Here is a 288,358-nt window from a genome sequence, read left to right as displayed (position 1 = left end):
GATCTGATCTGATACATAAAATACAACATTTAGAAAATCTCCACAAAATAACCAATAGCATAAGAGTATATAAACAACTAATGAGAGAGTGGAAAGCACTAGAAACCTTAGAACTAGCCACCATTAAGAAAAAAGTAATGAAATCTAAACAAACTTTTTAAAATAGAAACTCCTATGCATTAAGAAACCTAGCATGGGAAGCAAATAAAAAGGCTATAAATAAACCAATTAGATTAAGTCGTGATTTTCAAGGGAATTCATTTTCTAGCAGCAATCAAATTTTAAATCAATGTTATACATTTTATAAAAAACTATATACCTCAGCATCTCCTGATCTAAACACCATCAATTCTTTTTTAGAATCAATTCAGAATTTACCAAAACTACAACCAGAACATAAGGATTTACTAAATGCTCCCATTACTGACCAAGAAACACAAGATGCCATTAAAAAAATTAAGAACAGTCAATCACCAGGCAAAGATGGCTTTACAGGCGAATTTTATAGATCTTATTCACAGGGTTTTTTTCAAGTACATAACAAAAGTGGCTAATGATATACTGGAGTTAGGCCTTTTTCCAGCAACATGGTTAGAATCTATTACGGTTATGATACTTAAACCAGGGCGCGACCATACGGATGTTAAATCCTACAGACCTAACACACTTTTAAATCAGGATTTTAAAATATTTTTTTCCATTTTGGTTGCTAGATTTAATCATTTTATCTCTGTATACATCCACAAAGATCAAACCGGTTTTGTCCCACACAGAAACATGATGGAAAATATAAGGAAATCATTAAATATCATTAATTACGCCCTATCTGAAAAAATTAATTCTATTCTTTTATCTTTATATTTGGAAAATGCCTTTGATTCGCTAGAAATAAATTATTTAATCAATTTATTAAAAATCATGAATTTTGGCAACTCATTTTTAAAAGCTATCTTTACAATATATAAAAACCCCATAGTTAATACTAAAATTAATGGACATATCAGAACCATTCTCCGCAACCAGAGGCACCAGACAGGACTGTCCCCTATCCCTTCTTTTATTTATTATAGCACTTGAACCCTTAGCCCTTCTAATCAGATCTTCTAATGATATTGCAGGAGTTTCTATTAAAAACTAAGAGCACAAATTGTCAAATGTTTTCAGACAATGCAGTAATATATCTCTCTAGACCTATTTACTCTTGAACTGCACTTGACACTTTACTTGATAAATTTGGTTTGCTTTCTGGTTTAAAATTAAATCACCAAAAAACTGGATTGTATTCTATATATTTGTCTAATGAAATTAAAAAGGAAATTTTAACAAAGTTCCAATACAAATGGGTATCCAAAGAATGGAAACACCTGGACTTACTTATCCCCTTAGACCTCACTAATTTACTACATTCTAATTTTCTTAAAACACAAACAGAGATCAAAACTAAATTAAACTGAAGGAAGAAACTCCAATGGACATGGCAGGAGTGCATTGACTTAGTTAGAGCCTTTATACTTCCTTCATATGTATTTCAGAGCTCTGCCACTGGAGATTCCACAAAATCTATTACAGGAAGCCCAACGTTTGCTTTTAAAATTTTTATGGAACTCTAAACACCCAAGAATCCAATACCAGACATTATGCAAAACCTATAATAGAGGGGGGGGGGGCACAGGGTTCCCCAACTTTAACATATACCATGATGCAATACACTTATCTAATTTACTCAGAATGCTGGACAATTGGGACCCACCAGACTGGGTATCAATTGAAGAATCCTATGCCATAAATAAAATGATACAAGAAACAATATGGAATCTGCCTTCTCAGCACCCTAAGGTAATCACTTCTAATTCTTTCTTGCACCAGACTCTCAGAGTGTGGGACAAGAATAGGAGAAAGCTGGCCCCAGAAATATCACCAGTGGGAACATTTTTTTAATCAAGAATGGTTTCAGCCAGCTCTTGATAGCGCCTTTTTATGTTTAAAAGTTTTATTAGTTTCCAAGATAAAAGGGATAAAAGGGTAGGGGAATATAGAAATAGAAAGTCACAATTTAGCAATACAGTTATAGTACAATCTGCATGATATTAAGCCTTCCCTATAAAATAGTAATAGAATATTTTAATCATTTTAAACCTCATCTTCATATTCTATATAGAATGTTTTACAAATTATAAATCAACCCTAAAAACATCTATCTGGATTAAATTATCTGTCTACATATAATATATCTCTTAGAAGATAAAATAAAAATACAAGTTCACATCATAATGTCTTGCATGTCCAGCCATACATATAGCTTCTTCCAGTTTTTCCTTGCGTCTTCCTTCATTTTCCCAGCCAACAGCTGGGATAAATAGTCTGCTTCCACCGCATCCAAAATTTTCCCCATCAGGTCAAGTCTAGTGGGAATTTCCTGGAGTTTCCATTTTTGTGCCAAAAGGATTCTAGCTGCTGTATTAAAATGAATTATTAAATGTCTTGTCTCCTTTGTATAAATATTGGGAAGAATGTTCAATAAAAAAAGTTCTGGATTAAATTGAATCTGTGTCTTCAAAATTTTCTGTAATAGTTCATGAACCATCTTCCAATAGTCTTTCACCACTTCACAGGTCCACCATATATAACAGAACAACCCTACATGTTTTGCATATTTCCAACACTTGACATATTAGAATACATTTTAGAAAGTTTCTGAGGAGTTACATACCACCTGTAAAACATCTTGTACAAATTTTCTTTAAAAGCTACCAACCTGGTCATTTAATGTTAGATTTCCATAACATTTCCCACTCACCTAACATAATATTACAGACCACATTCTTAGCCCACTGGATCATACAATCCTTTACGATCTCATCTTGCATTTTCATCTGTAGTAGATATGAATATAGTTTTGAAATTAATTTCTCTTGAGGGCCCAAAAATATCTTCTTAAATGCATATTGTCCTGTATTGAAACCCATTGTTTTGTCTTTAGCATATCTGGATTCTATTTGTAGTCTCATCCACCAACTCATTCTGATACCAGTATCTTCTAGTTCTTCTTTTGATTTCAGATGATTATCCTTTTTCAGCAATTCTTCAAATTTATATATAGGATTTGATTTTATAAGATTTGGTGGTGTGAATGCTTCCACTGGGGATAGCACCTTTTAAAAAGGCTGGTCCCAAAGTAAGATCCACAGACTCATAGATATTATAAAAGAAGGAGAACTAATGACAAAGCAATCCTTAGCTAAAAGGCAAACTCGAGATACATTGATTTCAGTATTTGCAGCTGAAACACCTGCTATCAACCCCAACCCTCAAACAACAAATAAATTACAAATTATCCCCTTTTGAAACACTTATCTACAAACCTTACCTTGCAAGAAATAAATCTATTTCTATAGTTTATAAAATTTTGAGCGACCTCTCCACCCCGGAACTGCCCAAATACACCAAATATTGGCACAAAGAATTAGGCAAGTCACTCTCAACAGAGCAATGGCACACAATTTGGAGGTCTTATACCTTCAAAGCTCCAAACATTAAAATAAGAACACAGCTTTTTAAAACCCTATCAAGGTTGTACATTACCCCTAATAAACTAGGATATATACCAAAAACCTCCTCTGGACTTTGCTGGAAAGGCTGCAATACGATTGGTTCTCAGTACCACTCTTGGTGGCAATGCCCAATACCCCAATCATTTTGGAAATTAATCCAGAATATAATTTCTCAAATTTTACAGATGGACCGAGGGTCTGATTCAGTATAAGGCAGCTTCATATGTAGTATACCTTTACAATTTGAAAATTTGATATTGAAACTCTGGACTACCAAAATCCCAAACTTTCACAACATGGAGATATTAGAGAAATTCTGCGCTGCAGCGTGACTAGAAATAGCTTCCAAATGGAAATCCTCAAAACTGCTATCTACTTCAACTTGGCATACCAAGGTGCAGGAGTTGTGCGTACTGGACAAGATCACAGACTCATTCAGACAACAGGACTCTGAATTTTTTTAATCTACCTTTTTGCATACCTTATTTGGAATACTTAGTCGCTAACAAGCAATATGCTTCACAACTAGAAGCGATTAACACTATATATTGATGTTAATCTTGTAATATATTGCTTAGTGAGATTGCATAATTGTTTACCTTATTTTTCTCTTAGTTAAGCATTTTCTTTTAAAGTTTTACATGTAATCCATCCTTCTAAGACTTTTTAAAAGCTTACTATTTCTATGATGGTTTTCTTCTACAAATGTATCTTTATTATTCTCAATAAAGTTATTTAATTTTTTTTAAAAGGAAGCATTTTTTCACGGGACTTTTTTACAATGATACTGTAACAAAATAGGAAAATATACTTTTGTCTTTTCCTTTACGTGTCTCTATAAACGCCTTGCTTTCTAGAATGTTCATCAAAAAAGTAGCTATTTACTTCAGAGTGATCCTAATACTGACATTTATTTTATTTACAGTGGAAGGATCTACATGGTGTTGGATACTGCTTTCACCATCAGGATTTTCATAGAATCATAGAATTAGAAAGTTCCCATAAAGGCCATCTAGTCCAACCCCATGTTCAGTGCAGGATCAGCCTAAAATATTCCTGACAAGCATTTGTCCAGCTGCTGCTTAAAGACTGCCAGTGAGGAGAAGCTCACCATCTTCCTAGGCAGATGATTCCACTGCTGAACTATTCTTACTATGATTTCCCCCTCATTATCCAGCTGATAAACCCATTATTGGTATTCCTACCCTCTTCTGTCAAGAGGAACAGTTCCCTGCCCTCCTCTAAGTGATAGCCTTTCAAATACCTAAAGAGAGCAGTCATACCCCCCCCCCCCTCAACCTCCTCTTCTCCAGACTGAACCTTCCCAAGTCCCTCAGCCTTTCCGCATAGGATTTGGTCTCCAGGGCCCTGATTATCCTCATTGCTCTCCTCTGCAAACCTCCCCCCCCCCAAAAAAAGAATTACTTCTGGGCTCCATTGTTCAACCCCCCTGTGAGAATTTTGCTGAACTCTAAGATTTGACAAACTTTCAAATATTTCTCCTCACAAAAAACAGAAAAATAACCCAAACATATCAAGCAGACAGATGGAAATCTTCATCATGCCATTGTGGCCACATAGGAGGAAGTAATTTAAAAAGTATGATGGGAGTAAGGTTTTATTATGGCAATTATAATTCAAAAAGCATTTAAGGTAGATGCTGAGCTGATATAATTTAGTACACCTTCGAGTGATGTCAGGGACATGTGGCATATGCAAAAGAGTTATGCAAATGAGTTATACTGATGAGCTCTGGCATCTCTTTTTCTACAAAATGACCCCTGAGTAGGACTATGACATCTTGTGATTTCCTCATCGAACAGAAAAAAAAATCAAGAATGAATTATTATAATTAGCACAGTATTCAGCAGCATGGGATTCCATTCACAGTGTCACCACCCTACAAATGAGAAAGTAGCTTTCAGGCTAAAAATAAAAAGAGGCAAAGGAAGAAATGCAATTGTCCATATACGTATTTAATGATAAACACATTTTTTTTTTCTTCTGTGGAATTTTTCTCATTGTGACTTTTCTCTGCTTTTAAATTCTGGATAACTAGGAAGATTTATAAAATAAATTCCAAAACTGGTTTATGCACAGTTTACTTCAAGTTTCACTGCCTTTGGTTAATTTTACATGTTTCCTTCTCCCCACATTACCAGCATATTGATAAAGCATTGCAAAAGAGCAGTCTCATTGTGACTGTAAATATGACCATGATTCTCAATTTGTGGTTTTACAGGAGATTTAAGTGTAAGCTTAAGCTTAACTAGTTCCCCCCCCCCCCCAAGCAACTTCATTCTCATGTTCTCTTTCCATTAAAATATTGCATGTATTTAAGACTGTTTTTCTCATTATTTTAAATATATGGCAACTAGGGGTATTCAGGGGCAAAATATTTGGGGGGCTGAATACAAATATATTTGGTAGCTGAATCTGATTTGGGAGATATTTGGCTATTCCCAAATATATGGCATCATTATACCTGTGGGCAGGCCCGTAGCCAGAAAATTCCGGTTGGGGGGGCCCATGGAAAATTTTTGGATGGACGAGCTCCCCTCTGGTGGCCCCCACTCTCTCCACCACCACTTTCCCCCTGCAGCTCTGGCTGCCCCACCCCCCTCCATGCAGCACCTCCCCCCTCCCTCCCACTCATCCTGGAGATCTTGCAAGCTGTCCCCCCGCCGATCACATGATTGGCTAGAAAAGCCGCTCCAAAGCCGGTGATATCTATGCCGGCTTTCCGGCATGATCAGCAAGTTCAGCACAGGGGCAGCCTGCACTGAACTTGCTGATTGTGCCGGGAAGCCAGTGTAGGAACTGCCAGATTTGGCGCGGCTTTTCCATCTGATCACGTGATCGGCGGGAGGTGCCTTGCAAGAGCCCCAGGAGCTTGCTCTTTACTCTTTTGCCCAGTGGGTGAGTGGGTGGCTAAGTAGGAGGGAGGGGAAGGTGCCGCACAGAGGGGGACTGCCAGAGCTGCGGGGAGAAAAATGGTGGTGGAGAAAGCAGGGGCCGGGGAAAGGAGGGGCCATAAACGTCCGAGGGAGGTTGGGTGGAGGGGCCATTCCCCCCATGGCCCCTGTGGCTACGGGTCTGCCTGTGGGCCATTGAGGTCAATGGCAAAAAATTATTATGTATGGAGCTGGGGAAAGAGGCGAGAGTTTGAGGGAGAAGCACCAAATTTGCAGGGCATCTGCAGGAACCTCTCCCCCACAGAATTCCCAAGTTTAAAAAGAGAATCTCTGCAGTCAACTCAACTGTGTTGAGGATGCTTGCTTGCAAGGAACATAACAGTGCTATGTCCTACTGCTAGGCAAATAGGTGTGAAAAATCTAAGCTTGAGATCCTGGAGAGCCACTGCCAGTCTGAGTAGACAATACTGACTTTGATGAACCAAGGGTCTGATTCAGTGTAAGGCAGCTTCATATGTTCATTTGTCCCCCAGCAGAACAAGTGTCACTGTACCAGTGCCAATCCCACACACAGGACCTTAGCTCAAATTAGAGAATCTCTCTGATTCACAAATTGGGGTGGGGGCTTTCTGCAAGGACTACAGGACAGAACCAGTGCGTTGAATGCACTAGTGCTAAGGAGTAGAGATGGGACATGGACTTTCTGCATGCAAATCAGCTGCCCACAATACAGAAATGTAGCAATCCACTCAGTCACACCCATCACCAGTCCCCTTCCCAGAAACCAGAAGGAATACAAGAACTATAAGAGAACCAAAACTTCACAAATAACACTGTGCAACCAAAACACAAAAATACAAGAGCACTATCAAGGGCAACAAAACCACAACACAACCCCACAACAGCAGCTGCCCACTAACCGCAAGCTACTAAGAGAATCACCAAACAACAAAGAAATCACCAGTAAACTCTTAAGAATATCAACATCCACAAAAAAATCACAATAATCACAATAATAAAATCTGCAACGATCAACTAACACAACTTGTAAACAGAAGAACTAACTACACAATTAACAACAGTGGACAAAATCCCCAGTCCCCTCACCTAGCAACTAAAGGAAATAAAAGCTATAAAACAGTAATATTTTAAATGCAATTATTTTAATATTTTTAAAACAAACTTTTTAAATGTATACAAAATATTAACATCTAAAGACTAAGCCAACCTCCCACCCCAACAGAACCGCAACCCTAATGCACCCCAAGCCGGCCACCCACCCTAAACAGGATAAGTAAAGGAAAACATTTTTTAAAAGTCCTTTTCTCTTAAATCTTGCTTTAAAAAAATATTTTCCCCAAAACTTACCTGATGATGTCTTCTTCAGATGTCACCGTCCAGGAGTCCAGTCCATTTTGGTCCACACAGCCAGATAGGCCAAGGCACAGAGAGCAACAGCAATTGAAACCAGGGGCCAGCAACTACACAGTCTCTCAGCCAAACAGGCAGCCAGCAATGGAGTCTAGCCACTAGGCAGCAGGACTCCTTAAATGCTCTCTGCCCATGTGCAGAGCAGTTACAACCCCCCCCCACTGCCCAATGATTGGACAGAGAGCATTGCAAACTGCAATTCTATTGGCAGAATTGCAAGTAAACATCCCCCTTCCCACAAGAAAGATAGGTGGTGCTTGCTTAACTGGGCTGGCAACACCAGACTTGCAAAACTACATGCAAGGACCCCTCTCCACCTCCATCTCTCTCCCTGATCCTAGGGAAGCTTTAGAAGAGGCAGGAAAAGCCCAGAAATAGCAGAAAAGGAGTTAAGTTCTTTAACTTTTAAACCCCCTTTCCTACCTTTATTTGGGAGCCCCAAATACGAATTCAGCAGTATTTGGGCACCTGTATTTGGCTCCCAAATAACATTGGAGAATCCAATTCAGCCATATTTGGCCCTGAATGTGGCTGAAACTGCTGTTATTCGGGGATGTATTAGGCTTGGCCAAATCGAATGCACACACCTAATGGCAACTGCTTGGGCTGGTGGGAGCACGAAAGCAGAGAGAAATATATGTTCTGCAAAAACATTGTATCTTTGTATTTGGAAAAAGTGCAGAGCTGCGATCACACAGAGTTTTTTCCAGTGCAATCCTAAATAGAGTAGTAGTCTTCTAAACCAAATGAAGTCTTAGAAGGGTGTAACTGTGTTTAGGAGCTGCTGGGCAATGGTATTCTGTAGAATGCCTGAATAGGATTTTGTTGCTGCTGTCCATTTGTCATGTAAGTATAGGAAGGGAAGAACTCGGTTGAGGATCCTTTGGTTCTGCAAGAAAGAGAATATCTATGCTTGCTTTCTGTAAGTCCAAATGTGAATGCTTGCTAAAACAGCAAGGCTGTTTTTAAGTGTTTATGTCAAACATTTGCAGAAAACAAACATTAGTTATGTCAAAACAGTTCACACATTTCTGTTGTTCGTATAAATGTGTCCCATGAGCACAGGACATGTTCTCATATGCTTTCATGCAAGATAAATTGAGAGACAGTTATACAGTTCTTGATAATGTGTTGTGTTGGGGGGGGGTTTGTTTCAAAGTGTTTTTTAAGACATGCTGTTATTTTGCAAAACTATCCTATACATGAAATCAATCCACTTTTATTAGAGACACTAGGGTATGTTGGATAGCAGATTGTTATTTTGTTTATTATTTACAGCACCTCAGCCATAGCATGGTTATCCATTTATCACCAGTTATTGCTTTGACCCTGAAACAAAATACACTTGCTAAAACAGAAGAGAAGAGATGACCTGTTCATAATCCAGTGGCAGTGCCTTTGCTCCACTTCACACATAAATTAAGAGGAAAGTCAAAAGAAAGGTGTCTGAAGCAGGCAACTGTCTGATAAAGGTCAAACTTTCAGAAACATCTTTTACAAGTATCTGGTGCAAGCAATTACCATGTACCTTTTTATTTCACTTACTTGGGTGATGGATAGCTTGACTTTCTCACTTAGGCCAATCCATCTCCTCTAAGAAAGTACAGTTGGCTGACAGCACAATGAGAATAACAAAGAAAGAATATCCCACTCTTACATGAGCTGCAGGGCTAACTTTGTGATCAGTGTCAGTGACATGGAGACCCCACTGGCATGTGAAAATTATCTAGGTGCTCCCTAATGTGGACAATGTGTTCTTCCTGCAAACGACTGCTCTAAGATTCCCTATCTCCAATAGCAATGTTGGGAATAAATGAATGAATAAAGGAAGTGCAGAGACAGTGAAAATGAAGTGTCAGGTATCACAGTGCCACTGAGTAAAGTTATACATTGCAAATACAGAGCAAGACAGATCTCAGTTATACCGGTTATTGCAGCCCCAGCACATAAAGGAAGGAGAGAGAGCAGTGAAGATGAGGAACGCCCCTAAAAAACAAACAAACAAACCAGTAACACACTTAGCTTTTGGAATAAAACTGGCCACACCTTTATTGGTTACAGCTCTATGAAGCCTTGGCACAGCATGAGCGTACCAGATCCTGGCACTGACTGACTCACCTGCCAGTCAATGAAGTCTTGGCCCATCCCAGCCTGCCTGCGGGGGTGGGAGACCCATATGATTACAGGGGTTCCATGAAAAAAGCCAACAGGAAAAAGGCTTGCAGAAAAAAACCCTGCGGTCATAAATCCTCACAGGAAAAAGTCCACATGGAAAAAGCCCACACAGAAAGAAGCCCACATTGAAAAATACCATTTAAAGTACCATATATATTTATAATTGTGAATAATCATTCATGTCCATTTATGAGAATGAACAGGTTATTACCTATATTTTATATTGTTATTTTAGGATTATTGCATGTTCATATTCACTGTCTAGTATTCACAGCTATTGAACAACTATATGGCTTAATTTTTTTCAAATAATATTATTTACTTATTTTGTTATTAAAAATTAAAACCATAAGATAACAAAACCATAATATAACATTAAAATAAGCCAGAGAACCTGCTGGGCCTACAAAAAGGAAGTTGTTTAAAAAGTTCATGATATGAGGAGTATTAGCCCTGGCTTCTGCTGCCTATTCCAAGAAGATACTAAATGCCTGCATGCAATCACCAAAGCAGCTATGTGCTGACCCCTTCCCAGGCCTAGCTGGTCAGTTGCCTCAACCCTCCTAGCCTATGAGTAGGCTCCCTTCAGGATTGGTTACTTTTTATATATGAAAGCAATCCTGTGCAAGTGAAGTGGTGATCTAAAAGGCCAGCACAAAGCCCGAAAGCCACCTCTGACTCTTGATGTGGCAGTCACAGCACCCAGCAGCTGCTAAGGGCATATGTTGCCTTCCTGTGCCCAGAACAGCCGCAGCACCCAGCTAGTGATCAAAGCACATGATGCCTTCTGCACCAGCGTGGCTGCAGCACCTGGCCACTGACAGGACTGGGCAATGTCTGTCTCCCACAGACATGCTGAGAAGGGGCCTGCTCCATAAAACCCCCAAATGCCATGAAGTCAGGTGTCTCAGTGGACAATTGCTTTGCAGCTTACATTGGCATTGTTTTCATAGTGGCAATTTAAGAAATCTTTCTGAACCAATTTAGAACACTCAATTAAAAGTGAGGGGCTATGTGTTTGTGTGTTTGAGGATGCCGTTCATAATTTATTATTAAATTAAGATTTGAGCAGAGGTTAGCTTATTCATTTCTGCAAACAGCACTACGGCTGCTTCTAGTGTGTCATTAAATTCAAGTTTTCTGTAAACAAGAGCATACTGCCCCAGAGAGAGGAGACAGATTACCATGCTCAGGTAGCAGATGAATTACCTAAAGAGTTGCAGTTTTTCTTGTAATTAGCATTTAAACTGGTAATGAGATATGACAAATATAGTAGCAGCTTTCCTTTTTATAATACATTTTGTTGAAACCTTGAAGGCATAAATGCTTAGGATAGCATATTAATTCAGAGATGTTAGTTGGGGACCCACAAGATCAAAGAAAGTATCAGGTAAATTATTATGCCTTGCATGTTTAACATGCAGGTCACACTTCTTCCGAGCAAGTTTGTATTTTTTTGACAATGGCTTTGATAATCTCTGATGATACACACGAACTAGCAGGGGACAATTCACCAATATGCAATTTGTCTAATAGTTAACCCAACCTCAAAGTGATTTTCTTAACAAAATAAAATGAATAACAGTAACTGACTGAAACCTGGATGCCAAAGTGAATTAAAATAGCAAGATTATTCTTTTTAAGCAATCATAATTTGCTATGCAGGCTTTATATGGAATCCTCAGATGTACAAATCATCGATTGCTTTATTCCTGGCAGTTTGGAAAGAGGAAGATTTGTGTAATAATTAAGGCACAGAACTGTACGGTATGTGAGAAAATCTGTAACTGGATTGCTTGAGCATGTAAAAGGATTTATACTAAATTTTATTTTATGCTGCTTTCATAATGCACTCTCATTAAGCGTACATAATGTTTGACTTTAAACAAGAAAGTACTAGAAATCAACTTTTAATAGAGTTAGAGACGTGTCTTTTGGCAGTAATGGTGCATTAAGAGTTTTACTGTATTAGAGTTTGCAATTGAAAACATTAGTCTAGATCCAGAGAAAATTGCATGCAAGGAATTATGTAAGATACTAATGATGTGGCTGTCTACCCTATCTCCCCTCTGACTGTTATCATGGGAGTAACATATCTTGTACATGGGAAAATACTGACAGATTTACTCTGCCAAAATGAGACTCCTTTGGTACTCCTCACACAGTGGGGTAGCTTGTGTATTTCTGCTTGTAGAAAACAATGCCAGATTTATGTCCATTTATTCTTTGGTGTAGGGTTTGACTTGTTTGCCCTATATAGAGAACTGAAGGGCATTGTTGGCATTTAATAGCATATGCAATGTTAGAAGATGAGCAAGTGAATGAGCCTGTGATGGTGTAGTTGATGTTGTTAGGTCCAATGATTGTGTTGTCTAGGGGTATGTGGCAGCAATGTCCAGGTTCAAATTAGATTGTGGGTGAGAGTTGTTTAAGACTGAGGGGCTGTCAGTGGGCAAGAAAAAAATTGCCCTTGTGAAAGAGAACTGTCATTATCCAGCAGAGGTTGCGCTAATGAAGTGTTAGAACATAAGAGTAGCCATGTTGGATCAGGCCAATGGCCCATCCAGTCCAACATTATGTGTCACACAGTGGCCAAAAACCCAGGTGCCATAGGACGTCCAGGACACCAAAAGTCCTCACACTATTGCCCCACCCAAGCAGAAGTCCTCACACTGTTGCCCCACCCAAGCACCAAGAATAGAGGGCATCACTTGCCCCAGACAGAGAGTTCCAACAATACCCTGTGGGTAATGGCCACTGAGGGACCTCTGCTCCATATGTTTATCATAGAATCATAGAGTTTGAAGGGACTTCCAGGGTCATCTAGTCCAACCCCCTGCACAATGCAGGAAACTCGCAAACACCTCCCCCTAAATTCACAGGAACTTCATTGCTGTCAGATGACCATCTAGCCTCTGTTTAAAAACCTCCAAGGAAGGGGAGCCCACCACCTCCCAAGGAAGCCTGTTCCACTGAGGAATCGCTCTAATGGTCAGGAAGTTCTTCCTAATGTTGAGCTGGAAACTCTTTTGATTAAATTTCAACCCATTGGTTCTGGTCCTACCTTCCGGGGCCACAGAAAACAATTCCACACCATCGTCTATATGACAGTCCTTCAAGTACCTGAAGATGGTGATCATATCACCTCTCAGCCACCTCCTCTCCAGGCTAAACATCCCCAGCTCCTTCAACCTTTCCTCATAGACTTGGTCTCCAGACCCCTCACCATCTTCGTCGCCCTCTTCTGAACCCATTCCAGCTTGTCTATATCCTTCTTAAAATGTGGTGCCCAAAACTGAACACAATACTCCAGGTGAGGTCTTACCAGAGCAGAGTAAAGCGATACCATCACATCACGTGATCTGAACACTATACTTCTGTTGATACAGCCCAAAATTGCATTTGCCTTTTTAGCCACTGCATCACACGGTTGACTCATGTTCAGAGTATGATTCACTAAGACCCCTAGATCCTTTTTGCACATACTAATGCTAAGATAGGTCTCCCCAATCCTATAACCATGCATTGGATTTTTCCTACCTAAATGCAGAACTTTACATTTATCCTCGTTAAAATTAATTTTATTGATTTTAGCCCAGTTTTCCAGCCTGTCAAGGTCATCCTGTATCCTGTTTTTGTCATCTTCTGTGTTTGCAACCCCTCACAATTTAGTATCATCTGCAAATTTAATAAGCATTCCCTCTATTCCTTCATCCAAATCATTGAAAAGATGTTGAACAAAACAGGTCCCAGGACAGATCCTTGGGGCACTTCACTTGTCACTCCTCTCCAAGAGGATGAGGAACCATTCACAAGCACTCTTTGGGTGCGATCTGTCAACCAGTTACAGATCCACCGAACAGTAACAGGATCCAAACCACATTTTATCAACTTGTCAACAAGGATAGTATGTGGAACTTTATCAAAAGCCTTACTGAAATCAAGATAAACGATGTCTACAGCATTCTCCTGATGCAGCAAAGTAGTCACTTTCTCAAAAAAAGAGATCAGGTTAGTCTGACATGACTTGTTCTTGAGAAAACCATGCTGGCTCTTAGTAATCACATCCATTTTTTCTAAATGTTCCAGGACCGACTGCTTAATGATTTGTTCTAAAAGTTTTCCAGGTATAGACGTAAAGCTGACGGGTCAGTAGTTACCCGGATCGTCTTTTTCCCCCTTCTTGAAGATGGGGACAACATTCACCTGCCTCCAATCTTTTGACACCTCTCCTGTTCTCCAAGAATTCTCAAAAATAATAGCCAGAGGCTCAGAAATTACATCCACAAACTCTTTTAGAACCCTTGGATGCAGTTCATCTGGCCCTGAGCTTCGTGGAGGCTGGGGAAGTAGCCCTTGTTCCAGTGGTTCAGAATCAGTTACTGTGGGGATATAACCTGGAACATATTGCTGAGCAGCAGAGGCTCAGAACATCTCCTGATTTTCTTTCTCCTTCAGGTTACATTTTACCAGGAACACTCCTCCTGTGTTGGGTTCTCTTCTAATTGCTGAGATACCACTTCCTCTCTCCCTCTTGTCCTTTCAAGAGCGCCTCATGCGTTCTGTCAAAAAAATCTTCACCTTCCTTTATACACTAAAGTGTGGACAATCATGCCTCCAGTCTCCGTATCTTCTCCTCCAGCAGGGTCACTAACTTACACTTGCTGCAAGTGTAATTCCTGCTTTTCTCAGGTAGAAATACAAACATTGCACAGTCATTACACGTCACTGCCTCTGCTCCCTCACCAGCCATGCTGCTGCAATCAATTTCAAAATTTTCTGTATCTTGACTTCTCTTTAAATCCCACTACCAGCTGCCACTTGAAACTACTTGTGAGTAAGTACCCACCTTTCTACAGCACCCCCAGGCTAAGAGCCACAGACCAAGAGCCCTTTGGCTTGTGCTTTGGCAAGGAGCAGCCTTGCAAATTAAAAGCTCTCCAGCAGGCACCAAACACTCACACAGTTCCCTCCCACAGCGACCCTAGGTAATGTTCCCCAGCAGCCTTGCAAATTAAAGGCAAGGAGCAGCCTTGCAAATTAAAGGCTCTCCAGCAGGCACCAAACACTCACACAGTTCCCTCCCACAGCGACCCTAGGTAATGCTCCCCAGCAGTTTTAGAAAAGCGAATCATGCTCGTTCACCTTACCAGTAGCTCTGTTCTAGCTCTAGAAAGCACCTTCGTCTACTGCAGTTGAGCCACTTCTGCCTCTGGCAAGGATGAGCCTTGCAAATTAAAGGCTCAAGCCCCCACCCACCTTTGACTCAACAGCCGGAGCAACAGCAGAGGGTGGGGCCAGCAATTACCCCCAGGCAAACAAGCTCTCCTCACTCAGAAACAGCTACACAAAAGACACACAAAAGCCATCAGAAACCCCTCTCCAGCAGGCACCAAGCACTCACACAGTTCCCTCCCACAGCAACCCTAGGTAATGCTCCCCAATAGTTTTAGAAAAGCAAATCACACTCACTCACCTTACCAGCAGCTCTGTTCTAGTGCTGGAAACCACCTTCCTCTTATGCAGCTGAGCCACTTCTGCCTTTATCCAATCCCCCCTTGAAGCTGGCTGTGCTTGTACCTGCCACCACCTCCTGTGGCAGTGAATTCCACGTGTTAATCAGCCTTTCGGTGAAGAAGTACTTTCATAGAGAGCCAGTTTGGTGTAGTGGTTAAGTGCGTGGACTCTTATCTGAAAGAACCAGGTTTGATTCCCCACTCCTCCACTTGCACCTGCTGGAATGGCTTTGGCAGAGGTTGTCCTTGAAAGGGCAGCTGCTGTGAGAGCCCTCTCAGCCCCACCTACCTCACAGGGTGTCTGTTGTGGGAGGAGAAGATATAGGAGATTGTAAGCCACTCTGAGTCTCTGATTCAGAGAGAAGGGCAGGGTATAATTTTTCTTCTTTATCTCTTCTAACCCAACTGCTCAGCAATTTCATTGAGTGCCCATGAGTTCTTGTATTGTGAGAAAGGGAGAAAAATACTTCTTTCTCTACCTTCTCTATCCTATGCATAATCTTGTAAACCTCTATCATGTCACCCCTCAGTCGACGTTTCTCCAGGCTAAAGAACCCCAAAAGTTTTAACCTTTCTTCATAGGGAAAGTGTTCCAACCCTTTAATCATTCTAGTTGCCCTTTTCTACATTTTTTCCAATGCTATAATATCTTTTTTGAGGTGTGGTGACCAGAATTTTACGCAGTACTCCAAATGAGGCTGCACCATCAGTTTATACAGGTGCATTATGATACTGGCTGATTTGTTTTCAATTCCTTTCCTAATAATCCCAAGATCTCTCTCATGGGATGTGAACTGGCAGAGACTGACCAAGAGAGAGATCTTGGGATCATTGTAGATAGCTCACTGAAAATGTGAAGACAGTGTGCGATTGCAGTAAAAAAGGCCAATGCCATGCTGGGAATTATTAGGAAGGGAATTGAAAACCAATCAGCCAGTGTCAAGTCTGTCTATAATTTTGGCTCAGTCAAAAAGCATTCTGGGTCGAACCTCTACCTGTAGAGGGTAGCTTTGCTTTGAAATGGAAATATGTGAAAGTCTTATCTATGCCTTCTCAGGCCTGGCTCATGGAAGGGAGTCAGGAGCCCACTACGATCAAGGCCATACAAGCTTGAGAACGAATTGATAACATCAATGTGTGAATGTTCCCTGCATAATCCCCCCCTTTGGAATTCCTTTGAAGTATCCCTTATATGCAATGTATCTACAGTATGTTCTTTAGTCTTTTCAATGCTTGGCTCAGGCCTGAAGTATCAGTATCAATAAAGTAGTTTCTTTGTATCAACAACGACTCGTTATTGAATCTGCTGACTTGACAGCCAGTATCATAATGCCCCTGTATAAATTGAAGGTGCATTCTCATTTGGAATACTGTGTACAATTCTGGTCACCACATCTCAAAAAGGATATTATAGCATTGGAAAAAGTCCAGAAAAAGGCAACTAGAATAGTTAAAGGTTTGAAACACTTTCCCTATGAAGAAAGGTTAAAATGCTTGGGGCTCTTTAGCTTGGAGAAGCGTCGACTGCGGGGTGACATGATAGAGGTTTACAAGATTATGCATGAGATGGAGAAAGTAGAGAAAGAAGTACTTTTCTCCCTTTCTCGCAATACAAGAACTCATGGGCATTCAATTAAATTGCTGAGCAGTCAGGTTAAAACGGATACTTCTTCACCCAAAGGGTGATTAACATGTGGAATTCACTGCCACAGGAGGTGGCGGCTACAAGCATAGCCAGCTTCAAGAGGGGTTTGGATAAAAATATGGAGCAGAGGTTTATCAGTGGCTGGGGCAGTAATGCTCTGTATTTTTGGTGCTTGGGGGGGGCAAAGTGGGAGGGCTTCTAGCCCCACTTGTGAACCTCCTTTCTTTTTTTGGCCACTGTGTGACACAGAGTGTTGAACTGGATGGGCCATTGGCCTGATCCAACATGGCTTCTCTTATGTTCTTAATTCCCAGCATAGCACTGGCCTTTTTTATTGCAATCGCACACTGTCTCGACATTTTCAGTGAGTTATCTACCATGGCCCCAATATCTCTCTCTTGGTCAGTCTCCTCCAGTTCACACCCCATCAACCTATATTTAAAGCTAGGATTTTTGGCCCCAATGTGCATTACCTTCCACTCGGCCACATTGAATCACATTTGCCATGTTGAGGCCCACCTGCCCAGACTTGACAGATCCCTTTAGAGTGCCTCACAATCCTCTCTGGTTCTCACCACCCTGAACAATTTAGTGTTTTCCACAAACTTAGTCATTTCACTGCTTACTCCCAACTCTAAATCATTAATTAACAATCTAAAAAGCATTGGACCCAGTACTGAGCCCTGTGGCACCCCACTGCTTGCCATTCTCCACTGAGAAAATTGCCATTTATACTCACTCTCTGTTTCCTATTAATTAGTCAGTTTTTGATCCACAAGAAGACTTGTCCTTTTACCCCATGACTCTTGAGCTTACTTAGGAGCCTTTGATGAGGAACTTTATCAAAAGCTTTCTGGAAGTAAAGGTAAACATCTATTGGGTTCCCTTTGTCCACATATTTATTCACCCCCTCAAACAGGTTAGTGAGACAAGATCTTCCATTACAGAACCCATGCTGAGTCCTCCTCAATCATTTTTGTTCATCAATGTGCCTACTAATCCTATCTTTAAGAACAGTCTCCACTGACTTTCCTGGTATTGAAGTCAGACTGACTGGCTTGTAATTTCGTGGATCTCCTCTGGAACCTTTTTTTAAAGATGGGGGTGACATTAGCTACTTTCCAGTCCTCAGGAACGTAGGCAAATTTTAATGAAAGATTACATATTTTTGTCAGGAGATCCACAATTTCACCTTTCGCCTGGATGTATGCCATCCAGGCCTAGTGGTTTATCAGTTTTTAAATTGTCTATCAATCACAGGACCTCTTCTCTCATCACCTCAATCTGACTCAGGTCTTTCAACACTCCTCCTGAAATCAGCAATTCTGGAATGGGCAAATACTTTTCATCTTCCACAATGAAGACAGAGGCAAAGAATGCATTCAGCTTCTCAGCCATTTCCCTATCCTCCTTCAATAATCCTTTTACCCCTCTGACATCCAAGGACCCCACAGCCTCCCTGGCTGGTTTCCTGTTTCTAATGTATTTGAAGAAATTTTTATTGTTGGTCTTTATGTTTTTTGCAATATGCTCCTCATAGTCCCTTTTTACCTGTCTGATCACAGACTTGCATTTGATTTACCACAGACTGTGTTCTCTTTTATTAACTCACTTGACCTAACTTTCCACTGCTTAAAGGAATCCTTACCTTTTACAGCTTCCATTACTTTGTTTGTTAACAATGCAGGTCTTTTTCTATATTTATTTATGCCTTTCCTGTCTTGCAGTATATATTTTATCTGACCTTCTAGAATCGTAGTTTTAAATAGCAACTTTTTAAATTCTGCACAACCAGTCAAATCTGCAATGGTCAGTTAGAAGCCTTATTAGGCAAAAGCTCCACCTGCCCTGCTCACTTTCTAAGAATACTTGGTGATTGCCAGGAAAGATGTGTGCAAGAATCCTTGGGTACCACTCTGAGGACCCTTGCCCTAGTAAATGATTGTATATCACTTGTTCAGACAAGCATATTTCTGTAGACTGCTTTTTACTGTGGTACCAAATAACAGGGCTGTAGCCAGGATTTTTCATATAGTTGGGCATATAGACAGAATTTATTATTATTGGGGCAGATATAGGCAGAATTTTTCATTGGAGCACATACCCATGCAGAAATTAGAGTTTTTCTTTTTCAAAAAACTCTCCCCATGAGGCAAAAGACTCTTTCTTTAAAGATATTGGGCAACAATTATACCAAGTGACTTATGAACAAATAATGGTAATGGGAGACTTCAATGGAACAACCATAAATACTTTGGATAGATCAGGGAAAAGAAATAATGAGGGGAAATTACCAAAGTCATTTTTTGATTTAGTGAAACAAGAAAGTTTTGAAGATATATGGAGGAAATTTAATCCTAAGGTACTTGACTATACCTTTTACTCAGCAAGGCACAACTCTTTCTCAGGAATTGATATGCTATGGACTACAAAAGATCCTGGAATTATAACAAAAAAAATAGAGATTCTTCCTAAAGTTGGGACTGATCACAACCCATTGATGTGGTTGGCAAAAAGTGTGAAAAAGACTAGGAGATGGAGAATAAATGAAGATTTGCTACAGAAAACAGAGATAGTGGCGTCTCTAGAAAAAGAAACTAAAGCTTTCTTTCAGATAAATGAAAAGGAGGACATTCAATTCCAAACTGTGTGGTATGCATATAAAGCAGCAATGAGAGGTATTTTAATTACAATGAACAACAAAGTTAAGAGAGCCAAAGAGAAACAAATGCTGGACATTCAAAAAGAGATTGGAAAAAAAGAAATGGAACTTTAAAAAAGACCGTGAAAAAAGAAGATAATAAGGGAGATTACAATATTGCAGAATCAGTTGAGACATTTGTTAAATAAAGAGGTAGAATGGAATCTTAAGAGACTGCAACAAAAATCCTTTAAAGGAGCAAATAAGCCTGGAAAATACTTGGCTTTGCAAATGAAAAAAAAAAAGGGAAAATAAATTAATTAACAAAATTGTATCGGGAGGCAAAGAAATTGTTGACCAAGAAGGAATAAAAAGGGAATTATTTCAAGGTCAAAAAGTGGAGAAAAGGAAAATAGATGCATATTTACAGAAAATTCAAGTAAAACCCTTAACAGAAAATATGGAAAATGTCTTAAATGAACCAACTGAAAAAACTGAAGTTGAAGCTGCAATAAATTCAATGAAAATGGGAAAGGCGCTGGGTCCAGATGGTTTTACAGCAAAATTTTATAAAGTCCTCGTAGAGATGTTACTACCAAAACTTCAGAAGTTGATGAATACTATAAGGATTAATGGGAAAGTACCAAATACATGGAAGGAAGCAGTAATTTCATTGATACCGAAAGAAGATAGAGGCACTACAAATGTCAAAAACTATAGACCAATTTCATTACTTAACAATATCTATAAAATATATGCTAGGATACTAGCAGAAAGACTCCATTTGAATAACTTTATTAAAGAGGAGCAAGCAGGATTTCTTCCCAGGAGACAAATCAGAGATAATATAAGAACTGTTATAGATATTGTTGAATATTATGAGAAACATCCTGAAAAAGAAGTGGCATTATTCTTTGCAGATGCAGAGAAGGCTTTTGATAATGTGAATTGGGACTTTATGTTTGCAGTGATGGAGAAACTGGGATTAGGAGAAAACTTTATAAGAATGGTCAAGGCAATATATACTGGACAACAAGGAAAACTCTGTATATATGCAGATTTGAAGAAAAAATGGCAATTAGTAGAGGAACAAGATAAGGTTGCCCTCTATCTCCATTTGTTTTTATAATGACTTTAGAGATTTTGCTTATGCAAATACAAAAAGATAAGGAAATATAGGGGCTGAAATTAAAAGATTTTTCTTACAAATACAGAGCATTTGCGGATGATGTAATGTTTATTAATGAAAATCCCATATATGTAACACCATTGCTGCTTTGTAAGATGCAAGAATATGGAGAATTCACTAGTTTCTATGTAAATAAAGAAAAATCAAAAATTTTGTGTAAAAATATGACAAAGAGCCATGAGGAAGAATTACAAAGGGTAAGAGAATGTGAAGCTGCGGCAAAAGTAAAATATCTAAGTGTGGAAATTACTATGAAAAATATAGATGTATAAAAATAATTATGAGAAGCTTTGGCGTAAAATTGATGAAGATTTAATTAAATGGAATGAATTGTACTTGTCTATGCTGGGCAGAATTGCTGCAATTAAGATGAATGTTCTACCTAGAATGATGTTCCTATTTCAAACAATTCCAATTGTGAAGGACAATAAACAACTTAGTAAATGGCAAAGGAAGATCTCAGAATTTGTATGGGTCGGGAAAAAAACAAGAATTAAAATGAAAATTTTAACTGATGCAAAAGAAAGAGGTTTTCAATTGCCAAATTTAAAATTGTATCATGATGCAGTATGTTTGATGTGGATCAAAGAATGGATAATATTATTAAACAAGAAATTATTGGTTCCAGAAGGTCATGGAAATATTTTTGGTTGGCATGCATATATGTATTATGGGGAAAATAAGATGGATGGTTTTCTTCACATCACTAGATAAGAAGAAACTTGTTAAATACTTGGTCAAAATATAAAAAATACGGAGATGAGAGAAAGCCATTATTGATTGTGCCAATGGAAGTAATAAAACTATCATTAGATACTGAAGATGAGATGCAGTTAACATTTAAACAATTATTATAAATAAATGGAGGAAAAGTAGAATTAAAATCAGCTGAAGAACTACAGTATAAATATAATTGGTTCCAACTGCAACAAATTAAGAGTTTGGTGGAACAGGACATCAAGGTATAAGACAGGAGCAAACAGAATTGGAAAGAATGCTGTTGGGCGATAATGAAAAGTTGATTTCAAGAATTTATAAATTATTATTGTAGTGGTCTACGGGAGATGAAGTACTGAAATCTCAAATGATAAAATGAGCAATCAATTTTAATAAAGAAATAAAGATGGAGTCATGGGAGTATCTATGGAAGAACTCTATGAGAATATCGACATGTTACAATATTAAAGAAAATTGCTTTAAAATGCTATATAGGTGGTATATGACACCTAAGAAACTGGCAAAAATGAATAATCAGGTGTCAGACAGATGCTGGAAATGTAAACAACATGAAGGTTCTTTCTACCATATGTGGTGGACTTGTGAAAAGGCAAGACAATTTTGCAAATGATTCAGAAAGAAATGTCAATCATTTTAGGCTATGGCATTCAGAGGTCTCCAGATATTTTTTTGTTGGGATTACAAATGGAAAATTTTCCAAAACATGACAGAACGATTGTGTGGTACCTGCTTTCAGCTGCAAGGACATTGTATGCACAGTTATGGAAGCAAAATAAAATACCAGAAAAATGGGACTGGATTTTGAAAGTTTTGTCTTGGAGTGAAATGGACAAACTTACATGAATCTTAAAAGATTATGATTTGGAGAAATTTAAAAGTGAATGGAAGAAATTCCAAAAATATGTGGAAAAATACTGGAAAGTAAAGGGAAATTTAGTGATTTTTGACAGCAGTTGAAATCCTGTGGACTAACGGACTAAAAATACAAAGGAATAATTTTCTTTGGGTTTTTTTCTTTTTACTGTGTGATTTGTATTTTTTTAAATCTTTTTTGATAAGGGTTAAAATATAAGAGTAAGGATGGACTATAAAGAATCTATAGGGTTTGGGGTTTTTTTCTTTAGTTTTCATTCTTTTTATGTTGGTTATAAGGTTTTCAATATGAAGATTCTAGGATTAGAATGACCTTGGGTTTTTTTTAGTAAATTTAGTAAACACTGGTTGGGGTCTGGAAAGGATGGGAAGAGAGGAGGGAAGGGAAAAAAATGTAATGTATCGGTGTTAATTTCATATTAATTTTTAAGAGTATTATAACAATATATTGCAAAATAAAATTGTTTTACATATTAAACCCTCCCCACAAGTCCAGTCACCAGCCAAGTGGGGGCCCCATGCATGCAAAAGAAGGGGGCACCATTAACACATTTGTGCCCTTCAACTCAATCCAATGTAAGGGGCAAATCAGGTCTGCTCCCCAGCCCACTTTTGATAGATCTGCTCTGCAAATGGACATCCCCTGCCACAGCCAACCTGGACCTCCTTTGCTGACTCCAGCGCCCCCTCTCTGGCCATGCACCTTGCTACCAGCTCCCTCCCTCCCTTCCAGCTGCATGCCTGTGCCAGATGTTCCTCCAGCAGCCACTCACTTGTCCAGGCAGCTGTCATTGGTTATCTTCTCTCCCCTCTCCCGGTGGGCAGCACAGCCCTGACAGTGGTTGGCCATGCTGCACATCTTCATTTTGGCTTTACATCACGAGGAGGAGGAGGTGGAGGCTGAGGCAGGTCTCTTTTCTGAGGCAGCGTTGCAGGCATTCCCCCTATTGTCTGCCTTGGACGTGGCCTGTCTCAACCACCACAGAAGGCCACGGGGAAGCATCAGGTGACCCTCTGAGCACCATTTCTCCCCCCCCCCCAGCCCAGCTGTCTCTTCAACATCCCTTTTCTCCCCTTGTACTTGAAACTCAAGGTGCTTTGGTGGCGGTAAGCACCAGAAATAAAATTTAAAAATTCTGGCTGGTAAGTAGTAGGGCCAGAATTGTGTTATAGTAGTGGGCCCCCACTGTAGCTATGGGCTTGCCAAATAACCTTCTTCAAATCAGTGGTTTTTAAATGTGGTACCGACTGACTGCTTGATTTGCATTTTTCTTGATCCTGAGTGTGAGTGTGGGATCAACTAAGATTGCTCTGTGTGGTGTTGTCCTGATGAAGCTTCAGTGCTCTGCACAATGTCTTTCCTTTGCAACCTATTCTGGGGACTCAGACATCCACAGGTGTGGTGGTGAGAGAGAGTCTCTTTTTCCAAAGCATTTGAATGCTTTCTACCATTACTTTACTTCCCATCATTTCCTGAGGGGCCAAATGGCATTATAAAAATGCAGTACTCAGGAAAATGAGATCCTATAAACTAAACATGTTTCAAAGACTTTTGTAAATGCTGACCTGATTCTGAATCAAGCCTAAGGGAGCTCACCCATCATTAGCTATTTCATGTACATTTTCAGCCTTTTGATATGCCTCATAATGATCACCTTAAGATATTCACAGACCAAACCAGCCACAACTTCACAATACACCAGCATTTCAAGTGGCTGTGCTAGCATAAACAATAGATTTAGGTGTCAAGATAAAGAAAGATGAATTAAAGAAAAAAGAACCTATCTCTGCAAAGGAAAGCACTATACTTATATTCACATGATCTGTACTTTGACATAAGGAAAACTTTTCAAAGTGAAGTCTGTTTTGTTTCTGGCTTTTTTCCACCTCTGTGCTAACAGGCAAAAATCTATAACATAAAGTACCATTACAGCACAGTGTGATGGTAGTGTGCTGCTTGTCTTCACGGTGTCAGTTCTAATTTAATTCAATTTGACAAAAGGACAGATATTTGTTAGGCTCCTTTCACATTAGAGTTTCTGCATGAATGGATGCCTCAGCAGTAGACCCTTTGCTCAGAATAGAAGGATTGATCAGTTCCATTCTATGGAGTCCTACTGGGGATGACCTTAGCCAAGGAGAGCAGCCTTCGCTCCCCGGTGACAGCAAAGGGCTCAATTCCATTCCTGGTCAGACAGACAGAAGAGCCTGTTGCTGTAGCCTGATTGATCTGTCAATTTAGATCAGTAATGCCAGATACTAGAAGGGCAAGGCTATCAGGAAATCTCTAGTAAATTACAAAGATAACCTCCAGCCACCAATTTATCTTAGTATCTAGCACAAATGGCTAGTGCTAGTTCAGCTATTATCAAGGAAAAGAAGAGATGGCACAGTCCCCAAAGACATCTCTGTCCAGGGAGAGTTGCTTTTCCCTATTACGTAAATTGAATGCCTTTTTATTTTCTCAGAGACAACGTTTATAGACTTTCTTTCTTAGCTACATTGCAAATGGATACTGTTTCCCACCTCCCATTAATTCCATGTGAAATTATTGTTGCCAAAATATTTTGAACTTGAATTAAGTGTTGTCTCTTTTAAATAGAAATAACCTGTATGGATTTGTTTGGAATATTTATATGTCACTTCCCCAGAGCGCTCAAGAAAACTAAAACATAATAATACCGTACAATCATAAAAACACTATTCATTGGAGAGCACAGGTTTAGAGATGGCCATGAACCAGCTGACAAACTAGATGAATTTTGGCCAGTTTTTGGTTTGCGAACTCAGGTTCATCGCAGGTCAACCAGCAAGAATTTTCCACAAACTTTCAAGGAGTTCATGGTAGTTTGTGCTAGTTCATGATGCATTTCCAGAGAAATTGTTTCTGCTCAATCTAAATGCTTACAAAGCAATGGGGACGAAAGCAATGGGGGCGAACTTGGAATACTTGTAGAGGAGCATCTGGGGGAAGTCCCTGCAACTTTGATGTCTCTAGCTTACATAGGATCCATTCTATATGCACCTGTCATTTCCCCAGTAAGCACTTTCCTGGGGGCACCTTCTTGGGGGAGGGGGATATAACTTGAATTCTGAACATCCAATTCTCATCAAACTTAGAGAGCAGGTAGAGGAGACTCATAGATCCCCTGCCAGTTTGGTGCTTCTAGCATGCCAGGGGACCATTCAGCTGCATCATGAACCTCATGAACGGAACTGGATTGCTTGGATGGCTAACAAAACCACGTTGTCCTGGTTTGTGCTCATCTCTACCCACTCTCAGGCAGCTCAGTCTTGGTCATCACTGATCAGGGTGTTTTTCAGACAGCATCTGCATTTATTATTAATTCAACTTGTCACCAGTTATTTAAAGTGCATATGCATGTGTGTAGAAATTCTGTTTTATGTGTGTATACACACACATTCAGGGAAAACGTATCTTTCCATATGGTGTTTGCCTCATTGCCCACACTTTACCATAAGTGAATCCATATCCACTGCAGGTGGTTCAAATGATACTTTCTGTTATGGAAGTGCAAAAGGTGGTAAACAGAGTGATCTGTGCCCTTTAATAACATGATCTAAATGTGACCATGAGAGAAATTAACATTGCTTGCTGCACCAGTTCTGAAGAAGTCTGCAGGACATAAAACCCTACACTTAACAACTGTGGCTACTGTACAGCTTTAGTACTTGAACTGGTGAGCAGATTGAGATAAACAGGTGTGGGATTTACCTTATGTGATTCTCAAAGGAAATCTGTAAGAACATGTGCTTCTCACAGGAGATGGTTGGCAGCAAATTTTGCTACATGCCTAGTTCGCACAAGTAACTTTCTGCAAATATTGCTGAGTACAAATAAGAAAAGCATTACATGAACTGATACTCCACAAATGCAATACCACTGTCAAAAAATACAGCCTAGTTTACTTTCTCTACTCCTGGGGATGGCCAGAAGGGGTATGTGTTCCTCCACACATACCCCTTCTGGCCATCCCAAATCCAAAGTGAAAACTGCTATTTAATGCTGGTGGTACTTAATTAGTTCATATTTTTTATTGGCATATTGTTACTTGAAAAGCTTGGAATGAATGTACTGTAGGCTAGGGAGAATTTTGAATTTCTGACAGTTCCTATTATGATTACACTTCTTTCTTGTGCAAATTGAACCTGTGATTATTTAACCACCATTTTCTTTCTTCACACTATTTTTTCCCATGTAAAATACATGGATTTTCATGCAATTGGTGTTTCAATATACAGTCATGTATTGTACACAGAAATATAATATTAATTTCATGTCAAAATAGTGTGAAACAAAGTAATTTGCAAATTCAGCAATGAAAAGCAAAGGACTGAAAAGTTTCAGCAAATATAAACAAGTGTTTAATCATCCCTACTGTCAGCCTTTCATTCATTCCATGATCCAGAATTCATGGAAATGTTAGTTGGCAACTTGCCACCAACCCTGAGCCAATAAAACTTGACCCTTAAGAACTCATTTGCCATTGGCAAAGTATCTTGAATTTTTCTTGGCAAACTCTATTAATGTATTATCTGTGCAAAAGTATTTCATGGAATATTATTCAGCCATGCTGAGATAAGGCTGAATGGAATGTCTATAAAGGTTATAGCACAGAGCCCCCCACCATGGTTCCATGGGTACCATTGTACTCTCTGACACCTGTCAACTGTTTTTAGAAAACTGGCAGAGCCAGATGGGGCTTTTGCCCAACAGGACTTCTGATTAGCTCCTGGAAATCAGATTGACTATGCAGCTTTTAAAAAAGTTATGCATAATATCACTTTCTGACATTTGTGGTTGGTTTTGCCTACTGATGCAGACATTTTTTATTTGGCTCTGCCTTCCACAGCAGCAGCCATTTTGTGATTGGCTCCACTTCCTGTGGTGGCCATTTTGTGATGCACCTACCATCTTGTGTCAGAAATCCAAAGGTGCCTGAAGACTTGACCCTTACTCTTCTTTTTCCATAGTGGTCATGACCAGATCAGGGACCATGTGGCAATGTTAGAAGGGTTCCCTAGTCTAGTTTGGCCCACAGTGGAAAACTAATGCTTTTCTCACACAAAAGTTCATGGAGACAGAATGTATATCAGGTGGGAAAATAGAATCATCCAGCACCACAAACTATAGCGCGCAGAGTTTCTACATGTGCAAAGGCTTGGTTCCTGTCACCAGGAAGCCTACTTATTTAGGGTTTCCAATAACACTTATTTGTTTCCACCTAGGGTCTTTATCACAAGCCTTTTATTCTCAAGTTAGTAAATTAGCCCTTTGCTGCGAAGTCTTATTAGCTGATCTCATTTCAGTTTATTTCTTGTCAGAATTTAATGGTGTCACATATGCTGTGTCCCTGCCTGCAGTGCCCATGATTAGGATCTGCCTTAAAATCTTAGAGTTCTCCAGAACATCCAGCAAACTGTTAACTGTCATTTGCAATCTTTTTCAAGTATTTGCTTGCCAGTGTTGGAGTGAAAGTTGATGAGAAATGATTCATATCTCACTCCTTGTTAATGTTCTAGCCAAAGGTTGAGGCATTACATTTGGATTCAAGGAGGATATTGATTCTATTAATTTTACCATGCTTAAGATTTCACAGAGTTCGAAGTGTTATGTTTTCATATTAATGTCTATTACTAATTGTCTTATTTTGATTCTAATCTCATTTTGCAAGGAAAAAATAATAAAAAGCTTTGACTGTGCAATGGAATATATAGAAGAACTGGAATTTTTCCATGGTGCATTTGATTTTAGATCATTTGTATTATTCTCATGTTTTAATATACATGTTATAGTAGAAGATGGATAATGTATGAATTCCTTTTGCATAAGAATTATTTTTTCTTTGAAAACAAACATCTGTTTTATGGTCCCTTTTCTTGCAATGATTTGTAAACCATGCCAGTTTTCTCTACTTTTCTTTCTTTTTTGTTCATTTTTCATTTTTCACACTTTCTGTGTTAGACAAACTAATTTGTAATACTGTTATTATAAATTTACAGAAACTGGAAGTGTCTAAACAAACCTGTGTGCTTATCTTACTGTAATGAGTGAAAACAAGTAGCTCAGTTCCCTTTTGTTCTGTTCCATATTCTCCATGTAGCCATTATATTTACACATATGCCATACAAATATTGATGAGCAGAACTTCCCAGGTTTTCTCTGTGATGTTTTGATAGAGGATTTATTTAATAGGATGCAAAGGGCTGTCCTAGACCTCCAATGCCTAAATAACTTCTTTTTCAGATGGAAGCACTTCAAGATGGCAGTGTCAAGGCTGACAGTAGGGACTTTTTTAAAAAAAAAAGGGCTTTTGAGCATCCCTTGACTTCTTCAAACTGTATCTGAACATTCTGATCACTTATAGGAAGACAGAGACAAATACAAGAAATGTCTTCACTTTTCCTACAACTATCCACCCTTCCTGTACTGAATGTTGCCCATCTGCCTCCCCTTATTTCAAGGGGTTTGCCAAAGTGCTGATTGCATTGGTGGAACATAAGGTTGCAGGATATGGCCTGGCAACCACCAGGAGATCAGCAGGGAGGGGGGCATTGGTGACATCATGACATCACTTCCAGGAAAACCTGGAAATTATGTCAGGTTTCTCTAGGCATTTCTAGAAACGCCATAGCTTTACCATTCCTGTAGAAGATTAATGTCAATTCTGTGGGTTTTTTTCCATTGGAATATGCACTGGGACATCAGCTGCCTCCACCAAGTGTTAGCAAACCTTGCAGAATACCTGTGATTGCAAGGTTCTCATCTGTTCCTCATCCAATAGCCAGAGATGGTTATATAGACCAGGCTATCTTATTCATAGTGATGAAATCTATGGAGCATTTGGGAATAGTGCTGGACACTGCTGGGGGAAAAACCCTCTTGATGAAGAGCAGAGGAAGATTCCTGGACATTGTTTATAAAAAGGGGGTGGTGAAACTGAATATCTGTAACAGCCTAACCTAGCTCCTGGTTTCCTGGAATTGGTTCCCTGAAATTAGTATAATCAGTGGTGGCTTCAGATGTTTTGCTGCCTTATGTTGTGTAAGCAGTTGCCATCACCTACCTGTGCCTCACTGTTTCTGTCTCCATCTGGAGCCAGAGGAGACTGAACTTTTTTTGCTACCCATCTCTCTTTCAAAATAGCCACACATGCTATGTAGGTCTTCCTGAAGTCTGAATATCTCTAGATATTGAACTCAATATCTTCCAGAACTCAATATCTCTAGTTTGACTACTGTTTGCATTTCCTGACAACAGATAATGAGAAATGGCAGCCACATTTTCATAAAAGGAAAGACTCTTGTGATAGTTCTGAACAGGCTGTTGGGTTTAAACCTGTTTTAAAGAGCCCTGATGAAGCAAGGAAGTGATGGAGTTGCATTCTGGCATATACTGTAGATAACTGTCTGATGCCAGAAGGGCACATATATAGGTGGTATTTTAGCCACCAGGTGAAGACCTTTTTATTTGCTCAGACTTTTGGTTAATTGTAGTGCCATCATATTCTATATGCCTGCCAATCCCCCACCCACTTTGCTATTTTATTGTTCTTGCTAGTGATTTTATTGTTGCTGTCCTCCTGTATATGCCATGCAACAAAGCTTGAATTAATCTGCTTTTATAACTAGCTGACCTGCACACTTATCGAAAGGCCAGCATGGTGTGGTGGTTAAGAGTGATGAACTCTAATCGATAGAACTGGGTTTGAGTCCTCATTCCTCCACAATAGACCTTCCGCTGTCGCTGCCTGCGCTTCCTGACATGCTCCTTCAGAGTCTGGTATGGCACCCCGACCCAGGGTGGCTTCACTTGACCGCGTGGAGATTGAGCAGGAAATCTTCAGAGGTTTAGGCTACTCAGCTGAAGTGACAGACACTATGCTAGCATCAAGGAGACCTTCCACTCTTCGTATATAAAATACAACTTGGAAGGCCTTTGTCTGCTGGTGTCATAGGAAAAAGGTTCCCTCGCTTGCCCCTTCCATTGCGGAGGTATTAGTGTTTCTGCAGGAGGGCCTAGAGTCCAGCTTAAAACCAGCTACCTTACAAAGGCAGATAGCTGCCCTGTCCACGGTCTTACCTGCCATAGGAGGGTACAGGCTATCTCAACATCCGCAGATCCAGTTGTTTTTGCAGGGGGCTAACTTAAAGTCACCTCCGACAGTCTATCGCTTTCCATCTTGGCGACTCCATACCGTTTTGTCAGCCCTTACAAAGAAGCCATTTGAGGTTGACTTAAAATGGGTTCAAATGAAGACTCTCTTTTTGGTAGCCATAACGTCTGCAGGTTGAATTTTGGAATTGGGGGCCCTGTTAGCCAAAGCTGGGCTTTGCATGTTCCATAAAGAAAAGGTGGTTCTGCGCACAGATCCTTCCTTCCTGCCCAAGGCCATTTCTAAGTTCCATCGTACACAAGAAATATACCTACCTACCTTTTGTCCGCAACCCAAACATCCAAAGGAAGTTGTTTGGCACATCCTAGATGTATGCAGAGCCTTAAAAATTTTCATCCTGAGATCCGAATCTATTAGAAAGACAGACTATATGTTCATTAACATTTCTCCTCCCAGAGCTGGAGATAAGATGTCCACCTCGTCAATCAATGCAGTTCTAAAGGCCTGTATCAGTGAAGCATATAGGGCTTCAGGGTTGCAAATCCCAAGGGGAATTATGGCACATTCCCTTAGAAGTGCTTCCACAAACGTAGCTCTGCTGAATCGCGCTTCAGTGGAAGAGGTGTGTAGAGCCACTACCTGGTCCTCTCCATCTATATTCATAAAGCACTATAAGATTCATTCCATGGCCTCAGCAGATTCAGCCTTTGGGAGAAAGGTATTACAGCACATTCTGGGGGAGGCCACCCAACTAGGGTACTGCTCTGGGAGGTCCAACAGAGATGTCAGACAACCTCTGAGGGAGAATGGCCCATTGGACTTACCATGAGGGGTCCTTCTTCTCAGAGGTTTGGAGGACATCTCACCACTCCCAGGTTTATCTTCATCGCCTATATTCTATTCTGTTCTATCTACTACAGCTTTTTGCCCCCCAAGTCGGAATAAGAGGCAGACACAAGTGAGTTGGTAAAAAACTATGGGCCACTTTATTAAATAAACATACAAACGGCAAGGGCAACCAGAACTGCGGCCAGGTCAGGGCCAGAGGTTTCCACAGACCGCTCCCCTGCCTTTTCCATGAGTGAGAAACCCGGCCCCCCAGCTGGAGCTGTGTGTCACAGCTCCCGTCAGGCAGGCCCAGCAGGGAGGCCCGCACCGAAGGGCCCAGTCACCAGACGCGTGTCTCAGTGAAAGGCACCCATCCGATTGAGTCTCCAGGACAGTCTGCATTCACACACCTCGGGTCACCAATACCCAAAGGTTTATCCTGCCAGATCCCTAACTCCCCAAAAGAGGGAGGCTAACCGGTCCTCCCCAGGCCGCATGGCACCATAACCAAGTAAAACTTGCCACAACTAAGGCCAAGTCTCTACTTAGGGCTTAGCACCCACCAAAAGGTCCAAAGCCAAACCCAGCGCTTGCTGAAGATCCCTCAGGAAAAGCATATTACCCTTTTCCGAGAGATGCACCCCATCCTCTCTGTAGAGGTCAGGATATTCCTTAGAAATATCCGGATGAGGCAAATAGTGGCCTAAACCTCCCTCCAATATCTTGCAGATCTCCTTATCTGCTCTGTAACGAGCCCTCTCTATCCCGGCTGGATTCCAAGCACTGCGCCGCACCAAGCGCAGAATCATGGCCGACCAAACTATAATGGTACCAGGCCATCTCTTCCTAATGTACTTGAAATCATCAAAATCAAAGCCTTACCCTTAACCAGCCCGAAATCATCCCCCCCCCAGGTGAATAATCAAAACCTGAGGAGGAGGAGACATGAAACAAAAGCAGGAGCAGGCCAGGCCACTGTAGACCCTGGCGCCCCTGCCATTCGACCGTAACATATTTGCTGAGCCCCAGCTGAGAGCCAACAGCAGTTCTCTGAGCTTGTTGTGCTGCCCAAAACACATAAGTGTGCCCGCAGATGAGAATTTGGCTCCTCCAGCCAGGAACAGCATCTAAAAAGAAAAATAGACAAGTTATAAAACCCCAACCTTAAACTACCCCAGCTCCAATAGCAACGCTAAGAGTGGAGCAAAGGGCAAACATAACCTTTATAAGCCTGAGACCACCAACGGCCAAGGTGCTGGATGGACGCAGCAGAATATCCTAAGGCCGCGGCCATAGAGGCCACCCCACTTCTAAAAGAGTGGGTACCAAACCTCACTCCAGACAATCCCAACAGAGCTAAGGCCCTAGACGTCACTGCCCAAAACTGGTGTTTTGTCAGAGGGCTGCCCCCAGCATGACAAAACAACAACCCTTCACAGCCACCCCCCCCACTTCCAAATAATCAGCCAATGCGGACACTGGGCAAAGCTCTGCCTCTGAACATGGACCCAGCTCCAATACAGTCCCAACACCCTGTTGGTCCGTCTTGGAATGGCGGACAGTAAGAACTGCCTTATACCCCATTAACCTAACGTCCCGAAAAGACAAAGCCCTGCCTGAAACATCCTTCGTGGAACTTGCCACTAACTCGCTGATCCTAAGCGCCACAAAAAAGGCCACCAAAGAGGCTGCATGAAACAAAACAGCCTCAAAGTGAGATGCACAGACTGTGCTCCAAACTCCTTTCAAACTCTTGAGAATCCCAGGAGACATAGGGTTCCTGGTGTCAGGATTAGTCCCGACCTCCCTGGACCACCCTTCCAGCATCTTTCGAATACGAAATCTGCTGTTTCCTCCTTAAACCCAAATGCCTTGCTAGCAAAAGCCAGCACAGGCAGGTGTCCTCTAACTGATCGCATGGCCAATCCCTTACCTTTTAAGCAAACACAATAGTGGAGCAGTTGCTCCACTGGGAGGGGCCAAACAATGCGATACCCTACCTCAGCCCTAAAGTCTTCAAACTACCACACAGCACGTTTGTAAGACTTCCTGGTGCTAGGCGCAATGGCTAGGCCTATCGCTCTGCAGGCCTCGGCTCTCCAATCAGCCATAGCTCCTGGGGCATTGGCGCAGCCTCTTGATCAGCCTCCGGGGCCAGCTGAAGAAACCTCTCCATCTGTTTATAAGAGAGAGCGTCAGCCACCCCATTATTCACCCTAGGAACATGCTTGGCCAAAAACAAAATGTTAAGCTGTAGACAACGCAGAGTGAAGGCCCTCACCAACCTCATGACCCGTTGCAATTTATATGAAAGGGAATTAATAACATGAACCACCGCCATGTTATCACACCAAAAATGAACGGTATGATCAGCCATATCGCTTTCCCACAACCAAACTGCAACCAAGATGGGAAAAAACTCTAAAAAACATGAAATCCCGGCTCAAACCAGCCTGCACCCATGAATCAGGCCAAACTTCCGTGCACCAATGTCCACGGAAGTAAACCCCAAAACCTAATGACCCAGCAGCATCGGACATGACCTGAAGCTCTGCCTCAAGCCTCATGTCCTCTCTTCAAAAAGAAATCCCATTAAAGGATTCCAAAACCTCCTGCCACACCTGCAGATCCTCCCTCATGCTGCTGGTAACTCTAGTCCTAAACTGCGGCAGGTGAAGGCCCACCATAGCATCACAGAACCTGCGAAGAAAAGCCCTTCCAGGGGCAACCATTTTGCAAGCAAAGTTAAGATGCCTCACTAACTGCTGAAGCTCAAATAGTGTAACCTTCCTCTTAAGGAGGAAAGTACTAAACCTGATTCTTAAATCCTCCAGCTTCTGCAGAGGTATTCTAGAAGATTGCGCCAGTGTGTCCAACTCAATACCTAAAAATACAAGGCATTGGGCTGGGCCCTCAGTTTTCTCCTCAGCCAGTGGCACACCCAACTCAGCGGCCAGCTCAATAAAGCCCGACAACAACTGAGCGCAATGCCCAGTACCTAAAGGACCCACAAACAGTAGTCGTCCAAATAATGGACCATGTCCTGCAAGCCCACTTTTTCGCATACAGCTCATTACAAGAATGTGCTGAAACACTCAAAAGCCGCACATGAGACAGAGCAGCCCATAGGCAAAGCCCTGTCTGTGTAAAATTTCCCTGCAAAAGAGAAACCTAACAGCTCAAAATCATCCGGATGGACAGAGAGAAGGCGAAATGCAGATTTGATATCGCATTTTGCCAGCTCAGCCCCCTGACCACAGCGTTGAACGACACCCATGGCCTGATCAAAGGTAGTATACCTAACAGAACATAGTTCCTCAGGAATCCCATCATTAACCTAAGAACCCTTGGGGTAAGAAAGGTGGTGAATCAACCAAAATTCACCAGGCGCCTTCTTTGGTACTACCCCCAAAGGGGAAACCCTAAGGTTAACCACTGGAGGACTAGAAAATGGGCCCAAAATCCTGCCCTCAGCCAGCTCCTTGGCGATCTTAGCTTTCACTACGTGTTCTAAACCTTTCACAGAACTAAGGTTCCGAGATGAATTTGTCACCCGAGAACCTTGAAAAGGAATCCTAAAACCCAACGTAAAACCCTGCAACAAATATAAACTATCGGCCCTACGTGGGTACCTGTGTAGCCACCACTCAAGAGGTACCAGCTTTATCTGGCTGGGGCCCTTTTCCAGCTTGGGAGGAACCCCCACTCCCGCCTTGTCACTTTTGACCCTTACGCGGCCGAACTCTTGGATAGTTGCTAAATGAGTGAGGGCCGGCACACATGGGGCATTAATGCTTGAAAGTGCAACCTTTCCGATTGCACACCCCCTGTGACCCAAACTCCCAACAAAGCAAGCGGGGTTGAACCACCTGCCCCACTGATCCGTGGGAAGCTGAAGAGGTAGCCGAAAAAGAGGAAGCCTTAGCCACTAAATGGCCGCTGTCAGAACGGTCGCCCAAATTTGGCTGAGCTGGTGACATAACATGCAGCCACAGTTGCTGGTGGATGCGATCTCAGGGCAAAGAAGGGTACAAAGCGGCCTTCATCCTAAATTCCTCGTCATACTGAATTCAGGTCGGGCCACTAAACATCGTGTACCCTTTGTATATGATGCCCATGTACTGATCAACGCTGCTGCCCACCAGGGCTAAGCACGCGCTATCACACCCGCATACACAAAGAACCCGGGCAACCAATTAGCCCAGGTCCTATCCACCTTCCTCTTTTTCAACTTCTCCTTCTCCTTATCATCAAGATCCTCCTTAACCCTTTTCTCTAACTCCCTAAACAAAAGGGAGAAAATGTCTACATATTCTCCCTTGAGGATATTGTCCCTTATGGCTGGCAACAGGTGGTCTCCTAAAGGCAAAGTCATCTCCCCAAAAGGCATGGCTCCCAATGCAACTGACCCATATGGGGAGGGGAAGCCCCAGCTTCCAGCTAATGGAGGCACCACCCCCTGCTGCCCAGCCCCAGGCCAATTCTCATAAGGGCCCAACTGGCCCTGCAGCCATGTCCTGCTAGCCTGGGACCCCGGACCCGCAGCAAAAGGAGTGCTAGAACCCCCAGCCACGTTACCTACACTATTGGGAGCCACAGGAACAAAAGGCCCCCATGGCTAAATAAGCCCCGGACATGTCATGGAACCATCCCTAGCCTTAGCTGGCAACCCAGCAGGTACCACAGCAGCACCTGCTCCGACAACAAAGGAAGAAGGACCCGCACCGGCATCCACACCCACAGCTCCACCAGCTCCAGCAGCAGACCGACCCTCCAAAATAGACAATCCCATTAGAATACTGGCTTGAAAAGCCCTTTTTGAAATTCCCCCCTTCTGAGGAACTAACGAAGGTGGCGACCCTGCTGCCTGCTCCAACGCCTGCAGCCTCAAAACGATGGCTGCATTTACCTCATCCTCCCCCTCTTCATCTGAAGATGAAGGCAGTGGAGGCCGCTTCTGCACAGGCTTAAGTGCCTTACACGCCGGCTGCTTCCCCTTTGACTTCCCTGCTTCCTTTTTACCAGACATCTTAAATGCACCACCAACCCGGCTGGTACTAATCTCCTTAGAGGCAGATGAACAAGGACCCAACAACCCCACCTAAAACGGCTGCTCAAATTTTGCACAAAATGTCCGCCCAAACAGCCTCAGGGCTGTTGTATCCAGGCAGAAAACTAAAATTAAAAATGGCCACCAGAAAACAGCCTCAGGGCTGTTGTATTGAGGCAGAAGCAGTAAAACAAAATGGCCCCTGAAGAGATGTGTCAACTGAGGGAAAGATTAACAGCCCCCGCAGTCCAGATTAATGTCAGGAATAAATTTGTAATCCCTAAATTTGAATTATTATTATTATTATTAATATGAGTACTGGCCACGGAGATAAAGAACTAGCCAGGGCTGTTTCTGCCTAGCTTCCAAGCCTCAACCAAATAGGGCTAGCTTGGGCCATCCAGGGGTATACGAAGGATTGAGGGGGGGAGATTAATAACCAGTAGGGTCAACACAACGCCCCTAAAATCAAGCCCCCACCAGCCTAAACATCCAGCCACGCAGCCCTAACACAACCCCTGACACCCCTCCTTAACAGGAAAACCACAATAGAGCCAAAGCCTGCAATCCAATGTCGCGCTTCCTTTCCCCGACGCCACGCGATCCAAACGGAGATGGCAGCCACCAGAAGCCCAAACCCCCATGCTGGCTGAGAGCTTGCAATGCTGCTCTCATACCAGCGATCTTCGAGGGACTGACAGTAATGGCGGGCGGAGGCTTACAGAGGCACACTTAAGCCCTGCCCCCTAAAAGACACTCCTAAAGCGCGCCTCGCCTTCCGCTCTCCCTCCCGGGAGGCAAACAATCCCTGCCAGCCTAGCTGCGAGGTGGCAGGCTGACGGAGATCCAATTCTCCCTTGTACTGTTCTAGTTCAGTACTATTGGAGTTCACTGTTACAGTTGATGTTGTAGTTGCATGTTGTTAGTTTGTGTTTATAGTCCTTCTAGTTAGAGGGAAGACAACACTGCTTTCGGAGTCCCACAACTGAGGGCGGGGTTATTCCAAAGGCACCAACAGGAAGGTGAAAAAAGTGTTTCCTGCCTCCCTGTAGGAATAACCTACAGAGATGTCCTCTGAACCTCTGAGGAGAAGGACCCTTCACGGTAAGTCCAATGGGCCGTTCTCTCAGAACTCTCTCACTTAGGGGTGTACTCATTTTTGTTGCCAGCAGTTTAGAGATTAATGGCTGTGTGTTGCGTAATTTTTAGGGGACAGCACATTTACATTGTTATACAAGCTGTAGACTCACTACTTTACATTGTAGCTAAGTGTCATTTCTTCAGTGTTGTCACATGAAAAGATATACTTAAATATTTACAAAATGTGAGGGGGTGTACTCGCTTCTGTGACATACTGTAAATCAGTCTTCCAAAAATGCTGATTTTCAATAAAATGTTCGTTCAGGTACCCCTTGGTGACACCAGTGCCTGTTGGTCAATTTGACACAGCAGCTTCTTTGCACACATTTAGTTTGAGGGGAACTCAGTACAAGTTGTTTCAGCAGGCATTTGCATAATGAACTGAACAGACCAGGTGACTGGCTCACATCTAATTGCCACTTGTGAACACAGTGCGTTCAACCTTTAAATGTGATTGAAGCAAAATTTGCATCATCCATTACATATATACTGCCATCTTTGTTGCACTAAATTCTGTAAAGATGAGTCAAGCTTCAACTTTTCTTTCACTGCAATTGATACTGCCTAGACTTGGTATCTAGATTAAGATTTCCATAAAATAATGATTTCACTGAAGCCCATTTAATGACCTTTTCAGTTACAAAGCTGGCCATTCCTAGGGCATTTTAATTTACTTTCCTATCCTTCACTTCTGTTGTCAATCAATTAAAAGGCCTGTTGTTTCTACCTATAAATTAACTATAATGTTTACTTGGTTTCATTCAGATATTTTGTTCTTTCATTGATGCTAAATTGTATATTTAAACTGACAGATTGATGCTCCCCTGCTGTGTCTAACACAAGCTATGTTTTTATTTCTTTTATTTTCTTCTTGAAAAAAACCCTACCTTCTGCTTCCCTCTTTTCAGCTCACTCATAGTAACCAAATCCAAATCAGCTGCTACATCTACAATACTGTCAAGCTGTGTTTGAGCCATGCCACAGATGAATGCTTGCTGATCTCACTACATACTAGGTGAACTAATAGTTGGAATCCAACAGAATCAGCTGCTAGTCATTCAAGCCAAGCACTACTTATGTATTTCAAGGAAGAAATTCTACAGTAGAAGGACTTTTACAAAAGCATCAGCCATCTATTTATGATTGAAATAACTATGCCATAGAAGTCATAGGCTTGGGTACACCACAGACAGATTTCTGCTCTGGACTGTGATCTTCTCACTTTCCAGCTGCTGCTGCAGCCCACAGTGTGGTACCTGGGAGAAGTATTTTGGGCTTCAGTGGTGGGGAGAAGAGAAATGAACATTTTATGGGTGGATGGAAATCCTTCCATTCATAGGGGTGCTCTGCTAGATCCAGGGCAGTAGCAAGAAAAGGAGGTCTGCACAAAGCATAGAGCAAAAAATGAAGCCATTAGTACAGTAGAAGAATTAATTTTAATTCAACTCTCAGTGCAATCCTAAGAACACTTTCATAGGAACACACCCCACTGAGTATATTTCAGCAGGATTCTGAGTAGACCTGCTTAGGATTGTACTGTCTGAGACCCTTTATCAGTGAGATCTGAAATAAATAAAAGAATAACTAAAAACGTTTAATCTAAAACATACTTTTTAACAGACAAAAAAACATCATATGAAGAAAATATGCATTTCAAAAGTCAAACATAATTTGCCTTTTAAAACTTATAAAACATATACATATATGTTTTATAGATCAGGGGTGTCAAACCGGCAGCTCATGTCATGAGCTAGATCTGGACCCTGCATGGCTCGGGTCCATCCCATGAACTACTGACCTTCCCCACCTCGCACCTCTCTGACTGTCCAAGAAGTGCAGGCTGCCTGAGCTTTCCTTGTGGAAGATCTCCCTCAGCACCTCCCAGACTGTCCAACAGATGCAGGCTGGCTGCATTTCATTTGAGGTTGCAAAAGCAGGAGGATCTCCCCCTGTGCACCTCCTCAACTTTCAGTTGCCAAGCCCCCTGTGTCTTCTGGTGGGAGACTTTCGTATATGCCATAGAGTTTTCCCTTCCAAATGGCTAGAGTGTCTGGAAAACCATAGAGACCTAGAAACACCTAGAATGGTCACCATGCAATGTCACCAGTGCGATGATGTCACTTCCGGGCGGCATCACACTGGCAATGTAGGGGGAGTTTCCCCCCACTGGCCCAATGTGGGCCAGCGGGTTGGGAACCTACAACCTACACAAACTGTCAGAGAGGTGCAAGTTGGCAAGAGGAAGATCTCCCCTCCTGCACTTCCCAGACTGTTGGAGGTGGCAGAAGCAGGAGGAAGATCTCCCCTGGTGCCTCCCAGACTGTCAGAAAGGTACAAGTTGGCTTGGGTCCATCCCATGAGCTATTGACCTCCCCTACCCTGCACCTCTCTAATTATTCAAAAGATCTCCCTCAGCACCTCCCAGACTGTCCAACAGATGCAGGCTGGCTGCATTTTGTTTGAGGCTGCAAAAGCAGGAGGATTTCCCCCTGCACACCTCCCCAGCTTTCAGTTTCCAAGCCCCCTGTGTCCTCCAGCAGGGGACTTTTGTGTGTGCCATAGAGTTTTTCCTCCCAAATGGCTAGAGTGTCTGGAAAACCATAGAGTTTCCCCAGAAACGCCAGAGTGGCCACCATGCAATGTCGCCAGCGTGATGATGTCACTTCCGGGTGGCATCATGCTGGCAATGTGGGCCAGAGGGGTTGGGAACATCCAAGGTGCGGGTATCCCCGCCTGGACTTGGGGCTTGGCAGCCTTACCCAAACTGTCGGAGAGGTGCAAGCTGGCAGGAGGAAGATCTCCCCTCCCGCACCTCCCAGACTGTTGGCACCTCCCAAACTGTCAGAAAGGCACAAGTTGGCTGGGCTTTCCTTATGCTTCTGCAGTCACAACTGCTGAAGCAGGAGGAAGATCTCCCCTTACAGGCCTCCCAGACTGTCAGAGAGGTGCGGGCTGGTTGAGCTTTCTTCATGCTTTTGCAGCCATGGCTGTAATATGCAGCTGTATTACATTTTATGACAAACATGGCCCAGCCCAACAGGGTCTCATTTATGTCAGATCTGGCCCTCATAAGAAATGAGTTTGATACCCCTAATATAGATATATTATTACTGATCTGAAAATATGTCTCAGTGTGTAAACTCCCTCTGTGCAATATTTGTGAAAAATTTATTGAGCCCAGTATTGTATACTTGAAAGTCTGGCTCTTGAAATCCCTGCCCTTATTTCATCTTTCCCTGGTGATGCCAGTGTGAAACTCTTAGGTTTCTGAGAGTTGAATTTAAAATAATCCTCACACAGCACCAGCTGTCTCTTGTTTTTTTTGCTCACTGCTAGAGTCTTGATGGCACTTCCTATCACTACAAATCCAAGTCATGGTATACTATCCTGTAACATATAATCCTTTCTACTGTAAATATGCACAAAAAGTCATGTAGAACCCAGGAGACAAATTAATTTTGTGTGACCTGCATCTTAGAGGCATGGTGAATTGAGATGGTAGTTATACCTGGTCAACTCAATGTTCTATGGAAGTATATAATTTATGGTGCAATCCTATACACATTTCTTTGAAAATAAGTCCCACTGGGGCTAATTACCAGGGAAATCTACATTGGATTGCTGTCACAATAATTTCAAATAGGATCAAACATGAATACAATATATAATCAATTGAGAAAGAGTTACAAGTAGGGCAGTATCTTGACCAAGCAATGTAACTTTTTAGACTTAGGGGTTCATCCAACTGAAGCACAAAAATAACTTTTTTAGTGTTTTAGGCTGATCATAAATGGTGAAGGAGGATGTCTTGAAATGTTACAGGAAATAGTGATATTTGGATGCAAGAATTGTTTGTGTAGTTTCTACAGTCCAATGGTTTTGTCAACAAGGGAAAGTATTTCCTCTCTGAGAAGTTACTTTTATATCTTCCTGTGAAGAAATACATATGTTCCCATTCAGTGGTATGGAAACACAAAAAGGTATCTACTTTGATGCATCTCAAAATGTCTTATGTTGCTATTTATTCAGTACCATGTCTTATGTTGCTCTTTATTTAGTACTATGTAGAACATAGCAACAGAAAAAAAATAACAGAGATTCTATTAACTAGACTGCAGACAAGATGACCACTCAAAGGAACTTAATACCCAGAGACAAAGCAATAAAACAAGCATAAAACACAAAAACAAATATTGTGAGGTCTATTTCCATCTCCAGAACATTTCAGATCCCACAGGATATTCTGAAGCAACACCTTTCTTGGATCATTCTGCTTCTTATATCTTAATTGCTTGAATCAGAACAACAGCCTTGCTTTTCAGAATTGTGGAACTGTGTTCACCCCTCCCTTTTTTTTGTCCAAATGGCTTAAGTAAACATTTCAGAGATGCAAATTGTGTGTTTGATGAAGTCTCACACTCCAGGCAAAAGGCATGAAATGTCCTACAGAAATCTATGGGCTGGAATTGATTGTCCTTTAAAGAAGTAATAAATGAAAATTGATGGAATGAAGGTAGGAGAGTGAGCATAATGGAGCTTTGACATTTTGGTATTTGGTTCATCTGTTTTGTCCTTCTGAAGAAGGGTGACCCAGTGATTGAGCAGATCTATCTTGGAAGACTTCAGAAAAAGTATGATCTTTAATGCAAGAGAAAGAAGAATGCTAATTTGTGCAAATTTTGTCACTGTGTTCTATTTGCCTGGTTTTGAAAAACACAGAGACATACACATCAACTAGAGCCAATTAAGCAATCCCTGGGAGGAAAAATAATTACATGTTTTTTCTTAATTTAAAAATAAATTATAGCTTATGCATGCATTTCAGTAACTACTGTACCTTTGAGTTTGTCAAACAAAGAATTTGTAATGTATGAAGCATGTTTTATTAGCGTCAGCACTTTGAATGGCACATTCTGTACCTGATGTGCATTCAGAATTAATTTCCAGTTCTGCTAATATAATGATTATTTTTGTTTTGCTTGTATATCCTTGGTTTAAGACCTCAGGGGAGGCAGGCAAAGATAAAAATCAGCTCAACTAATTATTAGACATTGACTTGCTACTTATTTGCTAGGTATTCTGTAAAGTTATCAAAGTCTGATCTGTTTACTATGTCCCTGAACTTTGTTCTATTATGCACACACATCTTACTGCAGATTTTCAGAGCAGTAAGCCTTTAATCTTGACTGTGGATTCTGTGCCTTCTTTATACACCATACTTTTTTCTCCGGTGTATTTATTCTGCAGCGACAATTTTAAAAATGCTCTTTTTAAAATCAGGGTGGGATGTAACCTGTGATGTGTGGAGAGTGGTGCCCATTTTTTTTTAAATTATGCAATTGCCCTATCACAGTTGCACAGCAAGAACCTTCTATTTAAATCCTTGTGGTTCAGGTTTTGTGCATGCATTTTTTGTGTTAGTTCATTGAATTATTATTATTACTATTATTATTATTATTATTGCCTCATCCCGGCCAATGCCAGGCTCTAGACAATGTACAACAAAAGGTACACATAAAATCAATAAAACCAGTACTTTAAAACAATTGCAATGAAAGGGAACAAAAAGGAATGCAAGAAAAGAAGGAAAATCCATTGTTGAAACTGACCATACTTTTCCTGAAACTGACAAGCAGCTGTGAATCTCCATTTTCCATATTGCAGACACTGGGGGATTCTCTGCTGTGTTATCAGCCACTGTAAAAGATGGGAAAGAGTCACACAATCTCATAATATGGCGGGACATTTTAAGTTTACAGAATGCATGATAGAGCCCACTGGCATTGGCATTGCAAGCTGTGATCACTGGCAACATGTGTGTGTGCGCACCTGTGTACAGTTGGCTGCAACTCTACTGTGCTTTGCACAAGGCTGCAATTTTTTTTCTTAGCATTTTCAACATCTGGAGTTAGATAATCCAATATCTGCCTATGCCAAACTAGAGAAGTAACTAATTTCTGCACTAAGATAACTTTTATCTTCAGTAAGATACATAACTACCCAGTCTCATTTTCCTCATAGCCGGCCATCCACTCCAGCTCATTGGGCCTCAGTGGCTCTACTTCATCCGGGAGGCCACTGGCATTTTCCTCAGCCACTCTTGCAAAATCTGCCACTGAACTGCCACCTCCTCTGTTCTCCTCAGCCTTGGGGCTGAGACAGTGGTTCTCAAGCCCCCAAAAGCAGCTGGCTGCGTCTGGATGTGGGGGACAATGAAGGGAAGCAGTGACAGCAGGGTAGTGATGGTGAAGGAGATGGTGGTTGTTCCCTGGGCTGCTGCAGCCATCACTGCTGCTGCCTGTGTGAGTAGCAGCAGTGGTGTAGAAGCACCTGATCCTGTGCCACTGTTGCTGTCAAGAAGTCACTTCAGGCTGCCTCCGGGAGTCCCAGTGGTGCTGCAAATGCAAAGCTGCTTCTCCAGCTTCTTTATCTTTTCCTGCAGCTTCTGCATTTTGGCATCAGCATTCACATTGGAGTTGATGTCCTTCATGATGCCTGGCCTGACAACTCTCTGGCCCACTAACAAGGCAACCACTGAACAGCCACCACTGGTCTCAGACCACAGTCCCTTTGGTCAGGTGGCACTTTCTCCCTCCTCATTCTTCCCTTCTCCATACACTCCAGGGTTGCAATTTGTATGGAGGAGTGATTGTTAAGTTCAGTGGTTTGCAGAAGGTCCATGTGGCTGCCATTTTAGCATTAGGCTTCCAGAGACTTCCAAAATTCCACACACACACACACACTTTGAGCACTGAGCACTGAAGGGAAGGAAAACTATGAAGAATGAAAAAGAAAACCCAACAGACTTCCAAAATTCCACCCCACACACAACTTTGTTCACTAAAGCGTGAAAAGGAAAAATGTTTTCAAAATTTTAGGCTTCCCATCCCAGTGTCTCTCTCTTTACATCACATTTCAATTTTATTCTGCACTGACAACCCCACCCCCCTCTATTTCGTTTGCATGCAGTGCTGAACTTCTTTTTTCACTAGGGACTCTGTTTTCCTCTTCTCGGATCCTCTTTTCATGTCAATACCAGCAGGGAACTAAACTTTGCACAGCTCCTTTTAAACTTTACCGCCAATATTTTAATTATTTACTTTTAATTCAGCAATCTGAAAATAGCGATAGTCTCATATCACTAGACTCATGCCATTTGTAAAAAAAATAAAAAATAAAATGAGGGGGAAATGGAGCTTCTATACTAATGAAAAGAGAAGGGTAGTGGAAGGTGCAGAAGTGGGCAGAATGACCTCAGTGTGGATGCTGGAATGACCCTTGCAGGGTGGGAAAGGGGTGGGAAAATCCAAGGGAATCTACATGGTTTTGAATTACCTTAGGCTTAGAAGTGAAGCAAGAAAAAAATGAGCACAAAGGCACTCTCAGAAAACAGATAGAAACAGTGAACTGAAAGCAAACTGAGCACTGAAGGGAAGGAAAACTATGAAGAATGAAAAAGAAAACCCAACAGACACCACAGTGAAAGCAAGGCAAAACACCTGTGCATAATAGGCCACAGTCGATTAGTCTGTAGTCTAGTTAACAGATATACTTTATTCTAGGAGCAATAGGGTGTAGTCAGGTAGACTAAGTTTATAACAAAGATTTTATTACGTATAGCTCAGAAACTTGGTAATTTCAGAAGGATATACTTTCATCTACATTGTATCCAGCATTTTGAGTGTTTTATTTCAGAAGCGATTTAATAATTTTGTTTTTTGCGATTTGTGACTTCATTCTTTATTTAATAAATGAATGGAGGAAATCATCGGGAAAATTATGATGTGGTTCCTGACTTGTCTTCTTGTTTTATCCTTTTGTTCTTTATGCTGCCCTGCATCTAAAATTACAAACCCTCTGTTCTTCCCTGTTCTTTTGCTCTTCTCATCCTGATACCTCTTTCCAAGGGTGCAGCCACTGGCACTTAACTATTACTACAGTTGCAAGGCATTGTCTGCAGGTCCATAATGAATATGTGATATATTAAAGACCAAGTGAACCCAGTTATGTTTCTTTTAATCATTTGTGACACTTCTGTGAGACACATCTTGCTATTATGTAAAAGCTCAGTTTGAAACTTGAGAAATTTGATTTTTGTTTGTTTGTTAGAATTGCAGTCTTGATGGCTGAGAACTAGTCAGTAGGGCAGTGTAAGGGGACCATCTGCAAACAAAGTATCAGTTTGCCCCCCCAGTCGGAAGAACGAGACAACACGGTGTAATTGGGTAAACAAACAGGGCAACTTTATTGAACAACCACGGCATGGGGCAACCTAAAACTACTGGACAGTCCAAGAGAAACCCCTGATCCTTCCCTGTCCGGATAGGGCGAGCCACCCCGCCCTCGGCAGTAGCTAGTTTGTGCTGGCTACTGCCAGGCTGGCGAAGGCCAGGAATACCCCCAAGTGGCAATGTCGCCCACCCAGGAACCCTATAGTGGGCACCACAGCAGAGAGCCATACAGCCCAGTTGCCATCCAATCCTGCTACTTCCCCAGAAACAGGAAAAACCAAGGGTGCTCACTGGTTACCTATATAACCCAAATCAAACTCCTGCCACCACAATGCCAAGCCTCCGCTTAGGCACTTGGGCCCACCGGTTGGCCCAAGGCCAACTGCAGCCCCAGACATAGTTCAAACAAAAATGCCCTGTTGCCTTTTATGGACAGGTGGACGCCATCCTGCCGATTTAGGTCTGCCAACTCCGACCTTATAGCGGGGTGAGGCAGGTAAATATCCAGGCCTCCACACAGCGCCTTCTTAATCGCCTTATTGGCTTTGTGCCTAGCCCTTTCAATCTTCACAGGGTCCCAAGCCGCCCTCCAAACCCTGCAGGGAAGGATGGCGGACCACAAAATCAGCACCCCGGGCCACCTGCTCCGTATCACCATAAGGTCTTTGATCTCCTGCAGTGAAAGGGTCTTCCCTTTCAGCAAGCCAAGATCGTTACCACCAAGGTGAATAACCAAAACATGAGACGGAGGACCATTCCTCCCTCAAAAAAGGAGCGGCAGGAGCCCAGCCCACCGAAGGCCCCAACGCCCCTGCCACTCAACCTCAGCCCACTTGCTGAGCCCCAATTGCGATCCAATTGGTGAACGCCGGGCCTGGTGGGCCGCCCAAAACACCATGCTGTGGCCAGCGATCAAAATCCTCCACCTCTCACGCCATGCCACAGCACCTAAAAAATAGAAAGGAACAGAGTGAACCATCAACACTGGAACAACATATCAAACATCAGCCAGTTGGGAATCCAATGGGCGAACATAACCCTTATATGCCGTGGACCACCAACGGCCCACCTGCTGTATGGCTGGTCCAGGATACCCCATGGCAGCTGTGGTAGAGGCCGCCCCAATGCGAAAAGAGTGAGTCCCAAATCTGACCCCACCCAGCCCTAGCCTCTCCAAGGCCCTGCTGGTTATGGTCCAGAACTGAAACTTGGTCAAAGGTGACTGGTCTTCATGGCAAAATAAGGGACCAGCCTCATCCCCCCCTTGCTGAAATGTACTTCTTCAGGGTGATCACAGGGCAAATTCCCTGATCTACACACGGACCCAAGGTGATAACAGTACTCCTCTGCTTCTGATCGGTCTTAGACCGTCGTACCTTAATAGATACACAGTCACCCTCGATTTTTAAATCACCAGACTGAAGGGAACGGCCAGAAGAGTCGTGGCGCGAGCTAACCACAAGCTCACTAACCCTGAGCGCCCCGAAAAAGGCTGTCATAGCTGCTGCCTGGAATAATAAAGCCTCGAACTTTGAGGAACAAACTCCAGGCCATACGGCCTGCAATCCCCTTAAAACAGAAGGCGAAAAGGGTTGCTGGGTATCAGGCCGAGGGCCCTGCTCCTGGGCCCAACCTTCCAACATCTTACGAAGCCTAAAATCGCCTGAGGCATCCTCAAAACCCTTTATTTTACTTGTGAATGCTAAGGCTGCCAACTTAGCCCTTATGGACTTAACTACAAGCCCCTTACCTTTCAAATGAACTCAGAACTGCAAAAGGTGTGGCGCTGGAATGGGCCAAAGCCTGTCCAACCCTACCTGCTCCCTAAATGCATGGAACTGCTTAACCGAGCGATTATAGGCCTTCCTGGTACTGGGTGCCAGAGCTAACATCATTGCACAGTCCACCTCAGCTCTCCAAGCCGCCACATCTCTGGGGGCATCCGAGCCGGCAGGAGGTCAGCTTCTGGTGCGAGCTGTCGAAATCGCTCCATCTGCCGGCGAGACAGAGCATCCGCCACACCGTTGCACACACCTGGCACATGCTTAGCAAGAAATAAAATATTCAAATGTAAACATCATAAGGTAAATGCCCTAACCAGACTCATAACCAGAACAGATTTAGAAGTCAAAGTATTGATAACATGAACTACGGCCAAGTTGTCGCACCAAAAATGCACAACATGATTGGCCAACTTCACACCCCACAACTGAACCGCTACAACTATTGGAAAAAACTCAAGAAAGGTCAAATTGTGACATAGTTCGCTGCCTAACCAGTTGCTGGGCCAACTTTCAGCGCACCAATGCCCTCAAAAATATACCCCAAAACCAATAGACCCCGCGGTGTCCGAGGTGATCTGATCAGCCTCAATTCTCATATCCTTGCGCCAAAAGGAAACACCATTAAATGAAGACAAAAACTGCTCCCATACCTCAAAATCTTGTCGCATTCCGCTGCTGATCCTAATCTGGTGATGTGGCATTCGTGACGCCCCCATGGCGTCCAAAGTCGCCGTAAAAATGCCCTCCCTGGGGCCACCACTTTGCATGCAAAGTTAAGATGGCCCACAATCTGCTGGAGCTCCAGTAGCGAAATCTTCCGCTTACCTTTTAAAGATGCTAGTTTCAGCCTCAGGCCCCTGATTTTTTCAGCCGGCAGCCGTGAAGCCTGCCGCACAGTGTCTAACTCAATATCCAGAAAAGTCAGAACTAATGAAGGGCCCTCTGTTTTTCCGTGTGCCAGTGGGACCCCAAGGTCCTCAGCCAACCGTAAAAAAGACTGAAGCAGCCGGGCGCACTGGCCCAACCCCCGCAGGCCAACAAACAAAAAATCATCCAGATAATGAACTGAATTAACTGAGCCCGACCGTTCACACAGGACCCATTCCAAAAAAGTGCTAAAACGTTCAAAAGCAGAACAGGAGATGGAGCAACCCTTCGGCAAGGCCCTGTCCATATAATACTTACCATCAAACATAAAACCCAAAAGTTCAAAATCATCTGGGTGCACCGGCAGAAGGCGAAATGCAGACTTAATGTTGCATTTTGCCATCTCTGCCCCGATCCCACAACTCCGTACCACTTTGACCGCCTGGTCAAAGGAGGTATACCTAACTGTACATAGAAAGTTGGGAATGGCATCATTCAACGACCCCCCTTTTGGGTAGGACAGGTGGTGAATAAGCTGGAACTCGCCCGGTGCCTTCTTAGGCACAACACCCAAAGGAGATACCCTCAAATTCGCGACGGGGTGCATCAAAAGGGCCTAACACTCTACCCTCCTTGCACTCCTTCCTGATCTTCTCCCTCACAATGTGCTCCATCCCCTGAATTGAACATAAATTCCTTGCCATACAGGGTCCTCTAGGGCCCTGGAAAGGGATCTGAAACCCAAAAAGAAATCCTTCTCATAAATACTCCCTTTCCTTGGCCTTTGGGTACTCAGCCAACAGGTCCTTAAGTACCATCAGCTTGATGGGGCTGGGCCCCTTTGTTAGCTGATTGGGTATTCCCGCTGCCACCTGACCGCTTACCCCCAGGTCTGGGCTTGGATTTATTGCATGCCGACAATGCATGCGAGCCCCCACACAGCAGGCACTCATGCTTATACTTGCATGTTTTTCTGTTGCAAACACCCTGCGACGTGTACTTCCAACACAGCAGCCGGGGTTGAACCAACTGCCCCGCTGCTGTGCAGGGACCTGATACATTCGCCTGTTTACTCACCAGATGGCCACTGTCAGACCTGTCACCAGTATTAGGCTTAGCCGGAGACATAAGCTACAGGCACAGCTGTTGGTTAATCTGGTCCCAAGGAATTGCGGGGTTCAATGCAGCCCTCATATGCAGGGCCCAAAAAGTCCGTATAAGCCTTGTAAATGATGTCACAATATTGAAATAGCAGAGCCTCCTGTAAAGGCTGTGCCCGCGCTATTATCCCCGCATAAATCAAAAACCCTGGTAACCAGTTAGCCCAATTCCTCTCAACCTTTCTACGCTTGAGTTTCTCCTTATCCTTATCCTCAAGGTCGTTCTTGTCCTTCATCTCAAGTTCCCTATATAACAAGCTAAAGACATCCACATACTCCCCACGCAAAATATTTTCCCTGGTAGCAACCATCAAATAATCCCCTAGGGGCATGGCGGTGTCACCAAATGGACGACACTGAAAAGGAACTGCTCCATAGGGAGTCGGAGCCAACCCCCCCCCCCATTGGGTTGCTGGCCATTGACCACCCAGCTGATGTCCCCAAGGTAAAGACCCAACCGACGACTGCTGAGATGAGGGCTCGTGCGAGGTAGATGGAATAGCAGCAGCCGAAGCAACCTGAGTAGATCCCCAAGGGAAAACCTGCCCATGGGCACCAGGACCCAAGCCCCTGGAACACTGGGCAGGTTAGGAGACCCCCCAACACCATTGGGACCGAACATAACCATAGAGCCAGCCGCTCCCAGTGTGCAAAGGGGGCCACAACCCCCCCCCCAGGCCACCCACTATTATTACCTGGACTGACATTCTTACCATCAGGGTCTTGAACATTAACTGCTAAAACCACCGACGCCGGACCCCCGCCTCCTCCAGAGAGACTTGCCCCATCCGAAGCATTGGCTTCCTCCTCCAAATCAGAGTTGTTGTCCGGTGGATCCCGAGTTGGCACTCCCGAAGGACCCGCACGCGCCGTCATGTCCTGCAAAGTAGAAAGACGGGCCAGAACCTCCTGCTCGAAGGCCCTGGTAGAAGTCCATGCTGCTTTACGCCCCCTAATGGGCCCCGTTGACCCAGGGACCAAACCCTGTTGCCGCTCCAAAGCCGCAAGCTGCTCAATTATTGCAAGTCTGGTGCATGCCTCCTCCTCCTCCCTAGGGCGCTCAGTGGGCGCACGCCTCTTAGGCACTCCCTTAAGGGGCTGCTTGCCCTTAGAAACTCATTGACCCTTCTTGGGGGCCATAACACAGCCTGCACCAACCTGTACCACCCAACAATGGCTGAGAAGGAGTGTAAATAACAACTAACAGTGTGGGGGGGGGGGTGAGAAGAGTACACTTCCAACACCCCTGTGCAATCCCGTGATCACTGAGAAAGTGGGGGGGGGGGAGAGGAAGGAGTGGCGGCAACCTGGACCCACTGCTTCCTGCCTGGAGTAACTCCCACAGGCCCTTGCAAACACGACCCCCAAACTATAAGGGGGCTCCGATGCCCCCAAAACCCGCCGAAACCTAACCCGGGCCGCGCAGGCCGTGCGGCCAACAGAATGCAGCACAGATGCTCCCGACATGACAATCCCAGAGGAGGGAGGGAAAGCGGGCAGAAGCACGTTCCTCCACTCTGCCACCAAGCCTTGCCCTTGAGAAAGGAAATGCCACCACAAGCCAAGCACCAGCAAGCCGTTCAGCCCAGGAGCGTGGAAAAAACGCTCCTGTCTCTACCGAAAGCGCCTGTGAACTGTGCAATGGAAGGCGTGGCTGGGCTAATAAAGACCCAGTCCACGCCCCCCCCCACATCTCCGAATGGGCAGAGGTCCATTTGCCTTGGCTCCATCCGGGGCGGCAAACAAGGCCCCCGCCCTATGCCACCGGACGGCGGCGCAGGTGGGATGGGGCCGGATTCCTATTATTAAGGGCATTTTTGAAGTATAAGAAGAATTTTCATTTGTAAATACAAAAGACTTCTCCCCAAAAAGTATTCATGACAGCTGAGCATGCTCATTGTGTTAAGGAAGGCTTAGAATATGGAGGATGATCGAGTGCCAGTGGAAGTGGCAGAAAAAGAAAACAGAAGCAAGAAGGGAAACTGGCCTGTCCAAGCTCTTAAAAGCCTATAGGATTTATCCTAGAGAATATAAATCATGCCCCTACCCCTAACTTACCCATATAACATAAGGATGGAGAAGAAAGATGCTCTTCTTTCTGTAGCATGTCACTCTTGTTCAGAGTTAGATGAGCAGCAGCCTGCTCACCAAGCTTCGAATCTCAGCTGTCACTACTAGAGGGCTATTACACTATAGCTTCTCACCATTATAGTTCAAAGTAGATGAGCAGGAAGATGTGGTTTTATTCCTAGAGCTCAGTAGCTTAAAGCTTTGGAGGTGGATTCCTAATTGTTAGCACTCCATGATTCATTACAGGCCACCAGTTTGGTAATTTTTATTTCTAAAGGCCATCAAAGTGGTACAGTATTTCCAGAAAGTATGGTAATAACATTGTCAAAGTGAAAATTTTATTCCTTTACACTGACATGAAGGTTTCACCTGGTCCCAGTTTATAACTGCTTTTGGTGCTACAGCACTAGCACATCTTTCCTTGACCCTGCCATGGGGAGTCCATTCTTACCACAATAGAATGCCAGGGAGGAAATGGTGATTTCCTGGAGAATTAGTGGCTACTTGATAGGGTTGCAAGTTTTTTACTGAATATACAGAGAACAATCCTTTGCCTTTGAAGCCAGGGATAAAGCAAGACATAGGCGTAGTTGCTCCCTTCCAATTTTTGCATTTGTCTCCTAAAAAGTTATATTTTACCTGTCCTCCATGGTTCTCTTCACCTCAGTTTTATCCACACAAAATCCTGTGTGGTAGGTTAGGGTGAAAGAAATTGGCACAAAATGACTCAACCAGATTCATGGCTGTATGAGGACTTTAACCTAGGTCTTCCCATTCCAGTACTACATCACAGTACACTAGGGATTTTTTTTTTTTTGTAGCAGAAACTCCTTTGCATATTAGGCTACACACTGTCATGAGCCCTGACGAGGAGGAGCTGGAAGGGTTAACAGACCTGGAAGAGTTGCCAGCCAGTTCCTCAGCTGAACAAACAGCAGCTGACCCATCAATCACTCTCCAGGCACCAGTGTCAGCTGTTGACGATCAGTCTCCTCCAAGCTCTCCTCCCATCTCAAGAGTTTGAAGCAGGCTCTGGAAAGAACTTTCAGAGTGAAGAAGTGGGAAGTCTATGGCCCTGAGGACCATTCATGGGAACCTGCGGACAACCTACACGCCCCTGACCTCGTGCAGCAGTTCCACATGGCCTACCCTAACCGGCCTGGCCCATCTGTGGGGGGATCCTGCGGGGAGGGGATAGTGTCATGAGCCCTGATGAGGAGGAGCTGGAAGAGTTGCCAGCCAGTTCCTCAGCTGAACGAACAGCAGCTGGCCCATCAATCACTCTCAGGCACCAGTGTCAGCTGTTGACGATCAATCTTCTCCAAGCTCTCCTCATCCCATCTCAAGAGTTTGAAGCAGGCTCTGGAAAGAACTTTCAGAGTGAAGACATGAGGCATGCCGATGCTTCAGATCTCTCAGCCCTGAGTTCTAGCAGAGTTACTGCCACCCAGGGAGCAGGCTGATTGAGACTCCCATATAGCTCCCACCCAGGACCTGGTAACCTTGTGGAAGCAACAAGTCTATTCTCTGGCTTGCATGCACGCTCCTTCCTGATCCTGACTTGCTTGATTTCCTTGGCACCCTGACCTTTTGGCTTTTGGACATTGACTTCTGATTCCAGTTTGTAATTCTGCGTTGGTGAGTTGGCTCCTGCTTGATTTCCTGGATTTTGACCTTGGACTGGCTTTGGACTCTTGCCTACCTGCACCCTGAGAATGTGACACACACCCCTGATGTAGGCAGTCCTCCAAGAGCTTACAAGGCTCTTAGTACAGGGCCTACTGTAAGCTCCAGGAGGATTGGCTACATCAGGGTTGTGTGGCCTAATATGCAAAGGAGTTCCTGCTACAAAAAAAAGAAAGCCATGCAATACACTATGCTGTCCTCTATAACCTGCAGAAGGGCAAATGTGAAGACTTGCTTGGGAAGAGGGTTTATGAAAGATCATAGAGGTGGCCAGCTGAAAGAAGCTCTGCGTCCCTCATGTCTCATTTTAAAGGTGTTCTCCCTCCTTTCCCCATGTCTTCTGATTAAGGTGAAGCACCTGATTTGAATTGGTTGAGGGTGGGGTCTGCAGTTACACATCTGTATAAACTGCTAGTGAGAGTAAGTAGAGGAGAAAACAAGGAGTTTCAGGAGAATTCAGGAAAGGCTAGACCACTTCCTATATGGATCAAAGCAACCTAGCTAGTGAAGGAACTGAGGTAGTGTCCTGAAAAGTCTGTGCCGTGTTTGTTTTCTTGCCTGATGGTTATGGCAATTCCAGTTGTTGCAAATGTAAGTTGGTAACCCTACTAGAGGAGAAGATAAAAGGATCTGAAGCAAACTTATCCATCCTCATCTCATAAGGAAAGGTAAAGAGTTCATGGACAGAATGTATGAAGCACTCTTGAGAGGGCAATGGGGAGAGAAGGAAAAGGTATTTCAGGAAATGAAGGAAGACCATGAACAGGAACAGGGCTCGTGGAAGAATGTGACCCATAGGAGTAGAAAAATTGGGAGGCATTCTGAGCCTCTATTGCTCAGCAATGGGTTCCAGGATCTCCCCATAGACATTGATTCTGAACTACTGGAACATTGACTATTCCCCAGGCACTCCAAAGCTCAAAGGAAATTTCTCAGGTCTTTATGGATGAGAGGACTCGAGCTACTGTCTCCCAATATGGGAGGAGATGTGTGGTGATAACTGAGGACTCCCTCCTGAGAAAGACAGAAGCTAAAGTGTGCCAACCTCCTGTCTTGGTTGATGAGGAGGAGGAATCTTGTTATCTCAAGATGTATGTTGTCTAACAGGTGCATGCATCCAGGATGTGATAGAAAGGCTAGAAAGACTCATCAAGCCTACATATTATTACCTCTTCCTGCTCATCCATGGGGGAACAAATGATACAGCCTGGCACACCCCAGAGCTATGAGGCTCTAGATAAAAAGTGAAGGACCTCAGAGCATAGGTTGTGATTTTATCAGTTCTACCTGTCGAAGACTGTGGCTTAAGAAAAGGCAGAAGAATACTATAAATAAGCAACTGAGAATGTAGATGGTGTTATCAGGAAGGTTTGGGGTTTTTTTTTGGACCATTACATTTTTCAGATGGAGTTCTTCTGTTGGGAAATTATTTTCACCTCATGAGGGAAGGAAAAATGTGTTTGGCAAGATCCTTGCAAACTTGATAAGGAGGGTGTGATGGACTGTCTGAGAACCTTTGAGTGGCAGGCTGTTCAAATGGAATTCTTTGGAGATAGTTAAGAAATGACAGTTGGGAACTGACAGTGGAAGAAGAGACTGCTAAGCACAGACTGTGGACTAGGAAGGAAGCAAAAGGAGTGAGAGGATTAAAGAGGATCCCCATTCAAGTCAAAAAGGGAAATTGCTTCTAGTTAAGAGAAGTAATCCCTGCCCAGTGAAAAGAGAGTTAGCTCTTTAAAGAGGAGTGATCCCTGGTATGTGTATATAGAAGGATTTTGGGAACCTAGTTGTATGTTCCTGCCTTCTATTCATTTCTGCTCAGTTTTTGGGCACCACATTTTAAGAAGGATATGGACAAGCTGGAACGGGTCCAGAGGAGGGTGACAAAGATGGTGAAGGGTCTGGAGACCAAGTCCTATGAGGAAAGGTTGAAGCCTGGAGAGAAGACGGCTGAGAGGGGTGTTATGATCACCAAGTACTTGAAGGGCTGTCATATAGAGGAGAGGGCAGAATTGTTTTCTGAGGCCCCAGAAGGTAGGACCAGAACCAATGGGTTGAAATTAAATCAAAAAAGTTTCCGGCTCAACATTAGGAAGAACTTCTTGACAGGGCGGTTCCTCAGTGGAAAAGGCTTCCTTGGGAAATGGTGGGCTCTCCTTTCTTGGAGGTTTTTAAACAGAGGCTGGATGGCCATCTGACAGCAATAAAGATCCTGTGAATTTAGGGGGAGGTATTTGTGACTTTTCTGCATTGTGCAGAGGGTTGGACTAGATGACCCTGGAGATCCCTTCCAACTCTGTGATTCTGATTCTAGACTTTTAACAGTCAGTGAAATTTAGAAACCTATGTTTGAGTGTTTAAGCAGAAAATCAAAAGAAAGCCTCTCTCCTAAAAGTTTTAAAATACTTTTTTGAATAACAGGAACATTTACTTGTTGGCAACAAATTATCTGGAGTTAGTGTGATTACAAAGTGACCTCAGTTTTAATTCGGTTCACCTCATACCTCCTTCCCCTGATTCCACCTGGTCTTTTCTCTTCTAAGTTAAATAAAGTATTTTGTTTATTTTGAACTTTCAAAAGTCATTGTGTACCATTTCAGAAGCTGAATATAAGAAGGTGATTTTTTCCCCTCTTCCCTCAATTCCCTGGCCTGGGCCAGCATCAAAATATTACACATTAAAGTGGCTGGGTGGGACAGCCACAAACAAACAAATAAGAAGAAAATAGATATAGGGGCTGCTCAGCAAGAAAGAAGAAGAAAAAAGAGGAAATTCTATGTGTGAGGGAGGGAAGAAGGCAAGATTGCCATAGAGAGCTTTAAACTAAATCTGGTAGGAGGGGAGAAAACCCGCAAAAGCCTATTATGATGCCATAATTGCTGATAAGAACACTAAAGATGTGTGGGGAGGGGCACATAGGCAGGGACCCATTAATTTGAAGATAAGAACAGAAATGAAACTCTCAGTGTAAATGAACCATGGATTCTGATGTCTCTACACTAATGCACACAGTATGGGAAACAATCAGGAAGAACTTGAGGTCCTAATACAGGAAGAGGGATTTAAATTATCTGCCACCTAGAACTATTTTAATGTGGAATTGTACTGTGTGTTAATTTAATTCAAAATGATAGATTGTTGTGGTTTTTAGTGTGATGTAAGCTGCCCCGAGTTCTACTTGCAGGGAATGCGCAGCCTAAAAGTCTAAAGAACAAATAAACAAACAGTGGTCATGGGAGATTTCAGTTACCTAGATATATATTGGAAGTCAAATTCTGCTAAAAAATGAAAGTCTAATAAATTCCTGAACTTGTCTTGCTGACAATTTCATTTTCCAGATGCTGGAGAAGGAAACATGGGGGGTCTGCTGTCTTGCATTTGATTGTCACCAACACGGAATAATGGGTTGATGAGGTGAAAGTAGTGGGCACCCTGGATAGTAGTGACCATGCGATTTTAGAATTTTAAATCTTGGGTAAGGGAAAAGCTGTATGTAGTCAGACTTACAGTTTTTACTTTAGAAAAGCTAATTTTAACAAACAAAGGTATACTAGGTAGAATCCTTTGGTCAGAAATACTTAAAAAGAAGAGAATTCAAGAGAGGTGGAAGTTTCTTAAAAACAAGATATTGAAGGCACAATCACAAACAATTCTAATGAGAAGGAAAAACAGGAGGAACCTAAAGAGGATGGGGTAGCTCCGGAAACAACTTCCTAAAGATCTAAGAATTCTAAAATCCTAATTTAGGAAATTGAAGGAGGGCTATATAACCAAGGATTAATATGAACAAATAACCAGTGCTTTCAGAGAGTGTGTTAGAAAAGCTAAAGCTCAGTCTGAGCTTAGGCTAGCTCAGAGAGAGCTAAACTCAACAAAAAAGGGTTCTTTAGATTCTTTTCAGAGCAAGAAAAAGAACAAGAAAGTGATAGGCCCATTACAGAGAGAGGAAAGTGAAATTTTAACAAGTGATAAAGAGAGGGCAGAACTGCTTAATTCCTTCTTTGCCTCAGGCTTCTCTTGCAAGGGGAATGGTGCTAAACCTGTCAAAAAAAGAACATACGATGAGGGAAGGGAATTGAAGCCCAGGATAGGTATAGGAGAGGTACATAAACACCTTGTTTATCTAAATGAAATTCAGTCTGAGGATACTGAAGGAACTTGCTGATGTAATTTTGGAGCCTCTGCCCATTATTTCTCAGAATTCTTGGAGAACACATGGGGTTCCAGAAGATTAGAGGTGAGCAAATGTTGACCCCATCTTCAAGAAGGGGGAAAAAGGAGGATCCAGGTAACTATTGACCGAACAGCATGACATCTATACCTGGGAAGGTTTTAGAACAAATAATCAAATTCAGTCTTTGAGCATTTAGAAAGGATAGCTGTAATTACTAAGATCCAGCACAGGTTCTTCAACAAGAAGTCATATCAGACTCCTTTTCTGAAAGAGCTACTACCTTTTTGAATCAGAGGACTGTGGACAGTTCATCTTGATTTCAGTAAGGTTCCTTATCCTCTTGGAGAGGAGTGACAAGTGGAATGCCTCAGGGATCTGTCCTAGGTCATATGCTGTTCAACAATTTTATAAATGACTTGGGTGAAGGAACAGAGGGGATGCTCATTAAAGTTGCAGATGACTCTAAATTAGGAGGGGTAACAAATACATAGAAGATAGTCAGGCTACAGGATGATCCCGACAGGCTGGAAAACTGGTCTAAAATTACCAAAATGAATTTCAACAGAGATAATGTAAAGTTCTGCATTTAGATGGGGGGGAAATCAAATGCATACTTAGAGGATGGGGGAGCCTTGCCTTGGCAGTAGTACTTGTGAAAAGGATCTAGGAGTTTTAGTAGACTGTACATTGAACATGATTCAGCATTGTGATGTGGTACTTCAAGAGGCAAATGCAATTTTAGGTTGTCTCAATAGAATTATAGTGTCCAGATTACATGAAGTGATGGTATCGCTTTATTCTGCTCTCATTAAACCTCATGGAGCATGGATTTTTTTTTTTTTAGCGGGAATTCAGTTCTGCCTGGCTTGGCATTGGGGTTGTGGCCTAATATGCAAATGACTCCCTGCTGGATTTTTTTTCTACAAAAAACCCCCTGACTTGGAGTACTGTGTTAAGTTTAGGGCTCCACAGTTTAAGAAGGTTGTTGACAAGCTGGAATGTGTCCAGAGGAGGACAACCAAGAATGTGAGGGGTCTGGAGAGAATGTCCTATGAGGAAAGGCTGAAGGAGATTGGTATTTTAAGCCCGGAGAGGAAATAACTAATAGGTGATATGATAGCCATCTTCAAGTATTTGAAGGACAGTCATACAGAGGATGGTGTGGAGTTTTCTGTTACCCCAAAAGGTTGGACCAGAACCAGTGGATTGACATTAAACCAAAACAATTTTTGGCTAAGTATTAGGAAGAACTTCCTGACAGTGGTTCCTCAGTGGAACAGGCTTCATCAGAAGGTGATGGAAGTTTTTAAGAAGAGACTAGATTGCCATCTGACAGCAATACTGATTCTATGAATTTGGGTAGATCATGAGAGGGAGGGCAGGAAGAAATGAGCCAGTGCTTGGCTCATATGACTTTTCTTTAATGCTCAGGGTAATTCTGATTGCCACTGTGGGGTCAGGAAGCAATTTTCCTCCGGTTGAGATTGACCTGGGATGCTGGAGGTTTTTTTGTCTTCCTCTGGACATAGCACAAGGGGGAAGGGATGGAAGGTAGTTCTGAATTTCCTGCATTGTCAGAGGGTTGGACTAGATGACCTGTGGGGTCCATTCCAGCTCTATTTCTGTGTTTAAAGATAAACCAGTAAATAGGGGTTTTGCTTATTTATTGCTTGTTTTACTGCACCATAGGCCAAATCATTGGCCTATAGGCCTGGATACAACATGTGTTTAGAAGCTGAAGTTGTGCCATGCAAACCCTGCATATTCCTTAGAAGTATCTGAGTATGGCAAGAATGTCTGTGCACTTGGTCAGTGAAATATAGCAGGGGTGGCCAATGGTAGCTCTCCAGATGTTTTTTGCCTACAACTCCCATCAGCCCCAGCCAGCATGGTCAATGGCTGGGGCTGATTATTATTATTATTTGTTCAATTTATATCCCGCCCTACCCCACCAAGGCGGGCTCAGGGCGGCTTACAATACAAAAAGCTAACAAAGATCAGTTTAAAATACATTAATAATTATACAATAAAATACATAAAACTCACATCGGAGTTGTAGGCAAAAAACATCTGGCCACCCCTGAAATATAGCAGTTTGCTGATCAATATAGTTATTATGGTAAATACAGCTATAATAATTATCATGTCTATAGACAGGATAATACAGACATGATAATGATCATTTTCCAAATTCCTTTTGTTGATTAAAAATAATCAATTTAGCCATTGATAAAAGATTCTATGTTTCACACAAAAGTACTCTTTGGGTGAGGTCACACGTCACATTAAAAGCGGGCTTATAGCGCTCAAATTTGAAGTGCTGAATATTGATTCGATGCAGGGCCGATCAGACGAGCATCCAAGAATGCGACTCATCCTGTTGTTCAGCGATCAGATGTCCAATGCTATCACACTCTTTTCTTGAAGCCTGCGTGATCAGATGGTGATTCCTGAGTGTGTGTGTGTTTATTGAACATGTGCCTAACCGTTGGGAGGTGGAAATCAAATGTTGCTTCAGAGGTGGGGGGAGGGAGGGGGGGAAGTTCTGGGAATTAACGTTGCTGATTCAAACCAGGGGACTGCCAGGAACTACTTTCCTGGAAATTGGCAATGACAATAATATTTGCAAATCCTCCACATAGAAAAAAAAATTTTTTCCTGTTCTGAATAGTGGGATAACGTCCCCACCCCCCCGATCCTGAGTTGATCAAAGAAGAAGAAGAATTGCAGATTTATATTTTGCCCTTCTCTCTGAATCAGAGACTCAGAGCGGCTTACAATCTTCTATATCTTCTCCCCCCACAACAGACACCTGTGAGGTGAGTGGGGCTGAGAGGGCTCTCACAGCAGCTGCCCTTTCAAGGACAACCTCTGCCAGAGCTATGGCTAGTAATAATATAATAATAATAAAATTTTATTTATATCCCGCCCTCCCCGCCTAGGCAGGCTCAGGGCGGCTAACCCAAGGCCATTCCAGCAGGTGCAAGTGGAGGAGTGGGGAATCAAACCTTACAATCTCCTATATCTTCTCCCCCCACAACAGACACCTCTGAGGTGAATGGGGCTGACAGGGCTCTCACAGCAGTTGCCCTTTCAAGGACAACCTCTGCCAGAGCTATGGCTAACCCAAGGCCATTCCAGCAGGTGCAAGTGGAGGAGTGGGGAATCAAACCTGCTTCTCCCAGATAAGAGTCCACACACTTAACCACAACACCAAACTGAGTGTCACCTCAGATTCCCAGATGATCATGTCTGCTGGGGCTTTTTTTAAAAAAAAATGGGAGGGGCAGATGGCAGGCACTAAACATTCCAAGGGGCAGTATCGTGTATGAGCTGTCCAAATAGGAAAAACCCAAACGTATGTCGCTTCTGTGAAAAAAAGCCAGACTTTCTGCGCTATCAAATTAGCACGGCATTGATATGGGGCAAGCCGGGATGACCCTGGATGATGTTTGATTACCAGATGTGAATGTCTGGACAAACATATGTAATCCGTCAGCGAGACGAAGTTGTGTCGCCACTAATGGTACGTCTGAACGCACCCATAGTGGCATGAATTGCAGATTCCTTAATGGAAGTAGGCCACTAAAGAATAAGGATAATTCTGTATTTCTTACTCCTGCTCTGTTCAACCATACAATCCCTGTTTCAATTTCACTTCTCTCTTGTGCAACTCAAACTTGTCCTTTATTTTTCACCATTTTCTGCTTATTCACACCATACTATGAAAAGGTATCTATTTTCAAACATTATTTGTGAGTCAATACACCAGCAATATATATTATTTATATATTAGATATATTGTATATAAATGACATACATTGAATGTGTAAATATTGCATAAATTCTGTATTTTTTTAAAAAAAATACATAAAGCAAACAAAATGTGGAAAGCAAACTTTGAAAAGCAGAAGACTGAAACCATTAACTGGACTATAAACAGAGAGAAAGAAACAAAATAGGGACCTTTTGCTTATGCCTAGTGAGAAGGTAATGTCTTCATTTCAAATAGAATGTTAAATACATTGGCTAACTACCTTTGTATTCTGTCACCAAGGATTCACAACACATCACTTTTTTACCTCTGCCTTTCTCTCCCCAGAAAGCTCTTTCTGTGCTTGACTGAGCAGCACAAACTCCATTTCCCTCAAATGCCTGGCATCTGCAGTCGCTTCACATCATCATTCTGTTAAACGCTTTCACTTCTCATCATATGTGCTTTCTTATTGGGAAACCCTCCTTCCCATACTTCGATGCATCAGAGGAATGAAACCCACACATCTAGTTAAATAGAAATCTATGCTTTAAGCTTTTGAAATGAATACATATCAATGCTTGAGGACATTACCAACTTTAATTGTGCAAGTGGTATGTGACAGCCTGCTATTTCAGTGTTCCCAGATAGACATTTTTACACAAGAAATGACAAAATCCTGCTCAGCTCTACAGCACATTTCCCACTGCCCGAATATTTGACAATTTATAGCTTATTTGCATTCAAGAGATGTCTTTTCCCCGCTGAGGCAAAGCTAGGATATTAATTGGAGAAAGATAGTTGCTGCCTGTAGATATCTTCTCTAAGCTAGCGAGAAAATAAAAAGAAATATAGGTCAACATTTCTGGTGAAAATGCTGGAGAAAATAAAATAAATGTGGTGTAGGGATTTAGATATGGCCACCTGTAGCAAAGCTTTTGACATTTTAGTACATGTGAAGTCTGAAGTAAAATAGTGGATGTAAGCAGCTTATTTTTGTTTGTTTTTGAAAGACATTCTGAGGGTGAGGAAGGAAGTGGATTTAGGTATTCTGGACATGAGCTGCATGAGTTAACAAACAGAGCCTGACTTGAATTTGACTTGAGTAAAACACACATATAGACATGGGACAGCTTCTTACCAAATAGGTATCACATTAATGCCACTTAAAACTGCCTCCATGTCACAATTGCTGCCAGGCAAAACCAAGAAACCATTCTTTGTACCAGCTTGTGACACAAATTGGCCCCAGAATAGGGTTGCCAGATTCCTCTGTGTAGCTGGTGGGGGAAGGGCTTACTGGAATTAGCCTCTACCAGAGTTTTTGCCCAAAAACTAGAGCATTGCCCCAATGTCCCTGATGTGCCTACATCACTTCCAGGTCATACTGAAGTCACATTGCTGAAATCTTGGGTATTCCTTCCTTTTTTATGTAAGCCCTCCACTGGCCAGTTTATTGGCAATACAAAGGTAGAGCCTGGGAGTGGGAAACCCTCCACTCCTACCTGGGGAGGGGTCTGGCATCCCTACCCCAGCATGTGTTTTCACTCTTCCTCAAACAACAATAGGCAGAAGGAAATATGAGTTGTCATTCTTTAATGAGATACTCATTCTGCAAGTATTATTTTCCTCAAATGTAAGGTACTGAAGCCCAAATCTGCCTGATTTGATCACAGATCCTAATGTATCTTTGGGAGGTAGCTGTAGTTGATGAAGTTGATGAAGTTGATGAAGAAGGTACACTCTTACTCTCGTAGGCACAATTCTGGGTATAGATGCACTTTCATAAAGATCATTCATCTTCACATTGAATTTTTAACATGCTTTTCTTTCTTAATCCAGTAAAGTAACAAATGATAAATTGACCCTATTTTTTAGAAAATATATAACAAGATTTAAAAAAAAAACTGAATTATCACGGCCTCATATGTATCCATAGGTTGCCATGCCCTTTACAATTGGACACTATTTAATTGATTTTTATTTCCTTCAGCAAATGCTAAGCTTCTGCTTAAAACATTCGATAATACATGAAGATTTGTCAGTCATTTTTGCTTCACTCCAGCTCACAGCAGTCTCCTTCCTTCAGTTGCCAATGTCTGCCTTGAGCAATGCTCAGACATTTCAAATGTGAGGGAAACTCCATTTTACATTACTGTAGAAGCTGCTAATTAAATGTGTGAGATCAGCAAAATAAACTTGACTCAAGTAGTTCAGTTTAACTTGGAGTTGTACTGAGTCATCAGTGCCCCAGGGTGCCTAAAATATTTTTAGCTCCATAATATATCACTCTAGTCTTGTTCCATCTATACTGGTTATCACATTACTTCTGGGCCTAATTCCTAGTGCTGGTATTTACCTCTAAAGCCTTACACTGTTTGGAGCCAGCAAGGGCCATATACTATCGTATAAGCCTACCTACCACTACCCCATTTATACATAAGGTGCAGAGTTCATTTGCTTGACAGAGTTTATGTGCTTGGCAACCTAAGAAAGGGCTTTCTGAGTTGGCACCAAAACTATAGAATTACTTTCCCAAAACTGTAGAATTACTTCTGTCCTCTTTTATAATTGTCTTAAGCCAGCAAGTGAAGACTTTTCAGTTTTCTTTGGCACGCTCTCATTGATTTTAGCTGGCCCTCCTTCCTATTCATGTGCCTATGTGTGCATATTGTGTATGTATGTATTTAAGCTTGTTCTGTTTTTTTATTGTTCATTGCCTTGAGGACCCTAAGTTGGGTGGAAAGGAACTCAAAGTATTTGTTGCTGCTGCTAATACCAATATTAACAATAATGTATTAACAGAATGAGAGATGCTTTGCATTCATCATTTAGCAAACTAAAAAGTGAATGCAGCCCTATTACAATTATGCTATTAGTGTTACACTTTTTGAAACTATGGCCTCTCTGCTGATATCAGAGATCCTCTAAATATCGTGCATGAAAAATAAAACCTAGTCACTTGTAATTTTCCAGCATCTTATTCTGTTGCAGTGACTTGAGAGTACAAACATATAGATTGCTCCTTGTTGTAGAAGGTCATGGTATTAGGGAAAAGTAGGATACTGGAAGCCAACACCTGGCTATGCAGATGGTCTCATTGGCAAGGGGCTGGCTTTTTGGACTACTGTCTATGCTATCAGAATGAGGCCTTCTGGCAAGAGAAGGGGAATACTTGAAAAGGACTGAAAATAACTTATTTGCTGAGAAACTAAAGTCTTCCTGAAAAGACTTTAAACTAAATACTGTGGAGAGGAGAAGAAACGACCCAGATCAAGACAGTGAACCAAGTGCTAGGAAAAAAGAATAGGAAGCAGAATTGTGAGGGAAGAGACATGTAATTTCCAGGAAAATATGATGTGGAAACCATTAGTGTACAATGCCCAGGGCCTCCGATGTCAATATACTAAAGAACAGATAATGGGAAACCAACAGGATTAAGTCAAAGCCCGCCTGAATAATGGAAGGTAAGTGTGCTCCAATACTTTTCAGCATGACACTTTTCAGCATGAGTCTCAAGACTGAAATACCAGAATTGAAGGATAAACCTTGTTCAAAACAAATAGACCCAACAGAAAAGCAGTGTGAGTAGCATTATATGTTACAATGGCTGATTACAGACCGGCACTTTGGGTCGACTCAGAGATGCCTCTGAAGTGGACCCAAAAAACCCGTCCAGATGGCAGCATCTGTGCCCGCCCCTGTCCCGCACTTACCTCGTCCTCGAGGACACTCCAACCACCTCAAAAAGGCACCACTTGGAAAGTGGTCCCTTTTCGCTGGGGTGGCTACGAGGCGGCACCCAGCCGTTTGGAAGGCCAGAAGGCGCCTTATGAGCGCCCGGGGAGCCGCAAGCGGGACACGTGAGCGTTCCAGATGCTCCCTGGCTGCCCAAGGCCTGCTCTTTCTTTCAGCGCCATCCAGAAGCTCCAGGGCACTCTTTTTCCGGCCGGCTTTCTTCAGGCTGGCTGCAAGCTGCCCCAACCAGCCATCTGGTTTCAGCCAATATGTACTTTTTTTCAAAGAAATAAATGAATGAGAATGGAAGCCCTATTAAAAGCATCTGGGTAAGAAAAGGAAGAAAAGTGGTATCATTCCAGTATTTTACAGACCAAAAAAACAGTAGGGCAGGATGATGCTTCCCTTCAACAAATTACAAAACTCTTACAGAACCAAGCAAAAGTGGTAATGGGGGATTTAAACTATCCTGACTTCTGCTGGAGATCTTAAATTATTTTCTTGCCTTGTAAAAAATATCTTTTTCCCAGGAAGCAGAAGAAGGAATAAGAGGATCCAGAGGAGGATTGGTGATTATTGTCACTTTGAAAAGTGGTCTGAGGTGGGGGCCACCTGGCCCAGGGTATAGCTAGTCTTGCCTCACCAGGGATGGCCAATGCAAGAGGAGACCCACCTCACTCAGGGACACCTCATGAGAATCAAGGTTTGTCTCTGAGCATGGAGCCACCCACCAGACACAAAGCATGTGTCATGCTGCTTGAGACTTGCCTGCAGGGAATGAGATTTATCTCATTTCACCCAGGGCCACCCTATATGAGATGGGATTTGTACATGGCAGCTCCTGATGAGGCATGACTGATCTTGCATGTAGCAGCCTTGGCCCCTGTTAGAAAAAGAGGAGGGGGCTGAGGAGATTGAATTTGAACCCTGCCCTTCACTCAGAGCAGTTTACAATCTCCTTTCCCTTCCTCTCCCCACAACAGATACCCTATGAGGTAGGTGAGGCTGAGAGGGCTCTTTCGTGAACTGCTCTTGAGAATACAGCACTGAGAGAATTGTGACTTACCCAAGGTCACTCACCTGTTAAAATGTTCCTGTGCTTTAGACCTCCAGAAGCAAGTGACCACAGAGTAGGCAGGGTAGACAGGCACATACTAGGCCTCTCTCTATTGTCACACTCTCCCTTTGAAGTGCAAATGAACACTCCTAGGGAAAAGCTACTACCTTCCTTCCTTCCTTCCTTCCTTCCTTCCTTCCTTCCTTCCTTCCTTCCTTCCTTCCTTCCTTCCTTCCTTCCTTCCTTCCTTCCTTCCTTCCTTCCTTCCTTCCTTCCTTCCTTCCTTCCTTCCTTTCCTCTCTCTCTCCCACAAGAGATGAGGCTGCAGGATGCTCCTTTCTGCATCCAGCCCCATCTGCCAGGTAGTTAGCATAAGATCTTCCTGTCTTTTACCCCACACTTAGTTTTGGGTGACTTTAATGTTCATGCCGATGATGCATGCTCCTCTCAGGTGACAGACCTGGTGTCATCCATGGGGCTCTCAGCACTAGAACTCTCTCAATACTTAACAACTCCCACGCACCAGGCTCGCCACATGCTGGACTTGGTCTTTGTGGTGGGAGTGGCAGTGGACTGAATTACTGCTGATACGGTGCCATGGTTGGACCACTATGCCTTGAAGGCCCGTGTGAATGCTCCACTCAAACCCTGTTTGGGTGGCGAGCGTATTTTAGCTCGCTTGCGGAGCCAAATGGACCCCATGGGGCTTCAGATGGCTTTGCAAGATCCTTGGCCCCCTGGCGATTCTCTCGATGAACTGGTGGAGACCTGGCACAGCTGGCTTTCCACAGCCATCAAGGAGATCGCTCCCAGGTGCCCTCTCTGCCCCCTTTCAAAGCTGGTGCCATGGTATACCCTGGAGCTATGGCTGATGAAACAGGTTGAGACGGCTAGAGAAGCAATGGCGGTGTGTCTGCAACGAAGTGACAATAACATCCTATAGGTCATTTATGAGAACCTATGAGATGGCAGTCAAGACTGCTAAGAGAGCTTATTTTACAGCCATGATTGCACCTGCGAACTCACGCCCAGCACAATTGTTTAGAACAATTCGGTCACTAACTACCCTTCCACAGGGTAGGAAATTGGACACAGACTGTGAGGTTTTTGCAAGTTTTTTCGCAGATAAGGTCTTGTCACTCCGCCACAACCTCCCGGCCACTTTTGAGACAGTAAAGGAACTTGAGGCTCCGTCTAAATCTTCTAGTCAGCTTCTGGATTACTTCACTCCACTCAGCCTGGAGGAAGTTGACAGAACACTGTCTACTGCATGTCCGACTACTTGTAGTCTGAACCCATGTCCATCCTGGCTTATAAAGGCTAGCCAGGATGAGCTACGGGTTCCCTTGAGGGAAATTGTAAACTGGTCCCTATCTGAAAGGACCTTCCCTCAGCCTCTTAAAGAGGCAGTTGTCTGTCCCCTCCTAAAGAAACCATCTTTGGACAAATTATCGGCCCGTATCAAACTTGCCTTTTTTGGGCAAGATCATTGAGAGGGCGGCGCGGTGCAGTTACAGAGCTTTCTGAATGATGCTTCCGTACTGAACCCTTTTCAAGCTGGGTTCCGCCCCGGCCATGGAATGGAGACGGTTCTGGTCACTCTCATGGATTACCTCCAGAGGCATCTGGATAGAGGTGGCTTGGCGGTACTGATCCTTTTAGACCTGTTGGCCGCATTTGACATGGTCAACCATCAGTTACTGACCTGCCGCCTCGCCAACACTGGGATATTGGAGTTGGCCTTACAGTGGCTCTCCTCTTTCCTTTAGGGTTGGGGACAAAGGGTGGCGATAGGGGAGGAGTTGTCTTGATGGCACCCACTTGTGCGTGGTGTGCCACAAGGGGCAGTTCTATCCCCGATGTTCAACATCTACATGCGCCCCCTTGTTCAGATTGCCCAGAAGTTTGGGCTGGGATGTCATCAGTATGCAAATGACACCCAGCTTTATCTGCTGATGGGCGGCCAGTCCAACTTCTCTGTAGAAGATCTGACCATGGGGCTTCAAGCTGTGGCAGGGTGGCTCAGGCTGAGTTGACTGAAGTTGAATCCGCTGAAGATGGAGGTCCTGTACCTAAGTCATGGTGGTCATGGAGCTGAGGTCTTACTACTGACTTTTGATGGGGCACCACTTACACTGGTGCCAAGGTCAAAAGTTTAGGGATGCTCCTGGATCCCTCTTTAAATTTGGTGGCAGCCACTGCCAGATCAGCCTTCTATCATCTGCAGCTGATAAGGTTGTTGGTTCCCTACCTCGAGCGCAGCGACTTGGTGACAATGATCCACGCCACAGTCACCTCAAGATTGGATTACTGTAATGCCCTCTACATGGGGCTACCCTTGTCTCAAACCCGGAAACTTCAACTAGTGCAGAATGCAGCAGCCAGGTTGTTAATGGGCCTTCCTTTATGGGAACACATTCAACCTGTGCTGAAAGTGCTGCACTGGTTGCCTATTGCATATCAGGTGTGTTTCAAGGTGTTGGTTCTCCCTATATGGCCAGGGGCCTGCATACCTTAGGGACCACCTTTCCCCATATGTTCCCCAGAGAGCACTTGGGTCTGGATCACAAAATCTACTTACAATCCCTGGCCCTAAGGAGGCCAGGCTCATGACAACTAGAGCCAGAGCCTTCTCCACGCTGCATGCTGGTGGAATGAGTTGCCAGAAGAGATCAGGGCCCTGCTAGAGCTCATACAGTTCCACAGGGCCTGTAAGATGGCACTCTTCCACCAGACATTTTTAAACTAGACTGCTGGTTACTACAGTCCTAGGTAACATATGAACCATCCCTTGAAATCCTCTGTACAGCAGCTGTGGAGAAGATAATTTAAGATCGGTTTACAGAGAATCAGAAACTAAGATTATAGCGCCGAAATATTTTTATGTATTTTATGTTTTTATATTATTCTATGGTTTATGGTTTTAATGTATTACTGTATTTACTCATGCACATGCATGTCTATATGAGCCGCCCTGAGCCCACCTTGGCAAGGAGGGAGGGATACAAATGGAATAAAATAAATAAAAATAAAATAAATAAACTATCAGACATGTATTTCTAGAATAAAGTAGATATTACTTTGTTTCAACTTAAAATGGTGGCTCTGTGTACCTTTGTAACTTTGCAAGTGCATGTTTTGTTCTGATTCAATACAAGCACCTCTGTATTAAAGCCTTGTAAACTCTGCTAACTAAAGAAGGATCCTGAGTGGGGATTCAAACCCAGTTCTCCCAGATTATAGTCCATGCTCCTCACCACTACATTAAGCTGGTTGAGTTTGATCACTGCCATTATCCAATCCTACCTCCATTGAGGGTGTAGTGTGGCAGGGGGTATGGAAAGGGAGCATTTTCGTGAGTCATTTTGCCTAACAGTAAGAGCTATTCAACAGTGAATTGGACTGTTCAGGAGATTGTTGACTCTCCTTCACTAGAGATGTGTAAGCTGTGGCCACATGACCATCTGTCTGGGACCTTGTGTTTGTATATTCATAAATTAAGAGTGGAGTTGGACTGAATGATCTTCAGGGTTCCTTCTTGTTTTAATCTCTATGACTCTAGTCCTTTTGGCATATTATCGTTGTTGTTTCTATGTCAGATATAACATAGAAAGCACACACTAAAGGCCTTACCTCATTTAGAACAACATGCAAAAATAATATAGAAACAGTTAAAAATAAGAGAAACAATGGGGAGGACAGAATAAAAATTAATTTTCAATCTCAGTGGCAAAATGACAAATGATTTTAATGGAACTGGATGGTACTCAGTAGACTTTTTTGTAGCTGTTCTATCTGAACAGAATTGTTAATTCAAATTGTTTCTAGCACCTTCATATCCACTAACCCCCACATCTCACTTAATAATTTACAAATTGCAATCTGAACTAACTCCATCTGTCCACCTTCATTTATGTCTGGCTTGTGATTGCCACTGACTTCTTCTTCTAGCCTCTCATCTCTTCACTTGAAAGAATTTTTCTCTGCTCTGTGGCTGCTCTTCCTGTTCCGCTTTCCAGGAACAAAAAGTCCTATTTACAAAAAACATCACTTTATACATCCCAAAGTTTTGTGATAATTATTTAACTACAAAGGGTTAGGCTGTTATCTGGAGTAATGTTTACTCCAATTCACAAGGTTCTTTTAAAAAGAACTGAAAAACCACCTTGGGACCATATATGTATTATGAGCATGTAGTATTTTTGTGGATCTCAGTCTCAGTATAATAAAATATCCATTTATAATTGTCCGCTTTGCCATATGACCACACAGATGTTGGTGGAATCTAGAAATTAGTAAAATATATTTATTCTTAGCTAAAACCATTCACTTTTTGTTTGTTTTTCTGCTGTTGGTAGTCTTTCTATATACTAATTTCTTTCTTAATTGGAACGTTATGAAAGACAAGGCAGAAGGAGGTATTTGATTGAACTGTAATGTTCTTTCGATACACTTTGCATACCTGAGTTGTTGAACTGAGAAATATTTAGCCCCCATCAAGTTTCTTCTAAAAGTATAATGGCACATCTGATCAGTGTTGTAATAGTTGTGCTGAGCATGCAAATTGTATTATCTTGAAAGTCATATGAAATGGCTGGTACATAATGGAAAGACACTGACCGTTTTTGCACACAGCTTACCACATGGTCACTTTCCTGTTCTCTCCGCAGTGTCTGTCGGATTTCCCATTATCTGCACCGGAGTTACAGGAAGTACTGTGGCTTTTGCGTAGCAAACGTAAACTGGGTTTTAGCGGTTTACATTTGCTACGCAAAAGCCGCAGCACTTCCTGTGACTTTGGTGCAGATCGTGGGAAATCCAATGGATGCTGCAGAAAGAACAAGAAAAATGACCCCGTGGTAAGTTGTGTGCAAAAACGGTAATTGTTAGCCAAATTGCTTGGGTCTCCTCTTTTTGATAGGGGAATTAGCAAGAGGTAGACCATAGGTAGAGCTTTTTTGAAGCAGGTATAATGTACCAAGCTGAGAGACGAGCGTAGGGCAACATGCTTTATTCAGGGTACATTACAAGATGGAGAGAGAGAGCACGCGGGCCGGGCCCCGCTTATATACATCGCCCGGAACATCCTTCAGGCTGGCCAGTCCAATCCTGGCCAGCCTATTTCCCGCCACTGGTGGCGATAGGCGGGTGATCAGCGCTCTGCGCGGAGGCATCTGGGTGTCCCCAGTCGCCTCCGCTGCTGGCGCGGACTAACGCTGTTTCTATGTTGCGTTATAACGAAATGGTTTTGTTATAACAAAATGGTTGTGTTCTGCGAACGCGATATGCTACAGCAGGGATCCTTCCACCAATAATATGAAGGTCCAGTATCAAAAGGAAGACTCCAGAGTTAAAATAGTTTTTACAGTGTTTCCCTATAAAAATACAATCACATATAAAACACAATCACATATAAAACAATCAGAATACACACAAAATCAAGAGGCTAAAAAAATAGAGGTGAAAGATAGGGACTTTTAAGGTTTATTATAACGGTAATTACCTAATCCAGATGTGGTCCAGGGATCCATGAAGCAGAGAATGTGAATATGCAAGTGACCCAAACAGTGTTTGGGAATGCAAGTCTCTGGCAAGACCAGACACACTGAGCATGTCCAGAGTGTCTCCTTAAATAGGCAAAAACATAACCTCAAGGTATGGCTGGGTGTGTAAAGTGGTTTAAACAATAACTCGGTGGTTTCTGGAGATCTTGACAAAAGCAAGGTCTGAGTTCTCCCAGGTGTAAGACAAAAAGTGTAATGTTCGCTTTGCTCAGAGAATGGAGCCAGGAGATGGGCTTTCCATGGTTAAATGAATAGATTTCCAGTTAAAGACAAAAGGACAAGAATGACCCTTAATGTTTGCCAGGAAGGGCCGTGATGGGCTTAATGCCTGACATCAATTTGATTTTGATACTCTGAGGAAGAATCAAGAGAAACAAAGGATTTGGGCAACATGCCCAAAGGTAAACAAAAGATGGTGAGTTGGAACAGGAAGGTAGGAAGATTGGTCATTAGTTGCTAACCAGTGATTAAGACATAGGAGATACTTTACTTGAGAACCCAATTGTCTTTACACATTCCATTGCTGGGGGGGAGGGGGCAGGATGCAGGAGTTTGCCTGGAGGATGCCTGTATTCAGTCAGAACAACCCCAGACATGTCTCTGGCCCAGGTAGAGAGTGTTTTCCCACTTGGCCTGTTTTCTGACAAGCAGCTTCCATTTCAGGGGTGGGTGCTTCCCATATGGCAGGCAACTCCTTAGTCAGGAAATAACTGGAAGCAAATCTGGTGCTTTGTCATTGGAACTATTTCAAGATGATGTTTTTTATGGGTATATGTGCTGTTGTAACAATATCTAAGCAGACTAAATCGACATGTTCATCCTAGTGTTTTTGAGGATCAATAATAGATGTATCTCAGAGGCATTATGTTCATTTATTTATTGAGTATATTTGTGTCATGTTTTTCTTCCCAGTGGGGACTCAGAGCAGCTTATAATACAATTTAAACAAATGTAGATAAAATGCAGTATAAAAATAAATCTAAAAATTGCTTCTTGGCCTTTTGGCTAAAATCAAGTGTAAAATAAACAAAATTACAAGGAAAAAGTGGATTTCTATGTTCTGGGTTAATCCACCAAGATCAAGGCTATGGTTGCAAGCCACAGACCAAACTAAAATCCAAAAGCATTTAGTTTCACACCTCCAACTATGTCCAGTCTTTAAATATCTGCAGTAGGAGACTTTACCAAGTGATCCCACAAAACAAAGCTATTGACGCTCAAAGGGAGGATGATCATATCTCAAATAAGAATTATGTCTAAAAATTGTGAGGCGGGTCATTCAGCTCAGCAAATTACTTGCTGTTTTTGTCAAAGTAGGAACTGTCTATTTGCGGAGGAAGTCAACAAGAGACAACTAATACAGCTGTATTTTGAATACTCATATTTCTCAAATTAAATAAGAGATTGAGAAAAAATGTAAATATCTCAAAGTGGATGTTATAAATGAGAGAGTGAAAAGAAATTAAGAGTGGGGAATTTTAATTAGGCAAAGTACATACCAGCAATTGGGTGCACCTGGAAAGCTACAGAAGCTTGATCATCATGAAGTTTTTGTTATGCATCCAGCTATTTAATAACATGCTGATCATGATAGGAATGTACTCTGCTCTCGGCTTTTCTATTTGTAATATCAGGGGTGCATTTTTTTGCCCCTTCATCACTTATCAGTGTTGCTTTGTTCATCCTCCCTCTGTGCTTATTAACATCTCCACGAAATATAATAAAGGTGATTGTCTAGAACAGCATGCTTCTCTTTCACATCACCAAAACGACAACTATCCAGCTCTCTAATCACAGTGCACTAAGCATCATTTTTGTAAGTAGAAAAATAGTGGGATCCAGCTTTTCGGAGTGCAGTGAATTTATTAAAATGCTATCCCTAGAAACTATAATTATGTTATTTCAAAAGATTTTTTTGTGCTAAGGATTAATTGCCTTCTAAAGCAGACATCTCTGCTCATGCTAATAATTCTGTTTGTTGCATGTGTGTGGTCAGTTGTTATGCTAAATAACAGGTTGTTGATGCTATCAGACAAGAAACAGATTATTGCATGATAGTTTGGGAATGAAAATATTTCTGTAGCCCTGTGTTCTAGCTTAATGTACTTAAAAGCCTGCACGTGTGCCATTTTTTATTCATTCTGCTATTAAATCTCTTGATAATGTGCATTCTTGAACGAATTTCTTTCACACTAAGGATTCATCCCAGTCCAAAGAAATCAATAGGAATGTTACTGAAGTCTCCAAAACCAACTCATTTTTAAAAGTGCTTTCTCTCATGACTTTTTGCATTAAATATGAATCTTTCTAGCTCAGTATTGAATGGCACATTCATTGAACCAGTGGCCTTCCTGAGACAGATATAGAGTGATTTCAGATTTCTCATCCCTGATTTGATCTGAAATTTCCTATTGTAATTTCGCTTCTTCCTTGTGTAAACTGAAATAATGACACTTTAGTTTTGCATCATGTTTGTTTCTTCATATATTTTTTCTCATAAAAACCAATACATTTTCTTTTTTGTTTGTGTATTAATCAGCATATTTTACAGAATGTTCATATAAGTGTGTGTGTGTGTGTGTGTGTGTTATCTACACCTATGGATAGGGTTGCCAAGTCATCTTCAAGTTCCGGCAGGGGACTTTGTGTGCTTGTGATGAAATGACATCACCCAGAAGTGACGTCATCAAAATGGTGGCGCACATGTGGGTTGCTCTAGGTATTTTTGTGAAAACTCTATGGTTTTCCCAGACGTTCTAGCCATTTGGGAGGTTGAAACTCTATGGTACCTATTGTACCATTGGTGCAGGGGGAGGTTCCCCCCGAAAAAAAAATCCTCCGCCTGGACCAGAGGCTTTACAGCCCTACCTATGGAGCCTATAGGCTTTAGCCAGATTACCATGTCATAGCATTACTTGAATGGCTGGTGGAAATTGGGAAAGGATAAGGAATACTCTCTGTCTCCCCATAGCTGCTCAATCCTTATAAACCAAACTGGTCCTTTCTTTTTATTGTATTTTGTAATCTCTATAGCACTTTATTTGCCAGAATGCTTATTTGGGACATAAGGCTGCTTCATGTGGAGGTTTTGGCTTCCATGTTGGAGTGCTTTGGGGAAGCTTCCACACTACATTATACTGTTGTTCACCATCCTCTTTTCACGTTTCCCCTTGTTGCAAAGGAGCTTCCCCACCAGGGTGCATCTATATTCATTATCTCAAAAGATTATCTGATTTGGCTACCAGAGGCCTGAATAAAATAATCTAGTTTAATATCAAAGTAGAAGGCCCTGAACTAGCAGGAATTTCTCTTGGATGGTCTCACATGAAAGTTGCCTACCTGCTGGAATGCTCCAAAGAAGACGTTGATTAAAAAGGTTTTTGTCACCAATAGGTAAGAGTAATTGACTTAAATTTGTTGTACAGTAAGCTGAAGTCATGGAAGTTCCCTCCAGACAATACAGCCTACACTAATTATTCAATCTGAAGCTCAGGGAATGTCATCAAACCACAGTGCAGGCTTTGTGGAACCAGCCAAAGCCAGTACACCACTCTAATAACTCACCCTGCCTGAGTTGCCCTGCTGTACCCTGTTTTGTGACCTAGCATGCCTGTTTTAGGACATCCCCCTAGATCTGCAGCTTGCCAGAGCTCATTCTTCCAAACCCATAAACAGGACACCCTATGCCCTCCAGTCTTTGGTTGATTCTGCACCATAACATTACCTTTTGCAGTTGGGCTAATTTTCTAGACCATCACCCTCTTTCCAGAATCATTGAATTCTATATGTTGTTCCTGGATCTTTATCCCACACTTGGACCCCCAACTTTGGTTTCAGTATTGGATTTTCCTTTCACCCGAGGAATTCCCAGCACTTGTTGAGATTTCCTTCCTCCTGCTATAGAAGTTCAATGGGTGCTTCTATTCAGGATCAGGCAATATATTTTTCTATTCCCTCTTTATTTTCCTTTTGGGTTCTCATTTACACCCCAATCTGAATTAGGCAACTATAAAGGGCAGCATTACTTGGATTGTGTTACTGTAGTGCAAAGTCATTTATATTTCAACTTCTGCTTGCATTTCATTTTTTTATAGCTATGTAGTTTGTTGTATGTGTGAAGTGCCATCAAGTAACAGCCAACTTATGGCAGCCACAGCAAGGAGATTTCAAAGCAAGCGAGAAGCAGTTTGCTATTGCCTTCATCTGCAGAATCTTCCTTAGTAGTCTCCTATCCAAGTACCAGGCTTGCTTAGCTTGCAATATCTTACAAGATTGGGCTATATCATGCTGCCTTTCCTCCCATATGCATCTTGATGGGGGAATAAAAGTGCTTCATGTAAGACTCTTGCTGCCTTGTTTCCCCTTAACTGGAGTGCTGTATCAGAAGTAAGGTGTATACTAGCCTGTTTGGTCCCAACTAATTGCCCCAGTAATATGGTCTGACCCTATATACATAATGTTTTGCACATTATAAGCCTGACTCATGTACTTATTTGAGTAACTTGCTGTCTTCAATACCTTTCTTCCCAATTCTACTTTACTGCAAGTTTTTTTTTTAAACTTTAAAAAGTGTGTTATTGTGCTATTTGGAAAGGATGGTGCATGCTTTCCTGCCTTTCAATGGACTTGTGCACATCACTGCCATCTTTCCAGCCTTATCCCCATGCACACCATGCTTCTGTTGTTGCTTTCCCTGCCACCACAGGGCTCACGACAGGATTTCTAAGTGACTGCTGTGGCACAAGGACTTTATCATTATTATTTTTATTTTATTTATTTAGAACATTTCTCTGTCTCCTATTCAATGTCCTGCTCAAGACAGCTTACAACTAAAAAACATAAGCCATTAATACAGAAGCCTTTAGACATAGGCAGCATTAAAAACTAAAACAGAAACAGACCATTAAAAAGCTGATAAGACAAAACCTATGTTTAAAAGCCTGGGTAAAATATTATCATTATTAATTCTTATTATTATTTTATTTATATTCTGCCCATTCCCCCATGGGGGCTCAGGGCGGAGTACATCAATGAATCACAATAAAATCACAATAAAATCAGTTACAAATAGTGTGTTAGTAGTACTGCAAGATGGTCCAATGGAGTGATGTAGTGGTGTGGTAGCACAGTGTGATATCGCAGGAGAGGCCAACAGATCTAAGAAGTAAATACACAAGAATATGTATTTTAGCCTGATGACTTAAAAAAAGAGGAGGACAGAAGAATAAGAGATTGGATTTATATCCCACTTCACTCAGAGTCTCATAGCGGTTTACAATCTCCTTTCCCTTCCCCTCCCCACAACAGATACCCTGAGGTAGGGGGGCTGAGATAGCTCTAGAGCTGCTCTTGAGAGAACAACTCTGAGAGAACTTGTGACTTACTGATGCATCAGCAGATGCATGTGAAAGAGTGGGGGGTCAAACCCAGTTCTCCCAGATTAAAGTCTGCACTCCTAGCCACTACACCAAAAAATGAAAACAGGAGGCACCAGATGATTTTAAAGATGGAGGACATTCCAAAGGCATTGTCCATAGAAAATGTTGAGTACCTACTAGCCACACACCTCAATTTGATGGCAGAGGCACAAAAAAATAGGACTTGAGAAGTAGATCTTAATGGGCGGGCTGCATGGTATGAGAAAAGATGGTCCTTCAAGTATCTTGGCCTCAAGCCCTTTAGGGCCTCAAAGGTAAGAACAAACACTCTGAATTATGCCTGGAAACAGATGGGTAACTAGTGCAGGTCTTTCAACACAGGAGTGATATGAACCCTGTAACTGTGTAACCAACCTCTGCCACATTTTGGACCAATGGAAGTTTCCAAACTATTTTCAGAAGCAATAGATAAAATAATCTATAATAGATATAACAATTTATTGCCACTTATCTATTTCCATTTCAAATTTTAATTTCTCTACATTAAAAGTTTTTAGGTTTATATTAATGTTTCAAATCAGTTCCCAAGCCCTTGCTGTGATGGAGATACAAGAGGAATCATGCAAATTTCTGCTATTTGCAATGTCTTTTTGCAACGCGGCATGGACACAACAGTCCTTAGATAATAATTGCTTATATTTTGCATCCCAAACCAGAGAGAAATTCCACTTGCCTATCATATATTCTATAGTGATGGTGGGCCTGATGACTGGCCAGGAGGAAGGGTCTCTCTTCCTCCTTATTGCCCCAATGCTTCTCCTGTTCCATCAAATGATGTGCCCTATAGGCTTGCCAGTCCCCAAGTCCAGGAAGGGATCCCCTGTTTCTGCAAGCTTTTCTCCACTGCCAGCCAGGTGGCCAGCAGGGAAGCACCACTCCAAGAGCCATGCTGTGCCTTTAGATCTCAGGCAGATTCAGAAGCTTGCAACTACTTCTGTTTTGGAAGGTGTATGTGTGCCTTTAGATCTCAGCAAGACTAAAGCTGCTGGGGGCGGGGGGAGGGGCAAGCACAAAGAGCCATGTGTGTGTGTGTGAGAGGGAGAGAGCCCAATCACTCTGTTTGTTTTGCATTCCTTTCAGAAGCTGTTTGAATAGTAAAAGGAATAGTGAAGAGTTAACTTGAACCTGAGTATGGGATAGAGGAAAACTCCATCCCCTCGACCTTTCTCTCTGTAAATTGGTTGAAATACAGCAGATTGATACATTCAGCAACTCTGGTGAGTAAAGCTATCTTTACCATTGCCCCGGGGAGATCACAAAAGGGTGGGCATGCAAACTGTTTATTTTGGCTGCTTTGTGAGTGTGAGTGTGTGAGTTCGCTTTCATTTTAGTGGAAGTGCAGTTGCTGTGGAACCATTTGAATGCAAAAAAAGAGGAGGAAATTAAGACTGTATTCAGGGGAATTGCACTGCTGTATTTTTATTTATTTTTAGGGAATGGGAAAGTCCCCCAGCTCTACCCTCAAAGTCTCCAGATACTTCCTGAGTTGGACCTGGCAACACTAGTGCCCTATGTAGTAGTTATCAGGATGGCAGTAGGGTAGAAGTCACTGCACCATGTGAGATAGCCAGTTAGCCAGCATCAGATAGTGCTTGATTCCTGTAGACACTTAAGGGTGCTTTAGATTTGTGACTAACTTTAAGGACATTATAAAAAACCTGTTGGTTACAAATCCTCATTACTATTTTCCTTGATCCTCACCCCGGCCCCTCCCCGCACTACCTGTTTGATTATAAGAGGATGACCAGGCCCCATATAAACATTTGCTGTTTTTTACATGTTAATGTAATATTGAGCAGCAAACGTAGTTTTCTTTTTGTGACCCAAACAAATTTTTTATTATATCTTTATACAACTTTGCAAAGCAATTGATATTCACTGTGACTGGGAAAATTTGAGCACTAGGCTCATTTAGGATTGAATTTATCTGATCTTTCCTTCAGATTGCTTAATTTTTAAGACATTGGAAACTGATAGATCCTGTTGACTTTTTGGTATTTTGACTTCTGTTTGAGAGCCATGATTTATGCTGTTGCTGTACTATTATATTTTAATACTGAGTTCTAAAGTTTTCATTTGCAAGTAGTTGGTTTTTTGCATACAAAAATACTAATTCCATGTTTAAAACTAAATCACATCAAGGAAATTAAAAACAAAAATCCTCCAAAACATCAGTCACGTAGCCAAAATAAAATTGTGTTATCCATAGCAGACGTTGCATACCTTTAACTGAAAAATGACAAGCTCTTCTCCTTCCTTATTTTATCAGTAGTTCAATGGTGAGTAATCAATTAGATTCAGAGCCAAATCAATAAAAATAATGGATTGTAATGACCCTCTAGTATGGGAAAATCATTTTTTGGGTACAGTATACTGTAAATGATCTCCATTATTATTGTTTGTTTATATATTTGCTTTCAATACTCAGTTTTTCCCCCCAAACTGAAAAGACTGAAGTACCTTTACTTTTTCTCCTGGGTGTTTCCATTTCTTGGATGGTTTGGTCACTCTTTTCTATATCTTATTAGCTTTACAAGACCTTTGTGTAATGGGGTGACTACAATTGTACACAGTATTCTAAGCATTACATTTTCAGTATTCAGCAATGTATTTAGCTTTTCACAATGAGGTTATTATAATTTCATTTTCTTCATATCCTTCATGATGCCTATGTAATTATTGAAAAGTTTCAGACAGTTTGCCCCTACAACTTTCAATTAGGATTATTTTGTTCCCTATATAAATCACTTTATTTATATTAGCATTATTTTCCATTGCCTCGGTCAACCATCACATTATTTTAAAAGCTAAATACAGTCTGTTTCACTGCCCATCATCTGTAATACTTTGATGCAGTTCACAAACTGGGCTGTTCACGTCTTCTCTGGATCATTTGTAAGTAAATAAAATCACACTAGTGCTGATACAGATTCTTGTAGAAGGACACTGCTCAAAATTTGACAAACTGCCTGTTTACCCTGTTCCTTGACCAGGTTCCAATCCATAACTTCTCTTATTTGGAATTATTACAATTACACAGGAATTTTTAGTGAGGGATTTGTTCTAAGCTTTTTCGATGTCTACATATAAAACCAGCTGGATCACTCCTATCCCCATGTTTATTGATGCTCCAAAAAATTGGTGATGCAGGCATTTCATTTGCTGAAACTATGCAGAACATTCAGACACTGGAGTATTTCAGTTTGAATGTAACTTAAATCAGAGTTGAAAGGGTCATCAAGCATTTTATATACTTGTGGGGAGAGAGAATGTGAATGATAATTGTGGCTGCAGGGATCTAATTGTGGTTGCAGGGGGATTGTGTAGGACTAGGAGTAAGACCCAATTTGAAGAAAAATACAACAGGCTCTAGAAGGAGGCTCTGAGTGAGTTCGCCCCACATCCTTGCTGTCTTCCCACCCATCCAAGTGAAGGCATTCATTCCTCCCCACTTCAAGGAGAGCTGATCTCTGCCATCTGGAGAGCAGTTGTAATTCTGAGTGATCTCCAGCCCTCACCTGGAGATTGTGCAAAACAGAGAATCATGGCAGAGAGTGACTGGAGAAAACGCAAAGAGGTTCCGTGATGACCAACCTCACAAAGAGAAAACTTATACAAAGTTAGAAATATTTATAAATTATCAAAGATTTCAGGTTTTCACAGCTGGTAACATCATTAGGGTTTGTAGAATCTTTCGGGCTCAAGTGCCGTGTTCTACTGGAGAAAGTTTCTCTTCCAGACGTTTCGTTCTCAGCTGCGGAGAACATCCTCAGTGGCGTTGCAGCCGGAGCAGGCGCTCTGACCTCCAAGAAGGTCAGAGTGCCTGCTCCGGCTGCAACGCCACTGAAGATGTTCTCCGCAGCTGAGAATGAAACGTTTGGAAGAGAAACTTTCTCCAGTAGAACACGGCAATTGAGCCCGAAAGATTCTACAAACCCTAATTTATAAATTAATTACACTCTCATACAAAACATTTCAAATATCATACCCTGACATACAAAACATTATTATTATTATTATTATTATTATTATTATTATTATTATTATTATTATTATTTGTTCGATTTATATCCCACCCTACCCCACCAAGGCAGGCTCAGGGCGGCTTACAATACAAAAAGCTAACAAAGATCAGTTTAAAATACATTAATAATTATACAATAAAATACATAAAAATACATAAAACTCACATCAATATGCACTATGCTACCTTTTCCTTAAATCAATTCTTCAAGTATTCCAGTGTTCAATATTCTGATGTTCAAAGTTTAAATATTCAGGCATCCCGATATCAATTAATTGTATGCCAACCGGAAGAGGGCTGTTTTACAGGCCCTGAGGAACTGTTCAAGGTTCCGCAGGGCCCTCACCTCCTCCGGGAGCTGGTTCCACCAACAGGGGGCTGCAATCGAAAAGGCCCTGTCTCTGGTCGCTTTCAGACGGGCCTCCTTTGGCCCAGGGATTATAAGGAGGTTCTGAGACCCCAATCTCAGCACTCTCTGGGGAACATGTGGGGAGAGACGGTCCCTAAGGTAGGTAGGTCCCAGGCCATAAAGGGCTTTAAAGGTCATAACCAGCACCTTGTACCGAACTCGGTATGTTATCGGCAGCCAATGCAGTCCCCAGAGCCCCGGCTGAATGTGCTCCCGTCTAGGGAGCCCTAACAACAGCCGGGCAGCGGCATTCTGAACTAGCTGCAACTTCTGGGTTCGGCAAGGGGCAGCCCCATGTAGAGGGCATTGCAGTAGTCCAGCCTCAAGGTGACCATTGCATGGATCACTGTTGCCAGATCGCCGTTCTCCAGGAAAGGGGCCAGCTGCCTTGCCCGCCTAAGATGAAAAAATGCAGACTTGGCAGTGGCTGCTATCTGAGCCTCCATAGTTAGAGTAGGCTCCAATAGCACCCCCAGGCTCCTAACCCTGTGCGCCGCTGTCAGAGGCACACCATCGAGGGCCGGTAAGGGAATCTCCTTCCCTGGACCACAGCGACCCAAGCAAAGGACCTCTGTCTTCGCTGGATTTAGTTTCAGCCCGCTCAGCCTGAGCCATCTAGACACGGCTTGCAATGCCAGGTCCAGGTTTTCTGGGACACAGGCAGGCCAGCCATCCATAAGCAGATAGAGCTGGGTGTCATCAGCGTACTGGTGGCAACCCAGCCCATATCTCCGGGCAATCTGGGCAAGAGGGCACATGTAGATGTTAAACAACATTGGGGAAAGAACTGCTCCCTGAGGGACCCCGCAATCAAGCGGGTACCTCCGGGACAGTTCACTCCCAATCGCCACTCTTTGTCCCCGACCCTAGAGGAAAGAGGCAAGCCATTGTAAAGCCAACCCCTGAATCCCCACGTCGGCGAGATGGCAGTTCAGCAACCGATGGTTGACCGTATTGAACGCTGCCGATAGGTCTAGCAACATCAGTACCGCCGAGCCGCCTCGGTCCAGATGCTGCTGGAAATCATCTACCAGGGCAACCATATTCAGTGCAACAGAAGGACATAAAAGAGTAAGTTAAAGATATAGTCCTGAAATATTTCAAAAAAAGTCCTTCCACTTCAAAGGAATCCTCTGTCTTGTTCCTGAGGAAACCACATGATGATAAGAGCTTAAATATATCCAGTATATCTTGTGTAAAGTAGTTCTGAAACAGAGCAAACACAGCTGTTTTTCCAGAAGCTTTAACCAGCTGTGTCAAAAATAGCAAGATTAAAATAATACAATATTCAAGAAAACATTTGTAAAAATTTACACCAGTAAAAATCCATACCTTTTTATTAATTAACGGAGCAAGGAACGATTCCACTATTTTTGCACGCAATCCTCACAGTTTGTACACATGTGATTTTATCTATACTTTCAGTAGCTTGTCTCTCCTTAAATAACATAGATCTAGAACACCTATTAATCCTGTTTTCTGCCTTGTCCAGCACTGATCTAGAGTAGCCTCAACTCTCAAACTGCGCATGTAAACGATCTTTTTCTTTACAAAAATCATTCCAATGAGTGGAATTTCTTTTAGCCCTCACCATTTGGCTGTAAGGTAACCTTTTGCATAAATGTGCCGGGTGGCAAGATTGAAAATGAAGGGGAACTGTTTTATCAGTTGGTTTCCTGTGACTCTTAACTGCTAATTGGTTGTGAGAGTCCCTATACACAATCATGTCCAAAAATATGATACAATCTTGATCATAATTAAATGAAAACTTTATGTTAGAGTGCACCCTATTAATCCAGTTTACGAATGGCTCTACCACCTCTTTATCCAACAGCATCATAATGATGCCATCAGTGTAATGCTTGAAAAACAAGATGGATTTGAAAAATGGATTATACTCAGGGTTACGGTAAAATTTCTTCTCCAAACTATCCATGAATAAAGACGCTATGATTGGGGGAAAACACTACCCATAGCTACCCCCTTGATTTGGAGATAATGCTCTTCCTGTAATATAAAAAAGCTATGATCTAAAATGATGTCTGTTGATTCCAGCAAAAATTCTGTAGGGGAGTGGTCACACGCACCATTAGTGACGACACAGCTCCGTCTGGCTGACGGATTAAATGTGTTCGTTCAGACATCCACATCTGTCAATTGAGCGTGATCCGAGGTCATCCAGGCTTGCTACGCATGAATGGCGCATTAATTTGACAGCACAGAAAGTCCGGCCCTTTTTCAAAACAGCGGCATAGGATCGGCTTTTTGTTGTTTGGACAGCCCACGCGCGATGCTGCCTCTCACCCAGCAGACATGCGCATTGCCAGATCATCCGGGAATCTGAGGTGACGCTTCTGCTTCTCCAATCAACACAGGATCGGAGGGGGGGGAATCGTTACCCCACTTTTCAGAACAGGAAAAAATTCTTTTTTTTTCAATGTGGAAGACTTCAAGATATCATTGTCACTGCCAATTTCTAGGAAAATAATTCCTGGCAGTTCTGTGGTTTGGATCGGCAACGTTAATTCTGGAAACTTTCGCTCTTCCCCCCTGCCTCTGAAGAAAGTTTTGATTTCCCAGCTCCAAACAGTTGGGCGCATGTTCAATGGACCCCCTCCCCTCCCAGAAATCACCATCTGATTATACATACTCCAAGAAAGGAGCATGATAGTATTGGATGTCTGATCGTGCACAACAGAATGAATCGCATTCTTGGATGCTCGTCTGAACTGCCCTACATCGAATCAATATTCAGTAGTTCAGATTTGAGTGCTATACACCCGCTTTTAATGGTACATGTGACCGCACCCTAGGAGGCATAAGATTATCCCTCCAGTCTAAAGTATCATGGATGATTGCCTGGGCATCCTCATGGGGGATATTGGTATAGAGCGCATTCACATTCATTGTAACCAACACAGCTTGTGGATCAATATCCCGACCTTCGATGTGCAAAATAAAGTCTGTAGTATCTTTGATGTATGTAGGAATTTGGGAGACAAATGGCTTAAGAAAGTAATCCAGGAACTAACTTAAAGGCTGTAATACTGAACCCACAGCAGACACTATAGGATGTCCAGGCTGTGGGGAGCCTCATTTGTGTACCTTCGGTAGGATGTAAAATATAGGCACCTTAGGAAATTTGTTAATCAAAGTCTTTCTCTTTGTTAGTTATAAAATCTAGTTCATTAGTCACAGTTATATCCACAATCCTTAGCACTTTCTCAGTTGGATCACCATCTTATTCATTCATTCATTCATTCAGTCAGTCAGTCAGTCATTCCATTTATTTATTTATTTGATTTATATCCAGCCCTCCCCGCCGAAGTAGGCTCAGGGACCTACATACCTTAGGGACTGCCTTTCCCCACATGTTCCCCAGAAAGCACTTCGGCCAGGGTCACAAAATCTACTCTCAATTCCTAGCCTTAAAGAGGCCAGGCTCGTGACAATTTGAGCCAGGGCCTTATCTGTTGCAGCCCCAAGCTGGTGGAATGGTTAGGGCCCTGTGAGAGCTCACACAGTTCCGCAGGGCCTGTAAGACCAAGCTCTATATTTGGAAATTAAGATCATAGGCTGCAACAGACTCCAAAACAACTGGACCACCTTGAACATGAATCTAAGATCAATCTTTCTACATAACATCCAGCTGGAATAACAAATAGAAAATTTAAAGATCATTATAGTACCTGAAACAGTTTTATGTTTTTATGTTTTCTGTATCTTTTTATATTTTAATGTGGTTTTATGTTCTATGTATTTACATGGGTGTGTAAGCCGCCCAGAGCCTGCTTTCATGGGGAGGGCGGGATATAAATTGAATAAAATAAAATAAATAATAGTTTATAAGAAGAGGTGTCCGAAAGTTGACATTCTACCTCTTTAAGATAATCTACCCTGTCTAGAATTACAATTCTGCCTCTTTCATCCATCTTCTTAGTCACAATATTCTCATTTTTCGACATATTCTCCACACATCCTATAAGCCTTAGAAAAGTTACACCATATTAGCAAAATAGTCTTTTAACTTCAGTTGTCAAATCAATTTGTATATATCTAGTCTAGTCTGGAATTGGTCACAGCTTGGTGTAGGTACAAAACCAAGTCCCATATTAAGAACTTGTTTTTCCCTATCAGATAATTCATAAGATGACAAATTAATTGCTAAGTCCATTGTCTGTTGGAATTCTGACGTTGTTTTAAAAACGACTTTCTGGGTCTATTATTTCTTAATTGGTAGGGGTTGGTATTTCTAGAAGGACCCTCATCGCCCGATGATGCTGTGGACCCTCAGACGAATCTGCCTCAGACCACTCATCAGCCCAGGATACTCTCTAGTTTGCAGGGACCACCAATTGTTGACCCTGGATTGTTCATAATCTTTAGTGTCACGGGTAAACCTTTTTTTGCTTTAATTCTTTAAGTTTAGATTCAAAGTGCTTTGCTTTCCCAGAAATTTCTTGTAAATTAATACCAAACTTGTTTTGTGTAGACTTCTCCTTCAAAGTAGTAAGCATTGCTTCAGTTTCTGTTTTTGTCTTTTCGCTTCAGCTACCGATCTTTTTATAATTAGTAACATCAATTCTAAAGAACACTTGTTTAAAATTGCCACCCATTGGGCTTCAAATTCCTCATCCATTGTGAACATAGCCGGTGGTTTTTGGATCCTAAGATCCCTTGGGATTCTGTCTACCTTTCAATAATCCCTTAAAGATGTAGCATGCATATTCATCCTCAATTCTTTTTTCATATGAAATTCTAAACTGGACCAATTACTAGGAAGGGACTAGTAATTGGTCCAATTTAGAATTTCTTATGAAAAAAGAATTGAGGATGAATATTCATGCTATACCATTGTACCTTTCTGAGGTCCCATTCCTCCTCAAACCCCACTCTCTTCAGTCCCCACTTCTTAAATCTTAAGGAATTCCCTAACGTGGAGTTGGCAACCATATTTCCTTCCCTTTATCTGCCCCTCTGACTTCAGCTTTCCATTGCCTTACCCCTCACTGCAGCCTCTGCATAGGGAAATGACAGTCTTTCACTGTGTGTGTGGGAACCAAAGCAGCTAATATCATTCTCCTCTCCCCCCTTTGAACCCTGTAAGGTAGGTTAGGCTGGAAGTCTATGACTGGTCCAAAATCACCTAGTCAGCTTCCACAGCAAGAACCTGGGTCTGGCAGACCCCACTCTGAAGCTCTAACTCCTATGCCTCCTCAAACTCCACCACATAATATCCAGGAATTTTTCACCAACCTAGAAAGGTAACACTAAAGACCTCAGGGTGAGTGCCCCCCTTTGCTGTCATCCCACCCACCAAAGTGAACACATTCACTCCCCCCACACACACCTCAAAGGGAGCTGATTTCTGCCATCTGGACCCCAGACAACAGTTCTTTCTCCCCATCCTGGAGAAACTAACTGATTTGGAGGATGGACTTTGTGGCATTATATTCCCAAGGCCTCTACCTTTCCTGACAAAAGCAGCCTGGGTTGCCTAGCAATAGCCTCTGGCTAGCCCTTTCCGGAGGGCAGCGATGGGCTTTAAGAAAACACTGTCAATGGAACCTGACTTCCCTAGCTATTTCTGTGGCCTTTGGAAGCTGCATGGGCTGGGAGGCCTTTTGTGAGGTTGCAGTAGCTCTGCAGCGCTTTCTGAGGCTGGTTGACAGAGGGGACTCAGAGAAGTGTTGGAAATGTGGCTGTATCTGAGGCAAGACTGCTTTTGGCAGTTTGTTCAACATTCCTGGGCCTGCAGTAGGCAGGAGTAGAGGAGCCAGCCAATGGGAGACCAGAAACAGTGACCGATGTGTGATGGGCCAATAGTGTGTTCTCTCAATAACTGCAAGAACTAAGGTTGGCTGCCTTTTACTGACAGAATCAGCTTTGCTGGCTAGCAACAGCTATTCAGGCAGGAGAGAGGAGGGGACTTAAACAATGGCACACAAGTATTCTTGACTGATGGTTTGATGGGCCAAAGGCTGATGCCCCACAGTCCCACTGAGTCCCAACCAATTAGGATGGTTAGATTTGCTACCATGATGGGAGAATTATTATAGATATAGATTTTCTGTGGATAATCCCTTTGATTTGAACAACATCAAAGTGTGCTAAAGTGATCAGTTCTTGGGAGGGGTCTTCTTGTGCTTCTCCTTCAAAACACTGCCAACAGCTAATCGCTATTGGAAATTCCAGTAAAGTGGGCCAGCAATCCTAGCTTACCTTCCATATTGCTGTTTAAAGGCTCCACCTACTACGTCACCCACTACCCAATGACTGGTTGCTATGGGAATAGTTTATTGCATTTGTGCCCTCCTGGGGAAATAGCTATCTAGGAACCAATCACCTCCCCCCCCCCCATGGTGCCCAGTTTAGATAGTACATTTGAACTGTGGAGGGCTATGTAGAGTGACTGCCAGCATTTAAAACAGAAAAATCAATGCCCATAATTTGCTTAGCAACAAACTGAGTCAAAAAATGCAAAAAAGGTATAAACATATAGTTTTCTAACAGCCAGTTTGGTGTAATAATTAAGTGGATGGACTCTAATCTGGGAGAACCAGGTTTGATTCCCCTCTCCTCCACATCCAGCTGCTGGGTGACCTTGGGTCAGCTACAGTTCTCACACAGCTGTTCTCTCAGGAGCAGTCCTGTGAAAGGTCTCTCAGCCCCATCTACCTCACAGGGTGCCTGTTGTGGGGAGATGAAGAAAAGAAGTTTATAAACTGCTCTGAGACTCCAAGTAAAGGGTAGGGTATGAATCCAATTTCTTCTTCTTCTTCTTCTTCTTCTTCTTCTTCTTCTTCTTCTTCTTCTTCTTCTTCTTCTTCTTCTTCTTCTTCTTCTTCTTCTTCTTCTCTCCGTCAGCCTGACAACAGTCCTAGCAGGTCTTTTTCAAAAGCAGGCTCTATAAACTTAAAAGTTACAGCATTTTAAAACAAAACAAAAAACCTTGGAATCTTTGTCCAGGCTGCCTGCCCTTTTTCTCCTTCACAAGGCTATTAGCATCATCCAAAGTGGAATCCAACACTAGAGCTCCTGCAAGCTATGCACAGTTGGAGCCAGCCCAAATAGACTCAGTTTCCTCTTTGTCAAGGGAATTCATCTCCTCTGTCTGCCCAACCCACCCCATCAACTCTTCCTTTCCTGGGGTCTTCAGGAAGATACTATCTAGCCTTCTGCATATCACTGTTATCTTTGAAGTGTCAGATTCCAGCTTAGGTGTGAACTGGTCATTTTATTGTCTTCTGTTGGGAGAGCCATTTACACTTATTAAACTTGTTGGGATGGTCAATATTTTGGAACAACAACCTTCCTCCTTCCTGCCTGCCTTTTACCTTTTTTTTAAAAAAAACCCCCTCTTTTAAAACCGAGTGTGGGGTTTTTGCAAGTCCCAAGCCTCAAAATATTGGGATATATCCCAAAGCAAAGATTCTTTCTCCACAAAGAGCTGTGGTAGAGAAAGGAATGTGAAGCTGAGTTCTGTCATTCTGAAGTTGGAGTTCAGTTCCACCCACTCCTCAGCTGATATATGAGGAAAAAACCCCTTACAGAACATTGTAATTACCAGCTTGGTTGCCAGAGCAACTGGAGAAGTGACTCACACACGTCTGGCCAGAGAGTGTGGGTAAACCTATCCAGGGACAAAAGAAACTTATGCAGTACAAGAAGCCATAACGCTACAAAGGCACTCTAGACCGGTACAAGAGTGCCCACCAGGAGAACGGAAGACTTCCCGTCGTTCCGTATGATGTCCATCTCAGCCATGGAGCGGAAGAGACTGCGCCGCCAGGAGCTATCCAGGCGAACGGTTATAAAGTTCTGACCATGGAATCCACGGTGGAGGGCTAACACCACATGCAGCCATCTTCCTACCAGGCTTGACTCCATTCCAGCGAAGTGGACGGCTCATGTACCCACCAGATGTCACCTATGCCTGCAAGCAACCTACCCACCCCAGGAGTGGTTAATCGTCCAACCGCCACTTTCTTTGTTTAACGGAACTCAGGACAAAGACTAGTGCCAAGGAGAAGACAGAAGAAGAGGAAGGCCATCTTCACCCAGAGCCAAGCTCCTTTGTATAGACTGGGTGTTACCTAGGCCATGATTTGACTCTCTATTGTCACCCTTTTAGATAAGTCCAATAGTCCTAAGCATCTCCTCACCCAAGTAATCTTTCTATTCTTCTCCCCAACTGTCACTTTGGAGCCTCCCCATGGTCCATTTCAACCTGAAAGTTCACTCAGGTATCCAGGATCCAGGCAAATCCATTGGTCAAGAGCAAGCACCCAATTAGGTGCCACCAATGAACTTTCTATTGGTTGTCGCAGTAGTCCAGCCCTTATGGTCACTGTGAAGCCTCCCCTTTTCATGAGGTCATGCACCAGCTGACCACCTTCCTCCTCCCTCGTACCTCCCATCTCCTAAGGGCTCAAAAGAGTCCTTATAATCTGTGGACTAGCTACCCACAGGTGTGCTTCTATCAGTATCCCAACTTCCGCTGCATAGATCCATCCCCGATTCCTGATCAGTTTCGGGTCCCTTCTCCCACTTCCTCGCTTGTCGCCATTGGAGCCTTCCTCGAAGACTATGATAGGTAAATATCGCCCTGTTTGTCTACCCACGTGTTCCCCTATCTCTCTATCTATGTTTCCTAGGACTGAATGTGTGTTTTTATGAGTATTTTATCTTGTATGGAAGCCTGTATTTTTCTTAATAAATTATAATTGTTTTACTTAATTAGAGTCCCTAATATTTTTAAGCCTTACTTTTCTGGACGTGGAATCCTGTATACACAGGTAAAAAGATCCTGAGTGAGCCAGGTGCCCACCTGACAATTCCCCAACCTCGTTTTGAGGGCATTTTGGCTTACAGATAGCAGAGCTCATCCCACAACTATATTCCACTCTTTCTTCTTTGAACTGGATCAAATGAGGCTTTCATTTTTTCTGACTCAAAGTGAAAGGTCTCAGAAAGCACACAAATTACGCTCAGAGCTGTGTGGATGTTCCCACTTCCTATGTGGAATTAGCCACCGTATTCTCTGCAACTGATAATAGATGTAATTTTGGAGAACCATGTTTGATTTCCCCCACTCTCCACATGCAGCTGCTGGTGTGATCTGGGTTGGTCACAAGTTCACTTAGAGCTGTTTTCTTAAGAACAGTTCTCAAAAGTGCTCTGTCAGCCCCACCAGCTCACATCACAGGGTGTCTGTTGTGGGGAGAGGAAGGGGAAGGAGACTGTAAACTGCTCTGAGATTCTGAGTGAAGGGCAGGGTACAAATCCAATCTCTTCTTCATGTAGAAATACTACTTGACTGTACGTACAGATAATGATTAAACAACAATCATAGGATTTTTAAAAAGATATTGAGGTTATAGGACCTATTTGGAGCCACAAGAGTAGAAGGTTTCATAAAGGCTGTTTGGATGACTAAGCTTTCCCATTTGTATGCCACTGGATTTTATGTGTATTTTCCCCCTTACAGCTAAAATGTTAACATGGATGTGCTGTTTCTGTGTGAAATGGCGATTTTTGCTTGTAAAATTTATAGCATCATATAATATACCTTTTCCACACTGAGATGCAGTTCCTGTGGTAGATATTCATTAAATTTTTAACTAAAGCAAAGTTGCATGGAAAAGACTCTGAAAATTGTTAAGCCTTCTGGAGTGGTATAATGAAAGATACTCCTTATTTCCATGGTAAGCAGCAGGATTATTAATAATAAACAACACCTTTCCTTTCATGAATATTTCATTGTAGAGTTCAATGATCTACAGGGGATAGCATCTGTTTTTCCATAAACAAAGAATTTAATGACATGAATGTCTTTATCTTACTGATGAGCTGGCTTATGCAAAAGGAAAAAGAAAAAAAATCACTCCTAGATAAACTGTCAACAGTATCCTCCCATCACAACCTACTGGTGTTTTGTATAGCATTGCTAAAATATATAATCCAGTCTTAACACATTAAGTGCAATCATCACAAACAAAATCTAGGGCCTGGAGTTTAGACTGGGTCTTGCTATATTTATTTATTTTATTTTACTTATGGAATCCCTCCTCCACTAGCGCAAGGCTCAGAGTGAAAAACAACATATTTATAACAACAACTCATAAATGAACGATTAAGAATAGTTTTTAAAACAATAATCTCAACAAACAGATGGCACATAACAATGCAAATAACTTAATCAGGGGGGAAATTGATTGCATCAGAACTGGAGGCAAGCATGAGAGAGAAGGGAGCAGAAGGGCCCAATCTGATGAAGCTGTCATTCTCATCCACCAGAAGGCTTCAGTCATAGGCCTAGTGGAACTGTAACAGGTCTTGCAGGGCTCAGATCTCAGCTGGAAGAGTATTCCACCAGGCCAAGGCTAGGGCTGAGAAAGCTCTGCCTCTAGTAGAAGTTAGTCAAATGCTTCTCAGTCCAGGAATCATCTGATAGATCTTTATCAAGTGAATGTAATGCTCTTGGGGGAGGGGGTGTACCAGGACAGGTGGTCCTGAAGGTATGCTGGAATTATTTTATTATTTATTATTATTTTATTATTCAAAGTTGGAAGAGTATGTAGCTATAGTGCTGATAGATAGATGATAGAGAGAGGGGGGGGAGAGGGAGAGGGAGAGAGAGTATTACCATTCAGAACAATAACAGTGGCACAGATGCTGCATAGGAAGACAAAACCATGAATGGCTTGGGAAAAGTGAAATGGCATACAGCTGCTCAGTATCTCACAGCATCCAAAATTTAGGGAGCATTCAATACACAGCAAATCTAAAACAGACATAATGAAATTTCTTTCCTATGGAACTGTCACACAGCAGGGGACCAGGAAGGGCCTTCTGCTGGCTGCTACCACTCTGGTAAAGGTCAGTATGGGAGGGCCCAGAGCACCCAATCTCTGTATCTTCCCCATTAGCAGCAAGTATCTTTTGATTGTGGCCAAAGAGAAGTGATGACCTAGGCAGTTTAACAACAAGAAGTACTCTAGAATAACAAGTGGGTAGTAAAACATTTAGTGCACAGTGAATATAGAAACAGCAAAGGTTGGCACAAAGAAATAAAAAAACTTGTGTATTGGTTGTTTTGGCTGCTAGTTTGTTATGTCTGTTAGTTGACCTTGAAGCATACTTCATTGCCCTCCAGGCTCCTGGTGCCTACATTCCAACTGGCTGTTCTTTTAGAACCAGCCAATTGGGATGTGAAGCATTTCTTTCAGGAAATGCAAACGAAGGATCCTGGAGAGACCAATAGGGTGGATTGCTGCCCACATAAGGGTGTGTGTTTAACTCAGGCAAAATGAATATAAGGAGTGGTGTTGCCTATTTGTGTTCAGTTCTGCTCTTGTTCAATAAATGTTTTTGCTTATCTCAAGCTGGCTGAACTCACTATATAATACTGATACAACCGCCTAAATGCTCCGTTCTAATCTCAAACCAACTCACCCTCTGGCTGCAACCTGCCTCCAGCTCAGCCTTTTCCAGAGAGAACAACCCTGTCTGTAGTTTGGGTTTTTTATGCTTTCCTCCCAGGTCCCACCCCTTTGGACCAGTTTTCCCTCCACACTGCTGCACACCCAATCAGAGGGACTAAAGGGATCCTGGGAGATGTAGGCCCTGTAGCTACTCCTACACAGGCTTCTCTGGAGCCTGTAGGCCTCACTAGGCCTCAGATCATGACAGGAACACATATAGGCTGAATTGTCAGTAGAGCTAGTAAATTCTTGAGTGCATTGTTGGAAAAAGAGCTAAATGGATATATGGAATGTAGAGTTCTACATAGGAATTAGCTGTAACTCTCTAGGAAGTATGTATTCCCATTCTTAGAGAACTCCCTAAACTGTAGAATCCTTAACCTAGGATTAAATGTTGAGGAACAGAAGACTGTTATGTTTATCAATATAAAATGTATAGATAAACTTCCTTTTTTGAAGAAGAAGAAGAAACAAGGAACGAGCTGTTGCTTATTAGTAGAGTGCATGTTTTCCATGTAGAAGGTCCCAGATTCAAAGTTTGGTGTTATTAGTTGAAAGCTCCCAGGTACCATGTGTTGGGAAAAACTTCTTTTCATGAGATGATGACCACTCAGAATAGTCAGTTCTCAGATAGATGGAGAAGTAGTCTGGTCTGACCTGCTATCAAAAAATTTCAGGTGTAGATTTTTCCCCCCTTAATGGTAATATATTTGAAATCCCATAGTATTCTTGTACCAAGATTTTGTTTATATATGTACCAAGACACCTTTGCAGCTCCTTCCATCCAGTACTACTATGTATTCCTGTTTGTTCCTGTAGTTATTGTCTCAGCTTCAGTTGTATGGTACAGATAAAATTGGGGGGGGGGGGGGGAACTGACAGAACATGGGATCTTCTCGTACATCTGCAGGGTGTGTATCAATCCAGTCTACGGAGAAATTAATGCAGGATCTGCTTATGAGCTATGGATTAACTTCTCCAGTCAGGAGTCTTATATTAAAAAACTTTGCAGAAGAGAAATTGTGTATCTGTCCTTATGTAACTGCATTCCATAGATCTTGGAGATAATATAAAATAAAATGTGCCTCAGAATATTAGTGGTTGTTGGCGAACATGCAATGAATGTTCCAATCATTGGCTACTTGATCAAGCATATGATCAAGCTTATGATGTATGTCCAATACGACACTTTATATTTTCATGTCTCTCAAGGCTAGTGACTGTCAAAGCCAAAGGTTAATAGACATCTATCACAGCTTTTGTTGTCATTGTTGCCCTGTGTAGCTGGCTGCTATAGTAATTTTGTCCTGGCCATTCATTTACCCTAACAACAGAGGGGCCAATACAGTGGGCTTGTATCCACTATGGAATGATCCAGTGGGGCAAGAGATGGCTGTGATACTCAGATGACTGCTGTGCATTGGTATTCAGCTGCCAGTACCAAGCAGACTGAAAGCTAGGTGTACAATCATGCAAGGCTGGGGAAATGCTGTCAGCTTGCTGGGAAGAGGCACCCAGAGAGAAGAGTGGAGAGCTAGTTCAAAGTGGTACAAGGGAAGGTACAGAAGGATGGACAAATAAAGATAAGAATGGAGGCAGGAGACTAAGAAGTGGAAGGCTGCCTTGATTTAGTGGGAGGTTCATGTGAAGAACAACAGCAAGCTAGAGAAGTTGTACTTGAAGAAAGCTTTTACATAGCAAATACAGTGGTGTTGTAAATTAGTATGGAGAATGGGTTCAATGGTTTCTTATCCCAAAGAGGGCTCACATTTAATAAATGTTGGGCAAACTGAAGCATCAATATGAACATATAGGCTTGCCAACTCTAATTAGGAAAATACCTGGAGATTTGGGGGGTTAGTCTGGGGAAGGCAGGGTTTGGAGCATGGAGGAGCCCCAATGGGATATAATGCCATAGAATTCACCTTCCAAAATAGCCATTTTCTTCAGGGGAAATGATCACTATAGTCTGGGTATCAGTTGTAATTGTGGGAGATCTCTAGGTTCCACCTGGAGCTTGGCAACCCTATGAAGGGAAGCCAGTATACATGATATAGTGGACTACATTTGTGACCTCAGCTGACATTGCTATTTGTACATTGTACATAATCATAGCTCCCAGTTGCTATATTATATGAAAAGGCCTTGAAAATTAGAAATATACTGCTGCTACCTATTATCTCCAGCTCATATATACCTTTGTTTTGGCATATACACAAACTGTGGAAATTTCTGTAAATAAATCGAGAATTTCAAAGGAATGGCTCTGTCAGATCCTGAATGACTGATTATAATTTCCTTGTTGTGGACTAATGTAGCTGCTCAGTTTGGGCTAGCCAAGATTACAAGAAAATACAAATTCTACCAGGTTAATCTTGTACACAAAACTACTATAGGAGAAAACTGAACCAAGTTTGAGTCCAGTGACATCTTTAAGACCACAAATATAAGGATCTAATAATATTAATTAAAAATGTACAACTTAAATATTATCAAATATACCAAAATATATGTATTTATTCTAAATTAAATAAAAACAGATATAGATCCAAGAGCAGCCTCAAAACAGGATAAAATCATACATAGGTATCAAGCAGAAAACATATGTGACCAAGACCATACACATTTTGGCCTCTTCCAACTTCTTCAGTGGTCAGACATATGTATCGACAAGACTTTTTTTGAGCAGGAATGCACAGGAACGCAGTTCCGGCTGGCTTGGCGTCAAGGGGTGTGGCTTAATATGCAAATGAGATCCTGCTGTTTTTTTCTACAAAAAGCCCTGTGTGAAACGATGGTGACATCAGGGGGTGTGGCCTAATATGCAAATGAATTCCTACTGGGCTTTTTCTGCAAAAAACCCCTGTATATTGTTCATTAGCTTCAGGTAGTAAAAAGGAATACTGAAAACAGGACCAATTAAAAATAATTGTATAAGAAATCTCAGTGACTCAAGGCAGGAATAAAATACAGAGGCCTCATTGTCAAATACCTTCTACCCTGATCATATACTTATATCTTCAATTATGTGTCTTTCTCTCTTGGTCCAAGGAAAGTATATTCTACATGTAATTTGGAGCCAATTGCAGGTAAAGTTTACTTTCCTTGGAACAAGAGAGAAAGACACATAATTGAAGACACCAGGGCAGAAGGTATTTGAAAATGAGGCCTCTGTGTTTTATCCCTGCCTCGAGTCACTGAGATTTCTTATACAATCATTTTTAATTGGTCCTATTTTCAGTATTCATTGTACTACCTGGAGCTAATGTGGTGTGTGTATGTGTGTATTTAACTGCTGAGGAAGATGGAATTAGCTGAAACATGTATGGTCTTGGTCACATGTTTTTTGCTTGATACCTGTATTTTTTTACCCTGTTTTGAGGGGACTATTAGGCTAGGGTTGCCAAGTCCAACTCAGGAAATATCTGGGGACATTGGGAGTGGAGCCAGGAGACTTTGGGAGTGGAGCCAGGAGCAAGGTTGTGACAAGCACAATTGAGCTCTGAAGGGAGTTCTGGCCCTCACATTTAAAGGGACCACATTCCTTTTAAATGCCATTCCAGCACTGAAAATAAAGGGGGATGGAGCACATAGAATTCTTCTCTTGGGGCTAAAGAATTGGATCCCATGGTCCAGTCTTTTTGAAACATGGGGGGGGGGGGGTGGAGGAGAGGCACCAGATGCTATTTGTGCCTCTGCCTCAAAAACCAGTCCTCCCCAGAGCCCCAGATACCCATAGATTGATTCTTTATTATACTCTACTAGTATGAAACTCATGCTTTGCTATGGTATTTAACTACCTCTAATCCAGTTGTAATACTTCTGTGTATATTGCCCCCCCCCCAGTCGAAATGAAGAGGCTGACACAGTATGTTGGGTATAAAACCAGGCCGCTTTATTGAACAAACTTATCAACTATAACTGGCAGGGGTATAACCTAGAAGGACAAGCCCTGGGGTCACCCCCTGACCCCGCGTTGTCCTATGAGGGCGAGCCACCCTGCCCCCAGCACAAACCCGCCATATTCGGCTGTAGCTGAGCGGCCAGGCCCAAGCCATTCTCCACCTGGGCTAGCATCAATCCCCCATGAAAGCTCTGCCCAGGTGAGGCTTTTCTGTGATCTGCATTCCCCGCATTGAACCGCACAGCCCATCTGCGGTTCATACAGACCACCCGCACACTCAGTGCTAAGCCATAGGTGCTCCCCTAAAAACTCTGTGGCCAATACATCCTCCAGCCTGCGACCGAATAAACTCAAACTAAGACCCTAACACTACAAGGCAGTACAAGGTAGGTGAAAAACAACGCCACATTGGCCAATTCTGTGAAGATGAAAAAATTCCTACCTGGCCCCCAATAAGGCGACCGGAAAAATCCTGTGCTGCCAAAGGGGAGGGCGGGCGGGCAGAGAGCCGAAGGCAAACTGCATAGTTCTGGGCAGGGTCAGGGCTTATATAGCCCCGACGCCACGCCCGACAAAACACCCGGATGAGCTGACGCTGTAAGTCAACCACTCCCTCCTTCCGCGCGGCAATAACAGACCCCAGCCTGAACACCGGCGAAGCCAGCTTGGCTGGGAAGGGACCGGACATAATTTTTGTGTGTTTTAGGAAGGGTGTTTTGTTTTTGAAATTGGTTTTATAATATAATAGCAGTAGGAATAAGTCCTGTTGTGAGGGGAAATACAACGGGCTCTAGAAAGAGACCCTTGCTGTCTTCCTGCCCAGTCACCCAAGCTAAGGCAGTCACTCCCCCCAACCTTGGTGTCTTCCCACCCACCCAAGGCAGCTGTTTTCTGTAAGGGAATTGATCTGACTTCAGCTTTCCATCTCCTCTCCCCATCTACAGTCTCTACCTAGGAAAAGTGCATTCTTTTTCTACAGTGTGGACTAAAGCAGCATACATCATTCGCCTCTCCCCCTTTTGATCTGCACAACAACCCTGTGAGGTAGACTAGTCTAAAAGTATGTGTGTGGTCCAAAATCATAATGTGTGGACCAAATCAGGAGGAGAGTGACCTTAGCAGGGTATAATGACACAGAGTCCACCTTGCAAAACAGCCATTTTCTCCAGGGAAGCTGATCTCTGCCATCTGGAGAGCAGTTGTAATTCTGAGTGATCTCCAGCCCTCACCTGGAGCATGGCAACAATGGTTCCCCAGAAGGAATTGGCTGGTTTGGAAAGTGGAGCCTTTGGCATTGTACCTGTCTGGGGTCCCACTCCTCCTCTAAGCCCACCCTCTCCAGGCTCCACCCCTCAAATCTCCAGGAAATTCCCAACTTGGAGCTGGTAACCCTATCTCCTTCACAGCTGATCATCAACCAGCCAATCATGGAAGGAATGCTCTCCCCAATTTTTGAGTTTCTAGGTCCAGGGGTTTTGGCTGGGCGTTGATGAGTCAGTCAGGACCAGTGTTCCCTCTAAGCTGAGTTAGTGTGAGCTAGCTCACAGTTTTTAGCCTCTGGCTCACACATTTTTGTCTTAGCTCAGGAGAGAAAGCCCCAGAGCAAACTAATTTGTGCAGTAGCTCACAACTTCAATGTCAGTCACTCACAAAGTAGAATTTTTGCTCACAAGACTCCACAGCTTAGAGGAAGTATTGGTCAGGACACTTGTTCAACTGTCTGCAGTCTCCATTAACTGATTTTCACCTCAGAACACAGTGCTCCACAGCTGACCAATCAGAGAGAGGTGTGTGTAAGCAGGCAGCAGCCTGCCAGGCATAAAGCAAAGCTTTACCACTTTGTGAAAGCACATTTTACCCCTTTTCACCCTCTTGGGGTGGAATTTTTAAAAAACCCTTCATTATGGTCATTTACGTAATGGAAGGAATACACTCCTTGAATTTTGGGTTTCTAGGTCCAGGGATTTGGGCTGGGTGTTGATGAGCCAGTCAGGACACTTGTTTTCATATATATAGATGGGGACCAGTATCCATAGGGTATGATGGAGTGCTCCATTATATATGATAATATTAATGTTGTATGTTTTTAATTGGTATTATTTGGCTCTTATAGTTGTGATAACCAGGGCTTTTATTTAGCAAGAACGCACAGGAATACAGTTCCAGCTGCTGAATTTTTGGAGATGGATCCTGATCAATCTAGCTATGCCTATGACTATATATATAGGGTCAGTTCAATGTATGCCAAAAAAAAATAAGCTACCAAGAGATGTGGTAGTAAGATTTGTATCAAGAGACATGGTTGGAAAACTTTTAAGTAAACAATTTGGAAAACCAATGGAGGTTGAAGGAAGCAGAGTGAGAATTATGAAAGAGCTGCTAAGAAAGGTCATAAATGACAGAAGACTGTACAAGAAATTAACTGATAAACTACATGACAAAGGTTTGTGATACAGATGGATATTACCAGAAGGTCTAAGCTTTGAATTGGAAGGAAAGAGGATTACAATTAACAATGTTCAAGACCAGAGGAGATTTTTTGAGGAACATAGGGATTTGGGGGATACAGAATAAGTGAAGAATCATTATGGATTACAAATTATCATCTTGGAATGTAAATGGACTAAATTCACCGCAAAAAAGAAAGGCTACATTTCATTGGATTAAAAAGCAAAAATGTAATATAATTTGTCTACAAGAAGTGCATATTAAACAAATGGATTACAAATTTTTGTGGATTGGGTACAGAATTTTTTTCACCCAACAAACAATTGGGTACAGAATTTTTTTCACTGGCTAAAGAAAAAAAAAGGGGGAGTGATTTTTTACATAAAACAAGAACTTAACCCAAAATTGATTTTTAAAGATGATGGTGGAAGATATGTAGCAGCGGAAGTGTCATTAAATGACAAAAAAAACTTGTAAGTGGGATTGTATGCCCCAAATGGGGCAAAGGACTCTTTCTTTAAAGAAATTGTACAGCAATTGGACCAAGTGGTATATGAACAAATAATGGTGTTGGGAGATTTTAATGGAACAGTTAAAAATATTTTAGACAGATCTGGAAAAAGAAATAAAGAAGGGAAATTACCAGTCTTTTTTTGACTTAGTGAATCAGTTTATCTAATCTTATGGTGCGTGACTACACCTTTTTTTCAGCAAGACATAATTCTTTCTCAAGGATTGATATGTTATGGGCTACAAAAGATCTTGGACTTATGATGAAAAAAATAGAGATTCTTCCTAAAGTGGGGCAGATCATAACCCAATACTGTGGTCAGCAAAGTATGCCAAAAAGACTAGGAGGTGGAGGATAAATGAAGATTTACTACAGAGAGTAGATATAGTGGTGTCTCTAGAAAAAGAAACTAAAGCTTTCTTCCAAATAAATGAAAAAGAGGACATACAATTTCAAACAGTGTGGGATGCGTATAAAGCTGTAATAAGAGGCATTTTAATTACATTTAACAATAAAGACAAAAGAGCAAAAGAGAAACAAATGTTGGATATCCAAAAAGAGATTGCTAAGAAGGAAAAGGAACTTAGAAAGTGACCAGGGGAAAAGAAAATTATAAGGGAGATTACAGTGTTACAAAACCAGCTACGACATCTGCTAAATAAAGAAGTAGAATGGAATCTTTATGCTAGGAGTTCGCATCAAAGGGAGTGTGCCCCAGGAAACCCTGCAAGTTTAGACATGAGTGCCCACTTTGTGGGGGCGCGCATGCCCTCTCGGCGTGTAGCAGGTCAAAGCCTAGGGCTGGGGGTAAGCGCCCCGGTGGCGGCGGTCAGCAGCCCCCTGGAAAAGGGGCCCAGCCCCCTTCGTCTGAAGGTGCTCAGTAGATTGTTGAGCAAGTACCCGCAAAAAGCTGACGGCCAGTATTTGTTGGAGGGATTTTCTTCAGGGTTCCGTATCCCTTGCCAGGGGCTCAGGGCCCCCTTTGTGGCTTCTAATCTTCGTTTGGTGGCGGGCCTTGAGCACATAGTTAGGGCTAAGATAGCCAAGGAGTGCCAGGTCTTAGAACCCTTTGATATGCTGCCTGTGCCCGCGTTGCGTGTATCTCCCTTGGGGGTGGTGCCTAAGAAGGCGCCTGGGGAATACCGCCTTATTCATCATCTGTCCTACCCCAAGGGGGCGTCGGTGAACGACGCCATCCCTGAGGAGTTGTGCTCAGTAAGGTACACTTCCTTTGACCAGGCGGTCAAGGTAGTGTGGGGTTGCGGGGTTGGGGCCGAGATGGCAAAATGCGACATTAAGTCGGCATTCCGTCTCTTGCCAGTCCACCCCGAGAACTTCGAGTTACTGGGGTTTTCTTTTGAGGGCAAGTTTTATATGGACCGCGCCCTCCCGATGGGGTGTTCGGTATCCTGTGCCGCATTCGAGCGCTTTAGCTCCTTTGTTGAATGGGTGTTAAGGGATAGGACTGGGCTTAGCGACATGCGCATTACCTGGACGACTAACTTTTTGTCGGTCCAGCAGGCTCAGGATAATGTGCCAGGTTGTTACATTCCTTCCAGGAATTAGCCCTCGAGCTTGGGGTACCTTTGGCACACGAGAAGACCGAGGGGCCCAGTACTATATTCACGTTCCTGGGCATTGAGCTGGACACCCACCAGCAGGCTTCTCGGCTGCCTGATGTTAAGGTCGCCGATCTTAAGGTCTTAGCCACCCTAAGGAGGCAGCGGAAAGTTTCGCTGCTCGAATTGCAGCAGGTGGAGGGTCACCTTAACTTTGCATGCAAAGTGGTGGCACCCGGTACGGCCTTTTTGAGGCATCTTTGTGACGCTATGAGTCAGTTGCGGCTCCCTCACCATCGGGTCCGAGTGACCGCTGGAATGCGGGCAGACCTGGAGGTCTGGGAGGGGTTTTTAGAATCATTTAATGGTGTTTCCTTTTGGCGAGAGGATTTGAAGATCGAAGCTGAGCTTCAGATCTCCTCGGACGCTTCCGGATCCACCGGTTTTGGGGTGTATTTTCGGGGGCACTGGTTATTATTATTATTATTTTATGACTTCTATCCCGCCCTTCCCAACAAGTGGCTCAGGGCGGCTTACAACACAGGAATCGAACATAAATAGGCATTAAACATAGAGCATTTAAATTTAAACATTAAACCATTTAAAACATTTAAAGCATTGGGGGCAGCAGACATCCAGTATAACTACGCTCAGTTTCTTGTACCAGCTCGTCATAGGCCAGCTGGAAGAGGGTTGTCTTACAGGCCCTGCGGAACTGGGCGAGGTCCCGCAGGGCCCTCACCTCTTCCGGCAGCTGGTTCCACCAGGAGGGGGCCATAATAGAGAAGGCCCGGTCCCTTGTCAATTTTAAGCGGGCTTCCTTTGGCCCGGGGATATCTAGGAGATTTTGAGTTCCCGATCTCAGTACTCTCTGGGGAACATGCGGGGAGAGACGGTCCTTCAGGTAGGCAGGTCCTAGGCCATATAGGGCTTTAAAGGTAATAACCAGCACCTTGTACCAGACTCGGTAAGCTATCGGCAGCCAGTGCAGGTCCTGGAGCCCTGGCCGGATGTGCTCCCTTCTTGGGAACCCTAACAACAGCCGGGCCGCGGCATTCTGCACTAGCTACAGCTTTTGGGTTCGGCACAAAGGCAGCCCCATGTAGAGAGCATTGCAGTAGTCCAACCTCGAGGTGACCGTGGCATGGATCACTGTTGCTAGATCGTCACGTTCCAGGAAGGGGGCCAACTGCCTTGCCCGCCTAAGGTGAAAAAACGTGGACTTGGCAGTGGCTGCTATCTGAGCCTCCATCGTTAAGGAGGGCTCCAATAGTACCCCAGGCTTTTGACCCTGTCCGCCGCTATCAGCGGCGCACCCTCAAAAGCTGGTAGGGGGATTTCCCTCCCTTGACCCCGACGACCCAAGCAAAGGACCTCTGTATTCGCTGGATTTAGCCTCAGCCCGCTCAGTCTGAGCCACCCAGCCACTTCCTGTAATGCCCGGTCTAGATTTTCTGGGGCGGAGACTGGTCGGCCGTCCATAAGTAGATAGAGCTGGGTGTCATCAGCATACTGGTGACAACCCAGCCCGTACCTTCGAGCAATCTGGGCAAGGGGACGCATATAGATGTTGAATAACATCTGGGAGAGAACCGCCCCCTGAGGCACTCCGCAATCAAGCGTTCGCCTATGGGATAGCTCACCCCCAATCGCGACCCTTTGTCCCCGACCTTCGAGGAAAGAGGAAAGCCACTGTAAAGCCAACCCCTGAATCCCCGCGTCGGCAAGGTGGCAGGTCAGTAACCGATGGTCGACCGTGTCGAACGCCACCGACAGGTCCAACAACATCAGCACTGCCGAGCCGCCCCGATCCAGATGCCGTTGAAGGTCATCCACCAGGGCGACCAACACCGTCTCCGTCCCGTGACCCGGGAGAAAGCCAGACTGGAGTGGATTGAGGACGGAAGCATTCTCCTGGAAAGTCTGTAACTGCATCGCCACTGCCCTCTCAATAAGCTTGCCCAAAAAGGGCAAGTTTGAGACCGGCCGATAGTGCGCCAATTGGGCCGGGTCTAAAGTTGGTTTTTTTAAGAGGGGGCGGACCACTTCCATCAGAGATCTATTTATGATATCCCGTATAGGATATCTAAGCTCCCTCTGGCAAGATTTAATAAGCAAGGAGGGGCAAGGGTCCAGATTACAGATTGTTGGGCGTGCAGATAAGAGATTCCTGTCAACTTCCTCCAGGCTGAGGGGGCCGAAGCCATCCAGAACACAATCCAAAGACAGGCCCGGAGCCTCGATTTCACTGACTGTCTCAAATATGGCCGGGGGGGTCGGGGCGGAGTGACGCGATCTCGTGCGCAAAGAATTTTGCAAAAGCCTCACAGCCAATCTCCAATTCAATAGAATTTGGTCTGCCTTGTGGCAGTGTCATAAGGTTCCGAATTATATCAAACAATTGTGCCGGGCGCGAAGTTGCGGACGCAATCTTAGTCGCAAAGTATGTTTTCTTTGCGGCTTTGATTGCCATCTCATAGGATTTCAAACTCTCTCTATAGGATGTTCGAGTCGCTTCGTCTCGAGTACGCCGCCATTGTCTCTCTAGTCGTCTGAGCCCCCGTTTTTGTTACCGCAACCCCTGGTTAAACCAGGGTGATGGCTTCGAACGGGGGCGCAGAGGGTGCCTAGGTGCGACCTCCTCAATGGCCCTAAAGAGTCCATCATTCCAGGACTCTAGCAGGTCATCCAGGGAGTCGCCAGTGGGCCATACATCCCGTAGAGTCGTTAGGAACCATTCCGGGTCCATCAGGCTCCACAGGCGAGTTAAAATACGCTCTCTGCCTTAACAGGTTTGGGGTGATACATCCACACGAGCCTTAAGGGCACAGTGATCCGACCATGGCACTGCTATAGTAGCAATATCGTCCACTAAAACTCCCGCCACAAAGACCAGGTCTAACATGTGTCCCGCCTGATGAGTGGGCGTTGTAACAACCTGGGAGAGTCCCAGTGTCGCCATGGATGACACTAGGTCCAACGCCTGACTGGAACCCGCGTCGTCGGCATGGACGTTGAAGTCACCCAAGACCAATAGCCTAGGGTACTCCAACGCCCAGCCCGCTGCCGCCTCCACCAGGGATGGTAAGGCGCTGGCCGGTGCGTTAGGCAGTCATACACCAGCCAGATCGCCAACCCCTCCCCAACGTCCCACATCAGGCCGACACATTCAACGCCTGGAATCTCCGGGGCCGGGAGTGCCCTGAAGGAGTTAGCCTCTCGTATGAACAATGCCACTCCTCCCCCCGCCCGCTAGTCCAGGACTGGTGAAAGACCGAGTATCCCGGGGGGATCATCTGGGAAAGAGTCACAGTCTCCCCATCCCGCACCCAGGTCTCGGTCACGCAAGCCAGGTCCATATCCTGCTCCAGCAGGAAATCCCGAAGGATCATGGTCTTATTATTGATGGACCTGGCATTACATAACACCAGTGACGGAGGCGAGTACATTCGTCAGGTTACACTACCTGTCACCATCGGGATGAGACACAGGCTGGAAGGTGGCCGAGCACCACTATGTCTCAGCCCGCTTCGCCTATAAATCTGCCTGTTCCCACCGTCATACCTTCCCCTCCCCAGGAGTACCGGAATCCCTAGGCCAGTCATCAGCTCCCGGTGGGCACCAGCTCAACAGCTGGTAGTACCAATACCTCTGACTTCTTTTAATTCCTATGTTCTGATCTATCAATGATACCCACTACCAATTAATTCAAATTTAAGTCCCTCAACCAACACCCACTAACTCCTTAGCTAAAATTAATAAATTAATAGATCCCTTGGCTCCTTAATTAAACCTCTACCTCTACCTCTGTCCTCATCTCTTATTAATTTGCCAGCAATATAACCATATAGCTAATCAAAAATCTAGTTAAAAGACCAATAAATAATTAATAATCATCTAGTTTTACAAAAATTGGTAGTTGAGAACAATAGAATTAAAGGGCAAAGTTATAGTTGTTTACAAAGTGACGGTGCAATAAAATACAAAGTTCTTATCTTATGTTGTTTAAAGTGCGGTCGTGTCCAGAAGGTGCAAGGCAAGCTAAAAGCAGAAAGTTCAGTTCTGGTGCGCCGAGCAATGGCCCGCGGAATAGTTGGACAGCGGGCTCAGCAGGGATCTTACATTCTTGGAATTTTTCCCTATTTTGGTAGCAGTCTGGCTTTGGGGCGAGCAGCTGGCCAACCATTCGGTGCTCTTCTGGTGTGATAACATGGCGGTAGTGCACGTTATCAACTCCTTGTCGTCCAAGTCAGTGTTAGTGATGAACCTGGTCAGGTCATTCATGCTGCGTTGCCTCCGGTTGAATATTTTATTTCTGGCAAGGCACGTACCTGGAGTGTGCAACGGGGTGGCGGATGCTCTGTCTCGTCAACAGATGGAGCGTTTCCATCAACTTGCCCCAGAAGCGGACCCACTTCTGCGTGAATGCCCCTGGACCTCTGGCGACTTGGGAAGCAGAAGCTGGTAGGGCTATTCAACTAGCTCTAGCACCCAGTACCAGGAAAGCGTACGGGAGAGCAGCCTCCCAATTTCGGGCATTCAGGAGCACCGCGGCGCTGCATGATAGTTGGCCGGTGCCGACGGAGTACATCATGCAGTTCTGCGTGCACCAAAAAGAGAGGGGTCTAGGGCTGAAGACAATTAGGGGGAAACTGGCGGCTTTGGCCTTTATTAGTAAAGCCCACGGGTTCTCTGAGAGTACGGGCGATTTCAGGGTCCGGAAGATGTTAGAGGGATGGGCCAGAGAGCGCGGCCCGCGGGTGGACACCCGGCAACCCATATCCCCTTTTGTTCTTAAGGGGTTGTTTGGGAGTTGGCCGGGCATATGTGCTTCCCCTTTCGAGGCCGCTCTGTTTCATGTGGCCTCGTTGGTGGCCTTTTTTGGTACGCTACGTATTAGCAAGCTGGTAGTGCAGTCTAAGACTGACACTTCGGGGCGTGCGCTCCAGGCCAGGGATGTTAAAATTGGGCAAGGGCAGATTATTTTGACAATTTGGTGGTCCAAAACTGATCAACGGCAAAAGGGGTTGAGCATCACAATTGGACAGTGTGCTTTGATGGAGCTGTGCCCGGTTAGGGCCGTCAATCATTATGCGCGGCTTAGGGGCGAAGAGGAGGGCCCCTTTTTTAGGCATGATGAGGGCTCCCCCCTCACTAAATATCAGTTTTGGGCCGTGACAAGCCATGCCTTGGCTGAGCTGGGTTTGAGGGGCGTCAAATTTGGGATGCACTTATTCCGTATTGGAGCCACCTCCACAGCTGCTATGATGGGCTACACTCCTGCCACCATCAAGCGCATTGGCCAGTGGCAGTCGACAGCTTTTAAATCCTAGGTGCGCCCGTTGGTCGCCTAGGGGGTCGGTGTGGTGATGCAATTGTTGTATTGATGATGGTTGTTAATTGTTGTGACAATTTTCTGTTTTTCAGGTGCTGGGGCTCGTAGTGAGAGGCGTTGTATTCTCATCTGCGGGCACAGCATGGTGTTCTGGGCTGCCCATCAAGCCAGGCAATCTCCAGTGGGCACCCAGCTGGGCCTCAGCGAGTGGGCAGTTGTAGAGTGGCTGGGTCGTCAGGGCCTGCGCTGGCCTGGGATTATGCTCTTGTTGTTTAGGGAAAGGGCAGCACCTCCCCCACATATTTTGGTCGTTCACCTGGGTGGGAACGACTTGGGGTTACTGCGGAGAAAAGCCCTTTCGCAGCAGGCACTGGCCGATCTCCGGGAGGTTAAGCGGAGATGGCCCGGGGTGATCCTGGTATGGTCAGCAATCCTGCCTCGCAGGATTTGGAGATACACCCTTTCGCCTGGCGGGATTGAGCGCGCTAGGCGTAAGGCCAATAGGGCCCTGCAGAAAGCAATGGAGAATGGCTTGGGGATTTTTCTCCCTCATCCGGCCATACGGGTCGATGACACCGACCTGTATCGGCCGGATGGGGTTCACCTTTCCGAGTTGGGCAACCGGGCCCTTTTAGAGGAGTTGCGGCAGGGTTTGCGGTCGGCTCTGGGCTGCCCGTTGGGGCGCTAATGCCTAAGCAGAGGCTTGGCATTGGCGGTGGCTGGAGGATGTATTGGCCACAGTGTTTTCAGGGGAGCACCTATGGCCTAGCACCAGTGGTGCGGGTGGTCTGTATGAACCACAGATGGGCTACACGGCTCAGTGCGGGGAATGCAGATCACGGAAAAGCCTCACCTGGGTGGATCTTTCCATGGGGGATTGATGCTAGCCCAGGTGAAGCATGGCTCGGGGCCTGGCCGCTCAGCTACAACCCGAATACGGCGGGCTTGTGCTAGGGGCAGGGTGGCTGGCCCTCTAGGACAAGGTGGGGTCAGGGGGTGACCCCAGGGCTTGTCCCGTTTAGGCCCCATCCCTGCCAGTTTTAGGTCCATAACTTTTAAATAAAGCGGCTTGGTTTTTATACCAACACTTTGTGTCTGTCTCTTCATTCCAACTGGGGGGGGGGGCAAGGCCCGGCCCCTTCCCAGCCAAGCCGGCATCGCCAGCTTTCAGGCTGGGGGCCGTCTTTGCCCCCTCAGAAGGAGGGAGTGGCAGATCTTCAGCCCGACATCCGGGACTGTTCTCTGGGCGCGGCATCAGGGCTATATAAGTCCTGGCCCCGCCCAGAGCTTCGCACTTCATTTGGGCTCTCTGCCCGCCCACCCTCCCCGTGGCAGTACAGGTTTTAACCGGTCGCCTTATTAGGGGCCAGGTAGGAATTTTTTCACCTTCACATAATTGGCCCATGTGGAGTTGTTTTTTGCCTACCTTGTACTGCCTTGTAGCGTTAGGTTTACCGATAGGAGTTCTAATTTGGTCGCAGGCTGGAGGATGTATTGGCCACAGTGTTTTCAGGGGAGCACCTATGGCCTAGCACCAGTGGTGCAGGTGGTCTGTATGAACCACAGATGGGCTACACGGCTCAGTGCGGGGAATGCAGATCACGGAAAAGCCTCACCTGGGCGGATCTTTCCATGGGGGATTGATGCTAGCCCAGGTGGAGAATGGCTCGGGGCCTGGCCGCTCAGCTACAACCCGAATACGGCAGGCTTGTGCTGGGGCAGGGTGGCTCGCCCTCTAGGACAAGGCGGGGTCAGGGGGTGACCCCAGGGCTTGTCCCGTTTAGGCCCCATCCCTGCCAGTTTTAGGTTCATAACTTTTAAAGAAAGCGGCCCGGTTTTTATACCAACACTTTGTGTCTGTCTCTTCATCCCGACTGGGGGGGCAAATACCTGGCCTGGCAAATTAAAAAAAAAAGAGAGAGAGTAAATTTAGTAACAAAATTGTGTCAGGTGGTAAAGATATTGTAGACCAAGCAGGAATTAAAAGGGAATTTTATAAATATTATGCTAAGTTATGTCAAAAGGTGGAGCAGAGAAAAATAAATGTTTATTTACAGAAAATACAAGTAAGTCCCTTAACACAAAACATACAAAAGCTCTTAAATGAACCAATTGGAAAAATAGAAGTTGAAGCAGCAATAAACTCAATGAAATTGGGAAAAGCACTGGGTCCAGGTGGTTTTACTGCTAAATTTTATAAAGTCCTCGCAGAGACATTAGTACCAAAACTCCAAAAATTGATGACTATAGTAAGAACTGATGGGAAAGTGCCAAATACATGGAAGGAAGCAGTAATTTCATTGATACTGAAAGAAGATAGAAACACCACAAATGTAAAAAATTATAGACCAATTTCACTACTTAATAATGATTATAAAATATATGCTAGGATACTAGCAGAAAGACTCAAACAGCATTTGAACAATTTTATTAAAGACGAGTAAGCAGGTTTTCTTCCCAGGAGACAAATTAAAGATAATATTAGAACTGTCATAGATGTGGTTGAATATTATGAGAAGCACCCTGAAAAAGAAGTGGCATTATTCTTTGCTGATGCAGAGAAGGCCTTTGATAATGTGAATTGGGACTTTATGTTTGCAGTGATGGAGAAATTGGGATTAGGAGAAAATGTTATAAGAATGGTTAAGACGATATATACTGAACAACAAGCAAGATTTTGTATAAATGCAAATTTGATGGAAAAAATGACAATCAGCAAAGATACGAGACAAGGTTGCCCTCTATCTCTATTGATATTCATAATGACTTTAGAGATTTTGCTTATGCAAATACAAGAAGATAAGGCGATAGAGGGATTGAAGTTGAAAGGGTTTTCTTACAAGTATAGAGTATTTACTGATGATGTAATGCTTATCAATGAAAATCCTATTTGTGTAATACCTCTGATGCTTTGCAAGATACAGGAGTATGGAGAACTGGCAGAATTTTATATAAATAAAGAATAATTAAAAAACATGTAAAATATGACAAAGAATCAACAGGAAGAATTACAAAATGCAACAGATTGTGAAGTTGTTTCAAAAGTAAAATATCTGGGTGTGGAAATCACTATGAAAAATATAGATTTATATAAAAATAACTATGAAAAGTTTTGGCGTAAGATTGATGGAGATTTGCTAAAATGGAATAAATTGAATTTGTCTTTGCTGAACAGAATTTCTGCAATCAAAATGAATGTTCTACCAAGAATTCTACCAAGATATGGGGGTGAGAGAAAACCACTTTGGATTGTGCCAACGGAAGTGATAAAATTATATTCATATACCTCCAAAGTGAAGTGGTTATCATATAAACAATTGTTAAAGATGCATGGTGGGAAGGTTGAATTAAAATCGGTAGAAGAATTGGAATATAAATATAATTGGTTTCAAATGCAACAAATTAAGAGCTTGGTGGAACAGGATATTAAAAACGAAGGCATAAAACAAGAACAAACCGAATTGGGAAGAATCTTCTTTGATGATAATGATAAATTGATATCAAGAATTTATAAACTGTTATTGAAATGGTCTATGGAAGATGAGGTAGTTAAATCTCAAATGATTAAATGGGCAATTAATATAAATAAAGAAATACAAATGGAATCATGGGAACACTTGTGGAAGAACTCTATGAAGATATCTACATGTTACAATATTAAAGAGAACTGTTTTAAGATGTTATATAGATGGTATATGATGCCTAAGAAACTAGCAAAAATGAGCAACCAGATGTCAGACAGATGTAGGAACTGTAAAAAGCATGAAGGTTCTTTTTACCACATGTGGTTGACGTGTGAAAAGGCAAGACAATACTGGCAAATGATTCAGAAAGAAATGTCAGAAATTATGACATTATGACGTTAAGAAATCTCCAGACGTGTTTTTGTTGGGATTACAAATGGAAAGTTTTCTGAAATCAGACAGAACTATTGTGTGGTATCTACTTTCAGCTGCAAGGATACTGTATGCGCAGCTATGAAAGCAAGATAATACACCAGAAAAATGGGACTGGATTTTAAAAGTTATGTCTTGGAGTGAAATGGACAAACTTACAAGAATTTTAAAAGACTATGTTTGGAGAAGTTTAAAACAGAGTGGGAGAAATTTCAAATATACGTTGAAAAACATTGGAAAGTAAAGGGACATTTAGTGATGTTTGAAAATATTTGAAGCTTTGTGGAATGGTGGACTATAGTAATAATTACAAAGAAATGTCTTTTTTTTTCTTTTTTTCTTTTTTGTTTTTATTGGACTATTAGTACCTTTTTTGATAAGGTTAAGAGGACAGAGTATAAGTTTTTTTTTCTAAGAGATATTACCTTGTATTTTTAGCAATTTAAGTAAACACTGGCGGGGGTCAAAATAAGGGGGATGGAAGGGGTGAAAAATGATGTATTGGTATTATTTCTGCTTTAGTGCTTTTTCCCATAAATATTGTTACAATATATTGCAATAATAAAATTGGTTTGACGTAAAGGAATGCAGTTCCAGCTGGTTTGGCCACAGATCCAGCTCAAAAAAGGGTCTCCAGTAGAGGGAGGGCATTAGGCAGCCATGTACTCCCAGACCGCATGCTCCATCCTCTCTGCTACCTCCATCCCCCAACGGGCTTGTGAAGATAGCAAGAGACATGGAGCTGGCCATGAGTGCCCCCTCCTGGGAGAAGTTGGGCCTGCCACTGCCTGCTGTGTTGCACATGGCTCTCTCAAAGCGGTCATGTTTTTTTGGGGGGAGGACAAGGTCTCTCATTGGGCTGTGTGAGAACGCACATCCATGCAATGCAGCTGATGGCACTGTACTGTCCTGTGTCAATATGCAGAAAGTAACCTACTGAACAGGTGAAATCACGTCCAGTGATGTCAGAGGGTGTGGCCTAATATGCAAATGAGTTTCTACTAGGCTTTTTCTACCTTAAAAGCCCTGGTGGTAATTACCTTTTGGTTTCTTAATTCAGTTTATTGGGTTCACATTTTTATTTCCCTCTTCTTGTTCCTGGCACTTTTAAGATCAACAAAGTTTCCACTAGGGTTGCCAGGTCCACCTTAGAAAATGTCTGGGGACTTCGGGGGTGGAGCCTGGAGACTTTGGGGGTGGAGCCAGGAGACTTTTCCATTCCCTGAAATAAATAAAAATACAGCAATCAGTTACCTTGAATACAGTCTTAATTTCCTCATCACCCAGCAGCTTCACTTCCACTAAATGAAAGTGAACACACACACTCACAAAGCAGCCAAAATAAACAGTCTGCAAGCCCACAGTTTTGTGATCTCACTGGGGCAGTTTACTCATAGAAGTTGCTGAATGTATAACCACCTGCTGTATTTCAACCAACTTCTTCAAACTAACAGGAAAACAAAAGGATAGCAGCCTAGGGGCTGGAGTTTTCTCCATCCCATAATGAGGATATAGTTAACTCCATGAAACCAATGCAAAATGAACAGAGGGACTGTACTGGCTTATCTTCCTTTCTCACATGTTTCGCATACTCACCAGGAAGAGCCATGTGGCTCTGCTTGCTCACCCTGACCATGAAGTTTTCCTTTTGCTGAGATTTAAAGGCACACAGTCCAAAACACAAGCAGTTTGCAAAGTTCTTTTAAGCCTGCTGAGGTTTAAAGGCACATTGTGGCTGTTGGGGCAGGGCTTCCCCCAATGGACAGCTAGCTGGTGGCAGGGAAGAGCCTGCAAAACCATGGGATCCTCCACCAAGAACTTGGGGCTGGCAAAGCTAGTTTCCACTGGACTCAAACTTTGTTCTGCTGCTTCAGACTAACACAGCTATCTTCATAGGAGAATCTATCTTCACAGGAGAAAATTGTTAGCTACTGAAGTCTGTGCAAGTGTTACATTTAAAATACTAAAGGTGTCTTACAGTTTAGTCAGGTTTAAAATGCCATCAGTATGTTAAATTGCTTGAATTAAGAAGATATGGCTATCATAAGGCCCATTTTGAAATGTATTCCTTCAGCATTCAAAAGTTAATAGTGATCTTTATGTCTAGTAGCACTCTCTCAAATACCACATTAGTAACCCTCATAGCACATAACTGAATTGATTATAGGTGAGACTTTAAAAAAAGAAAAAAGAAAAGTTGCAGCAACTGATAGTATCATCAAATCTATTTGAAATAAAACTCTCTAGCCCCATTTTCAGGCAGTGATTGGATAAGGGATGAAAGAAGAGAGAGTCTGACTCTCTCTCCCTAGTGTCTATGAATATATTTGAATGTAAGCCCCCCTGCCAAAAATTGAGTTTTTACTGTATTTCAAGTAGACATGCTAAACACAGAAAGATGAGTCCTGAATAAATTTGTGCACTGATTTAAAATATTTGAAGGTACAATATATATCTCATTTGGGGAAAAAATGAAATGACATATAGCTAGGTTTGAAAATATGTATTACGTTTTAATATCATTTATGTGTTGCATCTCCATGGGAGTGTTTAAAGTGTTCAAACACAATAAGAATTTGATAAAATAACTGAAGTAATAATGTAAATACAGTTTTTAAAAATACAACCCACCAGTTTTTAAAAATACAACCCACCAGATTTAACAATTTCCAAAGCATATATTTACACATTATAGTGGTACAAACAGTAATAAAGATAAATAGAAATAGATATGCATCACTCAATTAAAAATGTAAGAATTACATAATTCTTTGTCTGGCATTAAAAATTATGTGGCTCCATATGTTCAGTGAGAGAGGAAGATATTTTGCAGCTGGGTACAGCCTGAAAAAGACTCCATCACTTGTGGTCACCTGCCTCTTCTCAGCTGGTGAGGGAGACAGATAGATGAAGAATGTAATTTCCAGACAAGACAATATGGAGGTGGGAGGTCCTTTACATATCTAATTCCTATGACTGATATATATAAAAACCATGCTGCCTGTAGCTCAACCCTAGGTAGCTATCTTATTTAGGCCTGTGGGCTGGATCATACTTCTCAAGGAATAACTGGGTAAAGTTATAGATGAAATTTTGAACACCCATCTGTATATCTGGATCTCTCAGCACTCCCAAATTGCCTACCAGTTCCTTCAGATTAATTCAGAGTTGGTTATCTCTCAATTCCACAATAATCAGCCGCAACATCCAGCATTATTTTAACTTTTTTTTTGCCTACTTGTAACACATTATTTAACCTAGACAGTGCTTGAAAACATCTATTTTAGATTTATATTCTAGATTTTCTCCGTAGGACCAAGTGGAACTTACACAAACACACTTTGGATCCTCACAGCAACCTTCAGATTTAGGACAGACTGAGAAAGAAAGTGAACTTGCTGACAGAGTGTGTAGCTTCCCAATCTTAATCTAATTTATAACCATCATGCAACACTGGCACTCAATGATTAGTTAAATGTCAATCTCTTTGGACTGCTTTAGTTATATGTTTTTCCATGGAGAAAGAAGTTGGACTAGATGACCTTCAAGATCACTGCCAACCCTAACACTCTGGAGCAGAACATTGTTCCATAGGACAACCAGACTAAAGAAATAGATTAAGATGGGTAGCCAGGTTAGTCTGTCTATAGTAGTAGAATAGAGCAAGAGGACAGTAGCACCTTAAAGACTAACAAAATTTGTGGCAGGGTATGAGCTTTTGCAAGCAAGCTAGCTAGTAACTTTATGATAAAAAAAAAAACCCCAATTCCCAAGTGTTTTATTCTTAGTAGTATTATTCAAGTTGAATTGGCAGCTACTTCAAGGCATAAAATCAATTAAAGTGTGAGACAAACACCTGATTCTTGACACTTCTGAACATTGCTGTAAGGAACTTGGCTGACAAGATTTGCTTTTTGTCAGGGATCAACTTGGCTCAAGGAAGGACAAGAATTAAATAAATTACTTCCATGAAGGCAAAGGGCTTGCAAACACCATAGAAAAAAGGCACCTAGCAAAGTGAAAATAAATACAGTGTGACAATTGCCTTGATGGTTGTTGCTGCTACATTGGGTCACTGATTTTGTGCCATCTGTTATTTTTCACCAAAACTCAGAAGATTGGATTTTCACTTCTCTGTGTTCACAGCATTTTCAATTCCCTTCACATGCTACCAGAATGCCATTAAGCAAGAGTGTCTATTCAGAGAAATTCATCATATCAGTATTGGGATTTAGGATTTTATGGATAATGATATGGAGCTAATAAATGGCTTTGTGATAGACTGTGTATGACTTTTAACTATATATATATATATAGATATAGATATAGATATAGATATAGATATATAGATATAGATATAGATATATAATATGAGTCTATCTATCTATCTATCTATCTGTCTGTCTGTCTGTCTGTCTGTCATCTTCTGCCAGTGGGTGATGGTTTTTTTTGTTTTGTTTGGCATACCCCACCAACTGCTATTTGCCCTCCTCCCTAGTTCTGTTGCTATGTACACACACACACACATATATGTCTCTTTCTTTGTGTGTATGTCTGTGTGTGTGTTTGTGAATTTACATTTATAACTCCAGCATAAACTTATTATTTTATTATTATATTTATTTAAAACATTTCTATACCACCTTTCCACCAAAATAGGTTTCCAAGAAACAGTAAAACATTTCAACATTAAAACAGCATTTAAACAAAATTATATATAAAATATATCAACTATTAGTACATGCCCCTTCTCCTTGTGGCCCTCACTTAGCAGAATGATCTACCTGAGGAGGTCAGGAAGGCTCCCACTCCCCTGGCTTTCTGCAAACTGCAAAACTGAATTATTCAAGAGGGCTTTTCTATGTGGACAATAGGATAGTACTCCATGAATGGTTGTTGTTGATTTTCCAGGCTGTGTGGCCTCGGTCTTGGCATTGTGAGACCTGAAGTTTCGCCAGCAATTGTGACTGGCATCCTCAGAGGTGTAACCCAGAAAACTGGAGTTCTTTCTGTGTCAAATTGAGAAGTTGGTAGGCATGTAATTTATATCTACTCAGGCAGGTGGAGTAGAGCTGAGTCATTATCTTGTGGGAGCTTCCTGAGCTGTGATATGCAAATGGAGGAGCTTCCCTGAGGGGGTTCTTTTGTACATGGATTGGATATTGAAATTCTAATCTTATCTCTAGTGCTGTTGTAAACTGTAGGGTATTTTGTATTTTTCAGGACAAGAAATCATGCCCTATTCATTTTTAAACTTTCTTCCTTCCTATTGAAATTGTGTTTATGTTTATGGATTTCAATGGCTTCTCTGTGTAATCTAACACGGTAATTGGATGTGTTGTCCAGCATTACAGTGTCTTGGAATAAGATACTGTGTCCTGTTTGAATTAGGCTATGTTCAGTCACTGCTGATTTTTCAGATTGGCCAAGTCTGCAGTATCTTTCATGTTCTTTTATTCTTGTCTGGATGCTACATTGTATGGTCCCAATGTAAACTTGTCCACAACTGTAGCGTATGTGGTATAAATGGTTCACAAAGTTACTTGGACAAATTATTAGGGACTGTGGTCTACACTACTGTGTATATTTTGCTGTATTGGATCCTGCAATGTAGTCTTCCACCAAAGTGGTTAAGAGCAGTGGACTCTAATCTGGAAAACCAGGCTTGATTCCCCACTCCTCCAGATTATGTTTGCTTGGTGACCTTGGGTCAGTCACAGCTCACTCAGAACTCTCTCAGCCCCACCTACTTCACAGGGTGTCTGTTGTGGGGAGAGTAAGGGGAGGTGATTGTAAGCCACTCTGAGCCTCCTTCAGGTTGTAAAGGGCAGGGTAGAAAACCAACTCTTCTTCTCTTGTCTGTCTTCATGATAGTAGGACCCAAGCCAATATACTTTGGGTACAATCTACAAGAAACTTCCTTGTGTGAATGTATTCCATAATGAGTTATTCTTGCCTAGAGAACCCTCCCCTGAACCTTTTTTTAGCCCACGGGCACTTTTAAATTCTAATACAGCATGGTGGGCTGTATTAGTCCCCAAATGGCTGCCATACCACATGAGGTGGAGCCAGCCACAAAACAGTTGCCACAGCTTGCTTTCAGTCACACATTGAAGATACTTGTACTGTGAGGACAGCTTCTGCCAAAGAAATTTTAAAAAATGCACAGCCAACCAAATCAGAAGCCTTGCAGGGCAAAAGCCTCCCCTTTGCCCCACCCATTTTCTAAAACTAGTTGGCAGGCACCAAGAAAGTTGTCAATGGGTGCCAAGGTGCCCACAGGCACCATGTTGGGTACCCATTGTCTAGAAGTATGAGCATCTCTATGGAATAAACTCATTTCAGTAGCTTCCAAACAGAAGAAACCCCTAGTTACTTTTGTCATTTAATTATTTGGGGGGATGATTTAAAGACTGACAAATTCAGAACAATGGATAAGTAAAAAGTTATTAGTATGAATAACTGTAACAACCATATGATTCAATTCTTTCTGGGCCTTATGTATATAAACATTCAACAACCAGAGTGCACAGTACTCCAATGATGGTGCATGCATGTGTAACAAAAGCCTGGTAGCTGCTTTTCTGAAAGAAAAACAACATTGGGGAGAATTGACCGGGTGTGGAGTAGAAAGTGTTAGGGATGTTTTGTTAGGGATGCTATTTTCTGTTTCTTGATTTTGCATCATGCCCAGTCTACTTTTCTGCTGAGAGGTTCCAAATGCATGACTGAAAAAGCAAATGCTTTTGGAACTGCATGAGCTGCAGGAGGAATGAAGGTTTAGTAGCAGTTTAGAGAGGTTAGGAACTTTTAAAGCCTTTTTTGAAGATTGATTCTCCAGTCTAAATGCCTTCCTCAAGATGCTTCCCCCACCCCCATCCCCAGATTCTAGACGCAAACACGCATTCGGAATGCTGCAGAAGGAAAAATAGCCTGAGAAGGGAGGATTTCTGAGGGACAAGTAAAAGGTAAAGAAATGCTTCATCGTCACCACTTCATGCTCACCACTTCTTTGCTCTAAACCCATTCCTGAAGCTGTTTCCCCCCAGGACAAAACTTTAAAAAAAATGTTTGCATATAAAGGCTATGTAGGGCATACGTTCTTTTTTTCCAGCTAACTTCTAAATTGGTGTCCATGACAATAAAGAGGCTATAGTTCACTGAAGAGAGCAGAATGTTTTCTTTTCCTTTGAGGAGTGAGACTAATTCTCCTGGGTAGTGGAAGCTTTTTAGAGTAAGAGGGAATTGGTGTAGGTTCCCCTCTCTCAGGTTGCCGATAGAGCTGCATACCTCACCTTGTTTTGCTTCTTTTATCCAGTCCCTGAGAAAGTCCAGGTATAATGACCTCTGCTGCCATTTTGGCTGTAGAAGTTATTCACTTCGTGAAGCCCAGGATACATACCTGATTCCCCTAACAGCTACTCTTCTATTCTGAAGCCAGCATTGCCAGGATAAGCAAGTATACCTGAAATATTTATTGCCCCCCTCCAGCTAAATTTTATTTTCTAAATTAGAATACCACTCAAAAGGTTCAAAACCACCCAAAGGTTCAAACATTAATTGTATAGAATAAAAATTACCAAAATGAGGGAAAACAAGAAAACTCCGAAAAATTAGAGGGAAGTTTTATTGAAACAATCAAGCTTCTGCAAAAGTAAATGCAGAGTGATAGGGTATTGAGAACTATTTACCTGAGCCTTGTCCCTGGCCTAAAAATGTATTTTTCAATCAAGGCAGTCTTTTTATTTGAGTAGTGGTTGTACTGGACAGAAGGCTGTCCTGCCTCTGAAGGGGAAGACAGTCGCTCAATTCTGTGGAAGTGCTACTCTGGCATCCAGTCAACTTTTAGAAAGGAGATGGAATATTGGAGGAAAACATAGCAGGAGTGGAGATCAGTTTTGTGTTAGGGGGAGAGCAGTGACAGCTCATCTGGCTCAGGAAAACAGAAGGCAGAGGAAAGGGTAGCTCTACTTGGTAGTGTGGCAGAGTGGTTTGGCTCTACTTCTGACAGAGAATAGAATACCGAGTTGTTAGACCGTTGCTACCTTTAGAACACCTATGTTAACTGAAGGGAAGGTTTATAGCAGGGGTGGCCAAATTGTGGCTTAAGAGCCACATGTGGCTCTTTCACACATATTGTGTGGCGTTTAAAGCCCCCCTCACCCCGCTGGCTGGCTTGGAGAAGGCATTTGTCTCTTTAACTCACTTCTAACCCCTGAGCCAGGTTGGTGTAGTGGTTAAGTGTGCAGACTCTTATCTGGGAGAACCGGGTATGATTCCCCACTCCTCCACTTACAGCTGCTGGAATGACCCTGGGTCAGCCATAGCTATCGCAGGAGTTGTCCTTGAAAGGGCAGCTGCTGTGAGAGCACTCTCAGCCCCACCCACCTCACAGGGTGTGTGTTGTGGGGGGAGGAGATATAGGAGATTGTAAGCCGCTTTGAGTCTCTGATTCAGAGAGAAAGGCGGGGCATAAATCTGCAGTCTTCATGATGATTTGCAAAGTGACTGAAACTCCTCCCACATTTTGAAATATGGGCAGTTTGCAAAATGTACTTTGAGTTGGACATTGTCATTATAGATTATATTTGACTGTATAGAGCACATTGAATCACAAATTATGTAGACCAGTATTGAAAAATCCACACATTTGGGCCATTTCTGGGCTATCTGATCATGGATGAAATCTCAATAAGTGAAAACACAAAGTCTACATAGCAACACTAATGATTCAGAATTCACATTTAAATGATTGTTGAATTAGAAATGTAATCAAACTTGTTAATACATATTCTACCAAAAAGGCAAAATCCTGGCATCTTATTTTTCTTCATAAATCCATGTTGGTTGACATAAAGAAGCACTTTATTTACATCTCAATATGACACAAACCTGCTAAATGTTTTTTTTTTTTTTTAAAAATATATATAATTGAGGTGAATTTTATATGCTATAACCAAAATACAAACTCAAGAGCTGACATAGATTGGAAATCTGAGACACCTGTAACCTTCTAGCTATTTTTTGAAGAAGAAAAATGAGTAAAAGAAAGTGAGAAGCTGCACTATTTTTTCCAGGGTGTCATCAAAATGCAAGCGTAAGTTTTTATTCAGATGAGATCATTTGCATGAAACTGGATCAGGCTGCAGTTTTCTCTCATGCGGGTGCGGGTGATCTGCGCGCGAGGGACTGAGCCGGCGAAGGCCTCAGAGCGGCGTGGGATGGGGCGTGTTCGGTTGCTTGAGGCGCGAGCTGTGGCTGAGTGGCGCGAGCGGTGGCTGGGAAGCACGTGCGGCAGTTTGGAGGCACGAACGGCGGCCATTGCCTGCAGTTTTCCAGAGGATGGGAGGCGCGAGCGGCGGCTGGGAAGTGCGAGTGGCAGCTTGTTGGCGCGAGTGGCGGCCATTGTCGGCTTTTTCCGGTCTCTGGGTGGCAAGTGGGGCTTGAAGCCTTCAGTGGGAAGGGGTTTGTGTGTGGCGTTTTGGGTGGGTGTTTGCCCCCCCCATTAGGCCTGGTAGTCTTCGGCTTCCCCACAGCTTTAGGGGTCCAAGGGCGGGGCGTTAGTTACGCCTCCTCCACCCACCCCTCCTCTGCGACCCCCCCATATTATACAGAGCTGTTTACTGCTGGCACTCAGGGGCTGTTGGTGCCTTGCTTTTGCCTGCTACCCCCCCCCCCTTGTTTTGCCTTGTGGCTTGACTTGCCTCATCCTCCTAAGCTACCCCCCCCCCCATTCATCAGGTGGTGGTGAGAGTGTTGCAGTGGTAGTTAAGGTCTGTTGGGAAGGTTTATTGAAGAGGTTTATTGAAGTGCCTGGAAATACAAGCAGGAATGCAAGAACGAATGCAATGTATGACTTGGCACAAGGTACAACTGTTGTCTTTTTATTGTGCTTCTGCTTGCACAAGAGTTCTAGTACAAATAGAATGTTGTGTTGGATCCTATCCACTATTTGCAATTAGATTGTGATTTGATCTGAGCAGTGTTCACCCATCATTGCAAACTATGCTATGTACTTAGGGTGCGTCAACAGTCATAGCCTCCTCTGTCCACACAACATTTATGTTCTAGTCTAGTTGATATGGAATCTTAAACTAGATTGACCTAGTGCTATAAACACACATAGCAACAGCTACAGGACACAAATTATCCTACATAAAAATAGAGGGAAAGATTCCAATTGTAAGTAAAGTAAGTAAGTAAAATTTTATTTATATCCCGCCCTCCCCCACCAGGTAGGCTCAGGGCGGCTAACAACAGGAAAAACAACAACAATACATTAACAAACCATTGCATTAATAAACATTAGATAAGCCTTAAAAAACAGTTAATACATTAATTAAAAACCATTATTAATCTAATTTCATTAAATTAAGTTACATTAGTTAAATCTAGTTGTATTATTGTCGCTGACGCTATATCTGTCAGTTGGTATCGATGGCGAATATTTCTTGTTGCGCACTTGTAATTCAGCTATTTGGAAACGCCAGTTTAAAGGGAGTGGTCTTGCAGGCCCTGAGGAATTGATCGAGGTTTCGCAGGGCCCGCACCTCCTCTGGGAGCTGGTTCCAAAGATACGGGGCTGCAGAAGAAAAGGCCTGTGTGCGGGTGTTTTGGAGTTTGATTTCTTTTGGCCCAGGGGTAGTCAATCTGTTTTTTCCTACTGACCTCAATGCTCTCTGGGGCTCATACGGGGAGAGACGGTCCTTCAGGTAGGCTGGTCCTCGGCCATATAGGGCTTTAAAGGTAATGACCAGCACTTTGTACTGGACCCGGTATACAATTGGTAGCCAGTGCAGTTCACGTAGCCCCGGCCGTATATGTTCCCATCTTGGGAGACCAAGCAACAGTCTGGCCGCCGCGTTCTGCACTAGTTGTAACTTCCGGGTCTGGCACAAGTACACCAGGCTAACAGCCAACATTATGTGGAATGCCTTTCTGAGGGGTATATTTCCTTTATGATTACTCAGATGTTCTGTCTGAATGCTGGTTCTTATGCTATGATGAAATATATCAGTGGAGTGATGGTATTTGATGTAATACTTCATTGGAACAGCAGCTCTTATACTGTACACCACCCAAATGATAGCTTTCCAGTAATGTGCCATACATAACCATCATAATTTCATTTTGGATTTAAATACTTGGAGCATGATGATATTAATAATAATGCAATGCTTCTTGGTTTAATATAGTGAAGCCGACAAGGTACCTGTAGTTCAGCCTCCAGCAGAGTGCTCTATGAATACCATCAGATGAGTTTCTGCCATGGAATCCTTGGATCGAGGAAATAATTCACATGCTGTATTCTAAATATATACATTATCGTCATCTCTTTCAGTGTGTGACAGAAGTTAGGTGACAATAAAACCTTTAGGTAGGCCCTAAATCTCTGCAGTTTCACATCTCATTTTTATGTATCCCTTGTTAGAGGAGTCTGAAACTTCTTTATGATCAGGGTTGCATGCAATTTATGACTGCCTGAAGGAATATTGCATGCCATTTTCCTGTCATTGATTACAACTGTCAGGTAGTCTTTTCTTGCATGCTCTGTCTTCTCTGATGATGGGAATAATGGAAAGTTTGTTTACTATATTTGGGAGCTATCTACTCAGTCTTATACTAATATTGCACATTATAATGCATAGCAATACCATTTTCTAGACCTATTCTTTGGATATTGTATGTGCCTTCTGAAAAGACACTATGAAGAGAATATCAACATATCTATGTCCCGGCAGAAAAATGCATTCAAATATGTTACAGGGACAGATGGATGAATATAGTGGCCATGGCCATCTGAAACCATTCAAAAGGAACAAGTAGGAATTTTCAAAAGGGACAGGTAGGAATTTTGGCACACAGTGCTAAATTGGTTGTTTCCCACACCACCTTGTCTGTGTTGAATGGAAGAAGTACTGAAATATTGATTTAATTGACATTTTCTTCCTATTTCATTAGATTATTACTTGAGTGAAGGTCTTCGGCAATGGGAGTATCTCATCATCTGGAGAGCACTCAAACACAGCTGTGTGGTGAAGGGAGATTTATCTTAAACAATTTCTTACAGCTTACTGACTCAAGAGAAATTGGTAGAGATCCCTAAGGTCCTGATTATACCCAGTGTGGCTGGCAGGAACTCCTCTTAAAAGGTGTCTAGGTGCTAAGAGACTACATACTGTCAGGGTAGAGTAGCACAAGCAAGGGAAAGAAGTTAGACAATTATTTCCAATTATATATGATTTCTGTTTGTTTGCAAGGATAACCATAGAGAAACTGAAGGTTTGTTTTTTTTAATTAAATGTGTTTCAGGTCAGATATGCAGTTGTAAACTTTAGTTCAAACCAGTCACTGTATCTGTGCCTTCTTTCTGAAATTGTAGAAGTAGGCATACATGAGAATTTACTTCAGCTATCTGGAAAATATGGTAACTTTTGTATCAAAACATTCTGTCTCTGTATCCAGTGTTTATTTTGCTGGAGTTTAATCCATTCTAGCTATAGGGGGTGCTATAAAAGGAAAAAGTGGAAACCTGCAAGGATTTGCAAAGTGTGTGGGATGTAATGATCAGGCCGGGCACATCATACGTCGATTCTCTAGCATTTTGATCAAAACCTCTATGGCAATTATACATAATACTTGATTATAGATAATAAAAATAATGTCTAAATATACATAATATGTTCTTATATCATTAATATAATGTACTAGGGGTGGCCAACAGTAGCTCTCCAGATGTTTTTTGCCTACAACTCCCTATCAGCCCCAGCCAGCATTGCCAATGGCTGGGGCTGATGGGAGTTGTAGGCAAAAAACATCTGGAGATCTACCATTGGCCACCCCTGAAATATTCATGGGGAAAATATATTTAACACCTAATTAACCAGGTAACCATAGATTTTTGGCCCAAATGCTAGAGCATTCACATGCAACGTAACCAATATTTCCTCTAAGCTATGGAGCCTTGTGAGCAAAAATTCTACTTTGTGAGCTACTGGTATAAAAGTTGTGAACTGCTGCATAAATTAGTTTGCTCTGGGGCCATTTCTCCTGAGCTAAGACAAAAATGTGTGAGCTGGAGGCTAAAAACCTGTGAGCTGGCTCATGCTAACTCAGCTTCGAAGGAGCACTGGACATAACCAGCGTAATGATGTCACTTGAGGGTTTACTCACTCAGAGGTTTGCCTAGGAATGCCCACAGAGGGAATCCTTTGTTTAAAGCTCCAACACTATTTTATCATTTTTTTAAAAAAAATTAAACCCCGCATTTCCTTTTCAGGTGTCTAGAAAGACCTGTGTTGCCTGTTCACAGTTTCAGTCACTGGATTTAAGTATCCAAAGATTTGTTCGACTTTTCTGTTAAAACATAAAATGTAGGCCTGTGCTCTTTACCTCTGCTGGTAAAGAGGCTTTAGCAAACTAGCAGACAACAGACATTTAGATACAGCTCTGGGCCAGACCTGACTAGCAGACAACAGATGTTTAGATATGGCTTTGTTTCTCATTCTCAATAGTTTGCATGCTAAGCAAAGGCTTATGGGAAATGCACTGGACAAACCATTGGAGAGGTACAATACTGAGTGGATGGTGCCGCTAGCTAAAAGGGAAATAAAACAAGATGAGTACTGAAGATTGAACTATAAAATCTTTGCAAGTCTTTTGAGGTGAGACCCAACTGTACTGGCGGTGGGTGACTGGCAGATATTGAAAGAACAGATGAGAAAGAACTGGCATGACTGGTAACTGGGAAAAGTTAACCACTGTCTTCCCTAAGAACTGATTTACTCTAAGAGAATAAAACAGAAATCACCTAAGATCCTAATAGGCTGTGCTAGAATTGTCAACCTCTAGGTGTTGACTGGAGATCTCCTGCCATTACAACTGATTTCCAGGTGATAATGGTGGTGGGGGATTCTTCTGCATGCACATTTTGCACACACACTGTGGTGATATCACCGGGAAGTGATGTCATTGTGCTGGGCAAGTCATGCAGGGAATGCTCTATCATTTGGGGGAAAAATCTATGGTGATCAGCAATTATGCTGGACAAATCAGGCGCACTGGAGCTCTTTGGGGGCAGGTCTCCACCCACCAGCCAGATCCATGGCAGAGGGTTGGAGGCCTCAAAAGTGGTGGAACCCCTGCCTTCCTTAGGGGATTAGGAACCCTAGGTGATAAGAGATCAGTTCACCTGGAAAATATGGCCAGCCACCATGGCAGGTGCACTTTATGGCATTATAACCCTATGGAAGTCCCTCCCTTCCCCAGACTTCACTCTCTTCCAGCTCCACTCTCAGAATTTCTAAGTATTTCCCAACCCAGAGCTGGCAACTCAAGCCTAGTCAAGAGTTGCCCAAGTTCTTTGCCTGGCAATAATGTAGGAATAAAAATTCCCTCTGCGACCAATGCAGGAAGAACTCGTGCCTGTTGAAGAGGACAATTGTTGCATCTTGAATCACACCCAAGACCTAGAGGTTCCAGAAGAACTCTCTCCCTCCCTTTAACTCATCACTCTTTCTGCCTCCAAGGGTGGGAAATGCATTTCAATTTCTTTTAAGGGCATGATCTTTAGATGCCAATATTCCCAAATGGGGGGGGGGGGATCCTGAAAGGGATTTCTAGAACAGTGCCAGCAGTCCAAAACATCCAGGAAAACAAAAATCAGGCCCTTCTGAAATCCCAAAAATAAATCCAAATTAAAATTGTTGGAGTGTGCTTCACAGCCCTATTAAAACAACCTGCTGAACAGCCATGAGGAGATCAACAATAGATAAATACCTGTTCACTAGTATTAAATAGGTCAAAAGCTAAAAGACTAGGAGTTAAAGCATCCCTAACCCAGAGTAATTGTCTATATCAGAGTGGACAGCAGTCTGATTTCATTTTATTATTTTATTTAAGCTTCATTGGGGGTCCTTCTCAATCAAAATATATCATCACATTAAATAATTAAAATAATCATGGTTCTGGGCCAATCTAAAGAAAGATAAGCAAGCCTAAGCATTCAGCAGCACTGAGTACAGTTTAATCAATCACATACATTTAAGGCTGCAAACATATGCTCAGTTACTTGGAAGAAATCCTACTGAATTCAACAACTCTTCTGAATTAACATCTGTAGGATAAGGCTGCTTGTATTTACAGATCAATGGGAGAGAACAAATTACCTTGGATGCCTTCATATCACCTGTGCTTGTCTTCATAAATTACAGAGGTCCTACATGGAGTTCATTTCCTCTTGTGCTAGGCGGCAGTTATATTTGTGCAAGTCCAATGTTTTTCCAGGAGTTCAAAGTGCCTAGCATAAAAGGACTGCTTACACAATGGATAAATAGATGTGAATGGAAAGAATGAAGAGAGGATCTGAGTCAATACATTTGAATCAATTGAGGCACTGTTGAGATAATGTTTGTTCCTACATTTAGGTTCTGTTGGGACAAAAACTGATCCCTACCTTTGTGCAGACTGAGCCCTGTTAAGTTAAGCTTTTGTTGAGAAGGAGAGAGAGAGAGAGAGAGAGAGAGAGAGAGAGAGAGAGAGAGAGAGAGGAGATCTCTTCTTTTTCTGTGGGGATTTTTCAGATTTAGTGACCCCCCCCCTCAAAAAAAACCCCAACTTCCTAGTTATCTCTATAGTTTTGCAGAAGGTTGGCAAGGCAGTTTTGTTTGTTCCATGTAAGAAGATTTCATTTTCATTTCTGTCTAAAATTATTCAAAATGTGTAGCCCCAGCATTGGTGTTTTTCATGAAATTCTCTTTCCCTCCTTCCTTCTTGCTGCTGCACATCCTTGGAGATCAGCACTCTCTTCTTCTTTTGAATGCATTACTCATTCATGAATAATGACATGAAAGCTTGGCAATGCTTTTGAAAAGGAGCCTTTTATTACACCGTTCTAGCAACCGTTAATATCTATAATACTCAGCACTTTTCTAATTTTCTTTTGTGAAGGGACAAGCTGTAACTACATGACAAAATGGCATGGGGTCTAAAACTATTACCAGTTTCATTAACATGGGTGAAATAGGAGGAAATGAACAATAGTTTTCATTCATGCAGGCTAGTGGAAGCTTCTGCTTTGTCCCTAACCTGTTATCTGCTTTTGGCTGAATGTATAAACACTAATTAAACTAGAAAGACCATGGATGACAGCCATATCACTCCCCCCACCCCGCAATCCAAGTTCTGAACTTGGACAAAGGGACAATGCCAATCGAAGATGGTATTGTCTGTGTTGAAGTTCTCAAATCAAATTAATTTGGGGATGTAAAATATCATTAGAAAGTATTACTTTAGTAAATAATCAGAGAGTCTGTATTGTAATTTTTTTCATTGTTAGAGTTAATAGAGATCAGGCTTCTCACTATTGCACATCAGAAACTGTAGTATCTGTGCTCTTTCTGTTCCCCCACCCCAGTAATTACCACAAGAACTACACAATAAAATTAACCACTAAATACCAATTTACACAACCTTGCATTGGGAAAATTTCAATCTAGAGGGACTTCTTTGTTCGTCAGTCTTGTTTTAGTTATTGTATAGACCCAAAGGTGAACTAGCATGCACATTTATCCTAATGCTGAAATGTCCATGAGTAATTCTTTGAATTAAACAGAGCCACAAGAAGATTCACCAGCAATTCAATACAATTAAATATATAATTTTGGTTATCTCTTACGAGGACCTATGGGGACAAGGATGCCTACTGAGGTGTCACTTAACAGGATCACTTAACAGATCAGTTTAACCTTAAAGTGGTCTGATTTTTGCTTCTAAATGTAATGTAGATTAGTGGACCATAGATACTCTAGTATGAAAAAATTTAAATCATTCACAACTGAACTCAACTTATCCCTGCAACATTATCATCTTTTTTTTTCCTAGGGTGATTTTAATTCTTTCTCTGTGGGTGATTTTCAAGACTTTTGTTATATTTCTTTTGTCACAGATGGAAATCTTTATGATACATAACACTGTAAACTAACCCCAAAGTGTGTTGTCCATAAGAATGCCCTTTGAACATATGAAAAAATCCTAGTTTGCCTCACATTTGAGCCTATATCTGAGCCTATATTGCTACAAAGGCATGAGTTCAAAGCAGTTGTGTCTAGGACAAGAATTTCTCATCATTTTTGACTCTGATCCTGAGCAAAACATTTTTTTTCTACTCTGCTAATTAGAGATCAGCATCTTAAGAAAACCATAATAAGAGTGAAGATGCACTTAGCTGCTAAAGGCAAGGAAGGCTAGTCTTTAAGACTCTCGGCAAAATTGAATAATGTATTTTGTTTCTTTTTTTCTACAAAACAGTACAAAAACCACTAGGATGCAGGTTGCTTATCAAAGAAGAACACCACCTCTTCAATTTCATTGATCATTTGATAGCAGCTCTTTGAACTAAAGTGAAGGAAAAGTGGCAAGCTACTGAATAAGCTTTGCACAGTGTAGCGACAGTATTTGTTCTGTTAAAGGATGCATATCATTTGTACAGTAGCTGAAACGGAAAGAATAAATAAAAGCTAAATGGAAACCAAACAATGGCTTTACTGCAATTACAATGCAAGCCTAGGCATTACTCTTGTCTAAGCAATGGATTGCAATGGACTTACATTGGAGTAACTCTGGACAGTATTAGAATGTTAATGTTGCAAATAGTTCTATCAACTTAAAACAAAACTAGAAGCAACATTCAGCATTGGCATTCTGTATTAAATTCCCCCTCTTCTATACATTAAAATGTTAGGAATATACAGTGGCCTCATATTATCTACCAATAGCAGCAAACCTGTTTGAAAGATGATTTTACCTTATTTGACACAATCAGACTGCATTGAGCAACTTGAACAGCTGCCAAACATGTTTGCATCTGTCTATTGGTTTGAAGGAATGACTGGTGATTGAGAGATCAGATGAGAGTCAGCTTTTACCTCCATTCTATCCTACAGTGTGAAGTTGCAAAAGAAAGCTTTCCCCTCCCTTGCAAGCTGGGTGAGGACAAAACCAATACTTGTGTTCCAAGCTCTTAGGAGGGAAGGAGAGGTCAACCCAGCAGCATTGAATAAAACAGTCATACACAAGATCTGGATAAGTGTGGAATAAAATAGCCACAACTTTATACTTCATTTGGTTACAGCTATAAGAAACATTGGCACAGCATGGGTCTCCCATGTCTGCAGTATGAGCTGGCCCAGCACCAGTCAATGTACCCATCTGTTGGGTCTGGTTTAGGCAGCCGTCTTTACCTTCATTCAGCAGAGTACTCTTTCTGAGCTTCAGCACAGCAGCGTGGCTTAGTCTAATGGTTACCACACTATTTCACAAATTGCACAGAGAACCTTTGCTTTAAGTTAAGAAACCAATACTAATGGATTTATTTAAAGAAATAACAGTGGAGTCAAGAGTGACTATTCTAGCTATTGATGGCTTTGGATTGATAGTAGGCCATCTGCTTAGTTCAGATCAGGAGGAGATACACCATGCTGTTCCTCCTGATGCATGCAGGGAAGAAGAAACAAAGAGGAGGAGAACAAGGATGAAAGAAGTTCCCTGAGATTATGTTCTACTGGTTAGAGAGGGTGAGTGATACTAGAGCAGACAGGAAAGAGACTGGAATTCACTGCCACAGGAGGTGGCGGAGGCTTCAGGCTTAGACAGCTTCAAGAGGGGATTGAATAAGCATATGGAGCAGAGGTCCATCAGTGGCTATTAGCCACAATGTATTGTTGGAACTCTCTGTCTGGGGCAGTGATTCTCTATATTCTTGGTACTTGGGGGAGGCACAGTGGGAGGGCTTCTAGTGTCCTGACCCCACTGGTGGACCTCCTGATGGCACTTGGGTTTTTTGGCCACTGTGTGACACAAAGTGTTGGATTGGATGGGCCTGATCCAGCATGGCTTCTCTTATGTTCTTACGAGACTGATATTGCCCTAGCTATTTAGCTTGCTCTATGGTGTTTGTAATCTTGGAGGACTGAACAAGAAACATGGCCAGTCTGTTCCTCTAGCTTGGGTGGGAGAACCATGGAATAGCAAGTTGCCGGAGTCTATATGGATGATCATCCCTTAGTGGACACCCCTGCCATCTGAGCATTAGGGCAAACACTGATAGTTCCGGAGCTGGCCTGCTCTCATAAAGTCATCACACCAAGACCCCTTAGGGGATCCCCATATCCAGGAAAGTGGTATACAGGCTGATTTCCTAAAACAGATCTGGCCCCATGCTGATATTGCCAAAAGTTGTGATGAGTAATAAAGCATCAAAATAGCAATAGGCATAAGCAACATGACTAACAACCTGAAACTACAAGCAAGAAAATTCACTATCCAGATCAAGCCCCTGAACAGCTACCTTCTGTTCACATTATCATCTTCCCAAGCATTCCACAAAGGGTGGATTGGGTGGGCAAACCACTTGGGAGGCCAGACAAAGGAAGGAGGCCAAGAAGTACAGCAGGCCCCTTCTGAGACCCCTCCCCTGGGCCCAACTCAGACCTTGCTATAGGTCCTTTGGGGAAGGGGGAATGAATTTTCCTGTTGCTCTTGCAGCCTGGCCTCCTCCCAGCCACATCTGTGGCTGGCCCCACCTTCTCCAAGGCAGCTCAACTCATAGCTGCTTCTGGCTGACTCTCCCACCACCATTGCCCAAGGAGGGCCATGGGTAAGTCAGGCCCTTGCTGCTTTTTTCCCCACTGAAAAGGAATAAAAGAATACAGGGTTGCTGTTCCCCCCCACCCTTTTCTGTAAAGCTGAAGCTTGGGATGAGGAAAAGAGGAAGCAATCTTTGTCTTTCTCCCCACTCTAAATTGAGAGCTTAAGTTGTAACAAACAAGAGAGATATCCAAGCTGACAGCAGGACCAGCTCTAGACTGTCTGGCACCCTAGGCAAAGCTAACTCCCCCCACCACCACTGGCGCACATTGATAACATCACTGAGTCATGTGTGGGGTGCCCAATTTGGCGCCTTCAGAAGGCTAGCATCCTAGGCAATCACCTAATTTGCCTAGTGGCAGGGTTGGCCCTGGCTGACAACATAGGGTGGGGAGAATATAAAGAAATCAGTTGGGCTTCACATTCCTTCCACGCCTCCCCATGCTAAATGTACTGTGTCTCAGCAGCTCTGGAAGGCAGCAGAGATTCCAGGCCCAGAGATCAAAAGAACCCAACTTTCAAAGGATGAGCTGGGAATTTTTGATTCCACTTCCCCCTTAAAAAGTGGCTGGGTACAAAGCAAAATTTCCCTAACACAAGATGAGAAATCAACTCCTCATCAAATGGGAATGACTTCTGATGGTTGCAAATTGCCTTTTCCTGCAAATACACACAAACAGCTAGTGAACAGTCCTATCAATTAAAACACTGAATAATCACCACTGATGAACAGGATGTGCGCCAAAACTGAAAGGTGTTCAAGGATCTCTAGTATTAGGGGGGAAGAATACACAATTCAGTAATGTTACCATTTTTCTTTAAGAATGTATTCTAGAGGGTAGTGGGGAACTAGACAAAGGCATATGTTTTTCAGCAGAAACCCCAATGATAGGTATCCCATCAGGTTGTGAAAAGAGAGATCAGTCACAGCTCTATGTAACATGAATTAGATACAAGCCCAGACCTCTATTGTGGGATGTAAATTTGTGCACAGAATTAATCTTTCAGGAGATCTGTACATCAGTGTATTGTACAATAAACTTTTAGCACACAAGCACTAATATATTTTTATACCTGTGATTCACCTTAATAAGCAGCATCCAGAATGCAAACTGTTCCTCGGTTATCCACAAAATAAAAGCTCAGAAGCAATTTCTCCACCAATTTCCTCTTGCTGATCTAAAAAGGAAATAAACCAAATCACATTAAAATAGCCATTATGGGATTTAGATATAGATCTCCTGATCTGGAGATACATTGATGGTTCCATTTAGCAATGAGTTGGAATTTTAATGTGTTTGGCTCCAGGTGAAATTAGGACATCTTCATAATACCTAACCTGTGAACAAGTCAATAATCTGGTGATTTTTTTTTTGCCCCATTTTGTTTGGTTAGTGATGCAGTAAGTTTAATGTGATTTCTTTAATCCACTACTACTTGCTTCTGATAAGCATCTGTAGAGTTATAAAAATATAAGATACATGGTATCACATCTTATGAAAGTTCTCCAAAGAAACCCATATTCTACATAAAGTGAAAGAGCTACTTTACACATGGCTGAATGCACAGAATTGGGTAAAGATGATAACATCAAACAAAATTATATATAAAAACAGTGCTTGCCTGTTAGTCTTAGCTGAAAGGGTTATTGCTGAAGCAGGCAAATCTTGGTTTGGCTCAGTTTTGCCTGTAAAGGGAAATAATAGAAAACATTCTTCATTTCTGGAAGAACAGCTCCTGAACTATAACTACTACATAAATTGTTTTCTTCTCCACTCTGATCACTATAACGAAAATATTTAAGGTACTGAAATTCATGGTGTCCTTTAGTAGTCAGATATTACTAAGATAGTTTTGAATGGATAAATTCCCCTCAGGTCAATTCAGAATTGTGTCAGCAATTACAAGCAGTGTTGGCTAAAGCTTTGTAAAAATTGAATGCCTCCCTGCAACACCAGAAAAAAAAATCCTTAAAGTCACTCACAATATTGGGTGCATTTTATCACATTGGCTTGACATCGTTTTTGACAGGAGAATTTACCCTGTACACATGCAGTTGATATTATATTCTGTTATTTTGATATGTAGTCTTTATTTTCTTGATACTTTTTAGGAGAATAGGCCTGCACAGTGCAGCAGGTGTTTTTAACAGGAAACCAGAATTCTGACCAGCAGAGATCCGGACCAGAGATCTGAGGAGTTTAGATTGTTGCCTCATGCCTCACCATTAAACACAAATAAACTTTAAAAAAAAAGTACAGAAAAAATATAAAATCCAGCTACCTTTATGATTGTGGCCTTGCAAGTATGTTGATTCACTTGACTACACTATTGGAATTTTGAGAACTGGTAGAGGGCAGCACTACAAAATGGCAGTCATAGAGACAAGGCCCAGTCATACAATATCAGAAAGTTCTAATTCAAGCATCATCTGATAATGGAGGCAGCTGTTTCTGAATATGTGTTTTCTGCAGACAAAAAAATGATGCCTCCTAGGCTATACTGAAACATTTTCTTCCCCACTAAGGTTGAGTAAAGACAGAATTAGTTTTTTGCTTGGGGAAGAGATGCTTTGGAGAAAATGGGAAGCACTTATCTGAAATGTCTCTAAAATAATTTCAGACTAGCTGAATTAGGTTTCAATCCATTTTTTAAAACAGGATTTGAATGGAGAGTTAGGAATTATTAATAAACCTGAACCAAACTGTTACCTAAACTGGATTCACAGAAGGGGAAATTAACTTTTTAAAAGGATTCCAGAAAGGAATAACACAGGACCTTGGCCTATGTATACCAGGGTATCTTGGTAATGGTACTCCAAACTAAAATTATGAAGACAGTGAGAGTTATTGTAAACACAAACAAATAATTTTGTACAAAATGAAATAACATGAATAAAAAGGTAAAGAACCTACACTGGGCACATGAAAACTAATTCTCTAAGCACATACACAAACACCTCAACAAGATGGCACACTTATAAAAGGTAGGAGGGAAGAAATTGGGAAGTTTTAAGGAAGGAATATATGACCTGAAATCCTGGGCGTGAAGTCTGGAGAGGTCCAGTGACAAACACAGATGAGGTCCAAGGATCAGAGCGAGGAGACATTAAGTAAGTAGAATAGACCTGCACAGTGCTGCAGGTGTTCTTAACAGGAAACCAGAATTTTGACCCGCAGAAATCTGGACCAGGGATCTGAGGAATCATTTGCTATGGCATAGGATTCTTCCTTTATGGACTGAAGGTCCCCAGGGTAGGTCGGAATTTGGGCCATCCTGGCTTTGAATTGGGTCAGGATAAAAAGTTTAAATCACTGGCTGGTTTAGAGTTAACTGCTATCAAACGTTAGTGGGGGAAAGTGAGGAAAATACCTTGATTAGGATATTTTGAGTGAAATCTGCATGAGCACAAAGAGCCTGGGTGAGGCAACATGACTAACAAACTTTAGTTAGGTTGAAGCAAGCTAGATCTACATTGACACAAAGGTTTAGGTGAGTCAAGATAGCTCCTGAAACAGGATGGAGCTTAATTAATGACGAGTGCCCTCGTTGAGTTAAAAAAAAGGAAAAACAGGAACCAGGCATTAGTTAATGAAATAGCATCTTTCTTGGGCTGGGCAAACATCTCTGGGGTATGACAGGTTATTCTAGTGTTGAAAAGTTGGATTGTTATTGAGAATGAAGTCTTATTGAGAAGTCTTATTGTTATTGAGAACCCTGAGCTAGGGGAGATTGCACACTTCCAGCATACCCTTCCTCTCCTGGAATTTCTCAGTGTCATGGCTGTACCCAGCTGCCTTTATGAGACTTCAGAAGTTTCAAATTCCCTTGGCACTTAGGCTCTAAAATGGAATGCCTATTAAAGCAACTAAGTCCAAAATATGTTTGGGATCCCATTAACCGAGTGAGTCTCAGCTGGTGGAGGGGGCAGGTTCCCTACAATTCCTTAAACATAATTTGAATTATTTGATAATGGTCTTCTCAGTTGCATGTTTTTTAATTCTATTTGAATTCAAGCAAGTGATTCACCTGCACAGTGCTGCAGTTTAAGGAAGTGAAGTATGTGTAAGCAAACGTTTAGAATAGAAATAAAATCTGTCTTCATTCAAACACTGGGTTTCCCATTGTCAGTGGAAGAGTTCCTTCTGGACTCAAATGCTGTTAGCCGCCCTGAGCCTGCCTAGGCGGGGAGGGCGGGATACAAATAAATTATTATTATTATTATTATTATTATTCATGCCCCTGCTCTTACTTCTATATAAGTGAGAAAGTGCCATCCTTTCAAAGGCAGACAGTAAAGTGGAAGATAAACAACAATGCAAGTGAAATGACAAAAACAACAACAACAACAATCAGAAATTGGGGAATTGACTTTGATCATCTGGTGTTTATTTATCAGGCCACATGAGTTACTTTATTTCATGTATCATCTTTCCTGGAGGAATGAGCAGCACACACTTTAGGCCCTGCCAGGCATTGTTCATTGAAAATGAAACACAATTTAAAGAGAGTGGATTGAGTATAGCCACAAGGGGAGTCACTCAAAGTCAAACAGAAATATTTTCTACTAGAGTTGATAGTGCAATGACTCTCTTATATCTGAAACTGGGTGAGTAACCACATCAGATGAAGCATTGAGTTGGTTTCCATTTTATGCTTTAACCTTTGCTAGAGAAATAACATGATTCTAAAGCATGGCGCAAGAATATGTGTCAAACACAGGGTTTTTTTTTTTTTTGAGATGGTATTCACTGATACTGAGTGCCAGCACCTTTTTTGGGGGGGAGGGGGAATCTCCCAAGTCCTGATCCTTGTGAGCCAACTTGACCCACTCAACCAATAAAGGAGAAAGTGGATCAGCAGGCTCACAACTGCCAGAAAAGAGCATATCCATATGTTCTTCGGAATTCATACTTTTGAAATCTCCTGAACATTTCTCAAGATGTTTATAAACACATTTTAATCCAGCTAGAATGGCAAATGCTAGGATGTGATGGCCTAGAAATCTAAATAAAGCAGATAATCTTGAATTTTAAATAGATTTCCATTAATGAAGGTGGCATGCACAGTTTACGTTCATAAATCAAGTTTCTTGTTTGGTGCACCCACATAAATATGCATACAGCTCAGGGGTCACCTTGTAAGTCGCATTACATTGTGGAAATATAATGACTGGTTTTATGCTGAGAACCACGGAAATCTGAAAAGCAATTTGAAATGAATACCACTATTGGGAAGAAATATCCAGAGGATATTTTGGAAAGAAACATCCAGAGGACATTTGGGAGAAAACATTTAGAGGACATTTCCGCACCAAGCAATATTGAAACACTTTTGATCTTTTTTTTTTTTAATGATAAATTGCCCAGAATGTTTTTTGTACTTTCATTCACAAATGCAGTTTGGTTAGTGTAGGCAGGCCTCAGATTCAGCAGGAGCTCACAGGAGCACAGCTCCTGAACCTTTCTGAGGGTTTCTACTCCTGCTCCCCACCTTGTCCATTGAATAGTAGGTGCAGCTGCATAACAATCCCTGGGTGAGCTCCACCACCTGTTTTTCTACAAAATGACCCCTGAGTGTAGGACATATTTCTCTTTTACTATAAAAGGCAGGTTGCAGCTCCACAATATAATTGGCCCAGCAAGAAGTAAAAATGGCTGGAAGGAGTGTGAAGCAGAACTGCCGCTTGCCATATCTACTGGACATTTTCAAATGGTCTGCATAGCTGAGGAATGGAGGTCAGTAGGAGCTGCAGGGATGACAGGGGAGACAGCTGCCACTGTTTAAGAAGGATGCCTCAATATGAAAGGCAACCCAGAGAGGCTATGCAGAATGCTCTAGTGCAGGAGTATAATAGAGGAAGTCAGCAACAGGGGTCATTTTGTAGAAAAAAGAGGTACTGGAGCTCATTAGCACAATTTATTTGCATATGCCAGACACCCCTGACATCACTAGAAGGTGTACTAAATTATATCAGCTCAGCATCAACCTTAAAATGCTTCTTGAATTATAATTCTCATAATAAAACCTTAATCCCATCATACTTTTAAAATTAATTTCTTCTTCTCACAGTGGGTTTGAATAGTGGAGCCCAGAAGCAAGTATTTGGGGGCAGGGTAAGACAGAAAGTGCACAATAAAATGTAGAGGTTCTGGAGCTCTGCTCCTGTGAGCTCTGCTCCTGTCCAAAATGATGCTTGATTGGCAAGATGGGATCACCAGAAACTCCAGTCTCTAATTCCTCATGCATCAAGTTAGCTGAAAGTCAGCAAGGGCAAAATAAATATGTGCTAGATATAAATATAATAAAGAACACAATATAATATGATAAAAAGGAGATAAGAAAGGAATAGCATTTTGTTTGGATGTAAAATGTAGTGTTTTATTTTCTTTTTAAGGGATGTTTCTTCATATGACAATTTGTTCTTCTAAACTAAATGAAAATATTTTAATTCATTCAAATTGCCAAGGAATGGATAATCTTGGGGCGCTATAGTTGCTTACACATAGTGCTGTCATGAATTTTGTGTCGAATATGTCTGATAGGAGAATTTACCTTTTCACATGCAATGATCAGATATGAGCTGATCGCTCATTCTGTTCAGTTCCCACTGAATGATGTGAACACCCACAGCACTGGTTTTCATCAGCTGTTTTAAGAGTGCAAAATGCTGCAGATTGGTAGTCATTAATTTTACTAAGGAGTACTTAGTTTCATTTTCTCTTGTGCAACGAAAAGGGCTAGAGACCAGGGCTTTTATTGAGCAGGAACGCACAGGAACGCAGTTCCAGCTGGCTTTGTGTCAGGGGGTACAGCCTAATATGCAAATGATTTCCTGCTGCGCTTTTTCCACAAAAAAAGCCCTGCCAGAGACCTTTTTTTAAAATGGAAGCTGAGATCACAAGAATTAATCTTTAGTATGCAATGGCCCTACAGCAATTTTGTAATCCTCTCAAAAAGCCTTCTTTTGGTGCAATGGGGGAAATGATGGTTATGGCTGCACATAAAGCCAATCACACTGTTAAGAAGAAAAACAGCGAAGCAACTTGTTGAACACTCACAAAAAGGATTACAACAGATACCCTGAAACTCTTGTTGATCTCTAAGGTCCTTCTGGACTCAAATCTAACAGATAAAGTCTGTTAAAAACCAGCTTCTTATTTGCTATTGTGAACAGGATGTGGACCAAATTGGTAGGTTTTTGAACATTCCTACTTATGTGTGATAACCTCTGTTTTGCTTTTCATTTAGAAGTTTTGTTTACTGGAGGATGGGAATTTAATAAATTACATTTTTTTATCCAATCCTAAAATATTTTGAGGAGCTTGACCCTACAGAATTGCAAAATATTATTTTGCTACTAGAAGACAGGATTATCAGGAGTAAAGTGCTTCAGGCAAACTTGTTATTTCAGAATGTGAATGAATTCAGTTATTAGGCATGGTGAGACTGAGAGGATATGAAACTAGATTCAATCTCTAGGCCCCTACAATGGCATTCACATTTCAGTATTCTTTGAATAGCATTCCTATTGGAAAACCAAATATGTGGAATATCTATTCTATCCCTTGGGCCAGATAAAGCCTTTGGCATTTGCTTTGGCATTTCTTTCAGTGATGTGTTCAATCTTGTGTAACTGTGGTAATGTTGGAAATGGAACAGCCTTGATTCTGATCTGGATTTTTTCCAGATTAATGCTTGAGTTGCCAACCTTAGTCATGTTCCAATATGAATATTGAATATAATAAGCAAACAGGATAATGTCATTTTCAGAAATAATGTCTTACAGCATTAGCAGAGTTAGTTCATATAGTTTGGTGTGACAGTGATCCTGGGAAAATGAATTCTGGAAAGAGAAATGTAATGGGGATTTAAAAACAAACAAACCAATCTTTGAAAGTGGAATTTTCTTGGAGGGGTGGAGATTTAGGGAGGAAATTAATATCTGGGGGTGTTTTCTCCCCATACCCCATTTAGCCTTCAATTTCTAGAGCCAGCAGATTCATCTGTCTTCTAAACGATATTACTAGGAGATGTCTCCAGAGAGGGTACATCAGTAGAAATGTGTGGTTACCTTGATAAAACGTCTAAAGGGAGGGATGCCTCTTTCTTGCAAAAGCTGTGGAGCCTGGAACTTGAAGGAGCAATCTGCTGATGGACCATGGTGGGTTGGGAGAATGACCTGGGTGAGAGGAGGCTAGACAAGACTGAACTACTTATCATCTGGTCATCAGACCCTGGATGCTAGAGACTGTTGGAGTCTGAGAAAGGCCAAGGCAGAGTACCTGATTAAGGACCAGCCTGATCTGAACTTTACTATGTGCCCTAGGCCCTGTTCCGAATATCTTTGTTCCGGATATTATTGATCAGACTGCCATACTGCAATTCGAATCACTCCACAGTGAAACTGTCTTCTGCCATCCACATGACGGCACCATGCAGTTCTTTTTTTCTCCACTATTATGCACATGTGTGCATTATGCGCATGCACACATTATGTACATATGCATGCATGCGCATATGTTAAAACATTATGTGGTTATGCGCATGTTGCTAAGTAGTAAAAAAAATTGGCAACCATAAATGTCTGAGGCTCCTTTTGCTCTGGGACAGCCTTCAGACATCTGGAAGTTGGTTAATATTGCAGCAGAACTATCCAAATGGAGAAAACTATGAGGTGAAACCAGAGAACTCAAAAAACACCACAAAGGAGCAGGTAACAAAACGGTTCCAAGAAGGATTGGGGGGGGGGGGCACCACGAGTTAATATCGGGAGGCAGATGTTGCTCTCTGATCAGCCACTTTAAATCCGGAAGGAAACAGCAGTGACATCTGATTATACTGTGCGTCTGAACAGGGCCCTACTGACACATCTTGAGACAACAGTAGTGTGCTAAGTTATTGGCATTCCTGTCACTGAATACTGGCCTTGCATCCTGACAGACATGATGCATTTTTTGTGCTGACCCATCAAGCCTACTCAGAGCAGGGAATAATAAATTTTCTAGGAAGGAAATGAATCTGTATATAAGAAAGAACTTATCTTCAGTATATGTGGAGAGGAGAAATGCTAATTACTTGTTGCATAAGAACCATAGGGTAATCTCTGGGTCAGACCAAGGTCCATTTAGTACAGCTTTCTGCTTCCAATAGAATTGCCACTGGCCCCCTTTGCCACTTGTCCATAACATCTGGAGTTCAGGGTTGTACTCTGTCAGTACATTTTGTATTCAGCTTCCACTCAGCCTTCATGGCTAATCACTGTTGACAGTTTATTCTCCCTGAAAGTCTCTAATCCATTTTAAAGCCATCTGAAGTAAAGGCCATCAAGGCAACTTGTGGCAATGAATTCCGTAAGTTAATTATATGCTGAAAGAAGAACATTTGCAGCATCTGCATTCAGAAACTACCCACAGTTATTTTTTTCCCCTTTGTATCTTCAAAGTTGAGGGAATAGACTAGAACAATTCAGAATGTGGCAGCACTTCAGCAAATCAATGAAATAGTACTGTGCATTGGTTTGAGGAATCAGACCCCATCTCTTCCAGGTAGCCATTTTAGAGTTTTGGACAAGTTAATTGTCTCTTAACCTCACTAGACAATCTTCTGAAAAACTGAAGGAACAAACGGATGGTACTGTGATTCAATTCTATATATTCTGGAGCCTTAGGGAATACTTGTCCATTTGGGTTCTAGTAGTTGCCTTAAAGAACTTATAAACTCATTTCATAATTAATCTAGCACCAGCCTTTCCAGCCAGAGGAGCCACCATAACATCTCTCCCGCTGAAATTGTTCTTGATGTGGCAGCAGCAATGAGAAGGGATGTTACTGCATGGAGTCTTTATTAGACAAGCAGCATTCTGGATGCCAAGTCTTGTGGAAAACTACAATTCCCCATAATATTGGTTTCTGGGATGCACACCTTCCTGAAGAATTTGATGGCCTAATCAAGGTTATGCCTGCTGTTCTCATGAACAATACCACTATAGGTCTGGGTGGGTGTGTAATGAGGGACTGGTGCAACACTATGATTTCTTTAGAAAAATAATTATATTTGGGATTTGAGCTTACAATGAGTTTAGAAGAATAAGAATTGCAGATTTATACCCCACCCGTCTCTCTGAATCAGAGACTAAGAGTGGCTTACAATCTTCTATATCTTCTCCCCCCACAGCAGACACCCTGTGAGATGGGTGGGGCTGAGAGGGCTCTCACAGCAGCTGCCCTTTCAAGGACAACTCCTGCGGTAGCTATGGCTGACCCAAGGCCATTCCAGCAGGTGCAAATGGAGGAGTGGGGAATCAAACCCGGTTCTCCCAGATAAGAGTTTGCACACTTAACCACTACACCAAACTGGCTCTCTCTTTACTGGGACCTTTTGTTGTTGTTGTTCAGTCGCAGAGTCGAGTCTGACTCTTTGCGACCCCATGGACCAAGTCACACCAGGCCCTCCTGTCTTCTACCATCCTTTGAAGTCTGCTCAAATTACCTAGTCTGTATCAAGTCCATAATTGCTTACGTTATGTGATCCCATTCCAAGTCTAGCCTTGGTCTGAATATTTAGGTATCCAAATGGTGCCTGGGATTGTCTGGATACTGATTAACCAAGTCTTGAAAAGTCCAGAACTATTTGGGTGTATCTAGGAATATTTGGGTCATTATTTTAAGGCTTCTAGACCTCTCCCTCCTATATTTTTCTCCTTTCATCCTCCCTCTCTCCCTCCCTGGCACTCTCTCTCTCACACACACAGACGCACACACATATCTGGGGCTGCTTCTCTTTTGGGGATGAAGGGAGGGGGGAGAGAGATAGAGAGAGAACACAATGTTGGAATCTCATGGCAAGTTTAAGACCAACAACATTTTATTCTAGGTATAAACTCTTGTGTCCAAACACACTTTGGGCGGAGGGAGGGAGGTGGTGTGTGTGTGTGGGAAGGATGGATTCTTCTGACAAGCACAATGTACACTGAAGAAATTACTTTAGCTTATTCTGAAAGGTTGAGGGGTTTTTTTAATGGATTTCTCTGCTCCTATCTGGATTTATTTTATTTCAAAAAGACCCTAAATAGGAATTAGAACACTTGGATTGATCCTTATATCTTGGAAAGTGGAGTGATTTCAGATGTCAAATGATAATACCACACATTAGTAATGAGACAAGAAAACTAGCTTTCAGTTCACTGTAGGAAGATGTATTATGTTGAGCTTCATTATCAATTGCAATTCAGCAGAGTCTTTCTAATCTCCCTTTGAAATTTCTTTGTAAGAGCACTGCTACTCTTAGGTCAGCAATTGAATGTTTTGGGTTCTAATGTCAGATATATGTCCGTTTATTCTTTGCATTCTCCTGGACTGAATCCTCCTCGATGGAAATGAGACTTAGGTTTCCTGGTATCTCCATGCATACTACTCATTTGCATATCACACCTAATCCAATCAAGCCTGCTATTGTCATTCATCTGCTACTGCCATTTGGCATCTAAAATCACCTTTGTAAAGTTTATATCTCTGATAGCTCATGTTACATTTTTACGCATGGTCCAGCCCAACAAAGTGACATTTATGTCAGATCCTGCCCTAGTAACAAATGAATTTGACTCCTCTGCTGTAGTGCAGTGGTCTTCAACCTTTTTGGCCCCAGGGGCCGGCCCGCCGACTGTGGTGCCAGAGCTGCAGGGTAGGGGGACTCAATTCAGCCTGCCCCCCTGTGGTGCCTTCTCCCCCCGTTTTCCTCCCCCATTTTCCTCCTCCCTCCTTCACCCCCTTGCACAGCCTCGCCACCTCCTCCCCCCATTTTCCTCCTCCCTCCTTCCCCCCCTGTGCAGCCTCGCCACCTCTTAAAGTGCAAATTGACTCCTACTTTATTCTACTGCTTCAGACCAACACGGCTGCCCACCTGGATCTATCCTCCCCCCCCATTTTCCTCCTTGCCCCCCCATGCAGCCTCACCACCGCCTTCCCCCTGTTTTCACCATTTTAAAGCAGGGGAAGGGGTGATGAAGGCCTCCGAGGCCCCCCCCCACCAAACAGCTGTGGAGGAAAAACCGCCATAGCCAGTGGTGCCAAGGGCACATGGCGCCCCAGGCAGATGCCCCCCACAGCACTTCAACCCGCCTGGGCCTGCGGTGCTCACCCCCTCCTTCCCTTCCCTTTCTGTCCCATTCCATTGCCTCCCCCCTGCACACAATCACAGCGTGCTGCAGCTGGCAGGGCCCGGGGGGGGGGGAGGCGATGGGACAGAAAGGGAAGGGAAGGAGGGGGTGGTGGTGGGCACAGAGGAGGAAGCAGACACACCACAGCCGGCAGGGCTGGGGGAGAAAGCGACTGGACGGGAAGGGACGAGATGGAGGTGAGAGAAGGAGGAGGTAGGTGCACTATGCCCGGCAGAGCCCAGGCACAGGGTGGGGCGGGAAGCAAATGGATGGGAAGGGAAAGGAAGGGCGGACAGCAAGCGATGCTGTCCTTGCCTCCTTCCCACTTGGGAAGGAGGCAAGGGCAGCCTCGCTTTCCGCTGCTGCAGCAGTTTACCTGGCCAATCAACTGATCAGGGAGAGGGGGAGGAGGTGGGGATGCTGTGCAGGGGGCTAAGGAGGGAGGAGGAAATGGGGGGAAGAGGCGCTGCGGGGGGGGGGGGGGTGGCGAGGCTGCACAGCCCATTGCAAACAGGCAGCGGCCCAGTACCAGTCCCCGGCCCGGGGGTTGGGGACTCCTGCTTTAGTGGACAGGCAGCAATAGGATCCCTGCAAGTTTAGTTTCATTTGGTTGTGGGGGGACAATCACTATTGTTACCAGAAATGCCTAGCTATTTCCTCTTTTTATGGGGGAATTAGCAGACGGAGACTTAGGTAGAGCTATTTTGGAGCACGTTCTCTCACCAATAATATGGAAGTTTAATATCAGAAAGAAGACTTCATATTTAAAATAGCTTAAAATGTTTACTTAGAGAAATATGTAGAAATACAATCACACATAAGCAATCACAATACACACAATCAAGAGGCTAGGAAAATAGGAGTGAAGAATAGCTACTTTCAGGGATGGTTACAGAGGTGATACTTACCTGTCCATATCTTCAGAAGTCCATGAAGAAATAAAGATGGAGACATGCACAACTAACGTGACACATCAAGGAGGCCCAATTACAAGGAGTAAAAGGGGGTACAAGCTGTAAAGTGGTGCCCACAGAATGCATGGAGGGGCATGGTTTGCTCTCGGGTTATATAGTATTTGAAGGGACAAATTCCTGGGTTATGATCAATCTTAACGATCATTGATGGGTTGCCTGAATGGATTCTCAGTTTAAGACAAAAGGTGTCAATGGCTCTTGATTGGTGTCAGAAAGAGCCATAATGGTTTACTGTTTGAGAATAATTATACTCCAATACTCTGGAGAAGACACAGGGAGGGAAGAAGTGTTTGTGCAATGCTCTGCACATTAGCATAGGAACACACAAAAGGATGCTTGGGCATGGTAGGGAGACAGAAGAGATTGGGTAGCAGTTGCTAGCCAGAAATTAAGGAAACAAAGACAAATTAGTTGAGAACCCATTGTATTACACATTCCATCACTGGGTGGAGGGGGGGAGAGAGACAGGAATTAGCCTAGAGGATGCCTGTTTTGCAACCTTATGTAGAAATCCATTTGGGAAGCCTTGATTGGCTTTTGGCCCAAGCAGAGAGTGTCTTCACTTGACCTGTTATTACAGGATCTCTGGTTCTGGTCAGTGCAATGATGTCCTCCTTCATTATTAGGGTGCTTCCACAAGTCAGGCAGCAGCTTCTGGCTACACTATCTCTGCCCAGATCTCCCATAGAAAATAGTATAATTCTGGGACACTTCTCCTTCCAACCCCCCCCCCCCTCCGCAAGCCAAATGGTATTGGAGGACCAGAGGATTGGTATTTATGTCATTATCAAAATCTTTATCTGAAAAATCCCCGTTTTTAAACATGCACTTCACTAGACCCTTGTTCTTCCAACTTGCCCAGCATATCCTGTGATGCTTTCCACCTTGATTCATTTATAGCATATCCTAACCTGAAGATTTCATTTGTTCCCTAATGCTTACTTTTTGACTCTGCAGAGAAGTGTTTTCTTTTTCTGCTTGTATGTTGACACTGCCCCACTAACAAAGAAACCAATATATAGCAAATACAAGTTATAAACAACTCGCTAATGATACCCTGCCATCTACCTTCCAGTTGCTGTCCAGTCAAGTAAACAGAAGTCCAGCACTGGGTACGTTTCCCAGAACAAATTCTTCCATCATATTTGATTTCCTTGCCGTAGAAATTGTGACAAAGACAGAATGCATTTATGAGATTTGGGGCATATCAAGTGGCTTTGGGGCACATTTATTTCATATGGTTAGATGCTGAAAGATAAGCAGAAATACATTTTAAATAACATTTCAGTTTTTATTGTGCTATGGAGTATCTCTGAATATTTCTGACACAAAGATCCCATTGTGGATACTGATGGAACCATAAGCAATAAATTCTAGATAAGGAGACAAGTTATTTGTTCCTGTCATTGTGAGGGTCTTGATGTGTGTGGGATTTGTTGTTCTCATAAGTCAAATGGCTGCATTGTCTTTTGTTTTATGCCACTGGAACTCTGTGACAGACAAGTATTATAAATGCCTCAGGGACAATATATTTAAATGACATTGAAGTAGCAATGATACCAGTTCTCAAAGCTCAAAAGGGAAGTGGGAGGGTTTTGTTCCAGGTTAGGCTGGACTTAATTTAGTTTATTGCCCATTAATCATTTTAAGGTATATATCTACTGTGTCTGTTATTTGCTAACAGACTTGAATTAGGTTTCTACTTTAAATTCTGCTATCATTTATTGCTAAGAATGGAATTATTATAACAATCAAAAACACTGCCAGTCCCAAGGATCACAGTTTCTCTATAGAGCTAGGAGACAAGGAAGCATGCCTAAGTAGATCTACTCAGAAGTAAGTCCTATTATATTCATTATGACTTACTCCCAAGAAAGTGTTCTTAGGGTTTCAGCCACAATTAGGCTCTGTAGAGGTAGGCACTAGGAAAGCTAGCTTTTTATGTTTGGGGTATCTCTCTCAGTGCTGGACTTAGGGTTGTCAATTCTGCTTTGGGAAATTCCTAGAGATTTGGGGATTGAGCCTGGGGAAAACAGAGTCTGGGGAGGTGAGGGAGCTCAGCAGGGATGTGATTCCATATAATCTACCCTCCGAAGTTCTCGCTATTTCTGGAGAACTAATCCCTGTATTCTGGAGATCAGACCCCACCAAGAGGATGACAAGTATGACTATGCAGTGCCTATTTGTATTGAGCCCAGATCCATATATAGTGCTGGCCTGAGCAAGCCTAGATGGAATAGGACCCATCGGGCATTGTCCAGAAACACCATTTTCCTCCAAGAACTGAACCCTTCAGCAGCCAGCTGGTCCCAGCCGTGAGAATGAAACATTTTCTTAGTGACTTCTGTGCAGCCTCAGAATGGTTTTCATCCATTGGCAAGAAGTTGGCTGTTTTAGGTGTACCTGAAAAGAAATGGGATGGAATCCTGCCCACTTCTAATGGCTGATGATATGTGAAAGTCTGGAAATCTTGTCACAAACAATGCCAAAAGCTGTGTGGCTTTGATGAAAATTAAAATACCTTATAATTTTTCAAAATGTTTTCTAATAAGTCAGTGCTAAAGGGCATGTTGTCACCAGGCTAGTCCAAGCACACAGGCCTCCTATGATGTCCAAAAACCAGGTGGTACCAGCTTCAGCTATGTCAATCCCTTGGTGAAAGTCTTTCTATCTGTGCTTTTGGAGTATGCAGTGCACACATAAGGCAGCTTAGAAGCTTAGGGAATGGCTGTAATGCATTCCAGGTGTCTTAACATTTCCTCATCCCTCTCTATAGAGTCAGAAGGTCAGGCTTTCCATTTTTATTTTAGTGCACATCAGCACAATAAATCTCTAGGTTAAATTGTACTCACTATTGGGATGGTTAAAAGGCTGAAATGGAAAAAATGACTGAATTTATTCACCTGTTTCACTGCATACTTATAGGTGATATAGAATTCTATTCTTTTGATAGTGATGATGCACAGGACTCTGCATGGTATTGAGTACTGATTAACTATGGTGTGGGACAATACCCTGGGTGCAGTCACACACACCCTTAGATCCGTCTTACCCACAGTTCCCATTTGGATTTTATGAGCACATCCAGACAATTACATCTGTTCCTTGAATGGACCTCTGCTCAATGTTTTTATCAAATCCCCTCTTGAAGCTGGCTATGCTTGTAGCTGCTACCACCTCCTGTGATAAGATAAGAAGATAAGATAAATTTATTTTTATATCCCGCCCTCCCCCGCCAATGGCGGGCTCAGGGCGGCTCACAGACACGGAACACCGTGATATAAGTAAAATACAGTATAAAACAAACAATTTTAAAATACAATTCAGTTACAAATTCAATCACATAGTTAATTAGATGGATAAAACGGTGCTATAAAGTGCAATAGATCACGATCATGTACAAGATGGCGGGATGGCTACAGATCCGTTTAACCAGGTTCTGTCCCAAAGGCAAGCTGAAACAGAGAGGTTTTGCAAGCCCTGCGGAACTGGTTCAGGTCCTGCAGGGCTCGCACCATCTCTGGAAGTTGATTCCACCATCGAGGGGCCATTGCTGAAAAGGCTTGCTCCCTGGTTGTCTTCAGTCTAGCCTCTCTTGGCCCAGGGATTTTTAAGAGGTTTTGGGAGCCAGATTTCAGTGCTCTCTGGGGAACATATGGGGAGAGGCGGTCCCTAAGGTAGGCAGGTCCTCGGCCATATAGGGCTTTAAAGGTGATAACCAGCACCTTATAGCGAACACGGTACACAACCGGCAGCCAGTGCAGGTCCCACAGCCCAGGCTGCACGTGTTCCCACCGAGGTAGTCCCAGCAGCAGCCTGGCCGCCGCGTTCTGCACTACCTGGAGTTTCCGTGTTCGGCATAAGGGCAGCCCCATGTAGAGGGCATTGCAGTAGTCTAGTCTCGAGGTGACCGTTGCGTGGATCACAGTTGCTAGGTCGCTGCGTGAATTCCAGATGTTAATCACCCTTTGAGAGAAGAAATGCCTCCTTTTAGCCGTTCTAACCCGACTGCTCAGCAATTTTATCAAATGCCCACGAGTTCTTGTATTGTGAGAAAGGGAGAAAAGTACTTCTTTCTGTACCTTCTCCATCCCATGCATAATCTTATAAACCCCTATCATGTCACCCCACAGTCGACGTTTCTCCAAGCTAAAGAGCCCCAAGCGTTTTAACCTTTCTTCATAGGGAAAGTGTTCCAAACCTTTAATCATTTTAGTTGCCCTTTTCTGCACTTTTTCCAATGCTATAATATACTTTTTGAGGTGCGGTGACAAGAATTGAACACAATATTCCAAATGAGACCGCACCATCAATTTATACAGGGGCATTAAGATACTGGCTGATTTGTTTTCAATTCCATTCCTAATAATTCCCAGCATGGCGTTGGCCTTTTTTATTGCAATCACGCACTGTCTTGACATTTTCAGTGAGTTATCTACCATGACCCCAAGATCTCTCTCTTGGTCAGTCTCTCCCAGTTCACACCCCATCAACTTGTATTTGTAGCTGGAATTCTTGGCCCCAATGTGCATTACTTTGCACTTGGCCACATTGAACCTCATCTGCCATGTTGACACCCACTCACCCAGCCTCAACAGATCCCTTTGGAGTTCCTCACGATCCTCTCTGGTTCTTACCACCCTGAACAATTTAGTGTCATCTGCAAACTTGGCCACTTCACTGCTTACTCTCAACTCCAAATCATTTATGAACAAATTAAAGAGCATGGGACCCAGTACTGAGCCCTGCGGCAACCCACTGCTTACCGTCCTCCACTGCGAAGACTGCCCATTTATACTCACTCTCTGCTTCCTATTAATTAGCCAGTTTTTGATCCACAAGAGGACCTGTCCATTTACTCCATGACTCTCGAGCTTACTAAGGAGCCTTTGATGAGGAACTTTATCAAAAACTTTCTGGAAGTCAAGGTAAACAATATCTATTGGGTCCCCTTTGTCCACATGTTTGTTCACCCCCTCAAAGAAATGTAACAGGTTAGGAGGCAAGATCTTCCCTTACAGAACCCATGCTGAGTCTTCCTCAATAACTCGTATTCATCAATGTTCCTACTCATTCTGTCATTGATAATGGTTTCTACCAACTTTCCTGGTGTTGAAGTCAGACTAACTGGCCTGTAGTTACCCGGATGTCCTCTGGAACCCTTTTTAAAGATGGGGGTGACATTTGCTACCTTCCAGTCCTCAGGAACGGAGGCAGATTTCAATGAAAGATTACATATTTTTGTCAGGAAATCCACAAGTTCAACTTTGAGTTCTTTCAGAACTCTTGGATGTATGTCATCCGGACCTGGTGACTTATTAGTTTTTAATTCGTCTATCAGTTGTAGGACCTCCTCTCTTGTCACCTCAATCTGACTCAGGTCTTTCAACACCCCTTTCAATATAAGTGGTTCTGGAGCAGGCAAACACTTCTCATCTTCCATAGTAAATATGGAGGCAAAAAATGCATTCAGCTTCTCAGCCATTTCCCTATCCTCCTTCAGTAATCCTTTTACCCCTTGCCTGTCTCTCCAGCCCTGCATGTGGAACAGGTAGCACTTCTGAGAAGGCTACCTTGGAGGTCCTGGCCTTAAGTCTCCCACCTAGCAGCCTAAATTTTTCCTCCAGGACCTCATGACTGCATTTCACCACATCGTTGGTGCCAACATGCACCATGACCAGTGGCTCCTCCCCAGCACTGTCTATCAGTCTATCTACTACATGTGTAATGGCCTCCACCTTCGCACCAGGCAGGAAAGTCACCATACGGTCAGTACGTGGTTTTGCCACCCAGTACGCGGTTTTGCCACTACTTGCCTAAGGATCGAATCACCAACTACCAAGACCCCCCTCTCTCCCTGCCCAGGAATGGTTCCTTGGCGTGAAAGGATTCCCGCTCACCAACTGAAGAAGAGGTCCCTTCTGAGGGCGCATTCCCCTTATCCTTAGCCTGGTGCCCTGTTCCCTCTCAACTCTCATGCTCCCTGGCAGCAATGGGGCTGCCACGTCCAGAGCGGGGCTCATCTAACATGTCCCCGAGAGTCTTCTCCGAGTGCCTAACTGACTGTCTCTGCTTCCCCAGGTCAGTCACCTCGGCCTCAAGGGTACAAACCAGGAGCTCCTTGCATCGAGCACACACCCAAGACTTCTGTCCTGTGGGCAGATAGTCATACATGTGACACTCAGTGCAAAACACCGGAAAGCCCTCACCCCCCTGCTGGCATTCTACCTTCATGATAGCTTTTAAAAAATATACAGTCCCCTTTTAAACCCTGTTTGTTTATGTGGCTCCCCATCTGGAGAGTCTACTTACCTTATTGGGAACACAAGGAATCTGGGTTCCTGGTCCTTACACAGCCCCCAGGCCAAGAGCCACAGGCCAAGAGCCACAGGCCAAGAGCCCTTTAGCTCTCGCCCTTCGGCTTGCACCAAAGGCTTGCGCCTCTGGCAAGGTGCAGCTTAATAATGCAAAGAGGGTGTGGAACACAGCCACTCCTAATCAATCAGCAATAATCACCTTCAACCACCTTCACCTTCAGCCCTTCACACAGCTCAGAAGTTTTCAGCAACTTCCCCAGCTGCTGAGCCACAAACCTCACCCTTGTAGCACTTCTCTGCTCTATCCCAGAACTCTCTGAAATGTGCTTAGTCTCTGGCAAGGCGCAGCTTAATAATGCAAAGAGGGTGGGGAACACAGCCACTCCTAATCAATCAGCAACAATCACCTTCACCTTCAGCCCTTCAAACAAAGTTCCTTTCTCACAGGGAACCATCATGTTGTTCTGCTGGCTCGCCCCACCCCCATTCAGCCTGGCAACTATAGAGATTTTAAAGGCACACACACACCTTCCAAAAAGTAAGCAGTTTCCAAGCTTCTTCTAACCTTCCAAGATGGAAAGGCACATAGTGGCTATTGGGGTGTGGCTTCCCCCCAGTTGACTGGCAGCAGGGAGGTATCTGCAAAGCCAAGAGATCCCCTGCTGAGACCTGGGGACTGGAAAACCTAGATCCATGCCATGTTGTACAGTAATAATGCTGCTATAAAATTATATGTAAAATCTCTCATTTATGTACAGTTTATTATTTTATTCAATTTTTATCCTGCCCTCCCTATGAGCAGGCTCAGGGCGGGTAAGAGGTCACATAAACTTTGAGATAAAACAGTAGAATAGCAAAACAAAAGTTATAACAATAATGATAGGATAGTGCCCTGGTAGTAATGCTATGATGGTGATTTATTGATGAATAGCTATACAACACCTCCTGACCACTCCTGGCCTGAAGGACATTTGTTTTGCCTCTACCAGGGCCAGGGTTTTTCTGGCTCCGGCCTTTGCCTGGTGGAATCACCTCCCTATGGAGATCCAGGCCCTACCTGAGTTACTACTATTTCGTGGGGTCTGTAAGATGGAGCTATTCTGCTGGGCTTTTGGTTGAGGTAGCAGACATCCTATTCCAGCAACTATTCTATCAGTTGGCCTCCCTTGTTGTGACATTATGCTTTACAGCCTTGTTGTGCCACTGAATCTTATTATCAACACCATCACTTCTTCTTGGGCCAAAAACTGCTGTATTTTGTGAAATGTTCCCTTCCTGCCTGTGATGCACCTTATTTCGTTCTGATTTTTTTTTTTACTGAATTGTTTTAAATTTAAATTGTAGGTTTTTTATTGTTCAATTTATGTTGTGATCCACCCTGAGCTTGTTATGGGAAAGGGTGGAATATAAGCCTAATAAATAAATAAATATAGCTAAGATACATATATTTCATGAGGAGATATTCAAAATCATCACTGAATGGAATTAGCCAGGGCACTGTACTGAACTTTGAAATAATGATTCTGTTCTGTTGTCAGAGATTGAGGCAGGCACTCATTGCAACTCAGGATCCTGAAGCCTGCATCCCTATTGGATGTTCTATTGGAACTGGCCAATCGGGGTGCTAGGCATGTAATAAAATCATGCAAATGAAGGACCCTGGAGAGCAGCACAGCGTTGGACAGTGTCTGCCTGTGGGGCATTGTTTTCCCTATTCCAAATGTATATAGTTCGTTGTTGCCTGTTTTGCTTTTGACTGTTCTTGCTAATAAATGAGTTGTGTTGAGAAGAAAGCTGTCTTGACTCACTATTTAACAGTTTACATATAGTGAGACTCCTTACTGTACACCTGACTGCATGATGTGTGACTAATGCTAGGACTGAAACCATCACCGCATTCCTCCTTCAGTTTTTTAACTGAGTGATGTTTGTGTTGGAGACTCTTCCCAGTGAAATGGGAGAAGGGAGAGTACTCCACGCATCCCTTTGAATTAGGAGTTAGGTCCTGAGCTGCTATGGTTGCCTGTTGCACCCACTCTATTGAGGGTTTAGTCTGATGACTGTGCTGTGTATATCATACATCCTAGTAGCATTAATGACACTATTAAAGCAGGGGTGCAGCAGATGCATTACTGAAATTCTAAACCAGGTCAGAAACTTTGTTTCAGAGAAGTGAAGTTTCTACTTGCGAGGGTAAAATTTCTCCTAGCATTTGTATCTGAAATTTCCTTAGGGGAATTCTCTTTCTATGGTGTACTTTACTATTAGCATCCCAGCATCAATCCTCTTGGGATAAAGGTGCTAAACTCTGGCTTCAGAGACACAAAAAATATGACTCATTATGTTTTCCATAATCTGTTTTGTGGGAATGCTTCTAAGAATTTATGGAAATGCTTCTAAAAACGATACTTTTAAGGATATCCTTATTCCTAATGGAGGGAATTTGCTTCATTGATTCCTGTGTAGAGTTTGATACTCTTAGAGCAGAGTGGCAGTTGTTTGTGTTGAAGGCCACTGTAACCAGTTGGTTCATTACAGTGTCTTTTGAAAGCGTTATTCATTGATTTCTTTGTTCAGTGCAACCTCTGCAGGTCTGTTTCTTTCTTTAATAGATCAAGAGTCCAATATTTACCTGCTAGAGCTAAACTTTATGTCAAGAAAATTAATCCCTTGATAGATGAACTGTAAAACAACAAGATCATGGGACGACATTTGTTGATGAGGCAGCTTACAGGCTCTGAAGACAAGTGTTCTCTAGACTGCACACAGAAAATTAGGTCTTCAGCACAAGCCTTAATGAGAGAAGCACTGGGTATTTTTTTTCCCTTTTATTTAATATTTTGGTACAGTATGCATTTGTGACAATATGGGTGCTTTAATCTTTGTTTTGGAAAAAGTGGTTTGAAAATTGGCTTTTTAAGTTACAATGAAGAGGAATTAGCTAGAAAGCTTTCCTGGGTATCAGTTCCTTATACCAGCACTTGCTTATCCACATCCACCCAGTTCCAGAGAAGGAGCCTATTCCCCAGCTGTAACTGACCATCCCACTCCAGAACTACTGAGAAGGAAGCTTCAGGGCAAGTGCTTCCAATCCTCCATTATTTAGTGTGTGTGATTGCAGCCATGAAATCATTGAAGGGGCTGAATTTACAAAAAAAATTCCATTGTTATAAAGGTCAGAGGCTCAAAACTTCACTGCCAAAACCCCCACACCGCCCCTGGGGCAGGCAAGCAAGACAACAGAAAGGAATGCTGAAGTGTGAATTCACACACTCCAAATGCTCCCACCAGCCCTGTAAAGTACTGGGGTTGGCGCAGTAAGAGACCAGAGTCAGAGAGTGATTTCAGCAAGCTTTACTTCAGGAACACACACACAGACTGAGCTCTATTCAAACTTCCCGCTCTTTTATACAATTCTTGCCCCCTCCTGATTGGTCCTTAACTATCTACATGGATTGGCTATTTACAGGGCCCTAAGGGCCTATCAGGGTACAGTATGAGCCTAGATGTTGATTGGCTACTTATGTTTCAATCCTTCCCCTGATTGGGCACGCTTAGGCCTTCTCTGGAACCCTGGTGTGGAGTACAAGCTTTGGCTTGTTCAGCTTCCCTCCAAAAGTAACAGTTCCCTCCAAAAGTAACAGTTCTCCCATTTAAGCCTAGGACACAACAAGCCCCTTTACTATCTTACCAGCTAGAGACCAAAAAACCAAGCCTGCAACCATCCAGGGACTAAGAACAAATAAAGTCACCTTTGTAAAGTTGTATGCTTACAAGACAATTTTCGAAACAAGTTATTTCAGTAGCTGTAGTTAATGCAGGCCAAAGTACTGGATACAGCTTGAAACCTGAATTCAAGAGCACCACAAAATAATGTAAAGTAATTTATTAAAAGATTGTGCAGAAACAGACAATAAAAGAGCACCAAAAAAGTGAAGATAAAAATAAGGAAGATAGATAACTAAACTAAGTATTTTTACAAGTCTTGATTACAAGCTTGATGTTACATTATCAAAACTTGAGTCCAAGATAATACCAGAGCCCAAATTAATCAGGTCGCCACCTTGCTGGCCCACCCAAAATCAAGTGTTCTAAAGTGGTTGTGTTCTACTAGGGATGCCAGCCTCTGGATGGGATGTATGACATTGTAGCCCACTGAGGTCCCTGCCCTCCCAGGCTCCACCTCCAAATCTCCAGGAGTTTTCCCAACCTGGATCTGGCAACCCTACCCCCCATCCCACACCAGTGGCTGGGGGAATCTGGTAACCCCATGTTCCAGTTAAAAGGAAAAACCAAAAGCCATTCCAGAAGGAAGAATAAGGAAGCTTTCAAACTAGAATAAGGAAGCTTTCATTTATGCCTTGTGGCCTGCACTGACATGATTTTGACTGACTGATCAAATGTAGGTGCAGTGATGTAAGCTTACTGACCACAGGTTGGTGATTCAACCAATCAAGTGAATTTGCCAATTAGTTTCTGACACTCTGCAGATGTACCAGTGCCAATTAAGCAAGCTCTACAAATCTTTGTGTTAATGATGAAATGTGTAGGCCCACTTAGGTGACCTTGAAACAGGGCAGATAAGGTACACAGCATGTAAATACCTCTCATCCATTTTTACCTTTGCCTTGGAGCCACAATCAGTTCAACTTTGATTTTCCAAGGAGCAGAAATCTTCCATTTTATTTCTAAAATGTTTGAATTTTGAACACAAGACTATGAAATAGGCCTAGTCTGTTGACACGCATCAAAGAGAAGTGGAAGAAATATACCAGACACAGAGAGAGAGAATTAGAGGAATCAGTGGTTATATGTAAAAACCCAATTTCAGAAAAAGAAACTCCACCCCCTAGGCTGCTCTCTTTTCATTTTCCTGAGTTAGTCTGAAGAAGTTGATTGGAATACAGCAGATAGTAACATGAGTGAATTGCCCCAGTGAGATCACAAAAGTGTGTGCTTGCAAACTGTGTTTATTTTGGGTTTCTCTCCCTCTGTGTGTGTGTACGTGTTCACTTTCATTTAGTGGAAGTGCTGCTGGGGAACCCTTTGAAGGCAAAAAAAAAAAGGATGAGGAGATGAAAATTGTATTCAGGGGAACTGCATTGCTGCTTTTTTATTGTTTTTATTGGCTCTACACCCAAAGTCCCCAGATATTTTCTGAGTTGCACATGGCAACTGTACATAACCTTCTCATTTTCAAAAAGTCCCAAAGTAACCCCTTGCCAAAACATAGAACCCATAATGCTTACTGGTTACTCAAATTGCAGATAGTTGCTTCCATAAATTACTGCAGATTGTATTGTCTTCTACATCCAGATTCCTTCCTTCTTTTTCCTGGGTTTACAGCTCCTTGAAACTGGATTACAATCTCTTAAATAAGACTTATATAAGCATATTTAATATATTTTAATAATCATACAGACTATCTTGTAAGTTTGGAGATGAAGAATAAATAATACAATTGTCTTTTTGGTGATTGAATGATTTTTTTCCCCCACCACTTCAGCAGAATGCATGTTATCAATAATGTTTAGAAAATGTTAAAAATATTTATTAATAGTTTGTAGACTCACGTGATCATTTAAACTGCATTGGTTCCTACAAAACACTTGGTAAAATACAAAGGCTAAAATTTATTAGGTAGTTAAACTGTCCTGAATTATTTGGCCAACTCTAATTAAAATCTTTCAGGAACTTAAACCATAGACATTTAATTTTACTCCTCTGAAATAAAGCATACAGTAGCTAAATGTATAATTCATAGCAGTTTATCCAACCAGTTTAATTTCTATTTTTGTTCCTGATGTCTGTGCAGTTATAAATGGTTGTGCAGGGAATTGAAATAAATATTTAATCTTCTGCAAGGCTTAGGTGTGAAAAGCTGTAGTCAACTTCAGATGCACAACAGTTCAGTGTGATATTCTGGGAGCTTTACACAAGCCTCACAGATATAGGGTGTTTTTACATTCAGTTTGATCCAGAGTTTTAGAGTCTTCAAATTGCCTGCCACTGTTCCACTTTAATTATTTTCCTTTTACATTTAAGCGTTTCAATTTGGGGGGGGCGGGGTTTCTCTGATCAGAGGGCAGCCGGAATACCAGTGCTTAGTTAAATGTATATGATTGCTTGGAAATCGTGTCAACACTGCAAAAACAATACAAATTTAAATTACTAGATGAGGAAAGCAATGATATGTAAAAATTTCAAGTGCTGTCAGTTCTCATGCAAATTACTGCACCTTGTAGTGGCTTTTGGAGGAGTCTTTTAAAATGCATGAAAACGTCTACAATACAAGTTTGAAACGCCTGTAGAGAAAAGACCAGATCAAAACTAGTGTGGAGAAAAACGTTGCAGCAGCAACGCCAAAACTCATCTCATCAAAACAAATGTAGATGCTTTAGGCAGCAATGATGCAAAACCGTTGTGAGAACGTTAGGTAATGTAAAAGGTGAGTTTCCAATGCGGGGATAGAGAGTTACAAACTGCCAGTGTAAAAACACCCATGGTTTCCATCTTTTTCTTTAGCAGCTGGCAATGGTGTAGTTGTAACTCAGACACTTTGCAAATGGAATGCATCTTCAGTCAAAGCAAACATGCTTTTATTGTATTCCACTTTGAGTGTTCTATAGCAAAAAAGCCAGTCTTAGATTTTCAAATAAATAGAACAAAATTGGATCATCTGATTACCACAAACACATCTGATTACCCTAAGCCAAATTGTCTTCTAAATTAGTGTGATAAAAGTTTTGTCAGATATGGGAAAGCAGCAGATCAGATTCTTGGGAAAGCAGAAGGACCTTCTGGATGCCATACCTGAAGGTAGTACCTATTGCTTAAATGGCTGATTGCTTTTGATAGTAGCATAGTCATAGGGGGTGGGGATGGTGGCAGCTCCTTCTTGGAGCAAGAGGTCCAACTTTAAGTATCTGCAGATGGGGTCTGAACTGCTGATGCTTAACCAGGAAAGAGATCTTGGGGTCATAGTTCAATGAATACAGGGGTGGCCCACCCACTAGGTGGACCCTGGTAATTGTGTAGGGCACCAGAGGGCAGAGGTTCCAGAGATGTCAAAAAGGCCTGTTGTTGTCAAGCTGCAGTCCAGAGTAGGACCCCTGGTCCCAGTGCCACTGCAGTTTCATGTAATGATTGGAGGTGGTGCTGTCTGCTGGGGTTTGCCTTCCCCTGCCCCATTTGCCCCCACAAAGGAAGGAGGCAGGGCAGCAAGGAAGAGCAGGCCACTGTTGCTGCTGCACCTCACCTAGCTGTTTGCTTTTTCTGTCCTACCCCCCTGAAGGGGAGAGGTTGTGAGCAGGAGGAATAGCTGACAACCCCCACTGCCATGGTTGTGCCTGCCTTTTCTATCACACCCCCACAGAGGATGAAAGGTGAGGTAGGAAGAGCAGGCAGCTGCCTGGGTGTGCCTGGGCACAGCCGTTTGGGCTATTCCTGGACTGTGTCAGCTCCCTACATGCTGGGGGAGGGAGGGGCCCAGGCTATCATTTTGACCTAGAATACCAAAAGCCCTTGCATCAGCCCTGAATAAAAATGCTGATTTACAGCAGCAGTGAAAGTGGCAGTGGCAGTAGTGAAACAGATGAAAAATTCTATACTAGGAATTATTAGAAAGAATGTTTTCACCCTATCTGAATGTGTGGGGTAAATTTGCAAAGAACCTACTAGAAAGATTGGAAAACAGGCACATGGAATAGATTGATAACTGCTGCTAATTGCCTTGCCAGTTGTGATAAAAATACCCCTAATTCCAGAACATCATAGTCACCCGCTTGGTTGCCAGGGTGCCTGGAGACTCAACTCACACACATTTGCCAGGAGAACGTGGGTTTTGTCTACCAAACTGGAAGGGACTTATGAGTACTAACAGCCACAACGTTGCAGCAGCACTCCGTGTCTCTCGAGGAGGGCTAGCCAGGAGAACAGATGGTTTCCAGTCGCTCCGTGCGATCCCCATCTAAGCCTTTGCAGCGGAAGGAAGGTGCGTTGCCAGGAACTGTCCAGGCAAGTGGTTTCCAGCCTCAACCATAGAATCCATCTTGGGAGGCTAACACCACCAGCAGCTAACTTCCTGCAGTGCCAAACTCCATAACAGCGAAGCGGGAGGCTCACGTACTCAACAGATGTCACCTATGGATAAAGCCATCAAGCTTATCTTAGGCGTGGGTCCTGCCAGACCACCTAAGCCTTTGTCCAACGGAATTCAAGACAAAGACTGGTGCCAATAGAAGATTGAAGAGGAGGAAGAGCATCTTCACCCAGAGCCAAGTTTCTTTGTATAGACCAGGTGTTACCTAGGTAGCAATTTGGCCAATGCTGTCAGAATTTTAGATAAGTTTGATAGACTTAAGTACCCCCCCCCCTCAATAATTTTCCCCATTCATTCCCTTAATGGTCATCCTGGAGTCTCCCCCTTGGCCCATTGTTACCTGGAAGTCCAATCAGGTGAGTCCGCTTGCGGAGAGGGCGGGATATAAATTGAATGTAATAAATAAATAATAGGTAACTAAGGCCAAGTCTGCTCATTGGATAGCTATGAGCATCCAACCAGGGACCACCAATTAACTGGCTATTGGCTACTGTATAAGTCCAGTCCTTATGGTCATTGCAGAGCCTCCCCTTTTTCTGAGGTCATGTACGAGCTGACCACTGTCATCTACCCCTGTACCTCCCATCCCCTAAGGGCTCAAGGTAGTCCTTATAACCTGTGACCCAGCTCCTCACAGGTGTGCATCTAGCAGTACCCCAGTTCCACTGTCTAGATGCATCCCCGATTCCTGATCAGTTGAGGATCCCCTCCCCCTAGTCCTCATTTGTTGCCATTGGCGCCTTCCTTGAAGACTACGATCGGTAATTATCACCCTGTTTGTCCATCCTTGTGTTATCTCTGAATCTCTCTCTATTTTTCTTAGGGCTGTATGCATGTTTTATGAGTTTATTACCTTGTATGTATATTTTAATTGTTTTTACTTAATTAGTGTCCCTGGTAATTTTAAGCAATAATTGCTGGACGTGTATCCTGTATACATAGATTCAAAGATCCTTTTTAAGCCAGGTGCCCACCTGTCAATTCCCCAACCTCGTTTTGAGGGCATTTTGGCTTACACAGTTGGGGAGGCAGTGAGAAATGCTATATAAACAGTCTTCCGTTGAGTTAGCCTCACCTTTTGACTAAGAGGTTTTTTTACCTATCACTCTCTGGAAAGTTGTGTGGAATTGTGGATATATAATATGATCATATGTTCTTGTTACCATATCTCAAAAAGGATATTGTAATGCTGGGAAAGGGACAGACAAGTATGACCAAAATAATCAATGGCCTGGAACACATTCTCTATCAGGAAAAAAGTAGTTTTTTAGTTTACAGGAAATATCACTAAGGGAGGTTCAAAATTATGAATGCACAGAAATAAGAAAAGGACTCACTCTTCTCCCTAGAAAAAAACAGCACCCAGTAAAGCTGATCATAAGGAAGTATTTCTTCACTCAGAGACCAATTAGTTGTGCTGCTGTGTGTAACAGGATACTGATGACATGGACCATTGGTCTGATGTAGCAGGGCTCTTCTTGTGCTGCGTGGAATTCACTGCCAGAGGACATCGTGATAGCCAGTTAACCACAATGACTAAATGGAGCTTCTTTTGTTCAGAGGCAGTAAGCTTCTGAAAAAACACTGCTCGGGGAGGCAACACAGGAGAGCTTTGGTCTCTATGCCTTGATTAAATACCTTGCAAGGCCTCTGGCGGGACCCTGAGAGTATGTTCATACCCACTAAATAACACACTTTACAGCTGTATTTTTACTATATAAGGATAGAAAAATCTACCTGCAAACGGTGGCCATGTGAAAACATCCTGAGGAAAACAGGATGAGGAAGGTGCCATTGGTTCAATGAAACATGGCTGATCTTCTATTCTTATCTTCCTGGTGCTAACAGCCCACCTTCATAGCATATCTGCTCGCTGTTGTATGCCAATGCTTTTGCACTGAGATTTTCATTTCCTCTTGAGTTTTATTACAGAAATTCATCCATTAGATCTTTACCATTTATTTGCTAGTGTAACAAGTCCTGAAATTGATGACACCCTAGTATTTATAACACAATAATTTTTAATTTTAATTTTTAAATTGCTGCCTATTTTAGAAATGCTATGGCTTGTTAATGAAGAAAATTGCCTGTTTTTTATAATTAGCTGATGATGATTTTTCTATTAGCTATTAAAAATAACTTTATACTTCACTGACTATAATTATAATAGCAGCTGTAGATGTAACATTATGGGTCTCTTTTTTGCTCTGTTTTCAATTATTTAACACACAGGTTCAATAAAATAGTTCATAAAGGTTTTGTACAAAATCATTTGCTATTTGTGCTGCTTTCTTTCCATGCCCTCTGATGCATTATTTACATGTTTCCTTTATGGAACATTTATGAATACAAATATAGCACAAAACTTTGAATTAATTATAATAGATTTACTGTGTTTTTGCATACTTATTTTGGGAGAGCACTGCCAATAAACAAAGTCGATGAATGAATTTTGTTTAACATTAAAAGAGAAAGCCCAGGTTTGCGTACTGAGAGAAATGTTTTGTGCACTTGACAAAATTATTTTATATGATTCTACCAAGTGATCTGAATCATTATGTGCTGTCAGTGAAAGATGTACTTTTTCTGGTGGCATCAGTCAAATAGTAATGCCTTTTGACATAATTCCTAAAGGATTTTGAATGGCATAAGTAGAAAGCCATCGAGGGTTTTGTTGTTGTTGTTGTTGTTGTTATTGTACTTGGGAGACTCAGGTTTAAAGACAAGTAATCCCCAGACAAGTAACTCAGATTCTGATTTACCTTCCAGATTTTTATGTGGATATAATGGAAAAGATAGAGACCATAATAACATACAGGGTTGCCAGTAGGGTTGCCAATCCTCAGGTGGGGGCAGGGGATCCCCTGGTTTGGAGGCCCTCCCCCTGCTTTAGGGTTATTAGAAAATGGAGGGAATGTCTGCTGGGCACTCCATTATACCCTATGGAGACTGATTTATTTTTATTTATTTATTTATTTATTTTATGATTTATATCCCGCCCTTCCCAACAAGTGGCGCAGGGCGGCTCACAACACAAAGTTTCACATAAATAAAATTTAAGCATAAAAACAGTTAAAATAATTAATACATTTAAAATTTTAAGACATTTAAACCATTTAAAACATTAGGGACAGCAGACATCTAGTATAACTACACTTGGTTTCTTGTACCAGCTAGTCATAAGCCAGCCGGAAGAGGGTTGTCTTACAGCCCCTGCGGAACTGGGCAAGGTTCCTCACCTCTTCCGGCAGCTGGTTCCACCAGGAGGGGGCCGTAACAGAAAAGGCCCGGTCCCTGGTAGATTTTAAGCGGGCTTCTTTTGGCCCGGGGATAACTAGGAGATTTCGAGTTCCCGATCTCAGTACTCTCTGGGGAACATGTGGGGAGAGACGGTCCTTCAGGTAGGCAGGTCCTAGGCCACATAGGGTTTTAAAGGTAATAACCAGCACCTTGTACCGGACTCGGTAAGCTATTGGCAGCCAGTGCAGATCCCGGAGCCCTGGCCGGATGTGCTCCCTTCTTGGGAGTCCTAACAGCAGCCGGGCCACGGCATTCTGCAGCTTTCGGGTTCGGCACAAAGGCAGCCCCATGTAGAGAGCATTGCAATAGTCCAACCTCGAGGTGACCGTGGCATGGATCACTGTTGCTAGATCGTCGCGCTCCAGGAAGGGGGCCAACTGCCTTGCCCGCCTAAGATGAAAAAATGCGGACTTGGCAGTGGCTGCTATCTGAGCCTCTATCATTAAGGAGGACTCCAATAGTACCTCCAGGCTTTTGACCCTGTCCGCCGCTATCAGCGGCGCACCCTCAAAAGCTGGTAGGGGGATTTCCCTCCCCGGACCCCGACGACCCAAGCAAAGGACCTCTGTCTTCGCCAGATTTAGCTTCAGCCCGCTCAGTCTGAGCCATCCAGCCACTTCCTGTAGTGCCCGGTCTAGATTTTCTGGGGCGGAGACCGGTCGGCTGTCCATACGTAGATAGAGCTGGGTGTCATCAGCATACTGGTGACAGCCCAGCCCATACCTTCGGGCAATCTGGGCAAGGGGACGCATATAGATGTTAAATAATTCCCATAGGCTATAATGAAGAAATGATTCCCATAGGCTATAATGAATAATTGATCCATAGGTATCTGGGGCTCGGGGGGGGGCTGTTTTTGAGGTAGAAGCACCAACTTTTGTGCATAGCATCCAGTGCCTCTCCCCAAAATACCCTCCAAGTTTCAAAAGGACCAAGGGGTCCAATTCTATGAGCCCCAAAAGGTGCCCCATCTACTATATCCAGTGGAGGGAAGGCATTTAAAAGGTGTGCAGTCCCTTTTAACATGATGGCCAGAACTCCTTTTGGAGTTCAATTATGCTTGTCACAATCTTGCTCCTGGCTCCACACCCAATGTCTCCTGGCTCCACACCCAAAGTTCCCAGATATTTCTTGAATTGGACTTGGCAACCCAGGTGTTGGCTTTTACAACTGATTTCCAGCTGGCAGAGATCAGCCTCCCCTGGAGAAAATGATCAAAACAACTGGAACCAGTGTAATCAATGGAAATAACCACTGGAAGCAATGAAATTTACACATAAACGTGTATAAATAGGTTTTAGTGCAAACTTAAACAAAACAAAACTAAGGAACACTGAGCTTTCAACATATGATTTTCCCACACAGTCTTTCAGTAGCCCTATAAATCAGCTTCCTTCGAGTAGACTCAGTTGTGGGTGAATGCTTTTTTCCTCAGTGCCCGACTCCTAATGATGCTGAGAGAGTAAGGAAGGAACCTCTTATAAAAGGACTACTCATGGTTTTGATCACTTCGTCAGCCTCCTTCTCCTGTCATTACACGGAACCTCAGCTCAATTTTGTCAACATGGGTCTACACATGCTCTCATCAGTTGCCAACCAGGATGGCCAGCAACAGGGCAAAAGACCAAGGCCTTCCCCTGACATTGTCTCCTGGCTCTGGGATTCAGAGGTTTAGTGCCTCTGAATGTGGAGGTTCCCCTCTGCTAGTAGCCATTGATGGACTTATCCTCCATGAATCTATCTAATCCTTCTTTAAAGCTTTTTATTCCTGTGACTATCACTACCTCCTCTGGCAGCAAATCCCACATTTTAATCACTGTCTGTGTAAAGTAGTGATTCCTTTTGTCCATCCTGAACCTACTGCCCATCAGCATCATTGAATGCCCTCAAGTTCTAGTATTTTGGGAGAGGGAGAAAAAGGTATCTTTGTGAACTAGCCAATGTATCATTTTATAAACCTCTATGATGTCCTCCCTTAGTCATCACTTTTCTCAACTGAAAGGTCCCAGACTCTTCAGCCTTTCCTCATTGGGAAGGTGCTCCAATCCTCTGTTCATCTTGGTTGCCCTCCTCTGTACCTGTAAGTAAATGGGAAAGGGTTTTTTGTTTTGTTTTTAAATACACTCCATTGTTTGAAAGGGTCCCTGCAAGCAGAAAGTGAGCACACCATGGACATATTTTTGCCCAGATATGTTTGCTGTTAGGCTGCATTTCAACTTGAAGGGATTTGGAAGAGAGTCTCCATTAAGGAATTAGGGGCAATTCTGTCTATCTATATCTGGATGGTGAACTTATGTTGCATGTGTGGATGTGGCTTTGTGGTTCTAGAAGAGTATGCAGGATTACAGTTTTAAATAGAGCCTGAGCGGTGTGGGGGGGGATATACTTTGGCTGCATGCCAGTGCATATTTTCTTGGGAGCAAGCCCTAGCACTCTTATTGCTTCTGAGTAAATATGCATGGGAATTGAGCTGTGTCTTTTCTGCATTGTCAACAAAAACAAGGCCAGAGTACAGCAATCAGAGAGCACTGTCCAAGGAGCTCGGCGCTTGGTATAGATTCCATTAAGGAGTTCACAGTTTAAATAACTGTTTAGTTCCCCCTCCCATTTTTGGACTGAGAACTGGTTGGACTTCAAGATACATATGTGTATAGTAAGCTTGTTTTGAATATAGCATAAATATTGCTGTATTGATATAAAAGGTGCAAAATAGCTTGATTTTAAGAAGATTGTTAGGATCCCTTTGACCTGCCTTTTTGAATATGAGTTTTCAGAATGTAAATATCAAGATTCTACCTGCACAACCAAACACACACATGTCTTCTACTCTCTAGGGGGAAAGAGGAAGTAGACAGAGGAGTCAATGTTCAACTAAACTGACACCATAGTTTTGGTATCTCTAAGGAGAGGTATACACTTGTTCGCACAATACAAGGGAAACATTTTTAATTGAAAGGAACTTTGTGGGTGTTCTTAGTTGTAGGTCAAAATTAGCATACGAGGTATCTGGGGAATAGGAAAGTTTATAGGTATGGTATTTTGACAATAGTCCTAGCTTGACAGGTGGCAAGCCATAATTTTGGAGTCTTGTAAAAGACAGGGAGGAGAACTGATTTGTGAACTATGAAATTGCTCCCATTAGACTCCTTAAGGAACACTTTTTGCTAAGGCTTGCACAAGACAGTTTTCATTACATCAAATATAGGATGTTGCAAATTTTGTGATGAATTTTCTTGGCTTTCTGGAACACAAGTGAGCTGACTGTCAAATGTGTTCAGCTCCCAACACAACTGGAATGGCTGTCAAAGAGAAACTGTTTCCCAGACTTCTTGCTGAGTTCCTTAGCTGACAAGGACATGGAAAGATGTTTTTGAGAGATCAAAAGCCAACAATCAACAGATATCAGCTGAGTTTCTCTGTCCTCCACTCCAGCTTTTTTCTTTGTTCCAGCAAGGATTCATTTCACCTCCACCCCACACTCTCAGCTTGAGTTGCAGAGAAATGTGATCTTGTTCTCTGCAGCCAAAGCAGTTTCAAATGGTGGTGGTAGAGGGAGAAGAAGATTGTTCCTTCCCTCCACCCAAACCGATGTCTTAGGCTGCAAAGCATAAGGACAGATTGTTCTTATTCTCAACAGCCTCTTCTGTCCATTTCTATTGCTTTGTTCCTCTCCTTCTGAAACTGATAAAATGGGCTGATAACTTGGGCTGCAGGAGAACAGGAGCATCTGCTTCCATACTCTGCAGCCCAAGCTAATAGCTTGGAAGAAAGGAGGAAAAGCAATCCTTCCCTCACACAAAGAGATAACTTGGGGAGGAGGAGCAGCCTGCAGATCTGAAGATGACTCATCAGCTGGCACCTGGGTTCTTAGGTAGTCTGGTAGTCTGATCCTGTGAATAGGCATAGACTGCAAACATCTAGAGCGCCTGTCAATTAGTCAGCTCAGCTGTTTGCTTGCCACAGGCAAACATAATGTGATCCAAACCAGCAGCTGTTCAGATATCCCCCAGAAAATGCCATCATACCAGTTTCTCTGCATGGACAAAACCTTTAACTGAAACTTCTGCTACAGATAGAGACTTGACTCCTATTAAGAATATGTTGATGCAGTTCTTTCCTGTCCTTTTACTTCTCCTGGTAACCCCTGAGGCCTCTGAACTGCTGATGCTGAAGGTTGTAGAACTCATGTGGACTAAAAGCAATACAGCCAGTTTAAAAAAGAAAAAAGTATACCAATTAGTTGCCACATTTTTATCTTCCTGGAGGAATTAGTATGCAATTAGCCCGATCTGAACCCAGTGATAAAAATTAGAAGGTGGTTTTTGATTTAAAAAATAAACTGAATTCTTATGATGCCATAATAACTAACAAGTTTTTATGCTAGCCAGCTGTGGTGTAGTGGTTAGGAGCGTGACTCTAATCTGGAGAACTGGGCTTGATTCCCCATTCCTACATATGCAGTGAGCCCTTATATAAATTAAGTATATGTGTTTGGTGTAGTAGTTAAGAGCGCAGATGCTAATCTAGGAGAACCAGGTTTGATTCTCCACTCCTCCTCAAAAATCTGATCCTTAATACATCCCCCCACCCTGTACTGCTTCCAACATATTTCTGTCTTGGAATTGCTAAACAGAAGCTGCAAAGGTCTGGCTGATTTTAATGGAGGTGAATTATCTCCATTGATAATTCATCAGGAGCATGTTTCTCTTGAAATTGCTGTAACACGCACATGAGTAAAACACTCACGCCTGCATTCTATGGAGCTTAACAAGAATAATGAGAAAACAAACAACTCCGAAGAATGATCATTGTAAGAAGGCTGTTACAAAATGGAGGAAAATGAGATACTTCAGGAAAAGCAGAAAATCTCATTTAGGAAAAATATATACACTATCACAGCTGCTTTTACTTGGAAGTAGATTTCATTGATTTCAGTGGAACTTGCTTCCAGATAAATTATGAAACCACTGGCAAATTAATCGATGCTGCCAGACAAAGCAATGGGTACTTCAGTAACCGAAATATTGGAAGCAGGGCAGGAGTAGAAAGTGAAAATGACCCAGGAAGAAGACAAGCTGCATGGAACCAAGACACACTACCTGGCTGTACTAATTAGGGTTGTCAACCTTCAAGTAGAGTCTGGAAATCTGAGATTACAATTGATCTCCAAACTACAGAGATACACTTACCTGGAGAAAATGGCTGCTTTGGAGAGCAGATTCTATGGCATTGTACCCTGCTGAGATCCCTTCCCTTTCCAAATCTTGCCTCCCCAGGTTCCAACCTCAGGTCTTCGGTAATGTCCCATCCTGGAGCTGGCAGCACTGGCTAAGACCTAGGCTGCTGTTCCAAAAATGGGTATCATCTGGCTTACCTCTTACTTTCTTCTCCAGCACTGCCAATGAGTTAAAGGCATAAAAGTCTTGTGAAATTGGAGGGGAGGAGGGGAAAAAAAACTCTCTAAAGGAAATTTAAGTTAGATTCTATATAGTAATAAGGCCTGTAGGAAGGTATTTAAAATTATGGACATTGTGGCTGGGTCCAGCACAAAATTTCCACTTGCACTAGAGCTCTTGTGCAAGTGGAAGCACCAGAACAACCTAGCTTGTGTGCAACCAATTTCTGGGCAGTCTAATGTATAGGGAGGAAAGTGCTACACAAATTCTTGTGCAAGCAGAATTGTTCTAAGTACCTTGACATTTCCACTTGTGCTCTGTTGGATCCAAGCATGTATAAATTTGTTTATTTATTTAGGAAAGTTCTATGTTGGTTGGGGTAGAAATCCTATAAAGGTCAAACCACTGGCCTCGTTCCGTGATGTACATGTATAGAATATCTACAGTGAGCCCTTACATAAATTTGGGATAGTAGTTAAGAGCATAAACTTTAATCTGGGAGAACCAGGTTTGATTCTCCACTTGTCCATATGTAGCTTCTGGTGTTACCTTGGGTTAGTTACAAGTTCTCTCAGAGCTGTTTCCTCAAGAGCAGTTCTCAAATGTGCTCCCTCAGTCCCACGTACCTCACAGGGTGTCTGCTGCAGGGAACGTAAGGGAAAGGAGATTGAAAACCACTATGAGACTCCAAGTAAAGGACGGGGTATAAATCCAACAACCTCCTCCTCCTCTTCTTCTCCTTCATTTATATGTATGTAATTTCCCTTCTGAGATTCCAGTGAAGGGAAGGGTATAAATCCAGACTCCTTCTCCTCCTCCTTCTCCTCCCCTGCATAAGGAATGCTGTAGTGTTCTTCTGACCAGGCCTCGGATTCAGCAGGAGCTCACAGGAGCACAGCTCCTGAACCTTTCTGACAGTTCCACCTTCTTCTTCCTACCTTGTCCATTGAATAGAAGGTGCAGCTGCATAACAATCCCTGGATGAGCTCCACCACCTTTTTTCTACAAAACAACCCCTGCTTCAGACCATGTGGAGGACTCTATTAGTGGATGCTTGTGTGTAAATAGGGCTGTACTGCATACATTTGACTGTCAGCTCACATGTACATCTGGGAACTTATCCAGTAAGCAGAATTGTACTCTTAGCTATGCATGTTTATGATTTTGAACATCTGAGTTTATTATTGAGCTGTTAATGTACATATAACCAGAAAGAGCAGGCAACACATTAACAACATTTGATCAGTAGGGTTTGTAGAATCTTTCGGGATCAAGTGCCGTGTTCTACTGGAGAAAGTTTTCCTTCCAGACATTTCGTTCTCAGCTGCGGAGAACATCCTCAGTGGCGTTGCAGCCGGAGCAGGCGCTCAGACCTTCTTGGCTGCTGTGCATTGAGTGATTTGCTGTGCATTGAGTGATTTGATCACTCAATGCACATTTGATCAGCCTAGTCCAGTCCTTCTCCAGTTGGCCAATTACATGGTTCAAAAACGCGATGCTTTCAGAGCTACAGTTGACTTGTGCTTCAGATTCTGTGCTTATCTTTTGATGTTTTCTTAAGGGTCACTCAGATTTTGCTCTGGTATGATCTGTGAACTCAATAGGTCATCTATAAAGCTGCTTTAAGTATTATATCAAAAGCAGAGAATCAGAGGCACAACAGGACAAAAGCCTGAACAAATTTGACATTTTCTTGTTCTAACAGTGTATTCTTATTGTTGGAAATATGTATCTGTTTTGTATGTCCTTTGCAATGTTCTAAAGTTCCAGTCATTATAGGGTTAACACTGTGCCTGATTCCGTAATGTCTGCATGACCTGGGAAGAAGACACTGACTGCTGTCAATCAAGGTCTAGAAGTGGGAAAACCTGTTTTGTCTGTTTGGTCAGTTAGTCAGGTGACTTCCTTTGTTCAGGCAGAGAGGTCAAGAAGAAGGAGGAAGTGGTCTTCCATTAAGCATGTGGTTCTCAATGTGTTAGCATGCAGTTCTATAGTGTTTGTTATTTTATCTCCCAGTACCCTTTCTCTGTAGTAATAAATATGTTTTTGCTTTTTCATGTTAAACGCCTCTCAATGATTATTTGATCCAGCGATCCATCGCACTGTTTGAGATAAAGAAATAGAATTTCAAACAGAATTCCCTAACAAAATTGGTAGCAGAGGGCATGGTTTGTTTTTTGAACTCTAAATGGTTTATTTTAAATCTGGATCGCCTTTGAGAGCATTTAGAAAGCAATATGCAAAAAGCTGCTATACTGTGCAGACAAGCCTCAATTTTAAAACAATGCTTTTTTGCCCTCTTGCCATTACTGAGAGTGTTCTGACTTAAATGAGCTTTGAATTCAGATTGTCTCAATCTGAAAACACTGCTAGTTTTTTCTAAAAGCCTCAGATGTGCTAGAAAGAGAATTTTTGGAGCTTTTTAACCCTTTTTCTATGGATTACGTCGGAGCCCTTGGAAGAGCCTTGCTGCAACCATGCGCGCACATTCAGCTGCCTTTTCTCTCCAGTGAAGAAGGAAGAATTTTTAACCCTTCCATGCCTGATTGCTGTGAAAAATGTCGAACCCAGAGAGAGGAGCCACTGCATCATCTGTTTCCACATCTTCAGGAACAGCCACTGCAAATCTTGGTTTTGGTACCGTGAATAACCTACCAGTGATAGGATTTAGTACCCTGAAGTTAACTAAGAATAATTTCTCATTCTGGCTCTCGCTCCTAATGCAAAGACTTGAGATTTATGGAGCTGAATGAGTTTTGTCTGAGAATCCCCCTGAGAATGAGCAAGAAAAATCAAATTTTAAACGGCTAGATGGTTTTGCAAAAACTCTCATTTTAGAATCTCTTGAGGCATATGAAATTATTGAATTGCGCACTGTTAAAACTGCAAAAGAAATGCTTTAATAAAGATAAATATAACAAAACTTCCATAAGCAGTATTCATGATTTAAAGGGCAAAATATTTGGTTTTCAAGTGCAAAAAGTGGAAAATGTGACTAAACATCAGAAGGAATTTATGTGCATGCAATCCAGACTACAGGAGCTTGGTGAGGCTATTGCAGAAAGAGACTTAATTTCAGCTATATTGAATGCTCTACCCAGTATTTACAAGCCAATTAAGATGATTTTGAGACTGAAAAAGGATTTGAATCTGGAAGGCCTGTTAAATACTATCAGGGATGAAGCAGCCCCAGATCTGAGGACAAGGACATTGAACTATCTGATTCTATGTCTGCTTTAAGCCTGAAACCATAGCATAGGAATAAGACAAGGAAGGATATAATTTGCCATAGATGTGGCTTGAGAGGGCATATCGCGAGATATTGTAACTGCTACTGAACAAAGGAATAGCAATGTTAAAGGACATGTTTCAAATGAGAGAACATGGGCACCATCTCGTGGCCATAGAAATAATAGCAGCCAGAAATTTTTAAAGCAGCCAAATGGAAACAAAGAAAAGAACAGAGAAAGCACCATGTATACTAATTATGTGAATTTTATTGGTGAAAGAGGAAGATTTTTGATTGATAGTGGAGCTTATGTGCATATTTGTTGATGTTTTCAGAGTTGGATGAAAGTCAGAGACCTGAAATAATAGGTGCCAACCAGAAACCCTTACAAGTTTGTGGTGTGGGTGAGATAAAAATGAAATTGCTAACCACTGATGGAGATTTAATGCCAGTAAGACTGAAAAATGTGGCTTATGCACCTGAATCAATTAAGAATTTTCTTTTCAGCCAAGTGCTTATAAGAAATAATTATGCTATATACCTTGATAAAGGAGATGATGATGATGAAATTATTGAGAAGAATTCTGGAATTAGTTTTAAACTGGATGAAAGAAATGGAGCTCGTTATATTATGGACTGTATTTTATTGTATTAATTGTATTTTATTGTTATATCATGGTATATGTATCATGTCTTGTAAGCCGCCCTGAGCCTGCCTTGGCAGGGAGGGTGGGATATAAATAAAAAATTATTATTATTATTATTATTATTATTATTATTATTATTATTATTATTATTATTATTATTATTATTATTATTATTATAAACATTGTAATGTTGTGTTTGTGGATGACAATGATTTGCCTAGAACACCTTGTGTACCTGAATCTGATCCTGAGGTTACTGGTGATGCTTCTGAAGATTGGTATAGTTGGTTACCTGTAGTGACCACCGATGAACCGGCAGGTCTACCTTCTGAATACTCTACTGAACCAGAAGGGGAAATGGAGACCGCACCGCAGGGAGTGACAGAACCTCCACTCATTTTAAGACAATCAGAAAGAAGCACAAAAGGGCAATCACCACAGAAATATGGATAGAAGAAGAAGAAGATATTGGATTTATATCCCGCCCTCCACTCCGAAGCGTCTCAGAGCGGCTCACAATCTCCTTTACCTTCCTCCCCCACAACAGACACCCTGTGAGCTGGGTGGGCCTGGAGAGGGCTCTCACAGCAGCTGCCCTTTCAAGGACAACCTCTGCCAGAGCTCTGGCTGACCCAAGGCCATGCTAGCAATTGCAAGTGGAGGAGTGGAGAATCAAACCCGGTTCTCCCAGATAAGAGTCCGCACACTTAACCACTGTGATACTGTAAGATCTATAGAGACTTAATACTGTGATACTATAAGATCTATAGAGACTGTGAATCCTAAAGAGGCACCCAAGAGCTGGAAACAAGTGTGTGGTCTACCTAATGAAGAAAAGGAGAAATGGATTCAAGCAAGGGAACAAGAGGTACTATCCATTTATGAAAAAGATGTATGGACTCTTACAAAGCTACCTGCAGGAAGAAAGCCTGTTGGATGCAAATGGGTCTACAAAATAAAGTACAAAGATGATGGAACTGTAGACTTGTACAAAGCAAAGCTAGTAGCCAAAGGCTATGCACAAAAATTTGGAACTGATTATTCAGAGACTTTTGCACCAGTTATCAATAGCGTTACACTTAAAATACTACTGAGTGTGGCAGCATCTAGAAATATGCTTGTAGATCACCTAGACATTAAGACAGCATTTCTTAATGGTGAGTTATCAGAGGAAATCTATATGGAAATACCTGAAGATTTTCAAGTCCCCGACAAAGAGAACTGTGTTTTCAAACTCAACAAAGGACTGTATGGTTTGAAACAGGCCGCAAAAAGTTGGTATGACAAAATAACTGGACTACTACAGCAACAAGGATTTGAGTAAGGGAAAGCTGAACCCTGCACACTAGACTCAAAGATGGAGAATATCAATACATTCTGGTTTTCATTGACGATTTGGTTGTGAGCTGTAAGAACAAAGACATTGTTGAAAAGCTGAACAAAGAGGTCGAAGTCAAAAGACTTGGAGATATTAAACACTATCTAGGAATGCAGATTGAGAGACTCAAGGATGGAACCTTTCAACTGTGCCAAAGACAAAAGATTATGGACTTTCTAGACTCTCTTGGCATGAGAGACTGTAAAAAATCTAAGATACCTCTTGAACCTGCATACCTGAGAGCTCAGGGTGGTCAACCACTCAAAGACATTGGAGAGTACAGAGAAGCTATAGGAAAACTTCTGTACCTGAGTAAAACTACCAGACCTGATATTACAGCCGCTGTTGGAATACTGAGCAGAAAAGTAAGTTCACCTAATCATCACGATTGGAATGCAGTAAAGAAACTTGCCAGATACTTAAAAGGGACTATGAACTTAAGACTGATCGTTGAACCTTCTGAGAATCCCAGACTAGTTGGATACATGGATGCCAACTATGCAGAAGAATCGTGTAATTAAAGATCAATCAGCGGATACTTGTTCTTCTATGGAAATGGACTTGTAGAATGGACTAGCAGAAAACAGATTATAGAGGCACAATCTAAAGCAGAAGCTGAGTGCGTGTCAGCAGTCAGTGCCTGTAGTGAACTTGAATGGACTTTTCATCTGCTGAAAGACTTCAAGATAAAAGAACCTGTACCTATTGCAATGTTTGAAGATAATCAAGCATGTATTGCTATATGTAAAGGGGAAAGTAGAACAGCCAGAAGTAGATCTATTGGTTTTAAATGTGAGCTAGTGAAAGATTTACACCAGAAGGGGCTGATTAAGATAGAATATTGTTGTACAGAAGCTATGGTAGCTGATATACTTACTAAGCCATTACCTTGTGCTAGATTTGAACGTTTACATGAAATGATGAATATAGTTGATGTGAATGTTACAGTGAATAATGAGTAATGACTATTGAATGTATAATGACTTGCACATTAGGCACTGAGAAGGGGTGTTGGAAATATGTATCTGTTTTGTATGTTCTTTGCAATGTTCTAAATTTCTGGTCATTATAGTGTTAACACTGTGCCTGATTCCCTGTTGTCTGTATGACCTGGGAAGAAGATACTGACTACTGTCAATCAAGGTCTAGAAGCAAGAAAACCTGTTTTGTCTGTTTGGTCAGTTAGTCAGGTGACTTTCTTTGATCAGGCAGAGACATCAAGAAGAAGGAGGAAGTGGTCTTCCATTAAGCATGTGGTTCTCAGTGCGTTAGCATGTAGTTCTATAGTGTTTGTTATTTTATCTCCCAGTACCCTTTCCCTGTCATAATAAATATGTTTTTGCTTTTTCATGTTAAATGCCTCTCAATGATTATTTCATCCAGTGATCCATCGCACTGTTTGAGATAAAGAAATAGAATTTCAAACAGAATTCCCTAACACATCACAGAAAACAAATATCTATAGCAATAAGACATTTTCCTAGTGACAAAATTTAAATAGCTGGAAGGTTTCTTTTCCTCGCCCTGTTGTGTTAATGACAAATCATTGTCAAAAACAGATCAGATGATACAAGGGAAACTGGATATTCCCATGCGTCTTTACCTGCCATACATCTCATAACATATTTAAATATCAAGCCTGCATAGGCTGAGCATGTTGCTGCTCATTCTCCAATTGGGTGTCATTGGTTTGGAACATATAGTGAGGTCACATCCATCAAAACAGAATTTTTTTAGACTCTTATTCCTGTTGAGAAAAAGAGAAATATAGCATTGCCAGAGCAACTAATACCAGCTCACTCACAAGCTCAATTTGCATGTGAGCTGAAAAAAGACAATAATGAATGACAAAAGCATTCCCAGAAATGTGCATATTGAAAGAAACAAGGCACTTTAATTTACAAGGGAAAAAAGAAAAAAGTCAAGTTAATGGTGTGGGGGTTTTTCATCTTTGAAAAGCTACCACTTTGGGGGAGGGGGAAATGTTCTCTCTTTATAAACTACTGACCCTGGTTTTCAGAAGAATTTGGCACAGCTCCCATTACTGTCAGTCAACGCTGAGGATGGTTTGTGGAACCCCTTCCAGAGTCTGGCCCCACATCAGCTGTAAAACTGCATGGATACCCAGTTTGGAAGAAACATTTCAAGGTGTGAAACCAATTAACCTTCCAGTAGCATTCTTTGTATTAATTCTTGAATTCTTTCTGTAAAGTTTGTTAGTCATTTAAAATACGACATTGACTGGACAATGTGATGGAGAGCTGAGACAGAGTGCGGATTTTAATACGTCTTAACTTCACATTAAAAATGACTGGTAAAATGTTTTTTTTTTCTTATTTAAAAAGGATCACGGGGCAGAGGGGTGGAGAGCAGCAGACAATATATACTCTTAAAATTCATTTTATGTTCCTTCATTACTCTGGACATTAATGGTGTTTTAATTTGTTGTTACACAGAAGTTTTACACTTCATTATGTGCCTGTGCCAATAGTTATGGCCTGTATTGATTTTCTGTCTTTTTAGGTATTCTGGAGCTCTTCAGAGATTGTCTCCTGTTGAATTGTTTTTCTTACACTAAGATGACATTGTTAATCTTGAGCAAATGAGGTGAAAATCATTTCAGCTTTGTATACCTCTGTCTTCTTTACCAATTTAGAAGGAATTAGGCAAGCTGACAGCACAATTTCTTTCTCTCTGTCCTTCAGACAAATGATCTCTAGAATGTCGCTGGGGGCTAATCCTCTTTCCAGTGATGATCTAAAATGGAATGGTGATGGACACATTTTGCAAGCATTTCCATCCCCCACAGAATACATATCCCTTTATTTTTGAACAATTTTTCAACTCATTTGAAAAGTTCTTTGCAAGGAGGTACACGGATAAGAGAGCCCAAGATTTTGGTGTTAATGTATATTTAGATCTACAAAAATCTGTATGTGGTTCTTTGAGAAATGCCAAATAAGCCATGTTGTACCCAAAAGGGATTCTTAAGGATGAAGGCTGATTTACACAATACAAAGCAGTTGTTTATGCATGGCTGATTAAAAACAATGACATGCAGATGAATAACTTCTCCATTCAGCCAGCCATCTGAATGTACGTTCCATCCACATAACTATAGAGATGCGTAACTATAGGCAAATAAAGCTGGGTCAGGAAAAAAAATTCTTGCCATTCTAATGTTAGTAATGACAGTTGCCATGCAATTTCCCCTTCCTTACCCCCAATTCAGAATAGAGGGGGGTTTTGTGACTTCAATGATGTGATTTTCTAGACCAATCCAATTGTCTACATGACTCCTAGGATCATACAAAGAAGAATAATTTTTGAATTTTTAAAAAAAGTTACATACCAGTCTATTGACAAATGAACAGCTATGAAGAACAGGTGTGCAAAATTGTGCACAGAAGTATGGAAACAGATCTTTTCAGCCCACACCTCACCTCATTAGCTTTAAAAATTAAACCACAAAAAAACTGATACAACAGTTTAATATTTAAAATATTTGTACCCCTCCTCTTTTCCCCAGAGGGTCCTAAAGTGACTCACAACTGCAAAAAAGTACAATATTAATAATAATAATAATAATAGTAATAATAATAATAATAATAATAATAATAATAATAATAATAATAATAATAATAAAAAAAATCAAAACTACACCTTTGGATTTTCCAGGACTCGACATCTGATTCTTCCAAAGGCAGAGTTTGGAAGCTCTTCAGCCCTTGCCCCTCAGCTAATGCTCAAGAACTCAAGCTTCAGACTGGGCCAAAGCTTTATAGGTGACTGCAACAGAAAGGAATAAAAGCATAGATGAGGTGTCGAGGAGCTAGTTAGATGTCCCTCTCTCCCAGATGTAGCCAGGAGTATTTTTCCAGCATCCTGTCTCATAATATTAATTCCATGCAAGATTTTATTGAGAGTGGGATCTCAAGACTCTGTATTCTGATGATTTCAAAGTAAATAAAGGCCCAGTTTAAGGTTCCACATATATTCATATGGCCTTCTACTGGTCTGTTTCCACTCAGGGAGTGCCTCTATTTGTATACTCTCACAGTGTTGCTTAGTGCATTATATCATTATATCACAAAATTTATCTGGTAACCCTGGACACTTTCATGTTCATTCTATTACTCTTACTCTATTACTCTTAACAAATCCCAAAACTTAAATACATGTATATAAATAGTTATTGAGCTACTGAGTGAATTATTTGAAGACTTTGGCCAAAAGGTTCAAAATACCAATAAATGGTATAACATGCCAGGTGATAAGTTATTATCCAGGACTGGTTTATTTCTTGGGTATCATAATCTATTGTGTTTTAACATCAACACTGTAACATTTACTAACTATTTTTATAAACTTCAGTTTTCCTGCATTTTTAACAACATATCATTTCACCAAATATATGCCTTACTTGTATTATATACTGCTTTACCATCTATATCAATAAAACGAGCTCACCAGTACATGTGAAGCAAGAACTGACATCATTGGCTCAAAACTTCTCTCTTTCAGAATGTCAGGATCAAACGTCAGAATAATCGGAAGCTTGCAGCCTGCAGCGTAGCTGCTAGGCTGCTTCTGCGCTGTTTGCCTCCCTGGGAGGGAGGAATCAGAAGTCGCCCGTTTGGGCGCGCAATGTGAGGGGTGGGGTTTAGCCGCTTTAACGGCTAGCTCCACATTCCCCTCTTTGGCATTCCGTTGTTGATCGGCCCTCCCACCTGCCCTGTCTGTTATGTAGGCTTGGCTGGTTGCCTCATTTAGAGGAGCCGGGTAGGAATTTTTTACGCCCCAGATTATTAGGTGTAGCTGGGGCGTGTTTTTCGCCTACCCTGCATAGTAGTGCAGTGGATTGTGGAATTGGCTCAGGGAAGGTGCCTTTAAATAGGTGGTCACTTTAGTTGGCAGGTTTTGGGGGTTTAGGACACTATGCAGCTAGGGGAGGACTGCGAAGCATCCCCCTTTTGTGGAATTTGGGGTCTGGCATGATTAACCTGGGGTTTGAAGACCTGGGTTTGGAGATTGCAGATTGTCCAGGAGGCTTGGCTAGAGGGTGCCTTTCTGTCGAGACGTGCATCTGGGTTTGGGGCCCTCTGGTGCGTGCCTCCCTGCTGGGCCTGCCTGGAGGGAGCTGAGTTGCTCAGCTCCGGCTGGGGGGCTGGGTCTCTCGCCCGTTAATGGCAGGGGAGCGGTCGCGGTGACCCCTAGCCCTGGCCAGGCAGCTGGTGGGGTGCCCTTGCTGTTTATGCTGTTAGTTAATAAAGTGGCCCAATTTTATTCCAATGCATTGTGTCTGACTCTTTATTCTGACCTTGGGGGGCAAAGTGTATTTTGCATTTCAGATAATCACTACTAAGAAATTAAGCTGTCCATATTGGAGACCAAACTCTATAAGAAAAGGCTGAGAGACTTTGGAATGTTCAATTTGGAGAAGAGGAGGGTGGATTGTTAGGGAAACTGCTCTCAAAATAAAGTTGGGGAATTAGAGTGAGAGACAGCTAGCCCCACAACGGAATCTTTGTTATCTGTGTATACAAGGCTCAACCGATCAGAGAGTCAATGCTCAATAAAGAACTCTAATTTAATAAAATCAATTGTGGTTTATTTGAAACAATAGTTCGTTCACACAAGGTATAAAATCAATCACACATTCATACAGGTCTAGGAAAAATAGAGAGATCGATAGGGGAACATAAAGGAATTGACATACAGGGCAATACTACCTCTCGCAGACTCCAATGGAAGGCTCCGATGGCGACGAATGAGGGAATGGGGGGGTAAGGTCCCGAAACTGATCAGGAATCGGGGGTGTTACTACCCAGCGGGAATGGGGGGTTTACTGAGTAGAAGGCACACCTGTGGGTAGCTAGTCCACAGGTTATATAGAGTCACCTTAGTCCTGAGGGGATGGGAGGTGACTGGGAGTGGTAATGGGAGGTTCTGCTGATGACCAGGAAGGCTGGACATCGGCTGGACCAATGGTGGGTTAATGGCGACACCTGATTGGGTGTGTGCTTCAACCAATGAACATCACCTTTATCCTGGGCAGCCTGGAAACTTCCAGGTTGCGACAGGGCCTGGGGCGGCTCCGTTGGTATCAATGTGGGAATGACTGGGTGATTGGGAGGAGATGGGATTAACTGGGAAAGGGACAATAGAGAATCAGATATGCACCTAGGTATTCCGGTGTAGACAAAAGGGCTTGGTGGTATCAGGAGAGATCCTTCCTCTTTCTCAACTCTCCGGGGTGAAGACAGTTGTTTAGGAAATCACTGGGCAATCAGGATTAATAGTGGAGCCATTAATCCATTCATAGACTAGGTGGGTTGCTTGCGGGCTAGGAATGACTCAAGGTGTGTACGTGAGGTTCCCACATAGAAGGAATGAAACTCAGCCAGGCAGGAAGATGGCTACATGTGGTGTTAGCGAAACACAGTGGTTCCCATGCTTAGCGCTTCAACACCGTTCGCCTGGACAGCTCCGTGGCGGCGTAGCCTCCTCCTTACCATGGCGGGTTCCACGCGATGGCGGGGAAACGTTGGAGCGCGGCTGCAGACACTCTGTGCCTGACTCAAGCGCTTATATACTTGCTAATAGGTACACGGGAGTCTTATGTAGTTCCTGGGTAGCTCCACTCGCATTCACTGGCCAGGCGGATGCAAGCTTGCTTCTCCAGGCGCCCTGGCAACCTTGTTTGTGACAGAGGGGTCATTTTCTCACAGTTCCCCCCCTCGAGACTGACGTCACCGTCTAGTGGCAAAGTCTCGTAGGTACAACTGATAACAAACAAAACGGGGCTTCGGTAAGAGGGCGGTAAACCCTTGAAGCATGGGAAGTCTACTATGGAATACCGGCTACCTGCAAAAAGGTTGGAGCCACTATCTAAAACTACTCAAAAACATAAATTTAAAAATGCCAATGGGCCATCAGATCCTTCCTTGGCGCTCATGCTTACAGGGAGGCCTTCTGGGGTACATTGTACATGTTCGGTATTTCATATAGCATTATTAAAATCCATAAAAACACATGGTAAAATCTCATAATACAAAGTATTTGAATCAAAGGTTACTTAAAAGCAGCATATAGCATTATTACAGTCTATAAAAACACATGGTAAATCTCCCAATACAAAGTATTTGAATCAGAGGTTACTTAAAAGCAGAAATCATGTGTGCAGTCTAGACCGGCTAGGCTGCCATAATTGATTAGACCGGCAATAAGCATTTCATATTATTCACGGATTCACAAGGCAAATCATTTAAAATTACCGGGTTCCATTTCATACTTATATATATATATATATAAAAAGGGAAAAAAAAAAGAAAAACGCAAATCTTATCCCTATGCTAGTACACAATTCATCTGTCTGACCTTTGGTCTTCGGGCTTCTTCTTCTCCCCCCCTCGATAACTTCCACGCTGGGGAAAGGGGAGGCTTCCCTTCTCTTTTGGCTTGTCTGTAGTCTTTTTCCTGGAGGGGAGGAGGCTGGCGGCGCCGAGGAGTCTGCGGCGGATACCCCACCCCCCCTTGTATCCAGGCTGCCCATAGTGAAGCCAAGTCGTGCATGGAGCATGCCCAACACGGAGGCCTCCGATCCTGCTCGGACCCGGTCGGGGGCCCGTTCACATGGTCTGAGGAGATCCTATCTAGAGGGATCTCCAGGGAACTTATGTAAATTTAAGGAACAATGGGGTTCTGGGAGAAGTTTTTTCACATTTAGACATTGTTTATACATGTTTAGAATGACATTTAGCAAACTCTGTCACAGCATTTTTACAGGACCAACTTTCCTAATGAGGTTACAGTTCTCTCCGGCCGACCTTGGTTTGACTCCCCTCAACCTTGGAGTACCTTGTTCCTCATGCCTTCCCGGTTCTGCGGAAGGGGAAGGCATACGCCTGGAAGTGCAGGCCTTTGGAGCAACACCCCGAACCGGGGAGCACGGCCGCGGAAAGGCCTCTCCCATGTTGTAGGTTCGGGGAAGTTGACCCATTGGCCGCTTTCCCCATTTTAATCTGGAGCCCGTTTGGGCTCCGGAGAGCCAGCTTTAAGCGTGGCTCTCTTTTAGGGCCTATTGGAGTCCCTCCCTGACTGGGAGGGGGGGGACTCCCCCTTTACTTGGTAAAAGATAGAAAACATAAATAAATAATAAAAAAAACATTTTCACAGGGAAACCTTGGTCCATGTTGGTATGTGGCCCAAGGATCCTTGCCTGTCAATCAAATCCTTGACCGGCAGGGGTGGGATCTAAGTTGCATGGTAGTCACCACTTCCTGTGAGGTCGTGCCCATATCATGATGCCCATATCCTGTCAGTAGGCGTGGGATATGTAAATGATTTCTTGAAAAGCGGCTTGGGAGATTTCTGCCATTTCCCACACTAATCTGATAGTATAGTGGAAACCATGGGGAGGAGTGTGTCAAGTTGGGCCAGTCACTCCATTGGGTGGGCTTCTCCGAACCTGCACCATTGGAGAGGCCTGTGCCCGGAGACGCCTCTTGGGAAAGCTTGATGAGATAGCTCGTCAAAGGGCTAACTCGGCTCCCTCGCTCTCCAACTCCATGCTCCTTGGTTCGGTACTGTAATCTCTCAAAAAGCCTACTCTAATTTTTCACAGCCTGCCCACCCAAGGGCGGGCACCCTTCTTTTGGTCAAAGATAGATGCATAATATCCCACAAACATAGATACACATGGCTGGTGGGTCGAAATCCCATTTTCTGTTACTTCTCCCGCCCGGGAGATGGCAACGGGTAGACTGACACGTCATGTCTTCCGCTGAGCACTGCCTTCTGCTGGCAGACAGGGCGGTTTACAGAGGCGCCAGGCAATGAGGACATTCAGTTCATTAAGTAGTCCAAGTGGGAGGCACATATGCAAATACTCTTTTGCCTTGAAATGGGTTCTTTGGGCCATTGTGGAGCACCCCCTTATTCAGTATCGCCCTAAAAGGTTTTGAGGTTTTATTCCAGCGGTTTTCCTATTTTTGGGCACTTTTTTTCTTTTGGGGGAAGGCCAGAGTCACTGTGACTTGAAGGTGCTTCGGTGCGTTTGGCTCTCCCGGTGGGGGCCGAGTTCAAGCATTCTGCCTGGTCTCGTGTGCGCCTTTACAAACTCAGGGTGCCCCTGCAAGTATGGCACCTGGTGCAGAGTCTGTTCTGGCCCCCTGAGACCCTTAGGTGGGCGGAACTTTTAGCTGGAGCTCCGCGCTCCGGAGGGCAAGTGTCAGTGCCTGCCCTCTTTTAATCCTCGGGCTGCTTCGGCGGCCCAACCTTCTCTGGTGAAAGATAGACAAGTTTTCATAACAACAGTTCATTACCCACATAGGGTGTTGGAACTCTAAGTCCCAGATGTCCCCAGTCCTGTGCTTTGGGTTAGTGCATGCGCATGGTGTGTTTATGCAGATGAACTAAGCCCAAGGCATGTTGGGGATGGGGTATTATAAAATATTTTTCAAATATATGGACCTAGGTTCGGTCCGCTCCTTGAGGGGATAGTGGCTTGTGAACGGGCCATAGTTCAGGTGTACTGGTCCCAAGGTCGCTCTTCACCCGTGTCGCCTTTTCAATCTAAAAGGTAGCTGGCGGACCTAGGGTGCCCGCGGGAGGTGGCTTTTCCTAAGCTCCTCGGTTCGGGTGCCCATGCACAGCCTGAGTCCCTTCCACAGTTATGTGGGTAAGGGCTGCACGCTCAGGCGTCCCAATGGGTCAGAACAGTGGCTGCACCAGGTTCCTGATGCTTTGAGCGTCTGCAACTTCTTCCCCTCTCCGTTCCCTGTGTTCCTTCAGGATCACGGAGCGCCGGAAGAGTCACAGAGCTCAAACACTGGACTGCTGGGAGTCTCTCTGGGTCAGAACAGGTTCTGTCCCAGAGTCACTTCGGGCCTTGTAGTGATGGATCACTTGGTGGGACTGTTATCTAGACCATCAAGAAGCGATCCAACACTTGCAAGAATGCCCTGAGTTTGTTCTGCTCAATTTGGGCTTCCTCTCACCCCGTTCCCCTGGGCCAACGAGCCCACCCTTTACTTGGTAAAAGATAGAACTTCCCATAGGAACAGAGCTAGGAGCTGAAATATACTGACATGCATAATGTAAAGGCTGGCTGTGGGGACTACATTTCCCATCGTCCTCCGTTTCCCATCCCAAAAGTTGGAGCATGTGCTGAAGAGATTTATGCAAATGCCCCAAATCCATGGTGGTCTGGGAGCGACGGGGCAGTGGAGTCTTCACCCTTAGAACCTTGTCCAGGGGTGAGCTAGGAAGGGGGAAGTTTTCCAAACCCATACACGGGGTGTAGGGATTTAAAATATATATATTGGGCCGAGCCTCCATTTGACTCCTAGTAACCTTTTAGTTGCTTGGTGGGATAGAGGCATCAGAGGGGGATGATCGGGCGGCTTTAGCCTGTGACCCGACCGGTCCCCGCTGTTATCAAACATGCGGGGCTGCAGAGCCGGGGGTCCCAGCGGGCCTGTTGAACTGAAGCGCCTGGCGCAATCCAGTTCAGATGGGAGCCTGAAGTGGCAAAGCAGGGCACGCACCCGATGGGAGTCTTCCAATGAAGACTTCTGAACCCTCGGGTGGCAGCCCTTGCAAGCTCTACCTTGCCACTGCTGGTCCGCTCTCCACGGTTCGGTTTCGTCGCCTTTCTCCCCTCTCCCTTTCCCTTGGGCTTTACAGCCCTCCCTTACAAGTAAAAGAAAGATCTTTGGAGAAGGAATGAAGAAAGGGAGCCCCCCCCCCCTCGCACAAGTGGGGAGGGGATTCAAGGCGGTACTTTAGGGCTTTTCAATGACGAGGGGACGGTATCTCCACATGGTTTTGAGCTCGTCCACCTTCTTTAGCTGCTTTCTCAGCCAGCACCCTAAGACAATTATTACAACACAGAGTATAATCTGGAAGACCAAAATGACCACGATGGGGTGCAGGGCTACGTTAAGTATCGCTGACCCAGTAGGGCTCCAGCCAAGGAGCGCGTCAAGGAACGAATGCTTTCCCGTGTCCTTGATTTGTGTTAAAAGCCCGGAGATTTCCTGTCCATCATGTTTAACCACCATGGACGCTGTGTCTCCGCTTCTTTTAATATCTTGCAAGGTCTGTTTTAAAAGGGGATGAGACAGCAGGGATCTAATCGCCCGCAGCCCCATGCCCAGAAAAACTGGTTGAATGAATTTGAACAGACTAGGGGCCAGCAGGATTTCCTCCCTAGTCCATATGGGGACTGTGAATTCTATATCGCATCCCACAATGGAAGATAGGTTGCAGAAACATCTGTTGACATCTGGCAACATGGGTTGGATGTGGAAAGTATTTATGATGAGGTACTCACAATATGTCCTCACGCAAGCACACCCTCTTCCCAAGTACACAAAAGCAGAGGCATTCTCTTGCCTAAGCGCATATTTGCATTCTTGAGGGGAGTCCCTTAAGGGGTTCACGCAGGGGTGGTGAGTTTGTAGAGTCTGCTCATCACAAATAAATCCCAGGTTGTCTTTGTGTACACATGCCTTTAGATCCACAGCTTCCCAACTCCCGTTGTCATTCCTGGCCCATTTATCTGAGTCCACGGAATACAAAACTTCGGTTGGTCCCACTTGCAGCCCTAGTGGCACGACGGGGTGTACATAAAAGAACCTTTGTGCAGTGGGCATCAGGATGAGAAGTCTCAATTCCTGCCTGTCCACTGAGAAAGATGTATTCACCAGAGTCCACCAGGCTTCCAATTCCAGTTGTGGGGTAGGAATTTCTGGTCTAATCAACTGCTTGATTTCCAGAGGAATATTTCCTTCCGTGGCTTGCCTGATCATGCCCATGGTTACTGCTAAATTCATAGCTTGAGCCTGAGTGCATGCCAGTGCCAAAGAAATATTCAATTGTAGTGATTGAGTCCCTCTCAACAGCAAGGCAAAATCTCTTTCAATTTGGTTTTCCCAATTTACTAAAATGGAGCTGATGGAATGCTGGACTTCGGAGATGGTGTGGAAAGAGTCATTAATGGGTTTTCCCAGCTGGGAAATATAAGAGGTAGCGTAGGCAAATTTATTTGCAAGGGTTTCTATATTTATAGAATCTAAAACCGCTACTCCTCCAGCAACTGGTGCAACCCAGTCTCCTACAGATCGTTTCAATCTGCGAGGCGTGTTCCCCACCCATAACTGCAGCCAAGCCTCCCAACCCTTTTTACTGGGTTCCAAGTAGGGAGCACATTGTGGCAATTTTTCGATGGTATTTAATCCCGTCAGGCTGACCCTGATTTCCTTTAATACCATCTGTGGCCGAATTAAAACTTGTTCCCTAATATCCCGCTTAATCACATGGGAGCCAATTATGTGAGAGTTGGCACTTAATGTGCTCTCAGCGTCTGGAATGAGAGGGTTGAATTGGAGCTGGGTAAAATTCCCTATTGTGAGGGTGTAGTTTCCTTCCTCCGATGGAAGCTCTGTGTTGAAGGTGCCCAATTTGGTGAATTTCATTCCCATCGCGGACTCCCGCTGGCATAGAGGGTCTATTACTATAAACCAGTCAGGCGGTCCCTGTGTCCCTAGCTCCGAATCAGTAACAATCCAATTTTTATTTGACCATGCAGTTAGCTGGTAGTGATGCGTCTCTCCACTAGGTGTCTGCATTGAGAACGCAAGCGGCTTTTCTATCCTAGAGCCAATTGATAATATAAATTTGAAAGGATTCTTTGCGCTCCACACTGCGGTCGACACGATTGCAATTTCACAGTATGGCCCCATGTCCTCAGTAAACCCTTTAGAGGCTGGAGTAGCGCTAGAAGTTATTGTGGGAGTTGTTGTTAATTTCCGTGGGCCCTTTGGGACATAAACACAATGCATTGGCACTAGAGGTCTCATGGTGTCCTCATGAGAAAAACAGTACAGTTCCTGCGTTAGCATTCTGGTCCCAGCACATAACAGAATCATATTAGGTGGTCTGACCCACTCTTCATCACAGCTGCGAAAGTCATAGCTGCTTCTGGGGAGTCTGCTGTCATTTTCCCCATAATTAGACTTTATGACTTTGCACAGCATGATTTCCTTGGGATATAGGCTTGTCTTACATCTCCAATGAGAGAATGGGACTATAGTGGGCAATACTGCTCTATCAGCTGTACATTCCTCCTGCATTAACATCAACACTAAATACATTGCATACATCATTGTTCTCACAAATCTCACCTTCACATTCTGGTAATCCATATTGTGTACCTGAAAATAAAAGATAAGATTGCGCTGTAGACCCTTCTTGCTATTTCTATAAGCTTGAAGGAGTCAAAGTACTAAGACAAGGTTGGGGAAAAGGGGGAAAGGGAAGGAGCAATTTTTACAGGAGAGAAGAAAAGAGAAAAAAAAATTGTTGTAGTTCTAAAATTACATGTTTGTGTTCTGAGTTCTTTTCTCCTGCACTCCCCCCCTAGATTACTGTGGACAGGTCTGTCTCAGGAATCTTTTTCCTATACTTGGACTTGTTCAAGTTACACCAAGGGTGAGGAATGTGTCACTTAAGGGAAAATCCACCGGTTCAGGGCAGGGCATGACAGAGATTTGTCGGATTTCGGCTCTTCTCTGCGGCGGCGCCCCTTCAGGTTGCTGAATCTGATTAGGGTTAGCTGGCGCAGTCCCCTTCCATTCCTTGAGTTGGGAACAATGGAAGTACTTTCGCCAGGTTTCCCCGTTCTTTTTCTGAATTTCTACTTGGTAGACTGCTGGGCTGATCCTCAGTGTTATCGGGACGGGACCTAACCATTTGGCTTCCAAGGAGTGCTCGTTTTGCGAGAATCTCCTATATAGCACTAGCTGGCCTGGATCCCACACTCGAGGATTTTTAACCCAGCCTAATCTCTGGTCCATTGTCTGCTGTGTTTTTCCTAGTTGTTTAGCTACCTCCAGGTGGATATTGTGGACCTCCGTGACTAGCGATTGCACCCACGCGTCATTCACAACCACCGGCATCCAGTCAGATGGAAGTTGTGTTTTGAGCCAGAAGGCTTCTGGCAACACCATTTTCCTTCCTGTCATGACCATATGCGGTGTGTGACCATGGACGGCAGTAGTTCCCCTCAGCGCCATCAGGATAATGGGTAGCTTCTCGTCCCAATCCCTGCCTGTGGATTTTACTACTTTCCGTAGGGCTTCCTTGATTGTCCGGTTAGTCCTCTCAATTGCCCCTGATGCCTGGGGGTGCCCGGCAATGTGAAACCGCTGTTCCACCCCCAAGGCTTTGCACAATTCCTTTGTGACCTCCCCGATGAAGTGTGACCCCAAATCCGAGTCCATGACCCTCGGGATTCCCCACCTCGTCCATAGGTGGTTAAATAAAATTTTAGCAGTAGTAGCGGCAGTATTATATTTACAAGGGAAAGCCTCCACCCATTTGCTGAAAGGATCGATTACCGTGAGGCAGTATCGATTTCCTCTGGCTGTGCGGGGAAGGGGGCCGATAAAGTCGATTTGTATACGAGCCCAGGGTCCCTCTATTCTTTGGTGCTGGATGGGAGCTTTGGGTCCTGATGTGTCGGCATTAACCATAGCGCACGCAAGGCAATTATTAACCCACTGTGCTACTTCCTGGCGCATGCCCGGCCACCAGCCCGTCTCCTTTACCCGCTCCAAAGTTAGATTTGCACCGCGGTGTCCCTGCTCGTGCACAAACTTGATTAAATCCCCCCTGACTTGCAGGGGCACAATCCAATGTTGCTCCCCCTGGCTATCTACTGCCCAGTAAATGCCCTCTTTCTGAATGATGGTGTACTTCCCCGTTTCATCCTTCTGGGCTTTGGCAAGCTCCAGGATCTCTGGGTCGTCTTTCTGGAGCTCGCCCAAATCCATTAGGATTTCCCTCCCTTTGCTCTGGTTCCGGGTGGTGACCGGGTGTAAAGGAAAGGTGGGGGGTGAGCGGAAAGGATTGCTGTCTGCGAATGCAGCTTCTTTGGCAATAGCGTCTACTCTATTGTTCCACATCCCTTCCTCTGTATATTGTCTCTGATGTCCCTTAACGTGAGTCACGTAGGTGGAGTCAGTTCGCGCCTCTATTCTCTCCGCTATTTGCAGCCATTTCTGAGAATGCGCGACTGTTTTCCCCTCGCTATTCTGCCAATTCTGTTTCTTCCAAATGGGCAGCCAGGCCGTGATCGCCTGCACCGTCCAATGAGAATCTGTAAAAATGGCTAGGGGAACATCCAAAGGCTCGAACTGGAGGATTGCTAGCACTGCTTCCACTTCTGCGGCTTGGCTAGAATGAGGGCGGACGGTTCCTTTAAGGACTAGGGAATCCCGCACTCTAATGGCGCCGTAGCCGGTCCGAGCTGAGCCGTTTACATGGAAAGAAGACCCATCGCAAAACCAACAAACAAGCTCTTGTTGTCGGGCTTCTGCTAGGGTTATCCCTCCATTAACTGGCCAGGGTATATGCTGTACCACTGGCAGCGGACACTCATGCTCTTCCCCTTCAACTACGAGGCCATAGGGCGAGGGCGGTTCCTTTTGCTCCTTCTGGAAATCTACCCCTCTATTAGTTAACGCCAGCGTCCATTGGGCGATCCTTTGGTTCGAAACTTGCCCATCTTTAACTTTCCCGGAGAGAATATACTTAAGAGGGGAATGAGTGGTTTGAACTACCACCCTTGCTCCTCCTATTATAAACTCCCAATGGGTTAAACTCCAAACCAGAGCGAGGCAGACCTTCTCGCAGGGGGAGAATTTTTCCTCCACGGAAGTAAGGTTCCTGGAGGCGTAGGCCACCACCCTCTGAGATCCCGCTCGTCTCTGGATCAGAGTAGCCCCCAGACTGTGCTCCGAGATAGCCAATTGAATGAAAAACGGCTGGGTAACATCGGGGTGGGCAAGCGCCGGAGCCTTTGCGAGGTCATTTTTGAGCTCTGCAAAAGCCTTTTGCTGCTCCGGTCCCCAGTACCACTGCACATCTTTCTTCAGGAGCTCATAAAGAGGTCGGGCTTTCTCGGAGAACATCTCGATGAAATCTCGGGAAAAGTTAAAGGTGCCTAACAAAGCTCTTAGCGAATGGGGGTCTGTGGGGGCGGGGAGTTTAGAAATCACTTCTACTCTCTGTGAATCCGGTGTTCTCCCTTCTGCTCCTAGTGTGATGCCGAGGTACTTCACCTCGGTCTTCACTAGCTGGGCTTTCTCCCTACTTGCTTTAAAGCCTGTTTCTTGGATGAGGGTGAGGACCTCCTCAGTGACCTCCCGGACCTTCTCCTCTGTCTCTGCGTGGATCAGCACGTCATCTACATAACTGAGCACACAATCCTTTGATCCAGGCAGCAGTCGGTCCCACATCTGCACAACATGCGCGTGACAAATGCTTGGGCTAGAATGGAAGCCCTGCGGTGTCCGCTTGAACACGTACTGTTGGCCGCGGAAGGTAAATGCGAATTTATACCAACAGGATTCGTGCAGGCGGATCGAGTGGAACGCGTTGGCCAAGTCCACCACGCTGTAAAATTTAGATCCCGCTGCAATAGCTGCCACAATTTCGTTGTATTTAGCGACCACCGGGGCCACCGGGGGAGTCACTGCATTGAGGGCTCTGAAGTCCACTGTCATCCTCCAAGTTACTCCATCTGCCTTTAGGACCGGCCACAAGGGGGCATTGCAGATGGACTGCATTGGGAGGATGACATCCCACTTCAACAGACCCTCAATAGTTTTCCCTATTCCTGCTTCCGCCTCCGCGGGGTATTTGTACTGACGCTGGGGAGGAGGATCTTTGCCCTCTATGAGAACACAAGCGTTTCTCACAGTCCCACACTCCGCCTTGTCAGTAATCCATACCCCGGGAAACTTTAGGGTCCATAGATCTCCCGTTACTGGACATACAGGGAAGGGAGCTTTTAGAGCTGCACATCGGTGTATAGCATTAATAAAGTCCGGGCCTCCCGGGATGTGCCACAGGAGTCCGTTGGCTAAATCTACAGTTAAATGGTTTTTCTTTAAGAAGGGGGCCCCAATCATCCCATCGTCTTCTCCTGCATTGTTACAGGCTCTCATGCTGGCTTTGAGTCTCCCTACAGTGATTGGAATCTTTTTCCAGATGTGTGAGAGGTGGCTTCCTCCCGCGTACCCAGCCAGTTCCAGAGTTTTATCTGTCTGGGTTCCCTGGGTAACTAGCGTTGGATGGAGCACGCTAATCGATGCCCCTGTGTCTACTAATAGAGTGGCAGGTTTAATGTTCCCTGGAGCCCCAATGCCTGCCTTTACCATTGGTCTCCCCCAAGTGTCTGGCTTAAGTTTAGCCACTACTCCTTCGGGGAGATTAGTGGGCCCCGGGCACCCCTAGCGCAGACCCTGTTCCTCATATTCCGGACCGTTAACGACCGTCTGCTGCTGGACCGCGGCTATCGGAGCCGGGTATAACTGAACAGTGGGGTGCATTGGAGGGGGTGGATGTTGAACTACTGCAGCTACGGGCGGTGAATACCCTTGAGGTGCTGCAAAATGGGATTGGGTTGGTGGAGGTGGGGGAGCAGACGGCTGCTGATTTCCCCACCCCTGCATCACTTGTTGTTGCCTTTCTATCAAAAGTGCAGTGGGTGCTAGATCCATATTGGTCATGTCGCACCCCGCATGGAGTAAAAAGTTCCAGAGCGCTTTCCGCTGAGTCTGTTCTCCGGGCGATAGCGAATTCCAAAAACGGGCTCGCTCGGCCTTTCTGTTATAGGAAGGCTTGTACCCTCGACTCTGATTCTGCAAATCTTGATATGCCTCCCCATAAGGTCCCGTCATTGTATTAGGCTGTGGGGCCGGAGGCGGTTGCACTGTGGGAGAAGGAAAGGGGGCCGAGGGCTGCACGGGTGGAGGAGGGACTCTCGGTTGATAGTTAGAGTTCCCTCCCCCCGCTCCGGGCCTCTGCCTGGCCGGTTTCCCATTGTTCCGCGCTTGGGCGTGCTTATTTTGTCCCGTTGGAGGATTGACTGGAGGCTGCGATGGGTTATAGGGGTCCGGATTAACTTCCCTCTTCTGATACTGAGAGTGAGGCCCGTTGTTGGCATAAGTAACCGTGTTAACGGCTTCCTTAGCGCGGTCCTTCTTGTTACCCCTTTTATCAGGCCCGTATTTACCTATATATCTACTGATATTCTTGAGGTTAGAATGAAGGAGATCCCACTCGGGGTTATGTGCATGGGTGGGTCCTAACATCTGTCGGGTAGTTCTATTAAGACCTTGGATGACATCAAGGACAAAATCCTCGTCATTATAATCGGGCGGTTTTCCTTCGTCTGGTATGATTACATCTGCAACTACGGCTAGGAACTGTTTTTTTGATAGATAAATTAGGGGGTCTTCATCCGGACCCTGTACGAACTGGTTGTAAACATATTTAACGCTCTCTTCCTCCCAGGTGACTGCTAATATTTCAGCTATCCATTCCCGGGTGGTGAGTGCATCTGGGTATGGGATCACCAATTGGGCCCTTACTTTTTCTGCATTTGGGCCTGTTGCGGCCAGTCGCAAAACCTGATTTAATTCCTTAATGGTAATGTCCGGGTATTCCCATTTCAGTTGCATCATCCATTGTACCGATGTCTCCTTATTATAAGGGCCGAGGATCTGAAAGGCCATTTTAACGTCCTCGGTCTTCCAATCTTTAACTTCCTTAGTTATCTGTACAGTTTCTTTGTCAGGCCCTTGTCTAGTGGTAGTTTGCCGGGTGACCACCGGGCATACTGGGGCGGGGGTAATCTCACATGGTTGTATTTCCTCCTCATCCTCACTTTCCTCATCCGAAAAAGCATAGAAGGTGGATGGGGAGACCGTTGCTATAAGAGCATTTTTACGGTTTAACTTCTGCTGCAGTAAGGCAATCTCTTTCTTACATGCCTCGTGATTAGCTGCCTCTTTGGTTTTCTTCACCGTTTCTGTGGCTATTTCAACGGCATATTGCAGTTTGTCATTCCGGTTTTTGGTTTGCTCCAGCTCTTTGCTCAATGCCTTTACTTGCGATTGAGCCTTCTGTAGAGCGGTTATGGTATCTTGGTGTATTAAGGCCAGAGTATTTTTCTCTATTTTGACCTCGTCTATGGTTCGACTTGCCTGTTGCCAGTCGAGGTCTAGATTGTTATTCTCCTCTGCTAGCCTATTTATCTCTGCCGTGTATTTTCTGCCTAATTCTGCCTTTTCGGCTTCATGGTGTTGGAGCAGGATTTCCTTCTCAGTGGTATGTTTTTGGAATTCCTGTTCCAATGCTTCTGCATGTTTCTTAAGAATTTCCTCAACTTCTTGTTCCTTCCTTTCTATCTGCTGGTCCTTCTGGGTTAGCTGCTCCTTGAGTTGCTTATTCAAGGCAGAGCTATCCCGCAGGGCTTCAAACAAGCCCCATGTGGCAAAAAGATCTCTCTTGCCGGTGCTGATTGTTTTATTGCTGCAGCCCTCCTCAAAAATGTCTCTGAGAGATTGGAGGGGATCAGGGCCTTGGTTAAAGAGTCCCTTTTTCCAGGGATTATCTCCCTTCTTTATCAGCCACTTATCCAATTTGGGGATCTCTTCCTTCTTGGCAAGAATATCCATTGTGGCGTGTGGGGATTTCTCTTTTTGGTTCTACTTATATTTCGCCTACTGCCAACCTCCGGTGGTGTTTCAGCTAAGGTTACGGGGCACCGAGCCGACCCAACGATCGCGTCTCGGGTGAAAAGGGGAGCCACGGGCCGACCCAACGATCGCGTCTCCGGGCAGAGTTTTAGGCAATGAGCCAATCCTATGATTGCGTCTCAGCCAAAGGGAAGTCCACGAGCCGACCCAACGATCGCGTCTCGGGTGAAAAGGGAGCCACGGGCCGACCCAACGATCGCGTCTCCGGGCAGAGTTTTAGGCAATGAGCCAATCCTATGATTGCGTCTCAGCCAAAGGGAAGTCCACGAGCCGACCCAACGATCGCGTCTTGGGTGAAAAGGGAGCCACGGGCCGACCCAACGATCGCGTCTCCGGGCAGAGTTTTAGGCAATGAGCCAATCCTATGATTGCGTCTCAGCCAAAGGGAAGTCCACGAGCCGACCCAACGATCGCGTCTCGGGTGAAAAGGGAGCCACGGGCCGACCCAACGATCGCGTCTCCGGGCAAAGTTTTAGGCAATGAGCCAATCCTATGATTGCGTCTCAGCCAAAGGGAAGTCCACGAGCCGACCCAACGATCGCGTCTCGGGTGAAAAGGGAGCCACGGGCCGACCCAACGATCGCGTCTCCGGGCAGAGTTTTAGGCAATGAGCCAATCCTATGATTGCGTCTCAGCCAAAGGGAAGTCCACGAGCCGACCCAACGATCGCGTCTCGGGTGAAAAGGGAGCCACGGGCCGACCCAACGATCGCGTCTCCGGGCAAAGTTTTAGGCAATGAGCCAATCCTATGATTGCGTCTCAGCCAAAGGGAAGTCCACGAGCCGACCCAACGATCGCGTCTCGGGTGAAAAGGGAGCCACGGGCCGACCCAACGATCGCGTCTCCGGGCAAACAAAAACAAAATAAAAGTTGCCCAGCAGTCAGATTGCAACGGTCCTGTGACCCGCTTGCCTTCTTGACTGTCGGGTGCCTTAGACTAGCCTTGGCCTAGACTCGTGTAAGGACTTGGGTGTGTGTGTGTAGGTGTCTGAGTGTTTATGTAGTGTGTGTGCGTGTGTGCACTAAGCTCTAAAGAAAAGGGAGAAGGGAAGGGTGCTCTATCCAGATCTTAAACAATCCTAGCCTGTCCTGACATTCCCTCCCACGATAGACGCGTTTAGAAGGCCTCGGGACGGCGGCCGGACTTCACGGGACTCCCCCCTTGCATTCGATCGGGCTCAGTCCTCTTGCGAGGTTTCTGGCCTCCTCGGGGCGGCTGAAGAGTCCAACGCTGAATGATAGAAAGGGGAGCAGCCTGACCCACAAATTATAGAAATGCTCGCTAGAGCCGTTCACACAGAACTCATTCACTCAATCACTCACGCAATAGCCTCGCTAGCAAGACTTTCTGAACAGTGCAACCTTACGTCTGTCTGTATGAAGACACGCGTGTCGACTCGCGTGCGTTCACACAAACAGGATAATGCCCAAGCTTTCTCCACCAATTTCTGTTAGGGAAACTGCTCTCAAAATAAAGTTGGGGAATTAGAGTGAGAGACAGCTAGCCCCACAACGGAATCTTTGTTATCTGTGTATACGAGGCTCAACCGATCAGAGAGTCAATGCTCAATAAAGAACTCTAATTTAATAAAATCAATTGTGGTTTATTTGAAACAATAGTTCGTTCACACAAGGTATAAAATCAATCACACATTCATACAGGTCTAGGAAAAATAGAGAGATCGATAGGGGAACATAAAGGAATTGACATACAGGGCAATACTACCTCTCGCAGACTCCAATGGAAGGCTCCGATGGCGACGAATGAGGGAATGGGGGGGTAAGGTCCCGAAACTGATCAGGAATCGGGGGTGTTACTACCCAGCGGGAATGGGGGGTTTACTGAGTAGAAGGCACACCTGTGGGTAGCTAGTCCACAGGTTATATAGAGTCACCTTAGTCCTGAGGGGATGGGAGGTGACTGGGAGTGGTAATGGGAGGTTCTGCTGATGACCAGGAAGGCTGGACATCGGCTGGACCAATGGTGGGTTAATGGCGACACCTGATTGGGTGTGTGCTTCAACCAATGAACATCACCTTTATCCTGGGCAGCCTGGAAACTTCCAGGTTGCGACAGGGCCTGGGGCGGCTCCGTTGGTATCAATGTGGGAATGACTGGGTGATTGGGAGGAGATGGGATTAACTGGGAAAGGGACAATAGAGAATCAGATATGCACCTAGGTATTCCGGTGTAGACAAAAGGGCTTGGTGGTATCAGGAGAGATCCTTCCTCTTTCTCAACTCTCCGGGGTGAAGACAGTTGTTTAGGAAATCACTGGGCAATCAGGATTAATAGTGGAGCCATTAATCCATTCATAGACTAGGTGGGTTGCTTGCGGGCTAGGAATGACTCAAGGTGTGTACGTGAGGTTCCCACATAGAAGGAATGAAACTCAGCCAGGCAGGAAGATGGCTACATGTGGTGTTAGCGAAACACAGTGGTTCCCATGCTTAGCGCTTCAACACCGTTCGCCTGGACAGCTCCGTGGCGGCGTAGCCTCCTCCTTACCATGGCGGGTTCCACGCGATGGCGGGGAAACGTTGGAGCGCGGCTGCAGACACTCTGTGCCTGACTCAAGCGCTTATATACTTGCTAATAGGTACACGGGAGTCTTATGTAGTTCCTGGGTAGCTCCACTCGCATTCACTGGCCAGGCGGATGCAAGCTTGCTTCTCCAGGCGCCCTGGCAACCTTGTTTGTGACAGAGGGGTCATTTTCTCACAGGATGAGAGGGACATGATTGCTCTGTTAACGTATTTGAAGGACTGTCTCTTAGAGGAGGGCAGGGAGCTATATTGTGCTAATCCAGTTCAAAATAATTGGAGATCAATACTTTCTGACAGCTATGTCTTCAAATATTAATTTAGTGATTACCAGTTAAATCACCAGTGTTGATAGCATTCTGAAGAGACAAGCCAAAAGTTGAAAAGGAGAGTAGAAGAGAAATTAAATCATTGGTTCTTCACTAAGAGCAATCTCCTAAAAACAGGAGTTAGATTTGCATTGCATTGTGGAACAAAGCATTTGAGCAGTGGGGGGGGGGGGGGGTGCTTGGTTACCTTTAGGGAAGCATTTATGGAGGCTCAAGACTGTCCATGAGACATTACTAGAAAAATAAGTGGAGAGACATGTCTTAGTTGCCAGGTGCAGAATAGATTAATAAAGACAGAACTTGCCATTCTAGACGTGATGTCTATTTAGGCCTAGATAAAACTGTTTGTTCTTTAGAAAACACTCAGCAGGCTCTGTTGTATCCAGAAGACTCAATGATGGTTAAGCATGAAGGCCAATTCAGAAGTTTGAAGGCAAGTTCCTTGTGATCTCCAGGACTTTGTATCACAAGTGTGCTAGGAGCTCTGTGCTTCCCAAATGCGCACAGCCTCAATTGTTACCATTACCCTGAGGCATTTCAGGATAGGGGGCAGTATCCAAGTCACTTAGCCACTTGTAACCCTTTAGAGAGCAATCCTAAGCCAGGTCTACTCTGAATTCTACTAAAGTCTATTCAATAGGGCTTACTCCCAGGAAAGGGCTTTTAGGATTGCACTGTTAAAGACCTTAACGGTTTGAGCCCAATGTATCTGTGGGACTGCCTCCCTCAGTATGCCTCTCATTGAATTTTATGCTCAAGAGACCAAAATTTACTAGTGATCCCTGGCCCAAAAGATGTCTGGCTGTCCTCAACTAGAACCAAGACCTTCTTGTCCCTGGCTCTGGCCTGGTGGAACCCTCTGCCTAGTGTCATCCATGCCCTATGGAACCTAGTACAGTTCTTCAGGGTGTGTAAAAAAGAGATGTTCCACCAGGCCTATGGTTGAGGACAGCAACGACCTTTTAAACTGGATTCTGCTAGGGCCATCTACATGCTCAGTCTATAATTTGCTCTATGAAGAAGACTGCAGATTTATACCCTGCCCTTCTCTCTGAATCAGAGACTCAGAGCGGCTTATTGGATACTGAATTTATACCCCACCATTCAGTCAGAGTCTCAGAGCAGCTTATAATTTTCTTCCCTTCCTCTCCCCACAACAAACACCCTATGAGGTAGATGGGGCTGAGAAAGCTCTAGAGAACTGCTCTTGAGAGAACAGCTCTGAGAGAACTGTGACTGACCCAAGGTCACCCAGCAGCTGCAAGTGGAGGAGTAGGGAATCAGTTCTACTGAATACAATCTTGTCCATTAACATAAGATCATGAGAAGGACCAAACTCACAATGCTGTGCTTTTTACCTAAACTCAGTGACGGTCATCTATTCCAGCAGCCTTTGTACTGCAATTGCCAGAACCAGTATCTCTCAAACACAAGGTTCTTTCTGGGTGCACAGTAGGTTTGGAAAGCTATTAAAACCTCTGCCGGGCTCTTGTTGTTAGGACCTACGCACCTTGCAAATTATCATAAATTTCTAGGGCTTTGTCTCCCATGTAGTGAAGCAAGACTGAACTTTTGTAATCCTCAAGATTCTTTTTCAGCCTTGGTGACTTCAAGGTACAGTTTCAACTTTTATACCCATCTCCTCCAGTTGTCCCCTAAATTTCCCACAAATTATAAATCTGATGGAGGCTTGAAATGCTCTATTGCCTTAGGAAGACTGTAACCTGGAACCTTCTATTCAATGCTGGAGACCCAAAAGAGATGCAGGCCAACTTCTGACACCATGTCTCCCTTTTGCTGTGGTTTCCCGGACTGGAGTACTCACTCTGACACCCATTCTCAGATCTATTCAGCAGAGACAAGCTGGCTCAAAACATTAGACTTTTATTAGCAAGGAGACAACTCTAACAACAGATAAGGTTCCCATTCCCTCACCCCTGGCAGGGGTTCCCCTGATTTCAGGTCCTCCAACCCACTGTCATGGAGATGGCTGGCAGGGGAGCCCCACCCCCCCAAGAGCTCCATCATTGTCTGATATGCCCAGCATGATGACATCATTTGAAAGTGATGTCATCATGCTGGGCACATCGTGCAGGGAACACTCTAGCATAATTTTTACCCAAATGCTAAAGTGTCCCTGTGCAACGTGCCCAGCACAATGATGTCACTTCAGCATGATGTCATCATGCCATGTGCCAGGTCTTGGATTCAGCAGGAGCTCACAGGAGCCCAGCTCTTTAATCTTTCTGAGGGTTCCCCCTCCTCCTCCCCACCTTGTCCATTGAATAGTAGGTGCAGCTGCATAACAATCCCTGGATGAGCTCCACCACCTATTTGTCTACAAAGCAACCCCTGCTGTGTGCATTATGCGCATGTGAAAAAAGTCCCTTGCCAGCAGCCAGCTAACAACAAAAATCCCCTGCCTAACAACAGACAACTTCAGCAGCACACAAAACTGGAAACTGAAAGCAAGAGCTCCACCTGATGGGACCAAACTAAATCACACAGACACTTTAGGGAGGAACAGACTGTACCATTACATAGATACATAGATACAATAAATATACCACAATCCAGTGGGAGATGTAGATCAAAATATTGCATGCAAAATAAATATGCTCCTCATTTGGCTTGCTTGCTACAATGCAAATTATCTGACTACATTTATATATTTCTTCAGCAGTACAAATGGGGCAAATACTCCTCTGCTTTCTCTATAATTTATGTGTATATCCATTTATTTTATGAACCCACAGGCTTGGTACATCAAAAAGCCATATACAGAACTATTAAGCCCTGAAGATAAACTGGTATGTGCATGCCAGAGAGCAAATCAATGCTTGGTTGTACAGCTGCAGGCTTTGGGGAGATATGACTTAATTGTTTAGATGATCAGTTATTTGGTTGTGCATTCTCTGTAATAAAGACCAAGAAAATTCAAAGTCTTGTTTTTCCTTTGAAGTTTTTTTGACGAGAGGAGAGGGCAACATTTGGCTAATTAATGTTCATTTTAGTAGGAAAATGCTTCCATTTAAAAATGCTAGCTTGTAAATAATCTTCTGTGAAGCTCATATTTCATTTCAGGATGCTGGACTGCAGAAACTTTACAATTTTGTGTATTTTACAGTTAGTTGAGATAGCAAGTCTATTAATACTAGACAACAGATAGGAACTGGGATTTGCACTTGATTTATTTCAGTTGCATTTATATTAATTTGATTCACTGGGATTTTGTACCAAGGGTGTGGAGAAGGAGATTTTGGTAGAACTGTCTTGCTCTCTCTTGTTTTGGGACAGGCATCTATACTGGGTTTTGCTCCACTTTAGTTTGAAAACGTGTAAAAAAAGAGCAAATGGTACTCTCAAAGCAGCTAGTAAAAGAATATCACTATTAATCTTCAAAGAATTAAGATATGTCCATGGAGGAAGGACAGTCCTATGGGGGGGAGGCACTTAGGAAGCTAGATAGTTATTGTATATGTAGGAAAGACAGAAAAGCTCATCTACAGAATCTTCAGTAAAAAAGGGCTACTCTGAATCATAATAGGAAAACTGTAGATTTAAAATAAATGACCACACACACATCCATCTGGTACAAAACCATGTGGCTCTTTCACTGTGTATATATAACTGAAACAATCCTAGCCTTTACATTAAGCAGCATCAGACACTGGGGGCAGATTAAATGTTGGAATCCATATAAATAACCACCTTTTGTAGTTATCATAATTGAGAAAAATAGACAGCACAACAATTTTTTTGATATTTTTAATATGTGCGCGCGTGTGTGTGTGTGTGCACCCCTTGAAATCATGGTGACCAGGGGGTCCAGTTCTATGAGCCCCAAAAGAAGATGCCCCAACCTTCATTATTTCCAATGGAGGGAAGGCATTTAAAAGGCGTGCAGTCCCTTTAAATGTGATGGCAAGAACTCCCTTTGGAGTTCAATTATGCTTTTCACACCCTTGCTGCTGGCTCCACTCCAATGCCTCCTGGCTCTACACCCAAAGTCTCCTGGCTCCAACCCCAAATTCCCCAGATATTTCTTGAATTGAATTTAGCAACTCTACCCAAACCCCATCCTCCCTGGGCCTGCCCCCAAATCTCCAGGAATTTTCTACCCTGTTGTGTGATACCACAGTTCTCTGCACTATTCTCTCCTCAGCAGTTCACCAACCTACATTTCATCTGCCTCTCATCTTCAGCTATATTTATTATTTACCTACATCATTTACACCTTGCCTTTCTCTACAGTGAGGACCAAAGCAGCATACATTTTTCCTCCTCTGCTCCTTTTTATCCACACAATAATCCTGTGAGGTAGATTAGGCTGAAAGGGCTCTTGGTTTTACTGATAGAAGCAAGCCTTGGAGTGCTTTGATTACTGACAGAAACAAACCTTGAATGCTTTGATCACTGAAGGAATCCATTCATTAAAGCTTTTAGAATCCATTCATTAAAGCTTTTAGAATTTTTTTTTAAAACCGCCCAGTGCATTTTTAATTAGATTTCACATTTTTCTGCAAACCTAGGGCCTTTTTCAGGTTTGTAAAAAGATGTCTTGCTTGTTCACTGCTCCTGTCACTGGCCATGTTGAGAATTAGATATATAGATAATAATAAATCCTAATGTTTGTGAAAAATACTATTTTCTGCTCTCTCACACAGTTATTTTCTCCATGCTAGTTCACAAGTATTATTCTCATGAGGGGTGCAGGGAGAAGAAATGCTTTCTGATCACTGAAGCAATCAGACCAACCATCTCTAGCATGTGGATAAATATTGAAATGGGCATTCCACTGAAAACTATGCAGGACAAAGAAACATCATCTCAGTAGGGATGTACATTGTTACTCCAAATGAGTGTTTCATAAAAGGTCTCAGTGCACTATGCAACTTTTAGTGATGTTCATATTTGAATACACTTCCAGCTCAACTCCATTAGGAATATTTGTACAAAAATAATATCACCAATTGTGACAAAATGGGCCTTCTCAGGCCCTATTCTGCCCTGACCTCCTAGGATTTTCTCAACATCAGGGGAGGCTTATCTTCCACTCTTGGATTGCTTGCTACCACCATCTGAGCACATTGTAGGGCCATGATGGCGAACCTATGACACGCGTGTCACTGGTGACACGCGAGGCAATTTGGCTGACACACTGGAAACCAAGGAGCGTGGCGAGCCGCGAGTCCTTCGGAGGCTGCTGAGCCCGTCTCGGAGGAGCAGCAGCTGCTAAGGTGAAGGCGAGAAGAGGTGGCAGCAGCGCAGCGGGCCGCCGCCGCCGCCTCTTTCCCTGGCTCCAGGCTGGGGGTGGGGGTGGGAGGGAAGGTTGGGGGTGGGAGGGAAGGTTGGCCGACGCTGCCAGCGCCTCGCCTTGACCTGGGGGTGGGAGGAGACAGCCTCCTGGTGCAACCCGTCCCCCACCCAAAGCAGAGGCAGCCAAACGCGCCTCCTCCTCTTCGCAACAGGGCCGAGCTTTGCAACCCCCTTTTCCCGCCCTCCCCGGGGCCTGAGGAAATAGGTGGGTACAGCAAGAAAGAAAAAAAGAGCATTGCAAAAAAAGAGGCGGGGGGAAGAAGTGCCCTCCTCGGCGGGTCGCACCTTTGCAATGCCGGGGCTTTGCAAATGCAGGAGCAAGGCAGGCGTGTTTTTTTCCGTTTGTTTGCACGGAGCGGCTGGGGGGGGAGGCAGAGATGGCATTGCAGCAGTGTGTGTGGGGTGCAATGCCCGAGGGGGCGTCGTTCTTGGGCCTGTTGTGGGGCTGCCCCCCTCCTCCTCCCCCCTCCTCCCCCCGGTCCTGTTTTTTTTTTTGCAACCAACATGATCTTTCTCACTTTGCTCTCTCGCTCTTTCTCATGGCTGCCTGCCGGAGGCGGGGTTTCAGATTTAAAAGACAAGCTGCCCTTTTCAGCTTGGAAGAGGAGGAAGGGGGTGGGTGGTGGGGGCTGTGTGTGGGTTGCAAAAGAGCAAGGGGAGGGGAGCATTGGGTCGCCCCCCTTGGATTCCCTTGGCAAGCGCTGGAGGAGAAAAGGCGGGAAGAAAAAAAGATACACCCTTTCCCGCAGGGTTACCAATCCCCAGGTGGGGGCAGGGGATCCCCCTCTCCCCAAAATACCCCCCAAGTTTCAAAACGATTGGACCAGGGGGTCCAATTCTATGAGCCCCAAAAGATGGTGCCCCTATCCTTCATTATTTCCTATGGAAGAAAGGCATTTTAAAAGGTGTGCTGTCCCTTTAAATGTGATGGCCAGAACTCCCTTGTAGTTCAATTATGCTTGTCACACCCTTGTTCCTGGCTCCACCCCCAAAGTCTCCTGGCTCCGCCCCCAAAGCCCCCAGATATTTCTTGAATTGGACTTGGCAACCCTAGTCTGACCTAGGCTGCAGATATCATCAAATTATTGATATTTCTTGAAGTGACACAGTGAAGTGACACGCGATCCGAGGAAGACTACACTTTTTCCAGATTTTCGACACACCAAGCTGAAAAGGTTAGCCATCACTGTTGTAGGGATTACCCACTGGGAGGGTCAGGATTCCTAGCTTCCCTTCCAAGTTCTGTGACCTTGCCTCTGTGTCTCCTAAAGATGTGAAGGTCTAGAAAAAAAAACAGAAAAATTTGGAAAAAAATGGATTTTTTTTTCATTTTTTCCCTGAAGCCTCCCCCACTCCAAAAAATCGGGAAAATTGAAAAGAAAAGAAAACATTGATTATGGAACATTTTATTTTAACATGATGAATAAAATATTTTAAAACAAGGTGTTCAAATATTTTCCAAATCATTTCTAAAAAATATGCATGGTATCAGATTATTCTAATTTCTGTGCACTGAAGACAAGCAAGTCCTAGGTCAGTGATGGCTAACCTTTTCAGCTTGGTGTGTCGAAAATCTGGAAAAAGTGTAGTCTTCCTCGGATCGCGTGTCACTTCACTGTGTCACTTCAAGAAATATCAATAATTTGATGATATCTGCAGCCTAGGTCAGACTAGGGTTGCCAAGTCCAATTCAAGAAATATCTGGGGGCTTTGGGGGCGGAGCCAGGAGACTTTGGGGGTGGAGCCAGGAACAAGGGTGTGACAAGCATAATTGAACTACAAGGGAGTTCTGGCCATCACATTTAAAGGGACAGCACACCTTTTAAAATGCCTTTCTTCCATAGGAAATAATGAAGGATAGGGGCACCATCTTTTGGGGCTCATAGAATTGGACCCCCTGGTCCAATCGTTTTGAAACTTGGGGGGTATTTTGGGGAGAGGGGGATCCCCTGCCCCCACCTGGGGATTGGTAACCCTGCGGGAAAGGGTGTATCTTTTTTTCTTCCCGCCTTTTCTCCTCCAGCGCTTGCCAAGGGAATCCAAGGGGGGCGACCCAATGCTCCCCTCCCCTTGCTCTTTTGCAACCCACACACAGCCCCCACCACCCACCCCCTTCCTCCTCTTCCAAGCTGAAAAGGGCAGCTTGTCTTTTAAATCTGAAACCCCGCCTCCGGCAGGCAGCCATGAGAAAGAGCGAGAGAGCAAAGTGAGAAAGATCATGTTGGTTGCAAAAAAAAAAACAGGACCGGGGGGAGGAGGGGGAGGAGGAGGGGGGCAGCCCCACAACAGGCCCAAGAACGACGCCCCCTCGGGCATTGCACCCCACACACACTGCTGCAATGCCATCTCTGCCTCCCCCCCCAGCCGCTCCGTGCAAACAAACGGAAAAAAACACGCCTGCCTTGCTCCTGCATTTGCAAAGCCCCGGCATTGCAAAGGTGCGACCCGCCGAGGAGGGCACTTCTTCCCCCCGCCTCTTTTTTTGCAATGCTCTTTTTTTCTTTCTTGCTGTACCCACCTATTTCCTCAGGCCCCGGGGAGGGCGGGAAAAGGGGGTTGCAAAGCTCGGCCCTGTTGCGAAGAGGAGGAGGCGCGTTTGGCTGCCTCTGCTTTGGGTGGGGGACGGGTTGCACCAGGAGGCTGTCTCCTCCCACCCCCAGGTCAAGGCGAGGCGCTGGCAGCGTCGGCCAACCTTCCCTCCCACCCCCAACCTTCCCTCCCACCCCCACCCCCAGCCTGGAGCCAGGGAAAGAGGCGGCGGCGGCGGCCCGCTGCGCTGCTGCCACCTCTTCTCGCCTTCACCTTAGCAGCTGCTGCTCCTCCGAGACGGGCTCAGCAGCCTCCGAAGGACTCGCGGCTCGCCACGCTCCTTGGTTTCCAGTGTGTCAGCCAAATTGCCTCGCGTGTCACCAGTGACACGCGTGTCATAGGTTCGCCATCATGGTCCTAGGTCATGCCATTCATTGAAACTTAGACTCCCTTCTATACACTTCCCCCCTCTTCAATTCTTTTTATGAGAATGAGGTTTTTTTATTTTTATTTAATACTTATTTATTTTATTTTATTTTATTGGATTTATATCCTGCCCTCCCTGCCAAAGCAGGCTCAGGGCAGCTCACAGCAGTAAAAGCATTTACAGGTTAAACATTAACTAATTAAAATCTTACAATAAAACAATTAAAACATTTTAAAAACAGTTTGATGCTAATAATAATAATACATTCCAGTAATTTCAGTCTTCTGGAGTACCCTCATATGTGGCTATCCATTAAATGCAAGTTGAAATAAAGCTGTCTTGCAAGCCTTGTGGAACTGAATAAGGTCCCGCAAGGCTCTTCTGGAAGTTGGCTCCACCAATAGGGGGCCACTATAGAGAAGTCTCTCTTCCGAGTGATCTTCAGTCTTGCCTCCCTCAGCCCAGGGATGGATAACAGGTTCTGTGCCCCTGATCTGAGTACCTTCTGGAGAACATATGGGAAGAGATGGCCCCTAAGGTAGACAGGTCCTTAGCCATATAGGTCTTTAAAGGTAATAACCAGCTCCTTGTAGTGGATCTGGTACACTATCGGCAGCCAGTGCAGTTCCAGCAGCCCAGGCTGTATGTGCTCCCACATGGGGAGCCCCAATAACAGCCTAGCCGCTGCATTCTGCACCAGCTGCAGTATCCAGATTTGAGACAAGGGCAGCCCCATGTAGAGGGCATTACAGTAGTCCAATCTCAAGGTGACTGTAGCGTGGATCACAGTTGCCAGGTCGCCACAGTCAAGGAAAGGGACCAACTGCCTTGCCTGCCTAAGGTGAAAAAGGGCGGATTTGGTAGTGGCTGCTATCTGGGCCTCCATTGTCAATGAAGGTTCCAGTAGCACCCCCAAGCTTCTGACCTTGCACGCCACTACAAGTGGCACACCATCAAAAGCTGGTAGGGGGATTCCCCTTACCAGGCCACTGTGGCTCAGGCAAAGGACCTCTGTCTTTGTCGAATTCAGCTTCAGTCGACTCAGCTTAAGCCACCCTGCCATGGCCTTCAGCGCCAAGTCCAGATTTTCTGGGGTACAGGTCGACTGGCTGTCTATTAGTAGATAGAGCTGGGTGTCATCAGCTCGCCACCTAAACAGGTTTGGGGTGGCACATCCATACGAGCCTTCAGGGCGTAGTGGTCCAACCATGGCTTCTGCAGTGATCCGGTCCACTAAGACTCCTGTCACAAAGATCAAATCCAGCATGTGTCTGGCCTGATGCAAGTTCACACAGAAAGTCCTGAAGGATTGAGATCTTATTATTAATGGACCTGGCATTGCATAACACCAATGACGGAGGCAAGTAATTTGACCTGATCCCACAACCTGCTACCATTGGGATGGGATGCAGACTAGAAGGGGGTCGAGCATCTTCACGTCTCAGCCGCCTTCCCTTATATCTATGTTTGCTCCCAACGTCATATCTTCTCCTCCCCAGGAGTACTAGGATCCCTAGGCCAGTCATCCCCTATTGGTCTCCATGACAGCCTCAGACCAATATAAGTATACCCTGCTGCAACTGTGCGTTGTTTGATATACTTCCCACTCTGCCCTTGCCAACTAAAGCCACCCTCCCTAATCCAATTTACTCTTCCCCTGCCAATTAATATTCCCTAAATAGTTAATTAATGCTACACCTTAATTTTCTACCCAATTAATTAGCTTAAAAAACATTCAATTTAACCAGTGGCCAATTAATTCTAAAAAACCCTCCGCATCATTAATACACCTTAATCAATTAGCCAATAACACATCCAATCAATAACCAATTAATTCCAATATTAATTAATTCTAACCCCAAATTACTCCACCCAATTAATCAACTACGAATATAATAGGATCAATTAATTTAGCAGCTAAAAATCACATAATTAGAAAAAAAAATTAGTTCTATAGCTGGCAATGGACATAGATTTCATTAAGTGGGTATTACTAAAGTGCACAGTTGAATAAAGTGCTAAGATGTTAAAGGCAGAAAATAAAGTGCCAAGGTGTTAGGTGCAAATGCAATATTAAAGTGTGGTGTGTATGCAGGAGCTTTCTCTGACCCAGGGCCTAATTGGATTCTCTCCCTTTAGCCTAATCACTAAGCTCAGCAGACCTGGGGGGCAAAAGCCCTCCTCGAGCCCCCAGATAGCCGAAGTTCTTTAAGGTGACAGGCTGAGCAGCACTGGGGCTGGACAGGAGCATGCTGGGCACAAGGTGGGTGGCCAAAGTTCTTTGTAATAGCTGAGGCAACGCTGAGACCGATGGAAGCAGGTCAGACGCAGTCCAGCCGACTGCCTGATGGAATAGCACCGGTAGTAACAGCAACAGCAGTGACAGCAATGGCGGCTCCGGCAGTCCCCCCAGGCAACGGGATGGAACATCTACAGCCGGGCAACAGCACTGAGGCAGAACTGGAGACAGGGTAGCAGCACAGAGGCAGAACCGGTGGTTGACAGCAGTCAAAACAGCAGCCAAACTGGACCCCGTGGCCGGGCACCCACACAGAAGCCAACAACCAACCAGACTAGGGGCAGCCGATGAACTGGCGCCCACGACTGGACGATGGGCCAAGCCTCGGCCCAGCAACTGCCAGACCGAAGCCTGCAACCAACAACCAGGAAGCTGACAATATGGTGCCCACAGCCCACTGCCAGAGAGCCAATAGCACGTCCTCATTGGCAGGAGTAAGTCTCTGAGTAGCGTGTTCACTACCGGCTCTGCTTTTCCCAGTGGCTCAGATAGTCCCGTTGTTGTTCCCAGCCGGGACTGCCACCACCACTGCTTTCCGCTTGCAACACTGGTCTGCCATGCACTCCACCTCGTGGTCGCCCCAATCCTCCACAGCAGAGCTAGGCTAGCTCCACAGAAGCTGCGGGCGTCTTTTTTGTTGATATTTTTGTTGATATAAACAGTCCAAAGAGGTTGGAAAATGCATTCCTGCAGTCGACCACAACAGCAGCACATTTTAAATCCACTATTTGTTGAACAAAACACAGGGAGAGGCAGTCATAGTATTTTCTCACAGGAGCCCTAGCACCGAGGCTCCGTGTGCGCCACTGCCATTTTCCTCTCTGTGGAGAGGAAATATGAAAATATATATATATATATAAATAATTGTTACTTCTGGATTTTTAAAAATTGTTTTGTGGAGGTTTTTTTGTCTGTTCCACATAAACTAGTGAACAGTTCAGGAGATTATTCCTCCATTTGTTACAATTACAAATAAAATTTAAAAAGTAAATTCTGTTTGTAATAATTGTTTGGCTACGCTATATTTTTAATATGCTAGTTGTGATAATTTCATGCCAAGTAAAATTGCCCATAGTCATATTTTATGTTCCTAAAGTAACAGAATGACTTTAAATCTGGAAAAGAAAAAAATAAGTGCTAATGTAGCATTTTTTTCCAAAAATGTCCATTTTCTCCCTAAAAAAGCTTCAAAATTTCCGGAAATTTTACATCTCTAGTGTCTCCCAATGCTCAGCCCCTGGTCACCATGGGAATAGTTTAATGCCTTGTGCACCCCAGAAGGAATAGCCACTTGCCAACTGCTTTCTTTTAAAATAGCAGGTCTGAGATGGTGGAGGTCTATGTGGTACAGAGAACCACTCCCAGCATCAAAAGTTTTAAACTATTTATTTTAAACCAAAAATGTTTACAAACATACTTTTAGCACAACACCAGATTGAGCAAGGGATTTCCAAAGAAATTGATAAAACATAAATCCTCTGTCCCTCTCTCTATATATGCCCTATCAGGACAGGTTCCTCAGCTTATGAGTTCTATAGTTCTACAGAAACACCATTAGCTAGAAGCTTGTTCCAGCTCTGTAGACAAGCACATGATCAAAATTGCTGCTTTCCCAGAGGAAAGATCTCTGTGTGCTCATGGACTCAATACCTCTGGAAAGAAATATTCTTCCTGCTGCAAGGGTGTTTTTTTTCCTTAAAAGTTGACAGGATCCTCTTGTCTGCACGCCCTACAACTTGTAATTTGGACCTTTGCCCCTCCTGGCTCATTAAAACCTGCCAGAGGGAGCTTAGATATCCTGTACGGGATATCATAAATAGATCCCTGATGGAAGGGCATTTTCCAGCACCTCTTAAAGAGGCGGTGGTCCACCCCCTCTTGAAAAAACCAACGTTAGATCCGGCCAAATTGGCACATTATCGGCCGGTCTCGAATTTACCCTTTTTGGGTAAACTTATTGAGAGGGCAGTGGTGTTGCAATTTCAGAGTTTCCTGGAGGATGCTTCCGTTCTCAATCCCCATCAGTCTGGCTTTCGTCCAGGTCATGGTGCGGAGACAGTGCTGGTTGCTCTGGTGGATGATCTTCAGCGGCATCTGGATCGAGGCGGCTCGGCGGTACTGATGTTGTTAGACCTATTGGCAGCATTCAATACGGTTGACCATCGGTTGCTGACTTGCCGTCTCACCAATGCAGAGATTCAGGGGTTGGTCATACAATGGCTTTCCTCTTTCCTTGAGGGTCGGGGACAAAGGGTGGCGATTAGGAGTGAATTGTCCTGGAGGCACCCCCTTGATTGCGGGGTGCCTAAGGGGGCAGTCCTCTCCCCGATGTTGTTTAACATCTACATGTGCCCCCTTGCCCAGATTGCCCGGAGGTATGGGCTGGGTTGCCACCAGTACGCTGATGACACCCAGCTCTATCTACTCATGGACGGCCGGCCTGGCTGTGTCCCAGAAAATCTCGACCTGGTGTTACAAGCTGTGGCTAGATGGCTCAGGATGAGTGGATTGAAATTGAATCCAGCGAAGACAGAGGTCCTTTGCTTGGGTCTGCGTGGTCCAGGAGGGAAATTCCCTTACCAGCCTTTGACAGTGTGCCCCTGACAGTGGCACACAGGGTCAGGAACTTGGGGGTACTATTGGAGCCTGCCCTAACCATGGAGGCCCAAATAGCAGCCACTGCCAAGTCTGCATTTTTTCATCTTAGGCGGGCAAGGCAGTTGGCCCCTTTCCTGGAAAACGACGATCTGGCAACAGTGATCCATGCAATGATCACCTCAAGGTTGGATTACTGTAATGCCCTCTACATGGGGCTGCCCCTGTGCCGAACCCGGAAGTTGCAGCTAGTGCAGAACGCTGCTGCCCGGTTGTTATTAGGGCTCCCTAGATGGAAGCACATTCAGCCGGAGCTTCGGGGACTGCATTGGCTGCCAAAAATATACCGAGTTCAGTACAAGGTATAGGTTATTACCTTTAAAGCCCTATATGGCCTAGGACCTGCTTATCTTAGGGACCGTCTCTCCCCATATGTTCCCCAGAGAGTACTGAGATTGGGTTCTCAGAACCTCCTTACAATCCCCGGGCCAAAGGAGGCCCGTATGAAGTCAACTAGGGAAAGGGCTTTTTCGATTACAGCTCCCTGCTGGTGGAACCAGCTGCCGGAAGAGGTGAGGGCCCTGCGGAACCTTGGGCAGTTCCGCAGGGCCTGTAAGACAGTCTTCTTCTGGTTGGCATACAACTGACCAGCATCTGAATATTTGAATTTTAAGGAAGACTGTAGGATAACACGCTGACAAATTGTGTTTATTTTATTGTGTAAATTATTAATGTATTTTAATTTTTGATTTATTGTTAGAATTTTGTGTTGTGATCCGCCCTGAGCCCGCTTCAAATATTAGAATCCCTCTAATATTTCATTCCTCCAAAATCTCTGCTCCCTGCTTGAGAAAAGGGGAAGAGTTTGACCCACCAAATATCTCTCCTGTTAGGTCTATTAACATTTGCATGAAAGTGGGCTGATGTACGTCTGAGAAGCAACTGAACACACTTCTACTTCTCCTGCCTGTTCTCTGCCCAGAGGGGACAAAATCTTTTAAAACGCACTGTGGAGATTCTGCTAATCAAACCTCCCAGGAGAAAAAAGAATCTCTTCACACCTTCTATACTTGAGCATTCTTTCCATGCAACTGAAGTCTTGAAGTGAGATACAGTAAACTATGATAACTGTGAGGATTAAAAAGAAATATCTAAGTATGTCTCATTTCAGTGAATTTGAAGAAAATGCAAAAGTATCATTCAAACTATGGTTTCCCAGGATGTGACATAATCCAAAGAGTCTTGAATTTCTTACTTGGACCATATATGTTACTGGCGCCTACAAAGTCTAATATTCACTTATCTGATTCCTGATCTAGTTAGTGGCTATATATGTGTGGGAAAAGACCCCCCTATACATGAGGGAGACCCTTGTTGCTAGTCAGGGTTTCCAGGAGAACTGGAATACCCAGGGAGAATGGAGCTTGTGGTGACATAAGAATTTCCCTAATCTATATGGTAAAAACCTTAGCGACTAAGAGAAATTTTCAGAGCATCCCAGTGTAGACCATTTTTTTTCTCCCAACCCTCATTTGATATTGTGGCAGGGACAGCAAATTCCCTGCTACCCTGGGCAGTTGGGAAGCCCATAGCTAGTGTATGTTGCACATAGCAGTTGTTTGATTGTCCTGGTGAATTCATGAAATTGTTTGGATGTTACCATGCATAATCCTTTAATGGCTAATCACCATTTCCTCCCATTCTGTTCTATATCCTGGGCTGTCTGCCTTCCTCACCAGTCAAGATGTGTAATCTTACTGATACTGACCCACATTCTCTCTCCTAAAGTGCTGTGTTGGTGGTTATAAAAAGAATAAACTCTAAACTTCAAATTATTTAATTTGTTTTAAGTAGAGTTGCCAAGTCCAGTTCAGGTTTGTAAGAAATATCTGGGGATGGAGCCAGGATACATTGGGGGATGAGCCGGGAGCAAAGCTGTGACAAGCATAATTGAACTCCAAAGGGAGTCCTTCATTTAAAGGGACTGCACACCTTTTACATGCCTTCCCTCCATTGGAAATAATGAAGGATAGGGGCATCTTCTTTGGGAGCTTATAGAATTGGACCCCCTAGTCCAATTCTTTTGAAACTTGGAGGGTATTTTGGAGAGAAGCAATGGATGCTATGCTGAAAATTTGGTGTCTATACCTCAAAAAACATTCCCCCCAGAGCCCCAGATACCCGTGGATCAATTCTCCATTATACCTATGGGAATCGGTCTCCATAGGGAATAATGGAATGCCCAGCAGACATTTCCCTTCCTCCCCTCCCCTTTCTGATGACCCTGAAAATAATAACAGCACAAGATAACACACAACTGAATGGAACCAAAAATTCAAGGTTAATATTTCAGTGAAAAACTTACCATTCCAAAACATTTAAATGTGTACATTTTTCATCTAGGAGCCACAGCCAGTTCAAACTGATACATTCAACTAGATGCTGTAAGCCTTCTGGAGTTTGCTGGCCTACAACACTCTATGAATATAATAGGCAAGCTGTTCTTTAGATGGTCATATGCTCTTATTTTCTTAATGATTAATATATTTTTAATTTTAATGTTGAGCAGACCCTTCTTTTTGCAGCAATTATAGCTGTTTTGGAATGGTAAGTTTTTCACTGAAATATTAACCTTGAATTTTTGGTTCCATTCAGTTGTGTGTTATCTTGTGCTGTTATTATTTTGTTTTATTCCAGATTGAGAGTAAAGATGTAATAAGAAGAATCACGAACATTGGTCAGTACTAATGGCTGTTACTCCTGAAAAAACACAGTAAGGCATTACTCCTGAGGAAGTCTACTGATGAAATGGGCCTATATCTGGGTGCTCATAGACTTTTTTTTCAATATGGAAATGTCAATATTGGACCTTCTTTACAACATAAAGCATGCCTAATTTACAATATGAAACATGACTTTTTTGCAATATGGAAATGTTAATATTGGACCTCTATTAAAACATGAAGTATGCCTAATTTACAATATGAAATAAATGAATGGAAATTTATTATGACATGAAGTTTGTAAATTTTAAAATGTTGAGCATTAAAATATATGAGAGTTTTTTTTAAATGGTTATTATATTCCTTGTTTATCATCACAGTAGTTAACTTCTATTGCCTATCCCAGCTGGGGATTGGCAACTCTATTTTTAAGGCAGGGTTTGAACACTTGAGGATTCTGTTTCTAAACAGATCCCTCTGTAACCTAGAGGGAAAGGGATGGCTCAAGCAAGATTAAATCAGAATACTACTTTTTTTAAAGCACATTTTGAAACCAAGGCAGGGAAGGAGGCCATCAGTGGTTTTTCATGGGTAGCCAGGCACTTGTGTAACATAATTGTTAGCAGAAGATACTTCAATAATTTTACAAAATTGATGATTTGGAATGTATTCTACTGTAACTATAGAAGCTGATGGCTAAATAATGTAGATTGTTTCTGCCTGATTGACAGCTTCTCACTGTAGTCTTTTCCTCCCTAATTGAGGTAGTTTTACTTTAATTGCATTAATGCTGAGAAGAGAGGCAAAATGTCCTAGGATTCTTATGATAATATCTAGACCGATCGTGAAGAAAATGGTTAACTATCCATCATAATGTTCTTGAGAAGAAGTTTATACAATTATGTATTCAGGCTTTGCAGTATGCCCCATTTACTATACTCCTCTCATGTAGCTAGTTACAGCTGCTTTTCACCCGAACCCTCTTTGAGGTGCATTTGACACCACATTTTTCTTGTAAAGAGAATAATGGAAGCAGAGAATGTTTGAGAATTTAGCCAGTCAATATGTGAGGCAAACTCTTCTACAGATTGTTGTGCTATCCAGGCTAGGCACATCCTTCTTTTTTAGCTAGATAGACTCCATAAAACATGACACCATACACATATCTTGCAAGTCAAAGTGACAGGATTTTAAGCCCCTTCTTAGAGCAGAGTGATGGACTCCATAAATCACTGATTTTCCATTGATATGGAATACTATCTTCTCACAGTATCTGAAGTTTCTGTTGACTATGAATCAAGACCTCTTTTATGGCCTGCCATATCTAGCTATCAGTTTTTTTAGGCTATTATGAATAAACTACAACTTCAGAATAAGTCACTATGGGAAGATACCAACCACAGGACTTAATTTTTTTTCATAGTAATTATTTGATTTCTTTAATACAAGCTTATCATGTTGTGTATCTGAGCAGTTTCTCCATTGCAAGGTTTAAACAAAACAGTGTTCCCGCCCCCCCCCCCCCCCCCCACTACAAGAACTATTCTGGTGAGTTCGCTGTGAGTTAGAAAAATGGAGAGGTGTGCAAAAATATTGCTTTGGATTCAGAGTCTGCTCTAGGATTTCAGGACTTGTTTTGGGGTACAAGGTGGCTGCAATGGCTGCCTGTGTGTCTGTCCTAGGGGTACCTCACTTTGGAGCTGCTGTCACTAGAACCGCACTTTGGATCAGGAAACAGCACCTGTCCCCTACAAGGCGAGAGTCTCTTCAATGTGGGGGTGTATGATACATGATGGTCCAGACTTTATTTTGTGGTGTTTAGGGCAATGAGTCAAACCAGTTCCTTATTCAAATTTCCTTTGAAATACAGGCCTCTTGGTGGTATACTAAACAGAAGCGTGTGGTGCCAGAACCAGTGTTTGGACTGGACACCACTGAATATCTTCTTGCAAAGGACAGTCTCCAGAGTTTGGGGATTATCATTTGGGGAGGTCCACAAATTGTTTTGGGATGCAGGCTGGCCCCAGTGTCTGCCTGCATGTCTGTCCTAGGAGCACCACAGTTTTGAGCTGCTGGCACAAGAACCATGCTTTGGACCAGGAAACAGTACATGTCCCCTACAAGGGGAGAACCCCCTGAACATGGGGTATATGATATATGGTAGTCCAGACCTTAATTTGGGTTTTCAGAGCTTTCAAAGTGCCTTCAGTGTTTTTGGTTGAATTAATGTCGTGAATAAGGAATGAATAAGGAACCAACTTCAGCCACCTGGGTTTCCAGCCAGTTAAGCAGCTGATGAAAAAAGAGATGGATTTTTAAGGAGTGGCACTGTGAGAACACCCTGTGTCTAAAAGTACAAACTAGAGACTTAAATTTCACATCCTATTTTTTTTTTCATTTTTTTTGTATTAAAAACCATAGTTTTATTTCTTATAATGAGGCTTCTGAAATCACTTCTAGTCTTCAGTGAGGGCAATGCCTGAAGAAATGTGCTTGCTCATGGAAGCTTATACTTATAACTCTATCTTCAAATAAGAGAGCCAGTTAGGTGTAGTGGTTAGTTGGGTGTAGTGGTTAGAGTGTAGTGGTTGGGTGTAGTGGTTAGGAACTTTAATCTTGGAGAACGAGGTTCGATTTCCCACTTCTCCACATGCACCTGCTGATGTGAGTCAGGTACAAGTTATTTCAGAGCTATTCTCTCAAAAGCAGTTTCTTGAAAGAGCTCTGTCAGCTCCACCTACCTCACAGGGTGCCTGTTGGAGGAGGGAAAGGGAAAGGAGTTTGTAAGCTGCTCTGAGTGAAGTATAAATCCAATCTCTTCTTTTCTTTCTCTATTAAAATTCCTGATGGATTACCTGCCTAACCAGCAGACCATCTAACGAACCTTCCACCAAATCAAACAACATACTTTGTCAGTTGGATAGCAATTAAACTGCCAAATTCTTCCCAGTTTGGTGTATTATAAATAATAATAATAATAATAATTTTTAATTTATATCTCGCCCTCCTCGCCGAAGCAGGCTCAGGGTGGCTCACATAATATAACATAAATACAGCATTACAATAGTAGATAATAACAAACAAAATACCCCGATTTAAATTATTACATTAGTTAAGCATTAAGCATTAAAACATCAGTAAAACATTTTAAAACACAGATTAATTTGGTGCTACCAATAACACACAGCTTGCATAGTGATGATATAATACTTCCACATTAAAAAGTCAGCTGGAAGAGGACGGTCTTACAGGTCCGGCGGAACTGGTTAAGGTCCTGCAAGGCCCATACCTCTTCTGGTAGCTGGTTCCACCAGCGGGGTGCTGTAACTGAGAAGGCCCTCTCTCCTGTTGTTTTCAATTTGACCTCTTTCAGCCCAGGGATTGTCAGCAGGTTTTGCGAGCTAGATCAAAGCACTCTCTGGGGAACATATGGGGAAAGACAGGTCCTCAGCCATATAGGGCTTTAAAGGTAGTAACCAGCACCTTGTAATGAATCCGGTACACAATTGGCAGCCAGTGCAGTTCCCGCAGTCCAGGCTGTATGTGCTCCCACTTAGGGAGTCCCATTAACAGTCTGGCCGCTGCGTTCTGAACTAGCTGCAGTTTCCGGGTTTGGCACAGGGGCAGCCCCATTTAGAGGGAATTACAGTAGTCTAATCTCGAGGTGACCATTGCATGGATCACCGTTGCCAGGTCTCTGCACTCCAGGAAGGGAGCCAACTGTCTAATGGTTAAGTGTGTGGACTCTAATCTGGGAGAACCAGGTTTGATTCCCTACTCCTCCGCATGCACCTCCTGGTGTGCTCTTCAGCCAGTCACAGTTCTTGAAAGAGCTGTTCTCTCAAGAACAGTTCTCAAAAGAACTCTCTCAGTCCCATCTACCTTACAAGGTGTCTGTTGTAGGGAGATGAAGGGAAAGGAAATTGTAAGCTGCTCTGAGATTCCAAGGGAAGGTTGGGGTATAAATCCAGTCTCTTCTCTTCTCTTCTTTTCAGTGTTCCAGTCTAGCATTTGAAAGTGACTTGCTGATGCTCATGGAGGGCAGAACTTGAAAACATGTGTCACAGAAACCCTTTCTGTGGAACATCATTCTTAGGATGATCCATGAACTGTTTACACTTCCATTATATTGCCAGGTGAGAAGTTTTTATCTGCCAAGGCTTTCAAAAAGTAAAATATGGTTTGGGTTTTATCTGATTTATTTTTCTGAAATATTGCTGCCATCAGATTTGAACCACATTGGGGGTTTTATGCAGAAAAACGTATCCATCTATGTAAATAAAAATCGAATGCAAATAAAAAAACAAAGAAAAAAGTAGTTCTTAATATTTGACTTTTGAAGTAACTGAATATGAGGCTTCCTTTGAATTCTGCAATGCTACATCACTAATAAAGCAGAGCTCTTATACTCTATTCATTCTACAAAATGTCCAATCATGGGCAATTTCTTATTTCAAGGGAGTCTTGAACCAGGCTTTCTGCTGACTTCCAACTTCACCTCTGCATTTAGGAAGCTAAGCATTGTTGGTACTGAGAAGAGAGATTGCCAAAAAGACTCTGCAGAGGAAGGTAATAGCAAACCACCTCTGTTTATCACTTGCCTTGAAAACTTTTTGCTGGGTTCACCATAAGTCATCTGTGACTTGATGGCATTTTATATGTACACAGTCCAGCTAGACATAATAGATATAGCTCTGAACTGGCAATGTTGCATTATCTCGTATTATTTAGTCATCACATATCTTTTTCTTGTTCCAATAAATAATTCTGAGATGACTCAGCATCGGCGAGCGTATAAAAATTTTCCCAATGAAATTCATTTAATGCAGATAAACACAGCATGTCAACAGATTGCTTGAGTTAATAGTTCTCTTCAGTATTTTGGTCTGAAGTGGGCACTGATTATTGGAGAACATTGAAATATGGAGTTTAAAATAGAGCTTAATCAACATTAGATGATGGATTACTCACAGCTTCAGTTTGTTGGGTGTTTTAGGTAAAGATGTGCATAGCAAATAATCTCTGTGCTGTCAGATGGGCAATCTTTGTAGGAAAGTCCTGTCATAAAGAAAAGGGAAGAAAATGAATTCTCCCCCCCCCCTAAACATCTTGGTTGCACTTTGCATTTCACCTCCCTACATCTAGGGTTGAAACCCATTACTTATGCTTTGTGTGCTTAAATAGAAGATCAGGGGGGGGGGGGTTGCTTCTACATTTGGGCACATCAGCAAGGCCTATAAAATATTAATGATGAAAGCTTTGAGAATTACATGGAGCTCTGGCTATATGCTTCTTTCATCAGGACAAAAGCTTCTTCATTGTAACTTTATTTTTATATACACATGGTTACTCAGAGAAATGCTACTAAAAATCCAAAAAGGGGTTTTCTTATGTATTAATAATTACTTGAAAGGTGTGAATTTAATAATGAAAAATGGGGAGGATGGAGGGGATCAGAATTCTAGAAGGGAGGGGGGAATAGTAAGGCCAGGGTTGAGGATAAGGATCCACTCTCCTTGCCCACAAAACCTGAATTGAGTGCTGCTGACCTATTATATGACTTTTTGTCATAGAAAATCATGAATGTGATGAACAACCTCTTTTCTTCTAAGGAAATACAGTTATTGTTCATTGTTTAAGAGAAGCTCTTTGACTCATTTCTTGGCTGTCAAATATTCTTACCAATGATGCTGGTTTGTCTTTAGGGTTGCCAAGTCCAATTCAAGAAATATCTGGGGTCTTTGGGGCTGGAGCCAGGAGACTTTGGGGGTGGAGCCAGGAGACATTGGGGTGGAGCCAAGATCAAGGCTGTGACAAGCTTAATTGAACTCCAAAGGGAGTTCTGGCCATCACATTTAAAGGGACGGCACACCTTTTCAATTCCTTCCTTCCATAGGAAAGAATGAAGGATAGGGGCACCTTCTTTTGGGGCTCATAGAATTGGACTCCCTGGTCCAATCTTTTTGAAACTTGGGGGGTATATTGGGGAGAGGCACTAGATGCTGTACTGAAAATTTGGTGCCTCTATCCCAAAAAGCAGGGGCCCCCCAGAGCCCCAGATACCCACGGATCAATTCTCCATGATTTTCTATGGGAATAAATCTCCCTAGGGAATAATAAGAGTTCCCAGAAGAAATTTCCCTCCCCTTCCCCCGCTTTCTGACGACCCTGAAGCGGGGAGAAGGCCTCCAAACTGGGGGATCTCCCGCCCCCACCTAGGGATTGGCAACCCTACTCTACAGTCAAGTGTTGATGGTGGCTCAGGTTCCTGCACCCTAAAAGAACCTACAATGTTGTGTTTTGCCAGTGCAAAGAAAAAAGAAAAAAAAAGCATGAAATCTGAGTTTTAAAGAATGGTGCTTTGTTGTTAACCAAAATAAAGATTTGTCATATGGATATTCTAGAAGTAGCTCTTCATCATACCACTGCAAAAGTCAAATAGTCTTTTACTCTTAAAAGAAGCATCATTCCCTCAGCAGTATCAGATTTGAGCTCCGAAGCTTCATTTCCACGTCTTTTCAAGAAAAATCTACTTGTGCCCAAATTTCATGCTGGGAATTAGTAGGAAGGGAATTGAAAACAAATCAGCCAGTATCATAATGCCCCTGTATAAATTGATGGTGCAGTCTCATTTGGAATACTGTGTGCAATTCTGGTCACTGCACCTCAAAAAGGATATTATAGCATTGGAAAAAGTGCAGAAAAGGGCAACTAGAATGATTAAAGGTTTGGAACACTTTCCCTATGAAGAAAGGTTAAACCGCTTGGGGCTCTTTAGCTTGGAGAAACGTCAACTGCGGGGTGACATGATAGAGGTTTACAAGATTATGCATGGGATGGAGAAGGTAGAGAAAGAAGTACTTTTCTCCCTTTCTCACAATACAAGAACTTGCGGGCATTCAATGAAATTGCTGAGCAGTCGGGTTAGAACGGATAAAAGGAAGTACTTCTTCACCCAAAGGGTGATTAACATGTGGAATTCACTGCCACAGGAGGTAGTGGTATACCTCTACACATATATATACATATATATATGTGTGTGTGTGTTTATATATATATATATATATATATATATATAAAAATATAATTTTTTGGGGCCACTGAGTGACACAGAGTGTTGGACTGGATGGGCCATTGGCCTGATCCAACATGGCTTCTCTTATGTTCTTATAATGCAAAGCCTCCTCCCAAAACAGTATGTTAAAAAAGACAGGCATTCTTAACACACTGTGTTTTCTGGATTTTAATTTTTGTACTAGATTTTGATATTTGTAAGTAGCCAATATTTGCTGAAAATAATGGCACTAATATTATAAAAAATATACTCACTGGTGTTTACCCTTGGTCAAGTAGCTCACTGCTCAGAGACACAGCTGATCATACCACCTGATTCTTCACATTATATGGTGTTGTTATAACTTATATCTATGCAAATGTTACCATGCCCACACAACAAACACATGAATATTATGTTCAGATCAACAAGGAGAATTAGCTTTGCATGTTTCTACAGGGCAAAGAAAACCAAGATCTTTTACCTCAAGTGGCAACAGTGAGGAGCAAGTTTTCAGTTGGAAAAGGATGGCAGAGATCTGATTTTAAAAGGGATACAAAATTTATTCAGAGAGTTGGTACGGTAGTGTGTGTGTGTGTGTGTGTGTGTAGGGGGAAATAATCTTAAGCAAATACTAGAAGTACTAAATAAAAAACACAGACACATTCATTATCTTATTAAATATAGCAACAAATAGTCAGCAAAACTGCTCCAAACTGGAACAAGGGATACTCTTTGGGCTAAAGGTGTACATGTGGTTTGGAAAATAAGAGAGGGACAGTTCAAGAGGGAAAGCAAAGACTACCTGCTGTATTCTGCAAAGAAATCCGATGGAAGAAGGAGGGATCCAAAGTATGTGTTGAGAGTGGACTCTTCGGTGCGCTTTCGGGCGCGTCTGGAGGGGGCGGGGCTTCAACGCTTGTATTGAAGCCTCCGCTCCCCATCTCGGCAGTCCTCTCAGCGTGTTTCGACTGCAGGGAGCATGGTTGCACGATGTTTCTGAACGGGGAGGTGATTAGGCTGGGAGGCTGGTGCGTCGGTGGATCACGGCGGCGAGAAGCAAGGAGTGTCATGGGACATCCAGTTCTGTGGCTCACTTTTCCCCCTGCCTCCACCATCCCCTTCTCTCATTTGACTTCAGAGGCAGAGCGGGCGACGCCGCTGTGCTGCAGCCTTTTCTCCACTTCAGCATAGATGGGCTCAAAAGCAACCGGACTCGCGGATCGCCCCCCCTTCCCCCTCCTCCCGCTTCCATTTTTTTTGGGGGGGGGCGGGGGAAGAGGCTGGAAATCCAGGGGTCCCCCACCAGGGCGGGAGGGTTGGGAACCCTATTTGTCTTCCTTCTGCTGCTTAGGCAAAGAAAATAAGACACAGAATATGAATTCCAATTCCAAAGTGTCACAAAAGCAGGAAAAAACAAATCTACATACCTGGTGACAATTTTTTTTTTTTTTTAAAAAAAGGTTAGATGAAACCAGTCTATCAAATAATAAATAGAATTCTCTTTCTCCTGTTTGTTTAAATATGGTCATTTGGGTGCAGTTAAAAATATTTGACTGCCAGAAATGCTCTTCTTCAGCTCTCCTCTGTGCTGTGCCACTAGCACTCCAAGGCAGGCTAGAGGTACAGCCAGTAAGCCATCTTGCACTGAAGCTGGCTGGTTCCAGATGAGCAGTGTAAGCCACCTCAGTGACAGCTGGCGAATGAATCAGAAAAGTGCATCCAAATTTAGACATCTGGCTCCCATCTAGGCCCCTGCCCTCATCCTATCTCTACCTGCATTTCAGCCATCTCAAAAAGTTATCACTTCAAAAGTGGTACCAACAGGGCTGGTGCTAGGTTTTCTGGCACCCTAGGCACGTCACTCACTAGTGCCCCCCCCCCCCGATTATAAAAACAATATTGTAGGGGAAATGAAGAGCACCAAACTTGAAAATTTTCACATTTTTAATTTCCTAATATTTAATTTTTCAAAAAAATATATGTGATAAGTTATTTTTTAAAAAATGTGAGAATAAGTGCTTGCTGGCCAGGCCTGGAAAGAGGATGGCAGGAGAGGACAAGATGGGGCCCCAAGTCACATGTTGCGGAGAGGGGGGCAGCTTTGCTTTGCTGAGGGCAGCTTGGTGGTGGGAGAGGACGAGGCAGCAGAGCTCAGGAGCCAGAGTTAAGCATCAGGGAGGGGGTGTCCAACGGCGCACCTAGGTCAGATGGCACCCCAGGCGGATGCCTACTTTGCCTACTCCCACGCACTGGCCCTGGAACCAAATTGCTGAGGCACTTCCGAGGCACCTCCCCGGCCATCTGGATGGCTGGGAAGCACCCCAGGGAGCTGTGGATGGGTGCATGAGTGCTGTGGTTGCTCCTCTAAGGTACCTGAGGCCTGTCCCTGTTCCAGCGGTATGCTGTGTGCCATCTAGACACCCCAGCTTACTTCTGGGTTGGCACACTGCTGCCCCAAGCTGCCTGTCTGCACTCAGCCACTGAGTAGCAGATGCATGGGGAGAGGCAAATGCACTTCTTGGCTGCCACTTCCATTGTGTGTGCGCAGAGCAGCAGCTGTCTTATATTGAACCCAGCAGCTGAGGAGAGGAGGCATGCATCTCCTTCCATAATGCTTCCAGCCAATTTGGAGTCTCAGTCACTTGGGCATCACACTGGCCCTGCAGTCATCAATGTATGGATTAGCATGAAACATCTGGTGAATATAAACGTTATGTAGCAGAAGAACATCTGATATATTTATTGAAATGCGGAAAAATGGTCATAGAAAGGGATGTGCTTTTCTTCCTGAAATATCATATTATTCTTTGTTAACATAGAGGTGCCATATTCTTAGTCTAAAACTTGGCCAAGAAAGATAGATTCATGAGAAAGTTCCTAGTACATTTATTTTTGAATAGTTCTGCTGGGCCAAAACTTGTTTGTTTCTGTGGAAGAAGAGGTTGCAACAGCAGCTTTTAGTGCAAGAATAAGATCCATCTTGAACAACTGGCATAATTTTTACAGGTAGTTTTCTTCTATTTGTGTAATATAAAATCACGCACTACCCATTCCAGGCAAGTAAGAGCAGTGTTCTATGTCAAGACCAGTTTTGATGTATTATTCTTTCCCCACAACAGAATAACTGGAAAACATGTCTGGAAAATCTTATATAGCAATGCAAAAGATGGGGGAAAGAAGAATAAGGGGGCATTCTATGGGAAAAGAAAGTTAAGATTGCTGAACCCAGATACTTATTAGCCAGGGATCTCTGGAACTACCAGCATCCTGAGAAAACTTCATCACCCTTGCTGAAACTTCTTTTATTTCTTCTTAACAGTTTTGGTGCTCCCGAAATCTGGTCTCAACTCTAGGACTGATTATCATTGGTTTTACACATTTTGTAGGCAAGCCTCCTATAAGTGCATCCTGGATTTCTAACAACACATTTTAAACTGGTAAAAAGGCTTATTAGCATGATTTTTCAGCAATATACCACAATTTTATGAAAGTCTGAAAAAGCTGGGGGGAAAAAACAGCTATTTACAAATTGGGTGGCATTTCCCATCACTTGTTCAGGATCCCACATCTCAAATCCCTTGTTACAGAATAGAAAATATTCTCAGTAGTTTTGCCACCATTTTAAGATCTTGCTGAATAAGTGGCCAGTGATAACAATACTTTTTGGACCAAAAACAGAGTGCTTCTGTAAATATCCTCTATAACCTGTATAAGGCCAGAGTAAGGCTTCCCATTTTGATCAATCCTTCCTGCCATTATTAATAGTTCAGAAGAAATAATACCACCAGCACAGGGTTTTGCATAAATAGTGGTAGATTCTCTGTCTCCTCAGAAATACCGTAATTGGATTAGGCTATGTAATTGGTTACATATCAGTTATGTGCTTTTCTGTACATTTGCAAAGACAACAATGGGGTTGATTAGTTCTGTGAGTATGGAGATCACATTGCTTGAAATTTGCATGGGGAACTTACTATAGGTAGCACATCTTTCAAACTCTGTCTGCTCTAGACATGCCAATCGAATTATCAAATCAATCAATCAATCAAAAATTGAATAAATAAATAAATAAATGCCAAATAAGAGGTTACTGTATTGCTTATTGGAACATGACATTTTTATAATGTAGTGTAATGCCTTCAGGCAACAAATTACCCAGTTTGTAATGCAGCAGTTCACAATTCTATATTAATATGATTAAAAGAAATCTGAAGAAGTTGCTTCATTGACACCTGTGGGTATATCTTGCATGAGCATTAACAAGGTCTGTGTTTGCAAACTGTAGTTCACACAAAGACCCTCGGGGTGGGGAAGACAGACAGACAGACAGATAGGAGGGGGGGGATCTGATGCTATAGAGGCTGTGATAATACAAAATGATCAGTAAATAGTTGCTTCTGAAAATGATGGGCACTCCTGCAAGAGCCTTGTCCAAGGAGAATAAAGACCAAATATATCCTCCAGCAATCAATAATTACATCCTACATGACTGAGAAAGTTAATAGTTCTCTCAGAAGCATGTATTTTACATCAGATATTGGCAGTTCCACACTCAAACTGATCTCTAGACTAGAGCATGAAGCAACACCTGCAGAGTGCAGAGGGTTTTCTGTTTGTTTGTTTTCTCCCATTTGATCAGCACTTAGACACTGAAAGATGCTCTTTCCCTAAAATCCACTGCAGAAAATCTAGCAAAAAAACACTAGAAAAAAATCGAAAGGCAGATGCTTGCTACTCACTAAATGAACACACCAAAGCTGTAGAAAGCACCTGCTCCAGTTTGAACTGACAAGAAAAGCACCACCAATGGAAAGAGTGTTACATATTCATTCTAGTTACTGTCTAAAGCAAGAAAGTACAAAGTGGGAGCTCCAGTCCCTGTTTCAATCTCCATTTTTATGCTGTGTAGACCTTTTGGAAATGAGCTCTTTTCCCACTGGGAGATGCTATTGCTAACCATTATGCCCTTGTATCACATCCATTTTGCATTTATTTTTCAACTATTTTTTCCATTGTTTATTGCCAATGACTACATTTTACAGAGGATAGCTGTGGAACTGCAGTAGAAGAGCTGGATCTGAGTCCTTTTGAGACCAACAAGATTTACCCTTTTGACAAAGGGAGCTTTGACTCTTGAAAGCTTTTAGCCCAGAAATCTTGTTGGTCTCTAGGGTGCTACTGGACTCTAAACTAGCTTTTCTACCTGTGGATTAACTAATGTTGTGACTTTGGAATGAGGTTCCTGCCTGGCTCATTTGAGCCTTTAGGCTTGAGCTTGGGGACTGTGGAACAATGGGCAGCAGGATCCAAATCCTTGCTGCCCTGCTCCAACCATGGGCCCCCTTCTGGTTTGAATGATCCAATGGGATGCTTGCACGGGAACTTGAATGTATATATAGTTGGCCCTGTGGGCCCAGTTCTCAGTTCTAAGTGCAGCCCTGTACTATGCTGTACCTAATAAATGAGCTATGATCACTACCACCTTGCCTCTTCATTGCATTGAACCCACTATATTATAGTGCCGCAGACCAACATGGCTACCCTCTGAAAGCATTTTCATGGATACAGCTCAGTTATGTTTTTAGAAATTTCTGGTGTCAGTCCTGAAGGGCATTTACTTTGGGTCTTGTTTTTAAAAATTAATGTGAAAACATCAATCTGGAAAGGATCAGAACTCTGCTCCCATGTATTTTAAGAGGGAAAGGAATGGTATGTATATGCAGCCATGCAGCTACCTTTCCAATTGGTGTACAGTTTATTTATTTAAGCATGCCTATCCTTTCTTTCTACCTTATTGCAGTTTCAAGGAAGTTAACAACTCAATTAGAAACATTATTCACACAGAGAGACGCACACAAAGACTGAGGGTAAGGCAAATCTACAAGATCTAAGTGGTAAATCCACTGCTGATTCACACTCACTTGCTATAACCTTCTCCTGATAGGGTTGCCAATCCCCAGGTGGGGGCAGGGGATCCCCCGGTTTGGAGGCCCTCCCCCCACTTCAGGGTCATCAGAAAGTGGGGGGAGGGGAGGGAAATGTCTGCTGGGCACTCTATTATTCCCTATGGAGATTTATTCCCATAGAAAATCATGGAGAATTGATCCGCGGGTATCTGGGGCTCTGAAGGGGGCTGTTTTTTTGGGTAGAGGCACCAAATTTTCAATATAGCATCTAGTGAATCTCCCCAAAATACCCCCAAAGTTTCAAAAAATTGGACCAGGGAGTCCAATTCTATGAGCCCCAAAAGAATTCCTTCCTTCCTGCCCCTATCCTTCATTATTTTCTATGGAAGGAAGGAATTGAAAAGGTGTGCTGTCCCTTTAAATGTGATGGCCAGAACTCACTTTGGAGTTCAATTATGCTTATCACAGCCTTGATCTTGGCTCCACCCCTAATGTCTCCTGGCTCCACCCCCAAAGTCCCCAGATATTTCTTGAATTGGACTTGGCAACCCTATCTCCTGACAAGTAACTGATTCTTTCTGTTTCAAGCAGAATCGGGGTGTGCAAATTGCTGAATGGCTGACTGGTGCAACCATTACAAGGCCAATTGCTCCTGCTCTGCTAGGAGCAGCATTTCAAGTTGAAAGAAACTGACTTGTTTTTTGAAAAAAAAAATTCACCAAAAAACAAGCCAAATGTTTATTCACTGAATACACATATGAAACACCTGACAAATGTTTTAAAGGAGCTAGACTCTTGCCTGGGTCTACACTGGAGTATAGCATGTTTATCATTACTAGACCAGAGATGTGTTTGTAGGAAGAAGAAGTAAAGCTTACCCCAAGGCAGAAAATCCTGCACCAATTGCTGTAGGAAGTTACACCAGTACCCACTTGAAGTTAAACATCACCAGCTTCTTTTTGAGTGGCAGCCAAAGGAAAATCACTAGCCCTACAATGTGATCAGAACTTGCTTTTGTCACACCACAAGAGGGCTGAAAACTTGAAATGTTCTTGCCTTTAAACCCAAGATGTAACCCACTACAAGCACATGCTTTACATTTTTTTCTTTACATTTTTGTCAGTTTTGTAGTGCTAACTTGGCTGTTTATTACTTTACCTTCCAATCGGGTTGCATAGATGGATCCTGTTGTAAAATGGACAGATGGTGCATTTTAATTCATTAGTAGATAATTATTTGGCTGGAATTTGAACCAAAAATGACACTAACCATATGAAGACAAATTCTCTACAATAGGGCTTTCCTCTTCAAATGCCAAATCATTTATTTATTTTGTAGAATATGGTATTAGTCTGCTGAGTTTCTGGCCAACCATTTCCCCTGCATATGTTCTGTTTCTCATGTTATTTTAACACTGTAGATATTACAGTTCTCCAGATTCAAAATACTTAGAGATGTACAAACCCATTAATTTTCATATCCTCAATGTTTGAGGAGCACAGGTTCATCCCTGTTTAAATTCTACCCCCCCCCACTCCACCCCAGCCAAGTTTGATTGTTCCTCCATATATGCATTGTCATTTTTAGCACTTGGAGCTTTTCCAATTGACTGTAATGGCTCCTAATATGTAAACAGTGTCAGCTCTTGCATAACTGATTAATCAGCTTGGGATCTTCACATGCATTTTTCAAAGAAATTAAGCTTGACAATTCCGAACTGCTAAAGATATTTCTTCCCTTCCTGTAGCTTTGATCTCTTTTCACCTATTACTTTACAACAGTGATGTAAACATCAGCTGATCTTTCTGAGTTATCAGCATAATGAAAGAATAATGTGTCAGCAGAAGTGTAATTGGAAGTGGGGAGACATACATTCTTATCATCAAACCCTGAACAAGTATAAATACTGGCAGGGGTCATATTGTAGAAAAAGAGATGTCAGAGCTCATTTGCATATGTCACATGCCTCTGACATCACCAGAAGGTGTACTAAATTATATCAGCTAAGTGTCTACCTTAAAATGCTTCTTGAATTATCATTACTTTTTAAATTACTTTCTCCTATATGGCCAAAGTGGCATGATGAAGATTCCCATCTGTCTGTTTTATATGTTTTGGTTATTTTATCCTCTTTTGTGGGGAAAAATCTTAGAAAGTTTGTCAAATCTTAGAGTTTAGCAAAATTCTCACAGGGGGTTTGAACAATGAAGACCAGAAGCAAGTATTTTGGGGGTGGGGAGAAATAGCACAATAAAATTAAGAGTTTTCAGAGTTCTGCTCCTGTGAGCTGCTGCCCCAAATGAGGCCTGAATACTGGTCCCTTTCTGTTAAACTTTTCTGTAGGTTATGTTTCACAGCTTTAGTTTCATCCCTCAGCTTAAATAGCACTGGATTTTGGCCCTTGGTTTAAAAGCATCCACTCATAGCTGGTCAAACCAGGAATCTAAGTGAAATTGTTTTATGTTGCTTGTTGCAGAAGGAGTGAGTGACATTTCCTCAGAGGATCCCAAGGACAGCATGGACTCAAGACGATTTTTTCTCTTCCCTCACCATTTCCCCCCTATTTCTTCAATGCAGAAGCAATTATAAGTCTTTCTGCAAGCTTTAAGATGAATATGCATGGAAGTTCCCTTGCTTCTGAAATTTAAGGAAGTTAGTGGAACAGTTTTTGGGTTTTTTAAAAAGCAGTCTGTGAGGTTTCAGACCTTCCCACATAAAGATTGTCCTCCAGGGCTTTTTTTTTGAGCAGGAGTGCACAGGAACGCAGTTCTGGCTGGCTTTGCATCAGGGGGTATGGCCTAATATGCAAATGAATTCCTGCTGAGCTTTTTCTACAAACAAAACCCAACTGTCCTCTATTGTTCAAATGGCTCTTTCTGAAGCCAAGATTCTGGAATAATACATTCAACATTTATTTGTTTGATTTCTAAACCATCCTCCCCAAGTAGGGCTCAGGGCAATTCAGAACATTCAATAAATGCACTCTACAATTCCAATAAATACAATAATAGAAAATAGATTAAAATTTCAATCAACAGCAAACTGCTCCAGATGGCATTAGACATTTGTATCTTACTCATTGGAAGGGAAAAGAGAATCATAGAATCATGGAGGTGGAAGGCGCCTCCAGGGTCATCTAGTCCAACCCCCAACACGCTACGGGAAATTTACAAGTACCTCCCCTCTACAGACACACTCAATGACCCCTGCTTCAAGCCCAGAAAATGGCAAAAAACAAAACCCCACACCTCTACAGGATCCCTGGCAAAACTGGTCTGGAGAAAAAATTCTGCCTGTTCATGGGGCTCCAGTAAGGACCCAGGCCACTGCATTCTGGGCCAGTTATAATTTCTGGGTCAGTCTCAAGAGCAGCCCTGCATAGACTGAGTTACAGTAGTCTAGCCTGGAGGTGACCATTGCATGGCTAAGTCAGGGTGAGACAGGTAGGGGGCAAGTTGCCTGATCTGGTCTAGCTGGAGAAATATAAGTCTGGCAACTTTTGTGACCTGGGCCTCCATAAGGTGCTGACCAGGAAGGTGACCAGGAGCAAACCCAGGCTTCTTGCAGTCGGTACCTGTATCAGTGGTACACCATCCAGAGCTGGGAATTGGCACCCCAACCAAGAAGTCCCCTGGACCCAGCCACAGAATCTCCATCTTAGAAGGACTCAGTTTCAGCTGGCTCTTCCTCAGCCATCCCAACACAGCCTCCAACCCTTCAGCCAAGATGGATGGGGTAGTGTCTGGCCAGTCAGCCATCAAGAGATACAGCTGGGTGTCATCAGCCTGAAACTTCATGCCAGCTTGGCAAGGGGGTGCATATAGATGTTAAGCGAGATTGGTGAGAGCATTGCTCCATGAGAGAGCCTACACACCAAGGGTGTCGAGGCAACACCTTCTCACCTAGCATCACCCTCTTCCCCAAACCTGGAGGTATGAGGTAAACCATGAACTCCTACATCATCGAGGTGGTGGATCAATAGATTGTGATCAACTGTGTCAAATGCTGCTGTCAACTCTAATAGTAACAGCAATGCTGATCCATCTTGATCCAGTTGCCTGCAAAGATCTGACCAGTGCTGTTCCATCCCATGACTAGGACAGAAGCCAGACTGGAATGGATCCAGGACCCCTGTATCTTCCAGAAAACTCTGGAGCTATTCCTCCACTGCTTTTTCAATTACCTTGCCCAGAAACAAAAGATTCATGACTAGTTAGTAATTGGCCAGATCTGAAGGATCCAAAGATGGTTTCTTTAAAAGCGATGTTACCATGGCCTCTTTTAATCCACCTGGATAGACAGCTGAGCTTAGGGACAGATTCATAATGTCCACCGCCATGTCTCGGGATGCGACAAAGGTTGGAAGGAGACTGAGCATAACGATATGATCTTCTTCTCATTCAATACCTTCTTCCACTGCCATACCTCCCTCTACCCCGATCACTGAGATCCCTGACCCAGCATTGGCACTCCAGATATTACCAATTTTCATCTCCATTTCCCCATCCCTTTCCTTACCCACCTAATACAACCTAATAACTCAACAATTAATAATTAAATTGCTAGAATAGCCATATAACCTACTAACCTATCTACCCATCCTCCTGCTAACCTCCTCCTGACTTACTTCTGGATGGCTTGCTCAATGAAGGAACACACAAAGCATGGGAATATGTAAATTTTGAGGGGAAATCACTACAACACTAAGGGACTCATTATTCTTTTCTCAGTGATTTGTTTGGATCTGTTGTTGTTGGTTTGGCATCCTATGCTGGTTTTCCTTTTCCTGGTTCTGGTTTTGGGGTGTGTGTGTGTGTGTTGTTGACTGATTTGGCCTGAGGTTTTATTGTTAAAAAGGTCACTTTTTAACAGTTGAGTTTCTTGGCCTTTTCTCAGTGATTTATTTGGATCTGTTGTTGTTGGTTTTGCATCCTGTCCTGTTGCCCCTTTTTATGGTTCTGTTTACTTATTTATTTATTTATTTTGGGGGGTGTTGTTGACAGATTTGGCTGAGGTTTTTTATTGTTAAAACATCAGTTTTTTAACAGTTGAGTTTCTTGGCCTTTTCTTAGTGATTTGTTTGGATCTGTTGTTGGTTTTGCATCCTGTGCTGTTGTCCCTTTTCCTGGTTCTGGTTTTGTGGGGTGTGTGTTTGTGTGTTAAAAGTTAAGTTTCTTTCTGTCATGTTTTGTTTTTTTCAAATTACTTCTGGTTGGTGTGTGGGCTGTGTGGGGTGGGTCACTTTCATGTTTTTAAAGAATTATTTTTGGAGTCTGAGGGTGCTTTCGGATTGGCCAGGGCCACTAAATAGGCTGCCTCGCTAATAAGGGTGTTTTAAGAGGTCTCACTGAGAAAAGGCCAAGAAACTCAACTGTTCAAAAACTGATGTTTTAACAATGAAAATTAGGCCAAACAGCCCCCCTCCCAAGAACCAGAACCAGAAGAGAAAAGGAACAGCAGCAGCACAACACAGCAGCAACAAATCAAACCAGAATCCTTTTAAAATAATAAAAAAAATGTGACGTTTAGCAATACAGGAACTTTACCAACCCTTCCCCCCAGAAAAACCTTCACCCTAACCCCAAGAAATCCAAGCAACCCAAATCAGGAAAAGTAAAAGGACACTGCACTTTTAAAAGTCCTCTCAATAAAGTAAGATATAGGCAAATTGGCGACCCCCCACCCCAGGCCCCCACCCCCAGCAGAACCCCCTAACCCTAACCCTAAATAAGCTACCCAGTACCCACCCACCCAAATCTGGATAAGTAAAGAGAATCTGAGTCTTAAAACATCCTTTTACTTTTATCTTAACTAAAAGAAAAACAAGAACCCCAAGACTGTCTTACCTTAGATGTCTTCTCTTCTCCAGGCAGGTCAGGCAAGGCTGAGAGAGAGCAGCAGCAGCTGAGGCCAAGGGCCAGTGCAGCATAATCTCTCTCACACACCAACACCATCACAGCAGCAATGGAATGGAGTCCAGCCAGGCAGACTCCTTAAAAAGGTTCTCTGGCCCTACACAGAGCAGTTTCAAAAAATACCATTGCTCTGTGATTGGCCAGAGAACACTGTTTATTTGGATACCCAAATAAACAAAAGAACAACAATGGTGCTGATGGCTGGGGGATTAGCCCAGCCATCAGCTACACAACAGCCCTGCAAAGCATGCATTTGCAATGCATTTTGGAAATGCATGCTTTGGATTGGCTGCTGGGGCTCCTCTCCCCCTCCCCCTCTCTCCCTGATCCCAGGTAGGCTATTGGAGATGCGGGAAAAGGCTTCCAAAGGTGGGAAAGGAGGCAAGCAGCTCCCCCAAGGCTGCAGAAGCCCTTTTCCCGCCTTTTCTATGGACTTCGGTATTGATTCGGAAGTATACGGCGAGCCGTATACGGCTCCTGTATTATGCCTTCCAATTGGATTCAGAAGTATACGGCGCCATATACTTCCGAATCAGGGGGTATTTGGAGGTTTATTCAGTTTAGCTGAACCGAATGCACACCCCTACTGCTGACTCAATCCAATAATGGAAAAATTAGACATTTTAGCAAGTTGATAATATCTGACTGCATGTTTCTAAAATTTACCAAAAGATCCAAGTCAATACTGGTATAAATCCATTACATGACATACTAGTATATAGTTAGTATAACCTGTCTTCAGTGTTTTTATACTGGGTCAGTGAGCCTGCATATTGAAATGTTTCTTCATAACCATCAGCATTTAAAAATGGTTCTTTTACCATCTTTGAAACTTATGAATGCTTATAGAAAATCTAATAGTCTGTAGTGTTGTCTCAATTACCCTGCTGCAAATGAAATCCCAGTTTGTTTTGCTTTGTATAAATTAAAACATCTTGAATATGATTTTCATTTATCCCTATAAAGCTTTATGAATGGATAATATATGGGAAGCCCTATTCTACAAAGGCAGTCAAGGAAATACTAGTGTGGATTCTAAAACCATATTGAAGGAGAGCAAGTTTTCTTAGGTATTTTTATTTATTATTTATTTATTGGATTTTTGATGGCCCTTCCCAACAATTGGACTCAGGCCAGTTTACATCAGTTACATACAAATACAGATTAAAACCAACATAAAAGAATAAAACATCAAATTCCTAGAAAAGAGATGGTGTCAAAGTCCCAATAATGCTGCAGTTATGTGGTACTATCTAGCTTCCCGTGATGCTGCTATATTGTGGTGGGTGGTGGTGGGTGGAGGCTGGAATGCCAAGTTGAACCATTGTTGCCTTCAACCAAATGCTTGGCGGAACTTCTCTGCCTTACACGCCCTGCAGAAAAACAGTAGATCCCACAGGGCCTGGATGGAATTTGGCAGGTCAGAGAAGGCCCTGGCCCTGATTGGGGATAGCCAGATATCTATATAAAGAATTTGTCTCAGATTGGAAGAGCATTGTGCTCTACTGGTTGAGGCTTGCTGGCTTTAAAGAGGTCCGGCTGTCCTCGATGAGGGCCAGGACTTTTTCAGGCCTGGCTCCAACCTGGTGGAACAATCCGCCAGAGCAGGGCCCTGTGAGATTTTCTACTGTTCTGCAGGGCCTGTAAGGCGGAGATGTTCCACCAGGCTTTTGATTAAGGACAGCAACAGTTGCCAAGCTGACACCTCTCTCTTTGGCTTCTATGGAGTCCCCCCCATTTCAGCATCTGGAAATCTGGATCAGAAGAATTTTACTAGGATTCCATTGGGATTTACAATTGTTTTTCATTTAAATGGTTTATCAGTTTTAACTGTATGTATTTAACTGTATGTATTTTTATCTATTGTTGTACATCACCCAGGGATCTACACTAGCCAGAATGGGGCAATTCATTAAGTTGAAATGAATGAATGAATGAATGAATGAATGAATGAATGAATTGAATTTGTTGCATGGAAAATTCATAGATCTTTTCAATGAATTTATTTATTTAATAGTTGTAGTAGAATGTGCCATCAAGTGACAGATGACTTATGGCAACCCTGTAGAGTTCTTAAGGTAAGTTAAATTTGAAGGTGGTTTGCCATTGCTTGCCTCTGCATAGTGACCCTGGACTTCCTTGGTGGTGTCCAGGGGGTTTTTTTGTAGCAGGAACTCCTTTGCATATTATGCCACACACCCTGATGTAGCCAATCCTTCAAATGCATACAGGGCTCTTAGTACAGTGCCTATTGTAAGCTTCAGGAGGATTGGCTACATCAGGAGTGTGTGGCCCTTGGAGGAGGAGTGTGGGCAGCGGTGGGTGATCTCCAGACTCGTTTGCCTTGCTTGGCTCAGTGCACTTGTCCTTGGGGAAGGAGCGCTCCTCTGCTGAAGGCAAGTGCATTGGACCACAGGAGGATGAAACTGGGGCCTGCTTTGTCAAGCAAGCATCAGTGGAGGCAGCACTGGAGGGGGGTGCCTTCGGCCTACACCTTGCCAAGTGAGCAGACATCTGGGGGGGGGGGGGGGAGGTGTCTTTCACCTTTCAGGGGCAGAGCGGCTGCAGGAGAGTTCCCAGACCATGCAAGGCCATGTCAGTAGAGAGCCAGTTTGGTGTAGTGGTTAAGTGCACAGACTTATCTGGGAGAACTGGGCTGGATTCCCCACTCCTCCACTTGCAGCTGCTGGAATGGCCTTGGATCAGCCATAGCTCTTGTAGAGTTGTCCTTGAAAGGACAGCTGCTGTAAGAGCTCTCTCAGCCCCACCTACCTCACAGGGTAAAGAGAAGGTAAAGGAGACTGTGACCACTCTGAGATTCAGAGTATAGGGCGGGATATAAATCCAATATCTTCTTCTTCTTCCCCAGGAAAGAGGACTGAGGGTCCCTCCCCTTTTTTTTGAGGAAGTGGGCTGCCCTTTCTCTCAAAGAAATAAGTCTCCATCCCCCACACCCCCACCCCTCAAGGAGGCACTGTGATAACCAGTAGAAGAAAAAGGCAGACTAAAAAAGCCCAGTCTTGTTACTGGAAAAATAAAATTACAGAAACAAGAATAAAATCACTATAAGGCTTTTTACTGGACCAATCAAATTAGTGCAAAATAAAATTAACCATGAAAGAAAAATGGTGTTAGCCAGAAAGAAGTAGCAAGTCCCAGTTACTACTAAAAAACTCTCCAGAAAAGGGTTGGTTTCAAGAGCTGTTGCAAATTTAGCAGCCAGATAATCTGTGTGTAGACTGCAGAGTGAGAAGCCTTTCTCGCCCCACCCCCTTTCTCTCTCTCACCCCCCTTGTCAGCTCCACATTGCCAGCTCTGAGTTGGGAAATACCTGGATATTTTGGGGTGGAGCCTGAGTGGTTGGTGTTGCCTTCTGATGCACTTCCAGTGATGTCAGGGGGTGTGGCATATGCAAATAACTTATGCAAAGAAGTTATGCTAATGAGTTCTTGGAAAGCTTTTTCTATGAAATGACCTCTGGTGAAGCAGGGCTTTCAGAAGCTACATAAAGGAATCTTTCCCAAGATTATGTCAATATGTCCCTGAAGCCATTATCTTTTTGGTTGGGCGTGTTGTTGAGAGACACTCCATTTCACTTGTTTTAACTGCCGGTGTTCGTGATTTGTTTCTTTCATTCAATTCATATGCAATTGATGTAAATACTTTAAAATTGTGCAAATCATGGTAAATATGGTACAAGGGAAAAGAGGACAGTGCAAAAGAAAATTTAGCTAATTTAGAGACTACATCTTTCCTCTGTCTTTATAAGTAGGTATGGAAGCGGACTGTCTTAAACTATGTCCAGACCTTGGGGGGGGGGGGGGAATGTCCAGGACTTGGCCCAAAAAAACAGAAATACTTTTAATGCTTATATAATTTGTTCATCTAGTTGGTGAAAATTTCTCTCTCATTGAACATGCACACTTCATTATGAAATTTCAAATTTATGACCATTTGACTTGGCTTTATTGTGAAAACTGGCATCTCCATGTCGATACTGTACGATCTGTGATTTGTATCTATACTCACATGGGAAATGTACGGAAAGCTCTTCTTCATAGATCAGTCTTAGAAAGGCATTGCATAGACACAGAACAGCAAATGCCTTGCAGTTTATGAATCATGGTCCTTGGCTAAAGTTTGTGAAAGCATTTTAGAGGAAGAAAATATCTTTGTAGAAACTTGGTGGGTTGGCAGAGAACTACAGCTGTGTTCAGTGTTTCTTCTAGAGGAATTGATTCTTTGTGCAGGGCCATGTATCTGTGAAGTCCAGGGTACTCCAGGGAAATAATGTAAAATAGATTAGGAAATTAAACAGGAGAAAATCGGTTTCCACTGGCTATATTATTAATCTTTTTTTTTTTTTTAAAAAAATAAGTTTTTCATTAAGACCTCTCATTGAGCGCCCAGACAGTGGCTTTCTGATCAATAAAAGAATTCATTCCCCAAAAAAGGGGGCTTAGAAAATGAAGTGCTGGGAGCTGGCAATTGGCTCTGGGTTAATACACAGCATTAAAAATTAGTTTTGTCTCTTAAGAAAACCCATTGGCAGTGAATTTCCATGAATTCAGTGCCACATAAAGGAATATATATCTCTTTTAAAATGCTGACTCAATTGCATACTTGTTTAATCTTGAATATGTTCAATTGTCTATAGCATAATATGTGCAAAATTTACCCTGGTAATGCCTCTTTAAAAATAATAGGTTTTATACTCCATTCTTATTAGACCATCAATATAATACATATTGAACAGATGCCACTTGCTCATATGAACACAATCAGATGTAGTATAATGGAAATGTCTAGGTCTCTGAAAGGTCAGGCAATATGTAACTGTGAAATGGATTTTAGTGCCCCAAGTATTTGTTTAATTCTGCTTATCTGTAAAGAAATATACATATAGTTGTTAGCCGCCCTGAGCCTGCCAAGGTGGGGGAGGGCGGGATATAAATGAAATTAATAAATTAATAAATAAATATGAGTGTGTGAAGTTGCCTCATGGAGATTTAGGCCATTGATTCATCTAGCTCGATTTCATCATCATGTCCCAAATTGTTATCTTGCAAAACCAAGAAAGAACAAGCTCCATGTAATGCCATTTATTAAGACCAACCAAATTGGCACAAAACATTGTGTAAGCTTTTGAGCTCAAGTCTCTGGAGGCCCTCCTAGCTCAGACACTTTAAATATATATGAATGGTGTTAATTTGAGCTTCCAAATGTTGGCATATGAAATTACTTTCATGTTCAGGGCCGTATTCTGAAAATCAGCTGATAAAACCTAGTAAACTCTTAACATTTTGCGTATTTGCAGTCAAAAGTGGTTCTGAAAAGTATATAAAATGCAAATCTTCCTATCTTTGCTCCTCCTTTTTGTTTTCATATATTCATTTGTATATATCTGTTGTATAAGTTTTTTACTTCCAATGTTCATATAAGGTTGGCTCCATTGCTCATTCCCTGCTGGTAGACATTTCAGCTGCTGGAACAGATTTTTTTTTTTAACAGTTCCTTTCTCTTGCTTAACATCCCCACATTGTACCTTGTGCTGTTCCTGGAGAGTTCCCTGTGCCATGGGGAAAGTGTTTCAGGGGGGAATGCAGAGGCTGCAACAGGAGCAGGAAGGGAAATTTTTGCTCCATAGGCAGAGACCACTCACAGTATGTTGGAGTCAAGCCCTAATGCATCATGGTGGTCTACTGCTACATTAATAGCATTGATTGAAAAGTGCAACAAATGCTTTTAAAATACAAAGTGACTGTAATTTTCTTATCACCAAAACTTGGCCTCAGAACCATGCTGTTCATAGTCCTACCTTGTTTAGGGAAGATATCTTCCCTGGAAAAATACATGAATGCCATTGATCCAATCAAAGGGTTTTGCTATATTCTTAGGGTTGCCAGGTCCAACTCAAGAAATATCTGGGGATTTTGGAGTTGGAACCAGGTGACTTTAGGGGTAGAACCAGAAGCAAGGGTGTAACAAGCACGATTGAACTCTGAATGGAGTTCTAGCCATCACATTTAAAGGGACCGTGCTCCTTTAAAATCCATTCCCTCCATTGGAAATAATGGAGGGTGGGGGCACCTTCTTTTGTCAATCATAAAATTGGAACCCCTGGTCCAATCTTTTTGAAACTTGGGGGTTGTTTTGAGGAGAAGCACCGGATACTATGCCAAAACTTTGGTGCCTCTCTCTCAAAAAACAACCTCCCCAGAGCCCCAGATATCCACAGATCAATTCTCCATTATACCCTATGGGAATCTGTCTCCATAGGGTATAATGCCAAGCAGACATTTCCCTCCCCCCTCCTTGCTTTCTGATAACCCTGAAGTGGGAGGAGGGCCTCCAAACTGGGGGATTCTCTGCCTCCAGCTGGGGATTGTACATACACACAGGAAACCACCGCAGATGGATTGAACAACACAGATTGCTGGTGAAAAAGTCTTAAAGACCACTTAAATCCTTTGCAAACCAAATTCTATTACATTCTTAGAACACATCAAAAGAGCATATTACGCTTCTCATGCATTATATACATTATTCATATCATTGCATTTAGAACATAAACCCTTATCAAAGTTGTTAAAGTTACAGTCCCATGCACTTGCAATTAGTGTGTTCTGCAGTCATCACTCCATGATTTAAATATCCAGCACAAAATCCAGTTGCCAATTTTTCTTCTCTGATGGGTGATGTTGTCAGGTAGCACTTGTAGACTGTAAAGTAGCTGTATTTCTTAAAAAAAAAAATAGTTGGCAACATGAATCCTAGGTTGACTTCATGTTTCTGTAATCCTTCTTGGCCGCAACTAAGATCTGAGCTATTACAAAAATTGAAATTAATATATCACTACATTGCTCAAACAATATATAAACAAAACCAAATAAAAAACTCACCCAGTGCTTCTTAAAGTCCTTACTCCGGCTTTACACAGCTCTTAGTCACTCATCATAGCACTGTAGTTCTCTGATTCATACATTACAGCATCGTTACATAGGTGCTTAGGACCAGCCACACCTGTTACTCATTATGTGATTCATGCCAGTGCTTAAATTGACAGTGCAAATCCCATGCCTTTCTTTAAACTGACAATGCAATTCTCATTGTTAATAAACGATATCTAATCAGCAAAATACACCACTTCTGTGAGGCTGTTGTTCTCAAACAAAAATTGATAAATCCAGCTACACATTTAAACCCAAGGGAGTCAGAAACTTGTGTATTAAAAAAGCCACCTTCTGCAGCAATATCTTAGAGACATCTGTCAAATTATAACAATGACCTTTATAAACATACAGAACAGTGCATTCTATCTCATAAAAAGTGTGCCTGAGCTCAGTGCAATGAGCCACAGTTAGGGCTTCCTGCACCCCCATTTTTATGTGCGACCTATGTTCCAAAAAACGAACCCGCATGCTTCTCATACTGGACCCAATGTAGAATTTGTTACACAGACACTGGAGGGCATATATGATTTTAACAGATTCACATGTACTGAAATGATTAAATTTCCATGTGTATCCATTAATAGTAAGTTCCTTTAGTTCTAGAGTCTTCTCACATATGGAACATTTTTTGCATCTAAAGTGTCCAACCGGTAAGGTAGAAACATTTTTACATTAGTAATGTGATCTAACCAGTATGTCTCTTAAAGTCCTATACTTTTTCCATCCTACTAATGGAAATATTGAGCATCCAGATAGACCTGATATCAAATGCCAATGTTTACGCAAAATAGATTCAATTTGATAAGATTTAGTTGAAAATTGAAAAGCACATGTAACTGATGCATTTTTCTGCTGTGTATCTCTCTTTTGATCTTGCAAAAGCTCAAGTCTATTCACCTTATTGGCTCTAGATATCGCACTATGTAATAACGAGTTGGGATAGCCTCTGCACTCTAATTGCTGCCTTAACTTCTTATTACTATGCATAAAATCTACTTCTCTAGTAGGGTTGTTTTTAAGTCTTAAAAATTGACCATATGGAATAGTATTCTTAATATGTGGAGGATGAAAAGAATCAAAATGGAGGAGAGAATTTTTATCTGAAGGTTTAGAAAAAACCCTCACTGCAAGACTATCATCTGTTCCTCTGTTACCCAGGTGTCTAAAAAAATAATTAATTTTCATGTCATAACTGAAATAAAACCTAATACTCCGGTAAAGTCCATTGCTCCAAGTCATAAATTCATCTAACTTGTTGGCATCATCAAAAATATGTCATCTATATATCCAGGGCTTTTTTTGTAGAAAAAGCCCAGCAGGAATCATTTGCATATTAGGCACCACCCCCTGATATCACCACTGTTTCACACAGGGCTTTGTTTGTAGAAAAAGCTCAGCAGGGACTTATTTACATATTAGGCCATACCTCCTGACATCAAGCCAGCTGGAACTGCGTTCCTGCTCAAAAAAAAGCCCTGTATATATAAAAAATAAACCTTAATATGCTCAAAATAGGGTTTGAAAGATCCATCCATAAAGTATTTCATTTCAAAATGCTCCATATGGAGATTGGCCACATCTGGAGCACACAGACTTCCCAATGCTACCCCAGGTGTTTGGACATAAAAATCATCATTGAATCTAAAGTAGTTGTGTTCAAACAGATCTAGAATCTCTATCAAAAAATAATTGGGCGGATGGGACATATCAGACCATTTATCCAAAGTCTGCTCAATAACTACCGTATTTGTGCTTCTTCTTAAAGTGCATTGCTGTACAATGCCCATACGTCCATAGTTACTAGGACGTCCCCAGATTAAATTGTCACACCCTTTACAAGTTTTACAAAGTGCTTGGTGTCCCTAATGTAAGATTTTATACATGGAATGTCCTGCCTGAGGAGGTCAGAAAGGCTCCCACTTCCCTGGTTTTCCACAAACTATGCAAAACTGAATTTTCAGGAGGGTTTTTCTATGCAGGCAGTTGGGTAGCATTGTACAAAAGGCACTATGAAGTTACTTGGATAGACTTCTGAGCTACGTCGCCTTGATCTCAGCAGGGTCCACCGCTTCTCCTGCCTGTGGCCCCTCTGAATCAGGCAGGTGGAGGCCCTGAAGGAGTCTCATTTCGGCATGGGGCTTTTACAGCAAGACAGGGGTGCAGTGACAGTTGTTCCTGTTCTCTCTGTGTGCCCCGAAGCTCACCTCATCGTGATCGCCATTACAGCAGCAAGAGGTGCACATCCGATCGTTTGCTTCTCTTCTCTTCAATAAGCTTTTGATCTATCGTTTCTCTACCTCAAGCATGACAATTCTGCATAGCAAGTAAGTGTGCTTTCAATGCCAATGGCTAATAGGTAGTTTTACATTTCAATAAACAGGCAGTTCAAAGGAAGGGAAAGAGGTCGATACCTCCAATTTCCCTGTGAATGAGGCCTCGAAAAGCTAAAGAACATCTTTACATACTGGAAATAATTTGAATTAACCTGAATATGGATACTTAAATCGACCCGGATTATAATTGGATATTTGTTAAATGGACTATTATTCGGCTGCAATACGGTCTGAACAAAATGAGATACTTGTTAGAGGGATTTCTCCTTGTCGTCTGATTGAAATTAATATGCTAACACTCAAAACTCCAGTTGGAGGAGATTGGGAAGGACGGACTATCTGGGACTCTGGGCTACATTTAAACTTGGATTAACGGACTGAGTTTGCTGACAGAGAAAAATGGCTTTGCTAAGCAAAATCATCCACAAAAAAGATATTTTAAGCAGTTTGAATTCTCTGAAGCATGATCTTGGTTTATTGACAGAGTTGGTTAAGAAACAAATGGGAGTTTTTGTGCTGAAAGCTAGCGAAATCTCAAATCTACATGAGCAGAGAGCTAAAGAGAACCTGGTGATGTCTGTGGAATTGAAATGGGAGAGTGACTCATTGGGAAACAAACAAAAGAAAATCAAAATGGAACCCTATTGCGTAGTTAAAAAAGAAGACCGGACATGGAGATTGACTGAAGTTATGTCGAGAGGAAAAAAGGCTGTAGAATTTTTTTCACGTTCTTTGAGAGGGATGACTGCATTAAGGAGTAAGAAGGTGCATTTTAATCAGAAAATCATGTGGAAATCCTTCAGAAAGAAGAGCTTCCTGAACTAGATCTCTTTCTCTATGGATAGTTGGCTATGGACTTTGCAAGAAAATTTGATATGTGATATTAGAAGGCTTCCTGAGATTTTTTTCCCTTTTTTTGGGCTATAATAAGTTGTCTTGTCTAGAATAATATGAACATAAAAGCTAAAGGACTAAAAAGTTTTTGGAAAGAATTTTATGTAAAAATAGTTAACCTAGATCAACTTCTAAGAAGGCAGACAGCATAATTATTTGGTAAATTGGTAAACTTGTCTATAACAGATAATGATATTAGCTTTTTATGTCTGTTATCAATATGGGTAATCCTGCAAGTTAGTCTATAATTGTTTAGAAGGTAGACATCATAATTATTTTGTAAATTAGTAGATCTCCTTCTAATATGTTTGTTTGAAGAAATTATCTATAATAAGATAGATAAATTATTGTGTTTTATTTCTAGCCTGTTAAGGATAAAGATATTGGTCTCAGGCTGTATTAAGGAGAGAGAAGGTGCATTTTAGTTATACATCAGGAGATAAATTTTTTTAGCAAGAAGGGTCTTTTGAAATGTCTCTATCTTTGTGGGTAGTTGGGTATGGAACTCTCAATAAGAACAGGTATGTGACTTTTATTTTTGGGTTATATTAAGTTGTTTTTTCTAGACCAATAGGGATATAAGAGTTGGATTAATTGTTAAAAAGGCAGACAGCACAGTTATTTTGTAATCTGGTAGATTTGCTTTTAATACGCTCCCCTGAAGAAACTGTTTATATTGAGATAGACAAAATACTATGTGGTATTTTTTTTAGCTTCTTAAGGATAAAGATACGAATTTTATGTGTTTATGTTAATGAGGATATTGTTAAACTAACAAACTAGTCTGTGTTTTCAACATGGTTAAGCTAAATCAGCCAGTTCTGTGTTGAGATTGCTCTGACTTTTTTATACTTATCTGTGTTGAAGAAGAATTGTTTGGACTAGTATTGCAAGTAATAGTTCAGTAAAAATGTTTTTTAATGAAAGATAAAGATGGTAAAATACATGGAGAACTCTATACTTGCTGAACGATTTGAGTATTTTGTTTGGAGGTAGAATTATAACTGATATATTTGTACTTTTCTCTTTTTCTGCTTTTTCCATCCTGTATATGCCCTTCCCCCCTTTTATGTATCTATGCTTATGCTACTTCTTTTTGTAGTTAAAATCAATAAAAATTATAAAATCTGAAGTTACTTGGATAAACTGTAGGGGACTGCAGTCTGTACGACTGTGTATAGTTTGCTGTGGGCTGAATCCTATTATGTAATTTTGCATCTTTAATGTGTCATGTTAATGCTTACACTTTGCTTCAGTTCTGCTTTTAGACTTCTGATTGGTTCTACACAGGGCTTTTTTGGTAGAAAAAGCCCAGCAGGAACTCATTTGTATATTAGGCCACACCCTCTGACATCACCAATGTTTCACATGGGCTTTTTGTAGAGAAAAGCCTAGCATGAACTTATTTGCATATTAGGCCACACCCCCTGACACCAAGCCAGCCAGAACTGCGTTCCTGTGCATTTTTGCCCTGGTTCTACAACCCAATTACCCCCCAGACAGAAGGAAAAGTCAGACACAAGGGTTTGGGTACTAAAGGGCCACTTTCTTTATTTATTACAATAAAACAAGGGCTATAACATAACAGGCAGCACGGCAGGGCCAGGGGACGAAATACCCCTCCCCTGCCGCATGATGGGCGAGCCACCCAGCCCCTAGGTCTGGCCAAAATGCACGGCTCATACCCAGGCGGCCTAGCGAAGGGTATGCCCTGGAGTTCCAACCTCCAACCGCAAGGTTAGTGGACAAATCAAATCCATGTAAACCCAAGGCAGTCCGCTTCACCACTCAACCATCCCTCACGGTCCAGGAATGATTTAGTGAGACCCCTTGCCCCAAAAACTGGGGTGCTACAGGTGCTCACCGAGCTACAAAATGGAAGTTTAGGCCAAAACCCAGCCAACCTAAAAGTGACTAAACTATTTAACCAGCCACACCCCAGCCAATTCCACAATCCCTTCTACAAGCAGGCGAAAAACACCACTTCCAACAGCCAATACAGAAGTGGTGAAAAAATTCCTACCCGGTCCCCAAAAACTGAGCAACCAGCTATCGCCCACACTGCATCAAGGGTGGGAGGGAGGGCCGAACACAAGTGAAGACTGCGAGGAGGGAGCGGAGCCCGCCTCTAGGCGTGCCTGCTCTGCCCCCACCTCAGCTGATGCCCAGTCCACTCCTCCTCCTTGCGAGGAGGCAAAACAGCCCCCAGAAGCAAGGCTGTACAGCCTGCTTCAGGATGGGAGCCGCAGTCCTATATCATTTGTTTATTGAATGTCTCATCCTGGAATTTGTATTGGTTCAAGTAATCTGACCAGTCTAAGTCAGAAAGGTCAAGTATAAATCATGCAAATAAATAAAGTAAATATTACAGATTAATAATCTGACCAAGTGTGCAAATATTCAGTGCTTCACTTTTATCATGGCTACCTGGAGTTGTTCCACTAGAATGAATGTGCAGGGAGCCACTTTTTGTGACTCTCTGTTGCAATGTTATGATATCTATCCAGCTGGTGAAAGTGATATATGTAATCACATCAAATGCAATGGAACATGTGTAATACGTACTCTAAACCTATATGATGTAGAACAGCCTCAAGAAACAGAGTCCATATTGCCCAGCACGCTGAACTATGGCACTTTGAAAGTTTGTAGAGAAACTCTTAAATTGATAACCTGGAAGGGGGAATTGGCAGGTGTTTCTGGGCATCCTTTTCCATATGATGTATGCCTTAGGGATGGTATTATGAATGCTGCATGTCCATAAAATAAGGATAAAAGATAAATTGACAACACATGCATATGACAATAAGAGACAAGTCAATTAAAGTGTCAGATGAAAACATTAACTCTGAGACAATTAAGGAAAAAGATTAGAAAAGTTTCTGCAAATAGAAAGATATTAGACATATCACAGTAAGAACAGATAAATGAGAGCCAATGGAAGGTTGATATCTCTGGATTTAACAATCTATAGAAGTAAGCAGGAGATGCTACACTGGAGCCTCAGGGTAATGTTTCACTGTCTGTACATCAAAAGACACAGAATCAAATAAATTAGAAAACTTTAGGGGAAATGACACATAAATTTAAGGATAGAAAATGCAAACCAAACATAGGGAATGAATGCAGTATTCACTTATACTCACCCCTCATCTTCACCTATATTTATTATTTATTTACTTCGTTTATACCCTACATTTGCCCACAAAGGGGACTCAAAGGAGCTTGCATTTTCCTCTCCTCCATTTTATCCTCACAACAGCCATGCAAGATACTTTAGGCTAAAAATGTGTACTAATTCTTACCCCACTCTTTTTCCAAGCTCAGTTTGGCATGTATGACCCTCCCATCCTAATTTCATCCATCACGACAGCCCCATGAGGTGGATTAGGCTAAGAAGGTGGCTGTCCCTAGTAAGCTTCATATATGTGGTAATTTGAACTCAAGTCCTAGTGCAACACTCTAATCACTATACTACACTGGCTGTCTTTCGAATTTTATCCAAAGCATTATATAGTTCCTAGTGTATCTGGTGAAGTGAGAGGAACTCTCCTGCCATTGAACTAATGATTTCTGGAATACTGGCAAAGATCAAGGGGTAACTCCATAGACACAATAACTAGGAATAACCAAATGTATTTCATTAGATAGTTCTTATATAATACTTTCTTGTAGAAAAAGCCCAGCAGGAACTCATTTGCCTATTAGGTCACACACCCTGCATTCCTGTGTGTTCCTGCTCAAAAAAAGCCCTGATACTTAAGGATGGGATGAATTGCCAAGTCTGTTTTGTGAAGGGACATTGGCAAAATATGGAATCAGAGACCTCCACTCTTAACCTGAAGATCTCTCTGATACAGCATAGGTTGTGTTTTACCTTCCCCTAACTGGATTTTAAGCCTTTAGTCATGAGGTGCATATTAATCCCATGGCAGAAGTCTTTGAACTCAGTGAGGAAGAGGTACAAATGCTCCTTCTATGATTGCAGTTATATTTTCTGGCATCTTTATTTGTAATACAAATTCTAGGTTCTAGTTCATAGGAACACCGTTCAGGCCTCTGATTGTTTTAACCAAGAGCAAACACAATTTGTTGCTATGTTCATGCAGTCCCTCCTGCTTCTCCCCTTCTTTTACATAAAGAGAACAATTAAGCTTCCTGGTTTGTGAAGCTTTTGTCCAGACTCCAGTTTTAACATGATGCATGAATGGAGTTGCACTGTTAATTCTCTTAATTTCTTTTTACTCAGTTTCTATCTGAAATCCAGCAATGCATTTATTTCCCACTTTTTAGAAATTTGGAGCTTCTTTGTAATTAATTCAAGTTTGATGAAAGAGAAATTTGAAGGAGGAACAGGGAGGTTCTGCAAAGTTTCAGAATTTCACTCTTTAGATACTCAGAGGAAGGCAACAACTTCCCAAATCTTCCTGTCCTCCTGCTAGAGCACTCCCTGTGGTGTGTAACATGAAACAACTACAAGAGCTGAAATTATAAAAGGATGAATTGATGTTTCTTCAAAGAGTAATGAAAGAGAAATACATCCTTTAAAAGAGAAAAAGGAGAAAGCAAAATCAATGGCTATGTTGGGGAAAGTGAGTTTTAGAAAAAGAAACCCCACTCCACCTAACAACACTAGAGTAGAGACACTTGGGCAAAGTGATGTTTCCTTCCTCTCTATAAACCATGATTTTAACTTGGGATTGAGCTGTGTGTTTGTTAGGGAGGAAACCAATTTCAGTTTGCACAGGTTCCTGCATTTAGATTTATTATATATTTATTTCGATTTATATCCTGCCCTCCCCACAAGGGGGGGTCAGGGCAGGTCACAACAATTCAGCTACCAATTCAGCTGCCAACATGTTTGTAAATGTATCAGGTATGGGTGGGGGAAAATATTTGCTGTGTATGATGTCAGCCATCATGAAAAAGTTAATAATATCCTTGTAAAACACTCTTTTGTAATGCTGGGTATGTTTAAAAGTTCTTTATTCTGTGTCAAGTTATCAATTGATGGACATGATAGTACATAACTCCAAGGGCATCATGTGCAGCCTTTTTAAGAGTAAAAGCAGAAACATAAATTGGATAAGCATGAAGAAGGGCAGTCATATCAACTAGATTATGCAAAAGACTAGTGCTATTTCAGGGAGCATTTGATTAGGAAGTTCACAACATATTAAATAGAGCATTAATGATGCTGGCTGATGCTTGGACATAAAGTGGTGAGCAGCTACTATACAGAGTGCTGTTTTTATTGTATTTTATTGTTTTACTCTTTCAATGATGCTTTCAATTCTGTTATTTTGTGGCCTGGTCCTCCTAAACATGTTTTCAGTAAGCTCCACTAATTTAAGTATGGGGAAAGACTGGAGGCACCTTAGAGATCAAATCATTCACTATGGTATAACCTTTTTTTGAGCTTGAGTGCAATTTATCACTGGCATGAAGACTCATCTAAAAAAGCAAATCCTGATTCAGTATGAAAGTTTATGTCATTTTTAAAAAGTGTTCATCTTTAAGGTACATCAAGACACTTTTGTTGTTTTGGCTTGAGGAGACTGAAACAGTTTCTCTTCTTAAATTTGTCCTTATGCAAGACCAGGGGTCATTTTGTAGAAACATAGGTGATGGAGCTCATCCAGAGATTGTTATGCAGCTGCACCTACTATTCAATGGACAAGGAGATGGAACTCTCAGAAGGAGGTGGAACTCTCAGAAAGGTGCTCCTGTGAGCTCCCACTGAATCCGAGGCCTGTGCAAGACCATTACATTCGGTGGAATTTACTTCAAAATAACTATGCTTAAAATTGTAGCTCTTGACCAGGGGTGGCCAAACTATGGCTAGGAAGCTACATGTGGCTCTTTCACACATATTGTGTGGCTCTCGAAGCCCTCACCACCACATCAGCCAGCTTGGAGAAGGAATTTCTCTCTTTAAATGCATTCTCCAAGCAAAGCCAGCCAGTGGCTTGGAGAATGCATTTAAAATTAATGTTGTTTTCTTTTTGCCTCTCCCTCCTTCCTTCCCCCCTCCCCCATCAATTTCCTTCCTTCCTTCCCAGACATGGTGCCAGGGTTTCTGGCAACTTTGGCCCTTGACCCCTCCTGCCTCTTCAGCAAGGGTGAGCACCACAGCAGCAGTGCAGCATGGCAAGAGAGGGCAGGCTCCGAGTGCTTCTGAGTGCATGCACTGCCCTGCCACTCTTGCCTTTCCAGACCTGTACAAAGGAAGGGAGGGCAGGCTCTGAGGAGCGCATGCAGATGCTGTCCCCCTCACTCTTGCCTTCAGTTGAGAGCGGTGGGGCAGTGTTTGCATTCCTCAGAGCCAGCCTTCCCTTAGGAGCACATGCACATGCTGCCGTACCACCCCACCACTCTCTCCTTCCCTTAGCACAGACCTGGGAAGACGAGAGTGGCAGGCTGGCATGTGCACTCCTCAGAGCCTGCCTAAGGGAAGGAGTGTATGCACACGCCACTGTGCCACCCTGCCACTCTCACCTTCCCAGGTCTGTGCTTAGCACAGGTCAAGAAAGGCGAGAGCGGTGGGGTGGCATATGTGCTCCTTGGAGCCTGCATTCCCTTGCAAGGGGAGGCAGGCTCCAAGGAGTGCACATGCTACCCCACCACCCCTGGTGCCCCTTCTCCAACACCACCTGCTCCCTCCCTCCCTGTGTTGCAGCTCTCAAACATCTGACATTCATGTCTTGAGGTTCTCAAACATCTGGTGGTTATTCTATGTGGGTCTTACATTAAGCAAATTTGGCCTCTAGACTGTTTTATCTTGTGGCTATAAACCACTTGAGTCAAGATTACTAACTTTATTTCATGAACATTTCTCCCTTCCTTTTAACGACTTCTGCCTGTAGAAAAGGTTAACTCATTAATTCTCACCCCTGTATCTCCTTTTTCAATTGCCTGCCCCCTGCCTGTTTTGTTTGTTCACAGTAAAATACAGTACAATCCTATGCTGAGGTATTATAAGCTCATTGAAAATGAATAATGGTGCATAGGATTGCCTTGAAAGTCACATAGTCAAATGTAACTGAATATATCACACTCACTATGGATCCTCATTTGGGTAGAAATCATGCATGTGATAACTGAATAGCCATTTCCACACTAGACCTTTAATCCTTGTTCAGCCCTGTCCCCAAACTGATCTTCTACACTAGAACAGTAGAATCACTCTCATTTGGCTTTATTTGCATTATTTGTCATCATAGTCAAAAGTATTAAATGTAACCCAGAAGCTGAAAGAGAAGAAAATTTAGCCAATCCCTAATAGCAAGACATCTAGAGGACCCTGTACAAGGAGAAGATTTAAAATGAAAAGTAAATGCAATGAAATGAAAATAATACAAATATGCTTGGTACCTTAAAAATATCAGTTTTGTTCAAGTGAAACTTTAAGAGATTCTGTGTGCACTGATAAAAAGTAGCTTCTGATAATCATGATTTCAACAAAGCAGTGTTTTCAAGACGACAATATTGGACAGGACAATGCAGCTAAAGTAGCAACCCATGCTTGGAAAAAGGAAGGACTCTTTTCCAGGGTCTATTTATACTACAAAGATCTCCATGTCTACTCAAAGTCTGTTTGGGTGAGATCAGGTTGTTTTAAAATGCCTTCAACAAAAGAGATGTCGGTTTAGAAGTGTGAAGGAGTTCAGAAACCATGGAGATTGCCGATGTGCCATTGGCTGAGTTCTCCCCAAAAGCTAGGACAAGGAGAAAAACGTTTCCCTTCCATGAGTGACAGGGCTCCTAGTTTGCTTGTATATCATTGCTTCAGCAAAATAAGAACATAAGAGAAGCCATGTTGGATCAGGCCAATGGCCCATCCAGTCCAACACTCTGTATCACACAGTGAGATAGATAGATAGATAGATAGATAGATAGATAGATAGATAGATAGATAGATAGATAGATAGATAGATAGATAGATAGATAGATATACACACACATACATACATACATATATATATATACACACTGTGGCTAATAGCCACTGATGGACCTCTGCTCCATATTTTTATCTAACCCCCTCTTGAAGCTGGCTATGCTTGTAGCTGCCACCACCTCCTGTGGCAGTGAATTTCACATCTTAATCACCCTTTGGTAGAAGAAGTACCTCCTTTTATCCGTTGATCAAGCAAGGCTGATTGGGGGAACTTATGCCAATCTGAGCCTGCTCCCAGCTCTTGCCCATGGCAATGCTGATGGCCACTCTGGGGTTAGGGAGGAATTTTCCTCCAGGCCAGCTTGGCCACAGAGACCTCCGAGGTTTTCTGCCTCCCTCTGGCCGTAGAGCAGGGGTTACTGGGGAGTGCAGGGGGGAGAAGATCATTGTTCATTTCCTGCAGGTGACTGGACTAGATGACCCCTAAGAACTCTGCCAGAAGTTTACAGAACTGATCTTGAGCAAAGCTCAGAGTGCCCACGAGCCCCCTTTGCCTGGCTGCAGGAATCCCCCCCCCTCAGACAACAAGGAAGCCTGCCTTTGGCCTCCTCCCTGGGAAAAGGCCATTCTTTGAAATCCAAGGGGCTTCTGCAGGCAGCACAGAGATTAAACTGCCCAGAGGAAAGGGCCGCTGGCAGCCTGGCCAGCCTCTCAGGGCTCCTGCCCCCCATTCCCAGTGCAGGCGGGCTTCCATCACCAGGCCTGGCCCTTCAGCCCAGGGGACCTCCGCAGGCAAGACGGGCCAAAGTCACACAACCTGAGGGACTGGCCACAGCAACCCCTCCCCCCCCCGCACACCCCCTTGTGCTCCCGCCACCTTCCACAGGCCAAGAGCTCCTCCCCAGCCTGCGAGCAGCAGGGGACACCCCCCACCCCCGGCCTCAGGTGGGGCCTGCTTCACTCCCAGGCTGCCCCCAGGCCCTTGCCCCCTACGGCCACCACACACCAAGCCTCCCTCTTTAGAGCTCTGCTTGTGGCACTTGCAGCTCCCGGTGGAGAGGGAGGCAGGTGGGTAGGGTTGCCAAGTCCAATTCAAGAAATATCTGGGGACTTTGGGGGTGGAGCCAGGAGACTTTGGGGGTGGGGCCAGGAGACATGGGGCGGAGCCAGGAGCAAAGGTGTGACAAGCATAATTGAACTCCAAGGGAGTTCTGGCCATCATATTTAAAGGGACAGCACACCTTTTAAAATGCCTTCCTTCCATAGAAAATAATGGATGGGGCACCTTCTTTTGGGGCTCATAGAATTGGATCCACTGGTCCAATCCTTTTGAAACTTGGGAGGTATTTTGGGGAGAGGCACTAGATGTTATACTGAAAATTTGGCGCCTCTACCTCAAAAAACAGCCCCCCCCAGAGCCCCCAATACCCGCAAATCAATTCCCCATCATTCCCTATGGAAATCGTTCATGGAGGTGCATAATGGCTGTGGGGGTGGGGCTTCCCCCGCAGGCCAGCTGGCTGGGGGAGGGGGGAAGCCTGTAAAACCGGGGGATCCCCTGCTGGCACCTGGGGATTGGGAAGCCTACAGGTGGGGCAGAGCCTGCCCAGCTGCCAGGCAAGCTGGCCAGGCTGTGACTCGGCATTTCTCCTCCACCTCCTAGAATATAGAATATGACTGATATGTACCCTTGGTAATACAAAGAATTGCATAGCACTCCATCACAGTGGACACCATTTTGTGTTCATTTTTTCCATTTCCACATTTTGTTTCAAGGCCAAGAACATTAGAAGACCTAATGAACATCTGATTTGGTTTACTTGGTGCTTGGTTTTTGTATTTTAGCCTATAGCCAAACTATACTTCCATACCTTTTTAGCTGTTATCACATTTGTAAAAAAAAAAAAAAATGGCTCTTCGAAACTTTTAAATAAAAGGCTGTGATTTGCATATTAGAAACTCTTAATTTAACAAAAATTAACATTTTTTAAAAAAATACATATTTGCATTGAATATCTTTTTCTGACACATGTAAATTGAGATTTTCTAAATAAATAAAAATATGAAATAAATAATAAAATTACATCTCTAAATAGTTTATAAATAAATATTAATTGCGTTGAAAATATAATTGCATTAGGGTTAATGTTATTCATCTAGTTACTGATTTTTAGGGTAGTTTTCAGAGTCCAGAACTGGGCAGATCCTTTCTCTTTGAAGAGCTTTGCTGAACAATTCATGTGGATTGTGAATCCCAATGCAACCTTTCCATGTAGAATTTAAAAAGGCCCAAATTGGCCCTCAATATTCTAAACAGAACAAGTAAAATGGTGCATTCAGGTTAGCGAACTGAAAGGTTGTAGAACCATGATGGCGAACCTATGACACGCGTGTCACTGGTGACACGCGAGGCAATTTGGCTGACACACTGGAAACCAAGGAGCGTGGCGAGCCGCGAGTCCTTCGGAGGCTGCTGAGCCCGTCTCGGAGGAGCAGCAGCTGCTAAGGTGAAGGCGAGAAGAGGTGGCAGCAGCGCAGCGGGCCGCCGCCGCCGCCTCTTTCCCTGGCTCCAGGCTGGGGGTGGGGGTGGGAGGGAAGGTTGGGGGTGGGAGGGAAGGTTGGCCGACGCTGCCAGCGCCTCGCCTTGACCTGGGGGTGGGAGGAGACAGCCTCCTGGTGCAACCCGTCCCCCACCCAAAGCAGAGGCAGCCAAACGCGCCTCCTCCTCTTCGCAACAGGGCCGAGCTTTGCAACCCCCTTTTCCCGCCCTCCCCGGGGCCTGAGGAAATAGGTGGGTACAGCAAGAAAGAAAAAAAGAGCATTGCAAAAAAAGAGGCGGGGGGAAGAAGTGCCCTCCTCGGCGGGTCGCACCTTTGCAATGCCGGGGCTTTGCAAATGCAGGAGCAAGGCAGGCGTGTTTTTTTCCGTTTGTTTGCACGGAGCGGCTGGGGGGGGAGGCAGAGATGGCATTGCAGCAGTGTGTGTGGGGTGCAATGCCCGAGGGGGCGTCGTTCTTGGGCCTGTTGTGGGGCTGCCCCCCTCCTCCTCCCCCTCCTCCCCCCGGTCCTGTTTTTTTTTTTTGCAACCAACATGATCTTTCTCACTTTGCTCTCTCGCTCTTTCTCATGGCTGCCTGCCGGAGGCGGGGTTTCAGATTTAAAAGACAAGCTGCCCTTTTCAGCTTGGAAGAGGAGGAAGGGGGTGGGTGGTGGGGGCTGTGTGTGGGTTGCAAAAGAGCAAGGGGAGGGGAGCATTGGGTCGCCCCCCTTGGATTCCCTTGGCAAGCGCTGGAGGAGAAAAGGCGGGAAGAAAAAAAGATACACCCTTTCCCGCAGGGTTACCAATCCCCAGGTGGGGGCAGGGGATCCCCCTCTCCCCAAAATACCCCCCAAGTTTCAAAACGATTGGACCAGGGGGTCCAATTCTATGAGCCCCAAAAGATGGTGCCCCTATCCTTCATTATTTCCTATGGAAGAAAGGCATTTTAAAAGGTGTGCTGTCCCTTTAAATGTGATGGCCAGAACTCCCTTGTAGTTCAATTATGCTTGTCACACCCTTGTTCCTGGCTCCACCCCCAAAGTCTCCTGGCTCCGCCCCCAAAGCCCCCAGATATTTCTTGAATTGGACTTGGCAACCCTAGTCTGACCTAGGCTGCAGATATCATCAAATTATTGATATTTCTTGAAGTGACACAGTGAAGTGACACGCGATCCGAGGAAGACTACACTTTTTCCAGATTTTCGACACACCAAGCTGAAAAGGTTAGCCATCACTGTTGTAGAACACGCCCAAGCAAGAGAGATGATGTATCCATGCTGCCATCTAGTGTTTATAAAATATAAAGGTGTTAAGACATGTTGCACTGTACCTGTGGCATTTTCAGCATACTTGTAAGAATCACCAGCTTTAAAAACTTTTTGTTTGCAGATATTATAATTTGGCACTCATATAATTGCAGTGCGTTGACTTTATTATTATTATTGTTTCTTTATCTGGTAATTCTTGAATTTCTATTGATTTTCTACCAAAAGTTTCAATTTTAAGTTTGTGAAATCAATGAAATTATCTGATAATAATGGAGTGCTTTAATAATACAGCCACATAAATTATTGTATTGTTATCCTGATGCCAACACAGATTACTCAGTTGTTCTTAGTGGTTCAGGACTTGCATTCACTTTAACAGAGCATCAGCTCTCAGCTAAGAAATGGTCCCTTTGTGTATCTCCTCTCTGTACTGAAATGACTGAGGAAAGTGCTATGTACAAGGAAATGTTTTTCTCTGTCTATGCCCCCTATTTCATTATAATCAGAACATTATAACAATGACCAGCATGTCTATCCTTGTCGTCAAAATAGCATTCATCTACAATGATTGGGGTGACATGATAGAGGTTTACAAGATAATGCATGGGATGGAGAAAGTAGAGAAAGAAGTACTTTTCCCCCTTTCTCACAATACAAGAACTCATGGGCATTCAATGAAATTGCTGAGCAGTCAGGTTAAAACGGATAAAAGGAAGTACTTCTTCACCCAAAGGGTGATTAACATGTGGAATTCACTGCCACAGGAGGTGGTGGCGGCTACAAGCATAGACAGCTTCAAGAGGGGGTTAGATAAAAATATGGAGCAGAGGTCCATCAGTGGCTGTTAGCCTAAGTGTGTATATATATGTGTGTGTGTATAATTTTTTTGGTCACTGTGTGACACAGAGTGTTGGACTGGATGGGCCACTGGCCTGATCCAACATGGCTTCTCTTATGTTCTTATTAATGGGAATGTGTCACTACTGCAATGAAATGTTCATCTCAAAACATTTTCAGTCTGTGACAGGAAGTAAGTAAGCTCACTTATTTCCAATCATTTACTTAAATTCCACTCAACCCCCCCTTCTGTTCTTCTATCTTTTTTTTTTTTAAATTTATAATCAGCCTCTATAGCAACAATCAATAATAGAAAATTGCAGGAAGGGGGAGGGCTCCATCCACTCACTATTTCCCCAGTCAGGTTCCTTTACAACTGTGGTGAAAGTAACTGTCCTTTGCATTACAGGGAGAAAAATAGTTTTGAGAAGTTAGTTTTAAGTAAAATCGTAAAGGAAAGGATTAAGAAGACTCTCCTGTTCCACCTTTTCTCTATTCAGAATTGTAGCCTGCTAAGGCAGTTTTTTTTTGTTTGATTTTTAAAAACGTAATCCAAAAGGCTCGGAGTCATATCAGATTAGTGTCCTGACCAGTCCTGGCTGGGACTTGCCCAGCACCCCCCCCTTGCCCAGGCACCCCCTGACAGTGGCAAGAACCTGAGAAGTGAGGTATTCACCAGCAGGGCTGCAGCCACAACTGAAGAGGCTTCCCAGTCCCACTGTGAGGCTGTCCCGGAGGGCCCAGGAGACACCTTCAGAGCTGTCGGGCAAGACCATGGGTCTGAGCAGCTTATCATCCTGCTGCCATGCTGCAACTGCCACGGCTGCCAGGCCAGCAGGAAGTGATGTGGAGTCCAGATGGACCTGCTGACCTAGGGAAACAATCAACAGCCACGGTGTAGGCCAACCCAGCAGCCCAAAGAGAGGAGAAGGGAACTCATAGTCAGGGGCCTGCCAAGAGACAAGCACAGACACTCCCTGAGGCATGCCTGGGTGTCCTCACCTAAAGGGGGGTGGAGCAAGGGGAGGAAGCCAGAGGGAGGGAGCTGTAGAGGCTAGGAAGCATGTAAGGGAAGGGAGCAGCTGTATTGGGGGGGGGGGAGTGATGAGGAGGAAGGGCGTGGTGACTCTGGAGACTGGAGCAGAGGGCAAGTAGCCAAGCAGTCTGAAGCAGCAACAAGGGGCTCAGGTGCAGTAACCTGAACTCTCACCTGGTCTGAGGCTCCCTGGCTGCATCCCAAAGGGGCACCCTGGGGCAAAGAGAGATGGTCACTGAAGGGGAGGGACCACAAGAGAAGGCGGGGTGCAACAATTAGATGGAGATTTAGTAAAAAGTAAATTTCAAGCATGCACAGAAGGCCAGCTCAAGGGTAACAAGTGTCCATAATTTTCCCAGTCTTTGTCACTGGCAGCTGGAACTTGGGAGGAAGACATACCCCAGTGGTATTGTCAGAGCTACTTGGAGGTGGACAGTGTAGTGGGTAGGCTCAGAACAGGATCATGAGTACAGGTATTTCTGTTGACTCCACTCATACTGCCATCCTCCTCAAATTGTGACACCCCAAATAGCCGTTCAGGTTGCTTGTGCAGTGAAACAGCCTAATTCAGACTGAGGCTACCCAAACAGGGGATAAGAAGTTTAGTCACTTAGATCAGTTCCTCTAGAACAGGGCTGTAGCCAACAGTGCCCCCTCTCAAATTAAGGATGCTCCTAGGCCCAGCCTGCTGGCCCCCTCCCTTCTCCCCAGAAGATGAGGGACCCAGGGGCGACCAGTGTTAACCACACAGTTCCTCCCCAGCACCATCTTCCTCTGCACCTCCCCTCTATTTCCCCCACCTACCAGCTGAGCAGAGAGGGGGTTTAAACTTTAAAGTCATGCTGGAGTCATGCTGCAGCAGCAGCAAGATTTCTCCATTAGATACATGGAGAAATCATGCCGCAACCACAGAACAACTCCAGAGAGGGTGTGTGTGTGTGTTAAAGTTTAAACCCCCCTCTCTGCTCTCCTGTCACAGCTATTCCAGGAGGGGGTTAAAGTTTAAACCCCCTCGCTGCTCACTGGCAGGCGGGGGAGGGAGGGGGTGGCCATGGGCCTTCTTGTTTGTTGAGTCTTCTTCTTGCTAGCGAGTAGGAAGAAGATTCTGCTGGTAAGAGGCTGAACCTCCCTTCTCTTCCCCCAGCAGCCAGTGGGGCAGAGAGGGTTTTCGCTGTCTTGCTCTGGGAAGCTGGGAACTTGGCAACCCTAAGTTGAACATATAAAGCTGCCTTATACTGAATCAGACCCTCGGTCCATCAACCTCAGTATCGTCTTCTCAGACTAGCAGCAGCTCTCTAGGGTCTCAAGCTGAGGTTTTTCACACCTATTTGCCTGGACCATTTTTAGGTGGAGATGCTGGGGACTGAACCTGGGACCTTCTGCTTACCAAGCAGATGCTCTACCACTGTGCCACCATCCCTCCCCAAGTTACCAGGGTGAAAATGTAAAATGTACTGGGTTCAAAGCATGAAGACGCCCAAGAGATAGTGAGTTCAGCTCTTATTCAGTGATTCAGCATAGTGAGATGGGAACAAAACTGTCTGGCAGGACCAACGGCCCTGCTTATATGCATGCAAACCTCCCCACCCCAAAACCCATTACCATCACACAACTATAGGTTAAATACCTGGCCTAACAATCCCTGATGGACCTCCTTCCTAAATCCAGGTGGCTGTTGTTTTAGGGTCTCAAGCTCAGCCAAGTCTCTGCTGGCCCTAAGGCCAAACTCCAGTTCCAATACATAACAAAAGGCATCTAGCTCTGTCACCTCTAACTCTAAGGAGAGTGTTAGAATAGAGGGTCTGTATTAAATGTTGAAGTCTAAGATCTATATAGCTTTCAATTTCTCCCACAATAGACCCCTGGATATGGAGCCAAAACTGATCTCAAGTCAAGAAAGGCAGCCTATAGTGAGACTGACCTACTGGGCACAAATTTTTCTGTTAGATGTTGCATAGCTATACAATGTCCCAGCATGGATCCTCCCTCCCTGAAACCCACGTGATCCAAAACAAGGATATCTTCTTGATCAATCCAGCATTTCAGTTTATCCAGTAAATGACTGACATATAGTTTTCCTATAATGTTAAGTAAACTGTTAGGTCTGTAGTTGGCTGGATCATCTCCCTTTCTTGTGGAATGGTATGATTATTGCCTGCCTCCAGTCCTCTGGGATACATCCTGTTAAGCATATAAATGAGAAAAGTGTTGACTCATTTTCAAAAAGACCTAGTGAGGGCAGGGAGTGGCAGCTGCCCAGCCTTCTCACTGCCAAATTTGCTAAGCAGCTGGAAGAGACCCAAGGCCATTTTTCCTTAAGGAGTTGCCAAGGAGAAGTGGCTTCAGCACCAACAGTAGGCAATTTTCCCGCCCACAGACCCCTGCTCAGTTTTCCCCAGCAGTCCCCCCCACCAAAAAACAAGAAAAACCCTGGTGCCCCCAGGATTAAAAAAAATCCTGGCTGCTCTGGAAAGGCAGCATATGTTCTATATGTTGGAGGAGTGACAGCCTGCTAAAAGTCTAGTTCATGCAAATACTACTGAAATAGTAGTTTAGTTCCTAGGGGGAGTTCTGGTGCATTCCCTGGTGTTCGCAGTTTATTTATGTTTTCTCTTGCAGTTTAGCCTGCCTCTTGTTGTTTCTTGCTTTGCTATGCATTGGGATGTGTTAGTGCTTGTACTCTGAAAAGCCTCTCTGCTGTATTAGAAGTCTGCAGTCAGTTATTGTCTTTCTGCAAATCCTATTGCAATTGAAGTCATTGAAAGCAAACTCCAAAGTCTGGATTAGATTATTTCTCAAACTCTGCCAATATGAAATAAATAAATAGTTATCCCATGCTTCACATAGTTTTCCTAGTCAAAATTACCCTTGCCTTTAAAGGAAAACTGATGAGTATCTATTGTCTTTAAAGGATAAATAGTGTGTGAGAGGAGAGTTTTGCCTTTTAAAGGATAAATAAATAGTGTGAGAGGAGAGTTTTGATCAGTACAACTGATGGGGGGGGGGGAGTTAAAATAGGGCTGCCAGGTCCTAAACTCTCACTGATGGGGACCTGAGAGGGAGCTTTCTAAGAGTGGGAGTGGGGTGACTGCCCCACATGTGACGTGCCTGATGTGATGACATCACACAGACGTTATATCATCATGTCAGGGACATTGCACAGTAACACTCTGGTATTTTGGGCAAAACTCTATAGACTTTAGCCCAAAATACCAGGGTGGCCTGGTGTGATGCCATCACTTGCATGTGACATTATCATGTTGGGAATGTTGCGCTGAGTTAAGAGCCCACAAAACTGGGGGATCTCTCACTCCCACCTGGGGACTGGCAACCCTATGTCAAATTCTAGAAATTCTCCCCATGAATTCCCAATCAAAATCAGTATAAATGCAGCTGAAATTAGTTAAAATTGGTAGGAAGATCAGGTCCTTAATATCACAAGATCTTAGCTGTTTTAACTCTTTGTAGCAAGGCCCTTAAATTTATTCACTGGTGGGAAGAATGGTCATGGAGTTACTCTAGGCTTTGTTCTCTTTATTTTGATAGTATTTCTGTAGAAGACCATCCAATAATTTAGGTACATTTCTGGAATATAATATTGCCTGACTATCATTTTTCGAATCTATGGCTCTTGAGATGTGGAATTTAATTTACAATAATTTTCTATACTGGCATGAAATAGGTAAAGTGTGAAATCCTGCACCCAAGAACTCTACCAAACAAAAGTGTTCTCATAGGTACAAAATCTTAATCTAAATATCCAATCCAAATACCTTTATTGGCATAGAAGTAAAAAGTACCACATGGCAAATTTATTTATTTATTTGGTTAATTTATATTCCACCCTTTCCCAGGCGGGCATAGGTCAGATTACATTCAAATAAAACCAAGCAAATACAATACAATAAAACCAATAAAATACAATTAAAACAGCAACACAACACAGTACAGTACACAAAGGAGGGCGGGCTCATAGTGCAGGTTGGAGTATAATCAGTGGCCCAGATTCAATCATTCAATAACAGATCACTGTGGGGGAGGATAGCCGATGGTATAGGCAATAAAGCAGAGGGCATCTGCCTGCCTCAACCAAACGCCTGGCAGAACAGTTCCATCTTACAGGCCCTACGGAAAGGTAACAAATCCAGTAGGGCCCTTATCTCCACTGGGAGCTGATTCCACCAGGATGGGGCCAGAGCCGAAAAGGTTAAAATTGGGCCAGGGCCAAAAATGGTCGAGGCAAGATGGACGTCCTTTGGGCCAGGGATAACCAGAAGATGTTGGTTGGCAGATCGCAGCTGCCTTCGGGGCTCATATGGGGAGAAGCAATCCTGCAGGTATGTTGGTCCCAGGCCGCATAAAGCTTTGAATGTCAGTACTAAAACCCTGAAGCAGATTCGGTACTCAACAGGTAACCAGTGCAATGTGCACAGCATCGGTCGACTGTTTGCCCATACAGGCAATCCAGTCAGGAGCCGTGCTGTCGCATTTTACCTATTGGAGTTTCTGGATCAGTCTCAAGGGCAAGCCTGCATAGAGCGAGTTGCAGTAGTCCAACCTGGAAGTGACCATTGCATGGATCACTGTAGCTAGGTTGTGGGGCATCAGATAGGGCACCAGATGTTTGGCCTGCTGAAGGTAGTAAAAGACAGATTGTGCAACTGCTGTGACCTGGGCCTCCATGAAAAGGGAGGCACCCAGTATCATCCCCGAACTCCTCACCTTCTGAGCTGGCACCAAAGGGACACCATCTAGGGTGGGAAGTCGGATGCCTGATCCTAATCCCCCCCGACCCAGGTACAGGACCTCTATTTTAGTTGGATTAAGCTTCAACCGGCTTAACTGCAGCCATTTACACAGAGTTTCAGTTATAAAACTAATCACGTATTAAGAAGGGAAGCTAGTCTTTTGCTCCCTGATTGTTATGGCAGCCGAAAGGTACTTTGCAACTAGGCTAGTAGAATGGGAACATCGGTCAGATAGCAGAAAGAAAACCAACTTTGCCTCAGGTAGTCCATAAAGGTTAGACAGGATAGGTTTGATTATACAGTCCCACACTTCCCCATGGAAATCACAGTGAAGTAAGACATGGGTTACCATTTCGAGGTGCCTTCCATTACATGGGCAGAATCGTTCCTTAGAAGGGATGTTGGCAAATCTCCCAGACAGTACCGCAGAGGGTAAAACATTAAGTCTTTCTAACATAAAAGAGCAGTGACGTAAGCTGGGAAAGGTAGGCACTGGCAGCAGGCAGTCCATAATTTGGAAAGATACCAAATGCTAAAGGGGAACAAGTTTTATGTTCAGAGGAACAAAGGGACTGTTTCTCAATATCTAAGATCCTCTGTTTCAGAATTCTGAATGCCTGCATTTCACTTAGCATACAGAGGTTGTCCAGGGAGACACCAATAGAATGTATTTGCTTCTGGACCCGACTATACCAATTGGAAATGAAGGAGTCTGCTAGCATCATATGAATATAACTAGCAGGGTCTGCCCTAAAGTGTAGGCATAGCCAAAACTTTATGGTTAGTAGCTATGCCTAGATCAAATGAGTTCCAGTTTCTAGGCACATTGCAGCATAGCTAACACAGTTGGGGACCCCCAAAATACGATGTAGAAATGCTGCTTGAATTTGCTCAAGTTGGAAATTGAAGGCGCAAATCCAAATGGGGATCCCATATAATAACTGAGATACTGTTTTGACATTAAAAACATGAATGGCAGCTGGGACAAACTGGTTGCCCTTCTTGTAAAAGAAGCTAACCACCACAGACAAGCTACACCTTTCTGAAATGACCGCTTGCTTGCGTTGAACTGTCCAGTTATGATTGTACTGGAAAAAGACCCCCAAGTATTTAAAAGATTTCACCTGTTCAATATTATTTCCCTTGAGGGACCAGCTTTGTGGTTTCCAGGACTTTGAGAATACTATAATTTTGGATTTTGCATCGTTTATAGACAGGAAATTTGTCTCGCAGCAGAAAGTAAAGGCGAGTAGCAGGCTTGCCTGCTTGAGGCCCTTCTGCGAGCATGACAGTACAACTGCATTGTCAACATAAAGCAATAAAAGGATAACATATGGCCCAAGTTTAGGGGAGTGACCATCGATAGCATTTAGGGAGGGGGCCAGATCATTCAGGAATAAATTGAACAGATAAGGGGCTAGAATACAGGCCTGTTTGACTCCCTGATTAGAAGTGATCTTTGGGGTTAATGCACCTAGGCTGTTTTTCCACACTTGACAGCTATTAAGGGAATACATTTTACGGATAAGAAAAAGTAGGTGTTTATCCAGATCCATGATGTCCAGGTAATTCCAGAGAAGGCCCCTGGGAATAGAGTCAAACGCCCCTTTTAAATCAAGGAAGGCCACAAACAGCCTTCTCCCCCCTGTACCACTGTCTTTCTCTATCAGATGGTTAAGTGTTATGCAGTAGTCCAGTGTAGACTTGCCGGAGTAAAATCCAATCTGTTCTCTACTTGGGAGATTTTGCTGTTGCATCCATAAAGTAAGTTTTCCCAAGCGGTATCTGTAAGAATCACCAGCTGTAACTTCGCAATACAAAATTTAGCACTCATATAATTGCAGTGTTTTAGCTTTTTTATTATAATCTGAAATACGTTCTTTAATTCGTATCATCTTCCTGCTATATCAAGCAAACTAACTGGGCATTAGTTCTCTGGTGTTTGCGGGTCACCCTTCTTGTAAATTGGGACCACTATGGAATTGGTCCATGATTCAGGCATGGTCCCTGTTTTATTGATCACTGTTAAGAGAGTCACCAGAGGAGAAACCCATCAGTCAGGATTGTTTGTAAACAGCTCTTGTGGGAGACTGTCTGGGCCAGGAGTCTTCCCTGCCTTCCACTGATTGATTAGATGATTAATCTCATTAGGACTAACAGGGGGGCATTCAGGTAGATTGGGAGGGATTTGTTCTTGCTGATCCGATACAATGGACAGAGGGTCAAAAAATAAGTGCTGAAAGTGGTCTATTGAGACCTCAGCGCGGATGGGATGTCTAAAACAGTGGCTCTTCATGTCAGAAGCACCAGTAACTAATGACCAGAAAAGCTGACTGTTAGGGGCAGTAGAGGCACTAATAAGTAAATCCCAGTTCTTAATGCATAATTGTCTTTTCTTATGAGCCACTGTATCTCTGAGCTTTTTCAGTTCAAATGTTTTCAAATCTAAATGTTTTTTTCTTCCTTAGGAGGTGTTGTATTTCTTTCTCAATATCAGATCCACACTGAAATATTTGGACAAAATGAGATGCTTACGAAAGCGATCTGCCGTATCATTCCTAGGAGTACTTGTCATTTGCTTGTTGTTCATGAACTTATACATCGAAGATAGCTATGTCTTGGTAAGTTGCCATTAAAAAGGATAGCACACCAGACAATGAAATCTGAGGTGCTTCTGGAGGGACATTGCTCATATCTGGTAATTCACCAAGATTTTTAACATTGCATCTGATTGCTCCAAAGGAAGAACCGTATTGTTTCTTTTGTATTCTAACTCAGGATAGATTCTATGGGTAGCCATTTTGGTCTGAATCAATAGAACAAAGTTTGAATCCAGTTGGGTATAAGTTAATTCTGGATATAAGCTTTCATGTGCATGCACACAAAAGCTTATAACTGGAATTAAACTTTGTTGGTCTTAAAGGTGCCACTGGACTCAAACTTTGCACTGAAGACAGTACACATGGTTTTCCCTTCTTCCATTTTAAGGTCACTACAATCCTATTAAATAGTCCAGGTTGAGAAAGGCAGAAAGGACACAAGGTCACCCACTGAGTTTCATGGCAAATGGAGATATGCACATGGATCTTACCAGGCCAACCACTACACCACACTTACTTTTATCTATTACCTGTGAGTTGTGAAGAGAAGGCTATTATTTATTGCCAAAAAGGCATCAGTTGTCTGCATAGTGTTACTACTGGAATGTTCTATTCATCCATGCATGATCTATTGAATGCATGTGGAACACTGAAACATTGATATTTCATCATATGTACAATGCAGCAAAGATGGCTGTTGTAAACTCTGTCAGTGTTGAAATTAAAGAGTTTAGGATGCTTTGCAGTGTTACTCTCTCACTTCTCATGAGATGCATGATTCCAAGCCCTTCAGTCATTTCCTGCATAATAAAGGGGATGGGGTAGAGAATAAGGAACATAATTTCTCTGCTAGATAAAACGAAAGATTTACTATGGCAGCTAGTCTTTGGTAGCTCACAAGCAGGGAATAACGCTGAGAACCTTCTGCTGTCATTTGATCTACAAAGCTGCTCATTAGGATGAACTTTTGTGGTCCTTAAAAAGTCAAAATTCTGAATTAGCAAAATTTCCAAATTTTAAGAATGGATATGTCAACATTCTGCGGCACTGAATTCCTCAGCTTAGGAGAACTGGGCCATTTCCCCCATCACTATTCAAGCTGTTTATAAAATGCATTTTCCAGAAGTGCCATTGGCAGTATTTGGTACTTTAGACTTCAGTCAACAAGACCTTTGGTGCTTGTTGTAAGAAGGTTTCATGTTTAGTAATGCTTTTGTGATTTTCATGTTTAGTAATGCTTTTGTGATTTGCTTTTGATGTATACCTTCCTCTTGCCATGCTGTCAGAATTAAGATTTGTGGGGGATTTTTATTTATTCATAACCTCTTGCTTGTGATTAAATTTGACCTGGCTTATACCATATTTTCTGTCACTTACATGGATGCCTCCTTTGGTTTGCTAATTGCTTCAAAATCCCCCAGATGCATCTCACTTTTTTATTTATGGCTGTTTATGCTGTTTTTTTTTATTTGCTTGGTTTTAGATCTTTATGTGAACTTCCCAGATGGCAGAATGTCTTATACTTAATTTACCTCTTTACAATAAAAGTTTCTTTTTCATTGTTTCCCTCAGAATGATTTTTGCACATTGTTGATCTAAGACCTTGTTTTGCCTCATTCTGCTGAGACGTTCGTGGTCTATTGAGGGTGTTAGATTATCTTTGTCAAAGGAGTCCCCCACCCACCCACAATTCCCATTTGTCAGCTACTCTAACTTCTCCTTATATATATATATATATATATATATATATATATATATATATATATATATATATATATATATATATATATATATATATATATATATATATGGAGAAGTTAGGGTAGCTGACAAATGGGAATTGTGGGGGGGGGATTCCTTTGACAAAGATAATCTAACACCCTCAATAGACCAATTTTAACTCACAGAGAATATATATATATTTCTCTGTGAGTAAAAATATTCTGATGGATTCCTTGCTTGTGAATCCAAATACAGAGAAACAAGTCATTATTTAGAACTCTAAACATGGATGAGTTAAATCTATGCCTGTGTGTGCCAGTTTGCTGGGGATTTTTATTTTTATTTTAGTCTTTTTAGTTTTTGGTTTTCTGCACAGGACCACTGAAGGTATAGGGACTAGAAATACAAATTTTCCAGGGCCAAATATCCAGAGGTCCCAGTCATCCTGCCAGTTTGGTGTAATGGTTAAGTGTGCGGACTCCCATCTTGGAGAACTGGGTTTGATTCCCCACTTCTCCACTTGCAGCTGCTTGAATGGCCTTTGAGAAGTGTGGCTACAATACAAGTAGATGAATTATATCTTTGAGGAATATTGCAGGAGACACTTGCCCAGAAGTTGCATATGATGTGGTGCAGCACCCTTCATACATCCAGAATTAGTACTAGTGTAATGATAGCATGTACATATTTCAAAGGTCTGGGGGGCTAACAGTGCAGTCCTAAGCAGAGTTACACCATTCTAAGACCGTTGACTTCACTGGATTCAAAGAGGAACATAATCAGTTTAGGACTGCTCTGTGAGTCTCTAGTCCTTTATCTATTGGCAGGATGCTTTTCTTTGTGCAGAATAGCAAGTAAAATAGCAACATGTGGAGAAAAAGAAAAAGAGTTGGTTTTTATGTCTCCTTTTCTCTACCCAGAGTCTCAAAGCAGCTTACAATTGCCTTCTCTTCCTCTCTCTACAACAGACACCTGCTGAAGCAGGTGGGGCTGAGAGAGTTCTGAGTGAACTGTGACAGACCCAAGGTCACACAGCTCTCTTCATGTGGAGGAGTGTGGAATCAAACCTTGTTTTCCAGATTAGAGTCTGTCACTCTTAACCACCACACCACACTGGCTTTCAAAAAGGATCTCTGTATCTGTAGAAACATGATGAACAACTGTAGTTTGTCACTGCATTCAGTTTCTTGATCTGCTTAATGTAATGAGATTGAATTAACATTTACAAAAAAAATTACTCTGCTCAGTTATTATTGGTAATACTGAATCATAAAAAGCTCCATCTGAACACATATCTTTTTTTTTTGGTCTGCAAGATGATGGACATGAAGAAAAAAATGAAGTCAGCCTGAGAAACAGGGAGAAGGGACTATTCAGTCAGAGGAAACAAAATTGGCAGAGTACATTGAAATAGGAATGGAGTAGGGAGAGCAAGAGATAATAACAGATATATTACTTTAGAGTGGAAATACTGTAGAGAGAAGATAAAATCTGACATCAGGAATTACAGAACTGAAAAACCTGTGGGAGAACACTTTAACCTTCCAGAGCTTTCAATGGGTGACCTCAAAGTAGCTGTTTTACTACAAAGAAACTTCAAAAACAGAATGGAGAGAGAAATTGCTGAATTACAAATTATTATGAAACTTGGAACAAATACCTCCCCAGGACTGAAAGGGGTTATTAGTTTTTTATCTCATTACAGATGCTAAACCCACTCTCACTGAGTATAGTTATACATCCACAGTATTCCAATGTATTTCTTTTAGAATAGTGTATCAGAATAATTTTTGTAATTGACATACTCAAAATAGGGATATTGGCTGTTTATCTCATTACATAGACTTAACCCATTTTCACTATATTCTATTGTATTTTTTTTTCTAATGGCAAACTAGAATAATGTTTGCATATTAAATAGTAAATTAGGTGGACAAGAACATCACTATCCAATGTATTTCTCTTTTAGCTGTATTGATTTACTCAAATAGGGATATTGGTGTTTATCTCATTATATGTACTAAACCCATCTTTTACTATATTTTAATGTATTTTTCTTCTAATAGCAAACTATATGTATGTTACATGTTAAAAGGTAAATTAGTTGGATGGGGAAAACTTCTGAGAAAGAAATGCCTTCTCTTTGGCCCAGGCATACAATAAACAGACATTCTCACATTTTGACATATTACTATTTTGTTGCTTTCTCATACTCATGCTATCCAGATCAAAGTTTTGCTCAATTTGTTAATTTTACTATTCTGTCATTGAATCTTAAATTTGTGCAATTTTGCATTCTAAACCACTGCCTATATGTAGCTCTGCTCATTGTACATGATTCCTCGTCTGATGAAGTGTGCTTGGAGCACATGAAAGTTTACGTTCTGAATAAACCTTTGTTGGTCTTAAAGGTGCACTTGACTTCTACTTTGTTCTACTGCTTCAGACCAACATGGCTGCCCACTTGGATCTATATACCACACCATGTATACAAGTGTCCCGGTGTAGCAAAAGAGATTTCTATATGTTAATAATACAGATTTTCATTTGCATGATATTTATCCATGCAACAATCTTGAATCTGTTGTATTGTCTAGAAAACCTGTTGATGCAATGTGGACATGTAACTGGATGAGGCCAATTTGTATAGCAAGATATATATCTCTGCTTTGAGGAAACACTGATGAGAAATGTGAAGTGTGTGTCCATCCATCCCTATTTGTCTCCTTTCTTATATTAACTGCTACTGTGCATTGTCTTTGTTTTTCTCTTTGTTGTCTATCTGTTAGGAAGGTAACAAACAGTTAATCAGAGAAACAGCCACACATCAGTTAAACTCAGAACGATACGTTCACACTTTTAAAGATCTGTCCAATTTCTCAGGATCTATAAATGTTTCCTATCGTTATCTGGCTGGCACACCTTTGCTCAGAAAAAGTAAGTATCTGGAATTTAGTTTTTATTAACCAAAGCAAGATTTTTTTAAAAAAAATCTCAATCATAACAAACCTACAAAAAGTTACTGTGGGTATTTGCAAATACAATAGAACTTCAACCTTGGTATCACTATCTAGGAAAGAATTGCCATTAAAATCACAAGAAATAATCCTGCATTCCTATACAGTTGCATAACAGAATTCAACAAACAAAACTTCAACTCATTATGAAATTAATAAATTCTTGTTTTAACCCCAAATCAGGGCTGTAGCCAGGATTTGGAAGGTTGGGGGCATTTACATTTTTGGGGGGCACTGATGCCCCCCAGCATCCCACACGACCTTCCCTTCTGGCTAGGCAGCACAGCTCCGCCCAGTCACCAGATCTGCTGCAATCAGGACTGCTGCGATCGGGGCTGGGAGGGAAGGGAAGTTCTTTCTTGCCTGCCCCTCGCCACCACCCTCCCTTCCTTCCCTGCAATTAAAATAGTGTGGGGTGGAGGCAGAAGCAGCCCCAGCCCCCCTGCTAGTTAAAGGGCCTGCGAAAAAGCTGATCGTCGGGCCCTTTAACTGGCACAGGGAGGTGGGCGGCTGCTTCTGCCCTGCCGGCACAGCTATTTTAATGGCAAGGAAAGGAGGGCAGCCGCGAGAGCAGCAGGGAGGAAAGAGAAGGCCCTGCTGCTCTGGTTACAACCCTCCCTTCCTTCCCTGCCACTAAAACAGTTGGTGGAGCCCCAGCAAAAGCAGCCCCCAGTTCCCCCCTAGAGTTAAAGGATCTGCGAAACATCTGATCTGCTGGCCCTTTAACTCCAGGGGGAGGCTGAGACTGCTTCTGCCCCCCTGCTAGTTAAAGGGCCTGTGAAACAGCTGATCTTCAGGCCCTTTAACTGGCACAGGGAGGTGGGTGGCTGCTTCTGCCCTACCGGCACAGCTATTTTAATGGCAAGGAAGGGAGGGCAGCTGCGAGAGCAGCAGGGAGGGAAGAGAAGACACTGTCACTCTGGTCACAACTCTCCCTTCCTTCCCTGCCACTAAAACAGCCGGTGGAGCCCCAGCAAAAGCAGCCCCCAGCTCCCCCCTGGAGTTAAAGGGCCCGCGAAACAGCTGATCTGCTGGCCCTTTAACTCCAGGGGGAGGCTGAGACTGCTTCTGCCCCCAGCTGGTCAAATTGCTCGTGGGGCCAGTGGCAGTCCCCGGAGCTATGACAGAGGCCCCGGGGACTGGTTGGAGCCTCACCCAGAAGTCGGGGGGGGGGGCTATGTCCCCGCAGGCCCCCTCATAGCTACGGGCCTGCCTCAAACCAACAATCACACGTGGAGAATGCAAGAACGGGTCAAGTAGGAGGCTTTCAGTACTTATGATGTGTGCTGAATTGTTCATTGTTCAGCCATTTACATTTTAACAGTGAATGACCGCACTAGGGGATGACTACACTTAAGAATGCAATTGGCATTTCAACAGGAATGAAATGCCACCCTAAAGCTCAATAGTGATTATAGATACACAGGCCATTTCAGAAGGTAGCAGTGCAGGCACAATAAGAGGGATTTTAAAGATGCTGCTGACTGAAAAGTTCACATATCTGAATTTCCCCCCAGGTATGCTAATGCTTCAGGAACTGTAGACGCCCAAAGAAACACTCAGCACCTGCAGTCACTCCTTTTATTTTCCAGTATTCTCTCATATATCGGTGAAAACCACCTGTTTCTGTGAACCACCTGTTCACAGGAACGTATGTGATAGAGTTCAGCCACTGAAGTAGGGAATCTGAAAAAAAATCTTACAATTGAATTTCCTCAAAATCAGTTAGGATTATGTGGGGGTAGTCTATGTTTCATTTGTCTCCAAATCCAGGCTTTCTGTTTTGGTGTCCAAAATAATAATAAAAAATAATGATGAGCTTATTGGCATTCCCTGATGTCTTCTTCACACAGCTGCCCACTACATCTAGTCCCCAGGTGATTCTTCTTCATCTTTTTATCTGTTTGCCACTACCTGCTATGCTAATTCTAGTGACACATATTTGGCATCTCCTAAGTGGCTATTCAGGGCTTTTTTTGTAGCAGGAACTCCTTTGCATATTAGGCCATGCAAGAGCTTACAGGGCACTTCTTACAGGACCTACTGTAAGCTCTTGGAGGATTGGCTACATCAGGGGTGTGTGGCTTAATATGCAAAGGAGTTCCTGCTACAAAAAAACCCTGTCCAGGCTATCTATTATAGTAGTTTATTTCACTCTGTTCCCCAGATCTCAAAGTAGCTAGGTGGGGGCAGGGTTTAGATATCAATGAAGAGGACTGGTGATTTGGAGTCAAAATATCAAAAGGTAAAGTGTTGCTAACTCAAATTTATAGCTTGAGCCTCCCAAGTGAAGCCTATTATGTTAATCAGCTACTGCAGTCCAATATATCCCAACTGTATGATGTACCCCAGTTAAATCAAAATTAGGAAAAATAATTAGTGCGGATGTGACATCTGATTAACATAAAAATAACAATCATTATTACTTGTATGGAAATGATCATGGGTTGGGAAATACATGAGCAACTGAGACCAGTAGTATGTATCCTCTAAATCTTTCAAAATGATCCCTTGCTCAATGTGCTGGAAATTTGCAAGCAGTAGAAAAAGTAGAAATAGTCATGTAGCTCTTACCAGGCATACCATTGTGGGGGAAGGGGAACATCTTAAGAAGTATATTTGAGGACATTTGCCCAGGCTTATTAATAGTGGCTGGCACCTTATAACACCATTTCAGTTTGAAAGAACTGAACCTTAGCTCAAGGTGCAAACAGTTTCACACATTCAGCAGCTAGCTGTCGTTTTGACTACCTTAAGAGTATAATCAAAGCAATGAAACTTCAGATTATGAAAAAGTCAGTTTTGTGAAGAATACAAAGCTACCTCTGATTTGTATGCTGGTAATCAAAGTTTTCCAGTTGGGATATAGTTGGTGTCCAGTGCAGTTCTAGTATTTTTCTCCTGTGTATACAGAAAATGGTATATAAGAGAACAGGCAAAATTCTGCAGTGTGTGCAGGGTCAATATGACCCCCTAAATCCAGTAGCACCTTAGAGACCAACAAGATTGCAGGGGTGTAAGCTTTCAAGAGTCAAAGCTTCCTTCATCAGATGAGAACATAAGAACATAAGAGAAGCCATGTTGGATCAAGCCAATGGCCAACCCAGTCCAAAACTCTGTGTCACACAGTGGCTAAAAAACCCCAGATGCCATCAGGAGGTCCATTAGTGGGGACAGTACACTAGAGGCCCTAGTTTGTTAATTTCTTTTTAATGTATATTATTTTTCATACAGTACAAAGAATTGTAAAAATGCTTCAGGGACTGCTGGAAAATCCTGGGGGCAAAGGCAGTCATATCAGTTTCAGCACAACATGCCCTGTCATTTCCAGTGCAAAACCAGAACTGATGTCATGGCTAGGGATGTGCAAAAAAAATAAATAAATCAGAATTAATTGGATTCGGAAATATACGGGACCAAAATATTCAGAATACCATATATTTCCGAATACTAGTACTCGGAATAGCCGTATATACAGGAGATATACAGCTATTTCCGAATATACGGCCCCATTATACCCACTGGGCCATTGAAATCAATGGCAAAATAGGGTAAATTGGAAGCCACCTGGAGGGGAGGGGGTTTGAGGGAGAGCCCCCAAATTTTCAGGGGACCTGCAGGGGACTCTTCCCTACAAACCCCCACAGTCCCAAAAATATTGGGCCGGGGGTCCCATTCCAGGGGCACCCGAAGAGGGTGCCCCTATCCCACCATTATACCCTGTGGGCCATTGAAATCAATAGCAACATAGGGCATAATCAGAAACTATTGGGGGGCAGGGGGTTTGAGGGAGAGCCCCCAAAATTGCAGGGAACCCTCAGGGTACTCTCCGTTACTAAACCCCCAAGTCCCAAAAAGATTGGGCCAGGAGGTCCCTGTCTTTGGACTCCCCAAAAGGCCCATTGCCACCAATGATGGGGAAAGCCCAATTAGCCACTTCCTCCACTATAATTGCTGTGGGGAAAGTGGCTCTGGCCAGAGGGGGGTTTGAGGGAGAGGCCCCAAAACTGCAGGGCAGCTTCAGGGGACTCCCCCGCATGCAACCCCCCTGGCCCATCCATCTATCTACTCTATGAACCCTGCTGGCCTGGAACCAATATAAACCCAGTTGCCAATGTCACTGCCACACAAAACACAATCTGCTCAAGGATGCCAGCTCTCCAGCAACCCAGATGCCAGCTCTCCAGCGCGGGGAGAGCTGGCCAAGCACAACAGGCATGCTGGTTCTGGGTCTCTCACCCAGACAACAGCTTTCCTGCCACAGAATGCGCAATCTACAGATGCAAGCTCTCCAGCCCTGCGCCAAACAACGCAACTCTCAAACATGAGAAGTGGTGGACCACACCTAGCTCCTCATCATTCTGTATCTGACACAAAGCAAGAAGCATTTAGACTTACCTTGAGTGATGGATGGTTGGCTAGTCCAGGCTCTTTTGCGTTACCCAGGGTGCATCACGAGGAGGCGAGCCAGAGTTGCACCCCAAATGAGGAAGATCACTGGGAGGGCCTCAGCTTGTGTGAGAGAGGAAGGGAACCATTCCTTCTCTCTCAGCTCAGCAGCAACACACCAGATATCATTGTCCTGTTAGAGGGACCTCAGCATTGGTATGGCTGCTGGCTGCCTGTCATCATCACTGGCACCTCCCTCTTTCTTCCTCCTGCCCCTGAAAAAAAATATGGGTTATCCTGGCTGGGCCTGTGTGTTGGGGGCTGCAGTGGGCCTTTCAGTATTATTAGGCATGTGTGGATGGGGACGGAGGAAATTTGGATTGCTTTGCAGGTTTTAAATCAGCATTGACGCTTGGAGTAAAGACTGCTCTATTAACCTATCAGAGGAGCAGTGGTCTATGATCTGGACGTCTCCAATCTGCAAATCCCGATGCACAAATTTTAAACTGCAACAATTTAAATTATCCTCAAGATGGTACCTGACTCCTCTTTCCCTCAGCCATGCAAGTAAAAGCTATAATCCCCTGTGCTGGAAAGGCTGTGGGGAAACTGGATCATTTCTCCATTGTTGGTGGTCTTGCCAGAAAATTCAAGCTTTTTGGAATACCGTGATAAGCAAAATTGAGATCATTGTTAAAGAAACCATCCCTCGGACCCCAGAATCCATTCTGCTCAACTACTGGCCATCCAATAAGTACTCCAAACAAAAGAAGGAACTTATTTCCCTTCTGATTTTGGCAGGCAAAATCTTGCTAGCAAAATCTTGGAAAGTGGCAAAAGTACCTTCAATTACTCAGTGGTTCCAAAAGGTATGGGAAATGATTATTCAGGATAAAATAGCATCCCAACTTACTCTTAGTGATAATCCTAAGGCAGGAGATTCTTTTGTTGAGAAGTGGTTTAATTTTTTTGACCACGTGAACTCCTTTGCGTCAAAGAAGAACAAAATGCCAACGAAATACCTAAATTTTGTTTTGTATTGAGGCAAACTTGTTCTCACTAATGATCAACCTTGGAAGCTTGGCGGTGAGACTTGGAATAATTGAAAATAATACAATCAACCTACCCCCCCCCCCTCTCTCTCTCTCTTTTTTTTTTCTTTCTTCCCTCCCTCCCTTCTTTTGTAGTATTATTATGTTTTGGGTGTGTATAAGAGTGAGATGTTCTGGATTACTTATTGAAGTTCAAAAGATTCCAATATTGTATCTCTTATATGGAAGTTCATATTTATATATATATATATATATATGTATGTGTGTATATATATATATATATATATATATATATATATATATATATATATATATATATATATATATATATATATTCTGTTCTTGGTTGAATGTTGTTGTTAATAAAAAATAAAAATTTTGAGTTAAAAAAAAAAAATCAGCATTGACTTTTGGTTTGGGGATGGATGAGGGGAGGGGGGAGTGCACTGCCAATCAATTTGTGAGTGAGTTTTTGGGCTGTCTTTGGACTCTAGTCTATGTTTAGTGGGAGAGCGTTTTACAACCACCTTCCAAGCGTGGACCAAGAGAGGATGCAGGCACAAGTAGGTGCTCACTTCATTCACTCTGAACTGTGGCAAGTTGACCTTCAGCAAGACCAACTGCTCAACTGTCCAGGGTTGCAGGTGATTGCAATGTGGGCAGACATGCTCGCTCTGCACGCTTGTTGGTGGGCATGAGAGGAACGCCTTGGCCACGGAGAAGAGGGCCGGCCAGCCCCCTTCCCTCGCGACCAAGTAGTCCAAAGGAGATGTTTCCTGAGACTTGTTGGGCTCCAAAAGATAGTCCCTCACCATCGCAGCACCCGTCTCCGCTCTCAGGGGCCTATCGCTCCCAGAGGGGCCAACGATCCTGAAACCAAAAGTGAATCCCTGATGAGTGTCATCTTGGAATTCTTTTTGGTGTGAGTCTGGTGGGAAACACTGCCTAGCTGGGGAGGTTGGGGATGAACAGAAGTGGAAGTGGCAGATGAGCTGCTTCCACCCTCCTCAGCTACCGGCACTGGGCCTGCCCTGACTCTGCAGTGCTCGACCTTCTGGAAGAGTTCGTCTTGCCAGCGATCGAACTCATTGGCCTGCTCGGCAATCGTGCCCTTAAGGCGCGGGTCTAACATGGTCACCATCATGTAGACCTTATCCTGGGTGAAAGTCTGAAAGCGGGCCTCAAGCCCTTCCCACAGCCTAACAACCAGGGTGCACACTGCTGGAAGAACGTCTGCATGGCCTTGAGCTGGCACTAGAAATGAGGCCAGGTCCTCACGGGCCATGAGGACCATAGGGACGACCACTGCGATACTTGCTGTGTCAGACGAGAGCATTTCTGTGTGGGTCTTGAAGGGCCCAAGAACCTCCACAGTCTGAGAAATGACCACCCAATCCTCTTGGGGGAGACGGTTCTCATCCTGAAAGACCCTCGTCTCAGAGACCAAGGGCTGCTCTCTGCTCCTCCATGCGCTCCAGCATGGCACAGATGAAGTTCCAGCATGTGCTGACGTCACCGATCAGACGCCTGTCAGTGTCTGTTTCTCACGCAGCAGATACGAGTCTGTATTGCTGTGTGAGAAGTGACCCATGATGTGCCAACATTTCTGGAGCAGAAGTCAGTACTCATGGGTCACGGCTAGATACCGACGATCCTGGCTTTTCGTTGGGCCCAATGCATCCTTAACCACAAGGTGGAAAAGGTGGGCCATGCAAGGAAGGCATTTTAGGCCCTGATTCTGGACAGCCGCCTTGATGTTGGAGCCAGCATCAGTCACCACAAGGCCTGTGGTGATGTCCCTGTTGCCTACCCAGCCCTCTAACTGCCGTGAAAGGATGGCTCCGAGAGTGTCCACTATGCGCGGCACGTCAACTGCTTCAGCGTACAGCAAGGCCCAGTGATAGCTGGCCTAGAGGCCCTGAGCCTGCCTGCCACTACTGTCACCCCACCCTGCAGCTCACTGGGTTGCCACCAATGCGCAGTCAAGGAGAGATACCCCTTGAACACATGTTGGGAGCTCCAGATATCTGAGCTGAAATGAACAGTCCCCCCACAGCATGGGACAAATGCTCCTTCACCACAGATCTGGTCGCCCTGAAAACAGATGGCACAATGGTCCTGCTAATGTTGGTTCTAGCAGGAACTTTGTACCAGGGCACCAGGTACTCAGGCAACCATGGCACCCCAGGATTCTCAACCACTGAAAATTGAAGCCCATGGGTGACTGACATGGCAAGGTTCCAGGTGATCACCCTCCTGCCATACCTAATTCCCCCCTCTTGGCACACAGGTGCCACTCCCACCAAGCATCTCAGGCAGAGATGGCTGGCATCCCTGCCCTGTCATGGAACTCTCCTGGAGAGCTCTGGAGGTAGTCGTGGTGGGATGGACTTCCTGTCTGGGTGGTGTTGGCCACTTGGGCACCCCAGCACCACCTGCTTCTCCCCCTTAAGAAGCACCACCTGGTGGTGCTATCACAGGTGGTTCTGCATCCCCCCGAAATCAGGTGGGCAGGGTCCTGTCCACAACTGATCCGGGGCCTGCACAGCTGGCACTGCGCATAGCGTGGATCCTCCATAATTCGGAAATGCTTCAGAGGTGTATGGATGCCCAAGCTGACCGGCAGCTTGGGTGTCCGAAGCCACCTCCTGTGAGGTGCTCGGGGCAGACACATCGTGTCTTGGGGTGGCAGGAAGGGCTGGCCATCAGGGGGAAGTAGGCAGAGATGGAGGCACCTCGTGTGTCTCCATTTCTTCCCTCTCCACCCCATGCAGCCTCCCTTCCTGACCATCTGCTGAAGGACTGCTGGTGCCCGAAGGAACTGAAGAAGGGGGCTGGTCCTCCTCAACCAGCTTCTCCTCCAGCTCCTGCATGATATTCTGCGCTTTCCTTGGGATGATCATTTTGGACAGAAAACTGTCCACATGGCTCCATCTCCAAGGAGGGCTGCTCTTGCTGCCCTTCCTCCGGCTGCTGAGGCTGAGCGACATCAGCTGGAGGAGAGACTGCTTGAGCAGCAGACCCCTGCTCAGTGCCAGCACCTAATGGCACCTCTGCTGGGGGTACCCCAGCAGCAGCCTCATTGAAGGGCCCAAGGCAAGACTTCTTCATCACACTCCGGCCAGATGTCGGAGTGTTGGAAGGCGGCTGTGGAGTGGTCCTATGCACAGGTGGGGGGGATAACTGGGTCCTCCCCCTCCCCTTCACCCCTCTAGACTTCTCCTTGGCCTGGCCCCCAGGGCCCCTCTTCTGCTGCCTGTCACTCATGTCACCCTTAGCCAGTCTCACACAACCTGAACTGAGAGTGGGGTTTTTTACAAATCTAACTCACTACACTGTACCCTGAACCAACAGGTACCCTGACTTCTTTTTAAAAACCCTCCCACCAAAGCTTGTTTGTTTGTTTGTTTTCGTCCCTAACCTGTCCTTCTTTGGGTTGGGGTAGTAGTCTGGTAAAGTTTAGGAGACTAGGTGATCCTGCCTCCATCTGACTACAGTTTTTAAAAGGCTACCTTGAGATGAAGGCAATCCTTGTTATATCCTCCTAGTTAAACTTCTCCTAACTAGATGCTGGGACAAACCAGATTTCCTTGCAAACTAGAAATCAGATGTCCCCTATAAGAAGAAGGGGGCTGGAGAGAAGCTATGGTTCACCCTATGGAAATCTAAGGATGCACCAGCTTTCAGTGGCTGAAAGCAAGATGCAGTGCAACCCTAGTCTCTTTAAAAGGGAGCCTGCTTTTCCCCCTTAAGAAGCACCACCTGGTGGTGCTATCACAGGTGCACCAGCTTTCAGTGGATGCACTTTCAGTGGCTGAAAGCAAGATGCAGTGCAACCCTAGTCTCTTTAAAAGGGAGCCTGATGTGGCCTAGTAGTCACACTGCCTTTTATGAGAAACCTAAAATCTTTTTAAATTGCCCTTATCTGGCCTAATTGAATTTTGAAAGAAGATAAAGCCCTAAACTGGATTGATTTTTTTTAAATTTCAAAAACACAATCCCTAAAAACACCTTTATTAGTTGGGCAGCCTATTTAGTGACCCTAGCTTAACCGAAAGCACCCTCAGACTTCAAAAATAGCTATAAAAACATGAAAGTGACCCACCCCACACAGCCCACACACCAACCAGAGGTAATTTGAAAAAAACCAAAATGTGACAGAATGAAACTTAACTTTTAATCCCTCCCCCAAAACCAGAACCAGGAAAAGGGACAACAGCACAGGATGCAAAACCAACAACAGATCCAAACAAATCACTGAGAAAAGGCCAAGAAACTCAACTGTTAAAAAACTGATGTTTTAACAATGAAAATTAGGCCAAACAGCCCCCCCCCCAAGAACCAGAACCAGAAGAGAAAAGGAACAACAGCAGCACAACACAGCAGCAATAAATCAAACCAGAATCCTTTTAAAATAATAAAAAAAAAAACCATGATGTTTAGCAATACAGGAACTTTACCAACCCTTCCCCCCAAAAAAACCTTCACCCTAACCCCAAAAAATCCAAGCCACCCAAATCAGGAAAAGCAAAAGGACACTGCACTTTTAAAAGTCCTCTCACTAAAGTAAGATTTAGGCAAATTGGCAAACTCCCACCCCAGGCCTTCACCCCCAGCAGAACCCCCTAACCCTAATCCCAAATAAACTACCCAGTACCCATCCACCCAAATCTGGATAAGTAAAGGGACTCTGAGTCTTAAAAAGTCCTTTTCCTTTTATCCTAACTAAAATAAAAACAAGAACCCCAAGACTGTCTTATCTTAGATGTCTTCTCTTCTCCAGGCAGGTCAGGCAAGGCTGAGAGAGAGCAGCAGCAGCTGAGGCCAAGGGCCAGTGCAGCACTATCTCTCTCACACACCAACACCAATACAGCAGCAATGGAATGGAGTCCAGCCAGGCAGACTCCTTACAAAGATTCTCTGGCCCTACACAGAGCAGTTTAAAAAAATACCACTGCTCTGTGACTGGCCAGAGAACACTGTTTACTTGGATACCCAAGTAAACAAAAGAACAACAATGTTGCTGATGGCTGGGGGATTAGCCCAGCCATCAGCTACACAACAGCTCTGGAAAGCATGCATTTGCAATGCATTTTGGAAATGCATGCTTTGGATTGGCTGCTGGGGCTCCTCCCCCCTTCCCTCCCTGATCCCAGGGAGGTGTTGGGAGAGACAGGAAAAGGCTTCCAAAGGCGGGAAAGGAGGCAAGCAGCTCCCCTGAGGCTGCAGAAGCTCCTTTTCCCGCCTTTTCTATGGACTTCCGTATACTTTTGAATATTGATTCGGAAGTATACAGGAAGCTGTATACGGCTCCCGTATAATGGCTTCAATTGGATTCGGAAGTATCGACACTGTATACTTCCGAATCAGAGGTATTTGGAGGTTTATTTGGTTCAGCTGAACCGAATGCACACCCCTAGTCATGGCAGCAGACTAATGCTCTAAATTTGCCATAAAATACTATGAACCATAGAGTTTTGGGAAAATCCTAGAGTGCTAGTGCAACATAATGATATTACTTCCCGTTTTGCACCGCAAGTGATATGACAGATTGCACCGAAACTGGCGAGCCATCCAAATATTTCCCCCAACAGCCTGAGAAATGTTTTAAAAGCAGTTTGTGAAGTCATATTGGTAAAGGGCTATTACCCAAAGGAAAAAGTATAAATATTGCAATGCATATGCAAGCCCTTGAGTGTGCCTGAAAGTGTTTTCTAGGCTATGGCTTTTATTATTCCAATAACTTACTTTTACTAAAATAGTGTGTTTTAATATCATTGCTATAGCTTCTTAATAAACCTATTTATTTTCATTTCTTCAGGGTATCTTACCATTGGACTGTCCTCTGTTAAAAGGAAGAAAGGGAATTATTTGCTTGAGACGATCAAGTCCATATTTGAGCAGTCAAGTTATGAGGAGCTAAAGGAAATTGCAGTAGTAGTGCATCTGGCAGAGTTTGATTCATCTTGGTGCGATGGAATGGTTCAAGATATTTCACAAAAATTTGCCCATCACATAATTGCAGGAAGGTTAATGGTAATTCATACTCCTGAGGAATACTATCCAATATTGGATGGCCTTAAAAGAAATTACAATGATCCAGAAGATAGGGTAAAGTTCCGTTCCAAGCAAAATGTAGATTATGCTTTCTTGCTTAACTTCTGTGCTAATCTTTCTGATTATTACATGATGTTAGAAGATGATGTTCGATGTGCCAAAAACTTCTTGTCTGTAGTTAAGAAAGTCATAACTTCACGAGAAGGAACCTATTGGGTGACGTTAGAATTTTCTAAGTTGGGATACATTGGAAAACTGTATCATTCCCATGATCTCCCTCGTCTGGCCCATTTCTTGCTAATGTTCTACCAGGAAATGCCTTGTGATTGGCTGCTAATACATTTCCGGGGGCTACTGGCTCAAAAGGATGTAATACGTTTCAAGCCTTCTCTCTTCCAGCATATGGGATATTATTCATCTTACAAAGGGGCAGAGAATAAATTAAAAGATGATGACTTTGAAGAAGATTCATTTGACATCCCTGATAACCCACCTGCCAGCCTACATACCAACATGAATGTCTTTGAAAATTATGAAGCAAGCAAGGCTTACAGTAGTGTTGATGAATACTTCTGGGGAAAGGCACCCTCCACTGGAGATTTCTATGTAATTGTCTTTGAAAAGCCAATTAAAATCAATAGAATTAAAGTTGTCACTGGAACAGAAGACCGACAAAATGATATTTTGCATCATGGAGCTCTAGAAGTTGGGGAAAAAATTGTTGGAGGCAAAAAGGGGAGACAATGTACCACTTACTTACGACTAGGGGAGTTTAAAAATGGAAACTTGGAAATTACAGAAGTAGAGCACAAAGTTCTTTTTGATATTAACTGTATGAGAATACTCATTACTAAAAGCCAAAAGGAATGGTTGATCATTAGGAGCATTAGCATATGGACTTCACAGCCACCAAGTCAATAAAGCAGCCTTACCACAGATACTGATTAGTGACTAAGGATGATAACTTGGATTCTGAAGGGAAAGCAGCCCATAAAATGATTGACTCCCCACCAGCTCTTTGCCTCTGACATTGGCAATCTGGGAAATCACAAAACAAACAAAGCAATCTATTTTTTACTTGTTCAGTCAGGCAATATACAATGACTAGTTTGTTGGAATGTTTGAATTTTATAGGAAGTGCAAACACGTTCCCATCCATTTCTCAAGCTCTAAATCAATTTCTCTGTTGTTTTTATCTTCCCTTGGGGAAGAACCAATGTACTAAACAAAGCAAATGCTACTTCATTATTTAAAGGTTTTGTAGGCCTTTGCCAATATATTGTCAAAAGAATTTGACTCCATCTTATCCACATATAAATTAAAAATGTGATGGTTGTTTGTGTTTGTACAGTGGTTGGTGGTTTGTTTTGTTTTGAAGGCAGTCTTGATAATGCAGTTGATATTCTCTAGTGTGAGCAATGTAAGAAAGCTGTGCTGGTACCACTGCAGATTCTTTTAAATGAAAATACATGTACTGTTATAAATCTGTAATGATCATTCTGTAAACTCAATAAGTGCATTCACTGTTCTTGAGCTGAACCAACATGTATTATTCAGCCAGGATTCCTTGCCCTGAAATGACACACTAATCCAATTTCACCTGTCTTTCATTTTGCAGTATTGAACCAGGGCCCATTAAATCTATGGCCAGTGTTCTCCTCTTGTTTTATATGGTAGCTGTATTACACATCAATATTATTGTCTTCACATTCAGAGAATTCTCTGTGATGCTCTATATGAATAATTTTGTTATGTATGACTGATGGGTAGTTCCAGTGGTGGGATTTGATATGCTCCACTTTGAAATCAAAAGTTAAATGTCAAAGTTCTGTTGGGCTTTAGTGGATATCTTGGACTTCATGTGAGAAGAGTACTCAATTTTTTAAATGCTAGATAATACTCACATGTACTTCATCATTACCACGGAATATTTTGCACACACAATGGAAATGCACATACAGAGGATTCTCCAGTATTGCTAAGGATGACATGTCCCCTGCACTCGATGACTTTCAAGTGCACATTGGGTTCTGTAGAACTTTGGATTATGGCCACTTGGCAAAATTCACATTAGTGCTCTTACTTCTGTTTAATTTCAGTGGAGTTTAGGCAAGAAATAGTCTTAATAAATTATGCCCCTTGCCTCTATTGCGAGTGACGGATGTTCTCATTTTGGATTGAGAGGTTTGTAGGAGGCAAGTATTTTCCCGTCATGATACTTGGAGATTTGCTGTGAGAATTATTTCCCATAATTTGTTCAACTATCCAGATCAGATTTTTTTTCCTTTCAAAAATTGATCCTGCTGTTTTTACAATGTTAGATTGGGTGCTTCTTGTTTTAAACATTATAAATGAATTTACTGAGAAAAAAATACTCTGTGTGGAGCATGGTTAAAAAATGTGTTTCCCTTTGGGAGACTGCTCATAAATATGTCACACCTTTAAAATTCTACTTTTAAATTGTCCACGATTATCCCAATTTGTCTCTGCAGTATAGCTCATCCTCACCAAAAAAGGGTCACAGATACTATGATATTCACACCTTAATGCACATAATGTATAAATCCATTTTTATATGTAAGGAATATCTTTTTTATTTATAAAAAACACAAAGTTGACAAAGTAACAAGATACATGTTTACACTTTCCAAAACTATCCTTGTCAGTTTGTCATTTTTATTGTATTATCCTCTTTCATTGTCTTGCTTTATGAACCAGCTGAGTTACCCAGATGTACAGAACTAGGGGTGTAATAGCTACGATTCTGCTGCTGTTTAACTGATGTATTATTGATATGTAAGCATCTCTGGATACAGTCTTATGTGCATTGAGACTGCTTATATCCAAGTCACCAAGCTACTTGAAGTTTCCTGTGATCACAGGCCTCTAGCTACCAGTAACCCTTGTAAAAGGAAGTAGGGATAGGCTGGTCAAGATCCCCTGCTCCAACACAGTATCTCAAACTTGTTTGCTTACTTTATTGATTCTTTAGCTAATCTGCTCTGGTCTAATTGCCATTTTCCTGCCTTCACTTCCTGTTTCCTACAATCTGGATTGCCTCCTCCCCAACATTAATTATCTTTGATCATTACTTCCTGTTACATAGGTGATATTGAACCAACTGAGGAAATCTCTGATTTCACAGGAGCTCCATGAGTAAATGGCCTGTAGAGGTTTGGTTCTGAATGACAGGCTGATGGGAAAGTATAAAATGCAAGCACTTTAAGAAGTAGTTCTTACCTCTGCCCAACTGTTTCCAAGTTATCTTTCTTGCATAAGTTCATCTGATATTGTTTAAAAAAAATCTGCACTGATATTTCATTTCATTGAGCTAGACGCTGTTGTCATTGTGCATGAACTGTGAAATTGGCATTTCTGAGCCCAGTGCTGGAGGTGCTCTTCATACTGACAAGTGATGTCAATTGTTACAGTAGTGGTGATAAATCTCTGTGGAAGGAACAGTAAATAACTTCCATTCTAATATTGATTTAACTGACAGGTTGGAGGAAAGTCTTCATTACTTTAAAGTTAAGTCTTTATTGTTTATATAATTTTGGAATTAGACATGGGTTTGTATTTCAACCAGTAGAGCCCTATAATTAGGCCCAGAGGCTTGTTCTGGATGCCATGAGGCAATGAGCTTAGAAGGGTTGCTTGGGATTGCACTGCTAAATTGTTTGCTTTCTGGACACAGAGAGGAAAGGTTAGGATACCTGCAATTTGTAAGTGTCCAAAAGTGGAGAGTCTACTAATTTACCACAAAACCACCATCCAGAGGATGCCAAACTGATTCTGAAGTTATCAAAACATAGTAAAACTCAAAAATATATTATGACAAGCAAAGTCATAATGTCCCCATCAGCTTTTGGAATGGTAATGGTTAGGGACATCTGATTTTGACAAATTATATTTCATTGCATTGTGGTTTACCCAGCTTTTTTTTTTTTTTTAATCAGCTAGTGTGCTGCCCAATGATAATGTAAATTAGCTTTCAATGATGCTACTCAAAATTAATGAGATTGAGACAGGGCTGGCATCAGCATATCCTGAGGTGAGGCAGCGACCACCAACTTCCCATCCACACATTTGCCTTGCCAGCCATCAATGCACCTTTCCCACTGTCTGCTTATGAGAACTCTGCCACCCATGTTCTTGGCTGCATGCACTGTCCAGCGCTGCTGGGGAGGGTTGTGCAGATGGTGTATGGTGAAGGCACTTTTGGCAGCCACAGTGGTGGAACTCCTAACTGTACTTTGTAGCACCACTAGGGAAAGGGGATGTGGGCAGCTCTGAGCAAATGCAGTGGGAGGATTTGTGAGTAGGTGGAGGCAGGGTAACACAGGCAGGTGTGGGCTATGCAGGTGTGTGGGCAGGAAGAATGCTATAAATTGGAGGCTGATGGTAAGTGAAGGTGCCATGGGTACTTTCTGCCCCACAAAACCTAGAACTGGCCCGCTTATCAGATTCAGTAAAGTTAGAGCTGTGGAACAACTGACTGTTAGACCTCTCAGACAGACTACTTTCTGCTGAGTCAAAGTTTTTGAAGATTGTAAAGGTCAATAGTTATTGAGGAGAAAAGGCATGAACTGTCTAAATCCATTCTGAAGAGATTATCCATAACAGCTGTTATCAAAATAGCCAGCAAAAGACCATAACCTATATCCCCGCTATTCCAAAGCTCAGTCTACCCATGCAGGAGAATCTAACAGAATGGACTGCGTCATTTCAGGCTGCAAGAGAGGGATTTAATCTCAAAGTTTCCCTGAATTAATAAGTGGGAAACTATCACAGCATGCAAAGGGCTAGGACAGAAGTTTTGTCCTTGGGGTCTCTCTGTGTTTTTCTTTTTCTTCCTGGCAGGGCATTTTTACATAGGGAGGCACCAAATTATGCTTCAGTCCTCCTGCAGTCTGAAGTGGAATAGCCCATTCTGCCATCTCAGATGTCTACCACCTTGTTCTGCCACATGTTCAAACCAGGCCTATTATTTTATTAAAGTCGGTGATATTGGGGATGGCAGCTATGATATGATTCATAGATAAGCCAAAGTGTGTAGCACTACGGGATGCTTCCCTGGCAAATCAACAGCTCAACTGTTTTTATAACGGCTACTGTTGCTGTAACTAGGGTTGCCAACTGGCTCAATGGGATATTATTTACTGGATGATGTTCCTTCCATGTTCATTCCCACACTGGAAAGTGGCAAGACCAGACCAACTGTTGTAACCAAGCTGTGACTGGTTACAACAGCTGCTATAATAATTTGTGGCTTTTCATGGGGAACTGTTCTGATGGTCATTGAATTTTATTTCTGATAAGTAATGTCTAAATAGGCCCTCCATTCTGTTTTAATTGACCTTACATGTCACAAAAGAATTGCCGAGTATTTTATTTTACTAAATTTATATCCTACTTTTATATCATCATAAGGGCCACCAACGTGGCTAACAAATTAAAACGTGTAATGAAATCACATCTCAAAAACCATTAAAAACCAACAAAAACACGTCATTAAATAAAATCAGAGCTAAAGTATACAAAACACATTAAAACAACAATTAAAACATCGAGCACAACAAAGGCATCGCTGAGGGAACACCAAATGAAGCTAAGATGTCTGAGTTGGGATCTTTTTTCTGATTGGGTTGTTCCTCTCTCAAACCTTAAGTGTTACTCATTTCCAAAAGCTCAGTGCCTGAAAGACTGCACAATATATTCTTTTATTGGTTTCTTAGGAATGTTGTGGTAATTGGTGATTACAAATGTTGGTGCTATTTGCATACTCAGCAAGAATTGTATTGAAAGAATGCCTGCACCAACCAAAAATGCCAACTAGAAAGGCAGTCAAATACTGAATTGAGTGTACCAGCAAAGTGATTTCACAAGGGCAGATTATCCATGGAAATGCAAAAAGTAGCAAGCTAATAATTTTCTTGACTCATCAATCCTGCTAACTTTAGATGGTGGTTTGGCAGAGACCTGTTTAAAGCAGCAGAATTCCATTCAATAAATGATTCCTCAGAAGGACTGCAAACTTCACAAAAGCTTCTCCATCTCAAAGAGAAGAATCTTTGTTTACTTTGTTCACCCATGTCTCCAATCCCTGTGAAAAGAAGATATTTAAATAGTTTCTGGAGGATCAACTTCAAACGCCAGTGTAATTTCTGTAAATTAAAAGTACCCTTCAAGCTAAAACCAATACATATCTAAATATACATAAAAGAGAAAAAAGATCTAGGGTGACTGACTGGTTTTATGGCCAGATATAATTCTTAAGCACGCAGTAATTCCTTTTTGCTTCATTGGTTATTAGTGACAAAAGGATTTGAGCAGACAATACAGACTATTTAAAGCCTCTGCTGCAAACAAGAAGGTAATGTTGAAAAAAGTACTCTGTTGATGAATCACATATTTGCATGTTTCCCAAAGCACACTTCATGTCAGTGCAAGCAGTACATGAAATACCAAGACTAAATATGTCCCTGTAATCAAAATCATGTGTAATTTAGAGGATTTAGAATGAACTAAATGTCCTGTATTTCAGAATAGCTTTGCTGATGCACTTTAGTGTGTGCTGGAAATAATGTACTGTGTCATCTTGGAATCTCCCTATAGTTTTCTATGTTTGCTACCAACACACATACACAGTATGTCACAGAAGTGAGTACACCGCCTCACATTTTGTAAATATTTAAGTATATCTTTTCATGTGACAATACTGAAGAAATGACACTTGGCTACAATGTAAAGTGAGTCTACAGCTTGTATAACAGTGTAAATGTTCTGTCCCCTCAAAATTACACTTTTTTCAAGAATTAAGAAGTAGGGGGCACCACCACCCGTACGCCCTATGATAAATAGCCCTTGTGAACTGATAGCTCATCCCGGCGGGACGCAAAAGTTGCAAACACCAAGCCCACCCGGCCGTGGACCATCCCCTCCACACCCAGTTGAGAACCTGGGAGAGGATTTTGTCCCTGGCAGAAAATTTAGCAATGTCCTTAGCCTGAACCGGGTGGTTTGGAAGCGACTCCAACAACATTATCTGGTGCGCTGCCGCCAGATCTGGGTCCTTCACCACCTGGAAAGTGGTGGCCTGCCGGTGGCCCCATACCCACAGGGCCCATTTGTCCAGTAAGCAGTGGAGGGCTTCTGCTACCGCCGCCTTGTGGGGAAGAAAGGCGTGGTAGAAGTTGAGGAGTCCTAAGAAAGCCTGTAGTTCTGCTTTATTGGTGGGGGCGGGGGCATCACAAATGGCTTCCACCTTTTCCTTTGAGGGGTGGATGTCGTTCACATCCATGGAGTATCCCAGGAAGTCGATCTTAGGAACCCCAACAGACATTTCTCCCTCTTCACTTTTAGGCCCACTGTGTTGAATATTTGGAGAACTGCACAGAGGCGGGAGGCAAACTCATCCTCCGTGGCGGCGGCAATCACCACATCATTGAAAAATGGCTGGACTCCCTGGATACCTTTTAAAAGAGAGTCCATTAGGTTCTGGAAGATACCCGGGCCATACTGACTCTGAACTGGAGGTGCTTGATCTTGAAGGCACCTTTATGCATCACTATTGTTTGTGCCTCGGCCGTGGCAACGTCTACCAGCAGCTGTTGGTATGCCTGGGCCAAGTCCAATTTTCTGAAAATCTTGGGCCCTGCTAGGGAGGCTAACACATGGCTCACAACTGACACCGGGTAGGCATGGTTCTGTAACACCTTATTTATTGTACACTTATAGTCCATGCAGAGGCGAACTCAGCCGTCGGGCTTGACTGGGGTGACAATGGGGGTCTCCCAGTGGGTGTTAGCAACCAGCTCCAGCACTCCCTGGGCTACCAAGAGGTCTAGCTCCTCCTTTATCTTGTGTTTCAGTATGAAGGGAACACACTGGGCCTTCAGCCTTATGGGCTGGATGTTCGGGTCTAGTTGCAGAGACACTGGGGGGCCCGTGTAAATCCCCAGAGTCCCATCAAAAACTGCCAGAAACTCCCCACAGATGCTCTGGAAGTCCCTGGGCCAGATAGGAACCTGGTTTAATCTGGTCACCTGGATTCCGAGGGGTCCAAACCATGCTCTGCCCAGCAAACTGCACAAGTCCTCTTCCACAACTATTAGGGGCAGTCTTCCTGAGAAGTTGCCGTATTTCACCCTCGGAAACCCCACTCCCTTTACTGCAATCTCCCGCTTTTGGTAGTCCCAGACCATAAACGGGGATGGCTGCAGATGGGCTTCCCTGCCAGGGCATAACTTCCGGAAGGTCCGGAGTGAAATTACAGTCTGTCCAGCCCCTGACTCCAATTCCACTTTACATGGCTTGCCCTCTATGAATATAGTCACTTGCAACTTCCCAGGGGAAGGCAGGGGAAGTTGGCATACCTGCTCATCCAAGGAGTCGATGGAGTGGAGGTCCTCCACCATGGCAGTGTCCTGGTGTCTGCCTGCATTTCACCGGCTGGGATGGATCACCTTGGCCTGGAGTGGCAGACTCTTGCAAGGTGGCCTGTCTTTCCACATAAGGTGGCAGACAGCGTCTTGAAATCGGCAGGAACAACACTCATGGTCCTCCCTGCAACTGGCACACTCAGGGGCCAGCTCACTTCCAGTAGGCCATTTCAGCAGTTGCTTCAAAGCTGTGTGCCGGAGCTTAAATGTGTCAGCCTTGATAGTGGTCAATAGCAGCTGCTACCAACGAGAGATGGCCAGCTCAGGGATTCCAGTGCTCCTGGGGAGGGGGAGGTATGGCGGTGGGAGCAGATGTTACAAGGGAGGAGGACAGAGACATGATAGTGCTTGGCCCCCCTCCAATCTGCGTCCCATCCCAAGGGTGACAGGTAGTAGGGCCAGGCTGAATAACCGGCCTCCGTCATTGGTGTTATGCAATGCCAGGTCCATTAATAATAAGACCTCAATCCTTCGAGAGTTTATGCTCGAACAGAACATGGACCTGGCTTGCGTGACTGAGACCTGGATCCGGGAGGGTGATACAGTAGCCCTCTCGCAAACAGCTCCCCCAGGTTACTCAGTCTTTCACCAATCGTGGACTAGCGGGCGGGGGGGAGGGGTGGCATTATTTGCGCGGGAGGCTTACTCCTTCAGGGCGCTCCCGGCCCCAAAGATTGAGGGTATTGAATGTGCCGGTCTGGCGTGGGAGGCTGGAGAGGGGTTGGCGATTTGGCTGGTGTACCGTACGACTAACGCACCAGCCAACGCCTTACCGTCCCTGCTCGAGGCGGCGACGGGCTGGGCGCTGGAGCACCCAAGGTTGATAATCCTGGGTGACTTCAACGTCCATGCTGACGACCCGTCCTCCAGTCAGGCGATGGACCTAGTGTCTTCCATGGCAAAACTGGGACTCTCTCAATTCGTTGTAACTCCCACTCACCAGGCCGGACACATGTTAGACCTGATCTTTGCGGCCGGGGTTGCAGTGAGCGATATAACCGCAGAGGCGGTGCCATGGTCGGATCACTTCGCCCTCAAGGCCCACGTAGATATGCCTCCCCAAACCTGTTTAGGCGAGGAGCCTATTATGGCTCGCCCGCAGAGCCAAATGGACCCGGAACGGTTCCAGATGGCCCTGCGGGATCCCTGGCCCTCTGGCGACTCTATCGATGATCTGATTGAGACCTGGAATAGCCGGCTCTCTAGGGCCATCGAGGAGATCGCACCTCGGCGCCCTCTGCGGCCTCGAACTAAGCTGGCCCCGTGGTATACCCCGGAATTACGCCAGCTGAAACAAGGTCTTAGACGGCTAGAGAGGCAATGGCGGCGTACTCGTGACGAAGCGACTAGAACATCTTATAGGAAGTTTATGAAGTCCTATGAGATGGCAATCAAGACCGCAAAGAAAACATACTTTGCGGCTAAGATTGCATCTGAAAATTCGCGCCCGGCCCAATTATTTAGAATAATTCGGAACCTTACCACATTGCCACAGGGCAATTCAAAAGCTAAGGAATTGGAGATTGGCTGTGAGGCTTTTGCAAAATTTTTTGCTGATAAGGTCCAATCGCTCCGCCACGACTGCCCTGCCAATTTAGATGCAGTAAGTGAACTCGAGACCCAATGCATGTCTTCTGATTTAACCCTGGATTGCTTCAACCTGCTCAGCTTGGAGGAAGTCGACAGAATTCTTGGCACTGCACGATCCACAACTTGCGATCTGGACCCATGCCCCTCCTGGCTAATCAAGGCTTGCCAGGAGGAATTAAGATGTCCTATACGGGACATTATAAATCGATCCCTTTCAGAGGGTGCTTTTCCAACACCCCTGAAAGAGGCAGTGGTCCGCCCTCTCCTGAAAAAAGCTTCATCAGACCCGGCCGAATTGGCACACTACCGACCGGTCTCAAATTTGCCCTTTTTGGGCAAAATTATCGAGAGGGCTGTGGCGTTGCAGCTACAGGATTTTTTGGAGGACGCTTCCACCTTAGACCCATGCCAGTCCGGCTTCCGCCCAGGCCATGGGACGGAAACAGTCTTGGTCACCCTCATGGATGACCTCCGACGGCAACTGGATTGAGGCGGCTCGGCAGTATTGCTGCTGCTAGACCTATCGGCGGCGTTCGATATGGTCGACCATCGGCTGCTGACCCGCCGCCTCACCAACGCAGGAATTCGGGGGCTAGCCTTACAGTGGCTCTCCTCCTTTCTTGAAGGTCGGGGACAAAGGGTGGCAATCGGGGGGGAGCTGTCTCAGAGACACCCACTTCATTGTGGGGTGCCTCAGGGGGCAGTTCTCTCCCCGATGCTGTTTAACATCTTCATGCGCCCCCTTGCCCAGATTGCACGGAGGTATGGGCTGGGTTGTCATCAGTATGCAGATGATACCCAGCTCTATCTACTGATGGACGGCCGGGCTGGTGATGTCCCTATAAATTTGGACCGGGCGTTACAGGCCGTGGCTGACTGGCTCAGGCTGAGCGGGCTGAAGTTGAATCCGGCGAAGACTGAGGTCCTTTGTGTGGGCCGTGGCGGACCGGGAGGGGAGATTACCCTACCGGCTTTTGACGGTGCGCCACTGATACCAGTGCGCAGAGTCAAGAGCCTGGGAGTGCTACTGGAATCCTCTTTATCAATGGAGGCCCAGATAGCTGCCACTGCTAGATCCGCCTTCTTTCACCTCAAGAGGGCGAGGCAGTTGGCTCCCTTCTTGAACGCAGCGACCTAGCAACTGTGATCCACGCAACGGTCACCTCGAGACTAGACTACTGCAATGCCCTCTACATGGGGCTGCCCTTATACCGAACACGGAAACTTCAGGTGGTCCAGAACGCGGCGGCCAGGCTGCTAGTGGGACTACCTCGGTGGGAACACGTGCGGCCTGGGCTGCGGGATCTGCACTGGCTACCGGTTGTGTACCGTGTTCGCTATAAAGTGCTGGTCATCACCTTTAAAGCCCTATATGGCCGAGGACCTGCCTACCTAAGGGACCGCCTCTCCCCATATGTTCCCCAGAGAGCACTGAAATCCAGCACTCAAAATCTTTTAACAATTCCTGGGCCAAGAGAGGCTAGATTGAAGACAACCAGGGAGCAAGCCTTCTCAGCAATGGCCCCTCGATGGTGGAATCAACTTCCAGAGATGGTGCGAGCCCTGCGGGACTTGAACCAATTCCACAGGGCTTGCAAAACATTTCTTTTTCAGCTTGCTTTTAAGACAGAACCTGGCTAAACTGATTGCAGCCAT

The 288,358-nt window shown here is 43.3% G+C and overlaps 1 protein-coding gene across 1 annotated transcript; it reads left to right on the top strand.

Annotated features, from left to right (window-relative positions):
* The first annotated feature begins 117,817 nt into the window (after nt 1-117,817).
* On the top strand, nt 117,818-278,368 carry MGAT4C (MGAT4 family member C). The gene is made up of 4 exons (XM_060245153.1): nt 117,818-117,893; nt 260,303-260,455; nt 264,946-265,093; nt 276,436-278,368. Exons 2-4 carry the CDS (start codon nt 260,357-260,359, stop codon nt 277,590-277,592), a joined length of 1,404 nt encoding a protein of 467 aa, XP_060101136.1. The 5' UTR covers nt 117,818-117,893; nt 260,303-260,356; the 3' UTR covers nt 277,593-278,368.
* The last annotated feature ends 9,990 nt before the right edge of the window (nt 278,369-288,358 follow it).

Source organism: Heteronotia binoei, chromosome 8 (assembly GCF_032191835.1).
Source record: "Heteronotia binoei isolate CCM8104 ecotype False Entrance Well chromosome 8, APGP_CSIRO_Hbin_v1, whole genome shotgun sequence".
NCBI lineage: Eukaryota > Metazoa > Chordata > Lepidosauria > Squamata > Gekkonidae > Heteronotia > Heteronotia binoei.
The sequence above is the reverse complement of the archived record's forward strand: the minus strand, read 5'-3'. Positions and strand labels throughout refer to the sequence as shown.

Bases quoted from the DNA above. Each gene is read 5' to 3' on its own strand.
- MGAT4C (XM_060245153.1), top strand. From the start codon at position 260,357: ATGAGATGCTTACGAAAGCGATCTGCCGTATCATTCCTAGGAGTACTT. The intron at 260,456-264,945 runs GTAAGTTGCCAT...TCTATCTGTTAG, and splicing joins TCGAAGATAGCTATGTCTTG to GAAGGTAACAAACAGTTAAT. The intron at 265,094-276,435 runs GTAAGTATCTGG...TCATTTCTTCAG, and splicing joins CACACCTTTGCTCAGAAAAA to GGTATCTTACCATTGGACTG.